The 270,159-nt window shown below is 42.4% G+C and overlaps 8 protein-coding genes and 1 long non-coding RNA gene across 13 annotated transcripts; 7 read left to right on the top strand and 2 right to left on the bottom strand.

Moving 5' to 3' along the window:
• Positions 1-35,517: 35,517 nt before the first annotated feature.
• On the top strand, positions 35,518-43,101 carry LOC306779258 (mothers against decapentaplegic homolog 4-like). Of its 3 annotated transcripts, none has more exons than XM_079271106.1 (10): positions 35,518-35,682; positions 36,722-37,110; positions 37,558-37,753; positions 38,077-38,331; positions 38,527-38,634; positions 38,749-38,799; positions 39,116-39,299; positions 39,422-39,590; positions 39,756-39,894; positions 40,555-43,101. In XM_079271106.1, exons 2-10 carry the CDS (start codon positions 36,871-36,873, stop codon positions 40,764-40,766), a joined length of 1,554 nt encoding a protein of 517 aa, XP_079127232.1. In that variant the 5' UTR covers positions 35,518-35,682; positions 36,722-36,870; the 3' UTR covers positions 40,767-43,101. The 3 variants fall into 3 exon arrangements, with proteins under 3 accessions (XP_079127232.1, XP_079127233.1, XP_079127231.1); XM_079271107.1 differs by having other exon boundaries at positions 35,518-35,738; positions 37,558-37,732; XM_079271105.1 differs by having other exon boundaries at positions 35,518-35,738.
• Positions 43,102-47,111: 4,010 nt separating this feature from the next.
• Positions 47,112-51,859, bottom strand: LOC306778260 (RNA-binding protein MEX3B-like). Its single transcript, XM_079269708.1, has 5 exons — positions 51,157-51,859; positions 49,798-50,036; positions 49,553-49,598; positions 47,777-48,519; positions 47,112-47,563 (listed from the first exon to the last, which is right to left on the bottom strand). Exons 1-5 carry the CDS (start codon positions 51,734-51,736, stop codon positions 47,153-47,155), a joined length of 2,019 nt encoding a protein of 672 aa, XP_079125834.1. The 5' UTR covers positions 51,737-51,859; the 3' UTR covers positions 47,112-47,152.
• A 4,141-nt stretch (positions 51,860-56,000) lies between these two features.
• Positions 56,001-62,337, top strand: tmed7 (transmembrane p24 trafficking protein 7). Of its 3 annotated transcripts, none has more exons than XM_079269764.1 (4): positions 56,001-56,108; positions 58,387-58,590; positions 59,613-59,858; positions 60,750-62,337. In XM_079269764.1, the coding sequence occupies exons 2-4, from the start codon at positions 58,432-58,434 to the stop codon at positions 60,984-60,986; spliced, it is 642 nt and encodes a 213-aa protein (XP_079125890.1). In that variant the 5' UTR covers positions 56,001-56,108; positions 58,387-58,431; the 3' UTR covers positions 60,987-62,337. The 3 variants fall into 3 exon arrangements, with proteins under 3 accessions (XP_079125890.1, XP_079125889.1, XP_079125891.1); XM_079269763.1 differs by lacking the exon at positions 56,001-56,108 and adding an exon at positions 58,071-58,097; XM_079269765.1 differs by lacking the exon at positions 56,001-56,108 and adding an exon at positions 58,081-58,097 and having other exon boundaries at positions 58,431-58,590.
• Positions 62,338-63,326: 989 nt separating this feature from the next.
• On the top strand, positions 63,327-70,780 carry fem1c (fem-1 homolog c). Its single transcript, XM_079270948.1, has 6 exons — positions 63,327-64,629; positions 66,465-66,634; positions 66,743-66,931; positions 67,289-67,800; positions 68,251-68,427; positions 68,738-70,780. Exons 1-6 carry the CDS (start codon positions 64,086-64,088, stop codon positions 69,000-69,002), a joined length of 1,857 nt encoding a protein of 618 aa, XP_079127074.1. The 5' UTR covers positions 63,327-64,085; the 3' UTR covers positions 69,003-70,780.
• A 13,087-nt stretch (positions 70,781-83,867) lies between these two features.
• ccdc112 (coiled-coil domain containing 112) lies at positions 83,868-94,987 on the top strand (the record flags this gene model as incomplete). The annotated part of the gene is made up of 14 exons (XM_079270782.1): positions 83,868-83,909; positions 83,996-84,126; positions 84,632-84,753; positions 85,018-85,107; positions 85,313-85,388; positions 91,373-91,499; positions 91,757-91,873; positions 92,078-92,215; positions 92,720-92,841; positions 93,093-93,219; positions 93,479-93,646; positions 94,345-94,443; positions 94,541-94,659; positions 94,746-94,987. 14 exons carry the CDS (start codon positions 83,868-83,870, stop codon positions 94,774-94,776), a joined length of 1,509 nt encoding a protein of 502 aa, XP_079126908.1. The 3' UTR covers positions 94,777-94,987.
• Positions 94,988-95,228: 241 nt separating this feature from the next.
• On the top strand, positions 95,229-108,902 carry pggt1b (protein geranylgeranyltransferase type I, beta subunit). The gene is made up of 9 exons (XM_079269653.1): positions 95,229-95,361; positions 95,816-95,934; positions 98,874-98,938; positions 99,817-99,968; positions 100,409-100,541; positions 101,852-101,897; positions 103,511-103,695; positions 104,274-104,382; positions 106,478-108,902. The coding sequence occupies exons 1-9, from the start codon at positions 95,234-95,236 to the stop codon at positions 106,642-106,644; spliced, it is 1,104 nt and encodes a 367-aa protein (XP_079125779.1). The 5' UTR covers positions 95,229-95,233; the 3' UTR covers positions 106,645-108,902.
• A 2,910-nt stretch (positions 108,903-111,812) lies between these two features.
• On the top strand, positions 111,813-153,997 carry trim36 (tripartite motif containing 36). The gene is made up of 13 exons (XM_079270952.1): positions 111,813-111,917; positions 128,195-128,429; positions 135,907-136,253; positions 136,969-137,115; positions 138,228-138,323; positions 139,078-139,215; positions 139,417-139,532; positions 140,653-140,774; positions 146,538-146,655; positions 146,771-146,967; positions 149,318-149,501; positions 149,913-150,026; positions 150,822-153,997. Exons 1-13 carry the CDS (start codon positions 111,855-111,857, stop codon positions 151,180-151,182), a joined length of 2,238 nt encoding a protein of 745 aa, XP_079127078.1. The 5' UTR covers positions 111,813-111,854; the 3' UTR covers positions 151,183-153,997.
• On the bottom strand, positions 117,610-119,447 carry LOC306779145. The gene is made up of 4 exons (XR_013772094.1): positions 119,333-119,447; positions 119,062-119,246; positions 118,483-118,651; positions 117,610-118,392 (listed from the first exon to the last, which is right to left on the bottom strand). It is a non-coding gene; the product is annotated as an uncharacterized lncRNA (long non-coding RNA).
• Positions 153,998-159,197: 5,200 nt separating the features above from the next.
• ccser1 (coiled-coil serine-rich protein 1) lies at positions 159,198-257,840 on the top strand (the record flags this gene model as incomplete). The annotated part of the gene is made up of 10 exons (XM_079269922.1): positions 159,198-160,193; positions 160,648-161,068; positions 163,270-163,454; positions 169,891-169,981; positions 172,232-172,337; positions 189,760-189,934; positions 194,499-194,576; positions 206,127-206,204; positions 210,660-210,740; positions 253,187-257,840. The coding sequence occupies 10 exons, from the start codon at positions 159,198-159,200 to the stop codon at positions 253,997-253,999; spliced, it is 3,024 nt and encodes a 1,007-aa protein (XP_079126048.1). The 3' UTR covers positions 254,000-257,840.
• Between the last annotated feature and the right edge of the window lie 12,319 nt (positions 257,841-270,159).

Raw genomic sequence — 270,159 nt, 5'->3', positions numbered from 1 at the left:
GGGCAGTGTGGTGTGTGAAGGCAAGTCCCAGCTGTCAATCAAAGTAACGTGGGCTCAGTCGGAGCGGGGTTTAAGATGTCCGCGTGCACATGCATGCTGATACACAAAGGAATCAGCCCTCACACATACACACAGAAACACAAATACTTTCTTTCTGTAGCTGCTGTGAACCTTCCTAACTAGTGTCATGGCAAATCAACTCAGATCTCCTTCCTCCTCTTCTATGTCTGTGCAATATAAAGTGTGCAAATTAATTTAGTAGGGCTCATTTTTTGTTCCACTTCTCTTAAAAGAAAACAAATTTAATTATGCTGCTCATCTGTTGCTGGCTACGTGTTCAAGCAGTTCATTTTCATCAACATTTAGTCTATGGCGATAGCTTAGGGCTGCAGAGACAAACCAAGAACCCCAACTTTAATATAATATTGTGAGATCCTGGTACCAGTTATTAGTCACACACAAAAAAAATAATGTCTGAGTGTGAATACAATTTCCACGCACAGAAAGGAAATTTCCCAGGGGAAATCCTTATTTATAGTGATAAAATTCACAGAATGGTACGTTATCATCTAAGCATACACTCTCGACAGGACAGTGAAAAAAAGGTTTCCCAAAGTTAACTACAAGCATCACATAAAACAGGTTAAAAAATGATAATTTGACTTCTGCTTCTGACCCATCCTTAGCATTTTTAGGAGCAGTGACCTGCTGTAATGCGCCCGGGGAGCAACTTGGGGTTCAGCGCCTTGCTCAAGGACACTTCGACACAGGGATCAAACCGCTAACCTTGAGTTAAAGATGACCCGCTCTACCACTGACCCACAGCCGCCCATGGTCAGAGGTGCACATAGAGAAAAGGAGAGGAGTTGTAAGGTGCACAGAAGTGAAAAAATAATTTTGATATGCTACATTTGTGCACATATACTGACACTATAAGGCAAAAGGAACATATAGGCATGGACTAGCCGCTACTTTGGATTGCAAGACGTTTTAAGCTGGGAGCTCTTCCTCAGGCAGCGTCAAGATGCATATTATTACATATCTCTAGAAATAAGAAATAAGTAACATTATAATTACATCTTAGCCAAAAGGATGACAATACACAACAATATTGGTGATTACCGCATACACAATCTTTTCCTAAACCTCACCAAGTATTTGTTGCTTAAACCCAAGGAGATTATTGGCAGAAAGGGCTTTCTCGCAGAAAACCTTTACCTGAAGGCAAACTTCTACCATGTGTATGCTATCAGTAAAGATGGACATTTTAAACACATGAACATCCAACAGTAAGGCAAGGCAAGGCAAGTTTATTTGTATAGCACATTTCAACAACAAGGTAATTCAAAGTGCTTCACATAAAACCATTAAAAGCATCAAAACATGAGGCAAAATAAAAGGAGATTTAAAAACAATTAAAGAAACAGTGTAAGAAATAAAATTCAGTAGTAAAATGCAGAAATGCAGGAAATTGATTAATATATTAATTGAATGTGGTTCAATTAAAGGCAGCAGCAAACAGAAAGGTCTTCAATCTTGCTTTAAATGAGCTGAGGGTCTCAGCAGACCTGCAGCTTTCTGGGACTTTGTTCCAGATATGTGGAGCAGAAAAACTGAACGCTGCTTCTCCATGTTTAGTTCTGACTCTGGGAACAGAAAGTAGACCGGTCCCAGACGACCTGAGGGGTCGGGATGGTTCATAAGGTAGCAGCAGATCAGAGATGTATTTTGGCCCTAAACCATTCAGTGCTTTGTAAACCAACAGCAGGATTTTAAAGTCAATTCTTTGTTGGACAGGAAGCCAGTGCAAAGACCTCAGAACTGGAGTGATGTGATCCACCCTCCTGGTCTTAGTGAGGACTCGAGCTGCAGCGTTCTGAATCAGCTGCAGCTTTCTGACGGATTTTTTACAGAGACCTGTAAACACCGTTACAGTAGTCCAGGCTGCTGAAGATAAATGCGTGGACAAGTTTTTCCAAATCCTGTTGAGACATAAGTCCTCTCATCCTTGATATATTCTTCAGGTGATAGTAGGCTGATTTTGTAATTGTCTTGATATGGCTGTTCAGGTTGAGGTCTGAATCCATAACTACACCTAGATTTCTGGCTTGGTTTGTGGGTTTTAACATCAGTGACTGAAGCTGAGCGGTGATTTTCAATTGTTCGTCCTTGGTACCAAAAACAATTACTTCTGTTTTATCTTTGTTTAATTGAAGAAAATTCTGGCACATCCAGTTGTTGGTTTGTTCAATGCAGTTACCCAGCCCTTGTATGGGATTATAGTCCCCTGGTGACATAGTTATGTAGATTTGTCTGTCGTCTGCATAATTATGATAACACACTTTGTTGTTTTGCATAATCTGAGCTTGTGGAAGCATGTAGATGTTGAACAGAAGAGGCCCCAGTATTGAACCTTGGGGAACACCACATGTCATTTTAGTCAGCTCTGATGTGTAATCAGCTACAGACACAAAGTATTTGGTTTGTAGCATAATTACAGATTTGTGCATGTGCGAGTCACAGCTACAGCCAGAATAATGACAAATGAGTGACTTGCACTGCTGGTCCTGGACTTGTAGTCATGTTTTAATTGTGTGTAACCAGCAGTATTTACGTCTGAAAAACCTGAGCAGCTGTTTACTTTGTGAAATAGGCTACTGAGGCTACAGCCACACTAATACCTTTTTTGTTTAAAAATGTGGTTTTACAACAGTAACAAAACAAAACAATCTCCGTCCACATGGGCGTTTCAGCGTCATTTGCGAAATGATTTCAATCCACACTAACACGCCTGAAAACGAACATCACGTGACTATTCACGTACACTGGGCATGTGGGTGACGGTGTAAACAGGAAGTAGATTGGTTGTGAGTATGATAGTAGTCTTAAATAATAAAAGGTAGTGCTTGATACTTAAGATCCTCCTCTAAAATCTTCCTCTATGAACTCAAACAGATAGATTTCGTGGAAAGTTTTCGAAGTTTTATTTTTCAGACTTAGTTACAATGCTACAGGTCTTGCTCTCCCTCTCTCTCACACTTAAAATTTAGTTTAAAATGAACAATTTCAAATCAAACTTTTCTCGATTATGGGTCAATACATTTGGTTAACACACGTCTCTCACTTGTTTCTTCGGTTTCGTTGTTGTCTGCTCTCACACTCGTAGCTCTGCCGGTGGCTGAAGTCTCTGTCGCACGGGAGAGCATTTATGCTTTTGTTATTTTAAAGTGTCTGTGTGCAGTTCACAATAGTTGTGCACAACAAAATGAGCATTAATAAGGAAAGACAAGTCCTCCGTTTTGTGTCCATCACCCTCCTCGAAGCCGCAAACCGTGACTTCAGACGTTCGTTCCTTAGGGCTGATAACGCCTTTAGAAACCCTGCTCGCTAATCGCTCCAATAACAGCTGCTTCATCCGCACTAGTATAATTATAAAATGCAGACTTTAACTCCACAACAGCTGCTAGTATAGACAACAAGGTCAGCAACACCTGCAATCAGTTGTATGTTGAATTAACCTGCAGTCGACCGATAATCAAGGCTGTTATTGTTTGTTTTCTTCCGGGTAAGGGTCACGTGCGAGGTGCGTGACGAATCAGGGAAGGACACGTCGTGACTGCTAAGAACCAATCAAGTACCGAACGTCGGTGTCTACTACATTGTTTTAAAAATGCGGTTCCGCCTGTCCACACTAGGAGGTAACCCTGGAGTTTTCAAACGTACCCATCTTTCGGCAGCATTTCTAAACTCCTTCAGTTTTGTTGCTCTAAAACGCCGGAGTAGTGTGGACGCTCGGTGTAAACGAAGCAAAAGATGCGCGTTTTAAAATGTAAACCTAGTAGTGTGGATGTAGCCTAAGTGACTGACTAACGACAGATGTGATAAAGTGACCACATCTGAATGGTGAGGTGTTTGAACTGGGTCGTAAAGCAGGCTTAGGGTTTTCTGTGCTCCTCTTATCCCTTCTAAGCACCGCTCACTTCACATTCAAAGCCCCTCAGTCCCACGCTGACCTGTGATTGGCTTAGAGCGCTCAACCCCTGACCCCCTGACCTCTGACCTCTGCAACGGCTGATCCAGTCCATATGAGAGACTCCTGACTGTGACCGGCCGTGACCTTTTCCCAGCTCTCACAGACACATTCAGCTATTCACTATTCAGTTTGTGGCACTGTTAATCAAATATCTCTGTGGCGTGCACGAACAACTACACCCATGTGTGCAGGTGTGTGTGTGTTTGATCTCATTTGGTCTTTCTCTGTGTCTGTTGACACTTGTCTTGACATTCCCCCTCTGTTACCCTTCATCCTAATCTGAACCAATCAGATGATCTTGCAATATTAAACAATCAAAATGTTCGCGATATTTGCTGCATTCACAGCCTAAACTAGGCAAAAACAGAAATCCTGTTCTGTTATTTAGAGTGTTATGGTCCACAGAATATGAAAATAATAATAATTAGTTATCTAAGCAGTATGTCATTGTATGTTCACCTCTTTTTGTCATTTCAATGATGCTCAGAATACAGTTTCTAAATATACATCTTTTTTCAAACAAAGACAACATTTGCAACAGAAATAATGTTGTAATCTAGACTGACACAGACCGTCGCCTCTCCTTATATTTACTACACATCATCGCCATCCATCTGGTAACACACAGTACGTTCTCAACTCACCACAAAACTTCCCCGAAAAACCCAGATCTTTTGATACCAAATCACCAGACAGCCAACAGTCACAGTGATGGCTGTCTGGTCACAGGGTGCAGTAAATCAGCTGAGGACCAACCACACATCACTTAAAAGCACAGTGTAAGATCACACATCCTTGCACCAAAGAACAGCAAAATATGTAACTACATTTTATGACCAAAGCAAAAGAACAGGGTTTCCTGCCGTTTTTCTGCATTCCAATGATTTGTTTAAACATGTCCAGTATATGGACTGATTCATATACAGCTTCCCAGGTTAAAAGCTGTATTATCATTTCAATGTAATTACAAAAATCACAAAGACGCTCTGCTCATAAAGAGTTTAAAGGCTTACTTTTGAAGCTTATAGATGTAACACATTGCAAACTTTATTATCTCTTATACACCAACAACATGCTGTACAAAGGACCTGCATTACAATGCTCAGAACGCCGTAAAAGACTTCACTTCAAGGGCCGGTGTGTAGGATTTGGTGGCATCTAATGATGAGGATGCAGTTGGCAACCAACTGGAACTTCTCTCATGTGCCAAGCATGTAAATCTAGAGCCAGTGTTTGGTTTGTCCCTTGTGGGCTACTGTATGGCGGTGCAACATAATGGACTCCGTGAAGAGGACCGATGTAGATGTAAACGTCTCCTACTTGGCTCAACTAAAACCCAACCAGTCTTATTGCCAGGAGATTATACAATAAAGAAATTGTTGTTATTGTTATTATTACTATATTCCAGTTGTGCCAATAGATCCCTGAAATGCTCCACCTTGACCCTTTCAGGTCAGGTTGGCAGCACATTTTGTTAATTCAGACTATAGCCTGTGCAGCGAGTACGATACGATTAAGATTAACAGGATTAACACTTCAAGGTAACTATTAATGGCTTACAAAATATAGGCTCATTTAAGGAAAGGTCTTGGTATATAACATGTGTGTTTCCACACTGTTTGGCAACACACATGTCTCAGATCTGATCAGAGAGATACAACCTGTGACGTCCACACGTTCTCAGTGATCCTTTCTGTTCTGCTTTAGTGATCAGACAGCAACAATCACCAGGCAAATAGGTAATTGCGCATGAGCTCACTGGCCTCCTGATTTCCTTAACAAATAGCCCGTCCCCTCATTCACTTCACAGGTCTCCCCCTCTCCCAGAGTCATTTGTTTAGAGTGGAGAAGCACACAATTAGCCTCTGCTTTGGATGGGGTACAAGAACCTGCCATATACGTCTCATTTGGTTTGCAAATGTCCCATTTCTTTCTGATTTCAGTGGTTAAAACAAATGACTGAGCTTTGTTTGTAAAAGAGGAGGGAAAGAGAGCGCTGGAGATAGGGAGAGAGGAGTGACACGAGGGAGAAGTGGCTATTTTAGCTGTGACCCGGTCATCTTGCCTGTAGAGAGAAGAGGCTCTCGCAGATAATGACTGAACAAGCAGCTTTGTGTGGGACGACAAATGGAGTGATCCCACTCTCTTGTCCCACTTACCACAAGAAGAGCGTTGGTGTAATGTGTGTGTGTGTGTGTGTGTATTTGTGTGTATGAGCTTATATGCAAACATGTGTTTTGTTGGGCTGTGTGCTATTTGAATGTGTGTATATGCACATTTGGTTAGTTTGGTTAGTGTGAGAGTGTGGGTGGTTTTACGTGTGTGTGTGTGTGTGTGTGTGTGTGTCAGGAGATGGTGTTAAAGAGTGTATTCATAGTCATGAGGTGGTGTGTGTGCCAACAGCAGATGATTTGCGTGAGGGTTCTGGCCAAGCCGTGTCCCATGGAGCCCCTTTGTTCTGTTTTGACTCTTGTGTTTTTAATTGACAACCAAGGACATCATTTGAATACCATCAACCCGGCAGTCTGCCACTTTCTCTGTATTTTGGTTTAGGGATTTGGGGGTGCTAGTTGTTTCCTCTTTGGGAGAATTTGAGTCCCTTTGTGCCAAATGCAGTTTTCTTGTGCCCCATTTTGGACTGAGGTTCTGCGTGAGAAGAGGAGCAAGGGATATCATTTATTTTTAGGTATGGGGCCGCTGCCCTTGGGCAGACGTAGTCTGAATATGTTACATGTTCATGAAGGAGTGCACTTCACACTTCAATATTTAGTGGGATCACCCAAAGATCAAAACCATGTAGCAGGGCAAAAGCACTAATCTACAGTGTCACCACCAACTGTTGCCAATGAGGACCAATGTAAATAAAACAGACCAAGTGTGTTTACTTTGTCCCTTGCAACTAAAGAATGTGCGTTGCTTATTGATACTTCATTTTGATGTTTGAGCTTCACCGTGCAGAATGGGGTTAATGCAGACTCACCTTAACTCCAAGTCTAAGACTTGAACGTAAAAGCATATATTTTGTCATCACAAATAGTTTGGAAGCCAATTTCACGAAGCAACTTACACAACTGTGATGTGAGAACTCGAAACCTCCACATATACTGAGAATGAGACGTTTAGTGTCAGGAAGTTAAACTTTCCCAATGAACAATATTTAAAAGAAAAATTGTACTTTTTTTGAGGCGTAAAGAAACTTATCAGACAACACAAATAGTTATCCAAAGCAGCATTTAATCCTTCTTGGGGGAGCTAATGATCTTTCGAAGTTATTTGAATATGACAGTTAAGCTTATGTTATCAGAAATTTTGTCGCAGATGTGTTTGCCGCTAATGTTCACTGAGCTCATGTGCATCACAGCCAGCATTTGTTCAACTTCCTCTCTAGTATTGTCACAAATATGTAGCCATTTTGATTTTTTTTTATGTACAATAATCTGTTCACCTCGTGAAAGTGTTCATGAAGTGCTTTCAGTGGCTGTGAACTCACTGCAACCGTGTCGGATTTTACTGCACTGTGTACTACTGCTATGGACCTTTTCCCACTAAATCTCCTCCCGTACCTTCAGTAAATCACTGCTGTCATATGTCCACAGAGTCTCCACATGCTCAGTGTTGGTCCACTGATGACATCATCCTCACAGTCTCTGGTTTCAAGCCTTTGGAGAGTGATGTTGTGATCACTGAGCAAAACAGCATCACAGATGATGGAGATAACACATGTGAACATGGTTTACGGCTAGATTTTCCCCATCAAGGTCATCAGTTTATTCATGCCAGCACTATATACATATATTATATGTATATATATATTCACATGTAACTTGGAATGCAAATTGTATTAAAGCAGATAGGAACTGATTATGTTAAATATTGGATATTTTATTGACATCTTTTAGGTTTCACAAAATATGAACAAATGACCACTGTTAGTGATTACGTCATTATTTTACTGCGCTTTACTTCATTCACAGAAAACGCTTTTTCCTCATCATAAGCAGTGCTTGATCTTTGCACTATAGGTTCTAATTTGACCCCGGGCTAATTTAGCCCCAGTTTACTCTCTTGATCCCTGAAGTGATACCTTTGCTAAAGGCTCCAGATAAAGTCTGGAGGAGTCAGCATTTAGATTCCGGATCATATCTATAATTCACTGTATTTCTATGTAAAACAGACTCTAATGCTGGTCTGTTACAAATATAGAATGTGATTCATTGATGAACATATAATCTGCAATGGTAGTATTTCATGTACAGTGACTAGAGCACAGTGAAGTGTGCACAAACAAGTTCTTACCTTCCATGGAGTAAAAGGAATGTGCTTTAGATTATAATTACATAATATTATATGTTATATATGGCTAATCTAAATCTGTATATCAGCTTTTTTACTTTATTGTGACTGTAGGGGTGTTCATCTCATCTGTGGGGGGGAAATAGCCATGAAAGCATTTATTCTATATAGTTCGAGGGTGTCCCGGATCCAAGCTATGTAAAACAGGTTTTTGGCATTTGTTGAAGCCGCAGTATGGTGCTCATTCCCAGTTTGCAGAGTTCTTGTATAATTTATGACTGTGCATTAAACAGCCTAGCACCAGGCAGCCCATCATGTAAACAGATCAGGGCTTTTACAGGCAGCTTGCCGGCTGTTTAAACAGACGAAAGGAAACGGGGAGAAGGGGGGAAATTAAAACCTAAATGGAAAACACGTGCAACTGTGGGGTGGGGGGGGGGGGGGTGCAACTAGACGATGTGGAAGTGACACAGTGTGAGGCGAAAACGCACACATAAAAACATACATAACCGCACACAAACAGACAAGCACGCATGCACACACACACAGACACATGCACCTAAGTACCACCAAACCTCCAGTTTTATCAAGTCCAGCTGTGAGTGGAGTTGTATCAAAGGCAACATGTGGAGTGGAGCTGTGGTGCTGCAGAGAAGATCAGGTCCAGATGGGTTTCAGTCTGTCAGACAGACCTGCTTGCCTCGGATCCGCTCACCCTGCTTTGTTAAGTTCGCCACTGATCTTTTCTCTTCTGCTCTGTTCCTTTGTTTTTATCTTATAGCTTTCCTGTTTTGGTGAAGTCAAACAGGAACAGCAGAGGTGACGTGCAACAAAAGCGATAAGCAGGTTGCAAACCACAACGCGTTTTTGTGAACCTTGGCTCAGAGCCACCAGGACGTCCGTCTGCGTCTCTGATCGTAAAGACAACAAGCAAAACTAGATGTTGTCAGGAGAGGGTGTGGGTCGTGTGGATGTTTTTAAAGAGGCTTGGCGGTTAATCTGTGTCCTAACGTGTGTAGTGGCAGTCAGAGCCATGATCTACAGCAGATGGTTGAGCAAAAGGCTGGCTAATCAAGACACACACACACACACACACATAAGCACAAGTTCAAAGAGTTGTGTGGGCAGAGCATGGCTTATGGCATAGATCACAGTGGATAAAACATAACAGATCACTTCATGCTGAACGCTCAAAAAAAGTATTCTAATGAAGACATCATGTAACTCTGTAGCCATCATACAGCGATTAGCACAAGCCACATCACATTCATAGTGCTTGATTCCAAGGAAAGAATGGGTTACCATCAGCATGAAACACTGTTTGAATGCATGTCAGTGAAATGGACAAATATGCTCTCCATTTGTAATGGTGACATAGTTGTGCTGAAGTAAGGAATCGAAGGTGAACCGAATGTTCACCTAGATTTTAAGTCCTTTTTTTGATGAACACACTACAGAAAATGTTACAGGTATAGAAAATGAAAAGAATACATATCAATCAGTAATACTTTGTTACACTCTTCTCCTAACATGCTCCATTGCTGCTGAATTTCCAAATCTCGTGAGTGTGAGCAACTGTACTGCAGAACTGCAGCCAGAGCTTCCTCCCGTGTAGCTCAGTCTGAACGTTGTTGAGGCTTTAAATCTGGAACTGGAACAGCTCATTACTAACATTTGTGCATTCATTGTCGTGTTAAGTGCTTCACATTAAATCCTCCAGCAGTTGCCCTCTGTTGTGTACGATTTTGAGAGCGTGTGAGATTAAAAGCAGAGGATCTCCATTTGCCTTGAAATGTTCTGCTTTGTAGGGTCTTACACATTTCTGTTATTCCATATCTCATACTTTTTAAGGCATCTAGGACTGTTCAAAGTCTAAAGCAGAGTCAAACTTTACACCACTGGGGTATTTTGATCTGCGTGTTTGATCTGTCTATTCTTTTTGAAGCACTCTCCTCCAGTTTTCCTCCTCACTTTAACACGGATAAAACAGAAAGCAGAATGGTAGCTGCCAAGTCGCTCAGCCACGAAAACATGAAGTCTTTTATGTCAAGCACGCAATGAAAGATGAAGTTGATCTACTTCTGCAGCCGCTGCATTTGAGACAATATTGCCTGTTTAAAGCATTCTCTTTGTTGTTGTGTGCTGAGCTTGTGCTGCGTGGCCCTGTGCATGCACACGATGCACACTTCATTATCTTTGTATAGCTGTTGAGTGCGTCCTTCACATTTATGAGTTTGGTTTGTGCAAGGCTGCATGCTTGAAGGTGTGTGTCAGGAAGGAGGTGTCAGGAGTGTATTTAGGGTCATCAGGTATGTGTGTGTGTGTGTGTGTTTTCCTACCGAGTGCTCTTAGACAATATATGTGTTGACGTGAACTATTCATCGCTGGTCATTTGTGTGAAAAAGGAACAAAGATGCCTCTCTAGATACACCAACACCCAGTTTGTTTAACAGCCATGCAAACAGGCTTGGGGGAAATACCCACCACGAGTGACAATCAAAGACTTGTTATGGTCATGGGAATACAAATAGAAGTGTGTGTGTGTATGTGTGTGTGTGTGTGTAGACACACACACTTCTTGATGCAAATAAAAGACATAGAGAGTGTGTGTGTGTGTGTGTGTGTGTGTGTGTGCTGTCCTCAGCTGCTCTGCTAATCCAAGAGACAGGCTTAGACACTGAGACTCTTGCAACCCTTTAAGTAAGCACTAATACTGTTAAACCACATCTGAGCTCTTACACACATTGAGAGAGAAGATAAAGATAGAAGAAGCTTCAGTGTGTGCACACTCCCTCACTCACACACACACACTCACATACACACATACACACACATGCGCATCGTATACTCTATGAACCTCGAATCAACCTCTTACGTATTTAGCAAACCATGTCTCCCAGTTGTGGCGGTGTTGGTTTTGAACATGTGCACTTTAAGGACTTCAGCGTCAAAGGCCATCATCAGGTGGTGCAGTAAGAACAAAGAACCTCATCTTCAGTGCCTCATCACACAGCCATCCACCCTTCTTATGAGTCATTGAGCAATCAGCACATAATGAAAAAATAATATTCAGAAGGCTCGTCAATTCCCTTTATTATTATCATTCAATGTAAATGAACAGATATTATGCTAATGCAAATACCTCCACACTAGCTTGAGCACAGGGAGCGGGTAATGAATTAATTTCAGTGGTTTACCAAGTGAATATCATCTTGAACAAAATTCACTCCAATACTGAATCCAACAGGGTGATTTTTTTGCTCCACCTTGAAGTCGTTCTCAGCACAAAAGGGCAGTGTCTCTGGTGGTTGTGTTGTTAAAGTGATTACTTGTGAGGTGACTGTGTGCACATATGTGTCTGCATGTAAGTGCAAGTTCATTTGAGTCTTTGTGTGTTCAGGTAAAGGAGTGACAGGTATAGAAAAATAGGCTAACTATGGGGGGGGGGGCAAAGATGGGGTGAAATAGGGCCGTTGTTGAGATGAAGGAGGGATGGAGGGAGTGAGTAAGGAGAAGAGTAACTGAGGAAGAGAGATGGAGGCTGTGGGTGAGAAAGACTATAAGAAGATTTACAGTGGGGGAGTTATACACACTCGCACACACACACTTAAAAACACACACAGTAACACGATTATAAGGTTTTTGACTTAGACATAACCAGAATACCAACTATATGCCAACTTCATATTATTTTACACATACTGTTGTTCTCCCGTGCATCAGGTGCCACATGTGGCACCAGCATGGCGGTTCTTGTTTTGAAGACCGAATGAACATTTACATGATGGAAAACTATGTCTGAATGACAAAAAGTCATTATTTTAACAGATGGATGAAGCCAACGATGCTGCATAGTCCGTATCTGAAAGGGAATTTGAATGTTTTACTGCATCTATGTATATGTGTCATTTTATATTTTCTCTATTGACTTTAAGGCATGTTTGCAAATAACACGTGACCCTTCTTTTGGTATTAAACAGACAAATGTGTACATTTATAAATGTCTTTGTCCAGTAATTCTAAAAATTGCAATTTGTATTTAAACACGTATATGTGTTCAAATTTAGTGCATAAAATGTGTGGCAATGCCTAATTGAACGCAGAGAGAGGGTGAGACTATAGCCAAGTTGAAACACAAGACAAAAAGAGAGAAGAGACAACTTTGGTCTGTCTTCAGTAATAGCTGAGACACTGAAAACACTTTGGTGACACCTGCAGCACATGGAAAGATACATGATAATTCACTTGAGCTTCCCATTCAGCACCACAACACAAGACTACGAAGTAAGTGACATAACACCAGAGAGAATACAGAAAATGAGGAAAAACTCACAGCGGAATGTTTCAGTCTGAAAGCACATTATGCCACTGGTATCCACAAAGCATATGTCTAAGATGAGGTCACGTATAGCAGGAACACAATGGCCTAACTAAAGCTAACAAGCAAGTCATTGTGGCTTCTTTTTTCTTTAGCCTTCTAAGAACCTTGTACCACTTTCCAGCCTCAGATCAATGCTAAATCTAATAGAACATATTAGCGTTAAGGCAGTGTGTAATGGCTAGCGCTGTATCGAGTGGGATCTCAGGTGTAAATACAAACTGGTGCTAATGCCACTATTGGCATTAGACCCGTCAGGGCCGGCGCTAAAAGCCATTATAAAACCGAGGCAGCTTTAAAGAGGTTCGTGCATGTGGGCCAATTAAGAGGCTTTGAGAAGGTGGCAAATGCAGGAGTGAAACTGACAGAACGGTAAACATGATATGTAGGTTAAAGGTGACACACTCAGGAACACGCACCGGTATGAAAGAAAACACACATTCAAAGACAGTGATTGAGAACTGAATTGTCTTTTCGCTCACACACCACTTCCCTGAACTTATTCCATTTCCTGGCCTCCTTCTCGCTGAAACAGGATATTAAGCCATCGAGCTGTAAGACTTAAAAGAGGACGACAAATCTTTTCTGAATTAGCAGCATGTCTTTAATGTGGAGCGACGAGAGATGGACGGGGAAGAAGAGACGAGAGGGCAAGAAAAGAGAATTCAGCAGCTTTGTGGTTTTGAATGGAAAAGCCACATTTTTCAACCAGAGCTGTTAACTGACAGCACATTTGTATTTACAGTAACAGCCACAGGGAGACTTTGGAAAGGAAAAAGAGGGTTTCTTACATGTCGACACATCCCATACACATCCTGGGAGAGTTTGATGAGTTAACCCTTGTATTGTGTTCGGGTCTGTGGGACCCGTTTTCATTTTTCATCAAAACAAAAATAATATGATTCATTATTTTTTCAAACTCAGACTTATTGGCCTTGGCTCATTTTCTGCGAAGAACATATATCAGACAAAATTTTCATCGACCGCACACCGTAACCCCCCCCCCCTACACATTTATATTACATACAGGGTGCACTGGACCCGGGCTAATAAAAGTGTGGAAATTGTAGGTCCTGTGTACCTTCAGTCTGTCCTCCTCATGTCTGGGCCTGCTGTAAGTGTGTGTGTGTGTGTGTGTGTGTGTGTGTGTGTGTGTGTGTGTGTGTGTGTGTGTGTGTGTGTGTGTGTGTGTGTGTGTGTGTGTGTGTGTGTGTGTGTGTGTGTGCACGCGCGCGCACACACACACACAGTGGACATAACATCACATGCGACAATTTTTTTACATCGTACAAGCTGGGACAGGAGCTCCTAAGAGGAAGCTGACCATGGTGGGAACGATGAGAAAAAACAGGTCTGAGCTCCCTCCTCAATTGCTGCCTATAGAACAGGCCTATCAACTCGTCCAAGTGTGTCTACACGGCTGACACGTCCCTGGTATCCTATGTGCCAAAGAAAACCAAGAATGTGGTACTCATGAGTACACTGCACAGGGATGGAAGAATCTGTGGCCTGGAGCATCAGAAACCAGAGATAATCATGGACTACAATGCCACAAAAGGAGGGGTGGACAACATGGACAAGCTGGTGTCTGCCTACAGCTGCAAGAGGAGGACCCTACGCTGGCCACTGGTGATTTTCTTTGACATACTGGACATCTCGGCGTACAACGCCTTTGTCATCTGGATGGCATTGAACCCAGAGTGGAACAGAGGGAAGCTTCCTCTTTCTCGAGGAACTTGGAAAGACACTGGTGAAACCACAAATCCTGAGAAGACAGCATGTTCCGAGAACCTGAGCCTCTGCAGCCACCGTGAGGAGGATTCAGGAGGACAATGCTGGTGCCCCATCCACCCAACCTACAGAACCGCCATCTGCAGAGCCTGAGGTAAGTGTGTGATGCTGTTGCAGTATATGTTTGACACTCATACCTTGCGAGACAGAGGTTTTAGTAAAATTCATGATCTTTTCATCATTCTAGGTTGCGGCCGGCAGCAACAAAAAGAAACGCTGCGAAGTGTGTGGACCCAAGACGGACAGAAAGACGCAATATACATGCATCAAGTGCAAGAAGTACATATGCAACACACACATAGTAAAACTCTGCCACTCATGTGTCGAATAGGCTGGTGTTGTATAGGCTGGTATGAAAAGGCAATGTGTTCAACAATGTAATGTGTTCAATGTGTTCAATGTAAACTGTGTGTTGTGCTATGTAAAATTACCTGATTACTAATGAAATTCAAATAAATAAAAGTCAATAGTTATGAACAACCTTGCTTCATTTGTAAATTTGTTGAATTTTGTCCACTCATATCTTGATTATAATTGATTTTCTTGATTTTAACAAAAAAAAACAAAAAAACGAGTAGCACTTTAATTCGTAAATGTGTTATAACAAAGTTAAAGGGCAAATATTAACCATATTTGCTGTTTATATTGCTTCTAATTGGGATGAAGAAAACATCTGTTGAGTATTTTAACATAAAACTCACAACACCTGCTGAGTAACAAAAAAATGAACACCATACAAGGGTTAATCCATCAAATGAAGGTGGTCACAGAGCCTGAAAAACAAGAACGTCGAGTGTCATTACCATTAAGGCCTGTGCTGTGAAATTCTGGACAGATGAATGACTTTGGTGACCCCACTAAAATATTTCCACACCTTATACGTTGATTGGCATCTAACTTTGTACTGACAGTCATGGTTCCCAGAGGATGTGTCCGAATCTCTTTGGTGATCCCTGACTTTTCCTCAACATAAACAAGAATTTTCAACGATGACCTGATGGACTGCCATAACATGCATGCCCCCCCTCCTCAGGATGAACTCTAATAACTCTGGTAATCCTGGTAATACATTTATTGCAGGTCAAAAGGAGTCAAGTTGAATGGATGATCAACATGACATTTAGGTCAAAGGTGGCACACACAGGAACCCACACAATAAACCACTCATTCAAAAACAAGATCAGACCAGTGATTGAGAACTGATTTGTCTTTTCGCTCACACTTCCCTGAACTCACTCCTTTCCTGACCTTCCTCCCGCTCAAGCAGGATATTGATCCATCGAGCTGTGAGACTTGAAAGCAGACAACCAAAGCTTTTCTGAATTAGCAGCGTATCTGTGGTTTTGAGTTAAATGTTTCACTATTGGATGGATTGCCATGACATTTGGTACCCACATTTGTGTCCCCCTCAGGATGATTTTTAAGAAATCGATGGTATGGAGGTCAATATTTCACTTTGTCCAATACTTTGGTTTAGAGCTAATACCGGCACCTTAGTGTTAATTGGCATATTTTAGCATGCAAACACATAAGACAATGAACCTGATGAAGATCAGCATGTTAGAATTATCATTGTGAGCATGTTCGCATGCCAACGTTGGCATTTAGTTCGTTTCACAACCCGTGTGCATAGAAACCAGGCGAGTGGAGACGCATCCTCGTGAGGGAGCATTTCTGCTCTCCGTGCACACAGCTATGAAAAAAACATCTGCCAAAAGAAAGTAATCGAATGTTTTATGTGAACTCCAAACTCCAGGAGGCGTGAAGTCATCAAGGGCCGATTTGTCAAATGTTGAGCTCTTTCACACTACATAATTCAATTGACAGGCTGAAATGGTCAAATCGGGCTAACATTCTTTGTAAAGACTCATTAAGTGTGACCAGGCTTCAAGGGATACAAAGAAGAGACTGACAGAAATTCAGTCATAGTCCCTGAAGCCTGGGAGGTACTTAAAACAACAAGATGAGCAAGTAAACCAGATAACTTTGAATTCCTAAAATATCATTTTTTATCATTAGACCTATCACATATCTTCAAACAATATTTCGATAACTTATGAAATAACAATCAGCTGCCAATATGCAATCAAACTACACAAGCAAATAAACAACCTCTGTTTATATACTCGACTTGATGAGGAAAGAGACTCGTAGAAAGTGGAAACAGATGATTATTAATGCCGAACGGTGATTACTCAGACTGTGTTATCAACATGACATGACAATGACACAAAGTGTCTCAGTATGTCTGCTGATAGAGATCAGTAACTGATGGTATTTTCTGCAGCCAGTAAAAGTGTGAACACCCGTTTCCAAGGCCGTGGCGGTAGAAAAGCATCAGATGCTACCACCAACAAACAGCACCATTGTTCACAGCAGCTGAAGGCAAAGTACTGCTGTTGAGTGGTGTGTCGAAACACTTTGACTTGGCTGCTAGACTCAGATTCAGCTCATAAGTAAAAGTTGAAAGCAGATTTTATTTCTGAGGATCGACCCAGGGGAACAGCTAAAGACGTTTTTCTGAGGAAAGGCAAGAAACTCTGAAGCTACATGCTTCTTATGCCTCTTTCGTAACCCGGCACCATTATCCGTCACGTATCACGTTAAAGGAAATTCAAAGCTCCCGCTCAACATGACCCGGTCACACGCACATAAACACCATAGACCAGAGACGTCACCTACTGGTTTGTGGACTCTTGCTGCTGTTATACTTTCCTCTCTTATATGTAGCACAAGTTATCCTGTGTTCAACCCAACAGAATGACGCACAAATGTAGATGACATACATTTTGGATATTTATATTAGTTTTAGTATATTATAGGCCATATGGTCCTTCTATAGATGAACTGCCTCTCATATTATGCCGATTTTAAGGTAAAGTCTTCAAGGTAGACCCACCTTTAGGATGGTTACAGTTAGTGCTAACAGTTATACATGGGCATTTGTTGGTCAGAGTTACTGGTTTGGGGATTATTACAAGCAGAATGAGTGGCATAACAGAGATAAAGCCGAAATTATACTTTCCGCATCTGCGAGTATGCAAGGGTCAGTGTGCTGTAAATTCAATCATCACTGGGTATATGGACAGACAAGTCCAAGGGCGCTACAGGGGCACTAACTGCGCACCAACTAGGCATCTATTGGGCACCATACCGGACATGTGTGGAACAAGTCCTCCAAGCGGACTCCATAAACAGAACTACTATGTGTCCATGGTGTCCACAGCTGTTCTTGTACGTGTCCGCTTGGGAGCGTATCAGGGGCTAAATAGATTGCATTTGTGCTAACATGCATGCAGGCAGCGTATGTGCATATTATATCGTATTTGTGCCCTGCTGCTGACTAATCATCCAGCTGTACTGTGTGCTCTTTTGTGTGTGTGTGTGTGTGTGTGTGTGTGTGTGTGTGTGTGTGTGTGGGTGGGTGGGTGTGTGTGAGAGAGCGAGAGAGTGAGAGAGAGAGACCATTGCACTTGCGGTAGTTAAAAGGAGATTTTCCATGCGAACAAAGCAGTACAGTGGCTGAGAGAACGGCAGCAAACACTGCTGACGCATTTATTCGGGCTGTGTGTGTGTGTACGTGTGTGAGTTATGTAGTGTGTGCGTGTGTGTGTGTGTGTGTGTGTGTGTGTGTGTGTGTGTGTGTGTGTGTGTGTGTGTGTGTGTGTTTAAGCCCTCCTGGGGGAATTAGGGCCTAATGAAAGGCAGACAGACTAAAGTCCCAGGCAGACTGTGAGGTGGCGTGACACCATGGGAATGACTTTTGTAGCCCTTAAAATGCAGATTTTTTCAAACTTTATCCTGAGCTGACATGAACACATGCACTGCACATGAAAGAAATAAGAAGCAGCTCTTGTTTTGAAAGACCCCCGGTAAAATTGTGAGGGGTGAAGCTCACAATTCTCAGCCCACAATCTGATCGCTGAAAGCACTTTGGAGGGGTTGGATGCTCGAGTGGTTAGCAATGATGCATGTGACACCAGCGTTGCTGAGTATAAACCCCACATCAATGAAATAGCTTTTCCACAACCAAAAGTGTTCCAAGACGAAGGTTGTTGCTCAGAAAACTGAATGTCCAAGCGTGACAGAAATCACTATCCTAACACTGACAGATCGTGAGCTAACAATTATAATATTCGAGATGTTTCTGTGGAGCATTGAGAACTTTTACATAGCTGCTGGCAAAACTTTTACGAAGTGAAATCTATTTGTATAGGTCAACAAGGCACCACCTGTACTTTCAATGAAAATTGCTGTCAAAACACACAGCCTCACCTTTTTATCCTATGAAAGCAAACATGGCAATTCTATTTTAGCAGATGTTAGCACTCATGTAACCCTCATGTACAAAATGTGTCTGAAAGGAAGAGTTTGACTGATTTGACTTTCACATGAGGGACCCTGGCCTGGATCAGAGTACACTTGACCCCAAAGTCCAGTTTGTTTGATGAGTTTGAACACTGCATCCCGTACTTAGGCACAGTTCATCTATCTGTGCCTAAGTACGGGAAAAGGTTTCAGACAGAGGCTTATTTACTGGAGTCCAGCCAGCCGCCTTTTGGATTTGCTGCACATCTATTCATGCAAGTACAGTAGCGATGCCTTTCGCAGCCAAAAAGTACGAAGAAAGTTGAGTGTACATAACTGTTACGCCAAAGTCACATCAAAGGACATTTGGAGAATTTCTTTACATTTGAACTTTCATAAAAACTTTGTGACTCTACATATCTTGAGAGGATTACAATAATGCCTGGAATCGTATGCTAGCTGTGTAGCGATGCCAGGCTTCGGCGTGGACCGTGGGTTCAGGCAGAGTGACGTCTTCACCATACATGCAGATTATAATGTCACGTTTTTCACTGATGACATTTAAGATTTGTCTTGAAAACTTGCACCTGTTGTGTAAAAATTAGCTAAAGTGTGATTGTGTAGCTGTAGATATACCTGCTGCACATGTCCTTGGTTCTCTTGGAGCTTTGTGTGCACATCTTCAGAAATCAACGCTGTGTGTCTGCAAGATGCAACTACGCCCATGGTGGTGCATGGTGTTAGGATGTAAAGTAAGGTTAGGAGCAACCTCTGTACAGATGACTGTGGCAGAAAAGTAGTGAAGAAGATGAATGAATGAATGAAATTTATTTGTAGAGCGCTTTTCACAGACATAACATCACAGAGTGCTTAACAGAGCAGAAAGTTAAAAGCATAAAAAACACAATGTGACCCTAGGGTCAATAAATTACATACACAGAGAAAAATAAAAAATACTATTTTATTTTTTTTAAATAATGCAAAATAAAATAAAAATTTTAAACATATTTTAAGAGCAAGAAAGCAAATGGAGCTTGTTGCCACTGCTTCCTTTTCTTCCTTTTCTTAACATAAACAATACAGCAACAATCTTAAATGTCCAATGTGTAGGATTTAGGAAATGGAATATGATATTTATAACTTTGTTTCCATTAGTGTATAATCACGTGACTCTAACAATCATGTTTCTGTTCGATTAGAATGAGCTCTTCATATCTATATTGGGAGCAGATACTCTTCACGGAATCCGCCATGTTGCACCGCCATATTTCTACAGTAGCCCAGAACGGACCAACCAAACACTGGCTCCTCACCACTAGATGCCACTAAATCCTACACATTGGACCTTTGAGTGTTGCCATGTTTGGTTTATGTTTATGTTGTGCAAAATAGGCAGTTCTCAGGGAAGTATTTCTGTGTCAACGGAGGAGACAGAAAACAGAACGAAAAACATATTTTATGATATGGGGATGACACAGTTTTGTTGAAAACATTAGACAGAATATGATCATTTTTAATTAATAACACAATCGTTTTGTTAATCCTCCTCCATGTCTTTTTCTTATTGCAGAAACCCAAATGTGTTTTATTAAACACTGAAGCAAAGAAGCTGCAAAGAAGCAAAAATCAGGGAGATGATTCTCACTGAGGAATATTCGTTTGAGTAAAAGGAACTAAATAATGTCTCCTTGTTATCCTCATCAGATATCTTCATGCAGGTGTGCGTCTGTCTGTGTGTATACGTGTGTGTGTGTGTGTGTGTGTGTGTGTGTGTGTGTGTGTGTGTGTGTATATATATGCTTCCCGATTGTGGGTGGGCCCATTAGCCCACAACCTCTCATAGCTTATGGGTCAGTGGTTTAGGAAAAAATGTTCCGAACCACAACCACATACACACACACACATACAGAGACACACACTCATACTGACTAACCACAACACACATAACCACGCCATCGTGCCAAACTATATACACAGACACACACACTGAAAAAACACCCTGATCGAGTGACACACATCAAAACAAACATTGCTCACATAAACCAAACACCCTGTGTGCACATGTGTGTGTGTGTGAGTGTGTGTGTGTCGTATGAGTCTTACTTTATTGAAGTTGTATGATGAAACATGAAGACTGACCCTAATTCAAACCGTATGACGGCACCAGTGTTTGATCTCCGCAAGCTGTCTGAGTCACAGCGAGGCTCACGGTGTGTGTGGTCACACGTTCACTTTACACATGTGATGGGTTAATGGTCTCACACACACACACACACACACACACACACACATACACACGAAGACAGAGCAATGCAAGTGAAGAAGCAGACATGAGAAAAGTAATCGTGACTAACTCAAGGTATCATTCTGTTGTTTTTGGATATTTTAGCCCAATGAAGAAGTGTAGTATAGTTTGCATTATCATGGCAGGACAATGCACTAAAAGCACAGATCGATCTGTTTGATGCATTGAAGTGTAAAAAAAGTATTTATGAGGCTTAATGTTGCAAAATAAAATCCAGAAGACAATCCATAACCACATTAACAATAACCAAGCATGGAATTTTTCAAAAAACTAAATAGTTATTTGTCTACTTTGCTATATGTTAAAGTCTTATCATATACACCGATACATTCACACCACCAACACTGACAGAAGGAACATCAATTGGTATAGTAATAGTTTATTATGTTACCATCTGTTTAGTTCTAATAGTTTAGTTCAGTAAGTCGTTTTTGCAATAAAACTAATGATTCCAAAAATGTCTCTTCATCATTCAGTCAGTCTGCCCCAGGGCAGCTGTGGCTACAGACGTAGCCTACCACCACCGGTATGACTGGGCGAACGGTGTGCATGGAACCTTGTAAAGCGTCTCTGAGTACTTAGAAAAGCGCTATATAAAATAAAGAATTATTATTATTATTAGCAACCACTAACCCTTCAAATACTCCTGCTTCGTTAAGTGACATAAGATTATGTTTCCGTCACAACAAGTGGGGTTTTTTTCAAGTAAACAAGTGAGTCTGAACAGGATTATTTTGGTGTTATTATTATTATTTGTTATTATGGTGTTATGCAGCGGGCCGCAAACTCAGACAAGAGACATGTGACTGTCTTTGTGTGTCCTAAAGGAAACACGTGTGAGAATGTGTACCGTGTGCTCAACCTCATCTTTTCTTCTGTTTGTTTTGAGTGTTGCCACAATTAGGAATGCACCCATTGCTAATACTGACTGTCCTCACACTCAGTGTAACATTTTGGGAAATAACATTTCCTTTAGTCTTGTCATCATAGTTAAGGTTGCCAGGTTTGGTACCATCGAGTCGGTACAGAGAACAAAATCCACCCTCATTCGACTCACTCCTCCTTCCTCACTCCTTTTTCTTTTCCTCTTCTTTACAATCTACCTGACATGCCTCTTCTTGCAGCTTTTCTTGTCTTCTTTCCCTCCTGAGATATCGCTCACTCTGTCTCTCTTTCTCTTTCTACTCCTTCTCATGTTTTCTGTCCATTTCTCAACAGCGGTTCTCTTGTGCTGATAAGTCATTTCTCGGGGGAAATCTCACAGAAGAGCAGCACAAAGCTGTAAACCCCTGTGACTCTGTCTCTGTTTCCTACCACGTCCTTACAGGATTCAAAGAGAGCACACACACATACACACACACACACACACACGATCATGCTAACTCACTATAACACAAAGACACACACACAACACACATACACTCATTGTATCAGAGGCTTACATCACAGCAGCTTGTTTGTGTGTGTGTGTGTGTGTGTGTGTGTGTGTGTGTGTGTGTGTGTGTGTGTGTGTGTGTGTGTGTGATAGAGCGAAACTGAGGGAACACATCTTTCTGTTTGTATTATTCCTCGTTGACTCTGAACAACACTGTAATGAACCTTGTCATGTTCCACTGTAAAGAAATGAGCTTACTCACAAACAATCACACACACATTTATTCAGGCTTACACAGAGTAAAAACCACAACAGATATTAAACCATATACTCACAGACAATAACAGATATGGGAAGTTGGATACCAAACAAACACACGTATACAAATCTTTGTTCAGCCACAAAGCTCTCAGAGACTGTTACTTTCCTGACTGAGATCCAATAGGCTTTGAACCACACGCATGTAATCCATAACCTGCTCACAGAGTTGAATGTACACGCTCAGTGAGGATGCTCTCTCAAGGAAAGTATAAGACATGTACCGGTACTTGCATCAGTGGTGTATAAAGTACCCAAAAGCCATACTTGAGTAAAAGTAAAGATACCTTACTGGAAAATGACTCCAGTAAAAGCAAAAGTCACCTATTAGAATACTACTTGAGTAAAAGTCTTAATCACGTTAATGCAAACAAGTGCTCTCAAAGCCGCGGCGTTTTGATTCCCAGTGATGTCCAGGATGCTACATGCTATAAGCTAGCGGGCGACAACATGAGTAGCATTCCACACAGGACGGGTGGGATGAGGAGAGGTGGATGGGTCAAACAAACACTGGTGTTTCCTCCAGGAGGCCGCAGTTTGTGCCGTGTGTGAAACGAGAAGCCAATGTTGATTTATTTGTGACGTGACTTCCGTACTTAAGCAACGCCACTTCCGTAGATATTTTAACGCAAACCACGATCTTTTCCTAAACCTAACTAAGTCGTTTCATCGCCTAAACCTTAGTTGTTTCCTGTGAAGATGGAAGTTTATTTTGAAAAGACAGTATGCATGTAACAAGCGAAAACAGACTCATGTTGCTGGACTTTTGCAGGAAAAACGCACGAAAAATGAGGAGTAACTTTTCGTAAGATATCAATAAAACGGGGATGAATTTATATCATTGTATAAAGAGAGTGACATGAGAAGATCAATCTCATGTCTGTAAGTTAAATCAGCTATAATCACTCTTTTAAAGTGATTAGTGACTCGTCTAAAACATTTTAAAAAAGGAATAACTTCAATAGAATCATTCTATACACTGTAGCTTCTTTACATTCTAATATAATGTAAAGAAGTTACATTATATTACAATGTAACTTCTTTACATTCTAATACAATGTAAAGAAGTTACATTATATTAGAATGTAACTTCTTTACATTCTATTAGAATGTAAAGAAGTTACATTGTATTAGAATGTAAAGAAGTTACATTCTAATGCAATGTAGCTTCTTTACATTCTAATAGAATTGTCTTTTGAAGATGAACAGGACATTTTTCAGTTTCAAGTAATGACTGTGTTGTTACTTTCGGTGTTGCTTTAGTATTGATCATGTTTTGATATTTGAGTCATGTTGTGGATGATCAGATGGAGTTATGATGGTAGCAGTCGCCCAATTGCAGATTCAGCTTGAGCAAAACCTTTGCCTGTTGTACAAATCAGGCCCATAGGAGTTTACAAGGCAGGTGTCCTTTCTCAAAACACTGACCTGATGCATCAAGTGGATATTTTTTGCTGAACACAATATTATGCATTTGCCCTCTACATGCTCTAGTCGGAATGAGCATACTTATAAACGCACTGTTACAACTCCTTCATAGTGTCATATTGCTTTTCTGAGAATTATGATGATAAGTTCATAGTAGATGCAAAAGTATACTTATGTACAATATATTATGTTGAACATTGTTGCTCCAGAATGGATCACAGCCAACCCAATTATGTTCAACACAGCTCCATGTCCTTGGTCATGGTGCCACAGCACTTAAAAGAATAAACTTCATAATTCTCAAAATTCTGACCCTTTGTTTTTTTATTAACAGCATTTACTTGTACTTTTACTTTCAATACTTAAGTACATTTAATATCAGAAAATTACTTTTGATACTTAAGTACAATAAATATATCAAATACTTTAACCAATGATTTAACTTGCTGCTAGGACCACTGATTCACCAAACCTGCTTGCTTGCAGTCTGTGTTCCACCACAGTCCCCAACGCTGCTCTCATGATTAATTTTGTTTCTAAAGATAGATTTGATTTTGTAGCGAGTAACGAAGGTTTCAGGGGAAATGTATCGGAGTAAAAGTATCACTTTTCTTTGCAAAATGTAGTGAAGTAAAAGTAAAAGTAAACAGAAATATAAATGGTAAAGTAAAGTACAGATATCCAAAAAAACGACTTAAGTACAGTAACGAAGTATTTCTACTTCGTTACTATACACCACTGACTTGCATAGTGCTTTGTTCGCAGCATGTGTTATTTTTCAACACCAAGACACTTTATTATTCCAAAGACCACTAAGAGACACTTAGTGTAAGAAGGTTTCACCTGCAAATTAACCATATTTACTCGGCTTAATGTTTGGGGCTTAAAATCTTTAACATGCAAACATCTCTAAACTACTTTGAACACAGATGGAAGTATCTCATTTGTAACGATGTCTCTTTGCAAGCTGTGCAAGTGTGTGTGTGTTTGTGTGTGTGTGCGTGTGTGTGTGTGTGTGTGTGTGTGCGCGCGTGTGTGTGTGTGTGTGTGTGTGCGTGTGTGTGTGTGTGTGTGCCTAGCCCTGGGCTGATGAGGGGAGGCATGTGGTGGCCATTTAGAAGGATTAGAACTGTCAGAGACATCAAGCAGGACTAATTATTCTGCACACCACACTGCGGGGACGTGTAAGTGTGTGCAGTGTGTGTGTGTGTGTGTGACTGCAGGCAGAACAAAATATGGAGGGAGAGTAAAGCTATAAAAAAGATAGAGAGATGGGAGACAGATGGAAGTGAATCGAGCCAGACAAAAGAGAGCAAGAGAGGGAGAAGCTACACTGTAAACCCGAATTTATTTCAAATTAAACTTTTCAGCAGTCATTACTTATACTTGCGTGTTTTGTAAAACAACTGTGTCATTACTAAATCTATTTAGTAGTTTAGTAGTAGTAGTCACCTATCCTGGCTTTGACGGAGCTGCGGGACTTCTGCAACAACTTTGAACCAAGTGGAATGGTGAGTGTGTACTCTCACCATATTGACTGTAACGTTAGATATCATTCTGGGAGCATTTATTTCAACAAGTAAGCTAAACGCTAACGTTAGCTGAGTGTTAGCATGCTAACGATTTTCTGTGGGTCGTTTATAACTTTAACACGTGTGCTGTGTTTTAAGCTAGCTGACGATAACGTTACGTTAGCTTTTCAAAATGGTGCTTGGCTAGGTTGCACAGGAGTTATTTATTGCATTTATAGCAGTAACTTAGCTAGCTTCTCAAGGCACGAGGTCATTAGTTGGTTATTAGCAGAGGCTGGGTAACGTTTTGCAGTGGAGTTAATGTTACTGGAACTGGGTTGTTGAACTGAAAGTTGAGCCAATAGTTTTCTTCTTGTTTTCACAGGTTCTTGTGAAGATGCAATGGAAGTGTACATATTGTGAGTTCATAAGTCGACTCAGGTCACCCCCGGATCGCGCACCGTCAAACAGCCGTCTCACTGCGGACACCGTCCGCACATCAAACGCGCCTTTTTCCCCCGTTCAAATACTGCAGGCAGGTAACAGGCAGCCTACCATTAGGACCCAGGCAACAGGGGGCATACCATACAATGGGGTGGGAGGTTCACCTTTCCTCCTGAACTCAGACAAACCTGAGAGAGCAACTGATCTATCCCGAGCCTTTGTTTGGTAAGTTCTCTTTCCTTTTTTAAATATGTTTAAAAGCATGATTTTAAGAGTGAAATTGTAGAAAAAACATTCTGTAAAGTGTTAACATTACTTTTTTGATCCATTTTAGATTTCCTCCCTGGCAACCATCGGAGGACATGACACAAAACGGGTTACATGGAACATCCTTGCCCGCATGTTCAACGGTGATGTTGGGAAGAGAATGAACTGGAAAGGGATACATGGGAAAAAGTCCTTCGGCCAGATGGAGTCGAAGACTTTGCTCCTGCGTAAGTAACTAATATTTAATTTAAACAATTTGAAGTCACCCAGAGGTCTTAGGTCGTGTTCAAACTTACAAATTCTCTTTGCAACTTCAACTTCATTCTCTGCTCAGGTAGACATTACTCGACTATATCTTCACATAATAGTTATATGATATATTAGCTCTGAATATAGCAGAGCAAACCTTTACATGCCAGACAGCCACTAGCTTTTAGACTGCATGTCTGCTATATGTTCCACTGAGGGCTCATGGGATTTTGTATGATCTGCTTGTGATTACAGATGCCGTCGAAAGAATCATGTCTCACGTGCCGCCACAGATGAGTGTGAAACAGCAATGAGGTGGTTCAACCTGGCAGCAGACAGGGGAAGCTCCAGGAGGCGTGCCACAGTCAGCATCCCTGCTGAACAAGCCTAAACATGTATGTGTTATACATGTGATACATGCGATGTTTTAAAATCCTGTTTTTGATACTACCGGTATTCATTGCAGAGTTTGCTGTCTGTTTAGGTCTTATATGCAGAGACACCTTAACTGTGGGGTCTGCTAGCCCCTCCAAACCAAGCCTCACATGGTTTTAATCCCCCTTTGTCACCAAAGACTCTCAGGAAATGTTTAACCACTAAGATACTTATTTTGAATTATGTTATAAGTTTATGTTGAATAAGGAGTAGGAATGTTCCACCACTTGTGTTTTACAGTGTATGCTCAGGACTGCATGTTGGTGTTCAGTTGTTTCGATATGTTTAACCCAGTTCCTCTGTCCTGATCCAGTAATGTTGAAATGTCTACATGTGAATAGTCATTCACATGGCACAGTTACTGTGTAATGCTGCATTTCTTCTCTCGACAAGTTGGAATTTCTTGTTACAATGCAATGTTTTGAAAAAATAAAACACATTGGAACATTCAAATGTATTGTTTAATTTCTTTCCTTCTGTACAATTTTCTTGAAACAATACATTAAATCTCAAAATCAAATAGTATAATTAATTTAATTAAAAGTAAAGACATTACTTAAATAAACTAATGGTCTTAAGTATCAATAAATAATGTTATATTAGTGATTTGTTTATATATGCTTATGTATGTTGAACTTAATAGTTATTTCATTAAACTTACACTAAAGAAAATAAATAATTCAAGTGAACTTATGATTTTTAGTAAAGATTACTAATGTGGACTTAAATTTGTTGACTGCATTCATTAAGGTTCTATGTTAACACAACTAGATCTGTTTAGTTCCTCCATTTGTAAAAACTTAAGTGGTTTGAGGCAACGGGTTTCCACGCGGTTTTCTAGTAAAGTCAACTAGTTCGGGCTAACAGTGTACTGTTAATACCCAGAGAGAATACTGTGTCTGTATGAAAGATGGATTGATTGGAACAGAGAGAAGGTCAGATTTGGAGGTGTATTAGTGGGGAAATGTGTGGAAGGTATAGAGCCAGGCTGGGGAAGAAGAGACAACAGTGAAGGAGGATAAATGAGAGAATGATGATGTATGGAAGGAAAGAGTCAGAAGAAGATGAACGGATGCGAGAGACGGAGAGAAGAGGGGTGACCTACCTCATGGATGACTGCATTTGTATCCAAACATCCCAACATGCACTGCTCTGCCACTCGGGGCGAAATCAGCCTGCAGCACCCAATCAGCCGTGGCCTTTTACCACCTCGCCGTGGGGCAGAGTGTGCTCAAGCTGAGTAAGTGAGTGTATTTGGGTTTGTGTGTGTTTGTACATGAGTCCGCACACACATCTGTTTTCTGTGTGTGTGTGTGTGTGTGTGTAGATACAGGCCTCCTCACTACACTGCCTCTCTGATTTATCTTCAAACAGACAGCTCAGCCATCTTCTCTCCAACACCTCCGTCTCTCCTCCTTTTTACATCCCTCCTTCCCCCCACTCTCTGGCTCTCTGATGCTCACCACCGATCCATCCATCCTACAAAAATCTCCCCTCTCTCAATCTAACTCTTCCTCCCTTCCCTAAATCCATCCTTCCATCCATTTTACCCCTCCATCCATCTCTCCATGCTTCCACATATCCATCCCTCAATCTGCATTTACTTCCCCGCGGGGAAGACAATTTCCTGAATCCCACTGAAGTGGAAAGTTTTCCGATTTAATACATCCCCCACCCATGATGTGCTCAGGCATCATAGGAAGGGGTTGAAAGGAGGAGAGGAAAGAAGAAGGAGCAGAAGGTGTGCGGAAAGCCTTTGGCTGAGTATATGGATGGAAACATCATACCTGAGGTCGCCGTACGCTAATCAAACACGTTAGTTGGTGTTAATCCTATAAAGCCTTTTCTCTGATAATGTAAAAGGTGAGACATACTGTTTAACAAGACTATACTGATTCTGCTGCTCTTAGGGGTTGCACTTCAACACAGCAGTGCTTTGAGCTAAATGCTAGCACTTCTTAGTTTAGTGTGTTAGAATGCTAATATTTGCCAATTAGCACTGAATACAAACCATTCATTTTGAGATTACGAGGACAGATGGGAAGAGCAGACGAAACGTAAAGCGAAAAGGAGGTAACGGATGGAGAGAAGGAGATAGAGGAGGGAAAAGAAGGGTGGGAAGACTTGAGAATTTAGAGGAAGAGAAAAAGGCAGAGGAGAAGGAGCGGTGAGGAGGTGATAAGCAACTTGTGTGCTACGTTGAAGAGCTGCAGTCACTTTATCCTGTTTTTTTCTTCCTTAGTAGAGTCTGACAGAGGGACAGTCACATCACATCCCTTCGGCTCTCCCTCTTGCTTGTCCATTTATATTTACGTTTGTGACTGTTGATGGATGTACAGTGTAAGGCCCACACACACACACAGAGCAGCCATGTGTCTTGCCTCTGAGGAATGGTTGTCAAGGTGATATATAATGGTCTGATCAACCTCAGCTTCATCGCTGTGGAGACCCTGAAGAAAACCAGCTTCAACCAAACACAGCATCTCCCTCTGTGCTGTTATGCTGTTAAAATCGGTGTCCTGTGTGTTTCTAAATATCTGCATGCTGCTCCACAATAATTAAACTTCACTACAACCATAAACTGCTTTTAACGTGTATTTACTTGGTCATTTTCTGTCAGCCATGTGAAAAATGAGACGAACTTCACATTCAAAGCGTCATTTTCCTACTTTTTCACGTGATTCTCAGATGGTGCTGATGAAAGAGATGGTTACTGCCTGACAAACATCTGCAAAATGACATCCACGGCATCTAATGCCGACTAAATGACAGTCATGAGGACAACAGATGCATTTCGCTTCATGATCAGTTCAAGCTAAATCATTTTTTGCAGCAACCTCCTCTGACTCTGATTCTTTCAGCATGCTGGGAGCTTAAATGAGTGAAATGTAATTTACAAGGCTATTACCATGAGAGTAGAGCCATTCATTGCCGTTTTACACAGATTTAAAACGAACTCAAGGTTAAAACATTCGCTGAATACGATATGGAACTTAGTTTAAAGCAATGTAACCAATATATTGATATTGACTGAGAGCAAAACGCACTATATATTTTTTCTGTCCATTTTCAATAGAAGCTTTGCCTGAAAGAGTCGACTGGACATCCCAGTCTGTATTAATATGACCGATAAATGTAGATTACAGCACATGTTTACATATATGGTGATTCATTTAGCTCATATAGTGTATGTTTATCATCTATATAATGTGTTTTGTCATCCACAGCATGGATACACTCATGTACCTTGCGTTTGCTCGCTTTCCTTTTGTCCTCCCTTGCCTCTCACTCATTCAGTACGTTACATTTTGCAAGCGTTTATTCACGTCTGTAACAACTGAAGATTTGAATTTGATGAACATTAACTCCAAAAATGTTCTCATCAAGTTAAGCATAAAACTCATCACAAAATGATCACAACTGAAGATTTCTTATCTCCATCAGCCCTGCTCAGAGGACACCAGGTGCAGAGCAGAGTTCATATGCTGGTGCTTACTGCGCTCTGCTGGTCAGTAAAGGGTATTATACTGCAAGTGGAAGGCAGGCAACTGGGTAAGTGCCCCACCCAAAATGTGACAATGATAAATTCTCATTCCTCTTATTGTGACCCCCCCCCCCCCCTCATGTGGTCCCCCCAATATTCTTAACTCTGCCTCTTTCTTATTTATCTCTTTGTGCTGCTCTGTCACAAGTGAAATGGTAATGCAGAGCTGTTGACAAATTAAAAGGAAAACAAGACAGAGCATTGAAAGAAAATGATTGCCTTCTCAACATCCTCAATGGTGGTTATTTTTTTAAAGAGTGGTAGCAGAAGAGAGCTAAACGAGGGAGAGACAAGAAAGGAAAAGAAAGAGAAAGAGAGATGATCGACAATTAAAGTCAAATTATGGGAGCATGCCAAGAACATTAGCTGCCAAAGCTGATCATTTATCATCATTGTGCGCCTTGTCAGCGGGTAATATGCACATTTGTAATTGGGACAAATTGGTAACCAGTGGGGCGTTTAAAGTGTGTGTGTGTTTTATATTCTCATTAATTTATAGAGGAGAGCACATTGAGGACAAACAGCGTCTACCTTTGAGTCCGAGTAATCACAGCAGCTGATTTCACTTCACAAATTAGCACCAGTTAACCACAGAGGAGAAAATAAACTGAACAAAGGAGCAGCTGTGGGGTTACAGGTAAGATAAAAATGTAATTTTATACTATGTAAATTATACTTATATTAAACTGAATCTGGAAACCTTTCCCTCTGCTGCTAGTCACATGTTTACAGTTGTTTATATGCTATTGGAAAATAAATTGTGTCCTACAGTAACTGTATATTTGTATTGTAATCTGTTACATGTCTGATGCTTTGGTACCATTCTTTATTCATGTTACACAGTTAAACCGTCATAGTGTGAATTAATGTTTCAATGACAAGTGTTATCGACCGTGACTCAGGCAAAATATGCGATCGAGATGTCGGCATTAATGCTTTCTATTTGCCCTGATACCTTTATTACCTACAAATAGACACCAAGATCATTCAAATCGGGGAAATAAAAAGTTTTATTCAGAAAACAAATTTTCGGGAGGCCCAATTGGTGGCCATCTTGAGAAATAGCCTCCATCTTGGATTTTTGAATGGCCAATCAGGTAGGCTTGACCAGATACCTCTGGAGAACAACTCCACCAAATTTCATGCTTGTATCATAATTTGCATGATTAATCTACTATCTGCCCCACTACATAAAACATTAAATCATTAAATTGATTAAGATTGATACACACTTGACAATTGCATTGAAAACTCTCATACAGTATTTCATAACATACATCAAATTGGTTCAGATACATATTTGATAATTGCAATGGAAAACTCACGTACAGTATTTCACACCAGACACCAAGTTGGTTCAAAGATGGAAGTAAATTCTGAAGAGGTTGAACATCCAATTAATTATTACCTCTGTTCCCTGGAGGGACAAGTAAGATGTGAACTGTTGGACAGCAAGGCGAGGATCACCCAAACAAAAATTAAGGACAGAATCCTCCTAGAAATGAATGAAGACCGTCTTCAACATTTTCTAGACATTGTCCACGAAAAGACAGAGACAGAGATGCATATCATGGCTTCCTATCGAGCACATGAGCAGGAAGCGGCAAAGCAGAATCTGGAAAAAGCCCAGGCTTCTTATCAAGCCCAGATGGACGAACAGAGAGCGGAGACGAACAGGATCGCAGCAGCTCTGAAAGAAACACAAGACCTGCTGCAGACTGAGCGTCACGTTCAGCCTAAAACTACCACCGAGGAGGAGATGAAGGTATTTAAGACCCGCTGTCAGATGACAATTAATCAACAGTTAGATGAGAACAGTAAGCTCAAGGCAGCTTTTATCAAGACTGAGAATGAGCTGAAGAATAGACATCTACTGTGGCAAAAGGAGAAGTCTTCCTTCGTAAGGATCACAACTGATTTTAGAAGAATTGAGAGGGAGGCTAAGCAGACGCTGCAGAGATTCCAGGAAGCCCATGAAGCCCAGATGGACCAACAGAGAGCGGAGACAAACAGGATCGCAGCAGCTCTGAAAGAAACACAGGACCTGCTGGACACTGAGCATCAAGTTCAGCCTAAAACTACCACCGAGGAGGAGATGAAGGTATTTAAGACCCGCTGTCAGATGACAATTAATCAACAGTTAGATGAGAACAGTAAGCTCAAGGCAGCTTTAATCAAGGCTGAGAATGAGCTGAAGAATAGAAATCTACTGTGGCAAAAGGAGAAGTCTTCCTTCGTAAACCAGAATAAAAAAGCCTCTGAACTTTATCAGACACAGGTGAAGATCACAGCTGATTTAGGAAGAATGGAGAGGGAGGCTAAGCAGACGCTGCAGAGATTCCAGGAAGCCCAGAAAGCCCAGATGAATGAACAGAGAGCAGAGACCAACAAGATCTTGGCAGTTCTGAAAAAGACTGCAGATCAGTTAGAAGCTGAACATCTCAATTGTCTGGAACTGGCATCCTGCAATGCACACCTGTAAAAATCCTGCAGGGACCTCGATCATGCCCAGCTGAAGAACCTAGCTACTCTTCAAACATTGGAGGAGGAAACTACGCAGATGTCCAAAAGAAACCGGGCGTCCCAAGCCAAGCTGGAGGAGCAGAGAGCGGAGACAAACAGGATCAAAGCAGCCCGGAAAAAGACAGAAGATATGTTCGAAAATGAGCGTCTTCTTTGGCAGCAGGAGAAGTACCTCCTTCAGGCCACCGAAGAAGATCTTCAGAGCCAGATCACCAACATGCAGAAGAAGAAGAAAAAATGGTTCAAACTCTTCCAATGCCGGGGTTGAAAAACATGCAGCATACACGTTAATGCAGCAATATGTGTCCTAAAACATCAGATATAATAGTAAAACACAGACGGGGTACATTTAACTTCTACTGTGATAGTAGAAGTAGATGTTCTAATAATCTAAAAACTTCTACTGTGATAGAAGTTGTATTATTATTAGGACATCTGATAACTTCTACTGTGATAGTAGTATTATTATTAGGACATCTATTATTAGGACATCTGATAACTTCTACTGTGATAGTAGAAGTGAACAGATGTTCTAATAATCTAAAACCTTCTACTGTGATAGTAGTATTATTATTAGGACATCTGTTATTAGGACATCTGATAACTTCTACTGTGATAGTAGAAGTTAACAGATGTTCTAATAATCGACTAAAAAAACAAACAAATCTGAACACACACATACACACATACACGTTGCTCCAGACAGGAGTTTGGCTCCAGATCCTTGAAACAATCCACGGCGAGTAAAAGTCTTGCATTCAAAACCTTAGTCAAGTATGTTATAATCAGCAAGGTGTACTTAAAGTACCAAAAGTAGAAGTACCTGTGCAGTAAATAACCCCAAGACTTATTTGATGTATAAATTCAGGGACAATCACTGATGAGTTCTCATCTGCACCCAACAGCCTGAAAATATACAGTAAGTTGGCTCAACTGATTTGACATGTTGGCCCAAATATAGTGTCTATCGTCTCTTGGTCATCTAAAGAGAATAATTCAATTACAAACACCTGAACATTACTTTCTGCAACATTTTGCTGGTTTAGTAGGAGTCTAAAGTGGCTTGAGAACTTAAGGCAAGAAGGTTAATTTAATGCCACAGCACCTTTCAAACACAGCTGCAATTCAAGGTTTTATGGCAAGGAAATGCATTAGAAAGGTTAATATATCCAGCATCCAGCAGCAGAAGTGAGCAGACGGCTGTAAAGACCCGCTGACGACATCATCAACTGTCTGAAGAGACCTGAAGCCCCGCCCACGCTGCTGCACAGAGCGCCAACGCTTGTATAGTATAAAATAAGATAAAATAAGATAATCCTTTATTCGTCCCTCAGTGGGGAAATTACAGGATTACAGCAGCATTGCTCACAAGTAAAAATAAAAGATACAAATCAAGTAATATAATAAACTGAACAGTAAACAGTAAAACAGTAATAAAATAAGACAGTAAAGAAGAATATTAAATATACCAGTATATACAGAATATACAGACGGAATAAAAATATAAGATAATACTTAAACGTATTGGATATTGCACGGATTAGATATTGCACCAGGTGAATGAATTAAAGTGATCAGAAGTGTTCGTGTTCAAAGTGTTAGTGGTCTACCGAGAGAGCAGTTTGTTGTGCAGCCTGACAGCAGCGGGGAGAAAGGACTTGCGGTACCTCTCCCTCAGACACCGGGGGTGAATCCGCCGGTGACTGATTCAGTATTCAGTATTAATTATCGTGAATATTATTTATTTATTCAGATTCATAAATACCGAAACATATTTCTGATATTAATCCAAAACTGACTCAAATAGCTGAATCATCTATCGGTGACGACATGCAGATCTGGTATTGGATACCAATATTTAAATAAATAACAATTCAGTACATTTTTATCTATGTATTTATTCGTCTAATTTTGTTTCTCAAAGTTAGGAAAGCAATGTTTAAGTCAAGCCTGATTTTTCCTTAGACATAAAATAATGATCATAGGAACTTCCACACAGTGAGGCATACAGTTAATTAATAACACTGGTATCAGATCGGTACTCGGTATATCGGCCGATACACAAAACCCAGGTTTCAAAAAGTCAGATCCTTGTGCCTCTATTTATTTATTTGTATAGTTCATGTGTTTATTTATTACTGTGTTTATTTATACATTCATGTATTTACATACGTACATTTAAAAACGTAGGTGTCATATACTGTATATATTAGTAGCAGTGGCTATAGAAAAAAAAACGTATCACGCATGCGCAACGCGCCATCGAAGGAAATAGTGTAAGAAGTGCGTGAAGTCGATCGGGACTGGACACGGAATCTGAGATTTAACTTGATCCTCGCTCTAGTTTTGAGGATGTAAAACTACAGCTTGCGGACAATGAATTTTACTCGCCATGCTTTTATAAACAGCTGGTGAATTCATGAAGATAATCCAGTAGACATACTGGATCTGCATGCCCCACTGCTGGCCCCATCGGCACGGTAACTTTGGACAGAGGCAGGGCTCTCCTGCTAGCTGCCACACAAGCTAACTCCAGGTAGCGCAACATGCTAACGCTACCTATTTACATTACTTTCATTCGTTTTCAGTTATAAACTGTATAGTGTTTACTCGCCAACCAGTGTGTTTTTACAGTTGCATACGTATCGTACTGTCGAACTAAGGGGTCAGCAAATGCGTGGGCTGCCGCATAATAAACACACGCTTGCTAACCTCGTAGTAGCATGCTACGTTAGCCAGTTTGCTATCATCGGCGTTAGATGTTTTTATTAGCAGGTAACGTTAGCTAGCCAATCCGATGTCAAGTTATTTGAGTGGAAATGGTGTTTCCGGTTAGGCTCTTCAGAGTAAAACCATACTTTAACAGTAATATATACATTAGCAGCCCACAACACCCATTGGAGCCGTTAAATGCATATTACAATCAATATTACTGGCAGAAATATGTGCTTTAAATGCATTGTGAGCAATAATAGTTAATTTAATCGTCCTAATACACTTAATAAGGGTCTTACTTTATGCATTTAAAATATTTCACCTTTATTTTGAAAACAAGAAGTGTTTATTTCCGGCTACCTTCTGTTGTTATGCAGTAACACCCTCTGACCAACGACAGCCTGAGTGGCGCCGCTAGCTCGCTACAAGAGGCACGCGAATACATCAACTTCACCTTTATTTTTATCCTAGAATAAACAGTTCCGGGTTTTTCTGCCCCCAAACGTAAATCCAATGACTGCTGATACTTTGTCATTAAGTCGTTGATAAGCTACCATTATCTCTATACTGCCAAAGACTTCACTTTAATGTTAAGGTTCAAGTCTCCTGCATATCCACATCCAAACAGAAATATTGTGTAATATGTGTACTATTTGAGGTGAATAAAAAAAACTACAGAGACCTTTGTATAACGCTATACAACTGATCAGCACCACGAGCTGGAGCCTCCTAAATGTATCTACAGTTGAATCAACACTTCTCTAAAACAGTTTGATCTAAACTCGCACATTGTCTTCTTTTCAGATCTTGTCACCATTCCTCCTGATGCTGAGAGGCTTGTGGTGACGCATCTGCCTCATCTACAGCTGAATTACTGTGAAGATTGTCTCTCCTCTGGCCTCCTGACAAAGTGAGACTGTCAACATCATATATAATCAGACACAGAAGTCAAGATGTCCATCACTAACACACCTACCAGCAATGATGCCTGCCTGAGCATCGTGCACAGCCTGATGTGTCACAGGCAGGGGGGCGAAAGTGAGACGTTTGCCAAGCGGGCCATCGAGAGCCTGGTGAAAAAGTTGAAGGAGAAAAAAGACGAGCTCGACTCCCTCATCACAGCTATCACCACCAATGGGGCCCATCCCAGCAAGTGTGTGACCATTCAGAGGACCCTGGATGGGCGACTTCAGGTAGGACGATACAGTTATCTGGATTATTCATTTAATAGGATTATCATGTATTTTCTACACATTGGTGTTGACAAGCTCAGGTAAATAATACACCGGTAAACATAAACAACATCCAACATGTGAGATGAGAAACCTGCCAAAATAAAACGTTGCAAGCTGTGGTTTTAAAATGCAATTGTCAGGAAAACGATTTAAGATCTGGGAAATGATAAAGCTAACAGAATATGAGAAGATTCAGAAAATCTCTCTGCATTTAGTGCCTTAGACCAAAGTTGTGCTGGAGCCAATATTTTTACCATTTGTGTAGACGGAACTCGCTTTTTTACCAGACCGGTCAAAGACGAGCTGTATTCCAATAACACTTCGTTTGACCTCAGCTGTGAATTTACAAATTCATTAACTCTTTTCTTGTTTTCTTTCTCTCTCTCTTGTTGTTTGTTCCCCCAGGTGGCCGGACGTAAAGGGTTCCCTCATGTAATCTATGCCCGGCTGTGGCGGTGGCCTGACCTGCATAAGAATGAACTGAAGCATGTCAAATACTGCCAGTTTGCCTTCGACCTCAAGTGTGACAATGTGTGTGTCAACCCCTATCACTATGAGAGGGTGGTGTCTCCTGGCATAGGTGAGCATGGAGAGATATTCAGTGAGTTCACTTTTTGGGTGTTTTCACATCTGTTTAAATGTATATAGGGCTCAATAGAACACGCATGAATAAACAGAGCTGTAAGAAATTCAACCTCAAAGATTCAGTTCTCTTTTATAGTGCACTGAAGACATTTGTCAGCAACACAGTTAGCTTGTGGGCTAAAACATGCAGAGTTACTGGTGTGGTCCTGTAATTTGCTTAAAATAATTAAACTAATGTGACGTTCATTGAAGTCTTAGTGGCATGTGTCTGTTTAGTTATTCCCTTTGTTGTAGATTGGCATTGTCAGTCACCTGTTCTACCTCTTCCTCGATCCACAGACTTATCCGGACTGACACTGACCAGCTCTGGTCCCAGCTCTGCACTGATGGTGAAGGACGAGTATGATTTTGATGGGCCGCAGAGTCTGCCCTCAATCGAGGGAGGGCACTCCATCCAGACCATCCAGCACCCTCCATCCGCCGGCTGCCCGGCCCCCTCTGAACCATTTGCGACCCCGAACCTGCTCCCACCGGCTGAGGCCTCCACCTCTGCCTCAACATCGTCCTTCCCCGCCATTGCTGCTGGATCAGGCAGTAAGATACAGTTGTAAAATATCCCCGTGTGTGCTTGTTTGTCCTCATGTCTTTGTATGTTTGTACATGCAATATGTGTGTGTGTGTGTGTGTTTGACAGTTAAAGACTTTCTTGTCTCATTTTAAATTTTTGGCAGTAGATTTGTGAGTTTGTACTTTTTATTGTAACTATCTGCGGGTCTCTTATTCTCCTAGGTGCCAGCTCAAACTGGTCTAGGAACAGCAGCTTCACATCCAACATACCCCACCACACCAACGGCCATCTACAGCACCACCCTCCTATGCCACATCCGACACACTACTGTAAGTACACACTGTCACTACAGCTGTAACTCACTCCACAGACTTTATTGCATACTGGGATGTTCAGAAAAAGTGCAAAGTGGGTGATCTCTGCCATGACTGTGTTTCTCTCAGGGCCCGTGCATAATGAGCTGGCCTTTCAGCCTCCGATATCCAGTCATCCAGGTGAGAACACACAATCCACACGTACATAACCCCTGGACAGAATGTTTAGGACTGATATATTAGAAAACAGTTTGAACAGTGTATCTTTATTTCCACATTTTAGTCCCAAACTTAGATCAACTTAGGCAAGTTTATGTTACAGCATGAAGTGAAAATATTTGTTAAATAATGGTTTCAGTCATTTATTTAAATTTTGCTTATTTGTCATCATTTCATATCTATGACTATGAAAACAAAAGTCACAATAGTTTCATGTTAACTTTGACCATTTTCCATTCATGACACAAACCCATTGACATCCCTCCTCCTGCTTCAGCTCCTGACTACTGGTGCTCCATTGCCTATTTTGAGATGGACGTTCAGGTCGGGGAGACGTTTAAGGTGCCCTCCTCTTGCCCCACCGTGACTGTGGATGGCTACGTCGACCCCTCAGGAGGAGACCGCTTCTGCTTGGGCCAGCTCAGCAACGTACATCGCACTGAGGCGATTGAGAGAGCAAGGTAGGGGACGACCTTATCACCCTCAGCATTTAGAGCAACACATTTAAAACCTGGCTGCTAATGTACTTTCTAAAAATAACTCATTCTTTCCCTGTTGTCTTTATTCCCCGGCTCTCTCCCAGGCTTCACATCGGTAAAGGGGTTCAGCTGGAGTGTAAGGGCGAGGGCGATGTGTGGGTGCGATGCCTCAGTGACCACGCGGTGTTTGTTCAGAGTTACTACCTGGACCGAGAGGCAGGCCGAGCCCCCGGAGACGCCGTTCACAAAATCTACCCCAGCGCTTACATCAAGGTATGGAATGTAAAACGAGGACATGTCTCAAGGTTGACGTTTCAACTGCTGCGTGTCTGAAAAAAATATCTCTGCTTTAGTCCTCCATTGGAAAACATCATTCAGTATTTACGTTCCTGATTTCTGCTGAATGTACAGCATTGATGGTCTCTTCTCTGCTGCCAGGTGTTTGACCTTCGGCAGTGCCACAGACAGATGCAACAGCAGGCTGCTACAGCTCAGGCAGCAGCTGCAGCACAAGCAGCCGCTGTGGCCGGGAATATACCTGGCCCTGGATCAGTTGGCGGAATAGCTCCAGCTATTAGTAAGATACTGTTGACTGCACATGCACAGATGCACATTCACGCACACAGAGACAGTGGGAAGTAAAGGCGGGGTGGTCTGATGTACTTGCATATGTAAAGAATGGAGGAATGCTCAGACAGATGTTTAACCTGATGTTCATTTATATAAAAACTCCAATCAATATGCTCTGGTAAAACTAATGTAATGTTACAGAAGTACACGGTTCTATTGGTTCCTATTGGATGATGAATATTTGCTCATGTTTGCTTCATCGCTCCAAAAGATGACTCTGGAAGTTCTGCAGTTGTTACTTTCACATCAACAATTTTTTATTAGAGACAAGTGGTTAATAGGACTATTTTCATTATCAAATTAATCTGCCAGTCATTTTCTTGATTGAAAGCTTAATGATTTGTTTTCGTTTTATTTCTTAAAATAGTGCCCTATTTCACATCTCCAGATTGCTTCTGTCCAAAGATTTACAGTTTACTGTCATTAAAGTCTGAGAAAACCAGCAAGTATAGATACCGTTTAGAAGCTACAACCTGTGAAACTTTGCAATGACAAAGACATTGTCAGTTGCCAATAACTTTCCATAGATCTGTTAATTGTTTCAGCTCAATTTAATAGTACTAAATCACACTTAAATGGATGTTTTATTCTTGGGTTTCTCTCTCAGGTCTGTCAGCAGCAGCTGGTATCGGGGTAGACGACCTCCGCAGGCTGTGTATTCTCAGGATGAGTTTCGTGAAGGGCTGGGGGCCCGACTACCCCCGCCAGAGCATCAAGGAGACCCCTTGCTGGATCGAGATCCACCTGCACAGAGCTCTACAGCTACTGGACGAGGTTCTGCACACCATGCCTATAGCAGACCCGCAACCTCTGGACTGAGCATCGCACTGCAGCCATACAGTGGCAATGGAAAGTCTTCCTCGGTGAACTGTTGCGGGTGGAGAAGCCGGTGAAACAGCTGTGACACTGAAGCTGTCTCACGTGAAACAAAAGAAGACAAACCTTCAGGTGTGTTTCAGGCACCTTTGTGCACTGTGGCGCCTACTTTTGCTTTTTCTTTTTTTTTAAGCAAGAGTGACACTAAAATGAGCCAAAGCCATACATCAAAGATATCTTCATCTTTATTTTTGATAGATGGCTTTGATTTTTAATGACTGGAATATGATCAACTGTATGACTAGAAAAAGACTTCACAGATAACGATGGTTACAAAGCACCACAACATGCACGTCGATGACCTGCAGATCCCATGAAACTGGAATGTACAGCGACTACTGACGGACATTAGAGTCAGTGCTGTACCGCTGTGGAATGAGACGGCTCTCGCATCCAGTGATGAAGCACCAGCGTGCTGCTGGTGCTCCATGCGATCGGCGCTCGACGTCACGTCGGTAGCTGCCTCTCAGATGCTGGACAGGGTTGAGAGGACCGCCCGGCTTGGATCAGGTCGTACTAGACGCCCACGGGAATATCACAGTGAGCGGAAGGACGAGCACCGCGCCTAAAGCCGCCTCTAACCCGCCGAACTGAAACACGGTCAAGTCAATGGACTCTTCTAGGTCAGGTGTTGTCAAAGTATGGGTTTGGACCTTATAACTGGTTTGGCAAGACAAAGTACTTTTTACTCGGTGATATACTGTAAGTCTCGTGTGATCATGAGAGTTCAGGTCAGCTGCTGGACCCAATCATGTTCATTTGGAGGTTTCTTTAACTTTAAATGTGATTTATTTGTATTTGTTTTGATTTTTATCTCCAAGCATACCTGACTCTTCACACTTGTTGAGAATCATTGTACTGAAATATCGTATGACTTGCAGTCCACGTATATGCTACTTGATCCAGGTCTCTTGTGTGTAGTTTACTGACAAAGATACGTGAATTGAAGACGGTGTCCCAGCAATATTGAAATATTTTCTTGGTTTTGTTTTTATCAATTGATTTGTATTATATTTGTCGCACTTTATTTTTAATTTTTCCTTGTTTTTAATGCAATAACCCTAATTTAGAGGTGGCTGTCCTGCAATACGGAAAGGGAGAGAACGGACTGATTTAGATTTATTTTGTAGGAGTGTGAGCAGAGGCAACTTTGTGAGGCATTTGTACTGAAAACATTTGTAACACTAAGACATCTTAGTTCTCTCTATAGGCATTGACACACACTGGTAGGGTTTCTTTTGTTTTCTTTCCTTTTAAATCCATGTAAATAATGTTGTTTTTGAAATGCATGTCAATATGCGCATGAATTTGAATGGTAATTAGACACCATTACATCCCCCCCCCCCCCAATTTTTAAATACAGTACTTCACAAACTGGATTATGTGAGAAGAGCTGTGTGTGTGTGTGTGGTGTATGAGAACATTCAAGGGAAACCGCGGGACGCTACACAGTCATTACTGATGGAAATGATTGAATTCTGTTGTATAAACTCAGTGTTTTTTTGCAGACAGGCTCCTAAAGAAGGCAACTTGTCTCCTGAGAGCTCATTTTCATACAATAACACCATCAGTTATGTGTGCAGCCTCTCTTTGACAGTAAAATGAGTTCAAGCGTATCATATTGACACAGAAATAGTTATTTCAATGCATGTGATGCATTATGTTACTGCTTCTAAGGCATTGTTACAGATTAAGCACATTTCATCTACACATGTTGACTCTTCTGTTCATACATTATCTATCTGATCATCTGCATATGACAAGACGTGTTTATGTCCCTAAACAGGTGTGTTTTTTTATTTTTTATAATTCTGTCTTGCAGATGAAAAATACAAATTGGTTTCTTCGAGGTTTAGTTGAAATTTGCGGGGTTTTTTTGTCACGAGACGATCCACTTTGCTCTCCAACTGATGGAGCAAAACTAAGCAGCAGAGGGTTGCTTTCGCTCCTCTCTGTCCCAGCTGTCATTATTTCACTATAATTAGTTTAAAAGGGTTGTCCTACATCAGGTATTAAGAGTCAGTTAATAGTGAATGGTAGGAAACTTATCTTATGATAATGTAACTGAATGAACTGCTGAATTCTGTCCAGAGAAATAATCTATCATGTTCTGTTGTGCTTCATGGTGGTCAGATGTTTTTATAATACTTGCAGTTATTATAGGAGCCTATGAAGACACGGCTCACATGAGTTGCTGTGGACTACTGTGACAGATTGCAGATATGCATTTTACCTGTATTTCTTATGCGAGTCTTTAATTAAACATGGCCTGATATTCTCTAAGTGGTGACCTCTATCTTTTCTCAACAAGCTAACATGTTTACGATGGAATTAGTACAATTTAATGTTTTGTATTTAATAACACTTCAGCCCAGGTATGAAGGTGGATGAAGCTATACTGGGAATTACGTGGGTCAACAGACCTTTCTTTCAGAGGACAATTTGACGTCTCAGCAGAAAAAGCTAGTCTTTAACTTAACATGAATGATGGCTGCATTACACTACGGGAAGGTCCTGGGATTTTCTGCTATGACGTGTCAAAATGTCTGCTCTGAAAAAGGTCTACATACGAATCCTCATCCTTAACGCATACAGCAGGAGAGTTTACGCACGCCCACACTGGCCTGAGGTCGAATCAGCACAAATAGAAATCACCTGTGTGGCTAGGCGTGTGTAGCGCCTGCATATCAGTCTTTGTCCAAATGGGTTTTGCTGTACGAGATTCAAACAGGTGAAGACAGTTTGACAATTTAGTCAAGTTAAACCATAACACATCGGAATAGCACAGGTAAAATATTGATGGTGGCTGAATTCCATTCAGCTTATGGAGTTTGTGCCTCCGTGGTTTGTAACCAGTAAACTTGTACATTTGCATATTTGGTGAAATGGCCTCCGGGAGATGAGTGCAAGCTCAAAAACATTAAAACAGCGTTTTACAGAATGAATGAAACACCAGTCAAGACACATTTTAAAATGAAACAGTCTTTATTAAGTAACTTTAATATCAGAAAAATAAAACTCTTAAATTCTCTTTACAGCAAATATATAATATCAGTGCTTTGGCCGCAATAACTTAAAAGGCCGTTATAAAATATTCTGCTTTTAAACTCCTGACTCAATTTGAAGAATTCATATGCCATAAGACTCCCCCTACATATACATAACAAAATTGTAGTAAAATTAGCAAATACTTTGAACTGTTGGTACATCTTAACAATATATGTATTTATATATAAGATACATTTGACAGTATACCGTTCTGAATTTGGTGGTGTACAGACAGGACAGGCAGCTTGAATCCGTGGCCTTTTTACAGTGTGACGTTTTACATTGGCGGTACATTATGAAGACATGCTTGTGATGCACAGTCCATTTTCCACAGCTATTAATACTATTATCATCATCACCATCATGATCAATACTGTAAACTAATTACTAGACTACAAGCAGATAGCATCCACACGCTCCTCCTGCAACATCTCTGGGTTTCCAACTCTTCATTCACTCACAGAAAAAGTAAAAATCTTATTGTAAACATTTTAATAGAGATATATTTATGTATATATATGAAATGTAACAAAATAAAAATAAGATCTGTATATTTATCAGTCATTAAAAGTAATATCATAAAATACAAACAAACATGTCAATGGATTCATGTCGATAAACTGTATTGCATTCCCCGAGAGAGAGAGCGAGAGAGCGAGTTGTATCTTTGTAGCGCTGAGAGAAGTCAAATAAAAAAAGGACGGCTAAAAACCAGAGGGGGCAGAAGAAAATGGGGTTTTTTTTGCACTTTTGGGATTCATTCGGTTCCATTTTCCTCGAGAAAGCTCAAATCATCCACAAAAGACGATATTTAAGATACAGAGCCAAGCTTCAGAGTAACTCAAAAATACTGTTCACAGCTGGAATGCTAGACGGACTGTGGTCCAATGTCCACAAAGTAAAGCAACATTATTGACCTTATGTAGTGTCGGCACAGAGTCCAGGATGAAATCATTCCAGCTGCTGCCCCTCCCCAAATGTCCGTCGACTCATCCACTCCTGTAAAACAAGGTCTTGAGACAGTGATGTTTAAAGCTGAGCTTTTGAGATGATTTCCACCATTTGCACCGTTTCTTCACTTTTCAGGCGGAGGAACGGACAGATGCACACATTGAAGGCGGGGGGGGGGGGGGGGGGGGGGGGGACAAAAGCCTGACTGTTATTGGAATCCAACTTGTCAATAGTGTGATAAGACATGGGGATGGATGGATGGATGTGCTTAGTGGGGCACAGGACAATAGCATGAGAAGCAAAGTGTGTGCCATTGAAAACATCTCATCATAATGAGGTTTAGCACAGACTGAAATGTAGTCAAAAAAACAGAAGGGATGTTTCGGCCGACACGTTAAGCCAAAGATAGTTTGAGCTCGGTAATTACAACCGGAGGAGCTTCATTTATCTAGTGCTTCCTCGGGTAGTCGACATACCGAGACCATTTTTGCATAGGCCTGGGGAGACGTGGGGGGGGGGGGGGGGGGGGGGGGGGGGCAACGCCTCAGTCCTGCATCCATTGGAATTATTTCGCTGACTGCGAGGATATAAAATGGCGGTGACGAGACAGCCACAGGGTGGAGCAGTTCAGCGGAGAGGATGCTAAAGAGGCGGCTGAAACGTCTGTCGGGGATTTGTTCCAGATTACAGACGTCTCCAGAATATAGTTTGGTAGAATGTCAGCTCTTTTGGCTCCTAGTTGAATTGTTACTACTTATTAGCCATACTCACTAAAGATGTGACTGTAATACAGGAGGGGGGGGGGGGGAGCTGTGCATATCTTTCTGGCAGGAAACAAACCTGGTTTCCCAAAACAAGAAAATAAAAATAAAAAAAGACAACGAAAAAAATAAAAAACACGATACGGTAAAAATTATGGAAACAGAAATAAAATGGGATTGTTTGGTGTTTCAAAAGATAAAGCAATAGGTGACAAATAATGTAGAAAGGCTCAACAGAAATAGGAAGCAAAAGAAAACATCCCTGTGATATAACCTTCGCTCAACCGAGATGCATTTAAGAAATCGAACCTCGACGAATACATTAAGACCTCAGTCTGTCAGCTTGTGTTCTTTTGAGCAAAGATCTGGATTTTGTAGATAGTGTTGTCAGTTAATTACAGGCTTTCCAAAAAAAGGCCACAAGTTTGTTTTAAGACATAGCAACACTGTGCGCCTGCTGAAGCAGTTGTTTTTCTTCACTCGGAACGGAATTAGGCACAGGTTTACCGTAAACAATGATTCTAAAAAGGTAGAAATGGAAAGCAACACGTGGCAATACTGAAGTGGTGCAACATCCTGTGACGGTACTCTCCAAAAAGCAGCTACCTACCACCTGTTGGTTCTAGTCTGGGAAAGAAACAAGAAGGTTGCCATTGGGAGTGTGACATCTGTGCCGTGGCAGGTTTGACCCACTTGGTTTAAAAACCCTGTTAATATCAGCAAAATATCAAAACAAAAAAATCAGATTTATGATCCGGAGCATGTAAACATCGTATCCCATTTAAAGTAGCACAGATACACTAAATAGCCCGATATTTATGCAAATGCTGTGGGACAGAGTAGCACCTGCCAGAATAATGCAGCAGATGTACATTATATCCAGTTTACTGTGGTAGGCATTTTAAATCTTTGTTAACCAGAATACAATTACCGTAGTATTCATCTGAGGAACTCGCTATTTGTAAACATGCTCATCGGCTCTTTTTCCTTAAAGTTCGCTATAAGCACAATAATTGAGGCATATGGGCGGGGCCATATTGCAGCACTTAAAATCAACCGTAGCAGCATCTTTTTCTTCTATTGAACAAACCTTTTGAGATGTAGACCTAAAATAACTTTGACCCGAAAGCGAACACTATGTATCTAATAGAATTTAAAGTACATTTAAAATGTTTGATAAAATATAGGTAGTCAGAAACCGATGATTAGATGCTGAAGGGAGAAGATGTAAATCAAAAAACATGAATCCCAGCCCACCCAATGCTACACGGAGGGTTTTCCGACCCTCCCATTGATCGATCGATCAATAACGGAAGAAGACTTCACAATAGCAGGCACATGAGCGGGCTGACCCCCCCCCGAACCCATGCCCTAAATACAGATCATTCCTAATTCACCCATCATTCCTCACCTTTGTCGACCAAACGCCAGCTTGGACAAAACAAGGGTGAGGACACACCTAGACACTGATTCAGGGTCAGTTTTGTAATTTCCCCACAGATGTTATGAATTGGAAGTGTGGGGAGGCTGAACCCCAATCAGCCATCAATGCAAGTAAATGGATTCAAATCACATGTTGCGGAGCTGAATGGCCTGTGTGACCGGGGACAGGCACACGGGGCAAACGGCATCTGGACCCCGGCAAATATGGGTGGCACAATCTAGACAGAAGAGGTTATGGCCGCAGGGAACCAAGGCAGCGATCACCTGGTTATCCATACAGTGGATGCATATCTCCTGCCCTCTCGCCGCCGATCCGAGCCCCGGCCGATAGAGGAGAGAGGATTCGGGAGGGGACGAAGAGGAGGCGGTGCTTTCACTGGAAGAGGAGAAGGCCGAGCTGTAAGAGGGGAACCTGTGGGCATCGAGGGCTCCAGCTGAGCCGAAAGGCCCTCGGTGTACCCGCTGGGCCTGAGGGTGCTCCAGGGCTTCTGTCCCAGAGAAGGTCGGAGAGAGCCGGGGCGTCCCAGGCTGGCTGGTCTGGAGACAATTAAAAACAGTCATTAGAGAACATGAACATAGCATTTTGAAATGTATGAATCAACATAAGGGATTATTATCAATTTCTGGGCAGTCAGTGTCACTGCACTGATTTTGTCTTTGTCTATTGTCCACAATAAAAGGCAAAAGCCTAAACTAACCTGGTCATAACAGGAGGCCATAAATTGTATGCACCTGTTGAGTTTCACCTACCTGAGATTGACACGCATCAAAGGTCTGGGGGGGCTGGTGGTCCACATAGGGGCTCCAGATCTGTGGCTGTGCAGCAGGGTGCGAGGCTTGGGCAGTGGAGATGGTTAACGGGTCAAATCCTGAGGACGAGCCTCCACCTGCCAGGTTGACCAGCTCATCGGGCCCCACGGGGAGAAGGCTCTCGCCAAACCAGAAAGTTGTACCGGCGCCATTACTGTTGTTGTTGTTGTTGGAATTTGCATTAAACTGACAGGTTGGGCTTAAATCGGCAACCCGGTTAGCATTACCGCTGCCGTAGACGGAATCAGCCGAGCTGGAGCCGCTGCCCAGGGAGCTGGAGCTGTCGTTGCGGTAGGTGGAAGACATCCTGACACCACTGTTAATATTGCTATTTATTCGCTGAGTACCGTTGATGCCCATTGGCAGCAAGCCGCCGCCGCCACCACCACCACCGGGGGATGATGCCCCTGCATGAAGCCACGCGGCGTCCCCCAACCCAGCCTGTGCTGCAGCATTTTCAAAGCTGACGTCTGTCCCGTTGAACTGAAAGTCATTGTTGTCGACACCAGGAGCCTCGATGCCGCCGCAGGTTCCTGTGCGGAGGGCGATGTGCGCCTCTATCTCATCCCTCGCCCGGTCCACGTTCTCCGGCATCCCGGTGACCTCGAACACCGGCTCTTTGTCCCGACTCGGCGTCACAATGTAGGTGTGGGTCTGTTGCTGGATACGTTTGATGGTTGCCCCTGAAAGATATGACCAGACCAAGACCCTCATACTTAAACACTTGTAAGCTGAACACCGAGTCTAAATAACGCCTCTGGCCACATGGCTACTGGAGTGTCAGGAGTTCACCATTACATTTAGTTTGACCATTCCTCAGAAACATACATCTGAGCATAACTACGGCCCATTGAAGAAGAGAAAAGAAGAGTAAAGATTCAAGATGAATAGTTAAGTATTAATAGTGCTGAATGTAGCTGGAGAACAGATCTCTTTGTACTTCTGAGCTGCAGCTTGACCTGCGTGTGTCAAAGCAGAGTACCGGTAATACTAAAGACTGCACAGACACATTCATAGCATTCTATATTTTCAGTAAAGACACTTTACTGACACAAGTGTATCGTCATTGTGACTTGTTACCTCACGGCACATGGTTGAGAACCATTGCACTTCAACTTAAAAATCAACCCCAGGACTTGCTGACACTGAGGTGGTAATGTCAACGGGGCAAGCGGGTTAAAGGCTCGGTGAGAACAAACCGTAACCGTCTGAAGTAAAGCAGAGCATGGTCAAACTCAAGACGCAACTTAAGACTCTTGATTAGACAATTCACACTTTTCTTTAAATGCTCAGAAAGACAGAAAGAGGATATTTATAGGCTACTACAGAAATGTGGCTCATTTATGAATCTGAACACAAGCAGAGCATTACTTTCAAAAATCAAATATGAACAAATCCATCTGTTCCCACGTCACCCAAAGCCTCAATTTCATAGTTTGAAAATCAGGAAAAAATTGAAATATAGTGCCTTATTGTAAACACTCAAGCTGTTCCTTACATTTTTAAAATCAAAGCACAAATCTTAATAGAACTATTGAAGCACACCTGTCCATACCGGTGTTTGCTAGCATTTTACAAGCGTGTCGTTTTCCCATTGATGCTAAAAATCGCTGTCAAAACTAATGAAGAGTCTCTTTAACATGAAGTCCAGCAACTGGAACACACAACCGGAATACACAACCTATCTGAACACGAGCATGAATTATAAATACCCACCTTTGGGACCCACGACCAGCCCTACAACACGATATGGTACCCGCACCTGTAGGGTTGAAATAACACATGGTTACTACACACACTTTAAACGACAGACACAAAAACAGAAAACACAAAGAGCCTCCTTTAAGGAACCAGTGTACTAGAAGTTAACATACACAAGACGTGGTTATTATAATGACTGCATTAAATGTGATTCACTGCATGAGAATGTCCGTCTACTCATGATCGTGTTAGTAGCTGACCTGAATGGTCGTCTGTCCGGGTAGAGAGGGGGTCCCTGGACTGGTGGCAGCAGCCAGCGGGCCCGTCTTGTTTCGAGAGGCTCTGATGAGGGAGAAGTGCTCGGCTGCAGACAGGATCTCCCTCTTCGCCATGGCCACGTCTTCCTTGCGCCCCGTCACAACAAAGACGGGCTGCTCCCCCCTCACTGGTGTCTTGATGTAGGTGTTGGTCTTGGCTCGAAGTGCCTTAATCTTACAGCCTGTCAGAGGAAAAAGACAAGGAAAGACATGTCACTTTTAAAATGTATCACACTGCATTACACACGCGTGGTAATAAACTTTGATGTTAAACTGATAAACGATTATGGCATACGCAATCTCAGCTTCCAGTAACCCGTGGCCTTTAAAAGTTGCACGTCTTATACATTAGATATTCCTTTCAGCTGTGGTTGAGAGTCCAGCATCGTTACCAGAGCCATTTCCTGTTGTTGCCAACACTGCAGTCTGTGTGCACCCCCCCCCCCCCCCTGGTCTCAAAGACGACATAATAACATTCTCCCAACCCTGGCACTGAATTATGTAAAGTGTGTGGAACAGACCAAAGATAAAGGCGCCGGGTATCTGAGAAAGGACCTGTGTTTGGGTGAACTGTTGAGGTGAGCTATAACTATAACCTGCAGCTGATGTGGCAATGCAATGGTGACCAACACACACACACACACTGCTCCTCATGTTCTCCTCCGAGACAAAGCAGAGCCTGGTTATGCACGGCACGGCTTGGGACAAGTCCACGTTCCGCGAAGCACAGACTCCGCCATCAATAATACAGACGAGCTGTCAAAGCGAGAAGACGCAGATGGATCTGCTGGTTCGTCAAACGTGTGATGCGAACTTTTGTTGAGGGTGTTGGGCGAGTTGACCCACTTAAAAAGCGCGCTAAGCTAGTTTAGTCTCCGGCTAACCGCGGTCTGAAGAACCGAGGTGAGTTTTAACGTTGACTGGAGGTCATTTCGTCAGTGGTTGAACTAGTCAAATGTTCCACGTGAAACAATGCCACTTGTAAAGATGTTAGCTAGTTGTGTAATGTAAAATAGCGCTTTGGTGCCAACAATAAGTTCACGTTACTAGCTAACAGTTGGCTAACACGTATTGAATAGGTAACAGTGTCGTATATTCAAATATTTAGTCGGAATCGTTTAATCCGTTTGTTATATTTCATGGCCTGTTTTAGTTATTGTGTGTATCGTATTTAACTTTACCGCTGACTGAACTATCTTCCCACAGAGTTTCTTCCAAACTCCTCTTAGCAACTTAACCGGGAGTTAGCTAATGGGTCGAACTGAAACCCTAATAATATAATTATAAACGACAACGACTCACCCTGTCTGCCCACGATCTCTGCGACGTGCTCGGAGCTCGGCACCGCCACACACTCCGTCGTGTTGACGCTCTTTCTCCGAGCCAACAGCGACGCCTCGGCCTCGTAGCCCGGCTCCCCGTACACACCGGGCGGTAGCACCGCCATGCTACCAGCCGGTGGTAGTCCGGTATCGTCCCGCTCGTCTCCGTTGTACAACAAGACCGTCTCGATGTGCGGCGGCGGCTCCATCCCGGAGATACACGGCCCTGGTTGGAGGTGTTGGTGGCGGTGGGCCTGCGCTAGAAACGAGGAGTCGGTTATAACTTCAGGCTCTTCGTCCTCGGCCATGTTGTTTACTTCATCTCCAGAGGGCGGCCGATGCAGGGGCTTCAAGTCGAGGACAGTACCGAGGAGGTTGAAGTGAGAAACCGGGGGGAGCTGGTGGATGTGGTGATGATAAGGGAGGCTCTCGTCTACTTGTTCGGAGGTCTGGCTCTGGTGGTGCTCCTCGAGGCCCATGCCGGCGAAAGCGTGCACTAGCGGCGGCGGGACCTCGGACTCTCCCTCGTCGGCCTCCAGTAAAGACGTGCTGCTCGGCATGATGACAAACTGTTGGCGTTAAACAGGAATCGATAAGAAAAATGAATCAAATTCGTTTTGGGTTTACAAAAAAATAAAAAGCGACCAGCGCCTGTTGAGATGGAATGTGTGGCTTTTGTTTTGTCTTCCAGCTCTCCATGCAGCCCTCCCTGCACTGTAATCTCGTGTTGCTGGTTCACGCGAGACTTTGTTTTTGGCGTCAGACGTGTATTCACAACTGTCAGGAAGACGCACTCAGCGCGCAGTGGTGTGGTATGAGTCATTATAATATATTAATACATATATTGGTGCCCATCTGCCGGTGGGTTACACACCCCGACGCATTGGGTAAATAATTCAGTGAGGCTTCAGAGACAACCATTGTGGCTCTCTACACAGAGCTGTACTTGGAGGGATCAAGAGAAAACAACAGAAATAAGTAAAGTTGTATTACAAGCTCAGTGAATTAGCTAGTGCAGAAGCAGCCAATAGACCAATGTATGAACAGCTAGGAGCTACCATGAATGTACGCTCGGGCCAAAGGTGCTGTTTCTTTAATTTCAAGAAGATGCTGATTTGATGAAAGTAGGACCACAACATTCCTCCAGTGGCGGGCTGTCAGGGCCTGCAAGGCCTTCTCTGCTGGCCTAAACAGAATGACAAAGCTATTTATATTTTAAAATGATCATTTATTTTATAATTTAATAATTTTTCTTAAATGCATTACATGTATTGTAATTTATAAAAATATTTTTCCCATTATCTTATTTTCTCATTGCACAGCTACTGTCTTCCTCAGTTGCTCTCAGTTGCTCTCAGATCTCACCTCTGTGTGTCTATGTAAGAACAGAGCCAGATGCCTGCAGACTCGGCTCTGCCGCCAGTGCAGATTAAAGTACATGGGGACGATATTGTTGATTGTCATAGTGTTCAGCCAATCAGATCTTTAGTTTGACATGTTGGGCGTATTCTTTGACGTGGCAGCGGCCGCTAGCGGCCTATAATGACGTCAGCATTACGTGCAGCTCGGTGTTCATCTGTAGCTTTACCGCTAGGTGCAGTGTGCTGTGATTGGTCAGTGGGCGAGCATGTGACTAAAGTGAAACTTGTGCTTGCTAGCAGAACTGAGGTTGTTAGCAGTCAGAGTTCAGTTGGAAAGATATGGAAGAAATGATGGCATTTTTAGGTTTTTTTACTTAGCTTTGTTTTGTTAACATCAAATGGCGGAAGGACGAGAAGCTGATTTAGTGGCGGAGTTACTGGGAACGCCTTTCTCAAGAAGGACATTAAGCTGCCTGAGCAAAGCCGCTACACGACACCAAAGTACGGCGGGACACTTGCAAGCTACGGTGCTCTTAAAAACGCTTGGAAGGACCCGAGTGGATCTCCAGATCAATGAACAAGTTCGCAGGGAAACTGAGCTCCACAATGAAAAAGTTAAGAAGAATATGGAAATACTGAAAAGGACCTCTTGCTGGAACTGAAATGCAGGGATGTACTGCACAGCCGAGTTATTGACCTCTTTGTAAACAAAGAGGAGGATGGACTTTGTATTTAAATAGAACATCATTTGGTCAGTGAAACTGCTTTTGTTTTATTTATATCTGCAGTGTGTTAAGTCTGGCACATGTGTTAAGTCTGGCACATGCTTTTTCGGGAGGTTAAATTGTTGGATTGAAATTCAAATCATAAAATACACATACTGTTGCCCTGTACCTTGGGCCGTCCATTTTGTACTGAACTGTGTTCTTCCCTAACTGCACTGGTTTGAAAAAAGAGAAACCCAGAGGATGAAATGAAGACAGGAGGATTTTTGCTGAAGAGCATTAGTTTATTTTCCACAGGTTACTTCAGAAACAGGTAATTATGTACACAACATCTGGAATGTTGGATAAATGCATATCAATCATCTCACTGTGGCCGTTTCCAGAGAAACCTTAAAAATACTAGCTATACATTAAGAACAGTTCCTCTGCATTGGAATTTATTGCTGGTTTTACAATCGTAAGTCACTAATGCGATGATTCTTTTCTCAATGTTTTTTGAAGAGTATTTACAATTTGATTAGTAAGGTCTAAAAACAGAAGACTGCTAAATAAATAAGAACAACACAGGAGCATAAGAAACCGACCCACATGAGTGGCCAAGATTCCAAACAGTTTTCATGCCAGACTACAACGCTTTTGAATCAAGAAATCAAACATTATATCCCTTACAAATTAGTAAATTCTTTACCAATAAAAGACACAATTAATTCAATACATTCAGGGGTTTTCTGCTACAGGCTTACTTGGTCTGGTATGACCAGTAGTTTATGGGCGGCGAATGTTTCAATGTAACCTTTAAATAGATATGTTCACTGTTTTAGCATTCATCATTATCACATATTTCAAGTATTCAGCTATCACTGATTGTATTAATATGATATAAATGTGACTGTGGTACTAAGCTGTTGCAAATAGCAACAGTCATTAGTGACCTTATGGTATTTTCAGAACTCATAATATAACACCACATCAGTTAAACTGAGAGTTTTCTAAATACATTTGGTTCAGGGAGAGACGCTGTTTCAAATCAGTGTTCAATTTGCATGATATCTACTGGATAGAAATCTCAGTCCAGCTCTCAGTTGGATTGTTATGATCACACACAGACGTTTGACAGTAAAGCGAGAGGAAGACTCTCCCACCCTTCCTGCTCCCAGACTTATCCCACCGACTGATAATGAGCAACAGACTAAACGTGTAAAATGAGGTCACGGCTGAGAACAATACTGTCTTACTTTCAACACAGTCTGCAGTCTGAGTTAATGTCACAGTTTCACCCCGCACAGTGTTGTCTTGCTTAATTGGGGAGATGGGATGATTGTGTTTGGAAGAAGAAAAGAGGGCGTCTTACTTGTAGTACTGCAAGTGAGACTGTGGTGCCATCTGTTGGCAAAAATATATCAGTGAATAAAAAGTGAATCAAGTTACAATACTGCCATCATGTGGAGGTTGTCCAGATGACATACATGCATCATTAGTGTCCCTTGTTTTTAGAAATATGTCGCAAAATGCACCACAAAGTGATCTTCTCACCATGTGCATATAAAGTTGCATATTAATAACAATTCAAAAATAAAACTGTGATTTTATTTCTTCACAAAGCAATAAAATCACAGACGAGGGCTGCTCGGTATCATCCAGTGACAAATAAAAAGCCCCACATGGTACTCAATTAAATGCGATAAATTTGGGTTCCATGAATTGTGCAATCTTTGCATGATGTCGTTGGAAGCATGCAGTGATTCAAGTTTAGTTTAGTTCATGTCTACTCATGTCTACTGCCTTTATATTCATATCTAAATCAACAACAACACAAATGAAACTGCTGACATGTTTCATTCTTGGTTGAACCTTGTATGTATGCTCTGGGTCAAGATGATGTGAAGTTTATCATCACAGATCATCACACACATCACGGATTTATGGACTTGGGAGATCTACTTATGTTCTACTTCACACATCAGAACACATGTAATCCTTCAGGTTTAGGGACATTTGTACATACAGCAGCATGATTTAACAGCAAGTATACATTAAAGTCATTATAGTGGATAATATACATGTGTATATGTGTATACATCTATTATATTGGAATCAATGCAGCCTTGATACACATACTGTTGCCCTGTACCTTGGGCCGTCCATTTTGTACTGAACTGTGTTCTTCATTAAGTCATGAATAAGTCATATTAAAACAAATTCAGTTTATAACAAGGAACACAATTGAAATGTACTTTGTATCTGAAATGCACATTTGCACTTCCTTAATGACTTTGACCCTTATCCATTAAAATGGCACCTTTGTGATATAGCTTTGTGGCAAAAAAATTGACGTCATTTTGGTTGCCATTTGCAGGGGTAGGATTTTCCAGAGCTAACACACTAGTATGAGGTTATGGTCCTTTTGACAGCTTGGCTCGCATGTGGCTTTAACACGTATGAGGCATTTCTTTGAAAGCTACACTACCCAGCCCTCTGGACACGAAGGACAAAGGCCAGACTTTGTTGAAAGCTCTAGCGTGTGCCTGTCTTGTGTGAAGCCAAGCTCACGTGAGGAGGACTTCAAATCACAGATGAGCATATTATACAGTATATCTAAGAAGACTACGAAGCAACAGAGCATCAATTCTTGTCACCGACCAGCACCGAACTGCACACATGTAAATTCACTCCGGACCTATAGGTGGCAGTAATGCAGCTACATACTCACCACCACCGAAGAAGCTGAAGAATCGCACGTGCAACCCACTGTCAACATGGGGAAAAGAAGGCAGACTAAGCAGCTTCTCACTAAAAACCAAAAAACACTTGAAGGAATTCGGGGAGGAGCATCCATTCCATGATGTGTAAGCAGTTTTAAATGTATAATTAAGATACTTTTAATCCGGTCCGGATAATTGAATCAGTTTGGGCTGTTTTATTTTACAAACAAGAATGATGGTCTGGAGAAATGGGGATTGTGTGGCGATTGCTTAGCCCTGTTTGAATCAGTAGGGAACAGCTAACGTTAAACGCTGCGGGGAGAATGTAGCGTGAGTTTGTGCGTGTTGTTTTGCTTCCGGGGTCAGACGCTGACCCCGGAAACTAAATAAACAGACAGACCGGTGTCCACCGAAAACGTTATATTTACCACAATTTAAGCTTCTGCATTTTCCAAATGCGCCAGTATTATTGTTCGGGTTGTAAGCCTTGTGCCGAATGGTTTAAAACGAATCCGTGATGTTACACCCCTAGAAACAAATAGCCGTAGCTGTTGCGCCATCATGACGTTATTAGGTGGTAAGACAGCAGTGAAGGCCCAGGTATAAAATGCACGGCCCGCCACTGCATTCCTCCAACTAGCTTTTAAGGACAAACCAACCTGGCAAATAACAGTGAGCTTACAGGGAGTTTGTTTAGCGGTTGTACAGTCTGTCAAATAACTGGTTGTCCAGCTGAGTAACGAGCTGGAGAAGTCTGATAGCACAGATGCCTTCCACAGGAAGGAGCTGAAGAGGACTTTGGAGTCTGTGGGTCATCAAACATTCAAAGACTGGTGGCAACAACCATCCTCTATGCAGTGGTCTGCTGGACTAGTGGCATCTCAGATTCAAACAGAAATACGCGCTATGGGGTGTATGGTTGACTCAATCGAGAAAATGAGACAGAAAATGATTTTCCTGGACAAAACATTCCACCCCTCTGAAACCCTCAGAGGTCCTCTGTTGCAGGTCTAGTCTCTATTTCTGGGGGGGGGGGGGGGGGGGGACTGTTCTCACATAGATTTGTATTAGAATATATAAGACACAACCCGTTGTCTCATGACCACACACATCTCATCAATCTGATGAAAACGGTAGCATAGAATCTGATACAATCAGTTCTTACAAGCACATGCCTTTGCATGTCATGAGCCCTATAAAACAGTGGTCCTTATGTAGTGGGGAACGCTCCTCAGAGAAGAGTGTGTTGTGAACGCAGCCCCCCAATTAGTGCCAGCATTTATAAGGCACCTGTGGCCCTGACCTCACTCCTTCTTGGCCCCTGTTCTGGTGGTGAGTGTCACGCATATTCCTCCTCTTGTTGCCGTCTGACTAATTTGTATTATTTTGCAGCATGGTGTGCCCTTTTAACCTCTGTTTATCATTTGTAGGTTCACCTGCTGCTGTTTTGCTGCCTCCATTTTGTTGATTGTTTCCCCTCTTTTTCTTGTTTTGCTTTTGCTTTGCATGTTCTGCATGTCTTAGTCATTTTAGTGATTTCGCTTGAATTCTTTAAAATAAATATGTTTATTTTACGAAACGCGTCTCTGTCCAAATACCGGTAGTAAATCTGTGTGCCCTTAATGTAATATATTAGGGTTGGTTAAGTTTATATTTCCCGGGGTGTAAGTCCCCAGGTGGCGTTGTTGGTCCCTTTTTAATTTCCCCTCCCCCTTAAAGCCTCGCTACATTCACATGATGATGATGATGATTATTATTCTGGACTTTTGCTACAATCAGTCAGGTTTTGTATTTGTGGATTTTTGTTGTTGTCAAATATTGTATTCAATCTACCAGCATTTTAAGTAAATTGACGGTACCGTGTCCACTGCTGTAAAAAACGTAATTTTCAGATGCAGTGATTTATCTAAAATGTATCTATTCAATAGCAGCCTCATTGGTGTATATTGACAAAATGAGGATACGTATCGCTAGTATGAGGACGTGGCCCACGTGACATCATAAGCCCTCCTCCTCTTATCTGTTGACCAATGAGGGAGAGCAGGAGGCGGGCTCTTACAGATGTCAGCCAATGCCGTGTCACGTTTGTAATAAGTTACTGAGCGTTCGGCGCATCCGGTTGAGTACTTTGAGGTGAGTAGCTAAAGCTGACTTGGACAAAATAATGAATTAAGAAATGTTATGATTTGCTTTTACTTTAGTGGCCACAATACACGAATATACTAACGTTAGGCATAATATGTTACAAATCCCTCGTGACGTTGTGTCTCTAAATATAAAGGCTCACCAGCAGGCCAGTTAGCGTTAAGCTAACAGCTTGTCGCTGATATCAATGTCCGGGTTTGCTTTGTCACCATTTTTGTCTTTTTGCCTCCAACGCTGTTTAACTAACTTTGGTGTCTGCTACCGTTAATGTCGGCAGGTCCGCTCGGGTTTTCACTGTGAAGCTTGCCTCTCGGTCTGCAGGATGTACGGATCCTTCCGGCTGCTGTTGCAGGTGCTATCGGCCCAGCTGCTCTGCGTGTGGGTGCTGGGCTCCGAGCTAACGTTTGAGCTACCAGACAACGCCAAGCAGTGTTTCTACGAAGACATCATCATCGGCACCAAGTGCACGCTGGAGTTTCAGGTGCGTGGGTCGTCTTTCGGACAAAACCCTCAGCCCGCCACCGTAATAATCGTCCTAATGGGAAGTTGTCATGTTTAAGCTGTAGATCTGAGTCCAGACTGGTTATCTTGACCGATGAATTCATGGTAGACTTTCTAAAATACAAACTACAAACGTTTAAAACACGAGGGACCTTTTCCTGTCTTCTCATTGTATTTATTGATGCATAAGCGTTGCTCTAACAGCTGGATTTTGTCTACATAAACAAAATGTCTATCTTTATGGGTACCATCCTATACAAAACATAACTCTGAATGTTGAACTAGTGTGCAGATTTGGTCATTTTATTACAATATAAACTATATGATTTATATATTTTCATATAAATCTGTGAGTTTCCTGTTACTAGCTAAAGTTATAATTATTTGCCTAATTCATTTAAAAAGTAAATTATTAAATCCTGTCTTACTGATAGACATATTGTCTACATCTTAAATATCTTTGAGAGAACTGTATTTGGCCGTTAGCTTCCATTAGAGTAGGCCACTGTGTTGCCTCTTTCCGAGGGATGAGTGCTTATTCATTTATAATGTTTATAATAAAGGTTTATAATAAATGGTAAAGACACTTGCATTTATAGAGCGCCTTTCTAGTCTTCCGACCACTCAAAGCGCTGGACACTACATGTCAACATTCACCCGTTCTCACGCACGCGGACGGCCGGAAGGACTAGCCTTAGGGAGCAATGTGGGGATCAGTCTCTTGTCTAAGGACACTTCGACATGTGGAATGGAGGAGCCGGGGATCATGAATTGTATTATCGCTTCACGCCAGTCTTTTATGCCTAAATATGACTTGTGACATTAGAGAATTGAAAAAATATTTTAAGAAATTATTGAATTGTGTTTTAGTAAAATACCACATTGACTGATGTTACAATCGCGACAGAGTTTTGTCCATATCCTCCGTACTACTTGTCACAATGCATGGTGGCTTTAAAAAAGAAAATTAAATATTGTGTCCTCTTGTCTTTGTTTTCCCAGGTGGTGACCGGTGGCCATTATGATGTGGACTGTCGTTTGGAGGACCCAGAAGGCACTACACTCTACAAAGAGATGAAGAAGCAATATGACAGCTTTACCTTCACAGCGGCCAAGAATGGCACCTTCAAGTTCTGCTTCAGTAACGAATTCTCCACCTTTACACACAAGACGGTGTACTTTGACTTCCAGGTTGGCGACGACCCGCCACTCTTCCCAAATGAGAACAGAGTCACTGCTCTCACTCAGGTAAGCTATGTCTGCGAGGATGCACATGCTTTTGCATGCGTTTGTGTGTGAGGGACTGCATGTTACTTTAGGTTTCGATACATTTTAAGAGTATATGTTGAACAATTACATACATGCTTTTTTATTTGTGTCTTAAACCTGATTCTTTTTTTCTTCAATTGAAATCAAATTGTTTTCAGGATATTCAACCTTCGTTTCATTATAATACACTTAATAAATTACTTCTTTGTCAACAGTGCTTGTATTAAGGCAATAAAGTAGTCTATAAATATGAGATGAGTTTACAGTTCATTACAATTCCTCCTTGGCATTGACAAAGTTGGTTGGCGTTTAGCTGGTATCAGTTGTTGTCTTCACAGTACATTTTGTTTGGCCTTTCAGAGAATACTGCAATAAACGGCGTGTTTAACACCTTTGTGGTTCCTGGAAATAGTTTTGTGACCTTCGGGAATTCCCAGCAAAGCTCCGCCCAATACCTGAAAAGAGGTTTAAACTGCTGTAATGACTGACACACGTCAGTCATAACAGATTAAACGGTAAAGAGAAAATATTATTCTTGCATAGTGTGTACTACAAGATGAACGTGTAGTCAGAAAAAGTGGTCGTGAACGAACCAAACTTAACCCTCGATCATGATTCTGCAGTCACCACTACACCCAGTTGTGGTTTGATATTTTTGTGGTGAGATGAAACCTATGTTTGAGGAATGCAGTGGACAATGAACTACTTCAGCTAGTAAACTTTGTCTTTTATAGTTATAAACTAGTCAAACACTTGGTTCCAAATCTAAAGTGGCTGGTTATAGGGTCAAAAAGTGTGATTAACATAAATTTGTCAAAGACAGTCAAAATATCTTATGTCTTTGCTTCCTTTTTTTGTCACCATTTCCAGATGGAGTCAGCTTGCGTGTCGATCCACGAGGCCCTGAAGTCGGTCATCGACTACCAGACCCACTTCCGCCTTCGTGAGGCACAGGGACGCAGTCGGGCGGAGGACCTCAACACCCGTGTTGCATTCTGGTCCATCGGCGAGGCCATGATACTTCTGGTGGTCAGCATCAGTCAGGTGGTCTTGCTGAGAAGCTTCTTCTCTGACAGGAAGACCACTACAACACGCGTCGGATCGTAACAGTCTCTGAGCCCCGGGATCTGATTCACCACTTTCTTTATCCGTACCTGGACCTGTGCACAGAGTAGGTTAGAATATCAGTGCTGATCTGAAATTGGATCATATCAAACTGCCGGGTTGTACAATCTTGACACGTTATCGGTACTCAGCACTGATTTTCTTACCAACTTCATGCACATTAGTCTTGAGCTGAAAGGTTATGTACGTTTAAAATGTTTTTGCGGGGTAAAAGAGAACTTAAAAGGCTTTCGTTTGTTACTTGTAACTATCTGTATTGGAGGCCGATTACGGTCAGAGTTAAAGCAGATAATAACAATAATTTCAGAATGTGTTCTGATTGTATTTGTTCTTTTCTACCCCCGTCCTGATCTATTCAATTTACAGCCCAAACTGTGCACTGAAATGACAGTGTAATTTGTGACTAGATGTACTCAGACTGAAAGGTTTATAGTTTTGTTTATTTCTTTACGGGCAGAGCATCAGGTCTCTAAAACCACACTGGCTGAGCAGTGTTTTACCCCACTAAGGTTTAATTTGGTTATGAAAAATACGCTGTTTTTATTTTCTCTATTAAACCTTGCTGTATTAAGTGAGTAGATATTGTGTTGTGTTTTTATGATCTTTGTCATTTTAGATGAGTTATTTGGCAAACTATCTCATAAAATGTTATTAATATCTATGCGACTCAGTGTGGAAGACAAAAAAAGAAAACTGATATTATTCTTTTGTTTGAAAATGACACATTTTGTGTGTTTAGCCAGCAATTTTAAGTGCACCATGTCTTTCACTGGCTCCCATGTTATAGCTAGTCCCGCTGGTGCTGTTTGAAGTGTAACAACCTATTTATCTTGTGGGCTGATGTTGCTCTTTTGGTTTTAAACAGCACTGTTGTAAAATTCATGTTTTGCAAAAAATTGCTTGATTATAAGTTAATTCCAGTACCGTGAGTTGTAAATGTGATTTGAATTTTTTTTTTTTTTTTTTTTTTTTTTTTTAATCCTTGACTGCCAATTTTCCAAAGGAACAGGAAGGAATATTCAGACTGCTTGAATCTACTGGAGCTCTATATTATATGACTGCTTCTAAACAGTTGCGAGTGCAGTTACAGGCTTACTTTAAGCTGGTAGTATCGCTCCAGACAGGAATCTCGTAAAAGTCTGGGCCAGTCTTTCTATCACTGTTTTAATTTGTAAACAAAATCTAACGGAAGATTTTACTCTTAGACACAGGCATGAAGGCCGAAACATGAAATAACTTTTGACGTTCACCTGTAGAGTTTTTACAGTACACAACCTGAATGAGCAGAACACAGTTGTAATGTGAGATAAATATTATATTCAAGACAAAGACAGACTTGGTCTCGTTGAACTGTCATTACTGATTCTAGAGTCATTGGAAAATAACGACAATTTATTGTATTCATGTATCAGTTCTGGTTTGGCTTTGTATGCTTTTCCTTCATAATGTTTGACAGTCTTGGTAGGAGGTGCAGGGTTGGCTTTTCAGTTTTAGCTAGTCCCGCTGGTCATTTTGGACTAGAGCCGCAATGGTTTATCGATTAGTTTTCGACTATTAAATTGATCAACTATTTTGATAGTGGATCGATTGGTTTGATTAATTGTTCCAGAAAAAAAAAAATGTTAAACTGCAGTTTGTGCATATGTCTTGTTTCTTTACTCTATGACAGTAAATTGAAAATCTTTGAGTTGTGGAAAAAACAAGGCATGTCATCTTTGGTAAACACTTGATAATTTTTCACGAGTTTGTGACATTTTATAGACCAAACAACTGAATAGTCCAGAAACGAATCAACCAATTAAACGATGTAATCATTTGCAGCACTATTTTTAAAACAAATTCAGCTCTGATGCATTCTGGGAACTGTTTAATTGAGACATTTTTTGTTGAAAGGTCGAAGTTTTTCTTATTGATTTATCATTAATCAACACTTGCTTTTCAGGGATGAAGTATTTGGATATATCTTCTGGTCATGCTTATTTTATCCTGCAGGGAGAGATATAATCAAGGCCATCGTGGTCATATTTGCACCCAGACAATATTTTCTAATATTTCTTAATCCGGAAGATACATAGGACGTATTTTAAGAAATATTTTGACGCTGGTTCCTCTACATGGTAATTATTTCCTATTTATAAAATTCAAGGTTCCCTGAAAAGCAGCAATCTCCTTTTGTTGTTTCTTATCGATCTCGTCACAGTCTGCTAGCGCTGTGATTGGCTGTTCACACCGTCAATCATTTGCGTTACTCGAGAAAAAAAGACTGCGCTGGATTTGCGATTTGACAGAAACTGAGTCGTGATCATCCGGTCGAGCCGTGGGTGGATTTTCTTCCCTGTTTACCTTCGCTCAGACTGTTGTCGTGCCAGTTTTCTGAGTGGCTACGTGGACGACTGGTATTGAGGGGGTCGCGTCTGGTAACGTCGCGTGTTTTTGGACGTGTGTGAAAGACAAACGTCTCTGACACTCTGGGGACATCCTCCGAGTGTTTAGACGAACAAGAAGCTAAGCTAACAGGAGCGCGACGTGACGGGTGGGGGTGGATGTCAGTATCTCGGCCCTCGGGAAGCGAATATAAATACCCTGTCGAGAGTGTGTTGTGGGACAATGACAGGCGCAGAAAGCAGATATAATGGAGGCGAGGAGAAGACGTGTCGGTGGATGACTGTCTGTTGGACGATCAATAAAGAGGTGTAACGTCAGTTCAGCTCAGAGAAGCTAGTCCGGTCAGCTAAAGAGATCAAGGAAGTTGACTAGCCACCTTGCTAACAAATGTATTACTGGACCAAGGGTCGTCTCAAAAATCTTGAGTTAATTTGCTTCATTTAAAGAGTCTCATAGCAGGCTGGTGATGGCTATTTTTAAAGCTGAAGTTTAGAAAGTCAAACATCGCCGTGGGTTTTAACCAAAGCGCTCGCTAACGTGAGTGTGTTTCCCGTTAGCTCGTGAGTGGAGTTTCTTGTAAACAAAGGGTCCCGAGCTCCACCTGTCCATCTACGCTACACCTCGAGATACCGTTCACCTTTTTGTTTCACGGGCATTATTGCCTTTTTATTAAAACTGTGAAACTAACACCCAGACATGGATTTAAAGACGGCAGTATTTAACGCAGCCAGGGACGGTAAGCTGCGGCTGCTTCAGAAGCTGTTGGAGAACAAAGATGGACACGAGGTGACCAAGTTGATGGGCGAGAAGACGAACGGAGCCACGCCGCTCCTCATGGCCTCCCGGTACGGCCACCTGGACCTGGTGGAGTACCTGCTGGAGTGCTGCAGCGCCCCTGTGGAGGTCGGTGGGTCGGTGAGCTTTGACGGGGAGACCATCGAGGGGGCGCCCCCTCTGTGGGCAGCCTCGGCGGCTGGTCACCTGAAGGTGGTCCAGTCCCTGCTGGGCCACGGAGCTTCTGTGAACAGCACAACCCTCACCAACTCGACCCCCCTGAGGGCGGCCTGCTTTGACGGTCACCTGGACATTGTGAAGTACCTGGTGGAGCACAAAGCGGACCTGGAGGTGGCCAACAGACACGGCCACACGTGTCTCATGATCTCCTGCTACAAAGGACACAAGGAGATAGCGCAGTACCTGCTGGAGAGAGGCGCAGATGTCAACAGGAAAAGTGTAAAAGGTCAGTGGATGGCGCACTCACGGCTATCGGCATCAAACGACACACTACAATCCAGAGTTTCATATGGTTTGTGTTCCTTATTTCACAGTAGTGTTGCTAGAAAAATGAGCGCAACAGAAGTATTTAACAGTCTAGTAGCAAGTGATTTTGGATCAAATCAGGGGGAAAAGATTATGTTGCCAACAGGTGAAATACCCTCAATATGAGTTCTAAATGCACACGGAGCATTACGGAGTAAACAACATGAGATGGCAATTAAAGTATCTGCATACTTCATGTGAAATGACTCAACACAATAACATGAACTTCTGGTTTCACAATGGAAAGCTGTGGTGATGACGAGTATGTCAGCTTGGACTGATTCAGTGGGTGTGTCATAAGCTCTCCTTGAATGTTATTCTATGAATACATTAAAACCAGTGTCCATTTGTGTTTTTTATATTTTAATTTTATATGATGACTGCCCACAGGATTGCTTGAAGAGAAAAGCATTAAAGTGATAACCTACATAAATGTGTTTATCAAACAGTGGACCACTAGATGTGGAGGAAGACTGGAATTCAAAATTGACCAGTTTTCATGGTTGGAGAAATTATCAATTTACCCTGAAGATGTACCATCAACTATAGTCCACTTCTCCTCTGCCCACCTGTATGCTCCGTGTGTTTCAAATGATGATACCCTCAAAAATGTATACGTACCACTTATGTGGCATATGTGTGGATTTCCATGCAAGTATCTTTTTAAACCTGCAAGCAGTATTATTTCTTTGCATGTTTGAGTGTCAAAACGGCACTGTTGTAGCTCATCCTTTTACTTGCCTAATGAAGCCCAAACACCAAAGTCAAGAAAGTTCACCTGACTGGTTGAAGAAAAAGCAGCAGGTGCTCTGTTGTGCACAAAACAAAGCGTTTGCTAACAAGCAAGCTTTTCAGTATCATGTGTGGAGATTAAGGTGGAAAGCTCTCTTACTAATCTGTTCTTCAGATCTTCCATAATAGCTGAACCAACATGGAGTAGATGTGTAAGATACGAAGTGGCAAGTTTCCAAAAACAATGGAAACTACAATCCCAGCTGATTTGAACTGCCTCAAAGGCCGTGGTCTGCTGCTCTCTTCCTCCCCAGACCAACCAACACGTCGTTTATTCCTTCAGTACAACACCTGTTAGTGAGGTTCCCTCCTCACTCCAGCTTAAGGGAGCCTAAATTCAGCTTGGAGGTGCATAATGAGTATTCAGACTAATCGCTGGCTTTGTGAAGGATTTCCTTAGTCTCGGGATTAACTTGTTTTTGTTAGTGGAAGTGAATTTATCATCCAGAAGAGCAGAGCTCAACATGCATCCTTCACCATGTAAAACTATTGATGTGGAAGATATTCCCCCCCCCCCAGAAAAGGTGTCAGCTCTGGTCACACCTGGTTTTGAGGAAGGTCCAAGAGGCATTGTGGCAAATGTATGGCAACACGGTGATAAATTGGTATAGCATTCCTTTGAAGTAAACAATCTATTTGAAGGCATTTAACCATCCAAACTAGAGGAAAACAGAGTATAAATAATGGTTAATCCCTGGCTAACCCTGGCTGGTCTGCTTGAATATGGATTACCGGTAACCTTAGTGTACCTTGGTTTAGAGCGGCTAGACGCAAGCGAAAGCAGCATTACACAAGTGTTACATTGCCATGATAGGCTGGTAAGGATGGACATAATAAAGTGTTTATTAGGTGGGTTTACTTGAAGAACCAAATGTTGAACCAAAACGACTGCACTCCTGGCTTTGCTGTAACTTTCTAGGTCTCGATGTGGAAATAATAAGACTGTTTGCTTGATGTATGCAGGCAACACGGCGCTACATGACTGTGCCGAGTCGGGCAGCCTTGAGATCATGCGGATGTTACTGCAGTTTGGCGCGTCCATGGAGCAGGACGGCTACGGCATGACGCCCCTGCTGTCTGCCAGCGTCACAGGCCACACCAACATCGTAGACGACCTCACGATGCACCAACAGGTCAGAGGCTCCGTCTCTTACAAATGGAGAGTTTGTCTGCATGGGTTCATGTGAGGCGAGGTTATGGTGTTCAATCTATTGAATAACATGCTGTTCGTTTCTCTGCAGACGAGCCCCACGGAGCGCATCGATGCCCTGGAGCTCCTGGGAGCCACGTTTGTTGACAAGAAGAGAGATCTGCTCGGAGCGTTGAAATACTGGAAGAGAGCCATGGACCTCAGGTACATGGACAGTAACACCGTCGTCCATAAAGCGGAAGCCAAGCAGCTGATCATGGCATACGACTACGCCAGGGAGGTGAGTATTCGCTTGAGCCTGTTTTTTTCCAACAAGCGCCAACCCCAGAGTGATTCCGCATTGCATTTGATGCTCTAATTATAGGTTGTTATTATTGCTGACGTGGTCATAATTTGGTGACGGCGGCACAGAGTTTAGCAGGATGACAGCTTTTAAAGTCACTGTGCACAAAAAAAGCTGCATTCTAGTCTTCTTTTTTTTTTTTTGTATTTGCAGACACAGGCTGCATTTTGTTCTGTGAAGAAATGGAACAAAGAAAACCTGACTTTTTATTTTTTCACAAAAATAACAGTTAACCCTAAACTGCCAAAATGTGTCCACCCTGCCATTGTCTTGACGTCGTAATCCTCCTCCTAGGTAACAAACGGAGAAGAGCTGGACGGGCTGATATCTGACCCAGATGAGATGCGCATGCAGGCGCTGCTCATCCGTGAAAGAATCCTCGGCCCCCAACACCCAGACACGTCGTATTACATCCGGTACCGAGGTGCCGTCTACGCCGACTCCGGGAACTTTGAGCGCTGTATCAATTTGTGGAAGTATGCGTTGGACATGCAGCAAAGCAACCTGGACCCGCTCAGCCCCATGACGGCCTCCAGCCTGCTGTCGTTCGCGGAGCTCTTCTCCTTCATGCTGCAGGACCGAGCCAAAGGGCTCCTGGGGACATCGGTGTCATTTGAGGACTTGATGGGGATCCTTTCCAAGAGCGTGTTGGAGATTGAGCGGGCGGTTACACAAAATGGACCCATGCCTCCCGACCCTGCCCAGCTCAGCAAGGCCCTGTCAATCATCCTGCACCTCATCTGTCTTTCAGAGAAGGTGCCCTGCACCGCAGAGCAGGACCACTTCAAAAAGGAAACCATCTATAAGTGAGTTTCTGCGAAGATTACTTTTATTGGCAGCAATTTGTCTTCTGTGAGGAAAGCTGCCCTGATAGTCTTGTAGTGCGAGGTCACCCACTGCATTTTTTTGTAGCGGTGCTTTTCTTTGACCGTGTTACTAAAAATGTCTCTTTCATGCTCTGCCTTGTATTTGCTTTGGTAGTGTCAACTTGCACAAGTCACAGCACTTTCATACTCCGCCCATTTTTAACCAAATAAGAGCTGAATGATGCATTCCACTTCTGCCACAGGCCGTTTGTAAATTTGTGTCAATGCATCAAGATGTCTAATTGGTGCCACTAATTCATTCAAACCTCATTGTCGGTTGGCACACTGCGTCCCTTGCTTCGTGCGGTTACCGTGACGGTTGTAGTTCATTAGTTCATCGTCACCTCTTTGCTGTCCCTTGCCTGAGAAGTCTTTTCCAAATCTTCACAGGTTCCTGAAGCTCCAGCCGTGTGGTAAGAACGGCTACAGTCCACTACACCTGGCAGTCGACCGCAACACCACCTGTGTGGGCCGCTACCCCGTCTGCAAGTTCCCCTCCCTCACCGTCGCCTCCATCCTTCTTGAGTGTGGGGCAGATATGAACAGCCGCGATGAAGATGACAACAGGTCTGTTTTTATCTTTTTATTTATTTTTCTTCCACTCTAGTTTCAGCTCCCATAATTGTTCTTTCTCTATACTGGTTATATTTCTGTTCATAAGAAACAACATGGTAGGAAAGAGGTCAGAACAATCATTTTATTTCTTTTGTCTGTAAACCGAGAAGCTAAATGAAAAATACCTCAAAAGCTTCTCAGCTGCTCCCTTGTGACCGCCACCAGTTAAACCAGTAACATGAACATGTGCGACCACACCGACGATGACATGTTTTGCAGTGTAATCACACAGCGGATTTGTTATCTCTCCCAACCCCACCAGCCCCCTTCACATAGCCGCGTCCAATGGTCACCCTGACATCATGAACCTGCTGATATCGTGCGGGACTCACTTCGACAGCACCAACGCCTTCCAACAGACGGCCTGCGACCTCCTGGACGAGAAGGAGCTGTCCAGAAACATCATCCAGCCCATAAACCACACCACGCTGCAGTGCCTGGCCGCCAGGGCCATCGTCAAGCACAGCCTCGTCTACCGGGGAAACATCCCCGAGAAACTAGAGGCCTTCGTCTTGCTCCACAGATAATGATTGTGGTGGAGTAGAGGGGAATAGATGAAGAGAGGAGGAAGGGGCGGGGCGTGAGCACATCGAGTGGACTGGACAGACTCAAGGAGCAATATGGTTCAAGGTGTTTTGAGCTGAAAGACACTATTTTTCTGGGTTAGGTTTGCGAACTCAAACTATTTGGATTGTAAGAACTTTGAAGATTTGTGTGAACAAAAATTCTCATTCAACGAGAAGAAACTGCAAAATGATGGGAGTGAACGGAGGAGTGAGTTACCGGTCTCTTCCTGTTTGCTCCTTCACGGAGCCACAGCGCTGACTGGCCTGACCTGTGAGGATGCAGTTCCGATGCAGCGTGGACAAATACAATTGTGTCTCTGGACGAACTGAGCAAGGGGTTTACGTATTTTTTGCTTTAGAAACAGTGATTTTTTTAGATTTTTTTTTTTGCATATTCCACTGTGCTATTTATTGAAGGAAACTTGAGAGATTTATCTCCATGCTGGCTCCGACCCAGCTTCAACTTTGCCTGCTTCTCTCTTCTCAAAGCAAGGGTTGAGGCGTTTCTACATATGCTGGGACTTCAGGTTGTGTTTTTTTGTTTGTCCCATCACTGTTGCCAACAGTCATGGACCCTTCCTCACTCATTAGGGTTTTCTTTTTGGGTTTTTTTTTTTGTACTTTTTACAAAATATTCAGTCATCGTCATGCAACTCTGGATATCTGCCAAGTGGTGTGGATTCCAGACTCCTTTGTGGTTCCCACTTCAGTGTATAACCAAGCTTTACGAGAGGGGGTTAATGTCTGCGAACACCATAAGTGCTTTATTCTTCCTATGCACAGGCTAGGCTGTTTGAAAGAGAGACTGTTGTATTCTGTGCTGGCACTTGTCTGTGCAATATCTCACGAGTTTTTGTGTTTACCTCATTGCTGGCGTTTCCTTCAATATCCCCTTACTTCACCCAGAGAAGTGTGGGGGGGGGGGGGGGGGGGGCGCGCAAAAAGCATTGTACCGATTGTTGTAAGAAGAGTGAATGAATTTGACTGATTGTGTATGTGTGAGTGCCATGCAGTGTGTTTCTTGTATGCAGAGTGTTTTTTTTTTTGTTTTGTTTTGAGCTTACACAAATTATTGAGGGCGAGAGTTTTGTCGAAGTGGCACTCATGGAGATTCCACAATGCACATGACTGCCACTAGAAGCCACAGCGGCCAAACTCTGTCTACAACCGCTGGAGCGTGTTGCAGGCTTGTACACAGAAGTGACCTCTTAACGTTCATACATGGCCGACATTTAAATGCTGTTCTTTTTAATAATCGTGATCAAAAAGGACAAAAGAAATCTAGATGGGTTACCAACATTGGCTCACTGTGCATGTGCAGCAGCATATCAACCAACCAATCACTGCAGAAAACCTTTCATGAGAACTCCTAGACTCCAAAACTAGACTACATCTAGGACCGTTCTACTCATGGCGTCCAACTGTATGAGGACCGGCGTGAGTGGGAGGACGCCTCGACGTACAGGACAGTAAAGCTTTGTGAATTATCTCGTTTGCACATTAGCTTTAGATGTGTGGGTTGGAGAAAAAAAAAAAGGGCTTTTCATAATTCATGGGATTTCATATCGCAGTCTATTTAACCTGACAGTTCAAAACCAGACATGGAAAAATGTATGAGGACTCCCAGGGCAACTTGATTTGAATCTGCACTTTATTACAGCGGAGTTTAAGATTTGATATGGCATTAATCAAGTTCATGTCTTAATAACCAGTTTGACAATAAACTCATGTTGCACTTGTGTCCTTGTCCAAATGTCTTCATGTCCTTATTCTGTCTATTTGTGGGCCTTTTGCGGCATTGCCACAGTGACTTGAGTCTACGGTCCTGCTCCTTTCACCCGCTCACCGAGCGGTGGACTCATTCCAGATACTTGAGTTGGTGTACAGTGGACCCCTGCTGGACTGGAATGTGTCCAGAGAAACCTTCGACATTGATGGAGGGGTTGCTCATGTTGTGCATCCAGTTGCTTCCAAAAAACTGTCCCAAATAAGAACATGCTGAGTTATGGCTTGTTTAAGTACTCGTAGCTTGAAGCAATAAAAGACTGACTGGGTGCTCTGCAGAGAACTTTAAAATGTTTAACAACCAACATTTGTTTTCCAACCCTTTGCCCACTCGGTCATAGGAACCAAGCAAATCTGTTTGCTTCTGGAAGAGTTTCCATCGCTGTTTTTGAGCACAGGCGTAACAACTGTCTTAATCTTGTGTCCATACTTTTATGATTGTTATTTGGTTTATGATGAACAGCTTTGCTTAAGGTCGGCCACTTGCACAGCTGTAGACTTTTGGTCTTTTCTTTTCATTTGATTTGTTCAATGCCAGCAGTGTCAGTTAGTTTTTTCTCTGTTGTAAAAAAACAAAACATGTGTTTGTTCTCCAGGCTTTAAGGTGATCCTAGTTGATGTTTCCATTTGAAATTGTGAAAGAGTGACGATAAGAGAGCCATCATAACAACTTGGAGATTTATTACATCATATAAAACACCAAATACAAAGATGACTTTGGCCCCACCCCTTCCACTTGTTTCCACATGTAACGCAGCAGCAGGCGGTCCCTGAATGTCACACCTTTGCTCCGATGAGTCACTGCCAAGATCTCCACCGAAGTGGAGAGTGGGAATTTCTTGATGAGTCACGATGTGTGTGTGTGTGTGTGTGTTGGGGCGGCGGAGGTAGAACAGAGCAGGTTTGGGTAGGTATTGTTTGACAGTATGCGTGGGCCACAGCAGAACAAAAGCCCATTTAGTGATCCGCAAACATGGATTTTGCTGACTCGGGGGACTTCTTTCAAACCAGCACTCGAACATACATCTCACAGCAGCTTGAAACCATCATACTGTTGATCTTACGTAAAAGAAATGGGACTACAGAGAGCTTCGCTGACCTGCCAAAACCAACTGGAATGAGACAACGGTGTAACCAGGATACCTTTTGATGTGCTTTACTGGCAGGGCCATTTATTTTTACCAAGTGTGGGGAGTACCATATTACTGGGAACTAAATCACCCTCATCTCTGTAACTCTTCTTTCTCTCAGTTCACCGTGATTTCCTCCAGCAGGAATGTTAACGTCTCTCATTGACGGTAACTGTGTGAAGCATACGGTGTATGTGTTTCTGGGTGTCTCGCTGCCTGGGACGAGTCGAGGCTTGTCACGGCACACAGTGTAAAACGTGAGCGTCCATGTGGGTGCAGAGAGATGAGTATAGCTGAAATGAGGAAAGTGTGTTTAAAAGACCGATTTTCTAGAAAATGCCTTCTTTCAGCTCAGCAGGAAGCTGGTGTAGTGAGTCAGAGGGTTGCCCATGATGTCCCAGTCATGAAATTGGCGAGAGTCTACCTTTCTGTACCGTCTTTTAGCAAGATACAGACTCCATACCAGCTCCGTGAGGAGAGTAATTACCTGTTCGTGTGTGGTAGGGTGGATATAATACAGAGGCAGGAAGTATGAACTCCATGTGGTGCAAACGCAAAGATAAACGCTTTAATAATGTTCTGTTTAGAGTCCTCTATAGAAGAACCACACTTAAAGGACAGCTTTAGATGTTTCAAGTCTGTCTTACAGACAAGACTGACGTACCCATATGTACATTAATCACACTGTCACACTATCACACTGATCTGAAGAGATCCCCTCTCAAAGTGATGGGAGACTAAATCTACAGTCCTGAATATAAATATGAGGCTTCAACAGTCTTGAGTAAGTCTGATCAAGTGGATGTTTTCCAAATTTACAATCTTTTTTTGTGCCAAATTCTCTCCTTTTAACTACCGGGTACTATCTTGTCGCAGCTGTTTGTTTGTTTATTAGGATTAGCTTTTGCACTGCACTGTGGACCCATCTGGTTACATGATGGCAACGCAGAAACACTGTTACGCATTGTTACATTTTTGTGTGAGTTTTGTCACCTTCATCTTCATGTGCACACTCAGTTTGTGTTAAAGGAAAGGCTTACCACGTTTTCTTTTAACCCCTTAATAACAATAATAAAGAGCAAATTCAAGTTAATCAAATGTATTTGTTAAATCTAGACGTGCACGACACCCAGTCCTCACTCGCCGTATACGCGTTTCACATTATGGCTTATTTTATCGTGGCCTTTTGGCAGCGCTCTCTGCTCGGCCTACTTCTGTCCCGTCTATATTTAGGGCTGAAGAATGCCCTGTTGGAAAGCTGTCCTACATTAAGCGTGCTCCTCCATCGCTGAGTACCTGCAGGTGAACTCGCCTCAGTCACCAGACACCTTTCCTCCATCTGTCTCCACGTGCCACCAGCACTGTAAGGAGGGGAAAGTTGAGAAAAGTCCAAATTTCAGGCCAACAAACTTTTGAGTTTGTTTTATTTATTTAACATCTGGCTTTGAGTTTATCCAACTTAGATTTCTTGCTTCAGTTTATACTGTTTGTAATTGCCCGTGGCATTACTTATGATCACACTAAGTTTGATATTTCATAAGAGATATCGTATATTTGTATTCATTTTCACATGACCCACAAAAGGGAGTAGCAGAAATGCGTTTGCAATGCATGCTGGGAGGTATTATGCTCACAGTGTTTCTAAATAGCATGATTTTAATGAGTTAAGTAATGATCAATTGGGCATTTTGTCCACTCATTCTTCAGTTACAAGCCTGAACATATTTACATGTTCTAAAAGTGATGAAAATCATATTTAATGACACTGAGTTGAAAATATAACAAGAGTTTATTTAATATTACTGATATGATATTTCACAGTGCAAATGAGTCCGCTGTAAAGTAAAAGCGGAGTGAACTCTGACGCTCTCACTTTTGTTGAAACAAGAAAGCTTGATTTCTTCCCACAAGTTAAACTTTCTATTTGTTTATGTTTCTAAATTCAAACAACTTGTAACTTTTATTTCAGCCAAAGAATGCAAGTTAATGTTTTTTTTTTCACCATGAATCCATTTCAGATCACTTTAGGTTTTACTCACATGACAGACCAGCAGAATAATGCTCGAGTTCTCTTTCTCTCTTTGTCCTTGGTCACCACGGCAGCAGGAGAGACTGTCGTCTGCTTTGACGTTGACATTTTAGCTCTTTTTTTTTATGGATGAATGATTGGATCACGACTCAAGGTCAGAGAGTATATCCTCCAGCACTGACACACAGCAACATTTAGGCCTTCAGTACCACACATTTGATTTGTGTTTATTTTAATTCCCTTTGGATGTTACATCTTTGGTTGGAGTAAACTGCTTTGATCCAGTTTAGCACACATACATCGAGTGTAAATCTCGTTCATCAGATTACTTTTCTATCTGTGATGAATCCTTCAGGATTACTGTGGGGATCAATTACTAGACATGGATTTAGTTATGTCTAAATCCAACTGCATGGGTGTGAAAGATCTGGTGAATGTCAACACAAATTAGAAAATACGTTTTTGGAAGCAACAGGGACTTTCATGCTCGCTTTCTGTTCATTTATATCGACAACTGTTAGTTGATTAATTGCTAAGTCAATCAATATGCAGGAACAATGGTGATGATCATATCACGATGATCATATCATCATTTCAGTTTAATCAGGTCTCTGGTTACCTAGCTTCTCCAATGCACGGATTTGCTGATTTTCTCAGTTTTATATGATTGTAAATTGAAAATATTTAGGTTTTGAACCGTTGAATCATCAAAACAAGGCATTCGATATTACCAGGGGCTCACATAACTTGTGACGGGCATTATTTTATTTTCCAAATTCGACCTTTTATTATTCTGGACTTTCCAAGCATCAGTAACTGCTATCTGTCAGATGTCAACAGCTGCCTCCTTACATCCTTAAAACCAGATGTTTCTGTGCTGTTTACTGTTCTGTATACATCCGATTGCATTCACAAACCCCATGGCCACTTCCCTTTGACTTGAGAGAGGACCCGGTCCCAAATGTCGAGGCACCCCAGTGCAGCTTTTTAGTGCCGAACCAATCTGAGCGCATTCACCTGCCCGCATGAACTCTACACTCCAGAGTTCAAACACATTTCCTTGGTGTGTGAGCCAATGCTGAACTCGCAGCTCGTGCTTTTGTTTTTGGACACCGCTGCATCTTTTATTCCTCTGAGCCCTGCGGCCCTGGGACAGTTAATCCATCAACGCTCTCCTTCTTAAACAGAGGTGAGACGGAGATGGATCGGCACCGATTCACCACTGAGTACCACTTTGTTTTCCTGTTTACGTACTTTGATGCCGCGCTGCATCGCTATGGATGAGAGGAGCACCTGCTGAGTGTAAAATAAGAAGCTGGTGACTGAGAAAGTGTTGTTGGGAAAACGTGACCGATTGCATAAGAGCCCCCCTGCAGCTAAAATAGATATAGCAAGGTATTAAGATGGGGATCACTGTGGTCTGAATCTGATACTGGTCTGGACTGGACACCGCGGCCTCTGCCTCGCTCTTTCTCTTTCTGTCTCGCTAACACACACATATCCTCCCTGATTGGACCGGGCTGTGTGTGTGTGTGTGTGTGTGTGTGTGTGTGTGTGTGTGTGTGTGTGTGTGTGTGTGTGTGTGTGTGTGTGTGTGTGTGTGTGTGTGTGTGTGTGTGTGTGTGTGTGTGTGTGTGAGTGTGTGTGTGTGTGTGAGAGAGATAGATTGTTGCTCTTCAAGCACTCTGTCACTGAGACGTTCCACTTTGAGTCAGCTGTTAAAACAAGGCTTGTATAAATAGAGGGAGAATTAGCTGGCATGGGAATGATTATAACAACAAATACACAAATTCAACACACAGATTGTCTTCTGACTTTGGGTGAGACAGTCACTCACGCTAATAAATGTACAATGTTGAAGAGACACCTGAGGAATAATTTGAAGAAAGGATACACCTGTACTCAAATATTATACACTATAGATAGATATTATATAGATATTTCCCCAATTTTCTTTCTTTTATCAATAACAAACTGTTAACAATGCATGTACATACATGTTGGCATTATTTTGTATTGTAAAAAAGGGAAATGTAAAAGTGATTTCATCAGCAATAAGCTGTTTGAGAAAACTGTTGACACCTCTGTTTCCTCATTTGATCTTCTGCAAGACGCTCCAGTCGGCTCAGGAGACAATAAATACAGATATGAATTTGGGTTTCATGCTCACGGTTACTGTACACGGGGCATTTGGGGTAACCTGGACAGCTGCTGTTGGATTCTGTTCAGACAAGAACACACACACACACAGGAGTAGGCGTCCTGAAACTCAAGTCAGTGACAGTTGGCAGCAGCAACGCTGACGAACCCAGCGGTCGTTTTACTCACAGATTAAGCAGGAATTTGTTCCTTCGCAATCCAGAAACCAGGCAAGGTTCATTTGATATCGAGACCCAACGTTCATGGAAACCACAAACTTAATGTATCACCCGTATCTCCGGTGTCTCTGGCTTTGTAACATTATTTTTACATTCAGACATATGCTAATATCTATCATGGCTCACATTGCAATGAGTTAGCGTCCTCAGTAAATTAACTCCAGCTTAGTACCTGTAGACACAGGTCAGGGCTGCAGAAATACAGTAATAAAGTACCTAATATGAAGTTGCAATACTTCAAATACAAGAGGCAAGTTGTATTACCATTCACTGTACATGCAAGATAAAAAGCAGGTAGCATGCAAAGATAAATATACACATTCTGTCACTAAACAAGTTCATATTTGGATTTATCTCCAAACAATAGGACGCAGGTTGAGGTAAAAAAAGAAATCCTTTCATGTGGACTATTTCTTTGTCTCCGTTAATTCCTTCTTTACATACGAGACCAAGATAAAAACGCTTTCAGCCCCATTAGCGTTCACCCTGCACAACAATTCCTCTTGATCAGTCTAAATGCTTGGCTGTGCCCACATTGGTTGCCAATGCCAAACCATCTGCCACACTGACTCATCAGGCCTGCCCACGCTCTATTCACAATCCACCATTTCCACAAGGTGCCTCCTTTTCCTGTCAAATCACCGCATGCACTGCACCTTCCCCAGCATCGCACTGTGGCTCTGCAATCAAACACAGATTCCGTTCTGTTCTATTCTATTCTGTTCCAGTCTTGTGTAGTATTGTCTAGTTTGCCTGTTTAACAAGTATGTCATGCCTCCAGTGCCCAGACACATAAGGACTTGCATGTGTGAAAGTGCACACACACACACTCTCTCTCTCTCTCTCTCTCTCTCTCTCTCTCTCTCTCTCTCTCTCTCTCTCTCTCTCTCTCTCTCTCTCTCTCTCTCTCTCTCTCTCTCTCTCTCTCTCTCTCGCTCTAATAATTCACACAAAGAGTGTTTGCTCTGGTCTTGAGCTGCGAGGGACAGATCCAGTGTCCAGATGATAAACTAGATGATCCAACCTGCTGGTGTCCGTTACTCACGATCACACTGATACACTCCCTTCATTCTCCCTCGTCTCTAAATTTAGCTCCCTCTCCGTTACCTCCATATCTTCATCTGCATGCAGACACAGATAGACTAATATTGTGCTTTAAGGGGAGACCCTCACTCCATTTATTGTATGCATCACAGATTGTTCACAGGTCTTGGGAGGTATTACTATGTGAAGAAAAAGCCTGATGTAGAGTTAGAATGAAGTAAGCTTCCGGACCTCTGCAGCCCGCTCCTCATCTCAGCTTGAGGCTATGTTAGTCACACCTAGCGTAACACACCTGATTCTCCCACTGAACTGTCGGCCAGTCACGTTGCATTATGGTTAATGTGGGCGCGAGAGGAAGGGGAATGTGTGGAATAAACACTGATGATACCTCTGGTTTTACTGCATTGTATCATGTCTCGCATGTTGTTTGTGTATCCGACAGTGTGACAGGAGTGCAATGCTGAATCAATGGGGTATTTGTTTTTTGTTAACAACAAAGGGACTTAAAACAGCTTGTGGGGCACAGAGAGTCACACACGGTCATGGGTGTGGCAAAGGGAGGGGAATAAATAAGAGCCGATCTGCCCGTAAACCAGATTAAAAGAAATTCCACTTTGCCCATCAAAGCACAGTCAGTCAGAGCACTTGACAATGCTCCATTTCATTTTTCCGATTGAAGCTTTTCTCTCTGTGTAGGTTCTCAGAAGTCCTCAAAGCAAGACAATCTTTTAGGCATGAAAAGGAAGAAACTTCCAAAGGCTTCTCAAAATCAGTAGAGTCGGGTCCAAACTTCTGCCAGAGTTCAATACTGAGGATGATTCAACTTTCAAAACCCAAGGTAGTCTCCTTCTTTCCTTTTCCTTTCCCTGTGTAGAATCATCTGTCAGAGGCTAACCTCTCTGTGGCAGAGGCTTTCGCTCTGCCTGGAGCTTTATCCCTCCTATTAACACATGGGTAGGGTGACACCAGCAGCACCATGGACTGCCTGCTCATTAAACCACACGCACACACACACACACGCACGCACACACACACACACACACACACACACACACACACACACACACACACACACACACACACACAAACACACAAACACACTGGCATTACACCCTGTGAACGCTGAGTGGCACGTCTGTAATCAACTCCCCTCTTAGCTCCCACAGGTCATCTCTGTAACTGTAATTCTCTCTCTCTTACAAACACACACACACACACACACACACACACACACACAGAAACACGAATAAGGGTGTAAAGTTAGCGGCGGTAAGTGACAGAGCTGCGTGGTACAACCCCCAGTAACTACCGTCAGGCTCCACGTGAGCCTTCATTCCCTTATTCGAATGCGTAATCAACTTGAAGAGAACAGGGGCCTTGCAGGCCACAGCTGCTGCTCCTTATTTAACAGATGCTGTGACGTTTTACAGTTGTGGGATTTACTAACGACAAGTCAATGAAGTCGATGCACTGAACTTGCAGCAGGGATATTTTGCTTTACTTTCACAAAACCACTTCATGGTGTGAATATGTTCAGAGTGAAGTATTGTTGACATACTGTAAGGAAAGGCGCTTGATTCACTACAGGTATACAATTCCTCAACTGTTCTTCTCAGAGCATTTCTTGTTGTGTCCCTGTATTTCCAGGCATTATGCTAAGCTAAGCTATCTCCTGGCTGTAGCCTCATATCTATAGTACAGGCACTCTGTTGAAAAAAAAAGAAAGTAAATAAGCATATTTTTTTTTCCTAAGATGTTGAATTATTCCTTTAGTTTCAGTGAGAACATATTCAACAAGTGACATCACGAGCCTTAAAACAGATTTGCTTTGATAAATGGGCCTATTGGTGCATCTAACCAGCTGTTTCCGAGGTAACTTTGAGCCGCAAAATGTTCCAGTGTTATATTTATGTTATGTGAGCAAGGCACCTCGCCACATTTAAAGCGGTAGATTAAGAACATGTCTGTCAGCAGGTCGCATGAGGACATCGGTGAAAGGCCTCCGCTGTACATCACCACGTGGAGTGTGTGGGTAAGGAAAGGACTGCAGTGACTGTGTGAGAGACACTCTGGACAAGGGCATCTCCTCAGTGGCTGACGATATCAGTAAAAACGACCAAAAGAGAGCTGCTGAGCTACCAGGTGGTGGCAGATCCATAAGGTCTTCTACAATAAACAGATCAAATCAATGTCATGAGTTTTTATGGCTGCAACTTACTTCAAATGCTGCAAAAACAGCATTTTAAGAAAAGAAGTTCATAAATGTGTCGTGAATGCTCATTAATACAACTAATTGTAAGCTATCCTGACCTGAAGTGCTGAACTAGTGGAAACTTTGACCTGCTCGTGGTGTTAGATGAAAGGTCAGAGAATCACTGAGGGAATTAGAATTCCAACTCTGGGCACCGTGAGGGTCTCTATGCCAAAGGTCTCAACCTTGTCATCGCCAACCTTTCTTTGCCCTACAACAACTTAAAACACTTAAAATGACACAAAGTTGCATTTGAGACCCCTTTGTCACACACTATATCAGAGTTATAGTGAGAGTCATTTTCTGAATTTTTACAAGTTCATTATTTTAAGAGGTCTCGACAGGTAAAGTTGTCATATCTATATTTATTTTCGTCTTCTTTCGATTCTGTTCATTGTCTTGTGTCCCCTCAGATTTCTCGATGCCGACCCTCAGGTACCTGTGCTCTCGTCCAAAGTCTCATCTCTGCCCTAAAGCATTCTTTGAAATGTAATGTAAGAATAGCTCATACGAAGCCTAGATGTAAAGGATACATGTCAGATATAGGAAGAAACGAACTGCCACACATACAGGGTGTATTCATACGTCAGCACGTAAGGCCCTTAAATATGCACACACGTTAAGAAACTATTAGTTTCAAGAGAGGCCCAAAGGTACATCTGGAGAAATGTTGATGTCACTAGAGAGAAACAGAAGAGAAGCACAGCAGGAAAAGCAATTAGACTGATCGCTTTCCCCCTGCCTTCCCAAGCTCCTCACCACACACCACGTATCCTGACATGTACACACACACACACACACACACACACACAAATGCATTTGCAGTATTCTGAGTCTAACATGCCCAACGTGTGCAAGACGTAGCACATCATGTTTCTTTTTAACACCATATGCATTTACAGCACTCGACACACAAATACGTGTGTGTGTGTGTGTGTCCCCATGCAGGTATGCAATTTTGTCTGTGCACGTTGTTTACGTGTGTAGTGTTTGTACACTAGTTAACCCTATTAAAACCGGCATGTTGACTGAAAACACTCCCATTCAGTAACAGGAAGGTTTACACACGTAAACACATTCACCTGTGGTGTCAGAAAAACAGGCGCTGCTATGGATCTCCCACTGCAACGAAACACACACACACACACACACACACACACACACTCACACATATATCTACCAATCAACAGAGAGGCAGATGTCATAAATAAGCCGAATTAAAAGAAGCGATAGGAGGGAAGTTCAGAGTTCCTCCGTCCATGAATGCAAAGCTGACGTCTCAGTTTACAGAGATCAGGTCTCATAACATTTCCAAACAGTCTATTAAGCTCCTCAGAAGAGGTCAAAGGTCATGTCTTTCTTTCTGTCTCACTTTTGTTGTCCTTCGTGAGGGGGAAGCACTTTGACTCTTGTGAAAGAAATTGTCAAAAAGAACCAAATTAATTATTAGTTTGACAATAAAAGTATATGAATCCAAAGCTCCCGTCATTAGTTCCTCCCAGCTCTTCATCACGAGATCTGCTTCTGCGAATTCAGTTTGCTCACTTCACATTTGTGTGCAGTGGTTGAACAACAATTTTGAGGTACTTGTACTTTACTTGAGCATTTCTATTTTTTGCCACTTCATAGTTCTACATTGCTTCACGTCTTTGAAAGCTTTAGTTGCATCATAGATTCTTATTATTAATACATAATCAACAACTAGATAATGATGTATTGTTATATATTAAGCGACCCAACAGTACAGAAGTAAAACAACATTAATGTCATGACATAAAAGCATAAAATAATCCAATAATATAATAGATATTATTCTAAAATTGGTCATTCAGTACAATGACGATGCTACTTTGGATACGTTAAGTACATTTGAATCTGCTTTTACTGAAGTAAAAGTTTGGATGCAGGTCTTTACTTTCTACACTGTGGTATTTTGATTTGAGTAAGAGAGCCGAGTACTTCTTCCACCACACTGTCTTACAACCACCTGTTAAATCAGGTCATCCACGACAACTGCAAAAAACACCAAGGAAGACAGTGAGTGTGCAGTTGAAAGGTCGGGTAAAAATCTAGTAGACTCAAGCTATAAATATTTATGTATCATATCGAGGCAATAAAACATATATATTCCCATGCAGGACAGTATGCAACAATAAAAAATGTCTCTTTCACCGAGCAAAATAGTTTCATACAAGGGTTCTTTGTATGAGATAGCCTGTTTTAGTCAAACTGAGTTTTAATTTGTTTCACTTTGACACTCTTTCTCACAAGATTTTATCAAGAAAAACAAGAAGGAAGTCAAAGTGTTTCCCTCAGTTTATTTCTGGAGCTGACCTACACTGTACCCCTCTTTGACAGTTACATTTGTGTTACCAAATCCCTGTTTGGAAACCCCCTGCATTGTACCAGCATGTTTTGTTTGATTTGTTACACCAACCATGTGAAGGTTCATATCTGACTGTCTCATTTATCAAATGAAGTGAGTCCCTTGGCCGAGGACGAAGACAGTAAATTGTAACGCTCTTCATTTAGGAGAGCGGTTGCTATTTATGTTGCGATGACAACTCTGCCTCTGCACCCATGGGAGAGACCATCCCCAAAATCTGCACTCAATAATGGGTTCAGCTTTCTATTTATACTCCCTCTCACTCTTTCTTTCTCTCTCCTCTTTATTCTCTGATTGTCACTCGGGGCCACCTCACGTAATAATTATAGCGGTCGGCCATCATAAGAAGGCTGTTACAGGAATAAACCGCGGCCTCGGTAGAAGACATTGGCTGTTATTTGAGAGAGTGTGACGTGCAGGTAACTCTAACCATCTCGCTGAAGCAGAGTTAGATGTTTCTGTACCTTAGGACGTGGACCACGAAAAGTATATTACATGTTCATTTCAAGACGAGTCTTACAGTGTTACAGTGCTTCTTCTTTTTAACCATAGTAATTGTCGTAGCCCATCATTCTAAACGAATCAAAAGAGGATTTTCAGCCACCATTGACGACACTGAGTTCGTGTCCTACGTATTTTTAGAGGCAATTCAGGAGATTAGTAACCTGGGAGGGAGTTTACACTCAACAGTTTTCACATATCAGTTATTTGTATCGGTTGCAGTATTTCTAGACCCATTCATCCATCTCTCATAGAAGAACAAGTCGTCATGGTTACAGTCTCCTGGTTACACGAGGTTTGTCTCCCATGGTGTAGCCTGATCATCGGAGCTTTTACAGCAGAAAATCGAATTGCTGTTTTGTAATTGCTTTTTTATGTATTATTGTTCATGTCTTTCTTGTTTTAGCTGTTCTGTTACAGTTATAGTTGTTTCACTCTTCGGGACTTGTAGCATTACTATTGTTTAGGAGTTACTGCAGGTGTTTAAACCAACATCCCCTGAACAAACACAAGCCCATGCTTACTCTCACACGCACACACATGCTCACACACACTCGACACAATTACTGTTATTTTATTTTATTGTTTGTAATGTATTGATAATATCATATTTCATATCTTGTAAAACAACTTGTCAATAATATTTTACGTCGTCATATCTTATGCATATTCATTTTATGTTCTCTATAATTTTTTTAAAATTAGAATGTTATATAACGTTAGGTGAAGGCTTCAAATAAGCCCAGTTGGCTTTTTGCCTCATCCTGCACCGTGCTATTCATTTATCTAATTATGTTAGTTTATTTTAATTTTATTGTTTGAACTGTGCACAATAAATAAACTAAACTGAACAGAGCCAGCTATTTTCAAGTCCAGTCCAGTCTCTCACGTCCAACGGCTTCATGATGAGCAGCGCCCTCTGCTGGTAGGAGCCAGTAACTACAGGAGCACGTTTTTAATAATCTTTGTTTTGTTTACAGATTCACTTAAACATGGCCGCCCTAGCAACCACACGATGCGCTGATCAACATTGCTCGGTAGCTATCACAGAGCTATACAATGCATTTGGTCTCAAATTGACATGTAGTCGACAACATTTAACTCATCTCAGATGTTTGACGTGTTCAAGGACAGCAGGAGATGTGGCGTAATGTTAACCAATGCTAGCTAACGTTAGCTAGCTACAGGAGATCTGTCTAACGTAGTCTGATGTGAGCTTGTCGTGTCTTTACTGTGTACTGTTTGTGTGGTATTTTGCCCCTGGTAGTAAAACGAGGATTGTGTGTGACTTTGTTGCACGCTCTTCATGGTGCGGTGCCCTGATGTACGAGCTTCCATTATCGGACGCTACGTTGATCCAGAATGTATTGAATTTACACCTGCAGTCGCTGCTATGCAGTGCACTGCGATCAGCTGTTGTGTCTTGCTTTCCCTGAATGAACGTGAGCAGGGAGAGGGAGACTCCATCAGTGTCCAGCAGCTGTGCTCATCTCCTCCTGTCGGCAGTGACAGCGTGGATCAGAGGCTCGTCACGCAGAGAGCTGCTCACTTTCTCAGGGAAGCCGAGAAAAACCGGAGGCAGTGAGTGAAGCTTCTCAGTGTTTGTTTAACTTCCACTGTACAGATCCATTGGTGGACAAATTGATGAGAGAGACCAACAACAAATGAAATCCAACATTACCACAGACTACAGCCTCAACATCAGATACATCTCTGGTCTCAACAAACAAAATGTGCCTCATGTATAAGCTTCAAAATGGCATTTACTGCAGGGATCATGTATTGGATCGTGTAACAGCGCATGGCGTGTGTTTCCCTGAAATACTTCTCACACATGTTTTGTATGGAAATTAAATAAATAACACTTTCATACAAACTCGACAATAGCAAGAACTGATTTGGTGTTGCTGAGTCACCACTGTAAATAAAAAAAGCATGTGTGCCGTATTTCTATAACCAATCGCTAAACCACTGTAACACGTCAAATCACGTGGGGACTTTGACATCAGGTACTCTGTGAAGAGTTTAAACCTTACTGTTGATGCGTCGTCACTGGCCAATGATGTAATGTGCTCTCACCTCTCAGGATTGAAAAGTTGGACAAAGAGCGGACGTTGAGTGTTCAGTGCAGAAAGAACGGCTGGACAGATGTGACTGGAGAACTGGAAGAGTATGAAAAAGTGCTGGAAGAAGAAAGAAATGCTGAGAGTGGGTCTTTCTTTGCATTACAGTATCCTAACATTCCCCCTCAGATTGTCGAATGTGTCATGGTGCATATACTTCTGAGACAGCCTTAACACCATGGTATAAAATACTCCATTGTGAAGATGTATATCCATGTCCTTTTCTCTGCCGACTTCCTGGAAGTCGAGTCAGAGCAGTAAACCAATGTCAACGGAGACATCCACCCTCGACACTTTACCACTTTGATAAAAACTGCTGTTCACGTTCTTTGCATTTCTTTTTCCTTAGAAATGAATCTTCAAAGGCAGCTGGTGAAGATTCATAATGGTGTGAGGAAGTTTCAGAGACAGCTAGTAGATGTGAAGCCAACTCATGAGTGTAAGTTTAATACCCAGCAGTGTTTGTTTTATAGTGCCTTACAAACAATCTTTAATATTTGTGCCATTCTGCTCCATCCGTATGAAAGATGCCATCGTAAAGTAGTGCACTGCTCAGTAAAAGCATGGGGATTGTAGTCTCATAATCATGTACAATGAAAAGCTGATTTGTATTGATGTTTCTGCTTTTCTACTTACGTTTGCAGTGATTGAAAGACTGAAGGAAATAATGTCAGAGGTGGAAATCTCAATTAACTCCCTAAAAGAGGAACAGCGGTCATGGTAACAGGATGCACTAAACAACTTCACACCTATTTTGACTCAAGAACCAGAAAAGTAGAAACCGCAATATAATGTAACTTCCTATATTTGGAAATACCACTTTTAACTTAATGTTCAGTTACATACTGTGGCAGCCGGAGGGGCAACCTCAGAGGAGAAGTGGTAGAGGGACGATATTGCCGGACATGGAGGCGGAGCCCCATGTCAGGGAGTGGAAAAGAGCGCCAAACCACCATCAGCCCAAACAAGCAACACCTGAGGAGGAGAGCCGAGGGAGCGACCACACCCTATCGGAGGAGGAGGAGGGGACTATAAAAGGGCCCCGGACACAGGAAACTAGGAGAGAGTAGGAGTGGAAAGAGACGGAGACACAGCAAACGCATTGGAGACAACTGGCTTACCCCTTGATCACCCTGGAACGTCTGACTACCCGCCCGGCTCCCGACCCCTGCCTGTACGACTACCCTGCTCCTGCCCGCGCCCTGGACCGTATGAGGAATACCCGTTGTGCACCGAACCGTGGAAGTGAACCCCGACCATCCCTCTGGAAAGCGGACAGTGTATTGTTGAGTGTCTATCCTACCTCTATCCACTCTCTATCTTCAGTAAAAACCTCACTTGCACCATTGATCTACCGACTGGTTGTGTTTATTGGTCCGTGTTGTCGTGAAACCCCCTTGCCACCCCGGGGGCTGTCACAATTTGGTGGAGAATGTGGGCACAGTCCGGTTCTGGCAACACTGACCGATAGACCGACCAACCCAGTAAGCATGGCCACCCCGGTGCCATTTCAAGAGCTGCTAGCGGGGCTAATCGCTAGCAACCAGGAAACCCAAAAACGCCACGAACAAGCCATGCAAGTACAAATGCAAATCCTCCAAGCACAGCAGCAACAACAATACCAACAGCAAGTACACATGGAGCAGTATATGGCGGTACAAACCGAACGCGCGGAGGCGATGCAAAGCGACATCAAGGGCATGTTACAGACACAACAGGAGCAACGTACCGTGGAGAAAGCCAACCCAGCGCGCTTCCTTCTCAAGCAGACGGCAGCTGACGATGTGGAAATATTTTTTCAGATATTCCAGACAACGGCACTCCGGGAAAAATGGCCAGAAGAGCACTGGGCTGAGTTGATAGCCCCCTTTTTGATCAACGAAACGCAAGTAACGTATCAGGACTTAGAGCGCGCTGGAAAAGTTGACTTCCGGGTGTTGAAAGCGGAAGCGTTACAGCGATGCGGGGTCACGCTGGTACTAAAGGCACAACGATTTCATGAATGGACATATGACACCTCCCTTTCTCCGCGAGCCCAGATGCATGAGATCAAGAGGATTACGACGGCCTGGCTGCACGCAGAGCCCACCGAGGTGTCGCCCACCGATCGTGTCGTCATGGACAAATTCCTCAGATCCCTCCCGTATGAGGCAAAAAAAAAAAAATTGGCCGGCCAGAGAAACCCCCGCAACCTCGAGGAACTGGTAGAGATCATGGAGGGTTACCACGCAGCACAAGCGTTAGTGCGTGGGGGAAGAAACCCGAAAGTGGAGGGGTCCACCCGCAAAGAAAAGATGAGAACGGAGGAAACTACCTATGTGTCTCCCTCCTTTCCCCCAGGCTTTCCCCGACGTCGGCCGGCGGGTGGACCGGAAGAGAGGAGGTGCTACCACTGCGGCGAGATCGGGCACATCGCATGGGAATGTCCTCACCGCCAGGACGCACCCATGACCACGGCCAGTGAGGGGAGTCGGCCATGCGGACTGATTACCGGATGCTGGGCCACTCACGAGGACCTCATGCCCCTCACCCCGGTCAAAGTAAACGGCCGCGACGCCTCCGCGATGGTGGATTCCGGGAGCGCGATTACCTTGGTGAGACCTACGTTTGCTCAGTACCCGCTCCTAACCGGCACCCGAGCGGTCACGTGCATCCATGGGGAGACCCGCGAATACCCCACCACCGCCCTCGAAATATACACGACGAGGGGTAGATACGTCGGCACTGCAGGAGTAGTGGAAGGACTCCCCGTAGAGGTGCTGGTCGGCCGAGACCTGCCCGTGTTCCAGGAGCTGTGGCGCAGCCTGGTGGTGAAACCAGGTACGACCCCTCACCGAAAGTCCAAGAAGAAAGCCATCTGTGGGCTGGGGGAGGAGATCTCCACCGATCCCCTATCGGAAGGAGTCGCCAGTGCCGTGGCCCGGGCGTTGGTGGAGGCCACCCAACCCAACCCCGAGGACGTATATGCCACAGCCGTCGAGAATGACGGACCCTCCAGCCCCAGTGAGCCCGAAGGAGAGGCGCCACCCATCCCCGAGGAGGCAGATACCCCCTCCCTCGAAGAAGAGGAGCTGGCCGGGCTGTTCCCCCAGGACCCGGAGGAGCCCATCTTACCCGGGCCCCTCACAGGGAGGTTTGGGACGGCCCAGTTGGAGGACCCCAACCTAGCCCACGCCCTTCGGCAGGTGGCCGCCGTAGACGGACGACCACTGGACGGGGTAAGAGACCTCCCTCCCACACATTTCTCCATTTATAACGGGCTCCTCTACCAGGTAGTAATAAAGGACGGGGCCCCCCTCAGGTTGTTACTGGTACCACGTCCTTTCATACCCTCTGTCCTCCAGTTAGCCCACTCCCATATCTTAGGTGCCCATCTAGGAGTGGAGAAAACCCTGGAAAGGGTGAGGGCCAGGTTCCACTGGCCCGGAATAAAAAAAGCCGTGGAGGATTACTGCCGGAGCTGCCCCGAATGTCAACAAGTGGCCCCACAACCCCATCACAGAAACCCGCTGGTGCCCCTGCCGATCATCACCGTCCCCTTCAGCAGGATCGGGATGGACCTAGTGGGGCCCCTACCCAAGACCAACCGGGGACACAGGTACATCCTGGTGATAGTGGATTACGCCACCCGGTATCCCGAAGCCATTCCCCTACGCTCTATGGCCACCAAGGGCATTGCAAGGGAGCTGGTGATGTTGTTTTCCAGGGTCGGAATACCGGAGGAGATTCTCACCGACCAAGGAACCCCGTTCATGTCTAGGATCATGAAGGATCTGTGTGGCATGCTGAAGGTGACCCAACTGAGGACGTCGGTGTATCACCCCCAAACGGACGGACTAGTAGAACGATTCAACCAGACACTGAAGAAAATGTTGAAAAAAACCATGGACCAGGACGGGAAGAATTGGGACCAACTGCTACCCTTCCTGATGTTCTCCATCAGAGAGGTGCCCCAGGCATCTACCGGATTCTCGCCCTTCGAGCTCCTGTACGGTCGACGACCCCGGGGGCTACTCGACCTGGCCAAAGAAGCCTGGGAACACCAACCCTCCCCCTACCGCACCATGGTGGACCACGTCGAGGAGATGAGGGTGAGGATGGCATCCCTCTGGCCCATCGTCCGAGAACACATGGCCGAGGCACAGGCGGCCCAAGCCCGCGTGTACAACCGAGGAACCCAACCCCGAGTGTTTAACCCAGGGGATCGGGTGTTGGTCCTGGTACCCACGGCGGAATGTAAGTTTCTAGCCCGATGGAGGGGGCCGTATGAAGTAATGGAGAAAGTGGGGCCGGTAAACTACCGAGTCCGGCAACCAGGTCGGAGGCACCCGACGAAGGTTTATCATGTGAACCTGCTCAAGAAATGGGTGCGTAGGGATGCCATGCTCTGTTTCTCTCTCTCTACCCTCCCAGGAAAAACGGAGCCAGTCGAGGTACCCGTGGGAGAAGAGTTGACCCCCCGGCAGAAGCAGGACGTCCGGGAAATGGTGGATCGGTTCCGGGACGTGTTCTCCCCGGACCCCGGATACACCACACTGGTGCAACACCGGATAATCACCGAGCCCGGGAAGAAGGTGAAGCTAAGGCCGTACCGCATCCCCGAAGCCCGCCGGGGGGCGATAGAGAGGGAGGTACAGAGTATGCTGGAGGCCGACATCATCGAACCCTCGACGAGCGAGTGGTGCAGCCCTATAGTGTTGGTTCCGAAACCCGATGGCTCGGTCAGGTTCTGCAATGACTTTAGGCAGCTCAACGCCATCTCAAAATTCGATGCCTACCCGATGCCCCGGGTGGACGAGATGATAGAGCGCATCGGGAGGGCCAGATACATCACCACCCTCGACTTGACTAAAGGCTACTGGCAAGTGGCAGTAGCCCCCGAAGACAGGGAAAAAACGGCCTTCACTACGCCCATGGGACTGTACCACTATAAGAGGCTGCCGTTCGGTCTCCACGGAGCCCCCCCCACGTACCAGAGACTGATGGACCAGGTACTACGTCCCCATCGAGAATACGCGGCAGCCTATCTGGACGACATCGTCGTGCACGGGGAGGAATGGGGGGCTCACCTCCAAAGACTGGAAGCCGTCCTGAAAGCTCTGCGAGGGGCGGGGCTGACAGCCAACCCCAAGAAATGTCGCCTCGGCCTCCGGGAAGCTGACTACCTGGGGTACACCATCGGCCGCGGCTGCGTCAAGCCCCAGGTAGGGAAAGTCGAGGCGATCCGGGAATGGCCCCGCCCCCGCACAAAGAAACAGGTACGAGCATTCATTGGGCTAGCTAGCTACTATCGACGGTTTGTTCCCCAGTTCTCTGCTCTTGCAGCACCCCTGACGGACCTAACAAAAAACCGGCTGCCAGATCGGATCGTATGGACGGCAGAGACCGAGGACGCCTTCGAGAAGCTGAAGGAAGTACTCTGTTCTGAACCAGTGCTGGTGACCCCGGACTTTACGCAACCATTGGTGGTACAGACAGATGCCTCCGAGACCGGGGTGGGTGCCGTCCTGTCCCAGCTGAGGGATGGAGAGGAGCACCCGATCACATACGTAAGCAGAAAATTATTACCGAGAGAAACGAGATACGCCACGGTCGAGAAGGAGTGTTTGGCCATCAAATGGGCTCTGGGGGAGTTGAAATATTATCTGCTGGGACGACACTTTACCCTGGTCACGGACCACGCCCCCCTGGTATGGATGTCCCGTTCAAAAGACAATAACGCCCGGGTCACACGCTGGTTTTTATCCCTTCAACCATATGCTTTCTCTGTTGTCCACAGATCCGGGGCCGCTCATGGAAACGCGGACGCCCTGTCTAGACGGGACGCCCTAGGTTCCTGGAGCAGTCCTCCCCCCAGGTCGGATTTAAGGGGGGGGGTATGTGGCAGCCGGAGGGGCAACCTCAGAGGAGAAGTGGTAGAGGGACGATATTGCCGGACATGGAGGCGGAGCCCCATGTCAGGGAGTGGAAAAGAGCGCCAAACCACCATCAGCCCAAACAAGCAACACCTGAGGAGGAGAGCCGAGGGAGCGACCACACCCTATCGGAGGAGGAGGAGGGGACTATAAAAGGGCCCCGGACACAGGAAACTAGGAGAGAGTAGGAGTGGAAAGAGACGGAGACACAGCAAACGCATTGGAGACAACTGGCTTACCCCTTGATCACCCTGGAACGTCTGACTACCCGCCCGGCTCCCGACCCCTGCCTGTACGACTACCCTGCTCCTGCCCGCGCCCTGGACCGTATGAGGAATACCCGTTGTGCACCGAACCGTGGAAGTGAACCCCGACCATCCCTCTGGAAAGCGGACAGTGTATTGTTGAGTGTCTATCCTACCTCTATCCACTCTCTATCTTCAGTAAAAACCTCACTTGCACCATTGATCTACCGACTGGTTGTGTTTATTGGTCCGTGTTGTCGTGAAACCCCCTTGCCACCCCGGGGGCTGTCACAATACATATTAATATTAGAAACCACACACGATTTCATACAATGCAATCCAATACACATTTAATCCCCTGAATTAAATATATAAATATATCGATAAATAAAACACACCAGGTTTAAACTATTCAAAAAGTACAAGGTTATGTACACCCAATTAGGCAGGCAAATACAACAGGTGCTGATCAGTGTTTGCTGCACAGTGGGAGTGAATATGTGTACGCTGATGAAAACATGAATAATTGTTCGGCTCCTCTCAGCTTCGAGGACCTTCTGAAGGAGGAGAGGACATGCAGACAGCAGATTGCTGCTTATGAGAAGAAGATTGAAAACTTGAACGTTTCTGTCAAATCAGACCCCAAACCACACACAGCTCCCACCGTGAAGGTCGGCCTCTCATCTTCCTTTTCCTGTTTCCTCTGTTGCCATCATTCATGCAATGAAAAGAAGAGGGACAGCCAAGTTTGTGTTTGAGTGTTGAATCTAAAGGATGTGATGGAAATATCTTCAGCTCTTGAGAACATGTTTTGAATTCATTAAACGGTTTGTTACGAGTTGACAGATGTTTATTATATTCTAAGTCTCTCTCTTTTTTTTAAAATGCATCCATAATTCTGACTTATTCATGATTTTCTTCCTACTAGACCAAACCCCCAGACAGAGACCTCCCTGCAGAGGTCCGAGCACTGGAGTCTTTCCTGCTGAAGACAGGAGGCGCGTGTGGTGGCTGGGACCAATATGACCACCAAGCCTTCCTAAAAGTAAGACATTACTGTTTTTCTGTCTTGATAACTTGCAATAAGTTAATGAAAAGTCTCCTTTCCTCTGCCACCTTCCTAGTTCAGGATCATTGCAGACACTTAACACCACAACAGTGTTCAATGTTTTGCTGCAGCGGATGCTAAGCCAAAGGTTGATCACCTCAAGGTCCCCGTCTGTCCGGCTCTAATCTCTTTGATTTACAGGTTTGGACAAAGCACAGTGGGCAAGCAGCCTACAGGAAAGAGGCCAAGCTGTACTTGCCTGGTAAAACACTGGAGGAGATAGATCAACACGAGGACTGGCGTCAGGAGCTGATCTACCTGCAGGACAAAAAGAGAGAGGTACAACAGGGCTGGAAATGAATTCACTTTTCCCCCAGTGTCCAGTGACTGTCTCGGCCCAGACTTAACTACCAATGTCTCTTGGAGTGCTTTTTTTTTGTCATTCTACAAAATAAATGTAGTTTTGTGATAAAGTTCTGTTGGGTGTTCTCTACATAAATTTAAAAAAATAATAAATTTGAATCGCCGTTTAGCCACAATCAGTTTTCAACATTATTTTATCCATTTGTTGAGTTACTGTCTCTTGTTTATTTCTGTTCATCAGTCATTCATTTTTTGGGATAACATTTTCACATCTTTAAAATTCAGTTGTTTCCTCCACCAGGTTGTGTGTACAGTAAAGTACAACCTTTGCTGTAATTGATTGGTTTGATAGTATGGCTACAGTGCTTGTACACTTGTATTCCATTAACTTAAATTAGAAGTGACTTTATTCTGTATGAAGCTGGAGCTCAGAGAAAGAGTCTTTTAAATATGTTGTACTTGTCTTCGTACCATACCCAGGCTATTCAGCGGTGGAAAGCCAGCAAGCATCGGGAACGCCAGACCCGAATACAGATTCAGGAGGAGAAGGAGGAGGCAGGAAGGAGGGAGAAGGAGGCCAAGAGCCAGGCCCACCAACACAGGTGAGTCAGAAGTGGAGCAGAATAGAATAAAAAAACAAAAACTTAAAGATGAGGTGGAGCAGACTTTGATTTCCTGGCTGAAGCTGTGAAATGCACCCCCAAAGTCAAACGATCCCACCAGACCTGATGAGCACCCAAAGTGTTTCAATGGCCACTTTTAACAAAAGTGAATTTGGGGACTTTATTTGCACTTTTTTTTGTCACTTTGGTGTCACATCTGTTTCATTGTGTTTCATCCTCTTCTGTTCAAGGACTGAGGAGGAGAGGAGGGAGGCAGTGCGACGACTGGAGGAATGGAAGGAAGAGAAGAGAAGGAATAAGGAACAGGAGGAGGAGCAGAGGCTGGCTGAGGAGATACAAAAAGGGAGGCGGGCAATGGTGCTTTGTGTGTGTGTGTGTGCGTGTGTGTGTGTGTGTGTGTGTGTGTGTGTGTGTGTGTGTGTGTGTGTGTGTGTGTGTGTGAAAAGTAATTTTACTGTGGTTGTGGTTCATCAAAGATAGTGATTATGTATTTTATATGTACTTATCTGTGCGTCTCTGAATTAATTTAGCATTGAAAAACGATACACATACATACATTGATATGAATATGCTTGGTGCCCTTTTTAGCTTTCTCAGAAAATGTTCTGTTTTTCAGGAAGAGCGGCGCTGGCAGCTGGAAGTGAAGCTGACAGTTGAGGAGCAGCTACGACTGAGGAGAGAGGAGGAGGAAGAAAAGGAGAGGAGGGGGAAAGAGGAGGAGCAGAGGGAGATGGAAGAGAGAAGAAGGGAGGCAGCAAAGGTCATCAAACGCTTTAGTGAAAGGGTATGAAGTCTGAGAATTACAGAGACACCAAGAAGCACCAGTCGTTTGTCTGTTTTTACTTGGTGTCACCACTTCGAAGGGCCAGACTTTCTCACTGGAGCACAGGTCTTGTTTTGTGAGGTTGTAAAGTATTTAAGAGATGATAGATAGATAGACTTTATTTCAGACTCGGGGTCCACACAGGCAGATACATAAAAAAACAGACACAAACAATAAAAGTACAGAGGCCTAGCAATGCCTTACAAAGAGACAGCTGTACCAATGTTGCCACAGCTGGGACTGGTAGCGTGTGGTGCTAAACCTTATGTTGGTTAAAACAAGTATGATCCCATTTACAGAGTCATTCAGTCGACAGATGAATTTGTACATGAGATTTCTTAAAACTGTTTGGAAAGTGTTGACTCGTGCAGCCACAAACATTTCACTGGCACTACTCCATCTTTGTCTCTTTAAAAGTATTCTCATGGCGTCATTGTACGCTACTTGAAGTCTCTGTCAACTCTTTTTTTTGGAGTTTGACCACAAGTGTGCAGTGTAGAGTGGAGTACAATATGCTCTGAACAGAGACATCTTCACTCCATCTGTACACAGACCAAACCATGAAAATTTTTCCAGTTTTTCAAATGTGGGAATAAATACCAAGGCTAGTGTTAGAAGATAACTGCATGGTGTAAAATACCAAACGTGCCTTTCTGCAGGATCTTCACAAGGTGGAGGCAAAGCTTCAGGAGAAACAGCTGAGGGTAAAAGAAGAAGAGGAGAGACAGAGGAGGATCACTGCTGAGTTGAAGGAGAAGGTAAGCGTTATGCAGTGAACAAGTCACAAACAATTTAAAAGCTTAAATAAACAGAGTTGTGGATTTAGGTAAGGGTTAATGTTTGTTCACCATTCAGGTGGATGGTCACATCAGCAGAGACCCCTCCAGGCTCACCCGTCCCACGAAGGGATGGGAGGAGAGAATGAAACACATTGGATCTTCAGGAGGAGGGCCTGTGCTGCAGATGTTTCACAGGTCTGATTGCCCCAACTTTTGTATGATGTTTTGGGTAATAATAGGTGATTGTTAAATCACTCAAATGTTCTGTCATTTTGTTGCAGAGCTGTTCCAACTTGGAGACAAGACCTGTGATGAGCAACAATGACAGTCAACCAAGCAGTCCTAAAATGCATTGAGAATTCTGTTTTCTGTTTTTATAGAAATGTGATCAAATGAAAATGTATGCAATGAGACCACAAAACCAGATTGTGCATTTGTTTGAATCTACTATGTGCTGCTATGAATTATATTAACTTACATTTGACAAAACTGGTATTTTAAATAAAATCTTTTCTTAAATGTCTATCTTTTCACAATGTCTTATCTCTGGCGTTCTATTTTTCCTCTATTGAAATGGTTCACTGGTAACAATGTTATTATTTTGCAAAAATAATCTCCAAACAGTCAATCTTTATAATGTGTACTTGTTGTGTCTTCAATAGAGATACAACTTCTGAACTGCCCTTTCTGTACATTGCTTTGTAGTATAAGCTTTTATTCTGAAAAACAAACGTACCGGAAAAGATTCCTCATAGGTGCGGATGCAAAGATGGCGGAAGAGGAAAGCCAGTTTGAAGAATTTGAGCAAATAGACTTTTTAAGAGATAGACATGTACGATTCTTCCAGAGAACACTTCAGGTGTTACCTGAGAGATACGCCTCGCTGGAGACAACCAGGTACATTTACTGGAGTGAAAAACGTCGCTTTAGTTCATGTGTTTTGCTGAAGAACTTGACTAGCATTCAAGCTAGCTGTGGTTCAACGTTTTGAATGTAGGCTAGTGCCAGTTAGCTTAGCGGGCTCGCTGGCATCAGCAATGGCAGTGAAGTTATGACAGATGGGCTGTAACGTCAATAAAGCAGCAAACTAACTGCACGATACCCTGTGAAGCGAATTAGAAAACGTTAGGTTATTCTCGTAAGAATAAAGCTCATTTGAAAGTGAACGTCAAGCAAAATGTAACGTTAATGTGTAAGATGAGCAGGTTCTCATCTCTAAACTTAAAATAGCTCCAGTAAAAGTTGACCGAATTAAACCAACAGCTGACGTTGATTGTTGGCCTACTAGGCTATTTATTTGTAGATGGTATGCTAGGCTTTTGAATTAGATTGCTATCTGCTTTCTTTCCAGGTTAACGATCATATTTTTTGCCCTGTCTGGTCTCGATGTGCTGGACGCTCTGGATGTGATCGATAGGAATACCATGATCGAGTGGATCTACTCGCTACAGGTTCTGCCCACAGAGGACCGTAAGTCTCGCATCTTCTCACGTGTTCACACCGGACTGTAAATAAGATGAGTTTAAAAAAAAAGGTTTGTGGTAAAAGTATTCACTGCCAATACGAACAAGATAACAATGGTTCACACGGAGCAGTAAATCAAAAGGTTGTCCAAGCCACTGTCTTTAACTAAATCATTAATAAGTTATCACCTCCGCCACACAGGACTTCAGAAAGGACTTCATGAGAGCCGTATTGGACAAATTAATGATTTGGGATTTTTCTGACACTATTGACAATACATTCCCGTATTGATTCAGCTTTTGAGAAAGACATAAAATAGAGGCAATCTAGGAGAAACTTCTTTGAGGAATGGATACCAGTGGTACAGAGCTGGCTTAGTAAAGGCACAGGAACAATACTCTTCATCGGTGAGCGGACGCTGTTGGTGGGTTGTGGTGTCACAAACTTCTGATTCTGTCAAATATTTCATATTGTTGGGAGTTTGCCTTCACAGGTCTTCCTCCCCTCACCTGTTCCAACCATACCTCTGTTCATCAGGGAAAGTTGGTCTTTAAATATTGAATCATTTTTTTATTTTCTGTCTCTAACAAGCATCTCTGTGCCATCTGTTTCGATGCCCAGTTAGTTCATTATTCAACAGAAAGCATGTCTGGATAGCCGTGTTTTGATTGGTCTAAATTTTTGCTGCCACCATATGTTTGGTGTCTGGCTGTTTTTCTGTCATTAGCTGAAAATACAGCTCGGGGGGCACTTGAGATTTCCTAATGTGTCATTTCTGTCCCTGAAGCTGTTGTAGGAACCATTTTCCAGAATGTGGTTAGCAGTTTTAGCAAAAAGCGTTTGTTTACAATATTTAGTCCGCTGTTAAACAAAGGGCAAACTGCAACTGCAACATTGTATCATATTAATCCCTGAATCAGAACAAAGCAAACGAACTGAAGGTATGAAAACGCCCTGAAACACTGCAACAAAGTTTCAATAACTTTCAGTTACACAAGGCGCAGCGTCGGAAATACACGAGGGCAAAGGGCAAAACTGTGAAATTTAATTTTGCCCCCGATATCACTAGGAGAGGGGCAAAAAATGCCCCGAACTTTCTAAACGAATAAAAAAAAATGGAGCGCTTCTTCATCAGACCTGTGACTGCGAGACTGCGGTCAACTCAGCAGACACTTAAATGTTAGTGCACCTATATCCTGAAATTCACGGTAAACTCATTCAAACGGAGCAGATCGGGAGCGAGCGAAGGACTTTGAAAGTTACCGGAAAGATTAACGTGAGACAACAGCCTGTTTCTTCAGACGAACATCCGGTTTTCAGAATAAGATGCCAGAATACATATTGCATAATGGAAATTAGATTAAATTAATTATATTCACATTAAGTATAAAACATGCTACCTGCATCTCGTGAGTTAAAGGTAAAATACACCTAAATTGTGCGTGAAGTGTCTTTATTCTTTGATTTGAGGGTTGCTGGAAATGAATAATACCTGACTGACGGTCAATTAAGATATTTTACAAAGTAAAAACTCTGAACTGAATTTGTATCTTCAAATGGCACATTTTAAAAATATTTTATGGTGATATAAAAATGTTTTTCTCAAATATTCCACACAATGACGAATGCATAAGTTCAGGACAAAAATGGGTAATATCACAATATTTGAGGTGCTACAAAAATATTTTTTCTCAATAATTCCATACAATGACTGATATGTAATCAAGGCATCGTTGATTTAATAATTAATAGTTGTTTAGAAAATTTAATAACAACAATAAATAACCAGAAAGAAATAAGAATAAAATTGAATATGATTGTCTGATTTATGTTTGTTTTTTGTTAAAAATCTAAGAAAACACTTTGAATCTGTAGACTACTCCCTAATAGTCTTATTATTGCCATTTGACAACAATTGCTCATATACTGTAAGCCTAAATAAGTATATTTGTTATTTTGAACAAAGGTTAAATGTTATTTCACAAGTTTCAAAAAGTGCTCCCAATTGCAAAAATTGCCCCCAAAAAAATATGTAAATTTCCTACCCTGACAAGGCATCACTTTTAAAGAGCAATAAGGATGGTGAGCACACACGCACAGACTCTGAGGCAGATTGCATCACATTTAATTTACAATTAACCACACATAGAATGAGACTGCAGTTGTTTTTGGCTGTTTTGTAACTCCTCCAATTTCGATATAAAAAATGTAAGGGGCTTTTGACTTGCACTGGCATGCTTGGTGTTCAGGTGGCGATGTAAATAAGAGTGTTTCAGACAGCTGATAGCCAGAACCTCACTGCACACCACGCACTGTGGCTTTGGGCAATCTGCATTGCCAATCCAAGTGAAGCCCAGACACAGATCCTTTTCATCATGTTTCCTCTTTTTTACCTTGACTCCGCGATGGGCCTATGTGCTCCCGATTTGTCTATGCAATCCCTTCCTCCATCTCATCTTCCTCTGACTCCCGTTCGATTTCTTCTCCCGGTCTCTCCCCAACGCACCGCTCCGTTCCTCTCGCCTCCGATTTCTCTCTCTCGCCACACTTTGGGAATCCCTGTTCTAGAATAAGTGATCATGGCACTTTCATGGAGTGCAACATGATCCATGTTAACCCTTTCAGTCAGAAATAGTCCTTATGATGTGTGACACATTTAAAAATATTGTTCTCAGAGTACTTGGGTTGACATGTTGATGCATTTTGTTTACTTTGTTGATGACATTTTGTTAATTAGGTTCTGCTGTATTCAATGTTCCTCCCATGGCCTGTAGATGGCAGTAGTACACTTTATTTTTAGCCAGCGGAGCATCTTTGCAGCACCTTCTGGAGGGTCAATATGGACAGATAGAGACCTGCTTTGTGAGACAGTAAAACAGAGTAAGGCTTTTGTGTACATCATCATTTCTTACAGCTCCACCTTCTCTTCTCCTGTTCTCTTCCAGAAGCTAACCTTAGTCGTTGTGGTTTTCGCGGATCATCGCATATTGGAATTCCTTATAGCACTAAGGTACTGCCTTGCCCCACACTGTTTTTACACCTCATCCCAAGTTTCACCAGACATTGTATCTTGTATGTAAAATGTAATGTAATCGTCTAAAGATCACACCTTTTGTCTATTTTTTCATTTGCATCAAACCGTCTCAAAATATTTAGGCCATTTCAGTCATTGACTATGTTTATGTACACGCTAATATTCCACTCTTATTCCACATATGACGGTGTTCTGAATTTGATACAGTTTTATGTAATCAACCTCATTCCAAATGAAGCATTTTCCGATTATGAAGTGCCGATAGTCAGGTTTTAGGAGCACCAACACCAACCCTTTTAAAGAAGGTGGTTAAAGGAATGGAAGAGGAAGGCTGAGTTCACACGGTCAAACAAGTCAACCACTGCTGTAAAACTTTGTAAGAATGTCATTTTGAGGGCTGCATGTAAACGGGGATATTAATGGAATGTTTATTGTCATTATTCATGTCAACAACTTAAGTAGGAACATGTCTTTTTCTGAATAAGAGCAAAAAACTAAAAATCTTGGGTATTGTAGTCGTTATTGTACCAATCTGTTGTTTTACATCGGGGGCTGTGGGCCATTTCCAGTTGTGTTTGCATCATCTCAGCAGCTGTATTATTGCCAGTCATTGTGTTGGATGTGTTTGTCACATTTGGCCTCACTTATCTATCCCCATGGAGACGTAGTAATGGATGTAATGGCATTGCCAGCCTGAGTCATTTCCCCAAAAAGGTCCATTTGAGCTGTCTGTAGATAGCAAAACAGTCTTTTCATTGTTTTTGAACAGCTTCTTTTTCTCCTCCTATAATCTCTAGATTTGTTTTCTTTCTCCATTGTATGAATAATATATAATTTTGATATTTTCTCTTAAGGGTCCAGGCGTGCTCCATCCATATGACAGTGGCCATGTAGCCATGACCTACACTGGGCTGTGCTCGCTGCTAATACTCGGAGACGACCTGAGCCGGGTGAACAAACAGGCCTGTCTGGCTGGTCTCAGAGCTCTGCAGCTGGAGGACGGCAGGTCGGTGTTGACACACACACACACACACACACACACACTCTCTCTCACTTACCAACGCACACATTTGCATATTTTCCACCGTGATCTCCGCTGGCACTTTCACTCTGACTCAAATATGCCCGAGGTCATGTGAACACCAGCAGTCTTAATGCGGACTGACATCAACTCACGTTTGGTCCTACAACAGTAGTTGCTTTGTTCACGCACACACACACACGCACACACATCGTGTATAACTTGTCTGGCAGATAACACTATCTTCCCACATAAGTATATCTCAGTTAACCCTTAAGCAATTTCAGCTGACAGGTTTTTTTATAACAAGACATAACAAGCATTATAATAAATGCTGCAAATTCGGAACATAGACATTCAGCTCATTTTCAACTGTTTGTGTAACTCTCCTGTCTTTGTGTCTCTCTGTGTCTTCTTGCTTCCAGTTTCTACGCAGTGCCAGAGGGAAGTGAAAATGACATACGGTTTATCTACTGTGCCACCAGTATCTGTTACATCCTGGATGACTGGTCAGGCATGGACAGCCAAAAGGCCATCGAGTACATCAGAGGAAGTTTGGTGAGTAGATGTTAAAAACATGGAACGAGGCATTAGACTGTGGGGAGAATAAGGAAGTCTTTGGTGCAACCTCTGTTCTGCAGTGTCTCTACACTCTACTGGGGATAATCATGGTTTAAAAGCTGGACCAGAGGGTTTCTTTCACCTCGCAGGGAGCAACATGTTTCAATTTTACGATGTGTCTCCTGAGTGATATCTTTGTCAGATTGACTGATGTGTAACTCAACCCTTTCTTTAGCCTCGGTGTTAGTATCAGACGTGGGTTCGACACATCAATGCGGTCTGTGTGAGGTCTTGTGTTGATGCCCGTCATCTCAGTCTCTTGTACGACTCAACAGAACAGAGATGTTCCCATTCACCTCCAAACTCCAGCTTGTTTTCAGTTCAAGACATTTAACACAAGAGTGTGTCTTTATTGTGGGCAGGGTGTGTATGACTTTTATATCTTTCTCACACAGACGAGAGGGAGGGAGGGAGGGAGTGTTCTCTGTTAATTAGTTACACAGATAGCTGTGATTCATGTCTGAAGAGGTATATTTATCCACTGGCTGGTGGGTAAATTCCCAAATGTCTGTGGCAATGCAAGTTAGTTGTTGGTGACTAAGTATACAGAAGCCAGCAGATGATGATCGCTGGTTTTGTGTTGAAAATCCCTTAAACAGCAGCTAAGTTTACCAGCCACACGGATGATATTTGGATGGCGCCAGGTGTCCGTTTACCAACCTTATTGTTATGGTTCATCTGATCGGACCAGACGGACATGGACTCAACCTTGTTAGTTTCCCAAGTGACCATCTGTTGATGAACTTGTGTATGTTAGTGGGAACCACTGCTTATGATCGGCAGTTGTTTCTCAGAAACATTGCTTTGAAATAATGTTGTTTTAAAGTGTTCAACGTTTGCAGGTTGATGAGACCTTATTCCTTAACAATAACCAGGTCCTCACGTGGAGTCCCAAAGCTAGTTCATGGAGCGTGCTCATTTCTAGCCGCTTTGTTGCATGAAAAAAAGTCGTTTTAGACTGAAATACAAGTAAAACCCATCTAAGGCCGTTACCACTCCTTACGCAGCCTTTTAAACACTTTGAGTCAAATGAAAGAATACGTGTGAGTATTTCTCATGTTGAGAATGACGCATCACATTTGAGCCGCTCAGCAGTCTACAAAGCCCGTTCAAGCAGCCGGGAATGCCTCACTATTTAATGCTTTTAAAAGATCGCTTGACTGTGAACGAACACATGGAATAAAGCCTTTTCGTGACTGATGAAATATTGCTTTTAATTGAATGTCTCTTCATTTTCCTCTTCACAGTCATACGACAGTGGGTTTGGCCAGGGAGCTGGGCGGGAGTCGCATGGTGAGTACGATCATCGTGTAATGACCTATACTTAATCACGCATGTCAAAAAAATGTCAGTTTGAAAGCTGAACGCACATCCGTGGGTGATCTCGTGAGTCAGAAAGGAGGGTAGGCGTGTATTTGGCAGCCCCCCGATTTAAAACAGAAATCATCAGGGTTCATGTCGGATCAAACGGTTTGTGGGTGCGTTGGCGGTGTAGTAGCAGAGGGCATGGAAGTGGCTGATGGGAGTAACTGGTTTAAAGGATTAGCCATTAAAATCCATCTCTGTAGAATACATTGTCCTCATTAATCTCCCCCCACCCCCCCACCCCCACACACTCAAATTAAACCTTATTATTCTGACACAAAGGCCTTCATCCTACACACACACACACACACACACACTTAAGAGCACTGCTTGGAGCATATCCATCGTCACCTTCATAGACATATTTCATGAATTCAATCTACATTTAAATCAAACCGTTTGAAGGCGCTGATCCTCGTGCATCTGGGTAATTTCCCTCCTTGTGATGAATTCAACTTGTGTGATTACAGTCTTCATTGAGACTCGGCTGAGCCAGCTCTCTGTCTGAGGGCTGATTACACATCAGTAGAGATAGACAGTAGATGCCCATTACCCATCCATCCTTGAAGTGTGCGTTTGTTCAGCGCCAAGACCTCCCGCACTGTTTCCACAGACTGTTCTGTAGATGATTATGTTTTAGGCTACTGTGTAGCTCAATATGTGACACGTGGTATTACAGGAACTATGTGCCAGGGTAACAAATTAACTTCCTCCACGTGTTCAGTGTGTTTGGCTTTTATCTCACTGCTTCCTCTCTGTTTCCAGCGTTTTCTTCATCTTTAGGCTATGCTCTCTTGTTTTCTGAAGGAAAATATTCAAGTTCCGATTATCCCAAAACCTGCTGTTAGAATGAATAGTTCTGGATTCCCCACAGTTTGATTCAGATTCATGCCCTCCCAACCATCTTCCTGCGCCTCCAGCAGGTAGTGAGCGAGACGCGTTTTGATTAGAGGCGAGTGTTACACGTCGGCAGATTTACACCCCTGACTCGAAACGCTTCGACCCGCCGTCCCCGTGTTTCTCTCCATCGCACATGAGCACACAAACAAACGCAGATGAGCAGCCTGGGATGGTGGTGACTAGTTAAAGGCTGGACAATCATGAAAGCAGCTGACAGTTGGGTTATAGAAAGGGATGGATAGCCATCGTCATCAATCGATGAACACACTCATGCTTGTATGACTCGAGCTGTAATGAGACTCTGCATTCATTTATCAGTTGTAAGTTTTCCATTATTGTGCAGAAAAAGTATAAAATAGCAGCCATTTTCCTCACTAGCACGCATTTCTTTATATTCATACGAAACACAAGTTAGCTCCACATTTTGAAAACTGCCACTTCTAAGGAAAGGTGTTCAGTGAGAGTCGCTGCATGCTATGAAATATCTGGCAGCCCACACACAGACACGCCCTCTGTTTTTACTGCAGTGCAGCTGTACTCAACTCGTTGTCTGTCATCAAAACATGTCTAATTAATGGGGTTCATTTGTGTACTGAATCGTCCTAATCCACTGTCTGTGTGTCATGCACCTGCGTGTCCAGGTGGCTGGACGTACTGCGCCATAGCCTCTCTGTGTCTAATGGGTCGACTGGAAGAGGTGCTGAGTCAGCGGGAGCTGGACCGGATCCGGCGCTGGTGTATCATGAGGCAGCAGAGCGGCTTCCACGGTCGCCCCAACAAACCTGTAGACACATGCTACTCCTTTTGGGTGGGAGCTACGCTAGAGGTACGGACCGGTGTATCAGACGCACCTACACACTCCTGCAGGCATTAACATGTTCAGTGTATTTAAGTATTTCACCTCAGACCTCTTTCACCATTTTCTCATGAGAGAGAAGAGACATGAGGCCTTTTTTAAAAAGCACAGTATATACTCACACTGTCGAAACAACTGGGTTAATCACACACGCACACACACACACACACAAACACACACACGCGCAAACATGTTGCAGGAAAGCTGTGAATTTCTGGGTCAAAACTGCCAGAGGGAACAAATGCGCAAACAATATATTTGGCAAAAGTGCTGTATGATCAACATTAAGGCCTGATGTTTTCTTCACTAGTGTCTGTAGATGGAGATTGCAGTAATCCACCTTCTTGAAATCAAATGCAATGACACGAGCATGATCTCACTCTGCAAACACAACACGCTCTGCATCTTTAGAATTGAAAATGTATTTTTAACTACCAGAAACAGCCAGTCTATGATTTTTATAGGATTTATTTGACTAGTTATTATTTTTGTAAAACTTCTCTCTTCTTCATCTCTCACGGTTGTCCCCTCCCTCCCTGCTCTCCCAGCTCTTAGACGTGTTCCAGTATACAAACTTTGACAAGAACAGGAGCTTCATCCTGTCCACACAGGACCGGTTGGTGGGAGGATTCGCCAAGTGGCCTGACAGCCATCCAGGTAAATGCTCTGACTTGCACAGGTTGCTATTACAGTGACATCCAGCCGTCAACAGACAGAATAAACCTGGAGGAGTAGACTGGAGGGATTGAATGTGGTGGAAACACAAATAGAGACTATAAAGGGGTTGCTGTCCAACATGGTGTTGCTGTTTTATTTCTCAGTAGCTTCAAAGATCTCTCGTCAGGGACAATATGATAATGGAACTTTCTTTTCTTGTTGTCTCTGTGGGCTGAACAGTTTGTACCCGGCCCTCCACAGGTGCAGAGAGGTCCGGGTGGAGTTGTGGTCGGCAGTTTTACTTGCGATCAATGGAAAAGCTCTTGTAACCCTAAACGTCAATGGTGCACATGTTGTGTGTCTGTGTGTTCTTACTCGCCCTTGTAATGTGTAATTGATGAGGCGATTGTTCATAAATAGCTCGAGGACGTAAGAGATCGAGAGATCACATTACAGGGAACAGGCAGGAAAGATCGGCTGGAAGAAACAATGAGGCGAGACACGGGCTGTATTGACAAAGCCTCGTAAATGTGCAGGATCTGGTCTGGGAAGACTGGAATGTAACAATAACGGAGAACAAAGGAGGGTTCTGTGTGTTTTAAGCAGGACCGGACCAAATATAGCAAACATTTCAGACTGCTTGCTTCAGTGTCGCTCCTCAAGAAGACATCAGGTCGTCGTCATCATCAGTCTGATGTTTCATGTTAGGAACAGTTGGTATTATGTAGCGACACAGTGGTTATTAATAACAATTAATAATAATTTCACCCCAAATTGATTGAATTGATGAAAATAGAAAATGCTTCTATGTGGAAAATCCATTATGTGATCAACAGTATTAGATGATGCAGCGTGCACAGCTTGCTCCTGTTCTGTTGAAGCGACCCCTGCCCTCTGAAAAGAACAGCATCGTTTGACAAAACTCATGGAGGAAAGAGTTATCTTGATCAAAAGGCAGCTGTTTACGGGGAAAATATGTTCTAAAGACCCACTTTACCTCAGCTGCTCATCACCAAACCGCAGACAGACTCAGTTAGTGGCAAGTTGATGAACATAGAGGAGCAATTAAAGAAAGCCGACTCCAAACGAGTGAACGTTTTAATTGTTGGATGTGAAAATAAGCTAACAAGTTCACCATATCGACTTAAAAGGTGATGATCTGTCAACATTGTGTTCGCAGGTTGTTTCCCGCTGCCCCCAAGTGGCTAAAAAAAAGGGACAAAGGGGCACTATCCCATTACTGTTATCAGACAGCCTCCTCCTCTGTACTGGTTGACTCTGTTAATCCAACTATGAAGTTCTGTTTTTAAAGCTTGATATTCTCGTGGCCATTACTCTCAAGTACAGCTGGGAAATAATTCAGTTATAGCGTTCTGTCACCGACTCTGTGTAATGATATCGTGGTCTTACTTTAATGTTCCGCAAACTTCAGTTGTGTAATTTACTTACTTTGTACAAGCTGTACATTATCTCATGTCATTTTTTTATACAGTTGCCCTTTATCACAATTTGTGTATATGTGTGTGTGTATGTATGTATGTGTGTGTGTATATATGTATGTATGTATATGTATATATAAACCTTGGACTAATGCCGACGTTCCTCTTCCATGCAACCTTGAGTTTGAGTCCTGGTTGAAGCTGCTGATGTTGCTTTGATTGATTCTGATGTCTGTGTCCAATCATCTGTCTCTTAATTATAATTCAATTACTGGTCCATTAACTGGACCGTACAGCCTTTACTCTGGTCCCAGAGGAGGTAAAGGGCCACGGGGCCGACCTGTATGCATTATTTACGTCTTCTTAAAAGGAGCCGTACAGCAAAGACGATGCTTCTGCACAATGTAATTTTTCACGTGAAATGAGGTTATTGTTTATTGATTCGGCATCGGTCACGAGGAGTGAGGTGACAAACGCTGTCGTCCTCTTGGCTCCGATCACGTCTCAGGCCCTGTCACATGCAGGTGCTTCTGCTGTGATGCACGTTACCGTCTCTGACCTAGTTTTCTTTCTCTCACTCTTCCATCCCTCACTATGCTCCCCATTTCTTCCCCTTTCTCCCCCCCCCCCCCCCTTCTCCGTTTCCTTTCCACCAGACCCTCTCCACGCCTACTTAGGGCTGTGTGGGTTGTCTCTGATCGGGGAGCCCGGTTTGAGGAAGGTCCACCCAGCTCTTAACATCACCCAGAGAGCCTTTCGGCACGTGCAGCAGCTGCAGCAGACATGGAGGGACAGCGCCGGCAGCTGTAGCAGACAGCACTGACAGCAGGAAGGTCCACCGCTCTGTTTCTGAACAGGTTCAGTAATCAGGAACATCTAACCCTCGTCGGTCAAAGGCAATTGGACTTGGACTTTTGCTGTGTGTCTTGAAGACGTTTGGCCGCCCATCTAAAGAGACCTCTTAATTACAGCAATCAGGACGCTTGTTAAGTCCCCAGTTACACAGTAGTAACTTAGGGGAGCTCATTTTAAGTCCATCTACGGTGACTTTTGTGTTAAGCAATATACACCACACTTTTCTTTTTTCTTTTCTTTTTTTTGCTGCCTTTTATGATTAGACGAGTAAATAACATTGTGGTGATGAAATTATGTGCCAGAAAGTCAAATTTGAGTCACTGGAGATGCCTCAGATGCCTCAGTTTCGCGTACTTTTTTTTTCAAATGCAGTTTGGGAGCCTTCCTGCACCTCCTCATAGTAAACTAACCCAATCTGCTGTAAACCTTCCACGGAGTGAATGCTAGTCACTGAGACCCGAGGAGGGCTGTGTCTTTAAATGGTTCTGCAGTAACTGGTGGCTTCGGTAGCTGAACGGTTTTGAGTGGGCTGGTGCAATTGTTTTGTGAATCGAGTAGATACGAGTTTGCCATCGCTGTATAGTGTCCATGTGTATTGCAAAGATGTCATGAATGAGTTCCTCATTTTTGTTTACAAACCAGTATGAGCCCAATGGAGGCTTTCTTTTAGATTTACCAACCAACCCTACATCCTCAGACGAAGAAACACCCCAAGGCCCTGTTCTCCTGATACAGTATTTTTTATTTTTTTAGCCTCTGTGCCCCTCGAACATCTCCATCCTCACGTTGCTCTTGAACCTCTTCAAAGCCTCGAGCTCTCCGGTCCCAAAGGTGATAGCAGCCTGGCAGGGAAAGCTCACTTCAGGTCCCTGTAGTTCCACCACTACAGGCTCTGTTTAGTGCTCCCAGGAGATGTAAATGATCATAGATCTGCTTGGGCAGCCAACAACCGCCCCAACAGGCAAATCGATGATGAAAGAAAGAAATAAAAAAAAACTGGTAGAAAAAAGCAATTTTCAAGAGGCTTATAGAAAAACCGATTGGGCCTAAAGAAAGGGCATAATCCCGTCTTTCCTACAAGGTAGTAGCTTTCAATTTCAGCATCCCCCGACTCCTGAACCCTGAACTGATCCGGGCTACCCTCCTTCACCAGCCTCATGCTCCCTGTAAGGCACTAGCCAGCCTGAAATCAATGGGAGAAAGATGAGACGGTGGCATCGTGACTTGGGGGGAGATGTATTCTTTTGAACAGCGCTGGGAATTGACATCTTATGTTCAGAACAGAAAGGACGCAGGGCAAAAACAAAGAACAATGCACAGGAGCAGAATGTGCCTCAGAGAGTCCGGTTACAGAAGCAACTGTTCACCAACACCACGCATTCCTTCGAGTCCTAAATTGCCACCTGCATCTCGCGATGGACCCTTCCAGCCTTCTTGCTCTTGAGCTCAGCTACATGTTGGAAATGTATCGTTTTTTAAATCCTAAAAAGATCCTAAAACGGTGACAGATTCTGGGTTCAGCTGCTCCTCTTGTCTTCTCCATCACATGACTGCTCTGTTTCCCACAGAGCGACATTTCCTGCTCCACAGGTTCCTCCAGCCCCCCCCCTGCTGAAGCCACACCCGTTCATTATAAGATGTTCAGCACCAGTTCTGACTGGATACCTAAAATATACATCGCCTCTTTGGTTTTTCCTTCCGCCGTCTAAAATGAAGTTGTACTACTTGGCCTCGTCTCCTTCCTCAACAAGTTGCCTTTTTTTCCCCCAGACTTTGAAACGGAGCAGGCAGATGGAAGAAAGGAGATAGGATGAGAGGTGAATGAATAAATAAATAAATAAATAAATAATCTGACCCATCTATTATTAAAAGTGGACTGTCGGAGGCTGGAATCTCCTCTCTCAACCCAAACCCCCCCCCCCCCCCCCCAGTGTTGTACAGCCTTATTTTGGTGCACACTCTGTTGCTTGATGTTGCTGTATTGTTTGGTGTTTCTGTTTTGCCAAAGTCAATGAGCTTTGCTGCAGTTGCTCTTGCCATTTGTTTTGTTTTTTTTAGAAACATTTTGTTCGTTGCCATCAAATATTTTCACTTTTGGGAAAGGCGAGCTATGTCTTTCATTGCACCTCATGAATTGAGCCTCAGATACACAAATAATGTTACAAAACAAGCTCAATAAAAATAGCTTCTGAATTATTCACCTTATAATATTCTGGTGTCAATCTTTTTGTGTAATTTAGTTGATGTTGGGTCCTGAAACACAAAATGCACTGAAACGGAGCGGCCGTGTCTCAGCTTCCACTGCTCTACTTCCTCCTTCGGCTGCTGGGTTCAGTCACACGGCTCCACCACTATCTCCAACCCGACTCTGAAATGTGCCTCATGTAGCATTGTTTTGGGTCAGCGCTTTCTGAATGCTCTCCTCTTCCCTTTTTCAGATTTCGCTACATGCACAGCATGCTTAAATTGGGCTTAGCTCGGCTGTTCTTACCAAGACGGGCACTGAATTAACAAGTCTCTGCTGGAGGGGATGGAGGAAAGGTGTTTCTAAAACCCTGGGAAATGGAGCACGTACTCTGTAAACAGTTTTTTCCTCCTCCCATCTTTTGTAGAGTTCACTCATTCAGTCAGACATAAACTGAGTGGCGGAGGTCGTTTCTCCAGAATCTGACTTTGTCCCTTCGTGTCTGACCGATGGTGTCTTTCCAGAAGGAGGGAGGAATTCATTGAGACCCGTAAATGCTTACCCCGACCTTAAGAGAGGATGGATGACTGTTTGTTGCTCTATTTTTAACTTCAGACGACAACTGGTAAGCATTTTGCCTCAATGGCCTTTCATTCTTCTTCCTACGTGGATGAGTATAAGAGCAGCACAGTCTGATTTAAATTTTTTTTATTTTGCTAGGTCAGTGACAAAGACATAATTAAAAGCATTGGGGGAAGGGGAGTGCTGCTGGATACAGGATACACATGCAAACACACACACAGTCCACTTGGGAGATGCATAGCACAGTCACAGACTTCACTGTTGGCACTGATGAGGTAATCAGATACAAGCAAATGTGGCTAGTGGTGCTTGTATCTAATCTGAATGTAAAGGTTGATAAACATTTAAACGGTAGTTAATCACACATGGTTTGTTTTAAGTTTAGGAATCAATTAAAAAAACAAAGGAGGAATAAGGTTTGAAATGTCTTTTTCTTCCACAATGAATACAGCCCAACCCAGATCACAACTCTCAGGAGATGCTCCCGTGACAGCCAGCCACAGCTGTGGTTCTATGGTCCCCTGTTCAACAGACAACTTACACCTGGGTGGCACCACACTTCCCTACGAGACATGTAACCTGATATTGCCACCACAAGTGAGGCTGAAGAAAACCCAAGTTAAAATCTGGTTTCGTAAACATTGATGACTCCGATGTTCTGCCGTTCACTGCAGAGAAAACTGATGCTCTCATGATTGACTTGAGTGGAGCTGTATACAAACACACTGTTTACCGTTTTGCATCATGTGACAGGAATGACTCATTTTCAATGATCCACACGCCCCTGGGTGGACGTGCTTACACAACGGCGTGCTTGCTCTGTAGTTATTTAACTTGAATCAATTCTGCTTAGTGAAACGCACCAATCAATACATTTGATTAATCATTTCCGTGGAGGGCACTGTGGGTCAGTTATGTAGCTTTTTTTATGGGGCAGTCAAGTGTCATCTCCACACACACGTACTCATGAGCACTGCTCTGATCTTTGCCCCAAGAGGCCATAAAAGACATGCATACCACCACTGTAGTGCTGCACTTGACCTGTGAGCCAAATGATAGGTTAGTGAGGCCGCCTTTATACAGGGTTGAGTTGTTTTCAAGGACAGGCTTGTTCATGAAATCTGGTAACAACATTCTTGGTTCCCAGATGATGAATCCTAATCACTTTGGTAATCTCCTGCCCTTTCCCCTCGTGCCGCCATGAGGATCTCATGGTAAACATCAGCATGTTAAAAGTAGAGCCTCACAGAGCTGCTAGCATGTAGACACAACCTGGCAACCCAAGACTGGTTCTTATTGATGACTTATAACTGATGTATAAAGCATGAAAGCCATATGCAACCATTTATAACACCTTTACACATGCAGGATGAGATCCCTTAGGTGTAATAACGGTCATTATAAGATTTCCCATCTCACCATATGGATGACGGCTTTTTCCAAAATGAAACCAAATTGCTCCACTGCAGTAAACCGTGATTACATCAGTGCTTTTGGAAACAGTGGTCAGTTAGTCGATGAGTTATTAGTTTTCTCATGCACCGTTTGCTCCGTCAGGGCAGTCTGCCCGTTTGCCCCCCCCCCCCCCCCCTGCACATGCTCAATGGGGTGGAATATGTCTGCATGAAGCCATGCGGCCATCTGGTGACGCGGAACAAGTGGCATTGCCTGAAAAAAAAAACTTAATCCGGCCTCGCACAACAGTCGCCTCACATTCCGGATCGTGCGTGAAATATAGGTCTCTATTGGAGTCTTTCATGATATAATCAATCCGCCCAAATACTGATATGAGACTCACGAGCTGCAGTCACATATTTGGGTCGCAATGAGCAGAAATCAGCCCATACAAAACAATATATGCACACTTGAGCGCGCTGCCAGCCATGCGTAAATGCCCAATTTAACAGAATGCGGCACTGACAGATTTGAGACCCCCCGCCCCTTTAATCTTCAATCTGAGATAATCATGATTATTTACAAGTGATAAAAACGGATTGATGTATGACAGAGCGCGAGGATCACAAAGAGCTCTGTGAGCGGGGACATCGGCGCTGAGGGATGATGTAGAGAGAGAAGGAGGGAGACGGTACAGTGGAGCCTACGAGGAGAGGGGGGCGGGGTTTTCCCTCCAAGATGAGGATAACTAAAATAAAATTGGCTTCTTGCAGCCGGCGCATGTACAGGCTGCTGTAGACTGCACGGACAGACAGCGAGGGAGGGCGGAGAGAGGATGGTGGTGATGAGGTTGCGGTCTGAGGATCTTCTATCTTGGTGTTGTCTCACCTTCCCTGTGAAGCTTTTGATCGTGTTTGTTTAAGCCGCAGCTGCTCTGTGTGTGTGTGTGCGTGTGTGCGCGTGTGTGGTTTTTCTACATTTTCTGTGCGCTGTAACAGCCACCATCATCTGTAGCCATGTCGGACTCTGAGGACATGACGGAGTTCGCCAGCATCGTGGAGCGGATCGAGCGGGGCGAGGTGAGTGTCCTCCGGATGATTTACGGTCCTTCTGACACCACCAGTATGTCTGTCATCATGCTTCCGACAGCAACGGCGCCGCGCCGGCCTGCGGAGCTGTCAGAGGATGGAGAGGGATGTAAAAAAAACCCAGACTACTGCCTATTCTATTCTATTATGTTCTATTCTATTCGTTTTTTATCTTATCAGTATAACACTATATTAATGGATAACACACTATATATTTGACACAACTCAGTGCATTGTAACATTATTAATGCTATTTGTTATTGATGGAATAGCCTACCCACACCTATTCTATTCTATGTCTGTGTAACACCATTTCACGTGTGTGCCTCTTCACTAATCACACTAATACATATTTAGTTCAATTACATTATAGTAACCATTGCTATGTTCATATAATATTAAATAATGTAATACCTCAATAGTTATATTCTACGATATGTTCCTATTGTAATGAGTAGTAATAGTCTATTATATGTTCTATTAGTCTGTGAATGTAGTCTTATCTATCTGTCTGACTGACTATCTGTATCTATATCTATCTATCCTCTTACTGCATTCTATATTGTATCCCTGTGAAATATGTCAGCTGTGTGCAAACCTATATTAATGGCAACACTGTGCAGTTCAGAAGTCTTAATATAATTATATATTTTAGCCTGCCCTGTTTAACTGTTTTTAAATACATTATTAAGCTGCGATAAACCCCCATGACTCTATTCTCACATTGAAAGAAGAGCTGACCCTTTTCTGTAAAAGAATTTCATAGGTTATAGATAGACCTACATCGCTATTCTATTATATTATATATGTCATGGCCTGGTAGCTTGAAGGCGGCTTCTATTCTTAGATGGGGGAAACGTGAACATAAAGAGCTTAATTGGAGGCTTCAGTCGCTGAGTGTGTTGGTAGCTAGCTGCTGCAGGCAGATCACGGGCTCCTGTCAATATGTGGGACACTTGGCAGCAGCTGTGTGGTGAGACGGGGCACTGGGTTACTGAGGTGTGTATCTGCACATGGAGGGGGGGTCTTTACCCATTTCAGACTGACACAATGTGTTGAAATGCATCGCTCCTGCGCACACAATCTGTGACATTCATCCATGCATGAGCTGTGTTTCATGTGTTAAATGAAGAAACAAAGAGCAGACTGCATGCAGTTGAATGGCCAGATATACAGTTATACTGAATTCAGTTTAAAATTGAATCAGGCTTGTCTTGCACAATGGACAACAAGGTTTACTATTATCTCTGTGGTGCCAAATAATCAGAGCTAATAAGCAAAAATGTAGATGATGAGCAAATATAAACACAATATACTGAAAACAGGTTGTGAAAGAAACGTTACTGGGTCTCTTTTAGGCCACAGTAACAAAATATACAACAGCACAACAAGAGACTGTCCACAGACATTATATTCCCTTAAAGGTCCTTTTTCGTTACACCTGCTACATTTCTAATAGCCGTGTGAAACATTTCAGTGGATTTGAGCCAGAGATACATAGTCTGTGGAAATCCAGTTTTCAAATAAAATGTACATAAAGTTTTCACAATTGAATCTTTTGGCCTGAGAATGAAAATAAATAACATACTTTGAAAATGATGCAGAATTCCAAAGAGCCATTAGGAGGTTATAGTATACCCTTGTGTTTTGACTCCCATGGGTCCTATAGGTCCCTACATGCTGCACACAGAACATGCAGGTTAAACACTGCTGTAGCAGATTAAGAATTGTAGACATGGATGGAACCTCTGTTATATCCTCCAGTGGTGCACTGTAAAAAAAATCCTGTGTAATATACGGTAAATTACCGGCAGCTGTGGTTGCCAGAACTTCACCGTAAAAAATAAAGTGAGAATGTATAATACATCACGGTACATCTTTTTGCAACCGTAAATTTCACAGTTGAGAACAGTTTGTTGTTTACGGTAAATTACTATAAAAAACAAGAGATTTCATAAACCTGTGTACGGTAATATGCAATTAAACGGTAAATTACCGGCAGCTGTGGTTGCCAGAACTTCACCGTAAAAAATAAAGTGAGAATGTATAATACATCACGGTACATCTTTTTGCAACCGTAAATTTCACAGTTGAGAACAGTTTGTTGTTTACGGTACATTACTATAAAAAACAAGAGATTTCATAAACCTGTTTACGGTAATATGCAATTAAACGGTAAATTACCGGCAGCTGTGGTTGCCAGAACTTCACCGTAAAAAATAAAGTTAGAACGTATAATACATCACGGTACATCTTTTTGCAACCGTAAATTTCACAGTTGAGAACAGTTTGTTGTTTACGGTAAATTACTATAAAAAACAAGAGATTTCATAAACCTGTGTACGGTAATATGCAATTAAACGGTAAATTACCGGCAGCTGTGGTTGCCAGAACTTCACCGTAAAAAATAAAGTTAGAACGTATAATACATCACGGTACATCTTTTTGCAACCGTAAATTTCACAGTTGAGAACAGTTTTTTGTTTACGGTAAATTACTATAAAAAACAAGAGATTTCATAAACCTGTTTACGGTAATATGCAATTAAACGGTAAATTACCGGCAGCTGTGGTTGCCAGAACTTCACCGTAAAAAATAAAGTTAGAACGTATAATACATCACGGTACATCTTTTTGCAACCGTAAATTTCACAGTTGAGAACAGTTTTTTGTTTACGGTAAATTACTATACAAAACAAGAGATTTCATCAACCTGTTTACGGTAATTAAACGGTAAATTACCGGCAGCTGTGGTTGCCAGAACTTCACCGTAAAAAATAAAGTTAGAACGTATAATACATCACGGTACATATTTTGGCAACCGTAAATTTTTGTGGTAAATAACTTTATAAACAGCAACTATACTGTGAAGCTAATTACAGTTTTTCTCAGTAAAAAAACACAGTACAACTGTATGATACATTACGGCATTTTATTGAAAAATGCAACTTAACGGTAAATTACCGGCAGCTGTGGTTGCCAGAACTTTACCGTAAAAAATATAGTGACAATGTGTAAGAATCACGGTACAAAAATACGGTAGAACGTAATACAATTGGTTGGCATAGATTTCAGTGAACTTCTGATTTTTGTAAATTACAAAGGAAATATCAAGTAAAGCATATTGTAAATCAAGGTACAGACCATCATTGATATACCTTAAGAAACTAACATTCTCTGTGAAAAACAGGTTGAACTGATACAATATATTGTACAATATACTCACAAAGCAGTGTTGAGATCTTGAAGAAACAGCATGTGTCCATATATATTAAGGATAACCATGAATAAACATGAAAGGATTAGCCACTTGCCCTGAGTTGATCAATAGTAATGAGTCACTGAGTCCAGACTTGACTGAAGAAGGCACTCAACATGGTATAGCATCTCACATGGACATGAAGTTCAGGAAGCTGGAACTTGAAGCGTGTATTTTCACCAGTTCTGCTTGAGGACTCGTCTGTTGACCATCAGGTATTGACTGTGGACTGGAATGATCCTCTCTGCACCCAAAAACAGAAACAAAGGCAAAGTTAGATTGATGCAGTGCTTCAACATGATGCCTACACAGAGAAACATTTACTGTCTTAGACTGAGCTCCAATGGCCTAGAAGAAACCAGCACTTTATACTTAATACAAAATAATAACTATCAGGTAGAATGGTAAAAAAAACTACACATTTCAGCAATAAGGCATCATCAGCATGTGTTTAATTTATGTCAACAGGCAGCCTAAATACACAGATGCCTCCAGAAAATACACTGTGTGCACAATTATTAGGCAAGTTTTATTTTTGAGGATTCATTTTATTATTGAACAACTACAGTGCTCTTGGTCAATTCAAAATGTTAATAAACTTCAAACCTGAATATTTAAGAAAGTAAAACAGGTTTTGGCTTTCTTAGGAGAATATCTGTGTGCACAATTATTATGCAACTAAATGAAAAATGTTCCCATCTCACTTGTTTATTTTCATCTGTTAAAGTGAGAATAATAAACAAACTCAAAATTTACAAATAAACGTTATTGATATTTTAAAAAATGTATCTGTTACCAATATAGCCCCCCCCCCTTCTTTTCAATAACAGTAATAAGCCTTCCATTCATGGATTCTGTCACTTTCTTGATCTGTTGACGATCAACCACAGCCTCCCAGGTGGACTGTTTACCTTCACCGTAAATCACCGTAAATCTCCCGTTTAAGAAGGGCCCACAAGTGAAGTTTGAGTTGCCCCTATCACACTGCTTACCTCTAATTAGCCTTGACAAGACTGGTGTCTGAGTCATTGGGTCCAGACTTGACTGAAGACAGGTGGGACAGAGTCTCATACAGACAGGGTATGCTGTTCAGGAAACTGGAACTTTAGGCAGGTGTCATGATTTCTGCTTGAAGACTCACAAGTCAATCTGGTGTTCGCTGTGGGCTAGCATGATCCTCCAGCCAGAAAAAAAGACAACATAGAAAACATTAATACTAACAATAATAATAACAGTAACATCACCAATAATATAACTTTATATAGCACTTACACAGTTGCAAAATGGTTCTCACAGACTTCACACACAAAACAATCAAACTATAAAAACACAAAACATTAAAGAGGGTGAAACAGAACAAACTTACAAAAGGGTAAACAAAGAGTAGGGTTAAAGATTTCATGAAAAGGTCAAGTTACAAATATGATTCATGAATAAGAAATAGCCATAATACGTATGGTATGTCAATAAAGTCAAAATTAATTCACAGTATGTCAAAAAAAGGTTATTGGATTATGCAATGCCGTTTTATGCAGTGCTTAACATCAAGAATACATGCATACACTGTTTGAACATGAAATGGCTACACAGTGCTTACAAAAATAGAAGACCCTAAAGCCTTCTCTTGTTAAATGAACATACATTAAACTTTACAACAACTTACCACTGTTTATCCTTGACAAAACTCGTATGTATCCAATCACAAGGTTAGACTAGTAGGACAGCAAAGAGGGTGATGAGGTCCATCTGAAGTACAACCGCTGATTGTCGTAATCACACCTGAAAGAAAGAATAAAGAGAAAAAAAAGACAAGGGGTGGACATACATCCTCTTAAGTGAAAGATGAAATCATCTCAAGCATCAACCTTTACTCTTTTCAATGCAAAGGTTGCAAATTAAAATGAAATGGCTAAATTCACAATCAAAAATAAAACCAGTTCCTGACCTGGTTTAGCACGTACCACATATTGTTATCCAGCAACAAAGGTTTGATTCCCGTTGGGCCTTTTGCTGCAGATCATCCCCTCTCACTCCACTGTGGTTACTGTCTCTCTACTTCTGCTGTCCAATAAAACACAAATGACAGAAAATCATCTTTAAAAGTAAAAAAAATAAAACTGTTTGCTTTTAGAATCTCACCGTTTTCCTGGTTCTCATCCAAGTCCATAACCACTCGAGTTTGAATGCAATGTCTGAAAGGTGGCAGGAGCAAATTAATTAAATGTTACAAGATAAGAGTAAATTGTCTTAATTTCCTGCACAAACTGCACATGTACCAATAAAAATGTTCAGATATTTGTTAGAAATGTGTACAATTTACTTACCTTAAAGGAAATTCTTCTTAGCAATGCCACCTGCATTCAACCTACTCTGAAGTTTAACAAAAGCACTGAAACAAAGGCTCAAATTGTCTTTAGGGACAGCTTTATTATCTCAAATGCATGGATAGTAAAGAAGCTCTGTTCCTCCTTGGATTCTACCTACCCTGCTAGTGAATCTGAAATGTTTGTTCTGGGAAGAAATAACAAGCTAAAATTGAATAACTCACTACATGTAATGTAAAATCTTTTCTTAGGTCAAACGTCAGGTTTAAACTGAAAGAACAGCCTCTAACAAAACATACTGTTGCTTTGACCTCATTGTTGACGTTATCAGTATGCATTAGTAATTTCACCTCGATGTACAATAAGCCAGTTCACATAAATTGGACAGAACCTGAACAACTGCTTATTAGAACAATGAATACCAAAACAAAAGTATATATATATATATACTGTTCTGAATGAACACAACACATACAAACTGCTTATAAAACCAAAAGCTAACTGAAAACATTAAATAATACTTTAAATAATACTTTTCTGAATATCAACGGTAAACATTGGCACCTTGAAGAGGACCTGCTTCCTATGTAGATATACAGGGCTCAGTCTGAAGTAATGACAACCCAATTATTCTTAGTTTTGACACTAATGAAAATCTATATATGAATACTATATTCCATTACTGCCAATCAATTCTCCTCAATTCTACACACAGGTCCTTTAACAGTTCCGTTGGATAAGTCCGTCTCTAACATGTCTCTCTCCACTCATGATCAGAGACATCCGCAATGAGGGTGAGGACTCTTGGGTTCACTGACAGTTGCTTCTTGTTTTTCTTGGTTTCAACTTTTGTGCCCTTCTCTGGATTGATGAGGAAGAAACACCTTTGTGAACACAAGAATTCATAATCAACCACTAAATACAGTGATTTGCTCGAAATGAAGAAATTAAAAAAAATATATACATTACTTTACCTCTGAAGGAACTCAAGTGTGGAGCCCAGAACCACAGGATAGTGGATATTGAGGCAGTAATAGCTTCCAAACATCAAACAGATGGCAGAAATGAAGTTTGGGATTTGGTCATTCACAACCTTGCCGTCGACACTTAGCATGAACTGCCTCGATGCATAGCAGGAGGTTCCTACAAAATAGACGTAGAAAATAATTACAGCAAACCAGCCATTACCATCCAAAAAAAAGTGAAGTGGATCTGGACCAGCAAACACCAGCATTTTGAGCTGGCACAGGTGTTTGAAGAATAAACAACAATAACAGAATGAACAACAAATATGTATTCTTCAAAACCATTTTTAGCTCAAAATGCTGGTGTTTGCTGGTCCATTTCATTCATTTTGGAGTAGAACCCTAACCCAGTGAAGCCTCAGGAAAGAAGCTGATAGGTCAAACTTAATGAATCTATTACACCGTTATAGAGAAGAAAATACTACTGGGAAGAAACACACCTAGCACTTTATAGCATGACGGTGCATTCCATGCAATATTTCCTTACATTAGTTACGGTTTCGTCAGTAAAAATAAATATCAACTTACCACATACAATGATGCATGGTGTCACCGGCAAGCTTTCCACTTCTACTTCTTTTACCAGACATGTTTCTTCCACATAGTGGAAGAGGTTCTCCTCTTTTTCATCAAAATAGGAGAGAAGAAGGTGCACCATATCCTTCACATCTTCTGAGCAGCCCTCCAACTGTCCTCGTAGAGAGAGACTTATCCTGATTTTAAAAACGTACGGTAACGTCAGTTCAAAAAAGCTGTTACTCTCCTCTCCGACTGTAATGCATTATGTAGTTATGCTTACCTCCAGAAGAAGTGTTTTGTTCCTAGGAGTCAGGCAGTTGTTCTTCAATAGTGTTCAGGATAATCCCCACAGAAGAGCAGACGAGCAGCTCAGGTGCTGAGCACCTAGAAATGGCGCGTAGAAAGCGCGCGGACGTGGGTTCAAAAGTTCAACCTGCGACCAGTGCTTTTTTTTAATTAATGTGTTGGTTGATCACTGCCGCCTCTCTGACGAGCAGTGCAGGTGCTGAGCAGAGCAGAGCAGAGCTGAGCGCGTAGAAAGCGCGCTGAAGTGGGTTCAAAAGTTCAACCTCCAACAGGTGCTCAGACCACTTGCCCCCCCCCCCCCTCTCTCTCTCTCTCTCTCTCTCTCTCTCGAAAATGCACTATATTACATTTATTTGAAAGTGTGTTTAAAGATTTAATTTGCAAATTGTTAGATGTACAATGTTAGTATATTTTAAATGAGGCAATGTATTTGCAATGTACTATTATATATGGAATATATAACTTATAACTTTTTATTATTGTTTAATCTTATTGTTCAAAACAAGATCAATTACATCAGATATTGTTAATATTTGTGGTTACACTTATCACAATGTGTTTTCTGTGCATGCATTACACTAACAAACTTAGTTTTTCCTTGACTACTTTATTGACTTGAAAGCAAAATAAAACTTTTTATTTAAAGAAGACGCGTCATACTGCCTGTATAGAATCACAAGCACCTGCTACCTGGAAGGGGATCTGATCATTTAAACCACTATAAAGGCCAACACAGTGTACTCAGGCAAAATGTGACCTTTGACCTTCATGATGATAGAGCAAATTAATCCAATTTACAACGAAAGAGGAAACCATCTAGCCTCAATGACTACCGACCAGTTCGTTAATTTAACACTCTTCTATTTCATTGTATATACTGTGCATTTTTGTTGTTTTATCTTATGCTTTTGCTTATGCTTAGGCTTAATGTTCAATAACAATAAACCAAATATCTTTATTTTTTCAATTGTCAATATCTATTGCCTCATGATCATGAACACAAGCTCGCTCTTCCATGTATGTTGAGTTCTTAAATTACACAAATATAACATGTAAATACATGATGTATACAACTAATGCAAATTAACCATGAACATCAAATATCAGATGAAATAATCAGCATTAAATACATCTGTATCAATAACCTAGAGGCACCGGTAAATATGACTAAATCTATGGTTTAAATACACTTATACTGTCATCTACTGGTAAAACTGGTAAACACTTTGACTTTGCATCTACTTCACGTTCACTAAATCAACAGCAAAATACGGTGGAAAAATAAATATCAGTGCCTACAACTCTGAACACGAAAATGACTTTGATTAAACTATATCACGAACTGTAATCGGTGCATCAAATGCACCGATTAATCGAAAACTTAATTATTTCTGTGTACATAGATAAATGAATATTAAACAGCATATAGTCAACTACTGATGCTAACGCACTCCCATCGGCCCAGATTAATTAATTAATGTATAAAGTTCTTGAAATATTCTTCTTTCCCGGTTACCTGCTGTGCTCTGTGTCTCGTTTTAAATGAAAAAACAAAAAAGGGATTTGCAAAAACGAGAATACCATGGCATTTCCGTATTTCCGTATTTTTTGACTGAACGGTAAAACAGATGACTAAAACGTACACGGACCTTATTTGACTTTGGTTCTTGGTTTTTCCATTTTTGAATTCAGAACGAAAAACGGAAATACGACCGCCCATTTCCGTTTTCCCGTTCTTGGTTTGAAACGAAAAACCAGAATACCATGGTATTTCCGTATTTTGGTTTTTCCGAATTAACGGTAAAACAGATCACTAAAACGTACACGGTCCGGTCTAATCTATATCATGAATTAGGTTAACGTGACTTCAGACGGGGCCGCTCTGTAGGTCTGCCAACGCCGCTGGACATGCTGTTCGCTAATCTGTGGGTTCTGGGACCCATATTTGAGAGATTATGGCAATTCTTGCATATGTCAAAAAATCCACTCATATAAGGGAATAAGGCATCAATTAAGCCCTTTGGAGCTGTTTTTGGGGACCTTAACTTGCAGCTACGAAGTCCAGATTATAGGTAGGTAATGGTGATGAGGGTTTCCCAAGGAGAAAATGAGTCAAATCTCTACCCTGATTTAAAGTATAAAAAGTTAGAGAAACGACTGGTGAAAACTGGCTTTCGGCCATTTGGGAAAATAAGTGCCATCTGGTTCGAATCATCTCTGTTGGGTGCATTTGAAAAAACTTGGAAATGGCTTGTTGTCCTAATATTCACATATGATGGACAAAAGAGGACCCTCTTTAAGGCTCAATTGGATTCAAGTCATTAGCATGCTGCTAACAGAAGTTAGCTTTCCCAAGGGTCTGCAGAGATCTTGCTTTAGATCAGGGGTGTCAAACATACGGCCCGCGGGCCGGACCCGGCCCGCCACGTCATTTTATGTGGCCCGCGAATCCGCCAGCAAAAAAAAAAAAAAAAAAATTTTTTTTTTTTTTTTTTTTTTACAAAAATTTAAAGTTAGATGTGAAAATAAAAATATCCCCATGGTCGAAATTATGAGATAGAAAGTCGAAGTGATGAGATGGCATGTTGTCTGTGTGCCGACATTAAAACTATCACAACAGGTGGACAGGAGATGCAACAGCCCATAAAGAGGATTTCCAACAAGTTTCTCAACATGCGTACTTCTCTGTACTGAAACGTCATCAGTCTCAGCCCAAGTACTGTTCCAATTCAAAGTTCACATCGAGCCAAGCACGGCCCTAATGCCCGGATGTGGCTCGCTCTGCCCATTTTACCCGGGATGCATCGGAGGTGACTTGTCTGTACTTGGGACAGCCAAATATCCCAGAATGCATTTTGCACCAGCAACAGGAAACAATGGCGGAGGAGAAATCACACAACTGGAAGTACGTGTTGTGGAAGTCACAGATATCCCGGGAAACTAAACTAACTATGTTAGGAGTACCGTAGTTACATTTACACCGTCTTACATTTACAACCGGCCCTTTGAGGGCGACCGTGATGCTGATGTGGCCCCAGAGTGAAAATGAGTTTGACACCCCTGCTTTAGATCCTGCATCATGTTATCACAGGGGAATGATTTATGCAAAATTCAGGCAGTTTCAACCTTTCTCTCAGATTTAATGGGCCGTTTCTCACTTTCCAAAAACAGGCCGAAAGATAAGGCAATATGCCTCAATTTTGACCTTTGGGGCTGTGTTTGGGGACCATAGCTTGCATCTACGGCCGCAAAATTTGGGGGAATTCATATTCACTAGCCCCTCTTTAAGGAGGAAAAGGATTCAAATCTCTACTTTGATTTAAAGTGTAAAAATTGAGAGAAAAGGCCATTTCGGATCATAAGTACCATTGGGTTAGAATCCTTGATGTTAGGTGAAATAAACAATCAATTTCCAACTGATATTCGCATCATTTAATCTGTGGGCAAAGGTGGAATGACTGTGAAAATGTCAGGGTCCTAGCCATTGTTTTCTATGGGTATTGAGGCTGAATTGGGTCAAATATCCTTAGTTCACTATGGGAAAAGTGTTTGGAATTTCCCATTGATTTTCATACCACTTGATCTTTGGCCAAAGGTCGATCGACTGTAAAAATTCCAGGGTCCTAGCCCATTGTTTTCTATGGGTATTTAGGCTGAATTAGGTAAAAAATCCATAGTTCACTATGGGAAAAGTGTTTGGAATTTCCCATTCAAATGCAAGAATCACGGTATGGATTTTTGTTCATATTACGGTGTATTTCTGTTACCAGTACAATGTTTAGTACATTTAACAAACTGAATATTTTACGAACAATAAATGAAAAAAATACGGGGCTGGCTGTATTTCTTAAAAGTAATGAATGCAAATATCACGGTATGGATTTGTGTTCATATTACAGTGTAATTCCGTTACAAGTACAATGTTTAGTACATTTAACTGTGACAAACTGCATATTTTACGAATGATAGATGGAAAAACTACGGGGCTGGCAGTTGAATGTATTGTGAATTTTACCTCAACTGGCAGTGCAATGGTCCGTACATTTAACAATAACACAATGTATTCTTTAAAAGTACTGAATGCAAAAATCACGGTCAGGATTTTTGTTCACATTACGGTGTATTTCCGTTACCAGTACAATGTTTAGTACATTTAACAATGACAAACTGCATATTCTACGAATAATAGATGCAAAAACTACGGGCTGGCAGTTGAATGTATGATGCATTTTACCTCCATTAGCAGGGCAATGGTCCGTACATTTAACAGCAACAAAATGTATCTTTTAAAAGTAATAAGTGCAAAAATCACGGTATGGATTTTTGTTCATATTACGGTGTATTTCTGTTACCAGAACAATGTTTAGTACATTTAACTGTAACAAACTGCATATTCTACGAATAATAGATGCAAAAACTACGGGGCTGGCAGTTGAATGTATGATGCATTTTACCTCCATTGGCAGGGCAATGGTCCGTACATTTAATAGTAACCAAATGTATTTCTTAAAAGTAATGAATGCAAAAATCACGGTATGGATTTGTGTTCATATTACAGTGTAATTCCGTTACAAGTACAATGCTTAGTACACTTAACTGTGACAAACTGCATATATTACGAATGATAGATGCAAAAACTACGGGGCTGGCAGTTGAATGTATTGTGAATTTTACCTCCATTGGCAGTGCAATGGTCCGTACATTTAACAGTAACACAATGTATGTTTTAAAAGTAATGAATGCAAAAATCACGGTATGGATTTTTGTTCATATTACGGTGTATTTCTGTTACCAGTACAATGTTTAGTATATTTAACAATGACAAACTGAATATTTTATGAATAATAAATGGTAAAATACGGGGTTGGCTGTTGAATGTATGATGCGTTTTACCTCCATTGCCAGTGCAATGGTCCGTACATTTAACAGCAACAAAATGTATCTTTTAAAAGTAATAAGTGCAAAAATCACGGTATGGATTTTTGTTCATATTACGGTGTATTTCTGTTACCGGAACAATGTTTAGTACATTTAACTGTGACAAACTGCATATTCTACGAATAATAGATGCAAAAACTACGGGGCTGGCAGTTGAATATATGATGCGTTTTACCGCCATTTGCAGTGCAATGGTCCATATATTTAACAGTAACCAAATGTAGCTTTCAAAAGTAATAAATGCAAAAATCACGGTATGGATTTTTTTCATATTACGGTGCATTTTCGTTATCAGTACAATGTTTAGTACATTTAACAGTGACAAACTGAATATTTTACAAAAAATTAATGAAAACAATACGGGGCCGGCTGTTGAATGTATGATGCGTTTTACCTCCATTGGCAGTACAATGGTCCATACATGTAACAGTAACACAGTGTAATATTTAAAAGTAATGAATGCAAAAATCACGGTATGGATTTTTGTTCATATTACGGTGTATTTCCGTTACAGTACAATGTTTAGTACATTTAACAGTGAGATACCGACTATTTTACGAATAATAAATGCAAAAAATACGGGGCCGGCTGTTGAATGTATGATGCGTTTTACCTCCATTGGCAGTACAATGGTCCGTACATGTAACAGTAACACAGTGTAATATTTAAAAGTAATGAATGCAAAAATCACGGTATGGATTTTTGTTCATATTACGGTGTATTTCCGTTACAGTACAATGTTTAGTACATTTAACAGTGAGATACCGACTATTTTACGAATAATAAATGCAAAAAATACGGGGCCGGCTGTTGAATGTATGATGCGTTTTACCTCCATTGGCAGTGCAATGGTCCGTACATTTAACAGTAACACAGTGTATTTCTTAAAAGTAATGAATGCAAAAATCACGGTATGGATCTTTTTTCATATTACGGTGCATTTTCGTTATCAGTACAATGTTTAGTACATTTAACAGTGACAAAATGTATTTTATACGAATAATAAATGCAAAACATACGAGGCTGCCTGTTAAATGTATAATGTGTTATTTCTCCGTTGGCAGCACAGTGGTCCGTACATTTAACAGTAACCAAATGTATGTTTTAAAAGAAATGAGTGCAAAATGTACGGTATGGATTATTTTTCATATTACGGTGTATTTCCGTTATCAGTACAATGCGTAGTACATTTAACAGTGACAAAATGTATTCTATACAAGAAATACATGCACAAATTATTGTTTTAGCTGATATTTGTATTTACGGTGTTTCACTGTCCGATAAACTGAATATAACGGTCTCTTACTGTTGTGATTTAACAGTTTATCACCGTAAAATTCACTGACTTTTCTTACAGTGTGGAGCTGCTGTCTGTATGGTTTGCTGCCAACAAATGCTGTTTGAAAAGTGAATGACTCAACAGTCCTAAAGATGCTGCAGTGCCTTCAGTGACTGTGCACACTTTGGCTGGTATTAATTCAAACATTTCATCCACATCATTCTGTGCTGCTGCACAGCGTTGTCTATTTCTCCCGAAAACACATCGCAGCTCCCTCCCAAAAAAAACTTGTGACGTGGTCCATTTTGTTCTTCAACCAAAACCCTGTTGACCTGCTATGGGGCCCTTATGTACAATATAATGAACTGCAGACCTCATCAATATCCACTGCAGCAAGTGGTTAGCAGATCATAAAACACCTGAAACTATGAAAGGGAGCCTGACATTAGTTTACAATTGATTCCAAAGTTATAGCAGAAGTTATAGATGGGCCCCTTTCAGAAACCTTCTATGATGGCGGAAGACAGGAGCCTATTGTCAGACCGGAGACTCTGAAAACCAGTTAGCCTTTCATAAAAACACTAAGCATGATGTTGTGTGGCACTTGAGAGCTTTTGTTTTGATCAAGTGATATACGGACTGATGTATAGACTAAGCTAATGGAGTAAAAGTCAATCCCACCGCAAACCTCCAGTACCTCTGTGTAAAACACGCACTGTTTTCACTGCTACCAGTGCAATAATGATATTTCGTGCTGCTGACGTCTGCAGACACAAGACACTTTCCCCACCACCCAATTCCATTCCCTCATGTCAATTTGGGTCCTTGTCTTTTTACATTTGTGAGTATTTTTGTTTCAGTTCATGGTTCGTTTTGTATATATATATATAGCAGGTCTATTTAAGTTTATGCGGAGCAATACTGGTCAGTACATCACTTTGGTCCAGACTGACATATCTCAACAACTATTTGATGTATTGCCATGAAATTTTGCACGGACATTCATGTTCTCCAGAGGATGAATCTTGCTGACTTTGCTGATCCCCTGACTTTTCATCTTGTGCCACAATCAGGTCATGGTTTACACTTACGCAGTAAATACCTGAACATCTCGACAAAAGTTGGTCCAGATGTTGTTGTTGGCCTCAGAATGACATGCAATAACTTCCCTTCATGTTCCTACGAGCGCCATCATCAGGTCAAATGTGTATTTGACCAATACGTTAGTTCATAACCTGCAAAACCTAAGACGCCTCAGTTGTGTTTTCTGTTTAGTCTAAATTAAACATCTGCGTGTTAGCGTTGCCACAATCAGCATGTTTAAACTCAAGTCACACTGTAACATTACCTATTTTATCTAACTCATCCACTCTGATTGAAACGAGGAAGATACTCGGAGGAAGACTCGGGACAAGTCGGATTGATTCATTTATACAATTTACGAGCAGCACGTGAAGGCAGCATTAGTTCCGACGGAGATCCAGCCCCCTCGTCTCTCTCCACCCGCCCCCCCAGCGTCACTCTATTTAAATTCACTCAGACCGTCGCTGTCGGCATCTTCTGCTGGCGTCCGAGAAGTTTGTGTTTAGCCCGAACAACAACAAAAAACCAACCCTCCGGATAAGTTGTTTTACTCACGCAGGCGTGTTAGATTGTAGCTTCCTCACCATGTCTGCAGAGAAGCGGCGTGGCAGCACAGCTCCGGTAAGAACTCCGGTAAGTGCGAGAAGAGCGAGTTTATGATTGAAAAGAAGCGTTTTTCATTCGTCCCGTCGTTGTTTAACAGCTCGTAGCGTCTCTGCTGTGCATGCAAAGTGACCGGGCTTTGTAAAAAAGTTGACTTTTTTTTTTGGAGAGTCGTAAACTTCCACCAGCGTGTGTTCATTCATTACTGATTCGAGCCATTGTTTGTCGTTTTAAATGAAACAATTCGCTGTGAGCAGGATTGGGGACAGCCTCTGTTTTGTCTTTTTTTTTCCGATTAAACTTCCTCTATCCTTCTGTGTATTGTCCTTTAAGCACGTGCGGAGGCGTTGTTCCTAAATTAATGTTTGGTAGACTTTATTGAGTTGTTTCTATCAACACCACCTGCAATACATTAACTAATCAGTCGGTGAATGCGGGAGGACTCTCCCAGAAACCTTCTTTAATCGTGTTTCAGTGTGAGAACGTGAGCTGCTGGAATCGTGCGTTTTAGCGAGCTGGGCTTAATCCTCTTATGTAATGTATCAAACATGGTCAAGACACAGTGGCTTCGTTATTGTGACTGCAGCAGTGCTTTTTCAAAGTGAAGTTGAAGGTATGCTCTGGTGGGATAAATGGCTACATCTCACTACTACCCACCTTTTTGAAAGACGTTTTCCCACTTCACCAACACAGCAAAACTTAGTGTTCCCAGCAAAAAGTGCAGCCAATGGGTCTATTTGAGCTGAATCTAAAATGTCCTAATGTGTATTGTTCCAAGAATAAAAGGCCGCTGTATTTCAGACTGATCTGTGATGCCCTCCTTCTTCTCGGTCTCATTAGAGCATCTTTTTAAAGATGACTGCAGCTGTGATTGCGCCTAAACTCCTAGTGCCTTTTTATGGTGGTTTTCAGTGACCATGTCTCCATCATCAGGTCCCGATCAAAAACATCGAGAGGGAGCTGATCTGCCCGATCTGTAAGGAGCTCTTCACCCACCCGTTGATCCTGCCATGCCAGCACAGCATCTGCCACAAGTGCATCAGGGAGCTGCTGATGCTGAACCACGAGGACTCTTTTGATGCCGGCTCCGAGTGCTCCCTGCCGGGCAGCCCCAGGTCCAGGGTGCCCTCCCCGTCCATGGAGAGACTAGACAGGCTTGTGAGATCAGGTGGGTCTCGGGGTAAGGAGTCAAAGATATCGGTTTCTTTTCAGATTGAATGAATGCCTTCTTTACAGGAAGGATTTTATTACGGCGAGATTAGTGCAGGGAAGTGGATCTCGCATTACTCCGAGGTTAAAAGGATGTCTGGGCTTCATAGGCGCCGTGTTCGTGCTATGTTGTTGGGCAGCCTGATTATGTGAGCTAATGGAAGCTAATGAGCATTGAACAGGAAGTACAAGTATTGAATTGCATCGCAGGCCATTTGGGATCCCTTCCAAGGAAGACAATAAAAGTTTTGCATCAGTCATGCAAACGTCCTGCTACATTGTCTTCCTCTCAATTCCCTTAGCTTCAGGTTTTAGTCCTGCTGGTCCTCTCAGAGGCTGCATTCAACAGGTTTCAATGGCTGGAGCCACCCCCTAGTGAAAAGAACAAAAGGTTGAAACATGTTTCTCAAATAAGGAAATATGTGATTACAAATGGAAAAGGAAGGGCATATTTAGTTACCTGGCCATCAAATAGGGTAGGTCCACTGTAAAGAGCAAGACTTTACCAATGCAGGTACACAGACACTGCCCTCCTCCCTCTCTTGTCCTAGATAAACAAGAACAAACATAAAAATGATTTGATAATGTTACCACTCAGCCGTAACGCTGTCATCACCTCTTCCTCTAATCCTGTCTGCTTTGTTAAACAGACAGCAGGGGAACCTGACAAGCTGTTGGTTTGTCTGCCACGAGAACAGAAATGTTAACAAGCCCTGATTGTCTCCGTTGTCTGTGTTCTAATGGCCCAGGGGCATCAAACATCCCCTTGAGTCATGCAAGGGCTCATGCATTCATTTGAAAATCTTTTGGGAACGGAGGTTTCACTCCACCTTTTAATCGGATATACTTGTGTCTTGTGTACACAAGTGAACAAAGCACAGCTGTAAACTCCTATTAAGATATTTTAAACTCTTAAAACCGAGCTGGAGGGGGGGGGGGGGGTGCAGGTAGCTGAATTAACTTGTCACAACATTTTGTAAGTTCTCTGCCGAACACAAGCGCTGCTGCAGCCGAGCTTGAGCGGGTCAAAGCCTTGGAAACAGCGTGGTGGGACACGAGGCTGCCTCTCCTCTCCCTGAGAGCTCCGGGCTGCACGCCATTTCCATAACGATGTCGGCTCGTTTGTACTCTTGACCAAACTGGTGTGGTGTGTTCATACTGGAAGAGACAAAATTGTCCCATAATGCAATGCACAAAAGTAATGGAGATGCTACTTGGTGATGACAAGATGCTTGCAAAAGTTTAGAAGTTTAATTTACCGTGATATCCACCAGTGCACATGTATGATTCTATGTTGGCATACAAAATAATAAATACTGTACAATTTTTGTAATGAATTGAGGCACAACTCGTTCGGTATAAATAAGCACTGTATCAACGGCATTCAATGTTAAACTTGTGCTTTATGATTTTAAATGCATTTTTAGGTTTAATGCTGAAGTTAAACACTTATACATATTCAGAGTCCCAAATCCATACTGCACTCATTTTAAGCAGGTTGAGTATGAAGTGTGTTCATACTGAGAAAATAACATAATGTATACTTAAAAACAGTGAGTCTGCATACTAGAAGTCTGCAATGATGTTAGTTGAATATTTTTCTCAGCTGTGAGCAGCTGCTCCATTTTCTTCCATTTGTGGACGTGTGTGAAACGGCTCCAGAAACGCCACAGAAGGCAAAATACGTCTTTGTGAAGTTTAGTTGTCGGTAGTCTTCAAGCTGCAGTTTGATGATGCATGGTGCAAGTATTGTGTCCTTTCTTATTGGTAAAAATGATTTCGCTGAGCAAAGCAGTGTAATACACACTAGCATATAGTTCACACACTGTAGTATGGGTTTGGGACATGTAAAGGGATTGAAGTCAGACTGGTTGAAATCAAATAAGTAATCAATGGCCCATATGATATTACACTAACTGGACTGTTTGTGTAACCTGGTATCTATTTAACTAAGCTGCCTCAGAGCCACACTGGGGTATAGAGCTGATGAGATCCCCAGAGTACAGCGAGGTGAACTTGTTTTTTTTTGTTTTTTGGGAGCTATTCAGCCATTCATGGTTCAAAACCACAGAGAGCGGACTCTTAAACACAGCCTGCCTCATTCAGACTCGCCCCGTCAACCTGAATGAGCTCATTCTTCACTGGCAGGACTGCAATAACCAAATCCTGCTTTTTGGGTAAATAAATCTTCGCGCACAATTTGTCATTTCTGTACTCTCGTTCTTATTTAGAATTTACTCAATTGAGGGCCCTTTCTAAAATATGTGTATGTATGTACCAGCATCTCATGAAGAAACTAAGTCCATTTAGTCACCGGGAGGTTGTCCCCGTGTGTCATTCATTTACTCAGCCGATTCCAAATACTCTGTTAAGATTATTTAGGAAACCTCTGAGTTAGGGCTGGGCGATAAATCGATTTAATCGATTAATTCGAATGTGTGCTTTAAGGCGATGTGTTTTATTGAAAATCGAGAAAATCGCCCCCACCCCTCCCCCCGTTGGGTTCCCGTAGTTGAGTGCGCGCGCATTGTTTACAAACGAAAACAATGGCGGCCAGCAGTGAAGCTCTCGTTCTTAAGAGAGGGAAGAATGTGTCTTCCGTGGTCTGGAAATGGTTCGGGTTCGTGTCATCTGACACAGAACAAACAGCCTCAAACAGAGGCATGCCGCCGAGGAGGGAGCAGGACCGCGGGAGCACAAGCGACGCTGTCTTCCTGGCAAAAAATATTTAGAAAAAACATGCACTACTGTTTAATACTGTTGGTTATGTTGTGAATGCACTTGATTTTGTTTACATGCACTTATTTACTGTGCACAATATGTTATGTTGATGTTAGATCAGATGTTGGACTTTTGAAAATGTGAATGGTAAAGGGTCACATACATTTTATTTCATGCTGTGTTTGTATCAGTGTATTCAGTTAGAAAAGCTTACTGTCAAAAGTTACATTTGCACAGTTGTTTACAATGGAAGGCTACTATTTAATGCCATTTAATGTTATCTTTAATTTAATTTTATATTTAAATGATTCAGGCAAACAAAAGAGTGACCAAATACTTTTTGTATACTACAGGCACCTTTCTACAATGTTCAGGTTTTGTTTGCACTTTATTTTTATCAACCTACGAGGGAAAATCATCACAAAATAAAATAAAAAATTGTTTTCAACAGCTTCTGTCATCTGCAAAAATTTGTGGGGGAAAAAATCGATTTAAATCGTGAATCGGATTTTTTGTAAATAAATCGGAGATTTTATTTTTAGGCCATATCGCCCAGCCCTACTCTGAGTACTTTATGAGCACATTTACTCTCGCGCAGAACAACCAATGCTGCCATGGTGATGCAACCTGCCTGTAAGGAATGAATGAGGGATTAGGTGAAGGGAGAGAAAGAAAGGACTTAAGGCTATATTTATCAGTGCAGCTCGGACAAGCCCTGCTGTGCACGGACAGAGGGACTGTGCTCACTAAAACTTCATCTGCATTGTTTCTCAACTTCATCTTACTTTATGTTGCCAGGGCTCGGAACGGAGCACGATGCGTTCATGTTCAACAGCTAACTCTGGACCAGTGCTCTTAGGAATACTTGGCTGCGTTGGATATATGCTTATCTATATTGATTGGTACCAGTATGACGCTACATCCTGGACAAGGTTAGCTTAGCATACGAAGTGGAAGTGGTTTAACCGAACACTGTAAAAGGGTGTTTCATGTCCAAGATGTCGTGATTAAAGACTGAGGATGAAGCTGCATGCCCAGTGGGAGGGTTTAGTGAACGGTCAACACGTTCTAGCTGGTTTAATCTATGCAGAGACTGGAGAGTATAGTAGTAGTGCTGATGGGATGTTACCAGTTTTGGTAAGATAGCTGTCTTCAATCTTCATGCTAATTGAGCTATGCTAGCTGTGTCCTGGGTCTAGCGTCATATTCAGCAAGACAACAAATAAGCGTATTTCCTAAAATACCGAACTATTCCTTTTAAATAAATAGACAAAACAATTGTCTGACTAGTACAGTAATGTGATCCACAACAGTTATCTAGTCCTTAAAAGTTGTTTGACTGCATGGATTTGTGATCAAATCTAGCCTGTAAATAAGAGCACGGATCAAGAGTTAACTGTACTTTAACAGCTGTTCACATGTCTGTATATTTTAAACACCATGTTTTGTATTTCACTCTGACCTCTCTGACTTTTCTTTCAGTTTACTTTTAAGTTGTCTTTTGTTTCTCGAATGTCATTATGTTTAAAACAAACTGGTTTCTCACTTCACATTATGCATCGTTTCTTGCAGCCACAGTGCGACGGTCTCTTGGAAGTCGAGGTAGACGGGGCCTGCGTGTTTTGAGTAGCTGTAGTAGTGAGTATAGTGTTACTAGAAACCCTAGTTTGGTTCTACCTTTTCTCCACTAGTCTACTTCAGCCCTGTCAACACGACCACACAAACTCCATGCGACCACCGGTTGGGTATGAAACAGATTTTTCAGGAGTCTCTAGCTGCTGCATTTAATGTTGTCAAGTGTGGTGTTCGTTCTTTGTTGGACACTTAATGCCATGCAATAATGGTTCAAATCTAAAACCATGTACCTCTTCTAAAAATGTCCACTGAGCTTTAAAGGGGATCTGACTTTTTACAAATCTGGATAAACGAGGAATTTAAAGATGGTGGTAAAATACTATATATCTTTTTTTTTAATTTTTTTTTTTATAGCAATGCTGAGTCGGCATACAAAGAGGCAGACTAAAAGAAGAGTGGTGTGGTGTAAAGTAGGAGAGATGAGAATCGGAGGAGGTGAGTCTCTGACGGGAGCTTTGGCAGAAAGGAGCTGAGACTAAAATGAGTGAGAGGGTTGAGGATGTTTCCTAGGAGTTTAAGTGAGACGGGAACTTGTGTATGCATTTCTGTACACTAGCTAAGCTTAATATTCATTTCATGAAACATGTCTGCAAGTAAAGCTCCTTGATTTGAGACAGAGAACTGTTAGTCTCTGTTGTTTCTGAGTTATACACACGGAACACCTACAATATGTTTGGGTTTGCTAAGCTTCTCAACACTTACTGTCTGTGCCTTTAGGATACAGTCTATGCTTCACTTGACATTCATTAGTGCTTGAGAAACGTTTATAAGAATGCAGACCTGTTTCAGCCTACCTCCGAATCGTTTTGCGGATGATGAATTGAGTGTCAGATTGCAGGCCAAGTAAAACAAGACTGAATACTAGTTTTCTTTGTCTGATTAGGCCAGCTGATGCAACTATTTGACATGCTCAGTGGGTGTTTTTAAGAGTTTTTCTCTTAAGAAATAGCCTGTCTATACTAATCCCCTGCAAAGAATAGACGGTAATATGAGCTGCCTCAAAATATAATAAAAGAGCAACAAACTAACAATAACAAATTAATCTTTATACAGATTATGGTCTTAAAATCACTCTCGGGCAGCCACTGAATGAACATAATGGCAATACATATGTTTCAAAAGCATATTCAACAAGCCAAATTAAACTATTTATATTTGCATTAGAAATTAAAGGATTACTGAGCCTGGATATTACACAAGAACTGCAAGAACAAGTTTTAAAATGTGCAGACATGATCGCATTTACAGTATAATTTTATGAAACATAAAAATGTTGCGTCAGTCCAAGCAGCTGTGTGCAGCTGTGTGCGGGGGATAGAGACCCTTTGCGTCGGCTATGACTCGGCAGTTTCTACCTTCGGGTCTGCGTCCCTCTGCAGAGCCACAAATCAACACACACACTTTGCTGCAGGCATGTCGTTTGCTTCCTGTTCCCTCACACCTGCTGTCCGTTCCACAGAACCTGAGTCGGTGTGCAGTTTCCCAACACGACACACGCATGAATATAGCCATGCATACATTCGTGCACTCACTATCCCCGTTCTTTGGTTTAAGTATGAAGGTCTTCTGACAGACGTCTCCGCTCATCCAATGATTTCACCTAACAAGACCATGTCACCTTCATCGTCGGACTAAATCTTTCATCGTAACGCCACTCCAGAATGTAAAGTTCACCTTTTGTCGTATGCATTCAGGTCGGAAGGGTAATCAATCAAAGCTCAGTAGTTCAGTTTGTTGTTGGATTTGCAGGTTTTGCCTCTAGGTAGCAAACTGTCCCACAGTCCTCTGCTCACATCACTCGCTCACACGTCATGCACATGGCTACACATATCATAGTTTATATGTGTGCTGTTCTGCCACTGCTTTTCCCTCAGCTGCACCGTTTGTGTTATTTGGAAGTCTTCCTGTATGTGGCTTACCTGAGGAGTGTTTGATTTAATTTTCAGGTCCTCGGAAACGAAGTGGAAATACTGGCTTGCATACTGAGATAAATCCAGCACTCCTCGCTTCCCCTGTCCCCCAGAAACGTGAAACGATACTTTTTTTTTGTAATTTATTTTGCCGTGTAGTGACTTCAGTTTGCTGGCTTTGAGTTTTGCATTCCCCAATGCTTGCTTCTGTGATGTGACCTTGTTCCTTGTTTCCTCAATGTTGCTGCTTTGTTGCGATGCTGCTGCATCGGTAACGAGCACAATGTTGTGAGAAACTCTTGAAAGCAGTGTTTGCTTTCAGAGTTTTGTTGTGTGAAAATAAGTGTTGATGCATTGACCTGGACATGTGATATGAAAGTTCACCAACAGGATGTCTTTATTTACCATTTTGCTTAAGTTCCACTTCACAGTGTAATTCATTTACATTGCATGATTTATATAAAAAAAGATATATATATATATATATATATATATATATATATACTTTTTCTTGATCACTCATTCTAGGAGGATATAATTATTTCCATTGTCCAGCTCATTGTGTGCACTTACATACTCCTCATTCCTGCGCTAATGTTAAATGACTTGCAGTGTGAAATTGATGACTCATGCAGTGTATTCTTTAGACGCTCCAAGTATGCCGTCCTCCCATTAACTGTCCTGTGTCGTCACGCTGCCCCAGCACTCTTGGAAAGTCTCTCCCTGGACTCATTTCCCTGTAATGACAACTCGCCAAAGACTTCCCTGTGCTGATGTTTTGCGGCATACATCCATCTCCTTATGGCGTAGTGGTCATTGTGGAAATGCAGCTCGAAGGAGACACACTGAGGCCGCTTGTGAAGGCTTATATGTTATCAAAGACATTTTTTCCCTTTAAGAACATACTTGGCAAGTCATGCAGATGATGTAATGCTGCTTTTGTGAATCTCAGCCCAGAGTGTGTTGAACACAAATGGGTGTTCACATGTTTCAAAGCCCCCATTTGATTCTCTTGGAAACTATGCCTTCAGTGTAATTTGAAGTCAAAGGACGTTGTTGTTCACATGTCAAAATAGGGCCTCAGACAAGAGTTGAAGCTGGCTGACCCAAAGCCACCAATCCACATTACGCATGATATTTTCTCACTTGTCAGTCTTCGCTCTCCTCCAGGCTCCATCTCGTCCCCGGGGTGGCGGCGAGGTTCTGTGACTCCGCGGGTCACCGCCATCCCGTGCCCGGGATGCAAGCACGACATCGACCTCGGCGAGCGCGGCATCAGCATGTTGTTCCGCAACTTCACCCTGGAGAACATCGTCGAGCGCTACCGCCAGGCCGCCCGCGCAGCCATCGCCATAATGTGTAACGTCTGTAAGCCTCCACAGCTGCAGGAGGCTACAAAGAGCTGCATGGACTGCAAGGCTAGCTTCTGCAACGAGTGCTTCAAGCTGCACCACCCCTGGAGCACACCCAAAGCTCAGCATGAGTATGTTGGTCCCACCACGAATTTTAGGCCCAAGGCAAGTACTGTCCGTCACTGCCCTGTGAAGGCTTTGTTTTTTTTCCTGTTTATCGGGTATTTCCCAAGAGGAATAAACATGATTTTAACTCAGTTGGACTATGGACATCTCTCAGGAGCCAAGTTTTCACATGAGTCCAAAGTAGACTTATTTAATGATTGAGAAGAATTCAGCTGAAAATCTGTCGCCTTGTGGTTTTCCTGATCATCCATTGATAGTTTTCCCTCTTGATCAGGACTTCAATTATATAATAGTTTCTGTAGAAGTGGGAACATTTGTGTGACTATTTGAAATCAGAATATTTTATTCATTATGGGTTAGGTTTTTCTCCACATCTTCCCCTGTGACTGCCGAATTGATTGGAAATCGTAAACGATCTGAATCATTGATCTTAGACTATTTGAAGCCATGTTGGAAGCTTGAGTTACTGGCTTTGTCAATCCATTGCATTGCTTTGTCCCATCCCTCCGTTAATCAAATGGCTAAATGATGACTTGTAATGGGGATCTTTGCAGTAAAGTGCTGATTTTAAATTCCATTTTAAGACACTTCAGGAAATAGCTCACAGAGAGCTGTCTAGATGCTTCTAACGTTTAGGCCATGTTCCTGTTTCACTTCAGCTAGTTTTTGATCACTGTAGAAGTAAAATGCAGACAGTGTACGTACATATTTTGTCTGGAATTTTAACTCCTTGTCGTTGTGTTAAATATCTCAGGTGCTCATGTGCCCAGAGCACGAGATGGAGAAGGTGAACATGTACTGCGAGGTCTGCAGAAGACCCGTCTGTCACCTCTGCAAGCTGGGAGGATCCCACGCCAACCACAAAGTCACCTCCATGAGCAGTGCCTATAAGATCCTCAAGGTACCACATTCACACACTTCAGCTCTGTGAGAGAAGAGTCTGCTGCTTGTGAGCGTTAATTCAATCCACTGGAATTAGTTTTGTTGCGCTCCGTGATACACAATGAGTCATTTGGAGTGTAACACAATACTGTCTTATGATGGAAAGGATAACACTGTGTTCGATCACAGTGCCACTGTTGAAGGCTTTCAATGGAGTGGTGGCCAAGCAAAGCAGCCTGACGACTTGGAATTTTGTTTTTACATAGAAATTGCCAACAACCACTATTTTGTGATGATATTCAGTACAGATGGATTTTTGTTGTGCTGTGCCGCCCACTGACTGATCCCTGACTCTCTCGTCTCCCGCTGTAATATTAATGTCTGACCCGTACCTGTGCTTGCACCAGATCTTGGATGTCAGTCTCTCTCCTTTTGGAAGCTGAAACCCAGGCTGGCTAACTGGGTTAAAACAAATTGGTCTCACGTGAGGCCGTCAGATTTGTACCGCACAGTAGAAGTAATTTCAATCAGTTTGGTTTATCTTGTGTGGCGATACAACTGCCAGCAGCAGAGCGGTTCAACAGGTCGAGGCAGAATCTGTGTGAAATTCAATCTGCTCGTCTGTGTTGACACAAACACAATGCTGCTTAATATTTAATGACGCTTTCATGAGTTTGCTTCCCATGATTTTGTGTGCATCGTCTCTACAAATTGTTGGAAGATGTGTCGGATTTCCTGGAATCCTTCGTCAGCCAGGAATTAGTTCTGAATTACATTTTGCGTTTTTAACAGCGACTCAGTCAGTCGTAGCATTGTGATCGTGAATGTTTGACACACAGCACCCAGTGAAACAGGCTCTCACATACATGGTCTTACGGGACACTGCACATGACCAGAACAGCTGCAGCTGTGAATATGATATAAGATGAGAGGAACATGTTGTGACCCTGTCAGAGCCTGGGAATGTGAGCACAAAGTATAAATTGATAAATCCCACCCTATCCATTAAAATGGCACATTAACGATATCTTGTTATTTGACAGCTTAGTGCCTTGTCGCTGTGTCTGTGCTTCAGATTTTCAAGACCTTATGAAACTTGCTTTATATGCTGTTGATCTCGTGTTTCACCAGGAGAAGCTGGCCAAGAGTATCCATTACCTCATCAGCAAAGAGGACCAGGTCCGGACTCAGATTACTGATCTTGAGCTGCTCGTCAGTCAGACCGAGGTGAGATCGCTGACTCATGCTGCTAGAAGTCCTCTTACCCCCCCCCCCCCCACAAAATCACATCTTGTACCTCCTTCACATCTACCGTAGTTCAGTTGGTAGCTCTAGAAAGCAGAATGAACATATGTATACAAATATTTGTAGAGCTTTTACAGAACCTGTCTGCTAACTTGAGGCACAATTTCAGTTTCTGTGTACGAATAAGGAAGGTACGCAACAAACAGTATGCAAACTACACAAACAAGGAAGGGGAGGATTTGCCTACTCGTTTCCCTCTGACGTGTCCTTCCCTTTTTTCTTTGATGCTGGTCCTAAATGGGTAGCGTTCAATGCGCCTACACTTTGGGTGTTTTGTAAGTGTGTTTGGGATGCTCTCTTGGTTTAAGCACCTTTTTTGGTCCATTAATCCTTCTGTCTATATACTTAAGTTGTGAACTGTTAAGCTTCTCTTTCCTTGAATATTGCCTAAGAATGGGCGGTGACAGTATTCCTAAACTCTTAACTGTAGTTATAACCACCTTCAGTCAAAGCAGTTTTAATTCATTAAAACAACCATGTCGGTCGATCAACGTTTAACACAGTAATGCCTTTAAAGGCCACTATTGCCTCCTTACTTTAGTAATGGTTGGAAAACAATCGCATAGCTACAGGCTGATTCAATACTCTGCTCCCTCTGAAGAAATGCTTATCGGACATGTGAGAATAGCATTTTATTTGCCTTGTACAAATTGATAACACAATTATCATCTTGAAGGAAAATGGCCAGCTAGCAGAGCGTCAGGCCAATGAGCACTTTGAGCGCCTGTTTGAGACTCTGCAGGAGAGGAAGTCAGAGATGCTGAAGTCGATCGAACAGTCAAGAACCCGACGCCTGGACCAACTCAAGGTTCAGGTACGAAATACCAGGACGGAGTTCCATTTCTACAGTGGATCCTCTTAATTCATACACGCTTCCTTTACTCATCATATTCTGAACTGTAGAAAAATAAACCACGCTTTAGTAGCTTCTTCTTTTATGTCTGTGAACAGTCTTATTTTATGAGGTTTGTTTCTCTGAGGATGCCACTGATTTTAAACAATTTCTAACTTCCAGGTGGAGGAGTACCAGGGCATGCTGGAGAACAGTGGTCTAGTGGGCTACGCTCAGGAGGTGCTGAAGGAGACGGATCAGTCGTGCTTTGTACAGACTGCAAAGCAGCTGCACACCAGGTAGATCTGGGTGATGCTGAATTCAATTTGCATTTGATGTTTATATTTAGTAATGCGGACTCGAGGCCAAGCTGTTAAAATCACATCCTGTGCTGTAGGGATAGAGGTCATACGCAATCACACGGACTAGAATCTCCCTAATCCCAAAAGAGTTCTGATATCCAATAGTGCTTAATCAACAATGCCTACACTGAGTAGGCCTCTCTGGTACTGTGTTAATGATGCATGAATATCAACCTGCTTAAGGTCATGTGATCGAGGTTATTCGTTATTGTTGGCAGACTTGTAACATACCAGAATATACATATTGTACTACTTCCGTAAAATTGGAATAAAGTAGAAAGAAGTCAACAACTAATGTTCATTTTAAGATGGACGGCGCACCAAAGCATCACTCTAGTGTCTTGTTTTCCTCCAATCCAACAACGGGAAGCTGAGCCAGGCCTGATGGCTATTCACAGCTTCCACTTTGAACTGCAGTGAAATGTCAAATTAATAATTAAGCCGCTTAGTAATGATTATCGGATTTCGCTAAACTTGATTGTTTAACAAACTCCACAATCTTGAGTGCGATAAGACTTATTTCTGTGTTGTACACGTCCTCGCCTATCGGTAGCGATACCTTCCAGTTTCCCAGTGGATTGACTGGTGGGATTTGGTCTGTTTGTGTTGAGAGCATCTATCAGATTATGTGTCCGACGATTGGAGTGTGTCGGGAACACGCACAGCCACGTGCACAGAGGTTACAAAACTCGAGGGCAGTGAAGGAAAGACTTATGCCGCAGTGTCCAGTCCGCGCTGTGTCTTCTGCGCTATGTTGACTAATTGATCTCCGTTAGCAGCTTTGGATAATTGGGAAACTTTTTCACTCAAGAGCATGATACTGGGGCCTGTACTGTTTCTCCTGTCAACAAGGACCTTATCTTTATTCCCCTTTTCAGTTATGAAAGCTAATATAATATAGACACAACTACCTAAATGACGCCAGAGTACAAGCTTGATTTAAAGATGTGGTGGAGCACACCTGATGTATTACAATAGTAATTCCATGCTAGTCAAGATGAGCCTCCGTCAATGAATATTTTTTTTAATTGCATACGGCGCCGTTGTGTGTTTTCAGGATCCAGAGGGCCACAGAGTCTCTCAGGACCTTCCACCCTGCATCTGACCCCTGCTTTGATGAGTTTGTGCTGGACACATCCAGAGAGGAAATGCTGCTCAAAGAGATGTGCTTTGGTGGAGGTACAACCAGTTTATTTCAGAGAGCAAGATACAATATTTACTGTGACACTCTGACTGTTAATTTAAAACGAGCAAATTCAATTTTAGAACTCGTTTTCTTCACAAAGACTTTAAACCTGACTAAAGTCCTGTCCCAGTTTGAATCGGGAAGTGTTTACATGTTTTCAGGCCCCCCCCCCCACCGTCTTGTTCTCATTCAGTACACTGCTCCACTGTATTGTTTGCACACATGTCTCACAGACGTTTTGCGAAAGGACAAAACTGCGATGAGAGCTCGTCCGTAAGTGGCTGGAAAAAGTGATCATTCGTTCATGTCACGAAAACATGGGAACAATCGCTGCTTCTATTCAGCCCTAAAAATGAAGCCATTCTTCTTCATGTGTCCTCTAGACACCATGGGGAAAACTGGCTTTGTAACGCAGAGTTTTGCCACTTTAAAAAGTTAGTGTAACAAAATCAGCTTGGGGTTTTTTGAAAAGCAGGCATATGGTCAGAATGAGCTGATTGTCATCACCTGTCCGTCACATGCACAGCCCTGTGAGCTGTGCTAAGAGGTCAGAGGTCATCGGTAGGATGACTGGTGCAACCCTGGATGCACTCGTAGTGGGTTTTACTGCTCCGTGAAGCTTGTTTGTAGTCTGATTTACAAAGGTGTGTTCTGTAAAAGACTAATCAGGTTTAAGTTTCCCAGGAAAGGAAGGATGCATACTACTGTCTTTTTTTTTTTTTAAAGAAAGTCTATTAGAGGGATTATTACACACTATTTTAGGTATAAGGTGTTATGAGACGAAGAAAGAAAGATACACGTAATGGACACTTGACTGAACAGCTTGGTGGGTAAAACAAAATGTTATGCGTAACGGCAAACCTTTATTTAACAAAGGTCTGCAGATAATTGAGCAGGTTGCAAAAAAGTCTAAATAAGGAAGTTAATCACAGTAGTCACTGAAAGATCAGTGTCGGTGCCTGACGAGGTGAGTCTTTGCCATCAAGCCTAAAGCAGCTGGACTGATGTGCGTCACAACTTTGATAATCGTCAGATTAAGCAGTTTGTGATCATGGCTAGAATCCTATTCACATACTAAACTAAAACTGGAGAATTATACACATTGCACTACCATGTATTATTATGCATCCTCAAACTGAACATTATCGCATTAACATAATGTATGGTGTTTATGTTGGATCCACCTGAGTCACAGTCCTTCCTTAATTGCATAATGACAGGATTGGAGATTGAGACGTAGTGGTTTCTGGCTGCGTGGCCGAGGCTTGTCGCCTGTCTCGCCTGACAACATGATGCATGTCAGTGACTGCGGGGGGGGAGCAGTATTGAATATCATTGCTGCAGGTTGTGACGGGTCTTGCTTAGCCAGAGACGGTTGACTGGTGTTTGGGGGCATCCTGAAGAAAGAGCCCAGTGTTCATGATAAGATGGTCCGTCTCAATACAAAGTAAACTGTTTAGATTTGAGTGGCGGCTGTGCGTCCAGACAATAGCTGGGGTCCCTTTAGCGTTGAGCCATTAGCCATCAAGTGGATACAGCCGAACACCTGACAGTTGTCTCTGACTGTTGGTGAGTTTGTGGCTGGTGCAGCCCCGTTTGCTTGTTTAAAACCAGTAATGTGAGATTTATGTCTGAGACGGTTGGCTGATCGTCGAACCAATTACAGTGAAGTTGATAGTTTGAAAACGAAATGCCTTAAAACATTGGCTGCTATGTGTTTTGTTGCAAACCCACACTTGAAGAGAAATTACGTGAAAAGTCTAGTTTTACAGAAGTAATTCTGCATTAATCTTTGAAGTTGCCCAGAAGGATGTTAAGTCGTTGCAGCAGCAGCTATTCATGACCATAAAAAAGTAGGATATAATAAAAAAAGAGGGGAAATTGGTGACGTTGCACAAAATGCAACAAATTGCGTCACCAGATGACAAGACGTAAGATTGGGCAACCTGGAAAAATATAAAATATTTATTGCTGTTCTATATATTTTTGTCTCGATGGCAGTTTGAAACATCTACATTACTTCTTCTCTGCAGTATTTAAGTGCACACCGAACACCCTTACTATGTAACGGTTCAGACTGGATACAAATCTACTTGTGCCAATCCCCAAATTATGTTGCAGACGCTTTTTCTATTCTGCCGTTTTTCTTTTTGGTCTAACGATCCCCAACACCTTTATTCAGTCCTCTAGGCTTGTTTTAACATGACTGAATGTTCAGCTGTTTGCCTCTTTAGACTTTCCTAGACTGCCAACACTGGATAAAACAGGGTTTTCATATAAGCGTGTACCCTAAACTAATCACTGCTGCATGCAGCAGTTTGGTGGCACGAACACTTACATTGATGTTTGTCTTTGATCCAAGTATCCTGTGAGAGTTACTGATGCTCTTAGTCGGAGCTCAGAGAGCGGAAAGAATCTGTCGGGGCATTAATACGCTGCAGTAATTTAATTGAAGTCTTGGCAGATGATGCAGCGGTGAGAACCCACTATTGTATCGCTGGATCGTGCCCCAAAGCTCTAATGCATCCTTTTATACAGGAAACTAAAACGCATCTATGTTTATGGAAAAAGCTGAGGCTGATTTAAAAATGTCTGAACTGACTTGCAAAGACCTTGCTATTGTGTTTTGTAAACTGAGTATATTGCGTCCTCGTAGCAGTCAAAGAAAAACACAACTTAATAGACTATTGGCAAGTTTTGAATATCATTGGCAGCCATCTTGTTGTGTAACGCTGTATGTGGGATTTTGCTCCCTTGCTAGCGTGTCCCATGTGTTCTAGTCGTATCTTCCCCTCTTGGATAACGGCGCGTTTGTGCTCATGTTATACCAGCTGCAGATTTTGACCCCATGCTCCCTGACCCCAGGCCGTGAAAGACTGTGTTGTAGAGCGTAAATGCCAGTTTGTGGTCTCTTTCAAATTGGCGTTTCCTCAGAATGTCAGGCTGAAAGCATTGCTTCTCTCAACTATTTCCACTTTGAGTCAAAGTTCTAGTTTAATAAATATCCTCTTAAAGATGTGACGAGTTGAGAGTCCAGTCCTCTCACATTTGCAGAGGGACGGTGGCATTAAAATGGTCACGGGAGAAAGTAATTCCCTGCTGTGTAATTTGGGCTGGCAGCAGCCGATACTGTATGTGATCATCAATGGTGTTTTTTTTTTTTCTGTCTCTGAGTGACTGAACTTTGCCTGCTGTGTTGGATGGCTGATGGCCCGGTTTGAGTTGTTTTGCCTGTTGCTGGTTAGTTTTGAATAAAGAATCCCCATTATGTGACCAGATAATAAAGAACAGGAGAAATCAAGACGATTTTTCATCCCTTCTCCTAGGGCTGGGCGATATGGCCTAAAAAAAAAATCTCCGATTTTTTTACAAAAAATCCGATTCACGATTTAAATCGATTTTTTTCCCCCAAAATTTTTTGCAGATGACAGAAGCTGTTGAAAACAATTTTTTCTTTTATTTTGTGATGATTTTCCCAAGTAGGTTGATAAAAATAAAGTGCAAACAAAACCTGAACATTGTAGAAAGGTGCCTGTAGTATACAAAAAGTATTTGGTCACTCTTTTGTTTGCCTGAATCATTTAAATATAAAATTAAATTAAACATAACATTAAATGGCATTAAATAGTAGCCTTCCATTGTAAACAACTGTGCAAATGTAACTTTTTACAGTAAGCTTTTCTAACTGAATACACTGATACAAACACAGCATGAAATAAAATGTATATGACCCTTTAACATTCACATTTTCAAAAGTGCAACATCTGATCTAACATCAACATAACATATTTTGCACAGTAAATAAGTGCATGTAAACAAAATCAAGTGCATTCACAACATAACCAACAGTATTAAACAGTAGTGCATGTTTTTTCTAAATATTTTTTGCCAGGAAGACAAGCCTGTCTACTACCTCTGGCTTCAGGCATGCACGGTGGCATGTAACAATGCCCCCCCACACACTGAAAAGCCTCTCAGAGGGGGCACTTGTAGCTGGCACAGAGAGGTATTTCTTTGCTAAAGTACTTAGCCTTGGAAAGTTAAGTTGGTGACGCTTCCACCAGTCAAGTGGATCGGTGTCTGGGTCAACCTGCTGGACCACAGGTCAGTTGTTGCGGAGTAGAATGACATCCCCTCCAGCTCCGCAGAGATCCTTTGGCGTGTACTATTGTACAGCCGAGGCAAGGCAACGTCAGAAAAATGTTTACGGCTTGGTAGCACGTACCTGGGGTCCAAAGCTTTGAGACGGTGAATAAACCCCGGCTTTTCCACGGTGTATATGGGCACCATATCTTTTGCGATATACATCGCGACTGCATCCGTGATGGCTTTCCACCGGGCACTCTTCTTCTCATGCGGAGTACAGTTGGTGAATGTCTCCAAAATGCTGGGTTGTTTTTGTGAGGTGGCGGCGGCAGCAGTGAAGCTGCTGGCCGCCATTGTTTTAGTTTGTAAACAATGCGCGCGCACTCTACTACGGGAAAAAGGGGTGGGGGCGATTTTCTCGATTTTCAATAAAACACATCGCCTTAAAGCACACATTCGAATTAATCGATTAAATCGATTTATCGCCCAGCCCTACCTTCTCCCTCAAAAGTTATAATTCACCTCCAAAATCCAATACGTTTAGTCAAAGCCACTGAAACGGGTCATCTTTATTTTTTTATTCTGCATTATTTGATATATGTCTGTAATGCGTCTTCACATACAGAAATGTGACCAACATGGCAGTGTAGCTGTACGTGAAAGCCATTGGGCTATAAGAGGCTCATGAAAGAGTTGAGCCTGGCAGAATAGAGACTGAGGATTAGCCAACTGACTTGAAGCTCAGAAGTTAGTGGTGAACTGGTCAGCGAGGGGAATCTGTCTGTCTGTGGGGGGGGGGGGGGGGGGTGCTTCAGAAAGGAGAGATTGGAAATGTCAAAAGATGAAGTAGAGAGAGATTTATTACAAAGGAGATGAGGAGAGTTCTCACAGGGAGAATGAATGAGTTCTGAAAAATGACTTTCTTAGAGAGAAGACGGTGACTTACACGGTTACAATAATGTAATTCTGGTCCTGGAGGAAACATTGTGTTTGGGTATAGAGAACAGGAAATGAAAAGGGGTATTTGTTGACATAAATTAGAGGATGGATGTGAAGTGGGTTGTAAAGTTTAGTCTGAAGTTTGATGCGTCACAGGGAGTCTTTACAACCACCAAGAGGAGAGGAAAGACAAATGGGATGGAGGGAGCGGGAAAGATGAAAGTGGTCCGACGCGGCCGTGGTAAAGAGATGAAAGGAGTGAAATTGAAGGTGAAAGTGAGAGGTGCTGTTGGTGGTGGGGGTTTTACAAAGTGAGTTTCCTGGCAGTGAGGCTATTTGAAAACCTCTTAACGGGCTCCATTATGCAAGGCAGTCTTGTCCATTGTCCTGAGTGGATAGTCCTGATCCCGACAAATCCAACGCTTGCCACACTAACACTGCGGCATTTGCTTAAACCTAAGATATTGAGCTAAAGTGCTATACTAAGCATGATTAAGACATGGGAGCTTTTACTGGAATTTCCTTCTGTGTAAGTTAAGTAGTCTCATCTTGCGCATCAACAGAAACGACTGTCTCAGCATTAACCTTCTTTTGTTGGCTGCGTTCCAATATTTTAGATCGTACTTGTTTTACTTAAATACTTCATGAGGATGACCCATGTTCTGTTGGTAAAATGTAAACTCGACACGGCAGCAAGACTTACTTTGTGTTTCTTTCCTACTCCTCTCCAGTTCCCGACCCTCCTCTGATTGACTTGTCCAACAGCAGAGTCTATAACGAGGCCTCGATCTGCTGGAGGCTGTCCGATGACCACCTGCCCACAGATCACCACATGCTTGAATACCGCAGGTTGGTGCACGTGTACAAAGAAATGACAGCAAGAGTAGCGGATCGTGGAGACCTACATGCTTGTGGCCAAATCCAAACTACTTGATATTTACTGTAAACTGATTTTTTTCTCCAGACTCGGGGGCCCGAGCAAGTCCCCGTCCCAGGAGGACAGTGGGGTCTGGAGGTCTACAGACAGGGTGTACGGTGCTAGCACTGTGGTGGGTGACCTGGACCCTGACAGCCTGTACTCCTTCAGGGTCCGAAGCTGCAGGAACTCAATGTTCAGCCCCCACAGCCCCGAGGTCACCTTCCATACACCACCTGCGCCTGGTAAGCACGAGAGGCGGGGTGAAGGATTCCAGACATAATCTTTTCTGTCTGTCACGTTTCCCCCATGACGGGTGTATGTGTTCTCTGTCTTACCCGAGTCTTGAGTTGGACCTAAAGGGAACAGAAGAAAGGAGGCATTGAGGCAACGTGAACAGCTCTGTTAGGTTCTTGAAGACAAAGTGTTGATGATTAAAAAAAGATCGCGTAATAATGTTCTTTGCTTCAACCACACAGATTGAATTAATCAAGCCTAAGTGCATTTATACGTTCATTGACTAACAGTATTTACGTACAGCAGAACAGCCCGTTATTGGGCCTCTTTTGGCGGCAGCAGCTGAGCTGCTCGAGCCCTTTTTACATGAGTGACTGCTGCTTTATTGGTTTTAGATTTTGAATTCTCGTGCAGCATTCACGATGGCGGTAATGAATCACAATGGTGTGTTAGTTTATCACCATGGTAATAGCGTTTGTGTTTGCTATTGCTGAAACCGATATAGCTTCTTTGTGTGGGCGTGGAGGGTGTTGTACAGAGCAACAGCTTGGCAAAGAGACCTGTAGTTGTATCTGTTGCAAGCATGTTAAGCTTGGCTGACAGGTGCAAGGTGGCATTCATTAAACACAATCATCCTCAACCATCTGCCCAACTTGAATTCAAATAACTTCCTCCCAACAAGGGACTGATTTATATTCTGCTGGGCAATCATTTCATTGTCCTCCCTTTGGAAAGCTTGCACTGAGTATTCATACTCTGGGATTTGCCGAGGTGTTTTCTGTGTTGTCGCTTGGTTTTGACGCACTTCAGACTCCACATTTTCCCCTCCTATGGCAGGAGGCCGCATCAAAATGAATCTGTTGCACACATGACACGGCGCTTCCTGATCTGGCTGTGCTTTGGTGTGTGTGTGCTGCACAAGCCTTGTCATTTGTGATGAGATTGGAGCTTCCACATTCCTGTGCTCTCTGGTTCGTGTAAGACTGAGTGGATGGATTCACTGTGCGTCAGTAATGAGGTGAAATTTCAGGCCAGGGTGAGAGGCAGAGGACAAAACAAACAATGGATCACATACGCAACATTACTCATGACAAAGCATGAGTGGACACAGTTGCAGACCACAAATGTTTCTCTTTTTTTTTCTTTTCTTTTTTTCTTTTTTTTTTTCTCAGCCATATAATTAAAAAGATTTGAGGACTTTAAGCAAATATTTAAGTGCTTACATTTTGTTAACGTCTTGGTAATGGTTCACTTGGTGAGCAGGATAGCTTTCAGTCCTTCAAAGCCCAGCTTTGAGCGAGTATGTTGAACAGCTAACATGGGGTTTGTGGAAAAAGCACTTTGCTGCTGAACTCACAGATTTCAGGGTCTGGTTGAGAGAGACAGTCTGTCCATGTGCTGCCAAGTCGTCAACTCACTGTAAAGAAAAGAAATCCACTCTATAAATATCAAGGTCTACTTCTTAACTGGATGCCAAATTATAATATTACTGCTTTGGGGCTAATTTCATGCTTAATTACATTTGCCCCAATTTTAATTTAATTATTTATTAAATAATAAGTTACAGTATCAAGCAGTCACAGGTTATTTTGCAACATGGATGTTGCGATCACTGTTGCATATTAAAAATTAAACCCAAAGACGAGACTTTAATAATTGGACAATGAAGGGTTTTATACACCCTTGGCACTGCAAGATAACAGTCGGTATGAGTGCGTCCCAACTAATGTAGCATAAAGCTGCAGCATTGTCTGTCGGTTATACTACCATTATCCTCATGACCTAGAAGGACCCCAGACACATGCAAATGAGCTGGTTCCTCCCCAGTGTAGACTTCAGATTGCGTTGGATGGTTGAGTGAACGGGCATAATCATGTCAGCCGTCATATATATCTCATGGATTATTGTAATTGTGGCCTTTGGCCCATTAACTATTTATAGAATGCATTTAATTGAACCCAGATGATGAATATAAAGGGCAGCTGCACATAAGAAATGAGGACTGGATGTCATGGCTGTTCTAAATGGTGTGATGATGATGATGGCAAGTAGGTCTTTGCGTAGCGCTTTAACATGGTGCTATATCGCCCTCATGTGGCAGCTCTTGTCACCTACACGGCTCTAAACCTGTTTATTCCCCAACAGAGAAGAAACCAGTCCTTTGTACAAATGTTATACCCTCACAAGATTATTTTAATTTTTTTTTCATGACGACAAACAATTTTTTTTTCTTCCTCATTTCACCCTTCTGGTTTCTTCTCTCTCGTCAACCTCTTCCTGTGTTTTGTCCACCTTTTCTGTCTTGTCTTCCATTCGTCTGTCCTCTGGCTCATTCACTCTCTACCTCTTCACATACAGCTTTTGGTTTCCTGTTCAGCGACAAGTGTGGCTTCAGTACGGATCGCCTCATTCTCAACAAGCGACGGGACACTGTGGAGAGCGTAGCAAGCATGGCCTTCCTCCTCGCAGCGGAGCGTGTGCAGACGGGCAGCTACATTGGGCTGGACTACATAATTGGGGACACGGGCATCTCTCAGGGAAGGTATGCCAAAAACTGACAACACAGACTTTGTACAAAGAAGTTGTGTCCAGCAGTATGGTTAATTTGCAACGTTGCTGTTATGAGGAGTAATTTTGTCGAATGGACAGAGCTGCACAAACGTCAGCCAATTGGGGCAAAAACTACAAAACCCAGGAAGTGTAGCACACACCGTGGAAGCCCTCTGTCATCTTGCTCATTAGACTGACAATATGTCATGCTGTCTGGATATGAAATATTTAAGAGACACAAAGCAGAGATACAACTTTATATTTTGAGCACAAGGTGGGATTATTAAACAGTCATCTGTTAACCGTCTTTATCAACCTCCACCAGAGGACGAATATGAACAGTATTCAACAGGTCGTCACATTGTCCAGTCCTGCAGTAATAACTGATTGTTTTGTTTTGCAGACACTATTGGGCCTTCAAGGTGGAGCCGTACTGCTACATGGTTAAAGTTGGGGTGGCCTCTGACTCAAAGCTGCTTGAATGGTTTCACAATCCCAGAGACACCAGCAGCCCGAGGTAAGAGCACGCACATGATGTCTGTCATATACAATCTGTCAATGTGGTGAAACTGAAACCAAGTTTTACAAATTCTATTTATCTTTACCTCTACATACCTGCAGCACAGAGATAAGTGTGTGTGAGTCATACCTAATCCAGTGATGTAAGAGAACCAGTATAAACTCGTAAAGCGCTTAGTCTCAGACAAAGCTGGCTTTCTCGCTGGATCAGCTCATGTGACAGCATGTATAGAACCACATTTATTAATGCAAAAACATATGTAAATTACATAATTCATGCAAGGTGATAAACACCGGGCAGCATACGACTAGTCGTATGAGGTAGTGTTTATTTTATTTACACTTTTTTTTATTTTTTAAAGGAATAGATAAGTATAAATAACATGACTCTCCAAATGCATTAATTGACAAATGAATCTGGAACAATTTCCATAATCAATTATTTTCCAAAAATCCATTTTTAAATGTGATTATCAGTATCTGTCAGTTTTTTTTTTTCTTTTTTTTTCTTCCTTGAGCGTAAATTGAATGTATGTTTTGGCGCAAACGTTTGAAGCTATCTGTTTGGGAAATTTGTGATTTGACATTTTACGAAATTAAGACCCGGCAGATAAATTTATGATTAAAGTAATACCGGTAGTTTAACTTTAATTTTGGCAGATCATTACTCTGCTCTCTATTTTACACAGGATAATGATTCTGGCTTTGACGTAGGTCACAAAACATTTTATACAAACTAACAACCTCATCTCTGTGTCCATCTATCCCCTCTTCTTCCTCTTCCATTCACAAGGTATGACCATGATAGTGGGCATGACAGCGGCAGTGAAGACGCATGCTATGAGCTCTCCCAGCCCTTCACCCTCCTCACCATTGGGATGGGCAAACTCTTCATCCCCAAGACTTCCTCATCCTCCACAGCAAACGCCACGTCTGGAGACCCCGGCAACCGCGTGCTCCCCATGCCACAGCGCTTGGGTGTTTGCCTCGATTACGATGCGTGCCGGGTGTTCTTTTACGACGCCGACACCATGAGGTGCCTTTATGAGAGGCAGGTGGATTGTTCGGGAACAATGTATCCAGCTTTCGGGCTCATGGGCAGCGGCAAGGTTCAACTGGAAGAGTTCACCACCGCTAAGAGGCTGACCTTCTGAGGCGGGATGGAGCATGTGGATGCATTGGGAGCGGCATGGTCTGGGAAGAGCAGATTTTAATGACAGGGTGATGGAGTACAATCCAAATAGTTTTTGATGAAGGCAGATGTGAGCAGGGCCTTCAGTCCTAAATGTGAAACTGGGATCTCTGCCACAGACTGACCTATTTACAGTTGGCATGTATAATGTATGAGCCATACACAAGTGTCCACATACAAAGGTCTTCAGAGGTTGGTATGTGACAGATCTTCTCTACATACCAAAGTCTCTGTATTTGACCTAGTTTTAATTGATCAGCTGTTAATCTAGTGGAATTAGCTGCAATTAGTCTGCAGCTACTTTGAATCTTTGTTTTTAACATTAAACGCCTTTGAGCTTAGTTACACTTCCTCTTTTGCCAGGTTTATGTTGATAGATTAATTTGCGAGTAATTATTTGGTGATTTTTATTTTGTTGGGATCTTTAACTATTTGTGTAAAAGTAGCAGCATAGGTTTAGATGTAATCATGGTGGACCTAAGAGCCTTGTAGCGACTATACAGCTAGCGCCTTTGTGCCTTTTTTCCTTTTCTTTTTTTTAAGGAAATGGGTCCCTTAGTTTGCTCTAGCAAGCAGATGTTGGTGTCATTGCACAAGCATTATGGAAATACTTATCATAAATGCTTTATGTGGGTTTTTATCATGGGTAGTTTCATCACAGACAGGGTGTCAAAGTTATAAATGTTAATGGAATTCTCTATACTTCCCTTTTTCCTCTTGACTTGATCACAGAAAACACTACCGTTCCTCCTCGTCACAGTTGTGTTCAGCTGTTTTTGCACAATATTATGAATGAAGCCTCACGTATGATTTTAACAATCATATTTTGATCACTACCTAGTTAGCTTCTTCACTTTTAAGCGTTGCAGACATAATCGGCACATTAATGTCTCACAGTGACTGTCGCACTCTCGAAAGCGGTTCACCTTTTACTAAATCAATGTAAATCCTGGAGTAGTTATTTGGATTTTAAAGCCTCTCACTGTTTGCGCAGCACTGAATGTGACTTGTGCACTATAAAATCAGCCAGGTACCACAACACTGTACTCGTAGTCAACGTCGGCTACACAGCTGCAAAGTCTCTACCGGTAATGGCCAAAGCGCGTAGGAAGTCGAGGTGCTGACTCATCACTCTGTGGCCTAGCAGCCTTTAACTGTTTTAAAACACAAACGCAGTTCTTCAGGTTCTTACAATAAGTGCTATCACAAAACACACGGTTCAGTACCTTTTTTACTATCAAAGCCACCGGTGACTTGCAGTGCAGACGCATAATGTGTAGCATATTACTGTCACTGGTGAGATGGGCTGTCGGACAGATCACTGAGCAGTTGATTGGCTTTGCTTTAAATCAGCGCAGATATTCAAGGCTAAGAGGGCACATTAGATGGACCGTTTGCTGGGCAACCACACTTGGTTTTTGTACAAATGTATACTGCATCGCTGCCTGCACGTGGGTTTGTTTGTACATTCATGTATATTTTGATTTCTGGAGGATTAGGGTAATTGCTGTGTTTCCTCAGGTTTCTGACCCTGATTGGGGCCTAATGCTACCTACCTCTGTCCATCAGGCCTGGGAAACCTTAACTGCTGTACCGTTCCTCACAGAAACTAGTTTGTTTGATTTTCAGCTTTGTCCGTAACAGTTAAATATCTCCGCCTTCTTGCTGTCAGATTAAAAGTGATTTTTCTAAATGTTTGAATTAACTTTCATGTACATGTTAACCCAGAGTATATTGTTTTCAGTGAAATAAAGTAAATCTTAAATGTTTTTATTAGTTGGTGTTTGCTTGTGGACTTGAACGATGTGTATCACTATTGGTAGAAGTTATTGTAATCAGATGTTCAACTGCCTTGTCAAGGGAGTGCTTTTCAAATGGTACTAACCGTTACTACTTCTGCTTTTTTTTTTTTTTTGTTGTAGTGTTTGTTTGATAAATCTGTTTAAATGTTTTGGCTGTCTAATGTGGAGCACATTATGGGTTTTGGGGTTAAAACATTTCATAAAGTCATGGTTTTACAGCTGGACAAACATTCTCCAGTTTAAAGTGTTTATAGGATTTCTGTGATTGTGTGCATTTGGTCTCACAGGTGTTTCTGTGAATTACACTCACGGACCTGAACCTTGATTCCTGTATTTAAAATAGACAGTTTCAACATCTTTAAAACATGGCTATGCATTTATGGATTTGCAAGTTCACGGTTTTATTTTAATCACAGAATGTATTCCTGTTAATGACGGAACAAACGGGTGAATGTTGGTTTGTTCCACTCTTGAGTCACAGCACAGTTTTATAGTTATAGAAATCTGATAATCGCGACATCTCATCTAAAATTATAGTGCATCCTGGCCTGTTTTTCATTAAATGTACAACCAAATATTTAGCAGGCTAGCTCTCAATCTATTTCCAAGCTTGCACTTTAGAAAATCTGTAGCATGTCGGCAGTCGTTTGGCTCTGCAGGTGTGTATAATACGTGTGTGTGGGCAATATTAATGTTATTAAACGGGCTGTAGAAACGTTTAGACAGACCTAAGCCTATCAAGACAATTTGCACTCTAATTAGTTTACGTTGGTTTTAAATGGGCTTTTCCTCGATACAAACTTTAAACACTACTTGACTTGTAAACTCCAATTGTTCTGAACTCTAAATTAGTGACATTTGTCCCTTTGTGTTTTCTCCAGAGCATTTGGATGTGGCGTGTACCTGGTGGGTTTCTGTATGTAAAGATGTGGCAATGTTCTTTGCAATGATTCCTGGAAAATCCTAGTTTATAATTTGCTGTGTGGATTTCATTAAATAAAACTAGTGTTTTTAAATCTTGTTTCGTCTCTTTAATCACATTTGTGCTGTTTCACAGTTTCGCTTTGATTGATCTAACTGCTGTAGCGTGTGAAAACATTAAGGCAGTGCCTGGCAGAAGTCTCAACCCAAAAACATAACTTGCCATTTAACGTCCCTTCTATTCTTGCTTTTCCATGCTTCATTTTGTACCTGCATTTTTGTGTTCTATTTACTAATCTAGTCTTATCTCTGCAATGATCAACTTCCATGCATCGGATGAAGTATGCCGTATCTTAGTTGATACAAATGTAGCATTTAAAGTGAAGGCTGAATCCATGCACTAAGGTTGCAGCTGAATCCATATTTATATATTTTATTTAATGAGCTATGTATGAGAGGAATCTATTGTGGATGTGTTTATTGATGGTATTCGCCACAGAAACTGTCCATCCATCTGTGCTGTGGGAGGAGGACGACGTCACGCCGTGCACGCTGGCGCCCTGTCGTTGCAACGCGGAAGCGACGGAAGGAGGAAAAGAGACTCCACGTCACTGAGGTGTAATATCGGCGTCAGTGCTACCTCAGTGCGATTCCAGTCCCATTGTACACTTCAAGATATCCTCGCCTGCGTTATAATAACTCGTATGACCGCAACGGGAAGATATACTCCGCTGTTTGTGCACAGCGCGGCGTCGGTAGAGGAGTCCGCTGAAGGTAACGTACCTAAACGCACGGCTGAGTCTGTTTTGTCCGCTGCCTGCTAGCCAGTCCCGGGCTGAACCACCGGACGGTGCCTGCTACGGTATTTCCTCTGAGCACCGGTGACCTTTACAGCCTGAAGGAAGCGATGCACAGCGTTGTGTTGATGTATTGTCTGCAGGGGCCATTCGCGCCACAGCTTCCGCGCGACGGCAGCCTGTCAGTGAATTGACCCAGCTAGCTAGTGTGGATTTAAGGTCGACGGGCTTCTGTACGCGTTGTTGACGTTTCGCTTTGACAGCTGCTGGAGTCCAGCTGGTGACATGCATTTACCTTCCTGCATCTGATCTCATGCAAACTGTATAATATGATAACTGGCTGTAGCCAAGACGTGGACAGAATACAAAAAAAAAGCAAGCGGGCCCGTTGGACAGTTGTAGAAACTGTACTGTAAGCACACAGTAACAACATGCTAAGGCCCATTCATTGACTTGTGATGCTTTATACAAACCCATAATCACTAATCATTGTACTGTAAATACAAGAAACATATTGCACATGGATAAGTCATCATTCTAGCGTGTGCCATGGCACTGTTTAATGCAATATCATCACATCATAGTCCCATATACAGGAGTTCAATACTTATGACTTGTCAACATTATAAGGAAGGGAGTGTGTTCACCATCTCTTACATATCCAAGACACATCTGTGTGTGTTTGTATCAAATATACTGATTATGTGTCAATTATTTTATCCTTTTAAATTTCCATCCCAGCATTATCTTCTTTAGCACTTCTGTATATTTTTGTCTTCCGTATTTGCAGTGTGTCTCTCTATGTTGTTGGTGAATGTTTTACTCAGTCACTTTGCATGGGTTCTTTTTTTATTTGCAACATGTTCTCTAAATTCTATTTACTTTACGAAGTCCTTTCCCTTAAGTTGCAGTGTGTTTCTCCGCCTTTCATTGTTAACACGTGCTGTATCAAGATGTCTTGGGATGTGTAGTCTGAATTAGCAGAGGTTCTGTACTCGGCAGTTGTCGTTTTTTTTCTCAGCATTTTGGGAAACAAACACGTGAGAAATTGTAGTTTCTTCAGTGAGCCCAAACCAGATGGTTGTGATATGTTCAGAGAAGCGATGTTTCTGTTGGGCCAAAGGTGAGAGAACACAATCGACGTTTAAAAAGGAGTCCTCTTGCTCCAGATAGCTTGTTGGTTTCACCACATGTCATGGCTTGCGAAGATAAGGTCAGCAGTTCTGTTATGCAATGCCTCACATAGGTCGCAGAAGTAATATGTTGATGTAACATAGATTAAGGGACAATAGATTCGTCATATTCTGATAATCTGTTTGTTGTATGATGACTTAAATGTATCTTATATTTGTGTTTCCTGGTACTTTAATGTTGTACCTGAGTTTAATGGACAGTAAATACAGTGTTGCCGAATATGTACTCTTCTATTACATGCATTACAAGATTGTGGTTTGCTTATAATGTGTTGTTGTTGTGAGAACCTGTTTTATAGGGAACACCCAGTTACACCCCATCCACACCTTTTACTCTGTCAAACCAACAGATAATCATGAATCATGAAATAGGAATTTGGACCCATACGTTAGCCTCCTGATTTATCGTATAACTGGTGTGAGCTCAGTGTGCTGAGACGATACCAACTACACAGCGCCGCAGGAATAGACGACGTCGAGCTCAGATGGATATTTGGCGCACGCTGTGATCATTAGGCGCATGGCGGGCGGGGGGGCTCCCCTGAACTCCTAGAGCCATTCATTTCAAAACTATGCATTACCAACATAGTTTGTGTATTGCTTGTTCAAATTACATCACAACACTCTGTGTTTGAAATGGAAAGATGGCGTTACAATCGAGTACAATGGTGCAAACACCATTACTCTGTTGTTAAAGAGGAGTCCTGCTTCGTACGAGCAATCACAAGCTGATCTGTGAAAATATATATTTTTTCCCTCCGTGTTCTTAAAACCCTGTCTCATAGGCACCTTGAGAACTGTGGCAGTGCGTTTGTTGTATCTTGATGGCTGCTAGGGGTCGCGTGGTGGTATAGTGGTCAGAGCTTTTCGCTCACAGCGAGAGGCACGTGGGTTCGATCCCGGGCTGCGTTGAGTTTGCGTGCTCTCCCCATGTCAACGTTGGGTTTTGTCCGGGTTCTCCAGCTTTTTGCGCTTTGTTATTCAACACTATCACCATCTGCAGTATAAAGCAAAGGGAAGAGGAACTGAGATGAGACTTTTTTTTTTGCTTCTCCATCACAGGCTCACTTCTTGTGCAGCGGCAGACCAGTGAGGAAGTAAAGCTCCCGCTTCAGTGCAGTACTTCCTCTCTAGCTCCTCTTTCTGTCAGCCTTTAACGTGGACAGGCTTCACAGTGAGTTAGCCCGCCCCTTTATCACATAGGGATTTTGTATGATGCTGGTTCACCAGGACTGACACCTGGCTGTAAGCCATCACTTGCCAGAGTTTTGTTATTGTTACCCGATTGGTTCGCGGTGTTCTCAATCTACTTTAATCTCCAGCTCATGACTTTGGAGGATGTTTACCTTGTCTTCATGAGCCAGGTCAGAGGGCCATGGCCTGGTCATAATGTCTGTGTGCTGGTATAAGCAGCTAAGCTAAAGCGCGACTGAACTGCTGGCTCATCCGAAAAACGGGAAGTCTCCAAGGTGTTTCTAAAGGACACGAGGCTTGTAACCTGCGGTGTGTTTTGACCTGCACACACAGCTGGAAGTGATCCAGCACGGACAGAACAAAGTATGAACTGCATTCTGTTGTGTGTGCGTGTGTGTCTATCGTTCACTGTGTCATTACTGTAAATGAGTTCTGGCTTCCTCTGTCTCTGGCAGTATTCATTGACACTCTTTATGCATTATGCTGGGACACACCTTTGTATGAGAATTTAAACCGCATCACTGTTTATTCGGAACTTGATCAAATTTACTTTCAAGGAGGCGACACACTCATAAGCCACTTCAATAAAGGGTGTTAATGTAATCTTGTTACACAGCGATCGAAAACAAAGTGCTCCAGCAAGCTCTCACAGAGGCAGCTTCTTCACCGCTACAAGGACTGCGTAGTCACTGTTTGGCTGGAAAATAATGAATACGTGAGTATTTACCGGAACGAATGTCTCCCTGTTAATCTGTGACGTTAACGCTGAGAAGCAGAGAGAGAATATGAGCTCTAATTTCATTATTTTTTAAGAGCTCGCTGATTGTATACAGACTTTTGTAAATGGAGATTGCATGAGGCACAGTGAGTGCTGTAGCCTGACAAGCTCAGGTTTTACTCTCGGAGGCAGTTGATGCAAGTTGATTGTTAATATTGTGAACGTCTCTGAGCCACAGGCCAGGAAATGAAGACTCGTCATAACTTTTCTATCGCGGCGCTTTTGTTTGAGACGATAATCTTCAAATCGGACTCCCACTTTGCTTTTTCTTCTTCTTTTACATGTTATGCTTTCAAACCGCTCAGCAACTGATTTAAGCAGTACATACACACAATGCTTGGGAGCACAGAGTAGTAGGAATGTATCAGAATCAGCACTTTTTTTTGTATTTGAGTTATGAGCACCTCCATAGGAATACTTGTAATAAGTACTGCCTTTTGATGTTCTTCCTCTCTCTGTGTCTGTCGCTCTGCCTCTGGGTCAGTCCTGTCTCTTCATGATTTAGCTGTCAGATAAATGTTAATTGTGATATGTGGCATGTCAAAGAGAAGTCAGCCCTCCAGCTCTCACACCTGCAGTCATCACATGCACGTACAGACTTTCTTTTGATCCTCAGACTGAACTAGAATACACCATCTTTGGGGCATGAGCTCTGTGTGCTGAATTCTGAGCTTTGCTACGGATGCATGTTGTTTTACCTCATCACAAATATAAATAAATAACTGTGTTGTCTGTTTGTTTCGTGGAATATGTCAGATGGCAGGGAGGTTAAGAGTTAAAGATACGGATATACCAGAACTCCACCATCGCGCGGCCTCTTTAATGTGCTCTGTGCTTTCAGAGTTGATAACCACGTTATATCTCAGTCAACAATTTGCCTTTTGAAGTGTCAGGCAGTTAAAGTGCCTTCATCACACACACTTCACAGGGAGAGTCTAGGAGCAGCAATGTAAACAGCACTGTTTTTGTTTACACATGAAATATCCAAAAGATCCTTCACATATGACACCATCAGCTGCAACAGAAGCATCTGCAGCAACAAGGTGTTCTGACTCATTCAGCGTGGGGGAATGTGATCTGTTCATGTGAGACTTCTCACGTTAAACAGTCTGTGCGCTGGCTGAGGCTCCTTTTATTTATATTTTGGAAAATCATTTTATAGGTCAGTGAATTTGAGCTTTCTTGCTTGCTGCCGCATGAGAGAACATATCTCACGTTCAAACTTGAGTTCCAAATGTTTCTTGTGTGTGTGTGTGTGTTCCCTCAGAGTACCCTGCCGCCTCAGCTCCTAAATGGGTGAGTCGGGGTCACGCCGTTCCACACTGGTGTCCCGCCTGCCGATCTTCCGCCGCAGCAGCAGCAAGAGGCAGGAGTCTCTCCCCTCCTCTCCGTCTTCGGGTGGACAGGGCAATGGCGTCCACACCTCTTCGCCCTCCAGCACCAACTCCAGTTCTGGCAGTACCGGGAAACGCCGGAGCCTTTTCCGAGCCCCGTCCCTCAGTTTCTCAGCGAAACGGAACAGCGAGCCGCGTGTCCAGCCCATCAACCTAAACCTCACCCCCCCGCTGACACAGAGCACCGATGCCAATGGGAATAACCAGCAGACGATAACGGCGGCGGCGTCGTCGTCGGCGGGATTCAGTGAAGGCGGCGGACGGCCCAAGTCGCGCCACTCATTTGGGTTCGGCAGCCACAAGCAGAAGAAGATCACGCGCTCTCAGACCGAGGATTTTGAGAAAGTGTCCTCTTCCTCCACAAATAATCGAAATGTATTTATAAACTGCATCAGCGGCTCGGGGGCCAACGAGGGTGACGACTCCGGGTTCCTCGATGACTACAGCGGCGGGGGGAGTAGCAACACTAAGCGGCCGTCACGGAAGAAACAGCTGCTGCCCAAATCTTTCTCAGCTCACCACCGCTTCTCCCGGAACTCCGATCACCACAGACCTCCAGAAGTGAACCTGGAACCCCCGAGCTCCACCAAAATCTCCCCGGCGGCGGGGGGGCTCACCCCAGGGTCGTGGTCAGGAGAGTTGCTTGGTGCCGGAGGTGAAAGCTCACTGCAGTCCCCTATGATATCAGAAGACCGAACCACAGCCATCACCCCGTCAGAGTTCATCCCCATCACGGAGGACTCTGCATCCGAGGCAGATGCCCTGCCAGCTCCCAGCCCCGGGTGTGGTTTAGCCCCAGGATCTGCCTCTGGGCCTGGGCCGGCTATTGACACAGCTCCACCTGAAGCCCCGCCTGCTGCAGAGGCCTTCAGCTTGGCTGTCTCTACCTCCCAGGTAAGTGTGCTTACATTTTAACGAAATGCTAAATGATCTGAACAATAACATCTTTCTGCTTGTAAACATACAAACAGGAATTTATTCGTAAATAGATTGCGACATCAATTCAATAGACAATTCAACCACAGGTGCCCACAGACTATTCATTGTATTTCATGTTTTCTGGTAGAGGAGGGGAACCAACCCCCCCCCCCCCCCATGGTTTCCAGAGAAAAGCCTTCAGTGCTGGTATTGCTCTTTGCTCAATGAAGAAATAATATTGTCTGGTTGTGATCATAGAAGATAAAGAAGAGGGAACTCCAGAAAACAAACCATTTATGTAGTCGAACAACTGCAGAGACAATAATAAGTATATACACACAAATGTTCTTGTATTTCAATGTAATATTGTCAAATGCCATTGACTCATGTTCCGTTTTTACACATTCTCAACAAAACGTCGTCTGTTCAGGTTTTCTTCACTCCAGCCCAGTCCAGCGCTGAGAAACCTTTACTCCCCGACACCAGCACAGCAAACAACACGGACTATGAGACTGCCGTTTCCCTCTCAGAGCCTGAGACAGCTGTCCCCTGCCTACCCCTGCGGGAACAATCGCTGGAAGAGAGGAAGGAAAGAGAGGAAGAGAGAAAGGAAGCCATGGATGAGGTGTCAGCAAAGGAGAGGGTTGAGCTGGTGGAGGAGAGGAAGGCCGGTGTCCACAAAGAGACCGCGAGTGAGAGCGAGGCGTGCGGTGCGGTGCGCAGCGAGGGTTGTCACTCTAATCCAGAGCAATCGGAAAGAAGGGCGAGAAACGTGCGCTCCATTCAAGAGAGAGGAAGTTTCTGTGGCTGCCACGAACCGAGGTCCTCTCATTTGAGGAAACCACATGCAGGTATGAAACGCACACAAACACTTAGATGAGTCACAGATTTACATGCTGAGCCACAGACAGGCAGAAAAACAGGGGCAAGAAAAATAATAACCATAAAAAAGGATTTGTTTTTTTAGCCAAGTGCCACTAATGTTTCTGCTTCCACTGACACGCATGCAGTATATTGCAATTCTTTCTTGCAGGACAATAGTTGAATATTATATGTGATATACTGGTGAATATTTATCTTCCAATTAGCAGGATCTACAGACTGGAATACAGCGATAACACAGCGATAACACTGAAAAAAAATAATAGACGCCATCACACCTCGTCTGCTAGAAAGTTCCCTTTCCGCTGAATGTGCGCCTGACCTCTTTAAGATGGCTTTCGGCCACTTCTGAAAGGACCCACAGCATACAAAACTTACACACAATTTCTCAGTTGTCATTCATTTCAAAACATCAGAGAGGGTCATTTTGACGCAATTTTAGGAGGAACAAGGACACGATGAAAGTTTTAAAGCTACACTTTCTTTCTTGCGACAAATGACTCATTGCTGGCTGCAGATTCTGGACATTGTTCTATCGTAGTGCTGCTGGACTGTGGGGAGGAATCACTGGAGTTGCTCTGGGAAAGGCCAGCCAGGATTTGAAACCATCAGCAGCTAGCATCCCCTGTGGACTGCCCCAGTGATCTATTCTGTTCTCACTGCACATGTTATCCCTTTGACACCATTTAAACTACCTGAACAGTCTAAAGATTCCTGAATTTCTGTTCCAGCCTACTTCCCACAATTACATTTTGATGTTGGATTCAGAACATCATAAAGTACAGATGCAGTCTGTAGTTTTTGGTACGACCTTACTTACAATGTTACGTCTGGAGCAAAGAACCTTCTGATAGCCAGTTATCCTTTGAGCAGCATACCAGAAGTCCGTAAAGAAAGATCTGCAAGAGAAGATACATGTTTTAAACCAATCATACATGTTTTCATATCATCACGTCTGGAGTACTGCAGCTCTATTTCTACCTGTTTAAACTCCCCCTCGGTCACACAGTTGCAATTCATCCAGAACTCAGCTGCCAGATTATTAAGTAAATCTTGGAGGTCCCATCATATCATTCCAGTCTTAGCATCACTGAGCTGGCTGCCCATTATGTTTAATACATTTTAAGATTTTGTTAACTGCCCACAAGGCCATCCGCCATCCGCTGTCTGGCTCCAGATTATACTCAATACGTTTTAATCCCTCACAGCCCAGCAGGCCACTAAAACCAGATGATTGATTTCAACTTCATTGTCATTAAATATTAAAATTGTGCTTGTTTTAGTATCGTCGTATTACCCTATATTTGGCACTTTTATCTGTTTTTTCCTGCTTTTTATTGGCTATCTGCTTTAAATTAGCTCATTAGTTGTTTTTAACGAGGTCACCTCTTCATATTTGCATCTTATTTATTATTTACAGGTTATTTCCTTTACTGAAATTTGCACCGCCATCTGTTTATGTTTGGGCTCAGTGCTGCTTGACTTAAGTGCTCTCATGACCCGCGTTGTTTATTTTGTAAATAACTTTTTGCTCAAGCTTTAAAAGTGCTATATGAATAAAAGTATTATTAGAAGTTTTAAAACAGGGTGAGCTTGTCTGTTGGACTCCACAAAAACAGAATTTGACTGTATATTCATTTTAGCAAACACCGTCACGGGCCTCTTGTTTTTTGTTGAAAAGGACTGAGCCTGGAGTAAAATCGTTGAATACACAAGGAGGCATGGTGACCATCAGGCTTTCTCAATGTTTTGTTTTGCTCAGTGCGAAGCCCAAAAAAGTGCAAATAATCATTATTTTTGTTCTGCAATCTTCTGTTTGTCTGACTGAAGAGTATTGCACTTGAACTCTCACATTCATTCTCTAGTTGTATTGTTATACAGCAAGCTTGGTGTATACAACTTTCTTTTAATTACAAAACGTGCAAAAATAGCATTTTACCAACTGCAATATGGCCGAAGAGCTTCAGAAAGGGAAGACTTGACTCAATGCCCTATAAGTAAGAGCTGTTTTGTCATTACATTTTCATGAAGAAACCTTTTTCCTGCCAGTTGGAAATGTAATAAAAATATGATGACGTCTCAGTTTGTGGAATCACTGTTCGATCAGTTTCACCTTGACTCTTTTGCCTGTTTGACTCGCCTCCTCTCGTTACTCATCCCTTTCCTTCAGCCTCTCTGTGTAGCAGCGTCAGCCCCTATCACGAGGTGATGCGGATGGAAAGACGTCTTCGCTCCTCGTCTGAGGGGGCTGGTGGGCCTCGTATCCATGGAAACCACAAAGATGCCCCGGGCATGGAGGGATGTGGTCTGCTCAAACGCAGAAACAACTCCTCGTCTTCCAAACTGGGAAGTCTGGTAGGTCTTGAGCCGTGTGTGTGTGTGTGATTTTATAAATGAGTTGAAAGCCCCGAGAATATACTCCTGTGAGAGCCTCTGAAGTTCATCATATAACTATAGTTTACATAACAGACGTCAGGTCATGCTCTGTTATCATTACATCACCCTTCAGTATCAACGGTGTGTGTTATGAAACATACAGTATAGTGTGTGTGTGTGTGTGTGTGTGTGTGTTTATGTAACAGCTAACATCCTGGTGAAGATGTTGAGGTAAAGCTTGCAGTTAGCGTGACTCAATAGCTCATTATGTACCACTTCCTCTTTTGTACATCCTTGCATAAGGCAAAGAGAGGCACTTGAACAACATTTAAAAAAATGATATAGAAGAAGATAAAAATCAATTCGTGTAGAAAATAAGATATAATAAAAATACACAAAACATGACCAGATATGTATATAAATACATGGCTGTGCAGTTACAGGGCAGTAATACATGTCCCCAGATTCAATGAAGGAAATACAAATATGTGAAAATATGAGAAAAGTTAAATGTCCAAGACATTATGAGAGAAGGAAAAAACACTATCTCTCTTTTCCAATTGTTTCTTAATTGTGAAATGATTAAACGATGCCTTTTTAGAGGTTTACGGACATGGCACTGAATAGTGTGTGCTGTGAGGTGAGCTGTGGAGCAGAAGCAATGCACTGACTGCATAGTGGTAGTTATAGAGTACATCTGTAGATGTGGAAATTGTGTAAAATCACACACAGATATTTCATATGTCCACAAACTTAAATCTAACTTCACCACCATCTTAGCAGTTTATTTGGGCCGCTGTGCAGACACACTTTAAACTCTGCATGTCCAGGAACTTGTGACCTCCGCACTGGATTACCAAAACCGCCAGTGCATCATTACAGGAAGAGCCCTGGGGATGAAAAGAGCGACTGTAATTAACCACAATTGTAACCAGCTGCTAACACACTCCCGGATAATATACCGTATGATAGGCGATCGTGTCTAATCTCATCCAGGGCCCATGCCTCTGGCACCAAAGGTGTTCCGGCACGCCCTGGGAAAAACCAGGCTCAGTGCACTGTGCCGTACTTTGCAGCTTTGAGCCACAAAAAGAATGTTTTTCACTCCCTTTGACTTCTCTTAAACTCCGTTTGAGACGTTCTTTAAATGCAGCGCTGCAGTGAGAAGTGTCACACGCGTAATGAGGAGCTACAGCGCTGTATTGACTAAACCATAACCAGCTGGCACCTCGAGTCTAAATGTGTCACTCAGTACAAGTACAGTATTCAACAGCTCAAGTTCAGCATAAGAATCTGTAAATAAGTTATACTGCGTGTCTGTTCACATGAATGTGAAAAACACACAATAAGGCATTGAAAGCCATTGAAGGCAAAAGCCCTGAACTCAAGTTCAGTGTGACTGTGTCGGGATAAAGTACTTCTTCAGTCATGTGTAGGATTTAAGCAGTGTGCCCTGTGTGTGTGTTTGTTTTTTTTAGCATTGGCTGTCAAACAGACATTGCACCCGTCTTTGTTGATGCATGCTGCAAATCCACATTTGTTTCTGGGGAAAGGCTGCAGCTACTGTCGTGTATTGGTTGGTTTTCTTCCAACACACACACAAGGAAGCTCTTTCGGAGGAAAGCTATAGTTGAAGTCAATCCTGTTTATTTTGCCAGGTGTCAACAAAGAGATTAAAAAAGGGGCCGGGATATACAAAGCACTTTGCTACGTACTTTACAGACTGCACCCTCTTCTCGGCTCACACTTCCCTAAACGTGGAGTAATCACTTCCTTTCCTTCCTCTGTCCTATGAAGGGCCCTTCGGGGGGCTGAAGTGGTGCAGAAAGCGCATTTCAAATTATGTACCACAACTTCTCCTCTTTCTTTTAGCTTGATACTATTTAGTTGGTGAGCTGAGGGCCCTTAGGGAGCTTATGAAAAAGTCTTGACCGACACACCTGAGACTCCTTTAAAAGGCAAGGCAAGTTTATTTAGACAGCGCATTCCAGCAACAGGGCAATTTAAACGATTTACATAAAACATCAAAAGCATTGAGCCGAAGTGCAAAAGAAACACATCGTAAAAGGACATTAAAATGCAATTAAAGCAGACATTCAATTCCAAGAGGATAGAAAATAAAAACAAGCTATAAGAGGGGTCGCAAATACATGAATAAAAGTTACAGTGCAGTAAAAAAACAACGAATAAAAGGCAGCGGCAAGCAGAAATGTCTTCAGCCTTGATTATAAGTAAATAAATAACTTGGACCAGTGAGGGTATGGATAAAAGGAATAGAATAGTTGGTAATATATACGACGTGGCTGAGGCCTGTGGATCAGTCCAGAGCCAGATACATATCAACAGTATGCTCTGTTGTTGCTGTTTCATTACAGCCCAGACAAAATCGAATAAAGCAAATAAAGATTAGGTTTGCAGAAACAAATAACTAGTTTGTTGAATTCACGGATATAACATCTGTGAAGTAAAAAAAAAAAGCCTGTGTTTGCTTGTTATTGTTATTTGGATATCCCTGTGGGACACTGCAAGATATTTATTTTTACCAGCATATATACGCTGTTAGTCGCTCGTACGTTTGTGAGTGGCAGCTGTGATAATATGTTGGCAGGCAGATGGTGATTCCGTCCAATTTCAGTCGACAAAAAAAAGAATAACTTTACAAGTTCTCGAGAAATCCTTCCTCCTCTCAGACAGAAGCTGAACTGCGAACACACACTTTTATTTGTAGTTTGATCGACATTTACGGTGAAATAGTTCAAACTGTAATGCACTTTCCTTTGACTGCTACTCGTGCTCATCAAGAGTTGCTTTGGCAGCTTGCTGGCTACACAGCGTTGTAGCGGAGGCTGCCTCTTGTTTTTCATATCCTGCAGTCTGATTGCTGCCTTGTAAAAGGCTAGACATCATAAATGACCCTTGTATTAATCATAGCACAGATAACGATTCACGTGTTCTCCCAGACAGAATGTGTGATAAGCATAACAAGTCTGTTGGGTTTTGAAATGAAAAATAATAAAGGATGTTTATATACTCGTGGTGTTGAATGCTCTCTTTGCCCAAAGACATCATGGCAGCCACATACCGGTATATTATACACACAACGAATCAAATTCATTTTAAAATCTTAGGTTCGGTTCAATGTTAGGCTTCTGGTCACACAGTAGAGCTGCAAAAAGGTATCTCAGACTAATGCATAACCATTTGTGGTGTAAAAAAACAGTCTAATTATCATATGAATAAATCATGAATGAATTTTATGGGAATTAAGTGAATTGCTTATCAACAATTACAATAATCATCATGCTGCCAAGAAATCAGTTAAAAAGCACTTATTGTAAGATATGGACTTCATATTAACACCACTTCTGTTATGGGAATACCAGCATGCTCCCGTACGTAAGCGCTCTCATTATAACTGGTTATGTTTCATAAATCATGGTGATTATATCAAGGTAAGTCCGTGGTCATGTCCTAAATGTGTTCATTTTTAAATCATTGAACAGCGTAGAGGCTAATAAAATGGTAAGTGTACCTGGAAAGAATGGAGCTGATAGTCAATTAGGGGCTCATTAGCTACCGGAGAGGAACAAGAGTCTGCAGGACTCCGTCCCCTCGAGGATTGGAAGTGACTACCTCTGCTGTAGAAATGAATGTTTCTTTTAATTCACTGAAACTTCTGATCCTCCGAAGCAATGTGGCTAAAGAGCTCAGAGACAATCCTTTTAATGGCTTTTTGGTTATGTTGGAGCACTCGGGTGTTCATTCAATTTAATTGTAAGATGGTAATGTGCAGTCATAACTTAATCCAATACTTTGTTCTCGTGTTCACTTTTTTTTTTTTACGACGTCTTACGACTTCCTTTTCATGACCAGACGACATATTGCAGAAGTAGGCGATGTAGATATCTCACTCTAATTTATGACTGAAGTCATATTTTCTGCCTCAACAGCCTCAGTCACAGCATCTTCTCATAAAGGTTTTAGACTGTGCAAATGTGATATAAATCTTGAATTTAAGTACGTCTCTAAAATGTACAGCCACAGGGGAATTATGGATTCTGTTGCTAACAAAGTGAACAGTATAAAGCACTGGGATTGTAAAATGTCATTGCCTGTTGAGTTTGTTTTGCTCTGGGATGAGTGCTTATTCTGCATTGATGGGAGGAGATAGTTAGAGTAAAATGCAGGTGATGGAAGGGAGGCAGTCGGGGGGTAAAAATCCGTTTTTCATTCAACAACAGATTTTCAATTTCACAGGACATTCAATCCTTTTGCTCCCTTTGGCGCGTTGTAAACACACCTCGCTGTGAAGCGTCTGCTCAACAGAATCAAAGTTGTTTGTTACTCCGTATATTTTCCATTGCTAGAAGCCATGCTACCTGGCTGCGAAGCAAAATCTCTCTTATCACGATCTGAATGAAATGATCACCTCGGAGTGTGAACAGAAACCAGTGGATTTTAATAACGGAAAGGAACCTCTTGCTTCCTCTCATCCCTGTTATGGATGTCGCTCTGCGAGGCAGTTAAGAGATGGAGCCATCTGTTAAGACCTGAATCTGATATTATCGCTACAAACTCGAGGAGAACGCTCACTCAAATCACATGAGCGAGGTAAAAAGGTGACATCTCTGGGTTGTAAAATCATATTAATACATTTCTATGGTAAGGGGCACATTCAAATGGGTAATTTAGCTTCAAATGAAGTCTGTGTGCAATAGTATCGCACGGTGTGGGTCTTCATTTCTTTTCCGATACCTTTTAGCGATTAGCTTTTATGTCTGAAATGACTACTTCTGTTCAATCGCATGGCACTGAAGAAGCATCCTGGTCTTTTTCCGACGTGAACTGCGCCAATCACCTGGGTGAAAACAGTACAAAGACCACAATGGCTTCATATAGGTATGGCCTTGAAGAACATTGATTTTGTTGTTTGGAAATTCGTTTTTCTAGAGTTCGGCATGTCACGAAGCATCGAGACTCTCGTTCTCAGACGGGAGGAGATCAATACGGAGTGTGGCTCTGAGGTTGTTTATATCCAAACAACAGTGATGAGAGCTGAACAGAGTTGCTTATTGGATTTTCAGATGCATCTGCATCTGCTGATACTCCATGAGACTGTCGCATAATTGTTTTTTTGGCTCCTGATATTTGCTTTCATTTTTGCACAAAAGTTCAGACGGGGTCTTTTAACTTTTAACCAATATTAAGTGCTCTGAAAGCCTTTAGTAAGCCTCCACGACTTAATTTCTGAAAAATATAATTCTCTCAAAGGTTGTTTCAGGTTATAAAATATATTCAAACCCGCTGAAAGAACTACTCATCGTGAATAATTAGTTGTTTTGGCCTTGTGAGGTTGTCCGACTGCTGAGATTTGCAGCATCAGGTCAATTCCATTTACTGCATGAGATCAAGAAAAATAAAATGTGGTGCTCATTTTATTATTACCAATATTTGTCTGGTTTTATATATATATATATATAACTACGATATATACTATATATGTAGTATATACTGTATATGAGACAGAGAGAGAGACGTAATCTGCAGTGGGTTTTCTTTTCATGACCATCAGATGGCAGCATTGACTTTTGAAATACAACTGAACCAAATGAAGCATCGGGCATCATTATAACCTCATATTGATACCAAGAACATGGGAGTGTTTACTGAAAGATGACATGTAAAGATTTTGTGACGGGCATTAAGTCGTCAAATGTGACTTACTACAGTCAAAACTTCTCAACAAATAACAGAACTATAATGTGAATCGGGATACTGTTAATAATTCAGGGCCACCCAGGCTGGAGGGAAGTTTGTAAAACGTGGGTTTTTACAGTGTTCTTGACTTAATATTGCTGGATCTCTGAGAACATTGCTACTGACTTCTGAATTTATTTAAACCTCTATTTGATTTTATTGGAGAAAAGGCACAGTCCACACACTCTCACACATACACACACACACACACACACACACACACACACACACACACACACACACATGCAATTGGACATGTCTAAGTAACGGGTGCTGCATGTCGTCCCCTCTCCTTCCCATTCCTTAATAAAAAATAGCATTGCTAATGTTGATCAAATGTAGTGTTTCCCTGGTTGGGGAATATTTTTTCTGAATTGAGCCACCTGGAATACTTTGATGAGAATACTTTCATGATTCTATCTAATGTTGTCATATCACAGCCCTATTTTAAATGTGTTTTTAATGAAACATATTCATCATATCGACTTGTGTAGACCAACAATTTCAAAGTATTTGATCTCTATTAGGAATACAGCAACTCACCATCATGATCATCGTAATATGGATATAATTATTACTGCTTATCATTTTGTCAGATGTTTGGATTGATTTCTAAATTGTTTATTTTGAGCTTTGGTGTTTTTCTCTTTCTCTGCAGGATGTTTTAAACAACCTGGGCTCATCAGAGCTGGATGAAGATGATCTCATGCTAGACCTGGACCTTTCTGACGATCAGCGACATCGACATGGTAAATTGAATTTTGTCCACTATAAGATCTGCGGCTTTACACGGAAGACTTTCATGGCAAGTGTGTGAAGCGTACCTGAGGAGTTACAGATGATACACCTGCCGCTCACTCTTTCCACACTAAACTGTATCAAGCAACCATCTGTTTGCATCTTCATGTATTGGTACTTACTTTAAAATGACTATAATACTCTAGTGTAAGGTTAAAGTCAAATGCATAATTCAACACGATCCACAGCTGGGTCACATACGGGGTCTGTAAATCATTGTGTAGCTGCTCCTCTGGTTCTTGGAAAGAAACCATTCAAATCAAGGGAGGAAATCTGTCACATAAAAACCTTTTATCTACCAATCCATCTATTCAAGTGAACGTTTGCTCAGATTTGCTCACCCCCCCCCCCCTCTCTCTTATTCACTTTTCCTTTCTTCACCCCCGCTTTGCTTTCTTCTCTCTCCCTTGCTCCCTTTTTCTCTCTCTTTGTCTTTTCCCCCAAGAAGCCACCTCTGCTCCATCACCTTTTAAAACATGAAACCAGCACTCTCCCTGCTTCCTCTAACATGTGCCACGACTTTGATGTAGCTGCCTCATTTACGGCGATTTATCTCCTTTTGTTGTTTTGGTATTTCAGTCACACTCCTCCTGACATTCCTCACGGTTGAAAAGTGACTGTCAGAGGAGGATTGTTCCTTGTGTTGCAGTAACCACAACGCAAGTGAATGTGTGAAGAGGGAAGTGATTGATTGCATTTGCAAGCACTATTCTTATTTAATCATTCCTTGCAGGAGCATGATGGTAATTTAGCACAATTACAAGCTCTTGCAAATACTGTTGGTATTGATTACATTTCAGATTTCTAAGGTTTTCTTCAGAATAGACACAACAAACTGCATCGACTTGAAGAGTTGGTGTTTAGCTGAGTATGAATATAATGACTCATGAGCTTGAAATGTGATTTCATTTCTGTGCTTCTCAGATACAGGGACCACATGTTTGACTGGAAATATGGAGACGGGGTACAGTTACTCTCTTGTAAATGCGCACGCTTTTGACTCTCATCGTGTGTGCGTGAGCACGTCTATAGCGTTGACTCTTATCCAACAGATCACACAGTCAAACTGTATATACATGTGAGGTTATATTCACTGCAGGTCCCAGGTGGACTTGCAGAATATTACAGTTGCAATCAAATAAAGTAAACCGCTCGGCAGCACTGTGGAGTAAAGATGAGAACAGAAGCTCCAGCCCTAATGAACTGAATTTCCTGTGCTTATGGGGGTTGGAGTGCTTTGGTACGGAGGGTGGGTTTGCACTCGCACAACCATACACACTGATTTAAGTCACCTCTTAAGGCACTGGCTGGTGCAGAGCACGAAGAGGCACCATCATTATTACACACACTAACACACACAAGTGTGCATGCTCAAGTCAGTAGACCTCGTGGTTTGCAGACTGTAGCATGAAATTAAAGGTTTGATGAATTGTTCTCATGAAGTCAAGGGACTAAGACTTTGTGCTGGCGATGGGAGAGGAAGGTTCTTCACACACCCAGATATAAAGGGACTGATTTATGTACTCACACACACCTGAACACACTTATTCAGGCAGTATACACAACCAGCAGACAGACCAGATACATGCACACACATACATATGAAGATATACACACACACGGACACATACGACCAGACACACACCCATCCCACACACTCTCATTGGTACTCCTTGTTTTTACTTCTCCCAGGTGGCATGTTGAAGCCTTTATTAAAAAGAAGCAGTTTCACAGCAATTTATGGCCAACAGTGTTCAGCTGCAGGGCTCTGTGTTTCTAATCCGACTGTGACTCATGCCCTGTGGAATCAGACGAGGACAGAAAGAGAGACGACGAGACCTTTTCAAAGACATGAAGAAATGCCAAATCTTTGCTTCATCACCCGTTTTTATTCCAGACTCTTTCACACCGCTCTGTCAAATGTGCCATTTAAAGTGGACTTATGATTCTTTAAAACAACTAATGGTGTTGTCAATGCACAAACCTCATCACTACTGAATTTTAATGAGCTACTTTGTGACATTGGTGGCGTTTTATAGCTCTAATTTAATTTTGGGAGGAGATGTAAGTCGACAGTTATTTATGATGGGTAATCTATGTTGTGGTCCGGGTTAGGTACTTTGGCACATTTTAGCTGTCAACAGAGATTAGAAAGTCAATGTCATATAATGACCGTACGTGTGTTTGGGGTGTGTGCACAGTGTCCAGAGAAGACTCAAGCCAGTCCCTGGCCTCCTGTCTCAACCTGCTCCCCTCCCCCATGGACCCATCAGGAGATCGCATCCCAGGGAGAGAAAACAATCAGAGGTAAATATTCATATGTGTATCAATATGCGGTGTTGTGTGGTCCTCCAATACAGCTTCAGGGAGAATTGGCACAAAATGCAAAAGGACTTTCAGTGTTATTGTCTTCTAATCTAACAAGGCAAATGAAGACAAATAGTTTGTATTTGTGTGTATGTGTGTGTGTGTATACATACAGTATACACAGGATACAATGGTCTGGTACTGGCCAGCATAAAACAGCAATCAATCACATACAATTGGAGCATATGGAAGGCTCAAGAACCTGCTTTCATGCCCACTTGTCCACAGAATTCAATTCAATTCAATTCAATTTATTTTATTTTTGTATAGCCCAAAATCACAAATTACAAATTTGCCTCAGAGGGCTTTACAATATGTACACATTTGACATCCTCTTGTCCCGGGACCCTCACATCAGAACAGGAAAAACTCCCCAAAAAACCCCTTTAGCGGGGAGGAAAGAGGAAGAAACCTGTGGGAGAGCAATAGAGGAGGGATCCCTCTCCCAGGATGGACAGAAGTACACACAAATACGCACAAATACTCCGGGGAAGAAGTAAAGTTAGTAATGAGCATTAATGGGACATCAATGCATACAGACGGAGGTGAAGAAGAGGAGGAGAGAGGTGCTCAGTGTAGGAAGTCCCCCTGTAGTTTTTGCCGATACCAGTTTGTCCATGGGCCGGTCCAAGGCAAGCCAGAGCCAGCCCTAACTATAAGCACTGTCAAAGAGGAAAGTCTTAAGCCTACTCTTAAATGTGGTGAGTGTGTCTGCCCCCCGGACTGAAACGGGAAGCTGGTTCCACAGAAGAGGAGCTTGATAACTGAAGGCTCTGGCTCCCGTCCTACTTTTTAAGACTCTAGGAACCACAAGTAACCCTGAATCACTGGATCGCAGCATTCTAGTAGGGCAGTATGGTACTATAAGCTCTTTAAGATATGATGGAGCCTGACCAATTCGGGCTTTGTAGGTAAGTAAAATGATTTTAAATTCTATTCTAGATTTTACAGGGAGCCAGTGCAGAGAAGCTAATACAGGAGTAATATGATCTCTCCTCTTAGTTCTTGTTTGTACACGAGCTGCAGCATTCTGGATCAGCTGGAGAGATTTAAGAGACTTATTAGAGCAGCCTGAAAATAAGGAATTGCAATAATCTAGTCTAGAGGTAACAAATGCATGAACTAATTTCTCTGCATCGCTTTGAGATAGGATGTGCCTGATTTTTGAAATAATACGTCGGTGAAAAAAGGCAGTCCTAGAAATAAGTTTTATCTGAGAGTTGAAAGACAAATCCTGATCAAAGGTAACTCCAAGATTCTTGACGGTGCTGCTGGATGTCAGCGCAATGCCATCTAGAGAAACTATATCATTAGATAACTGATTTCGGAGGTGTTCTGGGCCGAGTAGAATAACTTCAGTTTTGTCTGAGTTTAACATCAGGAAGTTGCAGGTCATCCAGGTTTTTATGTCCTTAAGACGCGCTTGCAGTTTAGCGAGCTGGTTGGTTTCGTCTGGTTTGATCGATATATATAATTGAGTATCATCTGCATAACAATGAAAGGTTATAGAGTGTTTTCTGATAATATTGCCTAAAGGAAGCATATATAAGGTGAACAAGATTGGTCCAAGCACAGAACCTTGTGGAACTCCATAACTGCCGTTGGTCTTCATCGAGGCTTCATCATTTACATAAACAAACTGAGATCGATCCGATAAATAGGATCCAAACCAGTTCAGTGCGGTTCCTTTGATGCCAATATAATGTTCCAGTCTCTGCAACAGGATGTAGTGGTCTATAGTGTCGAACGCAGCACTAAGGTCTAACAGGACAAGAACAGAGACGAGTCCTTTGTCTGATGCGATTAGAAGGTCATTAGTTATTTTTACCAGAGCTGTCTCTGTGCTATGATGCTTTCTAAATCCTGACTGAAAATCCTCAAATAAACTATTGTTACACAGAAAGTCACACAACTGATTTGCAACTGCTTTCTCAAGGATCTTAGAGAGGAAGGGAAGGTTCGAGATCGGTCTATAGTTGGCCAACACCTCTGGATCCAGAGTGGGCTTCTTAAGAAGAGGTTTAATCACAGCTACTTTAAAGGACTGTGGTACATGACCTGTTACTAAAGACAGGTTGATGATGTCAAATAAAGTTGTGCTAATTAATGGTAGCACTTCTTTAAGCAGCCTAGTCGGTATAGGGTCTAAGAGACAGGTGGAAGGTTTAGACGTAAACATTGTTGAAGTCAGTTTGTCAAGGTCAATGGGAGTAAAGCCATCTAAACATATATCAGGGTTTACAGCTGTTTCTAAGGTTACTCTATTTGTGGAAAGATCGGTCGAGGGCAGGAGATTATTAATGTTCTCTCTAATAATTATAATCTTATCATTAAAGAAGTTGATGAAGTCATTGCTACTGAGGTCTATAGGGATACTCGGCACAACAGAGCTGTGACTCTCTGTCAGCCTGGCTACAGTGCTGAAGAGGAACCTGGGCTTGTTCTTATTTTTCTCTATTAACGATGAGTAATAAGCTGCTCTGGCATTACGGAGGGCCTACTTATATGTCTTAAGACTGTCTCGCCAGAGTAACCGAGATTCTTCCAAGTTAGTGGAACGCCATGTTCTTTCAAGTTTTCGCGATGTTTGCTTTAATTTGCGGGTTTCAGGGTTATACCATGGAGCGAATCTCCTTTGTTTTACCAACTTCTTTTTTAAAGGAGCAATAGAGTCTAGTGTCCTTCTCAGTGAGCTTGTAGCACTGTCGACAAGATGATCAATCTGGGTCGGACTAAAGTTAGCACAGGAGTCCTCCGTCACATCGAAGCATGGTATCGAGTTAAATACAGACGGAATCGCTTCTTTAAATTGAGCTACGGCACCATCAGATAGACATCTAGTGTACTAACTTTTGCTTAACGGTGTACACTCCGTTAGTAAGAATTCAAAGGTGATTAGATAATGGTCCGATAGAAGAGGGTTCTGTGGATAGACTATTAAATCTTCCATGTTAATGCCATAAGTCAGAACCAGGTCGAGAGTGTGGTTAAAACAGTGAGTGGGTTTCTGTACATTCTGACAGAAACCAATCGAATCTAATAATGAAATAAATGCAGTACTGAGGCGATTGTTCTCGACATCCACATGAATATTAAAGTCACCTACAATAATTACTTTATCTGTTTTAAGGACTAGACTTGATAAAAACTGAAAAAATTCCGATAAAAATTCCGAATACGGACCTGGGGCCCGGTACACTATAACAAATATAACTGGCTGTATTGTTTTCCAGGTTGGGTGTGAAAGACTAAGAACCAATCTTTCAAATGAGTTATAGTCTAGTTTAGGTTTAGGGGTTAATAATAGGCTCGAGTCAAAGATGGCTGCTACTCCACCTCCTCGGCCGGCGCCTCGAGGAATGTGAGTATTGATATGACTTGGAGGAGTTGATTCATTTAGGCTGACATATTCATCATTACTCAGCCAGGTTTCAGTAAGACAAAATAAGTCAATATGATTATCTGATATTAGCTCATTTACTAGTAGAGCTTTAGATGACAAATATCTGATATTTAAGAGTCCACATTTAATTATCCTATTTTGTTGTACTGTTGCGGTAGTTTTAACTTGGATTAAGTTATTTTGTTTAACTCCTCGATCGTTTATTTTTGATTTAATTAATTCAAGTGGCCGTGGGGCAGACACAGTCTCTGTGGTTTTGCGTAAGTAACTGCTCTAATGGAAGCTCAGAGGAGTGTGTAAGACTGCAACTCTGCTTCCTGGTCTGATCTCTGGGTTGTCAGAAGCATTTATCCAGAAGCATTTATCCTCTGAACAGTATATCTTCAATACATTGTAGCCACAATATAGCTTATATATATATATATATAGCTAGGAATTGCTGATCTTGAATGTTGCCTGTAAATGCCTAACATGTTTTATGTCTTTCCCTCCATTGGAGATGAAATGGGACTCTATAGCACAGAAAGACAGAGGATAAATAAATAATCTTCAAATGAATATGCAAGCTGTCTTTCTGTTCTCCTCTTTCTCCCAGCAGCTGGTGGCTGTGTGTACCACTGGCATGGGCGGTTCCATATCTGATTTGATTTAGCCAGGAAGCAGGATAGGTCTTGCTGGGCACACAGAGAAATGCATGCACGCCCATGCATTTGCAGGTGCACACATACACACGTATACACAGACACGCCCACAGTGCAGCTTATTGGGTTTTGTGAAGCCAGTGTGTAATACAAGGGTTGTATCACCAGTGGTATTGTCTGATATGTCTGACGAGAAGGAAGATGCTTATACTCTCATTGCTCCTGTCTCTACTCCCTGGTTGTATTTATTTTATTTCTGCTTGTACCCATATGTGTCTGTCTATCCATGTTTTGCCCTAATTTGACTATGAGCTTCTTTGTTTGCAGAGAAAGTGCAGGTCAACTTATGTGAGTGGTTTTTGAAGTAGAGTTTGAAGGATTTACACGACACCATTGAGACACAGGACTCTTTTTTTTCTGAGCTCCTAACACTCTTTGAATATTGCACTGAAAAGAGATACATTTTCTCTGTCTAGACAGAGTCACGCAAGTCAGGAATCAACCTTTTCAACCCATCCAAGGTTTTTGTGGGAGTTCATTGGTTGTTTCATTGATACTGAAGTCACAAATGTCTTTGAAAGTGCTGGAGGAGCAGTCATGTCCAGACATACACGCACACACACACACACACACACACACACACACACACACACACACACACACACACACACACACACACACACACACACACACACACACACACACACCAGTCAGCCAGCCTGTCCCCTTTGATGTACGACAGTTGGATGATTTTGATGGCAACCATTTAATTCTGTCTGTGTGTTTGTGTGTTACTTTGTCAACAGTAATGCTTCAATAACGAAGCTCTGCCAGTAAACGCCATGTGGTAAATATTAGTTTCCATTTCTTTTGAGGGTGCATATAGTCAGTTTGGAGAGGGAGAGACAGACAGAGGGGGGAGATGGAAGGATAGTTCGGGAGGAAAAAAAACAACTGGAAACTTAATGATATGTTGTCCTGTATCTATAAGTGAATAAGAAAGAAATATGGAATCACTATATCCCCCATCACCTCGTGCATGCTGCACAGTGGCTGGTGAGCAGGGATCCGTCACCAGGGGCACAGTACACTCTACAATAGTCTTTTAACATGTAATCAATGACAGCTTGGGATAAAACTAAAAGGGTGAGAATATAGGAAGAGTAGAGTCTGATGTTAAGTGACTTTCTAGGGCTGTAACTAACGGGTTGATAATAATGCATCATTATTGATTAATCTGCTTATTATTTTCAAGATTAATGGTTTTGTCAATGAAATGTGTGAAAATAGAGAGAAATGCCTTTTATGATTTCCCAGAGTCCAGAGTCTTTTCTATCACTCGACTAATTGATTAATTGACTGAACGTTGCAGCTCTACATGTTTCTACTTTTTCAGTAGAAACATGTCGAACACAGTCGAAGACATTTTTTGCATAAATCATAAAGGTTGAATTCCTTTGATCAGAGAGTACTGCAGTGTTGCTTTCTAATGAACGTTTAACACAGCAGCTTCTTCCTGGTGTCCCCCCCCATACATGCATTTTATATGAAATTGCTTACAGCACTAAACGTATGCAGTCATAGGTTATACATTGACAGAATGTAGGTTTTTTTTTTTTGGTATCAGCTCATGTGCTTTGTTACACAAAGCCCTCGTCGGTGCACTTCCTCTCGATAGTGTTGCACCATCTTCACTGCATGACAATGATGAGTGAGCCTCAGTGCCTTTTAGTTGGTGGGAGAGGGGGGGGGGGAGACGTATTAGAAGGTGAATACCGAAGATTGTACGCGTGATATATCTTAATGGCTTGTGTTAAGACATAGACTCGTCCCTCGTCTCTCCTATAGAGACACAGAGGAAATACAATTTTGACAGTTGCAGTACAGCTTGCCTGTTTCTATGGTAACGCCAGTCTGCCTGTTGAGTGTTCCTCTTCCTCTTCCATTCTTCTCTTTTCTTTTCTTCTCTTTTCTTTTCTTTCTCTTTTTCACTGATGGTGATTACTACGCAGTAGACAGGTAATCAATGGAGAGGACATGCAAACACTCAGAGGTGTCCTTCTCTGTCAATGTGCAGTGGACACTGATGAAAGTCTCAACTCCCACATCTCCACTTCTGATTTGAGGATTAATCTGCAGTTGTAACATTCGCAGGCTCATGCATCGGCATAATGACACTAATTAGAAAACAAACAAAACATTTGTGGATGGACAGGTCCCAATTTGACCAGATGAAAACTTAAATGAAGATGACTACTTTAATTAAGTTAATATGTTGTCTCTCCTGTTAATAATCCCGGAAACGAGAATCTCTTTTAACAGAACGTTCAAAGTGTACTACCAAAACACAATGAACACCCTGACACATGGCTCAAGCAATTGAAACAGAATCAGCTGGGTCTTGTCATAGATGGCAAGAGAGAGGGAGACAGTACTCTCATACTTGTTATACTCGCGTCAGTTGGTAGTTAAACAGCGCTGAGCAGCAAAGAGAAGTGTGGAGAAGGTGTCTTGTGATTAAACACCCTCCTGATCCCACCTGACTTAATATAGTCAGCAAAAAAAATACCACGCACGTCCCCTCCCACATCAAGTCACACGCTTACAAACATCCCCTCACATGCACATTTATAAAAATAGACAAGCATCAAGAATCCAGCTGAGCCTTTGGAGAAGAGCTGGGGACAGATAAAATGCACTGCAGCATGATTTCCAGACACATAGACGAACGCAGCATACAGAGGGAGTACGAGGGAGCACAGAGTAGATTCTCCTCCCTCTCGGTTCAATTTGCTGCAATATAATGATGCAGAATGTATTAATACAACAAGTGGGCGACAAAACTCCGTCTTTTATCTTGTAATAATCTGTGGGTTTTGAACTGTTAGACATTATATATCCGGGGCTCAACACTAACTCGAAAACAGAAAATAGGGTTGCCATTTTTAGTCACCTTGTAATTTTTAGTCACCTTGTATTTTGAGTGATTAAGATACTATGCAGTTAAAGGTGCGCTTAATAATTCAAATGTGACATGTGTACATGTCATGTGCGCTGGACATGCTTTGCAGTATCATTTTCCATCCAGCTCAAAGATGCCGAGATGTTTCGCCTCCTAAGACTTCACAAACCCCCCCCCCCCCCCCCCCTTTTTCAGTTGAATCAATTAACTCATTTGTCTGTGTTGGTGAAGGTTTAGTTGCACTCTGCAGCCCACAGTCAAACTACTTTAATTGCTTCACCATTGTCTCTAAAACAGACGTCTCTGCCCATGCGAGTACAAGCACCAATGCACGGGCAGTGTTCTCACTGGTTCTGTGGCTGTAACAACATCACTAATATCACTAATATCACTAATTAAACATTGCCACTGCTGACAACCAACCATTGGAAGCCAATATCTCAAGTGGGGGCCAACTTGCAAACTGGGGCAACCCCTACTGTCGAGCCCTGATATCAAAGGAAGTGTGTTGGTTATTTTTCTATGTTCCTGATCTATTCTTTTTATTTGGAGATGGTGTGTACTAGTTAAGCATCATGCTCCTCCGAAGCCTTCGAGGAAATATGGCAATGTGCTCTCATGCTCATTTTTAATTTTCAGACCGGACATGTTAAAAATCCTGTAGTCATGCATTGCTGTTGTGTAGCTGCTAATTTGTATTACTCAATTGGGTTTATTAAGTGTTCAACACTGGGAGACTAATTAGTGTTGGCTTCCATTTTCCCCCTCCTGTTTTGAGTGGGGACTTGCTGTTCTGATTTGTATCGCAGAGACAAACCTCCGAATGAGAGGAATCACGTCTTTTGTTACCAGATTGTTAGACATGACATGAGGGGGCTTATTTTCCTGAGCTTCAATGCCATTTTGTCGCATATGGAGTTTTTTTTGACGAACAAAGCCAGGGGTGCACTTTTGTTTTTGGCTCTTATTTAATTGGCGGCCTCTTGTCTTTTTAACTTGTCTCTTCTTTTGTGGACCACGGCATGCTGTTTGTTGATCTTGAACATATTTTTGATACAGCATGCTTAGATTAGAGCATGGTGCTAAGAAAATGTTCAGTAAAATGCTAACATTTGCATTCTGCAGTGAAACATTACGATGTATCCAACCTTGTTTGTTGCTTTTTCAAACAATCAATTGCTATAACTACCCTTATTCTTCTGTAGAGGAGTCATCACGGAACTTTGCCTTTTTCAGTTTTTAAGTAAGTGTCAAGTTGAAATGATCATTTCAGCTTTTGTGTGCTTTCTTTACAAGAGTTCTATGATAAGATCGATATCAATCTCATATCTGTGCACCAAGTGGAGAGATATTTATCCTAGCTTAGGATAGCCGGGACAGACGGCATGCCTGGCTCAGAACAAAAAACAATCATCTGTGGTTCAGGGGGAGTAACGTGCTGTAACTATTTCTGGGCAAGCAACAGCTAGATTCAGTGACTGTGCACAGAATTATAAAGTCTTGTCGTCACAGTGATGTCGCATGATGTGGTACCAGTGTGCCTGTTCAGAGGACAAAACTAAAACCTATGAAACCTCACTGACCACATCTCACATCCCATGCTATAGCTGCAGATGTAACGGACGTGCCAGGTGGATTCCCTTTATTAAGAAACAGTTCTAGTTTGTAACTCAAAATGAAACAACAAAGTATCGTTTTTACATTTTGGTTTGTGTTTGGATTATAGGAGTTTATTCCTGGTACCTTGGCATTTCATTTGAAGCGAGGTTTGGCAATTTACTTTTAAAGCATTTTTGTCTTATTTGTTGCAATCGATGAATCGAATGCTCTGTCGCACGCCTGTAATAAGCCTGTAATAAGCCTGTAATAAGCCTGCCAATCGTTTCATTTGGCATGCATGAAACGCTCTCTCTCCCCCCCCCCCCCCCCCCCCCCCTCAGTCCCATTCCCCAGAAGTATAATGAGGCTGAGGTGACATGAATAGACACAGTCACAACACATTATAAGGTCATTGAAATTCTGGTCCTTTATTATAATAGCGTTAGAGTGAATAGCGTAAAATTATCATGTCCTGAAGTAATGAATAGAATAGATGAACAGTTCATGTGCCCTCGAAATAATAATTCCCTTTGGTTGGAGAATTTGCATTTTTGAACATGGATTTGTTGATTTGAGAATATATTTTAAAAATAAATCAGCCTCAGTCAACCAGCGGTTGCTTTTGTGATCTATTGTCACCTTCAGCATTCGTGCTTTTATAGTCAATTCTCATTATTGAGATCGCAAGCAGGCAGGATTACTTTTGAATAAGCGGGGACAAAGTTCATTAATGAGTAAAACAAATCCTATGATGCTCGCATAACACTATAAATTCAGCAAAGTACCGTGTTAGATTTCCTGGGGGAAGTCACTCTTTGTAGTGGACTTTGTGAACTCATAGCGTGGTTTTTGTGGTAAACGGTGTGAATGTTCTACGTCAGTGGAATGCTACTTCAAGGCTTCAATACAGGATAACATGTCGGGCAATGTGGCGTGGCCATGTTCTCTGAAAGAGGAAACTGTAATCTGGCACATGGGACCAATATGAAATATATCTCTCCAAGCAACAAGAAGTTCTGATAGTAATTAGTGCAAGTGTGTTCTGATAACTCCCCAAAGTCGCTCCTCTACAGCTAGCGTGGTGGTTCTCAGCCTTTTTGCTGAGGATGAACAGTATTACACTCAAAGATGCCAAGGACAGTGTCAGAAGGTTATCTAAATCAGAGAGGGAAGAATAGAGTGAGAGGCAGGAGTAGAGTAAAGGTTAACTAAAAATGAGGCAGGCAGCAGAGTTTTTTTTTTTGCAAAACAAGATTCAGAGTACAAGGTAAAGCAGAAAGGACAATTAGGTTAATCAGAAAAGTTACCCATGGCGTATTAAATTTGTTTTATCTTCCGCCCCCTTTCTGTGTTTGAAGACTTGAATTCACCATTAGATTCACTGCCTGGAGCTTAGCTTGTGCGCACTCTTTAGTCACAGATGCACTTTATGTACGGAGATGAGTTTAATGGCTGCATTAAACATCCGTAGCCTCAGGTGCTGAATGCAGATGAGCACGCTCCGTCTGTCAGTTGGGAAGGAGTGACAAACGAGGGCCATCATTCTCCAGTAGCTGCGGTAAACTGTTATACTTCGCATGTGCACGCACACGTGACACACACGTGTCATTACACGCACACGTACCGGATTGTCCCCATAAATGTCTTTCTTTTTGCCAGTGAAAATGTAATGAGGTAAAAGTTGGCATACGAGACTGACTGTCTTCCGTTATTATTCCTGAGACAATGCCGTTTTCATGTTGCTGATTGACAAGGGTGCAGCCCTTCACTGCTGCTAAAGATAATGCACTTCAATCAAGCAGAATTTATTTGACAAGCAGTCATTATTTGCCACTTCACATGCTAACTGAACATTATGTAAATCTAGACGTACAGCTAACTTTGCATATAGAATGTGTGTCTCTTCGTTGTTGCCTCTGTCTGTATATGTGTGTGTGTGTGTGTGTGTGTGTGTGTGTGTTGTTTATTGCTTGTGTGGATGCGCAGGCATGTGTCAGTGCTGGGAGCCAACAGCCCAGTAATAAAACACTGAGTGGTAAAATAATGAAAGTCATGAAAAGGCAGATAATTGGCTTTTTTCAGGTTGGTGTAATGGATCACTTCTCACACTGCCATTGAGAAATGGCTTCTGAGAGGAGAGGGATAAGTCAGAAGGATGGAGAGGAGGAATTCCACATTGAAAAGAGATGAAGAACAGGACAAGAGAGGAGATGGACAGGAGAAAACGGAAATGTCATAGGACACAAGATGATATAATGCATCGTGAGGACTGACGGAGTAAAAGTAAACTAAGAGTACAATGGTAAGGAAGGGGACATTTTTCACAATCCTTCCCTATTTACTATTGCTTTTTAATTACTCTGACTTACAGACTTAAGAGAGAAGCGTCTCTGTCACAACATTTAATTGCACTCTGATCCATGTATTCAGTTGTAATTACTGTAGCTCCACACTGACAGGCCATGCTGTACCAGTTCCATCCACCGATGTAATACTACATCGATATTAATTCAAATTCGGACTTTATCCATTTGTGTTGTCTTCTAATTGACTCCTATCACAAAGTCCCGTTCCCTGCACTCACATACATATAACCTGTTCAGAGGTGCAGTGTGTGTGTGTGTGTGTGTGTGCGCGCTCGAGAGAGCGAGTTGTACAAAAAGAGAAATAGAGTGAGCGTGTCGGGCTATCGGCTCATGACAGTGAAAAGACAGATGACCCCGAGTAGAGGAACGGCCTCCCTGCCTGTATAACGTCTATCATCACTGAACAGACTTGTCTTCGACTGTGCCGTGCACTTCCTGGTGTGTGTGTGTATGTGTGTTGTGTGTATGTTTGCTCTTCCACATGTGTACGGTAATGCCGCGTTGGCAGTGACATGGTTTATTCGGGAGTAGCTGCAGTGAGCACCAACAACCACCAGGTCGCACATATGAGCACTCAGGATGCAGCGTCTCTCTCTCTCTCTCTCTCTCTCTCGCTCTCGCTCTCTCGCTCTCTCGCTCTCTCGCTCTCTCTCTCGCTCTCTCGCTCTCTCTCTCGCTCTCTCGCTCTCTCCTCGCTCTCTCTCTCTCGCTCTCTCTCTCTCTCTCTCTCTCGCTCGCTCGCTCGCTCTCTCTCTCGCTCTCTCGCTCTCTCCTCGCTCTCTCTCTCTCTCTCTCGCTCTCTCCGCTCTCTCTCTCTCGCTCTCTCTCTCGCTCTCTCTCTCGCTCTCTCGCTCTCTCTCTCTCTCTCTCTCTCTCTCTCTCTCTCTCTCTCTCTCTCTCGCTCGCTCGCTCGCTCGCTCGCTCGCTCTCTCGGACTCCTCACAATGTACATGATGGGCAGAACCAGGTTGTCTACAAGAATATAACCAACACTATGTATTTTGAAGACATTTGAGAAGAAGAAGAAGAATCTGACGTATATCCTGGATATTGGCTCCTCAGTGATACCGACTGACAATCAGATGTAAAAAATAAATAAATGATAAAATATTAGATTGAACATCAGATTTTTAAAAGTAATTAATAGTCTCCAACATTGAAATTATTCACCATGACAGTAAGTGAAATACTGACACTTACCTAATATTACACATGACATCACTTGGTAATTTCCATTGACATAAGTACGAGATTTCTTTGTTTTTGTGTTGTCATAATACTGTAATTTCTAATTTCGATGCAATACCGTGAAAATATTAATATTCGATCCGCAGGCGGGTCTTCCAGCTCTAACATTTAATTTGCACTCGCCGTAGTGTGACTGACTCACACGTCAATCCGCTTGTTGTGCTAACACGAGGAGCTTGGAAGTCTTTGCAAATGCTGCCGTCATTGAAACAGTCGCTCGGTTTTGTTCCATCCTCACTGAAAACCTGGGTTTCATTAAGCTCAACAGATATCCATCTCAATTTATTCATCACAAGGCAATGTGTTTGGTTATCGGACTGCAATGGTTTTGGGTTGAGATAGTCTATTTATCTGACATTTTATCTGAGGTTGTTTGATGCAGATATGAAGCTTTGTATGCTGCTGATGATGTGTTTTCTATTGCGCATGTTACAGTTTTAAGGGTTTACACGTGTTTCTGGCAAAGTAATGATTTGGGCGTTTTTTTATTGAATTGGGCGTGTTTTAAGTTGTGATTGGGCGAGAAACTGTCAATCACATCTGACAGCGCTGCTTGTCAAAGTCAAGGAGTTTGCCCATCTATCTTCCTAATCTTCACATCCTGACTTTGCCTTGCACTACATGAACTACTCCTGCTTTCACACTAAATATTACCAGAACATTCAATAAACATCTATTGCAAATCACTTGAAGATGGATGAAGAGGTTTTATATTTAAGAGATCTCTTTTATAGAAGCAAAATAAAAACATCAATCACAAACAGACATGCCGCACGACAAAGGACCCAGAAATGATTGTGTAGGTGAGATTTAGTGGTGTTCCCATTTTGAAAGAGAACAAAGATCCCTACAGTAAAACACAATTACAGTCCAAGGCAAGGCAAGTTTATTTGTAAAGCACATTTCAACAACAAGGTAATTCAAAGTGCTTCACATAAAACCATTAAAAGCATCAAAACACAAGGCAAAAGAAAAGGAGATTTAAAAACAATTCAGAACATTAAGAACATTAAAAAACAGTGTAAGAAATAAAATGCAGTCGTAAAATGCAGAAATGCAGGAAATTGATTAATATATGAATTGAATGTGGTCCAACCAGGAATATTCCACTGCTTGTCTCCTGAAAGCCTAAATGTCTTGCATAAGGGCACTGCTATGCTTATTGTTTCGCGGGAGGTGAGTGTTGTTTGAACCTTCATTTTCCTGTCACTCTGTGGATTTGATTCGCGCCACAGAGGTAAAAGAACAATCCAAACCCGAAACCCTGGTGAGAGTTCGAAAAAGGGCAAGAGTGTCAGGCTCAGAGAAACACACAGACGTAGAAAAACAACTCTGAGAGAATCAAAAAAACAACTTTGTTGTGGCGCTGCACCGCGCCTCCTGACACAAGCTGTCATAGAGAAGAACGCTTGATTGATCATATGCCATTTATTTACACTCAATCTATCCAGCCTAGATAGCAGGTTTGAGCAACAGAGACATAAGTGGAGAAAGTTCACTCTCACTTGAGATGCCAGGCAGGAACAAAAGCTACAACGAATGCAGTTTGGGGCTTCCTGACAGACAGAGCTCACCTGTCCTCTAAAGACAGCAGGCTTCATCGACATTTGCCTGAGGTGCTAAGCAAAATCCCCAGAAGGGACACGTTAGGCTTTGATACTGGATCAGTTTAGTGTAGTGGTTGTCAGAGTGATGGGGGGGGGATAAGGGAAGGGCAGGTGAAGAAAGAGAAGTAAGAGAAAGGGGAGCTTGGACAGAGTGTTGATGAAAGACAGTCAGAAGGAGAGGTAGACAGAGAGAGTGTGGAGGGGGAGGGGGGGGGGCAGTGAAGAAGACAGTATTAGGGCAGATTTCACTGACGAGTCTTGGGAGTGGCACCACGTTCATCGATATTTTAATGCTATGATCTTGTTTTGCTCAATGAACATTTTTTTCCTGGAGAGTTTGCCGTCTGACTTAATGCTCCACGCCGCCGTTGACTTGGTGGTTTTTCTGGGGGAATGGGACTAAAGGCAGCTAATGTCCTCTCGCCTCCCCTCTAAATAGCTCTCAGTCTACAGTGAACACGGCCTCTTGATGATCCAGAGCTCCTCGTCTCTGTGCCTGCCTCTCTTTACTGACGGGACTGTCCTCCTTTCCTTGATATGCAGACGGTGAACTGAACCCGCCGGTTGTCTGTGTGGGTTTCAGACGGCAGATTGTTATTTCTCAGCTCACCTTTTGAAAATGGCATAAAGAAGGTGAAGAACGCAGCCTCCCTTTCATTCTGCACTTCTGTTGAGATATCACAACTTTGTAGCAAAATGTAGGACTGAAGTTTATTATTTGATTCATTTGTTTGTTCATTTTTGTGTGTTTCTTGATGGCATCTTCCCTGAAATGATGAAACTGTCCATAACCATGTTAGCACACATTCCTTTTCCATTGCATTCATAGCATTCTATGTAGTTTAGTTAATTCCACAAATAGGCCTGTTTGTACTGTAGTCTATTTCGTTGTTCATAGTTTTACTCTCTCAGAGCGCAACGGCCTTGAAGTGTAACATTCAACAGGCTTTTGGTACATCACTAGTGACATTTGGAAAATCTCTTTGGGCCAAATAAGGGTCATCTCCCCCTTGTTAGTGATGGAAAGCCTGACTGCAATTTGCTTTTTAACTGTTGTCAATGGATACAGGACGCAGACAGCGTTTAAAATTGAACTTTTCAGCATTTCCAGAACTTAATGTGGAGCTAAAGGGATAGTTTGGGTGTTATGAATGGGGTTGTGTGAGGTTCTTATCCATTAGTCAGTGTATTACCTTCTGTAGGTGGCGGTCGGCACGACCCCCCGGTTTGGAGAAGCAGACGTGATCACCAGCACATGTACTGCTGCGGATGTGGGCAGCAGAAAAACACATTGAAGACATCTGAAAGAAACTCACATCTAAAAAAATGTAAATCAGTTCAGGTGTACACTATGTATAGAATATTTTCCTGTGTACTGTGGCTTTGAAGAGAGCGTAGATAAGTTTTACACTCAGTTCAGTTCCCCTGTCGGAAAGGGGCAGAATAAAGTGAAGATAAAGTCGAGACAATATCCTCGATATAGCGTACACCGACACAAAACAATCCTTTTTCAGTCAAATACCATAGATTAGTTGCTCATTATTTCTTTTGAATTTCATTGTACTCGTACCACTGTCTTCATTAGATTCTCGACATTTGACTCCAAACCACACATCTGTTCATGTGAAGTAACTTGTTTCCTGACTTTAGTACTTTAGTACTTTAGTACTTGTACCCGTGAGCAAAGCCATACCAGACTCTGAAAGGTTCAGCATAATTCAACAGCTCAGACTTGTTTATACTATTGCTGCGTTAAAAGAGTGCTAAATGCATCCATGAACTATTAACCAAGGGTAGATGTTAAAAATGAAAATGCCTTTTCAGAATGTATCTTTTACTACCCCGTAATTATCAAATATTGTAGTAAATATCAAAGTGATACACCAACAGCTGCCTACAGACTTGCAATTCCAATCATGACTCAAAAACTATCAAAGTAAGCAGCTGCATTTTGTATATTTGAGTGGCAAAGATGTAACCGACCGAATTAAAACATCACTCACATAATTATTTTGAAACAGCAGAACAGAGAGCTTGATCTTTACTTTGAGTCTGTTTTCATGTCTGGTGCAATATAAAGTACTTAAATTGTAAGCAGTTAAAAAAAATATGCTTCTGGTTCAATTTCAACTCAAAAAGTGACAGAAAATGTAAAGTGGGCCCCGAGCGATGAATGACTATGAAGATAGAGCTTTTATAGATAAGGTCAGCGTTTCCAGTTGTGGCGCTTCAATTGAGTTTTAGTGTTGGCTGGAGGCCAAAGAAAGATGAGGAAATGCTGTGACATTGAGCAACTCTGACTCCTGGTGAAAGTTCCTCCCAATGTCTGTCCTCTGCCGGACTAAACAGGTGTTGAAGGTGAGAAGAACAGAGGCCATGCACCAGAGACCAAAGACATACTGCTCCAGAAGGCCTGTTTACTGCTTAATGGACTGTGTTCTCAAATGGGACAGTTCATTAAAACACAGCCGTGTTTGATCTCCCCCTGTTGCAGGTGTTCATGTGTGTCCGAGTTCAAACCCACACCACCACTAAAGTGTGTGGAGAGGAATAGAGAGCTCCATCGGTTTGGAGGCTTGTTACTAATCAGGCGTTACACGGTAACTCATGAACTTGTCCTTTTTTGGAGAGATTTTACCTTCTCTATCTGTCAAACGGCCAGCAGGTCTGCTGCCATTAACCTCAATAATTGGTTAATTAGAAAGGTGTTTGATACGCAGCTCTCCAACTGAGAGATGTCCGACACACACACACACACACACACACACACACACACACACACACACACACACACACACACACACTCACACTCAGCTACGTGCACAAACACATACACAGGGTTGTTTCTGCAGAAGCGTCATTGTGGACACACAATTATACTAAACACCACATTGAGGATCCTGCATAATGAATCAGAGCTCTTGACAATGAAGTATCTTTGTGAGTTGATGATGGCAGTGAGACGCGGGGCAGGATTGGGCGCAGATGGACTTTTGTGCTTTGGCTTCTTTGATCTCTGAATGCATTCGTGTGAATTCGTGTCTTCCTCATGCAGGCATTTGTATGTGCTTTTGTTCTGTTTGTGTGGGAGTTGTTATCACCAGACATTCCATGCAACTGTTGATTGGTGTGCATTGTCCCTGAAAAATAAATAAATATTTGAGATGCTCCTCATTAAAATGTGGAGTATCTTGCTGAGGTGTTTTCTTTGTAACACCTTCTATTATCCGGCCTATATGTAGAAATATCTCTCATTGCTCATTTCTATTGTCTTTTTACTGTTTGCAATATGATGCAGACAGAGTTTTATAATTGCTCTGTGGAAAGTTAGGAGCATGTGTTGGCCACTCATGATATCACATAGGATTCTGGTAACTATTGGGATACTCAGAAGCAGCAGAGATCCACGCCATCAGGAGCGACCGCAGGCATGTATGAGATTCCGCTGGTTGCCAGTGGAGAGCAGTGACGACGGGTCAATGATCCACTTCAAATAAATCTTTATTTCTCTCCCTTCACTTTACCTTTCCTCCAAGGGAGCCCAGCCGTCCGACCAGCCTGCTGCCTGCTGACTGGAGCTCGGGGCTGGCTTTTGCGAGGGAAGATGAGCCCTTACCTCCGGGGCTGGAGACCCTTCCGCTCCGACTGATGCAGCAGGACTGCACTGCTGTCAAAACCCTGCTTCTACGACTGAGACGGACACTGCAGGAGGTGGGATATGCACACGCACACACGCATACACGAGCCTACGGAATCTTCTTAACGTGGGTTTGTACTCAGATTAAGAGATCTGTCACAAAGCACAAAGAATAACACAACCTGAAGCCAAAAGTCGTTGTTATTCCTCTTGTATCACACTTACAGACCCTTCTTTGATCAAGTTATACATGCATTCAATAATTTTAAACCAATAACGGTAAGGGATTAGCAAATGATGTGCAGCAATTGGCTTTTCGAGCCAAAACAGTGCAGTGCTCCACTGAGAAATTCTTCACCCCCTGTTTTAATCGGCTATATTTCAGCTCCATGAAAGCATCTCGAAGTGGATGACTTTCTGCCTCTGTAATCACTTTGTTTTGCTAATTAATTAGATTCTACATTTGGTGGATGAAACTGGGAGCGTTTGCCATCATATTCTTTGTCTGCACACACACACACACACACATGCACACACACACACACACACACACACTCTCAAGCTCCACACATTAATCCTCCTGTTTCAGAGCTGCTCTTTAAATGCTTTAGCCTGCTTAAAACTAAAAGTTTTACCTCAGGCTGTGAGGCCAGCACAATGCGATAGCAGGGAAACCAGTACAATTACATCCAAACCATTGTAGACGTGATTAGCTGTAATGGTCACTTAGTGAAGCACTGACACGATGCGACAGCTGCACCAGGTTTAACTGTAAGAGTTAAGAGAGACCCATATTGATGGCCCTGTGCAGTCGTGTAATCTTTTTAACTGTGGCACTACTTTACACCAGGATGTAAATAGAACGCAATACTATTCTAGCTGCTGTATATTTGATCATTTATTGAGATTAAAACTGCCCTAAACTTGATTCACATGTTTTATTTTTGGGGTGATTGCAGTTTGCGCAGAGCTTGACTCGGGGCAGATTCTCAGTCATAACGATAAAACAATCAACGAACACAGTTTTACTTAGAGTTCAGATCAGAACAGAATGATGACAACACTCTTTCGGAAAACGTCTGAACCTAAACAATCGTACAAGTTTTTCAAAGTTGTGCGAGCACAGTTTCAGTTGCACTAGTTGTTTGGAAGTTTATGTTTGGCGGTGCTGAATATGTTGTGTTGTGTATGTTTTGTTGTGGAATGAAAGTGGTCACATTCGTACTAATATATTTTGAAAGCGTATGAAAGATTTACACACCAAAGGGGGGTGTTCGTAATACCCTTCCTGCCTTGGAAGTTGAGCTGACAGAACATCCATTAGCAACGTCTGGCTGCTGTTTCCTTGTAATCTACATGGGTGACTCACCCTTACCAAACACAGCAATATTATACAGACACACATAATACAAATACACAAAAAGACATATAAAAGGGTGACCAGACCTTCCCTAATACCCCACTATTAGCACGTCTGAACTAAGATCAAAGCTAGCTGTAAGGACCTCTCTGTGAATTACAGTCCACAGAGGCATATGTGTGACTTTCTCCCGTTCGCTTCACTGTTCATCTCTCTGTTTTTTCCTCCCAGGACAACTGTGTTAAAGAGACATGAAATGATAATATAATAATTAGTGGAGAGAGACATAAATTAGAGTGGCGATGGAGAGACTAAAAGGAGTGTAAGAGAGAGAGAGAGGGTACACAGCAGCAGAACATGAATATGAAAGAGGGGATACTTTGCCCTCTTTGCCTGCTCTGTTGTGTCTGAGTTGTTGTGTGTTAACTTGCAAATTTTGCTACCCGCCATCAACGGATGTAATCCATTTTGCAGCAAGGGGAGGGTTTACTCTGCATGTCTGTATGCTTTGCATTTTGTTTGCTTTGCCCCAATCTTCTGTTATTTATCTTCTCTCTAATGTCATCCGAAACACTGCTCGGCTTTATACAGTGTGTCACGCATAACACGGTGCAGCTCCGTTCCAGTCCTCCTCAAAACAACTGAAAGGGCACGGAGATGCTCACAGAGAGGCAAACATTACAATAATGAATCATGCAGAGTAATCCAACGCTCATGAAACCAGCGCTCAAGTCCAAACATCCAATATTTATCTCATTATCTCCTCGATGTTCTCTCTCTGTTCTGCTCTATACCAGTCACTACTGTATCATTATCTCCAACAATACAATAAGAAATTACAAATTGCGCTGACTAAAGTGGATATTTACGTGATCCTTTATTACGCCTTAAGCTACAATGAGCATTGTACTTTTAGATTCATTTTGTTGTAAAGTTTTGTTGCCACCTGAGACGGCAAGCAGGAGAATATTTTTGATGCTTCAATGCCGGTGTTCAGTTACGTTAGCCAGCGTTATGGACAAATAAGTGTAATGCTGCTCAACAGTTGTCTGCAAGAAGACCTGGACAAAATGAATAAGATGATAAAAAGAAACATAACTTGCCAGTTTCTCAGTTGCTGTCAAAAAGGTTATGAAACTAAGCGTTTTAGATGCAAACCAGCCTCAATGTCCCCGGTTAAAGTTGGACTGGGGAACCGCTTTGACATGACTGTGAGTGTCCTACACAAAGCGTTGACGAATGCATACCGTTACACAAGACACGCATGACCGACAGGCCAGATAATATATCAAACCCAATCATTTCCTGCGTTTGTTGTGCATCATATCAGTCAGATTAGCATATTTAAGCCAGCTGCCGAGACTCCATCCATCCTAGATTTATTTCTCTCTCAGCAGTTTATCCTTTTGGCTGCACCGGAGGAACAATTCTAAATTGCCACTGTCCACGTGTGCATTAATGTTGCCGAACACAATGATCCCCATTTGTCAATGTCAGCCATGGATTCTAGCAAATCTGTGACGGCCCTATGTTTTACAGCAAACACTCGCAGTCTTTGTGGGCCTGGTTTGGCGATATCCGCGCACGCACCGCCAGGCCCCGTTAGCTTGTGTCCCAGCAGCCTCTCTGTCCGTCCCAGTGACTCTTACCCCTGAGGCAGCTGCTTGCCCCGTGGCAGCAGCCTATTCTTGCTGCCTCCACCGAAATCGTTTCCGCAGCATGTCTTGGTCGTCTGTGTTGCAAGGATCGCTGTCAGAATGATAAAGCGTACTCGAAAGTGCTGTTGTTCATTATATTGTCATTTAAGGCAGTGCCATTTATCTCTGCAACTATTGTTACATCAGCTTTTTAAGAGATGCAGATTACACGAGAACTCCTGAGGCCCGGGGTTAAAAACACAAGGAAAGAAAATCAACTTTGCAATCCCCGAGCAGAGCAAGTATTTCCAATTTAAAGCATTCCAAAGAACTCACTACATTTTATGACAGTATGTTGTTAATGGGGCTGCCTTCCGATAAAAAGCTAAATGTCAATGAGAGAGAGTGGGCATGAATGCACCTTGAGTTATTTGAAGGTTTTCATTTCTTGATTTAACTGATGTGGGAATATGATTGAAGATGTGTATGAAACTACAAAACCCGTTTTCCTTTCTTGGTCCATTCATCATCTTCAGACATTTAGCTTCTGGGTAGTGCAAGTCATTAAATCCAGAGGTCCCAGGCAGTTTTCCCCATTTTGAAATCTGAAAGGCTTTTTACTGAACCACATCTAATTGTGGGGACAGTTGTGTGTTAAGGCCTGTGGGATAGGGGTGACCTTAAAGAGAATGTGTATGTGTTAGAAGGAAAAGAGAGAGAGAGAGAGTGTGTGTTTGGGTGTCATTGAGTGTGCGCCTGTCTCTCCACACACTCAGGGAAAGGCATTGATCACCGGTGACACATTGAGGGCCTCACGCCGTAGCGCACCTATAATTCTGATAGGGAGGTATGCTTCTTTAAAAGGTCAGCCAAAGCAATAAACCATGAAGTTCATGCTGTGCAAAGATTTAGGCTCTGATGTTTCTCAGAGTTACCTTCAAAACCAGAAACTAGGACAAAAATATGCACAAACTAAAACTAAGTGTGTTCGCATGTCTGCGTATGCACACTTTTGTCACATGAATGTATGCACTGAACGGTGTGTGTGTGTGTGTGTGTGTGTGTGTGTGTGTGTGTGTGTGTGTGTGTGTTTTGGAGCCCCCTCTAGCTGCCCTTGCTCTCTGCCCACTAGACACCTGTGTTAAGGAGGAGAGACAAAATGTGTCTGATCACAGCTGGTGTTAGAAAACACAGACATAATAAGACAAAATAACTGGTGAAAAGTTGCAACATGAAGTCGTATTTCTCCAGGCAAGTGTCCTGCATTTTTATGAACGAAAGGTGCTTCAACCCTAGATACACAGACTAGATGTAATGATGTCCTGCAGATATTCTGTAGAAAATGACACTAACTTTTAGGATATAATAATAAGCATCTATCTGGATAGAATGAGTCTATTGTATCTAATTGGTAGCCAGACTTCTCTGTGTAATGTTTTTGCCAATATTGTTTAACAATGCATTAAAATAGAAAGAATTAAAAGCGAAAATACTTGCAGATGCCTGGATTTGGTTACAAACAGACGATTATTAACCGAGACTTAACCTGTAAAAATCATTCTGTGCACACCACAAGCAGCACTTACAATGTAAATCACACACCTCATCTTGATGTTGTTTTCATATTTTTCTCTTTCGCAGAGCACAGAGACAAGTCCTGCCAGCAGCCTCCAGTCTCTCCCCATCAGCCCCTGCAGTGAAAGATCCCTTCCATTTAAGGTAACCTAAAGCAGACCATTTCATGTTGCTTTATGCAGATGAATAATACTGAATTTGTATGTTTGTGTTTAAGAGAAACGGAGAGATGTTTGCGGAGTGTTCAGTGAGTGGCTTTAGCAAACTTTTGACCAATAATTATTGACATCTCTTAACTAGTTTGAGTGTAAGCAACACCCACACTTAAGCTTGGTGTGTCCCAAGGAAGACAATACTAAAATCAACTGTTAAAGCTAGCAGGCATTGTATGGATTAAACTCAATTATTGCCCTAAATTGGCTGCCCTGACAATTTTTTAGAACTGGGCCAAACTTCCTCCAGATTGGTTATAGTTTGATATATTGCATTAATGATCAATGATCTGTGGTTTAGATGGATTTCTGGCAGGTCAGAAACTTTGGTCAGCTGTTGGATGGTATTGTACATATTGACTAAAACTCTAGTCTTGAGACTGCTCAATAAATAACTACCGTACTTTTTGGACTATAAGCCGCTACGTTTTACCCCACGCTTTGAGGCGTCGGCTTATAGTCCGGTGCGCTTTATATACGGATTTTTCTGTAGCTTTTCTCCGCCACAACAACCGCAACTTCCGGTTCCGGTCTAACACAACATTTACTAGCTCCCGACACAGAACAGTTGCTACCAGCAACCCCTCTGCTACCAGCTGTTACTGACAGGGTCGCTACAATATGGATGAAGTACCTTTGACCTACCTCTCACTAGGACTGTTAACAAAAAAGGTTGAACGGCAAGATGCTTTTAACAGTACATATCCGACTCGCTAGCTTCTAAGCTAATTTTAACATTATGGCCAATGGGGAAATGCTAACCGCGATTAGCATTACCGAATATATAATATATCTTTGTACATCTTTTCATGCAGACATACTTGCATTACAGACTAAGGTCTCTCACGGCTACCAAACGAAAAGCAATGAGGCAATAACGGTAACTGTTGTTGCTCATAGCTCTGAATAGCTGTTGTGCTAGCAGCAACTGGCCAAGCCAGTTAGCGGTAAATGCTATTCAGAGCTATGAGCAGAGAAGATCAGCTTTTTCTCAAGTCTGCCAGTGGATCCTAACAGCCCGGAACAGTGTGAAAGAATCCACCTTCACCAACGGGTTCTGAAAGGCTGGGATACTATGAGATTAAGGGGACAGCGCAATGAGGAGGACAACACAAGCTCAAGGGCGGATTTGCCCCGGTTCATGATGTGGTGTGTTCAAGGACCCAAATGCAGACTCGTTTTTTCCAGTTTTTTTCCAGTTTTTTTTCCCAGTTCTATAAAACTTGTTCTACAAAACTTGTTCAAGAGTTTTTTGTGTGCGTGTTTTTGAGTGAGAGAAATAAATGTTTTGTAGAACAAGTTTTGTAGAACTGTAAAAAAAAAAAAAACGAGTCTGCATTTGGGTCCTGAACACACCACATCATGAACCGGGGAAAATCCGCCCTTGAGCTTGTGTTGTCCTCCTCATTGCGCTGTCCCCTTAATCTCATAGTATCCCATCCTTTCAGAACCTGTTGGTGATGATGGATTCTTTCACACTGTTCCAGGCTGTTAGGATCCACTGGCAGACTTGAGAAAAAGCTGATCTTCTCTGCTCATAGCTCTGAATAGCATTTACGGCTAACTGGCTTGGCCAGTTGCTGCTAGCACAACAGCTATTCAGAGCTATGAGCAACAACAGTTATTGCCTCATTGCTTTTCGTTTGGTAGCCGTGAGAGACCTTAGTCTGTAATGCAAGTATGTCTGCATGAAAAGATGTACAAAGATATATTATATATTCGCTAATGCTAATCGCGGTTAGCATTTCCCCATTGGCCGTAATGTTAAAATTAGCTTAGAAGCTATCGACATGTTATGATGTTCATAGAAGACAACTTTAGTACTGTTGAAAGCATCTTGCTGTTCAACGGGGACACCTGCGGCTTATAGACCAGTGCGGCTTATCTATGTACACCTTCTTTTTTTCTTTTAAAAATCAGCTGGTGCGGCCTATATACCTGTGCACTCTATAGTCCGGAAAGTACGGTACTAACTAATAAATACTGAATTTTGCTGCAGAGGAGACACCATATTGTCTTCATATTTTTCTGAATAGAATAGAAACGACCACAGCCGTTCTCCCTTTTTTGTCAACATTCTTGGCAACTCGGTTGTCTTGTTTGTATAAACTTGAATGTGACTGGGTGGACATTAGTGACCTGGAGTCCTCTGCTTGGGTTCAGTGTGAGCAGCCACATTGTGGCAGGTCGATTGATCCGTACGGAGCGGTTATAAACGGAGCAGGTTCTGATTGTGCAGAGGTGTCTGCAGAGATTAAAGTGTCGAATAAAATTGGCCCGGCTTAAAATGTTACAGTAAAATACCGTTTATGCCATCAACGCATACACACAGAGTATTTTTGTGGAGCTCTGTTGTTGTGTTTTTATAGGTATAGCTACAAGTCAAACTACAGACTGGGCAAGATTTACTCACACAACAATTTAATACATGGAACCAGCATGGAACCAGCTAGTTCAACTAGAATAATACAGCAGTCTATCTGTGGTTAGAAAGAAAAAGATACAACTGTATCCTCCTTTTGTTTCATGTGTTTCCTTCAGGTTTTAAGAACAATTAACTCATAACGATCAAATAGGCAGAAAGAGGAGCAAGGGAGAAGGAGAGGGAAATATAAAGAAGAGAGTAGCAAAAAGAGAGTTGGGGATAAATTGAACGAGAGAGGCGTGAAGTACTTTGCTTGCCTTGACGGGCCCCAGACACCCTCTGTCAACCTAGTCCATCAGAGCTGTGCACCCATAAGATGTATTAATGCAGGGACTGGGAGCGTGGGTGCTCAAGTGTGTGTGTGTGTGTGTGTGTGTGTGCACACGCGCAAGGTTTAGGTTTACCCAGGGAGGACTTTGTCAAGCTTTTCTCTGGGATTTAGTTGGGTGGCAGCAGAGTTCTCGTTAAACCGTTAAAGGAGAGACGAGACTTTTCAACTTTGTGTTGCTTTCTTAAATCCCTCCCCCGTCCTTCACATACATGGAGAGGTACAGTAAAAGCCCCTTATAATGTAGTGGAGCAGCACACAACCACAAACTAAGGCCTCAGCACCTGACACAGTGCCAAGAATATTATGCATGGCTGTGCTAAGTGTGTTTGTGTGTGTGTGTGCACTTATATCTGTGTGCCAGTGTGCGTTTTTAGATAGGTCTACAGAGTATTTTTTGTTTGTAGTCTGTATGCATTTATTTGTGTGTGTGTGTGTGTGTGTGAGAGAGAGAGGGTGGATGTTTGTGTGAATGCATGCCCTCTTTATTGACCTACATGGAGTATCAGTGGCAGCTGGATGATAAGGAAAAATTAAAAATATAGGGTGGGACACAGCATAAAGACAAGCAGCTCTGGTTCAAACTCCCTCATGAAGGAATGGACGAATGGACAGACAGACAGAAGGTGGACAACTGGAATGGTTTATTCGGGAAAGGTTGGGAAGAAATAGGGCAAATGTCTGATTGAACAGTCCAAAGCACAAATATAAAGAATTAGTCAGAAATCAACAGCAAGCACTTTAGGTTTGTATCGCTCTGTCTGTGGATAAGGCTTAGAGCTGCTGTGTACAGATCCATCACAAATCTACAGTAGGTGTTGAAGGTTGACAGACTTTGTGTTAAACGTATTGCAGTCCTACAAACTGGTTTGAAAGGAGCATGAAGATGCATCGTTGATGTTCGGAACAACATCGAACATGGTGTCTGTCATAGAGATATTCTAAGAGCAAGGTTCACTCAGCTAGCTTCATCTGAAACTTTCAGCCGGAACTTGTACGGACATGATGTTTCAACGTTTTAAAAAGACATTGAAACTTGGTTGGGGTGAAGAACAATGTGAAGATTCTTCACTTCATTGTTAATTATTAAGAAGGTTTTTCACCAGATGATTTGTTTGCCAAACCTTTATTGACGAAAAAGCACCGGCTGGCATCCAAGAAAAACTTGCCAAAATTCTTGTCATAAACAGTGTTTTTTAGTTTTTTTTTGTTCTTCTGATTAACAATGGAGCATTCATCCTAAATATCTTGAGCATCTTCTTACCTGACTGGGGATTTATATAAGAAGCATTGAGAAAACAGCAAGAGCTGGAATAATTGAGGTTAGGGAGGGTATAAAAACTGGTAGAGTGTGTGTGTGTGTGTGTGTGTGTGTGTGTGTGTGTGTGTGTGTGTGTGTGTGTGTGTGTGTGTGTGTATATAGATGTATAGAAGAGAATATGTAAGAATGTGGCAGGCAAAGGCTAACCCTGTAACAGAGCTGGAGGCATACAAGAGAAACAACAAAACCTTGGAGAGGGCATATTGCATGAGGAGAATATAAGGAAATGGTTGCAATGCTGAGAATAGGACGTTGTTCTACTTGACTATGAGACTATAGATTGAGGAGCGAGGGGATGAGGGAGAACGGATTTGGGGGACACTGTGAGGTGCATACAAAGGGAATGCATTCAGTTCGAAGACATTAAGTTCGATAACTCGGTAAAATAGGAGAAAATGAACACGGGGAGTGCAAGAGATGGAGGTGAGAGAGGAGAAACGAGGGAAGAGTCTGAGTAGGAGGGTGGTAGAGAAAGAGGGACGGGGGGGGGCGGGGAGAGAGAAGAAAAAAGAGGGTTTGAGGGAGGGGCGAGAAGAGGAGAATTTGTCCTGGCACTCCAGAAAGCGACTCTGCGGGTGTAAAAATAATCGACGGTAGCCACCTGAGAGGCTGCAGTGTCACAGTGCGCCCCAGTTTAATTTAGACCCAACGCATATCACATGATTTTCAAAAGATTTTGTCCCAGTTACAGTGTTATACTGTATTTTAGAAGACTGAAGTAAAAATCTCACACCAGTGTTGTCACAGGCGTGTATTCAGAGCGCCAGTGTGTTTTAATCCTTAATGAATTGACATTTGTGTACATTCACCTTTGTGTCAGCAGACATGAGGAACTTCTTTTTTTAGTCAACCATTTATCATTGTGTCACACGCTGCATAATTAGAAATGAATAATGTATAATTATAATGACTTCAAATGTATAATTATAGATTCCCGACACACCAAGGCCAAAAGATACATGCGTGCTGGAAAACCTGTGAAGATGCAAGTTCCATGAGCACCCACACTGCACACAAAATAAACAGGCAGTCATAAACACACATCCTCACACATATACAAACTAAATACGATGCTGTATGACTTTCACACTAACAGTGAGGGTGGCGAGTTTCTCACACACGCTGCCACAAACTGCATTAACGTGTGAAAGAGAGGGAGAGGTGATCAGGAACAAATACAAAGAATCCTCGGGATTTACTGTCCTGAATTTCATATTTTCTGTTCAATTCATGATCCTCCATATTAATAGTGAAATTTCAAGTTGGTAATTAAGCAACACAAGCTGAACGACAAAATAGGTAATTTGCCAAAACGACACGTATGACTGCTGGAGAGTGACGGCAACAGATGCATGCTGTGGAACGGTCACAGATTTACATTTGTGGTTAACATTGTTAATAGAAACTGAAACAAAAATACCTGTTTAGGTTTGGTTGTGTTTGAAATAAGTACATTTGGCTACATAACTTGTGTTTTGTGACACAAGTTAAATAAGTTACGTATGTGTTAAGTTAACTTAGTTAAGTTAGCTTCCGTAAGTAAATTGAAAGAAATCAACTTTGATTTTCTCACAGGACACGAACAGCAGTCTCCTGGGTGAAAGTCCTGTGCTTGACCCATGCAGTCACCCTGACCTCCTTTCCTTACATGTATTTTGTTGCTTTTTATTCTGTGTCACCTGATGTCTGCCTCTGCTCCTGCCATAATTACTATGGCCAGCACAAGGACGGTGTGTCACTCCACCAACATGTTAAAAAGTCCGTTCAGTCCGGGGCCGGTCACCCAAAGACGAGATACACTGATCTACTGCTACTTTGCGACAAGTTGCTTAAAAAGGAAGACCAAACGATTTCAGGTTAACTGCCTTACCCGTGGCTATCTCAACACTAATGAAGCTGTGTTTCTAAAGTAACAATCCATGAAACCTGCTGATAAGAGGTAAAACAGACTTATGGAGAGGCAATGACTACAGAAAGAGATTTATGAGACTGCAAAAAAAACCGTCCTTACGACAGTTTTAATGGCTTATGTTGAGCGGAGCAGCTTAAAAGACTTTTCAACAGAGTGTTAATTCAATCAGAACAAATAGACAATTAATCCCAGTGAAAACATTCAAGAATTATATCTGAAGTGTGACTCTTTAGATCTAAGCCACAGCTAAAGCCTGTCTTTGTGCTTCTGGTTCTGTGCTAATCATTGATGCGTCTGTGGGTTCCTGTCTCACCAGCATGTACTACAGTAGAAAAAGAGTACTGCTTTTAATTAGGATATTTATTTATAACATTTATGCTATATTAATACGTCTCAGTATTCCAGCTATATTTTAGCAGGTGACATCTCTCTTCTTACGTAACTGGTTTGACAGGTTGCCTAACTGTGTCAGTGTGAGGTGTCAGCTGTTCTGCCTCTCGAGGTGTTTGGGACAGATAGAGAACCTATAGCGCCACATGACTGCTGCTGTTCACCAGACGCAACACGCCTCGGTTTGTGAAGGAGAGTTAAAGCATCGCAGTTTACTCTAAGTACCATCTTACCCGCATGTGACCCGTATGTGGATGAGTTGATCTCTGAACACTCGTTCCCTCCTAATTCTTCCATTTACGCGGTCCTAACAGTTCCAGTGCATCCATCGTGAAGCGTCGGTAGTTCGGCCCTCTCCTAGTCTACTGACAGCAGAGTAAAATAGATAAAGACAGCTGACAAAGGTCACCGTTTTTAATTGTACATTCTTGAAGGGATGAAACTGTATCCGTATGTGCAAATTACACATTTTTTGTATCACCTCTTCTGTTTTTTTTACACTTCAGCTGCTTCTCATGCCCTGTTCTGTCAGCGTGCATAGTATGCTACTAAAGTCATAATTATAGGCTGTCAGGCAGGCAGCATATGAGCGCAGACATCAAGTAGACAGAAATAAAGAAAGATAAACATAGACATGTATTTCATGCCAGAGGAAGGCTACTTAATGCAGGGTCAGTGTGCACAGGTCAGTGCATGGATTTATTTTTACATGGTGGCCCTTTGTGTACTCGGTTGTTGTGCTCCAGTTCCATACAAGATATTTTGTACACCATTTCATACTTCATGTTAGGAGTGCACTATTCTGTAAACCTACACTTCGTGTGAGATTGTCTTGGACTCTGTAGCACCAGTTGACTGGGTTTTCTTTTAGGTCTTTTGAGTTATGAAGTGGAAAGTTATGGATAGGTGTTTGGTAAATCGGTATAAAGACAACAAGGAGAATGCATTTGATCATGCCGTTATTTCTCACACCTCTTTACCCAATTTCAAGAAATAGGCAATTTGTGAAACAAACTGGATAAAGAGGAGTGTTATAATAATAAACAACACATTTTGTCAAATGTGTCTTTCTCAAAAAACAAAAGTTAACAAATTGAATACTTTCTGCCAACAACGGCAATGTAATTTGTCTCCAAACCCTCTTCAACTTGCTGCTGATTGCAAGCATAGAGTGGCCTCAACCCTTTTCACAAAATCGCATAAAGTGGATGCACTCCAGCGATTTTGATCAGATTTATCCCCACTGAGGCTATTCCAATCACATTAGAAATACATTCGCATGCCCCAGTTTTCTTCCACAGCCTTTCCCATTCAATTCTGCCTTGAACAATTGGTTGGAATGCCACCTGATGGGTGACTAAATGCACATTGTGTTGCTTCTTTTAGCAGAGCAAATTAAAGTTTCTCATTTTTGTTTCATGGTTGTTAATGTCTTTCTTTTTTTCAATTCATTTTGTAGGATAGGACATGGTAGGTTTGCTCAGCAATGGGTATTTGAGTGACAACAAAGTCAGGCCATTGCACCTTTCTTTTTAATCGTATGTCATCACATTGAGGTCATATGAGCATGTCCAGTCCATTGGCAGTTAAATCTGCGTGGCCTAGTTGAGGTACATTCTCTCTCGCTCTCTCTCGCTCTTTTTGATCCTTCTGTGTTCCTCTCACAGCTTGTACCCATCTCTGTCTCTCTCTTTCTGTTTATACTCTTAAGGTCTCGTCTGACCTGTGAACAAACCATGCAAGTCATTTAAGTCGACATGGATTTATTCATAAGCCTGTTCTGAACTTTTGAGGCACAACTACTGATATACATGCAGTGTCATACACACACACACACACACACACACACACCCACCCACCCACAGGGCACAGGTACATACACGCTGTGCAGTTGTAGCCAGACAGCTCATTTAGAACAGCTTTCAGTCCTATTCGGGTGAGATTCATTTAGGAGGCTGACTAATGTAGTAATTGTCACAGCATGTTCGTGGTTTTTCAGTCCCATCCAAATCTCATGTTGGTAAACTCTGTTCTGGCTGGAGCAAAAAAACATATCCTTGTTATCTATAAATACCGATATCTCTCCTGTAAAGGCAGGTGAACAGAGTCCATTCAGATTCAATACCGCTGGGTTTTGTTTTTGTTAATTGTTTTTCTATTTCCGAGAGGGAAAGGTTTTCTTTTTTTAGGTTTTATCACCATGGAAGCACTTAGCGAAGCTTTTAGCTTTGTCCTTCTTGACCGTTATCTTTTGTCTATGTAAAGCCCCCACACAGGCCTCAACATCAATTCGTAAAATGAGGGAGCCAGAAAACAAAACCCATTAAAACGTTTTCAGACACTTGTCCCCACGTACGCAAACACACGCACACACACACACACACACACACACACACACACACACACACACACACACACACACACACACACACACACACACACACACACACACACACACACACACACACACAAATCACAATCAGATACACTGGTGCTACTTCTGTTTCTTTAACTTTCTGAAACAGACAATCTGAGTCTTGGCAAAGCGTGCAGAGGTGCAAAAGTAAGATGGGTTTTATGGGGTAGTGCAGGTCTCCAAAGGGCAAGGCAAGTTTATCTGTTTTGTACCTTTCAGCAGCGAGGGAATACTAAGTGCGTTACATAAAACATGAAAGTATTAAAAAGCATTGCATTTTAAGGCCTTACAAGGTATTCAAAAGTTTTAAATTGATGTTAGTTCTTAAATGTTTTCTATTAGATTCTGGGCTGTTGGGAGACATTATACCACGATAACGGGGGTTTGTTGTGACAGTGGTTTGTGCCTGCGGGAGGCTGTTCAGTCTTTTTTTTGTTTGTGGAGTTTCAGTCACCAGCAACACAGGAGTCCTGTTAACCGAATATATATATATTAGATATGACATATAGTATGTATGTGTAGATACAGTATATATCATTGACTTTGTAACAATGAATGAAAAATCTAAAGGCCGTCCGTCATTTGACGGACTGGAGGCCTTGAGGCGCGTCTGTGACCACTACGGGTCACAGAGTGGTACCGGTGGCTGAGTCCGATCCACTTTGTTTCTTTCCCATATACAGAGCCAGTGCTGTGTATACCTTTTAAACATTCCTTTAACGGGTAATAATCCATTATGACAGAGAGAAAGTTCTAATGAGGCCACGCAACCTGCGGACCTGTAGCAAACACAAAGGTGCCGCGTTGCCGGAATTTGAATGAATGCGACCTTGGTCTTGTTTGTGTGTGTGGCTCAGCTCAGTCAAACTGACTCACCGATAGCAGCACACAGCAGAGGAGAGACACTGAAGCACTTCAAAGCACACAGTGGCGGTATTCAACGTGGGAATGAGAACAGGCTGCGCACCCTGCTTACTGGCCCAAACGCCCTTTGCTGACACCCAGAAACGTCCCTAAAAGTGAGGAAGAGGAGGAAAAGATATAGAGATAGAGCCCCCGCCACAGACTTCTCTAAGGGGTGCATAAGTGATGATTGAGAGGGAATATGTTTGTATAAATCTTTACATTGTTTTCTTTTTAAAGACAATTCCTCCATATATACCGTTTAAATGAATAAATTATTTCTAATTGGTTAATCTATCGTTCCATTTCTTCTGCTTTTCGGGGTCCATATCTTTTTAATTTAATTAATTGAATCCTTGCAACTTATTTTGACATGCTGCTGGCTAAGTTGCGATTGCTTGGTGGTATTAAAATGTGTTAGAAAAGTATTTTCTGTCAAGCTCCTTCTTTATTTTCTCACACAGTTATGTATCCGTTCATCCCATTGAGGGGGCATCATAACGACCACAAGTTACATTTGTCCATTTCTGATTATTGATGAGACTTGAGCATCAGGCGAGCAGGCTGTGTTTGCATCAGGTCATTTAGAGGATGTTGTTGCAGCTATATGGTTCCCTGTGGTCTCCCTCTGACTCTATGTCTGTCCTTTAGCTAGATGGCTCCCCACGGTCTCAGACCATCATGCTCAGCCTCAGGCCCTCTCTGTCCTCTCCGTCTCTCTATCACTGCCCCCCCCCCTTTCCTCCCGTCTCCGCCTCATTTTCCTCCTGTTATCTTGCCCCTCTTTTCATCTCCTGCTTTTATGTCCTTGAAGAGGTAATGATCGTCTGTCTGTCATCTGCTCCTTCTCTCTCTCGCTCCGTTATTGCTTTCCTCTTATTCCCTCTGATCTTCTCACTGCGTCACTCTCTGTCCACATCTTAGCAACCTGTCAGTTTCAGAATATTTTAATCATAACTGCTTGGTCTGGAGCCCGATTTTGGACCTCCCCGTGAGTCATTGTGTAGCCTGATATCTACTGGCAGCTCCCTCTTGGCTGTTTGACAGTCAAATAACTGAGCTTTACAAAACCCTGCTGTAGGAAATCAGGTTGGCAGACTTTAAATGTAGCCGTTTCCCCTTCAGTAACTTAAGTTAGATAAATGAGACTCAAGTAACAATCGCGGCACACATAAACATGATACATCATCAACATCAAACACATTTTAATGTGACATAATGCCATTTTTAGAATTATTTATAACCATCTCTTGCTGTGAAGCACTTTGTAACTGTTGTTTAAAAGCTGCCATAAGAATAAAGTTATTTTGATTATGACTCTCCTGTCTTCTGTCTCGGTTGCTGCTCTCCATCTCCCCCACAGTAATGTCCCCTGACAGCACAAGGTCATATTAAAGTGCTATATGTGCTCTGGGGTGCCGCCATAGGACACGCCAAGTTTATCACAGACACGTAGAGAGAAGAGGAGATCACAATGCCTGCTGCATGCATGCCAACTTTATTACACGTACACACACACACACACGTACGCACACTAGCGAGACCTGCAACAAAAACGCTCATAAATGCACATAAAAACACTTGAAAACACACGTAAACGTTTATGGAGTCAGTCAGAAATTCACACGTGCACACACACACACACACACACACACACAGACACACCTTTTGTATGTTGTCATCCTCTTAGGCTCTATGTATTGCTTTTGTGGGAATATGGTCCCTGAGATAAATCATTGCTGTCTGCAGTGTCCTAAGTAATGTGGTGTCTTGTCGCTTGTGTTTAGGACCCCGGCAGGGAGGAGGCCTTGCTGCAACAGCTGAGAGAGAAAGACGAACTGATTCTCAGACTCCACAAGGAACTGGTAAGGGTTGAGTTTAAATGCGACTGCAGTACGAAACATTATCAGCATTTTTCTTGAGGTCTCACCAACAATTCTACTTTTTGCCAAGGTATCGCGCTTTGATATTCAAAATGCCTAGTCGGCATAAAAAGTAATCAGTATGAGAGAAGTTGAAAGTTAAAATGATTGTGTGTTCATTTTGGAGTACAACTTAAAGACTGCAAGTCAAGCTTTTAATTTATAGCTAGTATAGTTTTGAAATTCATAGTTCTGTAATAACAAATGACGCTTTTACTCAACCAGATTTCAACAAAAGCTACAAAAATGACAGCTCCATTTTGACTTCCTCACATAACAACATAGCATTCGATAGCAGCTGCCAGCCAGAAGATTGTTCGGACGACGGTCGTTCAGCGATAGGTACACATGGTGTTCAGTAATGACAAATATTAACGAATCCAATAAATCTAAATGTTTCTTCATAATACGGTAGAGTCGTGTAGCTAATAGGAAAAGCAGCTCATAGTCTCAGACATTGACGTATTGAGGTTTGCTCATCTAATTGTATCTCTATCTCAGTTTCTTTCTCCCTGTTTTTCTAAACTTTGAAATGAATAATTTAAGCAGCTTGAATGTTTTTGAATTATTTGTTTTACGGGTATAAATTGAAGACTAATTGCCTTTGAAGCACCATTTTTCATTCCCTTTCAAACATTTCAAAGAAAGTTTTACTTTTTCAATTTTGCCAAACAGCTTTGTCAGTTTTCCTTCGTCTTGTGTTGTTCTGCTGTGTGAGACGACCTACAGCAGAGGGCGGCGTGACAGGCAAGACTGATCACAGAACGAGAGAGGAAATGAATGTGGGAAGGGTTTTTATAGTTGGCTTGAAGTCACAGCATCGATGTCACATGGCGTGGCACCATAAAGCCCGTCTTTTCCAATCTTTGTTCATGTAAACGGCTTCTTCCCACCAAATTAATGTAATAGCAGGATTATGATTTGGGACTTCAGTCCAGCCAAGAGAGAAGTATAATGTTTTCATAAATCTGCCCCTGTGGACAAGGATGGGAAGAGTGGATTCATTTCCAGCATTGGATATTTGATAATACCAAAGCATATGAAAATGGGGATTTTGGAAGCTCGATGTTGGATGATCTGCGAAAATTCTCCATACGGCAATGTTTTTCATCATTTGTCATTTGCTCATCCATAATTTGTCACCTGTTCCATCAAAGCAATGTAATGCAGACATTATGCCGGGCCTTAGCAGGATGATGTGCCAGCGTAATGGCGCTACAGTGAGAGATGCCAGTCCAACCCACTGACTTGAGTCTCATCTGGCATCTGTTTGTTTGATGACTTTCTGGCAGTCATATCTCATTTGTCTCCCTCAGCAGCACCTATCTTCCTCTCTCCTCTTTCTATATTAGCACTGTGTGCGCATAAAGTGGAGGTAAAGCTAGCGTAGGCAACTTATTTTTTTGTGATAATTGTCAAAATTCAAATTACATCCTAACAGAAAAACAGTAAATCAAATGCTCTGACAAAAAGAAAGACAGAAATAAGGTATCTGTGGCTGTCGCAGGCCTGTAATAAGCCCCTAAAATGATTTTGTTCTGCCTTTATGAAACGATTGGAAGGCCAACCATCCTTTCGACCTCCCTCCTCACATACCCTTGTGCACTCTGCCACTACACTCATTGCATCTTCCACAAGGCCGGGCAGACAAAAACTTCCCAATGCTAACGTGCTAGCTTGACAGCTGTGACAACGAACGATCGCCTTGTGTGTTTTTAATTCAATTTTACACGCGATTGAGACATGAGGTCGTCACAACAACAATGCGCTACTCAGGCCTCCAGGGAGGATACTTTCAAGATCTAGCTTACTCTTGCTAGTTTCTCCAAAGTTGACTTAAATGGCCACTCAGACGGCTACATGCGTACAGTTTCCCCAGAACACAGCTGTGTCTGGAGTTACCCGCTACTCACAATAGCCACTCCGGAAAGGAGCTGTATTCAGACTGTTGACACTGTTTAACAGTTCATGGAAGCATCATTTCTCTCCTTGACAGGCTAGACTAAAGCACCCTTTTAATTGCAGTCAATAATTTCTTGGAGGTAGTTTTCTTTTCTTTTTTAAATACATGCAGCAGCCTATAATGCATTTAACATTTATTTATAATTCCATTTCACATGGAAATGGACTACTTTAGCTGATTAGAAGTTATAGAAGAAATGTTATCTTTTTTTTGTATGACAGTATTTCACTGTGGCAGTCTGTAGCTCAGGCTGATTCATTTGTCTGGAGGCTGCTTCAGTAGATGTTATAGTATAGTTGAGATAAAGATTATAGTGACGTTGTCAAGAGATTATTAAGCAGAATACATTTCACCGAACTGCAAACTACATCAATGCCTCAATAACAAACCTACAGTTAAAGTAACTCCTCTATGACGGTGTCAAACAACTGAGCAACACAAACATTTGAAGTTGAGCCAATTTAGGGGAATAAGGCTGGCGATACTCTATGTTTCTTATTCTCATTAAGTCTGGTGGAAACCAACAGCTCATTAGTCCGCCTTTCAATACTTTCTGAGCTCCCCAGCCTATTTGCTGCATTCATTCACACTAAAGATGTGCATTTTTAAAAACAGGTCGCCATTTTTAACAAGGATGAGAAGTTTCCGAAAACAGCAAGGCACTGTATTTTTTAGCAAGCGTTGATAAAACAGAAGTGCATTTTGTAGGGACTGTTTACAGCAGCAGTATGTGGGATTTGATCAAAAATAAGTGTTCATGGTTATGAAGGAACAAACATATAGAATATCACATGCCTTGTTATTGAAGTCTGCAAGTCTGTCTACAGTTTGATCACCCTTTTACATTTACATGGTGTTAACTTCTTTTTCTCATTACCCCGACACCCCTTGTGTAGTGTAGAGGTGTTTCCTCTCTCTCTCTCTTACTCTCTGTGCGCTCATCCATCAGTCTTTAGGCCATGCACAAACACACACAGATGCTGATCTGCCTTGGATGTGTGTGTATATTCATTTGTTTGGCACTTCTCTCTGACAGCGATGTTCTGGCTCACGCGACCGGCTGGATTTGATTTCCAGACATGCTGTGTGCCTGTGTGTGTGTGTGTGAGTGTTTTTTACGAGCAAAAGTGTGCATAAATCTGTTTGTGTATCCATCCGATCCATCCAGTGTCCTTACTGCAGCCAAAGCCGAACCTTATTTTGAATTCACACCATATGTCCTTCCTTGGAACAAAGTTCATTCTGTCAATGTTTCAAATTCAGGGTCCATGTTGTGAACATTTGCGAGGGTCTATATGTGTCTCGGCGTGAGTCGGAAAGGGATACCTTGCCTGACACAGCCAAGTTAAAGTGCAGCATTTTGAAGGAACGGGCAGCTCACAGCCAACGCTCTTTTTGCTCTGCCTCCGTCTGTAAATCTGCCAGTGAAAACCTATTAATTATCTCCTAGAAGGACCTGCTAGCTGGCTGGCCATCACTAGCTGTCACTATTTATGACTTTTCTCCTCTCTCTGCCGCTGCATTTTGTTGAAGGGATGTGCTCCAACTGCAACATTTAGCTGCGGAAAGCTCCTTTTGCTTTTAATGTGGGCATGGGCATGACCTATGAAAACTGATTTTGAAGATATCTGTCAGCTAGCCTCTGCTGGATTTGAACAGGACGGCGAGTTGGGTTTAGAGCCACACCGTAAATGTACTTTTATTTCATTCTCCTTACCATTAACCCATCCTTACACCTTGTCTTAATTCTGGTAATTAATTTAAGTCAAGGTTAATGAATTTCTCAATATTTCATATCCAGTGCAACTTTCAACCCGTTCTGTTCCCCAGCCCATGAGCAGCGTAGGTGCGAGCGTGACAGAACGATTAGCTACGTCATCGTAAAATCCTCCGGGTGGAAATAGTGCTGGGCCCTTCTCATTCAAAATAATCACACAGAGGTAACACAGGAGTCGGCAGGTTCCTGGTCATGTTTAAAGGACTGTATGTTGAAGGACAGGGCAAACACTTTCCTCTCTACACAGCCGTCTATAAATCTGCCCGAGGAAACCGATTCATTATGTCCCAGAGGGACCTTTCTAGTAGGCTGGCGCAGTACTAGCAGTCACTTTTTATGAATTCTTCTCTACTGGTGCACTTTGAGGAAGGTCCCTGCTCCAATAATGCTGCAGAAAAGTTCTCCTGCAATTCAACCCAGTTTTATGACCCCTTGGATTTCCAAGAGAGTCAGCCGAAGGGGGAGAAAATGATTTGTCTCTGAGGTTCTTAAGAGGTGCAGATTTGTTTCTTTTCTCTTAATAGCTAGTTATGCACGGAAGTGTTGTGAGTGGAGGCATGAGTCTGCTGGGAGAGCGTTTGGTTTTTTCAGATGTATTCATATATAAAGATCTTTTTTTGGGACACGGCTGATGAGTGTATGTTTGTTTTGTACGCAGGAGAGTGCCAAAGCTGCCCAGAAGATGAAAGACTGCCAAATGACTGACCGTGCAACACAGACGGAGCACATAGGGCCAGAGGTGAGATACACACACACACACACACACACACACACACACACACACACACACACACACACACACACACACACACACACACACACTGTCTCTTTCGCTCTGACAGATGCAAACAATGCACTCTGCGTTTCAAGTTTGGGAAATGTGCTTTATGTAAGAGCGCCTGAATCTATAAGATTACAAATAAGTAAATGAAAATCAATTCCAACAGAAATCTTTACTGCAAGCCTCTTCCTTCTCTGTCCTCTTTCTTTGTTATCCTATCTGTGACAATGTATTTCATGCTGAGCCTCAGCCGCCACCCTTTCTTCCCTCTTTCCTTTCCCAGTTCTTTTAGAGCGTTTTCACACTGAGCTTAAGCAACAATCCATCTTACTCATTCCAAAGATGTTGTACTGCAGTGACATTCATATTATAGTCCACTCCCTGCTCCTCCCCTCCTTCCTCCAATTCCCACCGTGCTGAGAGAGGGTGCTGTGCTGCTTCCTACCTAGGCCCTTGACATGGCCTCTTTGGCGTCACTAGGGGCTGACAGTATGGGAGCGCAGCAGACCTAATGGATGACTGTCTAAAAATGGCTGCCTGTAATGGAAACAAGAACAGACTTTGGGGTCTGTTTCTTTGTTTTAAAACACTTTTTTTCATCTCCTCTCAAAGTTTCTTTATACCTTTAATCCTGCCGCATATAAAGTTGGCAAGAAACATTGTTAACGGGGGAAAGCTGTTTCATTGTGTGAGCGAGTGGGTGCGCGATACTCACACTAACATACAGACTTACGCACAAACACACAGATAATGTTTGACTTTACTCATACAGTGTCAAAATAAATGCACATAACAGAAATGAACCTCTCCGTCTGCTGCAGAACACCAACTCTTACACGACTGTGCTTTAGCTACCGGCTTCACTGAGCACTTACTTTATATTCTTGTGTTTGGATTACAGATATTTAGACAAAAGAATGTCATTAGCTTTGTAACCTCTGAGATTCTCCCACTGATAACTGCACACATGATCAGAAGATGTGTTACAATCATGGCAAATCACACTGGCACCTTTTATTCCATTTAAAGAACTGCTCTTCCCACGATGAAGTACTCGCAGTTTCACAGTAGAGTAAGTGAATCCTGAGCAGTGGGCTTGTTCATGTGTGTTTGTGAGTGTGTGTTTGATGCCGCAGCGTGCGGCAGGCCTATTTAGGTTAGCTACCCCAGTGCATCGAGGACAATCGTCGAGCAACAGAAAGTGTGTCTACAAGTGGGGCAGCTATTTCTACTGCGTCCGCCACTTGACGAGGTCGACCAGCACACTCATCCTCTACCTCACTCGCCTTCTTTTCCAGAACATTCTCCTGCTTTTCTCAGTTGTCCTCCTTTTCTCTCCTACTTGTGTTTGTTCGCTGATCCCCGAAAGTGCAGAAGTTAGCTTTTTAGAAGTTCCTCTCCTCACCAAGGTTTTTAGGGCCTCCAGGAATCCATCAGGGATGCTCCTGCCCTGGTCACGCTGTCCTAGGACAGCTCCACTCTACTTTAACCGGGATACCTTGTGTGTTGCTGTGTTCTAGGAGGGTCCGGAGAAGTAAAAGTTATTTCGATGGTAGGAGTGCATGCCTCACTCCTCACTGACAAGTCAAATTGTGCTTCCAAGTGAGAGTTTGCCTGAATTTGAGTACAGAGAAATGTCAGCTGAGATGCTTATCTTGTCAGCTCTCACAACTGCAGTTAGTAATTCACTATGTTCTCAAAGCTATCATGAATAATGGACCATTTTGCATTTTACATTATATTGCCAATACTGGTTTCCACATAGTACACATTGACCCTGTGTAAGAGACATACTAAAACAGTCTTTAGATATGTGGACAACATCTACATATACAAAGCCACATCATATTCTGGGACCTTGTGAAGAGCGCTGCTAACTGAAGAAGATCCACATTATCCACCTGATGCTGGCAAGATGCAGTGAAGTAAGAGGGCCCAACACAAAACCAGCATCCATTCTCATTGTAAAGATTAAAGATTCCTCCTCTTTCTGTCAGTGTGCCAGTGTAAAGATGGCAGCTAAGGTCTAAGGGAAACTGAGAAAGAGTAAGACAGAGAGGGAAAAAGAGGGGGGGGGGGTGAGAGAGAAAAGGCCAGAATCTCTTTAATATCCCGCAGAGACTCTTTCGAGCTGGAGGTCTTGTGACTGTTTGGAAGTTTGTTTTAGAGGGGATTGCATCGATTGAGATTGCTTTCTTTCAGCAAGTTAATTTCATGGGCATTCTTAAAAGGAACATTTTATGGGGGGAATCAAAAGCTCTTGATGTTTAGCTCACACTCACTCCGTCTTTTTCACTCTCTTCTCTGTCATTTTCTATTCTCCCTAGATTTGTGCCTCCTTTTTTTAACTGCAGCAAGCAGCTCCTTAACTCGCTCTGTCCGTTATACGGTCGGTCCGCCAAAAAGAACGTTACAATTTGCGGTCAAGTGTTTGTGAGGTTGTATGTGTGTGAATGCACGTAACGCATGCATACAGCCGTGCGCATACAAGATGACAGCTTTCGTGAATTTGAGCTTGTTACTCTCTTTTTGTCCTGACTTCACACCCACCCGTCACTTCATCCCCTCTCTCTTCTGAAAAGAATGAGAGGAGCTGAGGGATAGTTGAGGATCGTTTATCGTCTGTTCATGGGCTATTACATTTGAATGGAGAAACATTTAAGTAGATCATGCATATTCTTTCCTCTTTATAGTCTATAGACTATAACTTAGAGGTGTGGAGATGGAAGAGAAGAAAAGCGATATGATTAACATTTGACATATTTCAACATTCAACAAATAATATAATTGTGACATAAAGTATGACCAACTTAATTTTTTTACGAGTTATGCCTATTCTACTCCTTGTAGCAGATATTTCACTTTCCATGATTTCAAAGACTGCTGACAGATAACTTATTAGATATGTAAGAAAGCCAAACATAACTGACAGCCAATGCCAAGACCAGGCAACAGAAACAGTGAACAGATAATCAGATATGTCCCAGTGGGACCGGATAAAAAGCTGTTTACTCTGCTGATACAGAATCCCTCTACAGGACAAAAGACAGATTATCAAGAAAAGAAACACTTTGCGGCTTCCTTACAATTTACAATGGACTGTGTGCTTAACATCGGTTAAAACAAAACAAAACAGCTGTTCATTTGTCATCTGAGAGTATACTTTGGATGTTTGGACATCATGTTATCCAGTACTTACCTGCAAAGTCTATTTGTGGCCGATATATCCACAACTTTCATCAAAAATGTGTCAGTAAATATCCCTTTGATGGTACTGTGACACATGACAACACTATTCCAGCTCATCAGCATCAGGGGGCGCTCATGCTCGTGCACAAGGGAAAAGACCATGCGTCTATGGAGAAAAAGTCAGTGGGAGCGAGAGGGGCGCTGGATCTGAAGACGGTTATTTCTTTGGGTGTTTGACTTCAAATATTAACAATCTTGCTCCCGAAAGTCCACCTTTAACTGCTTCCGTCTCGCGCTAACTCGTGCCACCTTTCAGCTGTATGAACATGAACGCTTGTACAAACTAAAGCAGGCCAGCCATCGATTATTTTTCTTGGCCTTTGTTCTCGGGATGTTTTTGTCCGGGGATATTGATCCAGAGGGTGAGAAGGCTTTGGTCTAGCTTTCCTTTGCTGATGTCCAAATAGTGTTGCTGTGTACAGTGGTGACACGGATCATGTTTCGCAGACCCCCCCCTGCTGAGAGAGCTCTCCTAATGAGCACCGTTGGTCTTTATGTATCGTCCTGGGGGCTGGGGAACCCTGAACCAGTATGTATGATGACAGAGATCACAGGAACCTGCGTCACCACATCTGTGACAATTTAAGCAGGAGGATGGAGTTTCCAGTGCTGATTTTGACTATGTAGGTCTCCAACTCCTATTCCTGTAAACTAGATCATTTTGTACGGTGGTAGTCCGCCCTGAGTAATGCTGCTGCTAAGGATAGAAATAAGAAAGAATGATAGAGAGAAAGAGGAGGAGATGGAGGCTGAGCACTAGAGAGGCAGTTTTCTGCCCTACTTAGTTTTTATACATTCTTTTTATGTCTGTCAGTCTTCTTGTCCTTCCATCTTTCTTCTATAAATGTATGATTTCCCTAATCCTTCTTTTCTTCCTCTCGCCATAAAAATGCCTTTAATTTTCCTTTATTTCTCTCTGCACACTTTCTTTGCTCTGATCTCTCTCTATCTTCATATTGCACCGCCTTTTCTTTCTTTGTCTCTGGCCCTTACTAACCCACCCCCCACCCTTTCCATCATCTTATTCTTCTGGCTTTTAGACTGCATGTCATTCATCTCAAACCTTTGCTGTCTTTCTTTTCCTATCATTCTTCTATTTCCTTCCATCGTCCGTCTCTTTCGCGTGTTTCTCATCCATTAGTTCCTTGATATCCTCTCGCTCTGCCTTCCTACATTCTCATCTTCATGGTCGGCCTCTAACCTGTATATCTCTCTGTTCGCGTTCCTTCCCCCTCTCCTCTCATTCCTCTCCTTTATTACCGTTCATCTTTCGCCCTGCCTTGCCCCTCCCTGTCATTGCTCATCCTCTATTACAGTTTTCTCTCCAACTCTTGTTAACCCTCTCCTCTCCTGTTATTAACTGTTGTGTTTACGCTGTTTATTTGCAGATCAGCTTCAGTTCTTGTGCTGATATTTATGTTTACTGTCGGGGTAAAAGTTGAATCCAGCTGGTCTCTGTGGGTGTGTGGTTCCCAGCGGCGAGTTGTGACAGCAAACGTGTAGGTGGTGGTCATTAAAGTGCGATGGCTGTGAACTGTTAAGGAGGTTCAAGATCAAATGTGGCAGGGTGTTGGCTCGGAGATGAGCTGGTTTCCATCACTGCAGTGTTGCTGACCTGCATTCCTGGAGTCGTTTGTAGACACTGCTGGTCCTGTGGACAAGGATGGACGGATACACGGAGAGATACAGTAGAGTATTTTATTGCGGTTTTATGATGCTTTTTACTGTTCAAGAACTCTTTCCATCTGCCTGTTAGGACTAGAGCCGTGTGAGCATGTGTGCGACTTAATGTTACGATGTAAGTGGTCGAGAATCAGTGTGGTAAGGGAACGCTGGAGAGCATTACATTGTTTCTATGGATCAACAGTTATCTGAGGTTGCAAGGTGTACTGGATAGCTGCACAGCTCTTTAATAGTTCTGCATGTTATGTGTTGGTGTATGCAGTATTTGCCTGCAGGTACTTTGCAGGTGAGCTTTATAGGTGCTGGTCAGCAGATTCTGTTAGCTTGGGACAGAGCAAAGCCAGCTGTTTTCACATGTTTCCAAACTTGGTGCTAAGCTAATCGAAATGGCTACTGGCTGTAGCTACACAGTTAGTGTACAGATATTAAAGTGGCATCAATCTGCATGTTTTCTAAAATGATGCAATATTCCTTTAACTTTTAAAAATAGTCTTCATCAACACTTGTGTTGCTATGATTCGACCACAACCACTTTATTCTTCTGTGTTATTGTACATTTTTAGCGTGGGAGTATTTTTGTTTCAGTCATAAAACTGACATTTAAAATCAGCTTACAGGTCTAACACATTGCCCTGTTAGCAGTCCAAAGTAACTCAAGATTATTCAACTGTATTACCATAACAAAGCATCCACTCATTAGGGCAGTATGATTAACACGAATGTGCTTAGATATCCACTTAAAGCTAAGCTCCTGAGCAGACCTTCATATTGAGGCTAAAGACAAATACTGCTGGACCATTAATATGCAGTCAGCAACATGTGGACGCCACATTGGACTCAAAATAAATAACTATAACAGTAGCAGGATAACAAATTATTATTTAAATGCAAGTTTATTGACCAAATGTGTTTTCTCTGGTTTAATAGAAGATGATGCAAGGTTTACTAATCATAATTCTTCATGGGAATACTGTGCTGTGGGCATTGTGTCCTTGTCTCACGGCTTCTAAGCACAATGTTGTGGAATCGGTATAGCATTTGTAGTTTTTGGCAAGCAAATTGCAGTGTGGGTACAAGAAGAGCAACCCTGTGTGGGAACATGGAGAACAAACCACCACTATTTTTGAACCCCTACTTTGCTGCGCTGTCACCCACCAGCTCTATTTTTTTTTCTGTTCATCAAAACTGTTGCCAGTGATGCAAAAGCACCTTTACGATTATTCATAAATATTACAGAAAGGAGGCAAGTGACTCCTTGTCCAGTGTGTAGCCAGTGCACATACCCAGGTATTTGAATAGACACTATGTGCTGTAGCTGTGAGTGAGTGAGTGAATGCAATAATGAATATGAATGAATGAACTAAGCATGTGGAGGAGTCACATGGAAGGGAAATGACAACCTGCCACTGATAAATACACATTATGGGGCAGGCAGTGTTGGAGCTTGCTTTATGATTGCTGTGAAAAATATACCCAAATATAGTATTGCTTTCTCCTCTGATCTAACAACAATCCCTCTCTGTCTCCGTCTCCTCTTCTTCTTAAATTACTGGTTGCTCTTTGTGTCAACATGTCTTCTGTTTCCAGGGCATCAAGGCGCACAGGAGCGCCACTCTGTCGTCAAGGAGACCACTGAGTGAGTGTCTGTGTTCTGATATCACCTGACTGGACGTGGCCTTGTCTTGTGGTGGTCTACCTTAATGTACCGTACTAGATTGGAGATCAGGGGGTCTCGCTACTGAAGCTTGATTAATCTTCCAGGCTCTACAGGCTGATTGAACTCTGATCTGCCTATTGTTTTACATCACAAATCAGCTAGTGCTGCGCCTGTTCCACTTGTTTTCCACAATCAAGTCATCTCCGTGTAGCACTAATGTGTTTCTACACACTTAATACACTTGAGTTCAACATGAATTTATGTATTAATCAATGCTGGTATGGAGACCCTCTGAGTTAAGAATGCCACCTGCACTGCCTTGTCATGTAATGTAGACAAGAATGCTGCCTATTGTGCCTACCTTGTGTAATCCTACCCAAAGTGATGGTGACCCTGAAGGATCTTGGTACCGAGATCATTTATTTTCTGTTTTAAGTCAATGCAACAGAAATGTAAAATCAATGTAATATTTTCTGTGGTGTAAGTCAGAGGGGGGGGGGGCATTAGCTTATTGTAATGTACAGTGAACATAAGGTAGAGCCCACGATATCAGGTTTGGATTTCCAATGCTGTTGTGTGAAACACTGCGCAGAAAATATGATGTTGAAGGGGAGTTCAGGAATTACCGAAAGTGAAAATGGCTCCGGGGAGGAAAGCTAAACAAAGCGTACTTTTTCCCTCATGCCTATCCCCTGCTTCCTGCCTATACCTACCCGCACTGTGCTGGATTGTACTGAAGTTGAGCATGCTTTAGGTTAAGACCACCGATGTGTGAATGCAGTGTCCCAGTCCTTCCTCTTCCTGTTCATGTGTGAACCTTTACCCTGTCTGCTAATGCACTTGATCTGTAGCCCCACGTGTCACAGCACTATAGAACCTTTTAATCGACCCGTTTGACCTGTGACCTTATCCAGACAGGCTTTCACCAACCTCCACTCCACCACACATTACACATTCGAAACACACCCACACACATTCATAGACACAGGCATGCACACAAAAATCAGACTCCACATGCACACACTCAATAAGGACACATCCATTGTTAACTATAAAGTACAAAGGGCCTGTTTCTGGGGATTTGATGTGTGTGTGTGTGTGTGTGTGTGTGTGTGTGCGTGCGTGCGCATGCACTCACATGTGCTCAGTGATATATAACTGCTGTGTTTGAAGGTCAATGCAAAAAGTGACAATAAGAGCCATTAGAGCTGCATTTGTGCAAGGGCACCTACAGACTTCCATCCGTGTGTATGTTTGTCTAACTGTCTGTGCGTTTGTGTGTAGTTGAGTTATTTTTACACAAACCAGATTTGCTGCAAGAAGTCCCTCATCGTCTTTGTGTGCGTGTGTGTGTGTATGTGTGTGTGTGTGTGTGTGTGTGTGTATGCGTCTTGGCTATTCCTTCAGCTCATTAAACTCCTCAAGGGCTGACGGTAATGCTGTGCTGTTGAATTATTAGTCACTTCTGGACCTGTTGCAGGACAAACAGCATTAATGAGCCAAACCCCATTTATTCAGCAAGGTGAAACCAAGTGGCAACCACCATGTCTGAGTGCGGGTTGAGTGCTGCAGCCAGAATAGCCTCACGATGCAGTTCTTATGATGTCCACTAGAGGCCTGTGCCCAAGAAGACACAGACTGCTTGTACTGTAAGTTATTGGAAAAGACTCCCGACTTCTCTTTAGAAATACAAAATCAGTATTTTTCTCCCCAGCAATGGCTAGTTGCACTTCTTTTTATGTGAGTATTGGTGGTAATTTTGCTAATTAAGCTCCATCAAGGAGTCATTAGGGTTAAAGAGGCATATGTTTGGGGCCCAAATTGCCTCTCAAGCACTGAGAAAATGTGTGATGGTTGCTGCTCGTTCGCCAAAGCTGAGCCTCTCTCAGGCTCCACTAAATGTGGTGAACCTAAAGTCGAGGCATCGTAAGCCACACATACACCACATCTAGTCTACAGTCTTAAAACGCTGACTAAAGCAGTAAACTATTACATTTGGCTGAAGTGTTTTGGCGAATCCGCCAACACAATTTTATTTTTTTTATTTTTTTTTTTCCTTTTTTAAATTTAGAATTGATAATAAAAATATCCCCATAGTCGAAATTATGAGATAGAAAGTCGAAGTTATGAGATAGAAAGTCATAACTATGATAGAAAGTCATAATTCCGAGATAGAAAGTCATAACTATGATAGAAAGACATAATGATGAGATACTTAAACACAGAAGCAGCTCTTTGGCTGGTTACTGTACATCTGAAATGGAAATGTCTTGTGAGTACATTGAAGACTACTTTAAACGTGGCTTTAAAAACACATGAAATACATGTCGGATTGTGCAAAACACACCCTTGAAAGGATTTTAAGCTTTGAACAAAATTATTGTAATAACTTGTTTGATATTTGTCTTTGCTATTTTCTTTAATAGTTTGATCTTTGATAGAGTAATGTGGGTTTCTTAACCCTAAATTAAAAGGATTTAAGTTATAATTACAGAAATGTGCTTAAATATATGTTTACATTTATATAACTGCATGTACAATATTTTTACACTTGAATAAACAATAATCAAATGCAGAGACAGTTATTTACCAATATGTTAGGAGTAGTTACATTTACACAGTCTTACATTTACAACCGGCCCTTTGAGGCCGACCGTGATGCTGATGTGGCCCGGAGTGGAAATGAGTTTGAGACCCCTGCTCTAAGTGGACCAGAGCTCTCTGAACTTTTATGAATTCATTTGGATTGTGACCCGGTGACTTGTAAACATGCATTTTAGTTGCCAAGCAAAGTCAGGGCTTGTGTTTGAGTTTTCAGGGAGTGGTGGTGGTTTGCTTATATCGACGTAGTGAGAAGGGGTAGCAGGTGGAGAGAGCGAAATAGTGTTTGTGTGTCTGTGTGCGTGGGTATCTAAGCCTGCCCAGTGGCAGTCACGGCGAGATGAAAGATTCCTTTACCCAGGTGGAGGACGCATGCCAGAGGAAGTGTTGTGTGCGTGTGTGTGTGTGTGTGTGTGTGTGTGTGTGAGTTGTCCCTTCTGGGGCTGAATGAGGTCAAAAGCGATTCCCTATTTTGAGCGGTTCAGTGTGTGTGCATGCATGTGTGGCCATATCGCATCTTTGATCCTCTGTTTCGGGTACCCATTGTGGTTCCCTTGTTGCCTGCCTCAGACAGGAGACGATATGGTACAGGTGTGTGGGTGTGATGTTGTCAAGGTAAAACTGGATGCATCCAACTGGCCCCTGCCATCTGCGGGTGGTACTTTTGAGAGGAGGTGGCGGCAGCCAAATCATTCCCAACAGCCTCACTGCACTGCCATACAAGACCCTCAGAGGTGGGATCTGTGTGTGAGAGATTGTTTGTCTGTGTGTGCACACATGAGGCTAGCTTCAGTACTGGCTCGCTGCCAGAGCACTTATCTAACTCTGATCCACAGCGCTACTCGCTGTGACTCCTAATTATAGACAGAGGCATTCAAACATACACATATACACACAGTCTCATGCTCTCCCGTGTACCATTCACACTAATGAGGCTCTGTCTCCGAGGAAGTACCAACACTCCTCTCCTGTCCTTGATAGAAGCAACCAGGACCAGCTCCTCTGCCAGCCTCCCTCCAATTCCTCGACTCAGAGAGAGCAAGTTAGACTCATGCATACGCACAGACGGACACGATGAGACGGAGAGGGAGCTCAGTTAGATAGAAGCAAGAATGTAAAGACAAAAAAAACTAAAAACATGACGCTATGAGACGTGTGAGAGCTGAAGAAACGCTGCAAGAAGTGGAGCAAAAGAAAGAGGGGATGAAAGAGAGCTGGCGTGGGGAGCAGAGGAGATGAGAGAGATGGACTGCCAACAAGTCGACGGATAGAGATCATGACGGGAGAATGGACAACAGGGTACAGGAATGGCTTGTAAGAAGAGCAGAGAAGGAGAATATTTGTTCTGTTTATTTATTGAGATCCAGGATGCATGATCTACATTCCCACATGTTTTCTCTGCCTCCCTCTTTCTCTCTGTCTCTCTCCTTCTCCTTGTTTCCTCCTTTCTCTCTCTTTGTGTTTCCTTTCCTCTCTCTTTGCCCCCCCCCCCCCTCTTCCTCCTCCCTCTGTCACATCACAACACGGTGTAGATGGCACTTAGTCAGATGCTTAAATCCTTCAGCATTTGGCTCAGGTGGCATTAGCGTGTTATACATCACCGCGCAATATGTTCTATTCGATACAAATATTGCCTTGCAAAACACCCAACAGGGAAGCAGAAGCCCAAATCTGGATTTGTTTAGTTGGAGGCAACATTTCCTCTCATGTGTATCGATAGCCCAAGCCTTAACAAGCTATTTACAGCTTCCCAGCACACCTTGTTCTTACAGCGGTGCTTTTATCATGAGCATTGAGGGGGGGGAAAAGTCTATTTTCAAATGCACAAAAAGTAAGCAAAAAAAAAGACCCGCGACGCTTGACGAAAGCATTCCCAGTCAATCCATAATTAGTTGTCTGTATGTGCCTTCTTCCTGTGTCCTCTAAGTAACTTTACCAAGGTAACACCACTCCTGCTACCACCTCCTTCATCTATAGGTAGTGCTGACAGAACAGAAGAAAGCCAGCCGAACTGAACAGGACAGAAGGGATGTGGTGGCTACTCACCCCACCGAGCCCCAGGGGCAGCGCAGGGGAGAGAGGGGGCTGTCAGCAGAAGGTGTGCGTGCGGTGGTTTGTGTGTCATTGAAAGAAGAGAGAGCGAGTATGTGTGTGTGTGTGGGATTCTTTGATCTGTGCTCCCGTGCATGGCTCCTCTCCCCCACGGGCAGAGCAGAACGGCACAGGGAGGCGGGCACCTAACTGGGCACAGATGGCAGCAACAGACAGGGACGGTGGCGACATAAACACGTTCATAAATAATTATCCGAACAATGACACCGGCGTAGGCGGGAGGGGGGACAGAAGGAGAGTGGACGAGAGGACGTGAGGAAAAGATAAGGAGAGGATTTGGGAAGGCCAGGAGAAAGAGTGACAGAGAGGGTAAAGGGGCAAGACAGGATGGGAGGAAGGGAGAGGGAAGAGAGGGGAGGGAGGTCAGGAGAGAAAGGAAGTAAAGAAAACTCGGAGAAGCAGTCAAGTCAAGGACAAAGGAAACGAAGGACGTATAAAATATAAAGGCGACTGTGGACGAGAATATAGTGTTTGAGCTCCAATAAATAGCTGTTGATGTTACAGACACCGTATGAGAATGGTGAAACTTAAGAAAGACTAAGCAGGCGAATCTTTAGCTGCTATTTTACAGAGTTCAGGGTCCACAGATCCACAAGTCCTGTAGCGGTTTGAGATTTTAAGAAAATCAAGCTACTGATCAACCTCAAAGGCACGATCTCGTATAGCTTTATGTGTGGAGCTCTATAAGGGAGTCGAAAGGATTGGGCAGGGTTACGATGGCGAACAAAATCAAAAGAAAAGTGTGAAAAGGAAATGGAGGGTAAAAAGAGCAGAGGGAAGGGACTCAAGTGCAGACAAAAAGGAGACACGGTGAAGGATATAGATTTATTAAGACAGGAGACAGGAGACAGGGTAATGATGAGGGGGGGAGAAAGGAGGGAAGTCAGATACTGTACATAGAAAGGAGAAGTGGAAGACAAATGAAAGCAATACTCTGTTCAATGACAAAGTCGTGAAGTCTTAAAGAGGACGACACATCCAGTGTGTGTGTGTGTGTGTGTGTGTGTGTGTGTGTGTGTGTGTGTGTGTGTGTGTGTGTGTGTGTGTGTGTGTGTGTGTGTGTGTGTGTGTGTGTGTGTGTGTGTGTGTGTGTGTGTGTCTTGCCAAGTGTGCCTCCGAGTAACCAAAGATACCAAATATGCCATTTTGGGGAAACGTGTCTAAAATGATAAACAAGACATAAAAAGATGACGTCTTGCGCTGCAGCAGGCCTTCCTGCACAAGTATGTGTCTTGTTGCTGACCTATAACTGCTCTGATCAGTAATGAATGAAGAGCGGTTCTGTCTGCCTCTCGACTCCCTCGCCTCCTCAACATCTTTCCCCTCTGTCCTTCTTTTTTCTTTTCTTTTTTTTGTTTATCCGCCACCTGTTTCTCTTTTCCCTCTGTCGATTCTCCTTCATCATTTTCTCTCTCCCTCATGCTCCGCCCGGCTCCCCCGCTTTTAGTACCAGACAACATATCTGTGGTCACGTATTTATTCATTTGAGTAGCGAGTTAACATAATTAGGAGCCGAGTTTGACGCGTGTGTGTGTGTGTGTGTTCCTCCTGGCTCTCAGCACCCTTTAGATATGTTCCAAAAGGTCAAGGCCAGATTCACATTTTAACTCGGGCGACAAGAGGCATCCCTCTCTCACTTCCTCGCTCATTTTCACTCTGTCATATTTTTTGCTCATAATATCCCCCTAACTCGTAACTTAATTGGATGCAATTTGTTCTCTTTAGTATGCTGCCCTCTGTGTCACCTTCCTTGCATTCACCTTGAATGATTAATTCATAATGGCTCCCATCCTCATCGGGTATCGAATCAGACAGATTATTTTCTTTATCAATAACGTTTTTCAGCAAGAGCAAGGTGCAACGACAAAAAAGGAAATCATTAAGTACTTTTCAATTGTGCTAAACCGATAAAAAGAGAGAGTAATTGTATTTGCGATTGGTGTGTAAGGACGAAAGGAAGCACAGTTGGACTTCTCTGTAGAAGCGGTAGTTTTTGAACGACAACTAAGACGCAGGTTGTCCCCGATGACAGTTTCTCTCAAACTTCAAATGTCCCCAGATGTAACAACGGAAACCTGTGTTTTGAGGATCAAACAATCCTGGCAGCTGCAGTTGCAACTGATGCCAACACAACCCAGTTTCACAGCAATAACTCCACACAAAATATCAATTCACAGCGTTTGCTGCAGAGATCGTTAGCTGTTTACTCTTTTTTTTAATTCTCCATTAACTTTAGGCAGACATCATTTCATGCTTGCCATTTGAAGTGTTTCACCTGTTTTGAACATTCTAAATGTCAGTTTATCTTAGTCAGTGTTTCATTTTTCATATACATGAGTATATCTTATCACCTATGGATAGGGTATGAGGCTGTTTTCAAAAATCCTAAATTGATCTGGCATCGCCACTCGTTATCCTGCCGTCCTGGTCTTTGATCCTCCTCTCATCTGCCACCGCTCTCTGTCCCTTCTCCAGACCTCCCACTGTCTTGGCGTCCTCTCCAAGTGCTGCTGCCTTTCACAGCTCCTCTCGCCTCTCTCACACTCTCTCCTCCTCTCTGTCTTTACTCTTCATCCCCACTTCTCTGTTCAGTTCACCATTACCTGACATCGTTTGCTTGTCCTTTCTCCCTTTGCAAATGACTACTGATGCATTTTTTTTCATGTTGCGTGAATAGACATTATGCGTGCATGTTTTTCCGAGTGGATTTTTTTGATTATGGTAGGCTTGAGGGTAAGGATACACATTTGCTCTTATGTGAGGCAGACTTCACTGCCGTTTACACGTGTACAACACAGGCCATTTTCTTTGGCTGCTCTGTTTCCTTTTGTATATGTGCCACATGGACATGCAGCACACGCACGAGCACAAACAGGCAACCGCACAGATCGCTAAGAGCTCTCTCTTACAAGTACACTTACTGTCTTAAACCCTGTTTTGAGAGTCACTGCGCTTTTCCAAGCAACGTGATGAATCTTGCTTCTACTGTCTGTATGTCTGGATGTGTGTGTAACGTGTAACATGTGGGTTCTATGTTTTTGAACTGTGTTTTGTGTGCCTCATTAGATACTTTAGAGCACCCTATATTGAAACTCAAATGAATATTAATGCAGAAAAACATTTTGTTATGCCTTCTCATTTCCAGCTCCCACTTATTTTACTCTTCAATGCACTGTTTGTCTATTCTCCTGACAGGTCACCCACTGAGTTGTAGACTTGTGCTGTTGAATGTTGTGCGTATGTTTGCGACCACATGTGGCGATGTTGTCTCCTTGTTCCTTGGTGTGCATCCCCATCCGTGTTCATCCGTGTCCTTGTGGTCTCATGTGTGTACTCCATGCTCATGTTCCACCTTACTCATCTCACTGCGCCGTCTCTCTTGTGTCTTCTCTTATGTTTTTCCATCCATACGTCTCCCTCCATTTGTCCGGAAGCAGTAACCAGCATGGTATGACGAAGGAAGGAAACAGGTAAAGGTGTCTGTGTTGGGTCAAACATCAAACCTGGGCCTGAAAATTGCTTTCTCCCAACTGTTATTTGTTTTTTTTTTATTGCATGCCAGCTATATATTAAATATTTGATATCAGATCTGTTATGAAAGGCATGAAAGACAGAAACAAGGTATGAAAATCCATATGTATATCTTGCTCTTTTTTTTTTTTTTAGCTGTCCATTATTTGTTGTAATTGATAGTCTGGCAGGCCATATACTTTGTAATGGTCTATTCGCCCTCTAGGCAGGGATAAGCTCACAACTGGCCCAGGTTTGTATGTGCCATCTGTACATGTATCCATCATTTATCTCACCAGTCATTGCTTAGCCTGTTTCTCTCTCCAATCAAGACAGCTGAACATTTGAGTTACCTTCGTTATGGTAAATGTGACCTCATGGGTGTATTCCAAAGCGATCTAATTCTATGTAGGTCTCAGTGCTCTCAAGTGGCCCTCTCGCACCTGCCAAGTCTCTCCTCTCCACTCCTCTACTCTCAACGATGGAAATCAAATGCCATCTATATCGTCTAACATGTGTGAGAATGCAGAAAAAGAAAGAAGTCTGTGATGGAGACAGCCACTTTAGACGATTGAGACACTTGTTTTTTAAAATTCATTCACTTGAGCAATGATTTAAGTGGGTAGATTCCAACTGAAGATGGAATGCATTTCAGATGCTGATGTTTTTGTCTGACTCTTGTCTTTAACAGGCTTCATCCTAATAAATGTCAAAAATGGTCTTTTTATGGCTCAAAAGAGTTACAGATAGATTTATTGACTCAGACACGAGCTTCATCGGCTGTCTCTCATAATGAGATATGAAAATTATATTTTGATAATCCAATTACGTCAAGTTTAAAGCACTTAAAATAACCAGAATAATCCACATTCATCATTTCTTATTCATTCCTAATCAGCATTTATTATTTGTTGTCCGTCACACATGATTCTCTTTTGATTCATGAATCAGTGTGACTCAGCAGTGATTTGCATGGCCTAACTACCTGTCGACAGGTAATTCCTGCTGAGTCGAGCCACAGGTTGGTGGTTTTGAGTGATGGCAGGTGATTTGCATTGCTGTGATTGCCCTGTTGGCAGTATATTGGGTGTCATATCTCATCTCAAGTCAAATGTGTCACTGTATCTAAATCTAAAAATGTGTTGTTGAACTGCACTTTTCACATCACGCCGCAATCATATGCATATGCGCCGTACCTGAACACATCGATGAATCAAAAGCATTATGCTTTGTTCCTCGAGGAGTTGATGTGCTGCAGTGGTATTGTGCCACGTTATCTTTGTTTCCCCGCCCACTTAGACTCGGCTATTGTACCATATATTTAATGACGCTTCGGCTGAAGACGCTGCGTTTGGAAAGAGGATCACACTCTTAACAGAGGCACAATGCAAACGGTCATTGTGTCCCTTTTGTAGAAAGCAACAATGTCAGCTCACTAAATGGCGGCCTGAGTATAGTATTTGTTGTCATCTAGTAGAGTTTTTGGAGCCGTTTCTTACAATTGTTTTCCATCAGCTGAACCAGACAGTGTTTGTCAATGCGCTCAGGCGGATTACAGTGTCCTATCTGTACATTAGCCTATATTGGAGGAAATTGTCCGAGTGACTCTGATATCGTTTTTGTAAATTGGCCAGTCAAGACACAGCCCAATGCCGGGCGAATGATCTGATGAAGAAAGCACGGGGGATTGTTAGTGTAATCGGTTTGGAGCGGCGTGAATCGACCTCTGATGGAAATGTTTTGCCACTGAGCGCAAAGCCGCGTCACTCAGTTCTGTCTCCAGTGCATTTTGGCACGATGGACGTCAACATTTTATCGGCCCTCTGCGAATGATGTGACACGTTTTCGCACCGCTGATGATTAGATAAAAGATTTGTTGCCGACTCAATGTGACAAATGTAGAGAAAACAACAGAACAGTGTGAAGCACCAAAACGCAGAGACAATGGTCGTCAGCTTTCAGGCAACAACAAAGCCAGTAAGTCGCTCTTTGAAATTCGAGCGGGGGCTTTTGATTTTCTCCTTTTAGAATTAGAGTGGATCAGAGGGAGATAAAAACTGAGGGCACACAATATTAAGTTGCGAGTGTGGTGGGCCTTGAAGCCCTCAGTTTCCCCCCCAACTCCCCATCATCGCCCACCCCTCTCCTCAGTTCACAGGCTGATCGATTTGCTCCGGTCATATGAAGACACATCTGTGAGTGTTTCTTAAAAATGTATCGATTGATCCATCTCTAATTGTAGACAGCGCATGCAGTTTAATCTCATGGGCAGTTATTGAGAGAGAAGATGTGTATTCATTATCAAACGTGTGCGTTTGCCAGAGAGAAGATGTGTATTGGTGTCCATATTGGGGAAGAGTTTGTGTTGGTGCACGAGAGCAGCTGGTGTGTGTGTGCGGGGTCTCAAGGGGAAAAGACATGAGATTATCTCGAGAGCACAACAGGAAGCTCCTCTCCTTGGAAATAACCGAGCACTTCCTTTAGCTGCAGTACACTTCCCCGCATGGGCATGAGGGATTCACGCTGCGCTTCAGCCTCAGGTGTGCGCTCCATTTGGTTGTTCATTCCAGGCCTGGACATTCTCGTTGAGCTCAATATTCCAACTTTAGACTAATAATTCCCCAGTTTATGTTTTGTTTCGCTTACAGGGGTTTAGAAAAAGCTTTGCTAACATTCACTAGCAGCCAGGCGCTCAATACTAAATAAGAATAAAGAATAATGAAGATGTAACCGGCATGTTGGTCTGTTTGCTGACAGGGAGAGAAATGGGAGTGGGTTAGTGATGTAGTACAATGTGTTCTGGTTTGTAGCTTAACACACGCGTACATGTGAAATATAATATTTCTGTGCTCATCCTCTCCCCCTCTTCATTTGTGCTGGCTTGCTCATTCCTTCGTCACTGTGGTGGAGCAGGTCTTTATTCATGAAGGGACATCTGTTTCACGAGAGCAGAAAGATGCCTCGGAGAGAGAGAGGGATGGAGGGGGTCTAAAGAGAAGGAGGGAGGGCCAGACATAGGGAGATGGTGGGTGGTCGCAGAAATGCAAAAAGATGCCAGACACTTAGACAGGAATCTTGTCATGAAGATTGATAGAGCGTAGACATGGGCCCTGCTCTCTCCTGCCCTTACGTTTACATGCAGGGATCACATAAACACATCACATATATCATCATAAAGAAGCTAATATGGACATGAATTCCCTCGCAAACACACACTTCTCTCGAGCCAGTCGGAAGTAGTAAAGCATTCCAGTAATCATAATTATGGCATGAAGGATTAGTGAAGCAACTGCCAGCTGGTAGCCACTTTCAAAGCACTTGGAATAGAATAGACCGTCATGGAAGAGCAGTGTGACTTGCAGGACTGAGTAAAGTCTGATGTTGAATGTAGTGAATGACAGTGTTAATTAGAGGCTCTGTTTTGAGCGCACACCCACAGAGAACAGTGCAAACCTCTGGGTCACGTGCAAAAGGACAATGAAGGCGTATACATATCTACCTGTTCTTGTTATTTTTGTTCATGTAGATGCAATGCCCGGTGCACAACGACCTGTTTGATGTTCTCAACCAATGTAACCGCAAAGGTTCACCGTGTGTGTAGGATTGCTTCATTATGCAACACACATGTGGCCTGCTACTGTCACACGGCCATTAGACTGAAAGGCTTTAATCAAGGTATTTATTCTCATTCAGCATGATTATGTAATAGCGTCACAGAACAGAACAGGTACACCCAATTACCAACGCCATCTTATTTTCACAAACTCCTCTCCTGTCTTTTCACTGTAAAATACCAAACACATAGGCCAACATGTCACGATACTTTAACACACTTGTTTTGTTTTTTTTCCTGAGCAATGATTTTAGGTTCATTTTATTGATGTTACGTTGCCTCGAGTGAAGATAGCCACATCCATGTGCTGATATACATTAGCAGGTGTCCAAAGCTGATATGTGAACAAGTACGGAACAGTTTAATCACCGAAATTAACCGCCCATTGAATTATGTGGAGGCGGCCAATTTTGTGCTTGTAAAAATGCAATCAGCTGTTCACACCTATCGGTGCTCAAGAGCTGATTGCCTCCGCTATAGCTTGCAGTGGGTGTGTTACGTTTACTGAAAGGCCTTATGAAATAAAATGCAATGCAATTGAAGTTGACATTCACAACTTACATTCACTATGGTCCTTAGAATGGAAAGAATATAACAGATCAGGTTAGAGAGCATATCGAATGTGAAACAACAGCAGCAACTTACAGCAAAGCAGAAAAGGTGCTGTTAGATGGCACTTTATTTTAACCACACCTGTGTGATTTAAGGCCAAGGTGACAGGTACGGTAGAAAGTAGGACAAATGAAGGTGGTTAGTGGACAAAAATAAACTGAAAGACAAAGAAATAAATCGTCCCGGAGTTGAGAAAGATTCAATATGAGTGCAGTGCGGTGCTGAGGTCAGCGATGGGCACAGAGGTATCACTCACATGCGCACACTCAATGGCCAAGTTCAGATGGAGTAACAGTTGGATCACAAGGTCCCTGCAGAGGAGCAGGTTATAACTGACAACTATAATTAGGCTAATTAGAGCAACAAAACCGTCATCACAGTGGGTAATGACCTGGGCAGGCCAGCAAGGGTGATGGATAGATGGATGAGAGAAGAGTGCGAGCGAAGCAGGTAGGGAAAGGGTACTAATTAGGGTAAGGCTAAGGGGAATGATGGATGGATGGATCGGTGTGAGAGTTGGAGAAAGAAAAAGACAGTCAAGCTGTCATTCATGAGCGGGGTCACAGGGAGGGGAGGGATGGAGGTGTGGATGTGAGACACAGAAAGGTTATCTGTCAGACACCTTTCGATCTGACGGTCTCCAAGAGTCTGTTGTGCTGTTACACTTCCAGGTGGATTGGTTGGCTCTGGTTCAAGCTTATGCACACACACACACACACACACACACACACACACATTTGCACTAATTTGTGTGTATATATTCTCGTTCTAGCTTCTCCAATACAAAGAGTTCCTGCTTTTTTTTGTTTAGTTAATAATATTTGTATATTTAATATATTTGAAGACGTCAACTTTCACTCAGAATTCAGAACTCTTCCGATTTTGTTCTGAACATGCAATCAATCTGTTAATATGGTAAGTATAGTAAGTCAATTATCAATTATCAATTAATCCAAATAATTGAATGTGTACCTCCTATATTGTATAAATGACACATTTTTACACATTGAGTTTGCAATTCTTTTGAAGCTTACAGTGTGCTAGACCCATCTCCTGGCTCGTTTTTTTTTAAGGACAACTACATTTCAGCATTCAAGACACAAGTCTGCTATCAAACAGACTCATGAAAGAAACCACCAAACATGCTAAATATATGTTATCTTAATTGGCCACCTTCTCACCCACACATTCGCCCACACAAATGTCTTTGAGGCAAAGGCCATGAAAGACTGTGACACACACACACTGAGGAAGACAAGTTGGAGAATCGAAAGAATTGTGAAATAGAGTGCAAGACCAAGCGATGGAGTGACAATTGATAGATTATTCAATCGCAGTTTTTTCCTGTTACTTCATCTCTCCACGGTTGTTCAACTACAGGCCTGTCCAAGCATCTGGAAGCCTCTGTTAGCTTGCCAACAGTCCTGTTGATCTGCCCGAATCTCAGTTTGCTCATTGTCATTCTGGTGCGTGTGACCCTGACTAACCTCAGTAATCTGGGTGTCCTTGTTCTTTTGAGCAACGACTTTGATGTTTCAGACTTCTAAAGAAACAAGAGACAGAAGATTTAGGATCTGCTGACGTCAACTTTCCCTCAAAGGAGTGCTCCTTTTGGGAACAGTTTATTTGTCACCTTCCGTAGTGCAGAGAAGATCTCCAGCCTCTGACCGTACCCGACACTCAATCTTATTTGGGCAAATTGTGGTAAATTCACAACCTCTTCTGTGGAGTTGATGAGACAACTCTGTGTCAATGGCTGAGCTTCATATAACGGGCATATTTTGAAGCAGAATTTTGTATAATGCAGCCTTAAGCCCTCCCATTCGAATTGCTAAAATGATCACCAGTAGAAGAAAATAACCGCCCTGGAGTACTTATGATGTTTCAGTACATCTCTGGCATGGGGGAGCCTAAATTAATAACAACTAACCACTTTGCCCCAAAACGAGGCATAGATGTAGGTCGAATTACAGCAATCTTGGAAATCAAAGAAAAGTCATAATGTGTAAAGTGGACAACTGGTTATGTTTCCTTGCCCGAACACTTTCCAATGCATTTCATGTTTTAGTCATTTATTTTATTAAAAAGACAAAAAAGATTACACCTGTCAGGCACATTTACTTACTCCCACACAAAAAAAGATGAGCGCAAATAGCGTTTGTTGTAAATAAATAAAAAGCGTAGGTAATTCAGGGCACACACTTTGTCAAGATAAAAGGAAATTAGGACACATATTTTGAAGGAGCTGGAGAATTGGGACAGAGACAGAAAATCTCAGAGTTGCCATGGGCACCGACAGAAAGGCTGGAGTCCCGTTAGCGTCAGCAAACGCTGCTTGTAATATTCTCCAGGGCATATAACCTGAAGGCCCTCAGAAATACTTCCCCCAGCCAGCCAGGCAAGGTTTACAACAATGCAGATAATGGTAAAAGCTACTTAATATACTTGATACACAGGACTTCACCGTTTCCTGAATAATTCTGTGTTAATTGAATGTAGTTATATCACTTAAAATGTTGGCTCTGGTACTTACTCTGTGCACACGTAGATTCCTTCCCATTGTACTAAGATGTGCTTTCCATGTGAATATGAGAGTCTAAATCACCCAACGATGGCCGTATGAGTGTTTTATTTTTTTTGTTGTATGTTGGATGTGTGTGTGAGAGAGAGAGAGAGAGAGAGAGAGAGAGAGCTCCCACCGAGCAGCACCTTGGAGAGTTCCGTCCTGACTAAAAAGGGATCAGCAAGAATGGATGTTGCCTGTATCCATTGGTCTGTGTGACGTGGAGATTTAAGTTAACAGTTTGAAGCAGCATATATTGAGTAAATAGAGTTTGAGTGAGCACAACTACGACATTTTGCATGTTTACTGCTTCCGACGGACTGCTAACAACAGTTCTTGCAGTTTTTATCAGCATATATAAAGGTCCTTCAATTAATTCAGCGAATTAGATGTTCTCTCAGGATTGTGCTTAATTGACTTCGCACCCACTCTCCCGCTATCTTTGTTACACTTAGGGTGTGAAAATCACACCTTTATTATTCTTGTCAGTACAAAGAGTTTGTTGCGCACACGGTGTTCCCAGTATTGCGCAATCCTCAACTTGAAGGTCTAATCAGCCAGAATAAGCAACGAGTTATCTTGTGTTTTATTTGTTCTTATTTTCGATGAATTTGTATAGATTTGTTTTCACCACAATAAATAATCTTTTCTTTTTAAATCAGTGTCAAAAATAAGCCGAATTACATCTTCTGTGATTTAGTTTTGTAAACATAAACGTACAGAAAAGTCCAAAGGGGATGAATACTTTTTATAGGCACTACATGCTTGTGAGACTCTGCAGGCTGAGATGAAAGTCCATTTGCCTTTGAAGAGCTCCACACTGCTCTACATACACCTTGAAACCCCAATCCTTTTTTTGTCATTTAAAAAACTGAAAGTTGCTTTTATTTTATTTATGGTTTTCTTCCTTTTTAAGAGAGACGTGATGGCGCGTTACATTGTTGTTGCAACACGTTGCGTCCGTCTCCCATTTTCCTTCGACGATGCTATTTTTTTGATACATGATACTCGTATAGTTTGAGTGCTTTGAGTTTTCTCATTATTCCTGTTTCTGTTGTAGTCAGGTCCATTAAGACAAGTAACAGATTTGAAATTGCCCTAAAGAGTTGTAAGAAATCGAAAAAAAAAGAAAAAAACAATTCATATTATTACCCTCTTTATTCCACTCTACCACACCGACATCCCCAGGAGTTACATTCAATAGTTTTGTAGAAATTAGAAGTGGGAAACGAAAATTATATTTTCCCACTTCACTCCTGTGGCAAGCAGCTAAATAAATCCAGCAAACACAATGAGGCTTTAGAGCAACATTAAATTGCATGTCGATGGAAAACACGAAATGAGAAAACATTCTACCCCAGCAGCGTCTCGCACACGTTACAGTAAACATATCACTGTAAAGCTGCACACATGTTCACACCCATACACTCAAATACACTTGGGGCCATACACGCAAAATAAACCATGTTTTTAAAAAAAAGCAATAGCTTGAGCTTCATCTTTGAGTATCGAAGAAAAAGCCATGGAAGTTACAGTATATTTGCATAGGAAGAGAAGTATGATGGAGCATGTAAAGGAGAGAGGAGAACATCTAGGCTCCATGCATTCAAATGCATAAGAATGTGCTTGTCATGTCTGTGTGTATAGAAAGGGGCAGAGAGAGATGATCAAAACAGGTGTGCTTGAGTTGGTGGAAAGAACTGGTGGGATGCCAGCAGAGAGAACACATAACGCAAGACATATATTTAATCCACATGAAGAAGACATCCCTCAGACACAGAAGAAGGCACATCATTGCTTAAAGCGGCTACAGACAGTTTTCCTCCAGGCTTTGTATTGAAGAAGAAAATAGATGTTTATTAGGGCCCGAGCCGCCGACAACGTCGGCCTGGCGAAGGCCCTATTGAAATTGTAGGAATCAGTTATTATCAGATCTATATTTTTATGGGGATGGAGTTTGTAGGGGTACTTGGAATTTATGAAAACTCACCATTTTTGCACCCCTCTCTCATCTGGTGGAGAAACTCTGCTGCCCAAATTTGCATATGTGTGTGTAAAAAAATGGCTCTCTAGAGCCCCCTACAAGTCAGACCGGCCACGCCCCTTGGCCAGTATGTCCGATTTACTTGAAATTTGACCCACATGTCCCAATCCGTTAGATCTAAAAAAAAAGCCTCTCAGACCCCTAAGCTCCGCCTACTTAGATTTTCCGCCATTTTGAATTTAGTGTAAAACCCATTTTTGCTATCTGCTCCTAGATACTGTGTCCGATTACTACCAAATTTGTTGTGGATCATTATTAGAGCTACATCATCAAAAGTTATTAAAAGCTTTTTGAAACCTCTTAGCGTTTACAAGATATGGACCAATAAACTTCTTAGGGGCGTGGCTTAATATCAATACACATACCTTCTCAACCCTTTGTCCTAAAATCCCAATATTTGCAGCATATGTGCACATCGCATGCTGTAACATACCCTGAGAATTGTTTTACATTCAACCACTAGGGGGCGCTACAGGAGACCCACGAAGTTGGCCTTTTTGCCACTTTTTGCAGATTTCAGCCTTCGTATTTTAACGAACTTCTCCTAGAGAATTTATGCGACCAACTTCTCGTTTGGTCAGGATGTTCTTAAGACCTTTGTGATTGAAAGTTATCAAAATCTCGCGCTTTCATAGAAGAACCTTGACGTGGCGTGGCGGCCATTTTGCCTCACTGTTTTTGAAAAAATAAATTTGTATAAGTTGTTATAACTCCAAGGTACATTGTCCAATCCGCACAAAACTTCTTATGCATGATGATACATCAAGCTTGAACATATTTCAATTGAAAAAAATTCAATACCTCATAGCGCCGCCTACTGGCTAAAGGAAATGTCATATTTTATACTTTTCTTTATACCGCCTAGCCTGGTGACCTGATGAGTTTCAAATTTGGTAAGGCTAGCCTTAAGACATTGATGATGCATGATCATGAATATTGTGCGCTTTCGTTGAACGCTGTTGCCGTGGCGATGCATCGTATTCATGAAACAGGAACCTGACGGTTGAGTGTGTTGGGATGCTCAAAAACTCATGAAACTTTGTACATGTATCCTATGGAGACTTAAATATAAGTCTCTTGGAACCATGTTCTAAACCCGACCGGAAGTCGGCCATTTTAATATTTGTGTAATTTTTCCATTGATTTTCGCCTATTTCTCGTCGCTATACTTTGACGAACTCCTCCTAGGGACTTCATCAGATCCACTTTAAATTTTGCTGGTACCATGTCAAGACCGTTGTGGTTAAAAGTTATCAAAAGCTTTATGTTTGACGGAATCGTTTAGCCGTAGCGGGCGATTACTTTATGTGATTCCTCATGAAAAAAGCTGATGTAACTCAGCTGCACTTGTTCCAAACGGTCCCAAACTTCTCATGCTTGATACCACTCACGGCCTGAGGATGTCTACAAGCTTATTTTCACTAGTACTCACAGCGCCACCTGCTGGCGAAAGGAAATCTGCATTTTCTGACAAACTGCATCCCATTTACGTGACTTTTACACTACGCGGTATGCAAACATACATTTTTAAAGAGTGAATGTTGCAGAGCATACACTTTGTTCAATTATTATTATTTTGTAAGTATTTTTTTTTTCAACACTTAAAAACCCATTTTCTTCAAATCATACACAGAATTGACCATTTGTTTTTTTAAATAACCGAGGACTATAGTCAAAAAGTCTTGTCAAAGATGCCGTGTATTCATTATGTAGACTTTATTCACTGTATACACTTTGAAAACCAGGCTAGTACCATTTGTTTCTTCTGCCGATTCTTTCTCTGAGCTACATATCCCCATATAGCACATGAAAACCAATTACATGACTCATTAACTCATCGTTGTCCCCTTTGAACATAGTTAATCATGCATGGGGTGCCAAGAGGGTAGATATTAGGAAGCGCCAACACACATACATGCAGATAACATGTCAAGGCGCTGGGGATTGTTTACTTAAAGGATATGCAGGCACTTAAACGCTGATATGAGATATTTGACTTGGAAGCTGGCAGCTGTGGTTGTATTATCACCATCATGCAACAAGAACCTTTAGTCGTTCCTCGTGCTGTGTGTTTGTAAGTGTGTCTTCTCTCCCTGGACATTGGATCATCCTGCTATTTGTGTTGCAATGTATATGTGTTTGACACCTCAGGCATTAATTTACTCGTGTAGGTCATACAGCAAATTTATGTCAAATGATATGTGGTTCTGCTTTGTGTGTGTGTGTGTGTGTGTGTGTGTGTGTGTGTGTGTGTGTGTGTGTGTGTGTGTGTGTGTGTGTGTGTGTGTGTGTGTGTGTGTGTCACTTGCACATGTTGGTGTGAAGCCAGATGACTAGAAGGGACAGTGGCTCATTTAACACATGCAGGGCTTTGGCATCACATACACACAACTTAAATATACAGTAGAGAGCACATTAAATCAAGCCCACATCAAGATGTCCCACACACACACACACACACACACACACACACACAAGAGGAAACACAGACACACTCTGAGCGCAGGGTGGTCTATCTGGGCCTGCGGTGATTCAGGACACTTTGGGTTCATTAGTCAAACCAAAGTAGGACAGATACCTTTAGAACTTGACTCTCTTCTCCTCTCGTCCTGCTCCTTCCCTCTCAGTCTCTCTTCCTGTCTTTTCTTTTCTTCTCTTGACCTCCTCCTTCTTTTCCTCTCCTTCTCCCCTCATCTGTGTGATCTTGTCCCTTTCTTTTTCAAAGTCTCCTTTTCATCTCCTGGAAACATAGGCCCATATGTAGCAGCTCAAGCCCTCACTTTGTTCTCTCCTCCTCTATCCCCCCTCTGATAACTCTCCATCTCTCCCACTTTCTCTCTCTCCGTCTGTGAGATACACCAGTGTGGACGCAGATACGAGCTGTGAGTTTGATCTGAGACAATTTGCTGCAACATTAATGAAAGCATAAACTCATATGAATATTGATGCGCTATTCTTTTGGAATCTGCACATTCCGGAAGGCCTAGAGGCAAAAATACTAGTAGCACACACACACACACACACACACACACACACACACACACACATAGACACACGCAAGTGCACACAACACAAAGATGGAATATTTCTCTGACAAATATTGCCAATTAATATTCAGTGACAACATGAAATCTGAAATTGCCTGGGTGTCTCATGTTTTCCCCCTCTGAGCAAGGCACTGCCTAAACACACCCAAACTCACTTTTGTGGTTCAAAGGTGTTTCTTTCTTTCTGTTGCTTTGTGTACAAGAGAAACAGTTTTTTATGTAGTATCTTACTCAGCTGGTCTAATAATATGTCCTGTGTGTGCACATGTGTGGGTGGTTAAAGATGAAGTGCAGTATGTTGGAAAGTCAGAAAACACTACATGGCTTTCTTCCATTTTCATTCTTGTTTAATGAGTTTGAGGAATAGTTTCATACTTTGGGAAGTGCACTGTCGTGTCTGTATGGTAAACATGAAGCTGCCACCAGCAGCGGCTTAGCACGAAGGCAGAAACAGCCAGCCTGGCTATCTCCAAAGGTAACAGTACCTGCCTTCCAGCACCTCTGTTACAATTTGTGTGCATGTATACACATGACCCTATGGGATTAAACAATTTCCATCAATGCAAACAAAAATAATCAGGCAGAGGGCCACTCACAACATCCGTCAGAGAGTGTTTTCTGTGTTGGTGTGCATCGTGTGAGGTTGTGAGAGTGGGAAATGGTTTTTCTTTGCTCTGGGCTATGTATGCCTTGACATCCCAGATTTTTTAAACTTTGTTTTTATACTACAGGGCAGTCTCATCAAAAATCAAATGTGGTTCTAGTTTGTTTTCTTGAAAGATAACAAGACTGAGACAGAAGTGTTTACACATAGTGTATATTTAATGACTTCTTAAGCTGAGGCGCGGTCTGTTACTTTCTGTTATTCTGGCCCCGTCGTCAGAACTTCAGGGGAAGTTAATGAACTTTCATGAACGCTGCTACACAAACCTTTATGAACCTTTGTGTCTCGGCTTTGATTGTGTCTTTCAGTCAGTGTCTTTGTGTATTCCTCCAGTTCCCACACTATTCTCTCCTCAGCGCTTTTCAGGGATACAATGAGAATAATTAATCAGAGAATTCATATTTTCTTTTCTCATTCTTTCTCTCACATCAATATTATTGCATGCACATAAACCAATTATCTTGCATGTCCTTTATCGTCCGCTCTCTCCGAGAGAGAGAGAGACAGTGCTGGAGTCTCAAGGCCCTCAGGTACTCAGAGATATGACACATGACACTTTCTGCACTCACTGATAACACACAATACAGTCACGTGTGTGCACATGGACAGATGCTCACAAGGCTTCATATGCAGCACATCCCCCATGCATACCAGGAGTGACAGTTGATAGATCCCCCCCCCCCCCCCCCCCCCCAGGGGCCATGAAGGACAGTGATCTTTTTCCTCTCTCAGTCCTTTCTTCTGTCCTCTTTTTTTGCACGTTTACGTGCCCCTCTCAGGGATTTGATTTAACTCTATTTTATTTGTTAATTATCCAGTATAATAACATCAATTGTCATTTATTGTACACGTGTCATAAATCGATTTTTCCACCAATAGCTGATTTTTTTAGTACCACACAGATTTGTTAAACAATATATTCGGACTTCTTGACTTCTGCTCGGATAAGGTTGCGCTCTCTTCCCGAACCAGGTGGGATTAACTCTATTAGATACAACCGATAACAAGTTTAAATGTTATTCTCTATTCTCACGTTTGGAGGAATAGAGCACAATTTGTGATTTCCAGCTATTGAGATATTATTCAGCTCTTGTTTAGCTCTGACTGGTATTTGCAGCAGCTGGACTGTGGCTTTCTTGCAGATCATTTTCCCAGTGAGCTTGGGTGGTCAGTGGCCACCCTAACCGCTACGCAATAAGCAGTGATTTAAATACTGCCTTTTAATGTATCCGCCGATAACAAGGCTGAAAATGGGACACAGTGCAGAAACAATGACAATACCGATGTAGAATGTAGGCTAATGATCTCTGTGGCTTTTTAGATTCAATTATTCAGAGCAAAAAATAGTTCATTAAAACATAATTAGAACAAAATAACTTTTGCAAACTCATTTTCCGTGTCCAACCTCATTTGGAAAATGTGTCTCATTTGGAAAAAATGATGTCTTTCTGGATTCTTTCCAGAAGCTGTGCAAGGGCAATTCTGCAGCAGCTCATCATGGTAGAGTTTGTGTTAATAGACACAGAATTCTACCAATCTTTGTTCATAAAGATGGTTACATTTAACGATGTACACTGACGATAGCGTGGCCACATTCCTTCTTCCTTTTAGTGAATACTTTTTTGGTTGCGTGCCAGTGTTTGTCTGCTCTGGATAGTCTGACACAGCATGCCACTCTATAGCATCTGTCTTAAACAGAAGAGCCACGGACAGCTCTATGGGCGTTTGTGTTAGGTTCACGGTAATAAAGCCCACGTGTGCTTTGTGTGGTATTAAGTGCCTCCTTCTTCTTGTACTTAATCAAAGAAGATAAAGTAGAATTAAAATACTTTTCACTGTGGTGTTCTTACTTTAGCTCCTGCAGCTGTAGTGCAGCCCATCAGTGAGGAGCCAACACTGTCTTCCCTTGCAGCAAAAGGAAGATGAGTCAGGACGGGGTTAATGAATGTCACAGAGCAGATTTATTGAATGTTCTTGTAAGAAACATCTTAATTCCTCACCAAACAAACTACCTAAAGAAGATTTGATGAAGGATTCTAAAGGATTCAGATGCATTAAAGCAATTCAGAACTGGATTCATCTTTACTTTTCCTATCGTGTTATCGATGCAGAGGTTTTTTTGTGAAAGGTTTCATGACATCTGTTTCTGCTGCCACATTTTAATGGAGGTGAATATAATTTCATTATTGTTACTCACAACACGGAGACCAGGATGTCCCCTGTAAGTGTTGATCTCCACAGACTTCACCTTGAACAGTTTTCATTGAAACTACTTTCTTCTAAAGCAATCATCTCTGCAGTATAACCGCTGTTGACATTGTCTCTTGTATTTATTGCCTGCGCAAATGGTCACTTGTCTGGAGCGGACTGACCAAACGGAAGCTTTGTTTGTTTTTGTGAATCAAGGTGCGGGCTCATGCTGTCTCACAAGAACCACAGTGTGAGCTCCCAGGACGTGCTCACTTAGCTGTGACAAACGGGTGTTTGGTAATTTCATGACCCGAGGTGCTGATGCAGCAAAGGCATAGATGTGAAATGGGTTGAATTGGGAAGAATTAATTATAGGTGTGTCAGGAGTTGGCAACAGTCGTAGCCAATCAAATCAGCCAATCTCATTGTCTTTAAAAGCACTGTGTTCCCTGTCACGGTACACTGACGGATGCATGATGGAGAGGTGAATCCAGGCCAATGTTTTGTTGAGAAGGTCACCAAAGGAAGAACCACTTTGCTCGTGACTAAGGTAACAGAAATGTTCAATTGTATCTCCTGGTGTTACGTTCAGGCTGCTGTTTGAAATCAAGCTCCAATTTAATATATTGTGCAACTTGGCCACACTTTTGTGGCTACTCAATGTAACTTACAGCCTTCCTGTATAGTGATTCAACCATTCAGCACCACGTATAGCTGCTTGCAAATGGACACCAAAAACAACCTGTTCACTTATATGCAACAAAGATGTAAATAAATGACCGATGCGACTGTATAGCTATAATCTTTGTATTGGTGAATATAGTATGTAAAGCAACATACCTTCACCGTTCAGCCCAAGGAGGAGAGAAGAAAGGGAAAGAATGGGTTCCTCTTCAAGTAAAGACATTTTCCCATTTTCAGCAATATCATCATGTGCTCTTGGTCACCAGGTGGATCAAATGTATCATGACTCTCTCGTCTTCTCCCTGTCTTGTTGAGTGGAGTGTGGGTGCAGCAGGGCAGTCAGTCGTTTTCAGTGTGATGACACAGGTGGCAGCTGCGACATTAATATCAGGCATCCCAGATATCGAATGGAAAATCTACTTACTTCATTCTCTTCTCTTCTACTTTCCTCTTCATCCTTCAATCTTTGTCTTTCTCCCACACCCTCCGCCTCTCAGATCTCCTGTATTGTTTCAGCCCTCCTGGTGCTGTCACACACAACGAGATGAGAAAATGTGAAAGCAGCTTATCAGCTGCGCCAACTGACAGGAGGGTAGTTGTGTGCGCGTGTGTTAATGAGACTGTATGGATTGGTGCTCAGGTTTCGGTGCATACTTCTGTCTGTGTGTGTGTGTGTGCGTGCGTGCGTGCGTGCGAGCGTGCGTCTTGCCAAGTGTGCCTCTGAGTAATCAAAGATACCAAATATGCCATTTTGGGGAAACGTGTCTAAAATGATAAACAAGACATAAAAAGATGACGTCTTGCGCTGCAGCAGGCCTTCCTGCACAAGTATGTGTCTTGTTGCTGACCTATAACTGCTCTTGTATGTGTACTTGCTGCAGTGTGAGCAAATAATTGCATGGGTGTGTATGAGTATTTGTAATCAGCCGGTGCATGCGTGTGTGCGGTTGCGTCTGGGGGAGGCTTTGATACAGACAGACAGAGAAAAATACTTTTGGCTCCCATCAGCTTCATGCTCCATCAGTGTTACAAACCCCACTGCTCTCACACACACACACCCACACACACCCACACACACACACACACACACACACACACACACACACACACACACACACACACACATACACGGTATATGTAGATGTACGCGTCTGTGTGCAGATGTTTACCACTGCTGCTATGTTTCCTGAGCTCTCCCGCATGATGTATCACTCTTGACTCCTTACCAAACTGTCGTAACCTCGATCTTCATTGTTTTCCTGACTGTCGGGCTGTCAATCTATCCATTCAAACTCTAGCTGTCAAGCCCCTTTACTATATTGTCGTCTTTTTGTTCGGCCACAAAATATCATTGTTGATCACTTGAAAAACGGCAGGTATATTATAGCTCCGAGTAAACATTTGCAAATGCCACACACTGAGAGGACTCTACCAACTCACAGACTATCATACTCTCATAGTTTGATAGTATATGTAATTCAGCTGCATTGTGGATATTACAGTCTTCCAATCCAATTCATATTTAATGGGTATAGTTGTGGATGCTAAGCGTATTGTGTTGCATGATGGATGTGCGTGCCTGGGTGCTGCAGAGCAGAAGGCACAACCACAGATTTGTAGGTTTCGGTGGAAGTGGTGGGAAAGGAGGCAGACAGCACTGACTAGATTGTAGACATGGAAAGCAGAAGTACAGCGCTGCAGTTCATCCATCAGAGGTATTTGAGTATTGAGCATTTGAGTAGCAGAATCCTAGACGTTTTGGGAGTGTAACTCGGATGGGTGCTGTGTACAGGGGAAATGACAGAAGTGAAGATTCAGCCAGAGTTTTGGACGAGTTGGACGTTTCTTTGTGAGTTTTGCGAGAAGTCATACTTGCAGTATTCCAGCCAGAAGACATGTTGAGAGTATAAACTTGCAGTCCTTGAGATGTTTCTTATGTGGAACTGGAAAGAATGTGCACGGTGAGTCTAAATATGATAACATGTTTAGTTTTTTGTCTGTCATGGCTCGACAGCGAGCCAAAACAAGATTTATGAGCACAGTTTTGAAACAGATGGAGAGACGTGGAATAACCAGACTTTAACAGTTAAGAGTGCAATAAAGTGTTTGGGTGTGCAGAAGTCAGTGATTAATGGGCATGCATGCAGGCAATCTTAGGGCTCGAGTGGAAGCCTTGGGCATGGAGCCTGGAGGGTGAGGCTGGTGGAAGGAGCAGCCAGCCAACAATGGTAGCCTGATTACGGCAGAATAATCCCAGGTATACCTGCCAGGTCTCAGCTAGACCATGAATGTAAAGCCAAGGGAATGTAAACTGACAAGAGTCCAGATCTGGGTGTGGCCAGGGTTCCGTATTATGAGGACAACCCTCGTAAACAATACTGTCAACTAGGGATATGGAGACGACAAGGAGGAAATCAAATATCACAATGTTTTTGACCAAATACCTCAATGTTAATATTGAGGTAACTAATACACATTGGTAACATTTTCGAAATGTGGTGCTCGCTGTGATTGTGTGAGAGACGGACAGTGAGAGGCGAAGAGATTGTATAAGCTAGACTATTGCATGCAATGTGGCAATGTGGATGCCAAAATGACCAAAATGCAGCCCCCTTGTTAACCTGTCATACATGCCATCCCCTACTATCAGAGAGAGTGTTGTCGAATAAGTTAGTCTCGTCTACCTCACTCATTGATTATTTATCTGACTGAGGTCGGTAGCCTCCCCTTCTGTTAAAAATGAAGAAATTGCCTACTGGTTGTATGCACACGGTGAGCAGTAGTGACAGCTTACAGGAACATATTAGGCGGAGAGTAATGCTGAGCATAGATCACAGGTTCTGCAATAATTAGACAGCACCAGTGGGGACCATGTCGACACCTGGGGGAGCAGCCAGGTGCAGCAATCAATCCAGTTACAGTTGAAGGGCACAAGGAGGGGAAGTTAGCCAAGTGTGCTTGTGTGGAGCTAAAAATCATGAGGAGTTTCTGTTTGCTGTATAACAGGTAAAACATGCCTCTAATCATCAATTAAACCACTAAACTCAATGATGCAGGAGTGTGGATAGTCTCCCTGCACACATGGGGTGAGAGGTAGGTTTCACATGGTATCACAGGACTAACACACATGGACAGACAAACACATTCACACCTACAGGCCGTGTAGAGTTTCCAGTTGACCTGACCTGCATGTCTTTGGATAGGAAAGCAGATTAGACAGATTTGGCATGACATCAATAGAGAAGTGACAATCCTGCAAACCAGCGTCTCCTTCATTGTAAAAGACAGTAGAGACAGTTATAGTAGCTAGTTGGACCATTGTATGACGAGTACAATTTAAGGTAAGAAGGAAATGGGGAGAAAGGCAAAAATGGTATAACTAGACATGTATAAAAGATCCAAGCATGGATATGGGGATGCTATTCCTGGGGATTCAACAGCAAAGACGAATACTGGATTGTAATAGGTGTTTTTTATGTTCAGGGTGACATGGATACATAGATGTTAGAAGCTTAATGGGTAATAGAGTCGTGGATAATTACGTTTTTATTACTTAAATTAGGCATTAAATCAGGCAGACAATCCCGTTGAGCCGAAATGAGCAGCAGCATGTGACAGTCATTTAATTCTCAGCAATCCTTATAAATAGAAGTCGCGCTGTTGGTACACAAAACCTTCATTAGTTAAAGAAGAAGCATGTGTAAGAAGTTGGCGTACACATGCTGAACTTTCTAGAAGGGTCAATGTTTACAGAGCAGACAGGATCAAATATTAGTTGCGACTGCTATTTTTACAGGATTTCATTGTCGGGAAATGAGGCGTAGTCTTTCTTTGGATACCAATGGGACCCTTGAAGTGTATGTTGTTGACATACATTCCAACCCTGGATAGTTCATGTCCTTCTGCATCGTGCAGCTTTCCATCAAAAGGACTCTAACAGTTTCTCTTTCTTTCCCTTTATTGATGCTACCTCTCTCGCTTCTCTTCACCCCCGACTAGCTTTCTAATTATCTCTCTCTTTGATCTCCTTTAAGGTTGGGTCTGTGCTGTCACCTTTTACTCTCACTTTGTCCCCTGTTGTTCCTCTCACCCACCCGACTATCTATGCCTTTGCTGTCCTCTCCTCTCTTATTTTCTAGTTTTACCTCACTATTACCTGTGTGTCACCCCCTCCCTTTTATTTCTTTGACCCACTCTTTTCTCCTTGTTATGTTATTTGTCTTTCCACACCGCCTCTCCTTTACTCTCTGTCTCCCATCTCTCCCTCCCTCCATCCTCTCTGATTTCCTTCCCTCATCTTTCCTGGTTCACTCACTCTCACACCTTCCTTTTTCCACCCCGCTTTTCCTGCTTGTGGTTCTGGTCAATGTTTCACCAAGCATATTGGCACATGCTGGTGGTCGATGAATTTCGCTGTGATTACACACACGCACACACGGGCACATGCGTATGTGCGTGCACACTCAGACCTGTTGGGGATGGTGGTTGATGAGCAATGCCAGACTCTCAGCATCTATGCCCATCAGAGCTGCTCAAGAAACCTCATTAGGCTTCCTGGCCACAGCATGGCACACGGTACGACACTTACCAGCCAATTGGAAGCCCGGGGGCCACACACTTCTCAACATCGGCAATCACAAGTAGTGACTAAGAATCACTGATCAGACCCAAGTTCAGCCACTCCAGTCTTAGGCAGCGATCCCATTGGACACCTCAAAACCAAGGTGAACTGCGATGCTCCCGACCCCCTGCAGCTGTGATCCGGGTCGCACTGACGAGTTTTATCAGTGACGGGAGTCTCGCTGTTGCGAGGCAACGTGTAATCAGCTGTGGGCCTGCAAGATACACACAGTGACTATCGACGGCATCTACATGCAGGCAATCGAAAACAGTTACAACAAACAAATGTAAAATGTAGCTGGAGCTCCAAACGCCCCATTAGCCGCGTACCATTAAGCTGTCTGTGATGGTTTCAAGTACCTCCAGTTTGTCAGCAAGAGCTACTTGGCTTTTCTCCTTTGTTTTGTTGTTGACTGTTAAGTTTTCCATCAATTGTTGTACATCATTGGCTAAATGTGAGCTCATGACCCCAGGTAGTTCAATTCTTCTTGTCCATTCAAGCGTGACTTCGGAGTTTAGTTGTTTTAAAGGGGACAATGATGACTGGGTGCTCCAAAAGTCAATAAAAGTCACCAGAGGACACGGTGGACTCATTTGCATTCTGATTATACAGTATTCGACACACCGGTCCTGCTCTCCCCAGGTGCTTTAGCAGAGAACGGGGCGGCACTGTGTGTATGAAGTGCTTTGAATCTAAATTATTTGGACCAGACAGGTACAGAAAATAGTTTGTGCGCACCAACATCAACACATCCGGTTCTTATGATAGCAAAGCTGTGGGGAGGTCTTAAATATCACAGAGGCATCAAGTTAGCAGCAATGTTTAATCTGCCCCTAAAGATCTTACAGTGACCTCCACCAGATTCACACCTCTTTAAACACGTGGGAGTGCATGTGATGGTTTATGTGCTGCGTATATGGTTATAATATTTGCAGCATTCCCCCCAGGCGACTGCTGTAAATATGTTTGTTTTCTTTCCGAATTTCTTTGTAGTGAAATAGGCAAGAGATGACTCAGTCCCAGACATTGTTATACATTCAGCCTTCAGCCACATTGCTGTGCAGCGGAGATGCCCTGTCTGAGGTATTGTAAGTCTAAATATTTATCGAGTTACAGACGCGCACAACCCTGTTTGATACTCGTGGGTTGCAGCAGGTTACTGTGTTTGACTGCAGTTGTTCAATATAACATCAGCCTAATGTTCGATCATTTTGCAGCCGTGCAGTGTCAGGAAGATTGGGAGCTTTGTGAGCCCATTAGTTGTGCATTACATTAGTGTCCTGCCTCTCAGTGTGTGCCTCCAGCAGGAACGTCCAGGATGTGACATCCAGCCAGCTGGTTGGCAGTTTGCTGCAGTGTGGGCTGGATTGACAACTGGAGTGACGTAAGCTCAACTTTGGTCCGCGCCGTCTTTTTTTCATTAGCACAGCTGAAAAATAGGGAAAAAAAACGTCCCTTCCTCCCCCTCTTTCTCTCTATATGGTCTCCAGACCACAGCAGCGTACCATCAATCCAACAGCTGCCAGTGTCCATTCAGCCCTTCCTGCTGCTGCCGTTCTTAAGCACCGAGTTACATAACGAAGAAAGAGGGAAGAAAGGACCAATGGGGGGGCAGAGTGTTGCACAAGGTGAGAGATGAGAGTAGAAGGGAGGTCAAAGTGCGAGTGAGACAGGGAAAGGACAGAAGACGGAGACAGACGGGGAAGGGGAGCCGACGATGTTCAAATACCCACACAGTTAAAAGCGGTTTCCTATTCATATTTACTGAAAAGAAGAAAAAAAGAAGCTAGATTTAGAGGACTTGGCACACATCGGCAAATACCTGTCAAATGTACACAAACACGTATGTAAATGTAACTAAGAGACAATGTTACTTACAAAGTAGTTGACCATTACTACAATAAGCAAACAATATGCAATGCTCTTTTGTCTCAGCCTTGTTTTTTCTGTCCTTTCCTGCACTTCCTGCCCAGTCCAGTAATTCACAGCTTTAATTCTGACCCCTAGCTTTATTTACTTGTTTTGTCCTGTCCTCTCCTGTTCTTACTTTGGGGAAATGACTATCCTGATCGGTAGCAGATTTACTGCTCCTGTATTTCCTGAATTTGAATGTGCTCCCCTGTACCATATCGTATATCAGTTGAATTTCACTTCATAAGTGAGACGGCAGTCAGAAAATTGGGAGAGCCGTACAGGGAAATAGTGGGGAGAGGCAGGGAGTAGAAGAGACATGAAGATGGAAGACTGCAACAAAGTCAAGATGGAGAGAGGGAGGATGCTGCTCCCGGCTGTGCAAAATACTCACTTCCTATGGGGGTTGTGTATTGATGAAAACCTCCCATTTCAAAGTAAAAGTTTGCTTTGTCCTTGAGACACCAGACTCAGGCTGCAGTTTCACCCTTTGTTTGATTGTTGCAGGTGTTTCCTGCAAAGTGCCTTCAGCTGATGTGGGAGACTGCTGTGCAAAACGTGTCTCTGAATATTCAATGATACTTCCTGGGCAGGAGCTAAGGAAATGATAGTTTCTCCAAATGAGCTTGATGTACAGGCTGCTGCCTCTTCACTGAAAAAGATTTGTTTTAGTCTGGCTCCTGGGTTTTTGCACCTTGCAAACTACACCTTTCTGTCACGCTGGGCATACACATATGAATGACTGTCTGGTAAGATAAAGGTAGAGTGGGTGGTTTGGGCTCACCATCTGTGTGGCTGTACTGCACTGTTATATCCGCTCTGAACACCCCGCCGTTTCACGCTCTAAAGAACCGCAGCATTACTTTGTTCACAGAGTATGTGGGTGTCAAAGAAGATAAAGAATTCACATTTATAAACTTTTACCTCCCTAATTTGACTGTGAAGAAACGTTTGGGCCTGTCTTACACCTTGCTGCAGTTTGTTCCATTCGCTATAATTAGTTAGGTTTAGTTTGTTTGAGGGGAGGAAGAATCAGGAAATAAATCCTCCACCAGCTCTCGTCTGCCAGTATAGAAACGACATTGACAGGCAACAGCAATCGTTGTACAGGGATGTTTTAGGCTTTTAAGGAGCTCTTTTATGCAAACTCGGCCATAACCACATGGCTGTGTTCTTCACTGCCCAATAAAAACTAAGTTTGCAGGAGAGGCCCCCTTAAATCTCCCCGATTTACCCAGGTCATTATGTGTGTGTGTGTGTGTGTGTGTGTGTGTGTGTGTGTGTGTGTGTGTGTGTTTAGGACTGTGTGTGTGTGTGTGTGAGACTCGAGAGCGTTTGCACACACACACACACACAGGCCGTTCTGTGACTGGAGAAGAGGCAGCCTGCTTGCCGCAGAGCGTGTACTTGAGAAAGGACACCTGAGTTTGTAAATCAGACCTGCTCTCTTTCTTTCTGCGCCTTGCTGTCTGTTCGAATGCGTTTTATTTTATCTTTGTTTTTAATCAGAATAAGTTTCAAAGTTAGGAACAATTATGTCTTCCAATTACAGAAGCAATTCCTAAACTCCTGGCTGTGTCCTATCCCACCTCAGACATGCAAACCTTGACTTGAGAAATCCTAACTTTAACTGTAAATTAGATTCTTCAGTCGGCACTCGTCCTGTCATGTCTGTATCTATATTTAGAATGTACCAGCGGGCTACTCGAGGTGGACGAGCAATTATATCAACAGCTTTCACTTGTCATCATGGACAAAAAGAAGGTGGGCGTTCAATTTAAGCCGGAGGCACTAATCGTGTCACCTGTTTATTCATTTATTATTTTCATCGTCTTGGCAGTCCACTCCGGTGCAGTGAAGAAGTGCCAAAAACTGCAGCTCATCCAAAAGCGAGTCAATCCCCATAAACCTCCAAAAATGGTTTCGGTCTTTATAGCTAATATCCCTGTTCATGACAACCGGGACGGGGGCTGAGTTCTATTAAAATTTACCGTTTAAATTATATTACGGCTTTAAGTCAGGCATAGTTATGGGCGTGGCTGCTTTGAGTGACACGTGGGTGCAGTCGCAGTTCGCTTGCTGCTAGCTTTCTGCTGTGCTGCGTCACCCGGGCCCGCCTCAGCTCCACCGACGATCCACCTCTTTGCCCATTTTTGGATTCGGCGCCAGTTAGGCGAGACATGTGTTGCAGTTATTTTGAATTTAGGACTTGGTGTATGCCATCCTAATTTATGGTTCCTAATTCGGACTTTCCCTTCATTAGGATGGTTCCGTGATAGCTAAACTCCGATCATAAGTGCAGTTATCAAACTGTCATAGGATTTTAGACCGAGGAAGTGTTCGTAATGGGGCCCGTGGTCTCTGGATGAGACAATGTTCAGGGAAGCGTCTTGGTGCTGCTCTTCATCAAAGGTGGAAAACCCAAACCAACAGAAAACACTTCTGATCCGGCATAAATCTCACCATTGTGCCACTTATTGTGCACACGAATGTTCACTTCACCACACTTCCCATGAAGTTCAGTTTATAGCCACTTCCCCATGCTTTTAAGTTGAAAGCATCCTGCAGAAAGGAAACAGTCCCTAACAAAGGCAAAGGCGTCTATGAGCGAGGGGGACGCAGCGATGGTAAAAAGCAACCTATTCTATTATGACCTAATTCTTGAAATCTCAGATTGTTATATTATATTGCGGTATCGTTGAGAGACTAGAATCCCGGCTCTTTGGTTAACTTGTGTTTACAACGGGCCTCCCACAGGACTCCTGCAGCATCTGTCAAAGTGGAGGCTCAACAGTGCTTCTTGTTTCCGTTTTTTATGGAAGATTACAACCGTTGCTTTTGAGATTACACACTGCCCCATGTTTGCCGGAGGCATTGTTGCGTCTCTGAGTCGAGTCGTGTACAAGCGGTTATTCAAAAATAAAAGTCCTCTGCTACTTTTATTGGGTAGAGGGGGGGCGGGGTTCCCCCGTGTGTGCCCCCCCCCTGCCCCGGAACCTACGCCTATGCTTGATTCATTTGATGAATTGTTTAAGTTTTTTCGTTCCTCCATCCAAACTTGGATCAGCAGTGACCCTTTGATACAGAGCATATGCTTCTACAACCAACTCTCTGGACTGTGCCTGGTAATTATTTCTTTCAAAGTTGTCTGCCAATTTGAATCTTACTGTTCTCGCATTACCTTCTGTTTTCTCCAATGTCTGAGGGTGGAAAAACACCACAGAAGAGCTTTAGCCCGAATTAAGCCGTCCCACATAAACCTACACCACCACGGTGGATATTCAACACCGTGGCAATACCCTTATGTTTTTTCACAGCGCCCCTATGTTGGAAATTTGGCTGGAATGGAAATTCTCACTCCTCTTAATTAGATCAAGCAATCTGCAAGAAGTCTTGTAGTGTTTATGCACCCATTAGTGCCCATTAGAAAGCAGAGCCGCACTCCCCGAGCTCTTTAAGCTGCATAGACAACGACATACTGTTTGATGTTTTGGCGGAGCGCTGTGGTGGTTCTTTTTTATTTGTGGACATGAAAGGACTTAGAGACCGAGGCTTTTAAAGTGCAGATTGTTTGGCTGTAATTCAGGTTTTTTGAAAGCCATACCAACAGTGAAATGAGCATGGCAGGAACTTGTTCTGTGTACTGTATGTGGGGGAACACAAGCATCAGAGACACGCAGCATGGGCCGATTTTAATCAACAAATGTAGCAGTCTTTTGTTGTCATCATATGAACTGGCCTACACATAGTGTATGCCATTAGAGATAAAAGAAAAGAAAATAATATAAGAAATATACCAACTACAAGACGTTTCCTCTACTGCATCTTTAAAGTAAGACAATACAGATATTTGTTTCTATTTCCTAATCATGATTATTGATATCAAGTACAGAAAGGTTCAAATCAAGGTTTACCCTGTTTACTTGTTGTCTTATTCTGCTGCTCTTGGGACGTTGTTTACTTATCATATTTACCCCCAACCTGTGCTCAATACTGCCTCAGACTAAATTAGAGCCCAGCACAGTCACAGCTAAATCGTCATAGAATCCTTTCATACTTTGAAATGCAAAAAACAAAAGCTAGAAATAGCACCTCGCAGTAAGATATTAAAAGTCTGGCGGTGTTCAGGGGCTGGAAACTTTCACAAGCCATTGCACCAACATAATCCTCAAACCACATGATATAATTAGTGTGACACTCTGCGTGAGACATACTACATTTTTCAACATAATCCGTCTGTCCAATTACTCATTGAAGGTGTGTATTTCTTGTACTTAAATTAAAGCCTTAATTTGTCCTTTTAAATCCAGCGCATAGAAAGCACTGAGCCACGTCATCAGTACGACACAATTCATGATGCTCAGTGTGTACTACAAAACACATAAAGGTGTTGTAAAGTGCAACACATACTAGCAGTGTTGCATCATAGTTGGACGTGTCCACGTACACAAGTTGAGAATGAAGGATCAGCAATAAATCAAATAACTCCTCATTTCAGTGTTTTGTTTTATCTGTAAGGGCTTGTGACACAATCACACATCCCAGCTAACAGTTCTGTGTCCAATGAGCATCATTTGCAATACACAAAGTGTACACTTCTTCTACCTTTCACACCAAATTTCTGTTGACAGACTTGACACAGTAATCACATTTAAAAACTAACATAATAACCATTTACATGCACAGAAACGTGATCACATTCAAACCCATGAAAGCACTTGGGCGTCTAAATATATGTACACAGACATGCATATTGACACCCATGTTGCATGCAGTATGTGCAGACATACAATTACACCGATACATGCTCATACATAAGCGTAGTACATACAAAACACACACACACACACACAGCCATCGTGTCGGCAAACTTCAACTCCGCTTACTCTCCCATGAGCTTCAGTGCCGGATGAGATTGTGCTACTTTATTGAACATTGCACACTTGGTCCCGTTGTGATATTGGGTTTGGGTGCGTGTGTGTGTGTGTGTGTGTGTGTGTGTGTGTGTGGGTGAGAGAGAGAGAGAGAGAGCGAGAGAGAAGGGCGACAGTGTTGAGATATGTTGCATAAGGGGGTGCAGTGGAGTGTGAAAGAGAACAGGTGGCTCCTGTTTCTGCCATCCAGCTTTATGTGGCATCTTCCCCATCATGTGTGTGTGCTTGCATACGTGTGTGTGTGTGTGTGCGTGTCTGTGCTTGTGTGTTTGAGGGAGCGAGTGAGATCCCACTGCTTTGTGCGTGGGGCTTTATGCGTACCTTGAGGGCACATCTCAATACATGCGTATGTGACGTTGTCCTGTTTCTGTGTGTGTTTGTTTCTGCATGTGTGTGTCTGTTCTTTAGTGAGCAGGGTTCCGGTTGGTTTAGAAACAATTAGAACAAGCTGCAGGAGCCCAGAGAGATCGTTCCCCAAATGTCAACCAAATTAACAATCTACAGTGAACACTCAACAGGGCTCTCTCTCATGCCGTCTGTCTCTCCGTTTGTCTCTTTCTCTCTCTCCCACACACACACACACACACTCTCTCTCTCTCTCTCTCTTCCTCTAGTTCAGTCCACATCACACAGACAGAAAGCAGAGTAAATGGTCCAGTCTCTCTAACATGTGTTTTCCCCTGTTTCTGTCTCTCTTCTTCTCTCTCAGACCAGTCATCCAGGCCGGTGGTCAGGACTAGGCAGCAGCAGCAGCCTGGCTTCAAGGGAGCGAAGGGCAGTGCGGGGAGTGGGGGCAGCACTCGGAGGGGACCTCTGTAACCAGTACCTCCCCCACTACTATCCTCCTCTGCATGGCCGCCCGCCCGTCTCTGAACGACACACTGCCAGGGAGGAGCGCCACTGCCAGGGCATCTTGGCACACTCCACAGCCCGTAACCCTGCTCCCACTCTAGCTCCAGTCTCCTCCAACTTGTCCTGTGCCACTTCTGCAGCGTCAGCCCAAGCCTCACTTACTACTCCAGCCCCGCTTCAAGTTTCACACCTGGGCCATGGTCCAAATCAATGCCCCGGCTCCGGTTCAGCGGCTGCTAAACACCACGCAATTCCGTCTCTGTCCTCCAGGCAGCCGGAGGGGGTGTCCTCCTCTTCTGAGTCCTTGACTCCGGGAGGAGGAGGGGGAGTGAGTCTGTCAGGTGGGGCAAGGAGAGGAGGAGGGGAGCACCACCCCCCTAGCCATATCCCCCGTGCAGTCGGGGCCAGCGCCTCGTCGAGCCTCCACAGTCTTGGAAGCAGAGGGAGCCCCTCCCCAAGCATCTCATCGCCCATCCCAGCCTCCCCTCCACCGCCTACTCCTTCCCCAGCGTCCTCCTCCTCCTCCTCCTCTTCCTCCACGTTTACGGGTCGCTTAGGGCAACCACCTCGAGGCCCTCTGTCTCTGCATAGCTACAGTCGTAAAAATGTCTTCCTCCAACATTCCCTACAGACTTCCGAACTGCAAGCGCTGACGCAGAGAGACAGTTGAGGGCACACAAACATTTACGCCATCCATATTGACTTGAGCGACAAAATGTGTGACTTTCTAGAAATAACTGCTGCTCTTTCGGTACAAGTTGCTTGTGTTCCGCTGTCCTGACCTTTTGCTGACATTTCCTTCTTCGTTTTGCTCATTTTAACACACTCATATGCCAGGTTACACACACACACACACACACACACACACACACACACACACACACACATATCTGGCTTTGAGTTTGCACCCGTCTATCAGAACTCCCACGGTGTGTCATGCTGACAATTTAGATGTGCTTACGCCCACAGACCCACAAAGTGCACAGAGGACTCACAGCCTCATGTCCATGCACACATTCACAGATCTAGTCACACACACTTAGACGCACACATTCACAGATCTAGTCACACACACTTAGACGCACACATTCACAGATCTAGTCACACACACTTAGACGCACACATTCACAGATCTAGTCACACACACTGAGATGTCTTCTGTGATATAGCTGCCTCACAATCTGCACAAATAAGAGTTTGCTAACGCAGAGGTGAGGTTTGTATTTGCGTTGTTTTTTTTTGTTATCCATTTATTTGATCATCTTTAAACGTTCAAACATGTGCTGCTTGACGAACGATGGAAATGACCATCATTTGACTCACATTGCCAAATCCTACATCAGATCAACTCCTCGTTCCTTGATGTCCACCGACAGAAGTCCAGAGGAAAAGACAAATGTTGAGATGGACGTCCATGAACCTTTCACTGCATGCTTTTTAGGAATTCAGGAGAATACAGGTGAGCATTTTTGTACTGCAACAGAATAGAGATCCGGGTGACTTTAAAAGTCTTTTAATAACTTTTCAGTATCAACCCTCATCTCAGTGTTTCATAAAGCGGATTCTGAAGCCAAAACCTCTAAGACACGAGCTTTGTTGAGTGTTTTTGAGTCTACATGGAGAAGACATTACAAGAACTTTTAGCTTAGAAATACAATAATCAATGTGTACCTGCGATGTTAGATTAGTACAGTACAGACATGAAGAGTTTCATTCTAAAATAAGATGTCTACCAGTTCAATAATTCAACATTTATGATGACAAAATGACACTAAAGCTTTACTGAATGAACCCTTAGCTAACTTTATCAAAACACGTCAGAAAACAGAACAAGTTTTAGGATTTGGCACAACCTGCATTCTGTATTTTTTTTTTTCAAAATGAGCATTGAAGTATCAGGTGTTGGAATGCACCTCTTCACATCTTCTTTAGGGCTGGGTATTGATCGGGTGGACCTACTGTGTGCTTTGCTAAATGACAAAATCAAAATCCAATTTTTGGATTCAAAAGGAAAATCAATCATTGAGTCCGATCTTGTCCAAGTGACACAATACTGCACGGAATTAGAAAACATGTTTTACCGAACTTTTCCATTTGAGTTTTTCGATGATACCCAGTCCTTTTACGATCGCCTTCTTTTATCTTCCTGATCTCAGATGTGTTGGGCATCTTTTAAAAAAGGCATCCAACGTGATGGCACTTGGTACTGTGAGAGATTTACATATATCATCACTGCCATGACCTGGATTTGATCAGTTTGAAAACACATCTTTTAAAAATCTGTGAGCAACTTGACTGCATGACAGCCTCTTCAATCTGCCACTGTTGAATATATTTGCTCTGTTGGACCATCAAACAGGATTTCAGGTAAACACATATTACAATGTCGGCCGGGAGGTGGTAGCCTGCGCTGCTGCTAAGCACAGGCCAGGAGTTCACCTCTCCCGGCATCGACAGAGAATGTTAGATTTGGGGGAAGTTGTTGACCTTGTCTGCCTCTAGACGGCACCCGGCTGTTGGGAGGTTGTACAGATTGTGTTTGTTGTAATGTACACCTCATGATGCAAGGACCTGGTAGAGGTGAGGAAAGGCCTGAAGGAATACAGCTCAGCTCCCACTGGCGGAAACTACAGGTTTACCTCTGTTCTGCTTCACTTGCACATTATTGCCTCTCTTTCTCTCCCCATTCTTTTTCACTTGCTGTCCTTATTTCTTGCTTGACTATGTTTTCTTCCATCCATCCACTCCTTACTCCCCCTTAATCTCTCCCTATACATTCCCCCCCTCTATCCCCCAGCATCCCTCTCCACTGGATGCAAACTAAGTAGCTCCTTTTGTCAGTTATCTTCCTTCCCCCACTATCATGTCCCGGGACCCTGCTTAGCGTACTTACCCAGAGCTTGTATTTGTCACACAGTGTATCTATAACAGACTCTACTGCAGTGGCTCTCAGTCCTGAGCATTGGCGGCCTGATTTTCATTCCAGCTGTCTAATCAGGGAATCATTTTACACCTGGTGAATGCAATTAAGCTACCTGGTAGTGCAGACGGCCAGCAGTAATCTGGCTCCGGGGGACTGAGAAGCACAGCTGCAATGTGAGCCAAGCATTCCCCCGAAACAATGCGGCGTCACCGGCTGACCTGTTAAGAAGTGCTATCTGCGTCCCTCGTCAACGCATGCATCATAATGGCACTAAGTGAAATGTCATAAGGGAGGATTTGGCTGTGTTTGCACTGCCCTCTCGGATATCTATCCATCCCCCCCCCCCCCCCCGCTGGGCTTGTTGTTTGTGTTCAAACTGAGAAACCACAAAGGTGGGTTGCTGATTATGAGACATATCAAGAAAGGAAAAAGCCACATCTGAGATGGCAGTTCAAATGTGGAAACTGAGCTCTTAGAGAAGCATCTTCCCCCCGTGTAATCGGAAGAATGAACTAATGTTGAATTTCGCTGCTGGGAAACGAGGGTCTGCAATCATGAAGTCACACACCTCAATTCTTCATTCTACTTCGCAACATGCCGTGCATTTCAGAGACTTTCATTTGTTGTGAAGTTATTTATTGTTTTTGCCTTATTTATTGCCATATAATCTGTTTCCTAAAAGCTTCTTGGCACTAACGAAGAATTACAGTGGTCATGAAATGACCACTATAATAATCATGATGTTTTTATTCTAACTTTAATGAATCACAGAGATTACACTGTCCTAGCGTTTTAATATGCTTCCTGTAATTATGTTTTTTCTTTCTTTACAAATGAATGTGATATTGAAATTAAGCTGTATATAGATTACTTAACTGTTGATCACAAACGTTTCGTGCTCATGTAAATGACATTTAAAGAATATGGGTTCCCTTACGTTGTTTGTCAGCCGTAACGGATTAAAACACAACAATAAAGTTTGTTTCATTGACGAATGATCAATGCAGTCAGAGGTCTGAGCTATTACCAAAGTTGTTCAGGCTATTGTAACGCATCTGAAACAAAATCTGACAAACGTAATGAACTCCATGTTAGAGTTAGACCCGATGCTCGTTTTGACTCACTCATAGGTGAAATCCAGCCTTTGCACTGAGACTATTTCTGCTTGAGAGATTACTTTGAAAGACATGACTTTGCAAACTTTTGCCTAACAGTTTCAGAACAGTGGACGGTTGATCTATTAAAGCCGGGTTTTTTCTGTTTAGGATGAAGTCTGTGTCTAGGTATATAAAGCTGTTGGGTAGACTCACACTGTGAGCCCCGGACCAGTGTGCCCATATATTCATTCGGGATAATCCGCCCATACGTGGAGGAAAATAGAAAGTCCTTCTTCAGAGAGTCCGTTCTCAACTTTCCATGGTCCTTCTAAACAGGTTTGAAATAGTTTGATGGGCTTATCTATGGTCAAAAGAACCTTGCAGTGTGTGTTTATCCAACCTATTCCTCTTCACTTTCACCAACAACATTTTTATTTTTGTCACGCTCACAGTTGTTGTTCACATGAAATTTCAGAGGATTTTTGTCCACTGTTGTCTCCTTATTGTTAATATTTAATACAAATAAAATGTATGAAAACATTCGCTCCAGATTATTATTTGATTATTGTTTTTTTCAATCACCAATGTCAGACTTTTCATTATACAATGTCTGTAATATGACTGGGACGCATTTAAAGCAATAACAATGAATGATGGATTCTGTCGCCACAAAAAGAAAAGAGCAGTAACAATAAAGCAGTGGATCTATGGGAGCGAGCCTGGTTCCGTCTGCCAGGCTCGGAAGGTAGATTTCACTGTACAAATCTCTGAAGAAAAGAATGAAGAAAATCAAAGATTGAAAGCAGAATTTACAACAAAGCAATGACAAAATAATCTTCAGGGCCATCACTCTAAAAGACGAACTGAGGAAAACCTTTGCAGCTGTAACATTTGAGCGGACTTTAACCCCTGAGGACCTGTGCACGCTTCTACTTTCTGGACTCACTCAATTAGCGTTGGTGAGGTTATGACTGGCTGACTATAGCGCACACATACACAAACAAACTCACTGGATTAGAAGACAGCAGCTTTGGAAATAACTTGCTGTGTGATGTATATGAAGGACGGCCAGTGAACACACATCTGATTATCAGAGCTTTGAAGTCCAAAGAGATCAAGATACACACAGTACGTGTGTTTATGCTGCTGACCAAGGATCGGCAGTCGGCTGTAGAATTAGCATTTTGTCCAAAAGCTCTAGTGCTAAAATGAATGAATTATATATTACTATTAGTATTAATGATAACTGTTTACGTAATTAACAAGTATGACACAGGTGCCATTTTTAACTTGTCAAATCTTAGGATTTTCTGCTTTTTGCTATTTAATATCATTGATAATTCAATATTTTGGGGGTTATGGATTGATGGTAAAACAACACCGTAACACGCCTAAGAAGACGAGGAAGTAGGACTCGTGCACGTCCGTCTAGTTCCTGCAGTTGTGACTCTAGTAGGAGTATCTGTCTGCAGCCTTCAACGTTGAGTGTTTAATCCCACCCATTGTAATTTGATTCAATGTCAAATTGGTACGTGTTTAATGGCTGTGACGTCACACAGACACGTCTGTCAGCACGGAACATGTATAAATCAGATGTTTAGTCACAACATACAGACCGATTCAGACACAGATCATTCATCAATAACGTCATTGGTGTCTCCATTTCATTTGATCCCAGTGAGGCACCATCCACAAGGCCAGAGGCGTGGACCATAAACACCCACAGTGGGTTAATTACACCTGTGACGTGCGTCTCATGATACGTCATGATGTCTGCTGAGATTGGTTGAAACATGTGCAGATTTGTGGTGGTTGCTTGTTCTTTGCTCTTAAATTGTGCTGTATTATGAACGATGAGCTTTAATAGGTCACTTACTCATGACCTATGAGTCGACTAATTTACGAAGAGGAGGTAACCCTATAAAACAATACAAATGTCCTTGTGTGTGTGTGTGACAGGACTTTGAATTTTAAAATATTGATATGTTTCAAATTTCCTTTCAGACGACCTGCCTTCCCCCCCCCCCCCCCCCCCCCATGCCACACCACTGCTGTGGCTTGAAGAATATCAGGTGATTTAACTGAAGTCTCAAGTCCTCCATTAGCCTCATTTAGCATACACTCGTACCTTGTTAGCTTACATTTCAATCCACATTTTATTGTGAGTACAACATAAGAACATGGTGGTGTGAGCGAGCTCCAAATGTCTGGAAACTCAACTGTTTTTTGGAGCCGTATTATACATCTCAGGTACTGAAGGCGGATAGTAGTAGCAGAAGCCTGGCCGTATGTAAAGTTAACCACCCAACTCTTGTACCTTTCTTGTTACAACTTGACTACTAGACAGATCAATAACAGTTTTTGAAGCGCTGCCAGACCAATCCGTCAGTCTGTCGCTTCGAGCAGTTTGCTTAGTGTGCTGTGAAAGCCATGCTTCCCTCATGTCTGCAAGCCTGCAGTGAAGGAGCTGGGGGGTGTTTTTAATGTGTGTGTGTGTGTGTGTGTGTGTGTGTATGTGTGTGTGTGTGTGTGTGTGTGTGTGTGTGTGTGTGTGTGTCTCAAACTGCTCTCAATTACTTGCCATCTGAGTCTACTTCACTATTCTGGCTTAACTTTGGCTTTTAACCATCTTTGTCACTGTGACACACCTGATCATTGATGCCGTGTGTGTGTGTGTGTGTGTGTGTGTGTGTGTGTGTGTGTGTGTGTGTGTGTGTGTGTGTGTGTGTGTCACAGTCATCTCCCTCTGTCACTGCCATTTGTCAAAATCATTGTGGATGTGTTGGATCCATTTAGCTTCGTCCCCCATCTGTCTCTCACCTGCTCTGCTGCTTTTTCTCCCTCTATATCTGTGTCTCTGTCATAGCGTGCCCCCCCCCCCCCCCCCCCAGCAAAGTTGGCAGCAAAGTTGGACCCTGCTGCCAGTCACTTTAGAAACGCAGCCACAACCTTCTCTCTTGCCTCTAGTTGCTGAATTTGCATGCACATAAACACTCCCTGCCAGCCTGAGCCTCCTTATAATCGGGCTCATTTATTGTCTGTCTGGTTTGCTGCTCTAAAATAAGAGCATGGCGAAAAGTCATTTAGACTATTTAAACCTTTCTAAAAACCTTCCCTTCATAGGAACCTATACAGAGAAGCATTTCATTGGTTGAATGTGTAACATGACAGTCAGTGAGACAATGTGGAGCAGACCTAGCATGTTGTGACACTGATGAGCAACAGCAGTGAGGTTGAGAATGCAGGTGAGCTACAGAGGAGGTGGCAAACTGCAGAGGATTTAGACTGCTGATACCTCTTTTAGATCAAAGCAAGGATTTCCCAAAAATCAGTGTTTGCCCTCGGTGTGAATAGCTTAGCATGCTGTATCCAACCTGCCTTTTCAGGGTTTGTCCTGCATAGAGAATCATGAGGCGACCGCCTCCGTCAAATGACGTCCCGCTTCCAGCCTTAATGGAAATCAGTTTTTTTTCAAACAAGCATTGCACTTGGTAGATTTCCTTCGTTTGCATCAGCAATACCGGCATCACGCCAATGTGGTGGTGCTGTATCGTAGTCGGCATGAGAAAAACCGGGAAAAGCACTGTCAGAACTATCATTTGCCTGGGGGAAAAAGTCTGTCACTGACTCACTGTCTGAGTGAAATGTATCAGATATTGTGCTTTCAGAATGAATGAGGGCCACAGTGTTCCCGCTGGTAATGTCTGTGAACCACAGAAATAAAATATATAGATATCAAAGAAAACAAAACATTCCACGTAATTGCGTCCTGCCCTGCCTGACACCCTCTGCTGCTATTATTATTATTATAAGTCACATTTCCATCACTATTACTGCTTGCATTGTCATTCTATTCAATCCACTGTTGCTGTTATTATTAGAAACCATTTTTCGATTCTTATTCCTGCTATCAGTGCTAATACCGCTATTACTACTCTCATTTTATGTATCATTTCTGTCATATGGATTTACTATATGTTGTGATTTTATTGTGTCGTTCATTCCGTACACATGACATCTATTGTACTTCCTGTTCCTTTTTTCTCTGTTGAAGGGTTTTTTTTGGGACATTTTCTTCAATTGTTGCAACGGCTCAAAAACAGAGGATGTCGTGTTGTACAGATTAGAAAGCCCTCTGAGTCAAATTTGTGACATATGATATTTGGCTGTACAAATAAAGTTAATAAAATTGAATTGAATTATATGGAACATTGAAAGCCAATGAGGTCATTATTAGCCTCCTATTCCCTGCCATTCGATGTTTTAATACAGTTTTGTATCATTAGCTGGTGATGAATACCGCTCTATGCGCCTCCACACGTTTGTCTGACCGCCATCTTGTACTGCAACTATACAACGCCAGTGTGTCTGTTCACACCAGTGAAATGTGAGGAAATAAAGTCATTTTCTTATATTGAATACATTATTTTTCCATTTAAATCGAAAACAAAAGTTCAGATATCTGGAGGACAGGATATTAGTTGTTTACCATACATGTGAGAACATGACAAACAGGCCTACTGATAAGAGCAAATAGTTTACACGAGGAAGAAATCATCTCAATTTACAAATTTGAAAAAGGACGGGCTATCTTTTTAAATCGACCGTTTGTGTCAATATTATTTTGCCAGTAGATTCAAATTGTTTTACAAGATATTTAGTATATTAGTATTTGTGGTCACATTCTCAGTCTCAAACATAGCCTAACCATGTCATGTGATCGTCAGTACACTTTAGGTACAAATAGTACTGGAACATGACTGCAGATGAACATTTAATATGCAGGGATTCACATTATAGACGCTATCGCTGACTATCCCTTTTGACAATTTAGCACATTAACCAAACAGGGTCCAGGAAGGTCCAGATTTTGTGTTTTCAGTGTTCAGACATTGCAGTTTGCGTTGGAGTTTTCTGTGGACGTTACCGCTTTGCCTCGCTGCCATTTTTGTCCATCGGGCTTTTGGTTTGAGAACGCTGTCTCCTTCCCATCAGTCACTGACGGGAAGGAGACAGCCCATTTGCAAGCTCTTTGCCAGGTTTTCTTTCCTCTGTTGCAAGATGTGAATAAGAAGCGAGTGATCATTTTGCCCTGATCATGCCTGTTGTAGAATGAGTGATGACTGCAGTCATCATGAGTAATGAATAATGTTGGCTGTTTTACACATCAAGACCATCAATCTTGCAAGACAGATAGAAGTGTGCTTCACTGAGCAGATCTCACTGATGGGCAAGAAAGAAGAACGAACGCTATTGAAACATAAAGTAATTATTGGAACTGTGTCCTGTGTTGGGAAGTCATTCTTCAGATTACTCTAATGACACTTTGATGTATTTCAAAATTAAAGCCCTTCAAAATGTCATTAATGAGCTAACTTCAAATCACATTCATGAGACAATTTGTCTAATTTCAGGTGGTTATTACCCCGTCATCCTCTTCCCAAGGCCCACTAACCCTAACCCAAGTCTCTAGGACCTTCCTATCACCCGAAACCTAACCCTAACACGTATCCTGTGCTTGGCCACGCCCCCAGCCCAAGGCAATGGGAGTCTATGACAGCTATACCAAAGGAACAAGCTACAGCCACCAAACTTTAAACAAAGGTGCTATGGAGTGCTAGGAATACACACACACAATTCCAGGAGTCTAGCACACACTTTTAGAAAGTTTGTGCTGGACTCCTCATTCATGAGCTCACTTCAAATCACATTCATGAGACAATTTGTCAAATTTCAGATTAGATTTTAGATGAAATGGTGCATAGTTACAAAATCATTTCACAACAGGTTAATAGCAGACCACCTCAAGGTGTCAGGTGTCACTCGGGACTGATACCCATCAAACCGCAATGACCGCTTTAGTGGAGTTATTAGTTCACTGACAAGGTCACGATCCCTCATTGGCTTCCCACCATTGAACACTGCCAGCTTTTGTTCATTCACACAACCAAGCTGGAGGTACAGCTGCTGGAAACTGAACATGGTGTGTGAACGAGATCTTTTTTAGATTTTCGGTAAGATATTAATGAGCACTTACAGACTTTTGGTGTTACAACTACACAAAAAATACTCATGTAAGGTTTGTAGGTACACAGACATTCACAAAAGGACAGTGCTGGAGGCTTCATGCCTTCTATAGCAGACTCACCAGCAGTGTAGCGTGTGCGTGTGCGTGTGTGTGTGCGTGTGTGTTTTACCAGAGATTTTCCTGATATGGGTCAACGTCGTTACACAGAGTGGCCGTTTGGCTCTCCACTGCTCTGCTGTCTTCCCACATACAGAGGAACAGATGACCAATTTTGGATGACTTTAAAAAAAAAAAGGTTGGTTTTTTTTGTATTTTGAAATCGGCAGTTGGCATCGTTTTTATGTGAACGTACTCTGCGGTGCTCATGTTGCCCACACAGTCTTTCTGCTCTTTGGTACTGGACTACCATGTGTACAACACAAGACACATTTAGCCGGCCTTTCACAGGAAGCAGATGGCAGGGTATTATGTTGACAATACTGTGATACCACTGATGACTCTTCCAGGCGGCCCACTCTGCATCTCTGCTCTTTTCCTCCTCTCACCGAGACTCGAAATATTAATCAAAATGTGCCATTTTGGCTTGGAAGAAAGAAGAAATATGCACACTGAAACGTGTAATTTCGCCACCATTCTCTTTTCATTTCTTCCTCTCGCCCTCTTTTCCCTTCAGCCCCCTTGACTTATCTCTTGCTCCTGTAGTCGGTATAATGTGAACCCAACAGACCTCACTTTTACTGCAGTTATTGTGCTATTTCCACCTGCAGGGGCTTTCTGTAAACAACGGGTTTAGACTGAAGATGAAATTGGTTCGTTGATTTAAGAAGATAACCCCAGTGCAACTCAAAACAACAGCACTCTTCCTTTCTTTATTCTCCCCCACCCACAAAGTTTTGAAGAATTTTCAAAACTTCAGAGTAAAAGTCCACCTTTCAGTACATTTTCATATCAGACATACAGTAATCATTCACGACAGCAACCCTTCTGTCCTCTGTCTGTTATCTTTTGAAATAACAAGGCTCTTGATTATTTGAATCAAGAGGTGAGAGCCTGCATACATAAATATAACATACAAATATGTGGATGTTATGGATTAGGGCATCAAGCAACTGTAAGCCTATAAATGGTCCGACCCACTCTATTGGAAATTTCCAATTGAATTAATCAAATTGTAAATAATTCATTTTATTCGACTCAATAACCATTACATGTGAGAGATTTTTATTTCCCAAATGCAATACAGGGGAATTGTACAGCAGACCGCATGTGCTTTCAGGATTTTCAATATTTTTTATATGAGCATTAATTATTATTGCTCAGTAAGAGTCTGTTGAGATTGTTACACCATATGTGGAAGGCAGCGTCCACTCGTCACATAACAAAGAAAACATTCTTTAGGACACTGTAGATACCTATGATATGCAGTATACTACCAAAATGACAGGTACTGATGTCTCTCCATGTTTTTTTCAAGGTTTATTCGATAATTGTACATGGTATTTTGTGAGTTTTGATTTGCTGCTGAGTCACAGTTGAGAACATCACTCTTCTTCACTTGTGTTACTTTTAGTTTAACAAGAAAAATAAACATGTGTGAGTGTTTGTTGCTGCCTGGCAATTACCATTGCAGGTTTTAATTCTATGTGCTTATGATTTCTGTGTAAAAGTTGGTTGATTGTAAAGATAAGAAATAAAGAAGATATACATTTTGTTGATATTACAGCTGTAAAGTCTAAATTCCACCTCAGTTTGTTGGAGAAAGTGGGTTTTATCTAGAAGATTTGATAACATTAGCCAATGTACCTCTGTCTCTGGATTTGTAAAACAATACAAAACCCTCCAGAAATGACTTTTGCTGGGTAATCGTTTCTGACCAAAAGACTTTCTGATCTTTTGAATCCAATATCCATGACCTGCAATTAACCTGTCCCTCCAAAATCTGGAACTGGAAGGGGCCCCCGAATTATACCGACCACATAAAACAGAAACAAAGGTAATTGAAGCAGACTCAGTGAGTGAGTGAGTGAGTGAGTGAGTGAGTGAGTGAGTGAGTGAGTGAGTGAGTGAGTGAGTGTGTGTGTGTGTGTGTGAGGTGCATGCAGTCTGTGTATGGTAGTCCGTGTGCTGTTTGCCTGTGTGTGTGTGTGTGTGTGTGTGTGTGTACGGGCCTGCATGGCGCTCTCCGGCTGCAGCAGCTGTGTCAAGGGACCACAGCAGTGACAGCAGGCTCATTTGCTGCATGATCACCGACGGGGTTATTGCAACCGAGAGGAAAGGCCGCCTACGTGTACACACTTTCACTTGCACTACACACACTGTTTCTTGTTTGAGCCAATTATGCAGGCCAGTAACCTGCCATATGGCTTCTGCTAGTTCAGAATCTGTATTTGTGTGTGTGTGTGTGTGTGTGTGTGTGTGTGTGTGTGTGTGTGTGTGTGTGTGTGTGTGTGTGTGTGTGTGTGTGTTTGAATTGTGTCATAACACAAAGTCAGATGAGCTTGAAGCCACAGAGCAGATGACAAGGAAAGAGGAATCTTCATCAGTACCAAGAGTCCAGTTGTTCAAGATGAATCAACAAAATGTTTTAGTAAGAAGTAGAAATATTAAGAATGGATATCAGAGTTTTTATCATTTATTTCTTTGGTATACATTTACATCTTTGGTTCCTGCACTCTTTCACTTATTCTTCAGGTTTTTGTAGATTCCACTTAAAAAAATTAAGTAAAAAATGAACTCATTTATATTTTTGGCGATTGAATGTTTATTTCCCATTGTAACCTTTACACGGTAGGGCTGGGAGGTATATCGACTTTAATGGTGTATTGATATGTTTTCAAATGAGATATAGAAAGAGACAATACTGTTCGATATTGTTTTTCATGGCGTTACACAACTTGTGTCTTCCTTAATCCTGTGCCAGTGTCTGCAGCTCTCCTGCTCCCTTTCTTTGGCTGGACCTCAGCAAAGCGGAGCCAGCCCTAAAAACTCAAAAGTGTGCCTGAGAGACTGTAACACCATTGGTCAACGTTACATAATCGTCCGTTGCTCTTTCAAAATAAATAGCTGCGGCAGAGTTGCTGCTGGTAATGTCGCCTGCGCGATCAATCAGCTCATGCACTTCCTCAATACATACGCAGATTTGTTTTCTTCTTTTCAGTAAAAAACATATTTTCCTGTAAAGGTCTTTCAAATGTGGTTGAATCTTGTAGTTGTAGGTGTTGACACAGTTTGATGCATATGTTATAAGAGTAACGTATGGGTGTGTGTGTGGTTAAATGTGATGGAGAGAGATGTGGATGCACTCAGAGCAGACCGGTGTTGGCTTATTGGAGCAGAGTTGAAATTAGCAGTAAATGTACAGTGTAAGTTTCAGATTGTATGTAAATAAACACTGCAGCTCCTCAAGGGCAACATGTGAGGCTCTGGGCATGTTCGTAATTGTCAAAGGATGCAACCAAGGCTAGGTCTGTGCTCCAAAGTAAAATGAATCGCACAATAACACCTTAGATGAGTAATCTAGAACAGATTGTTGAAAATAGCATGATTATTATTGTTGAATTTATTGAATTGAAGCACGAATTATCATCAATTATTTTGTCTCAAACGTAGCTTTAACCATGTCTTATAAAATGATATGACTTACCACTACAGCCTGCTTTCAATCTGTAATGATATCAGTGCTACCACCACAGTAATCCATTATGGGTTAATGGATTGGAAAGTTCACATGGGCCTGCTGCAAAGTCACAGAGATGCACTGGTGCACTGTTGAGTTGAGAGATAACTCAGAAGTTGAATATGTTGCGAGACAGAGTTTAGATGCAGCTCTCATCTATGCAAAAAATTATAATAGGAGATTTCAAATGTTAAAGGTACATGTTTCTAAACAGCATGGACATAGTGTCTTTGTTCTCGATTGTGATGCTTCATCAAACACAATATCCAAATCAAATGTATTACACATCCATCCATATTTCAAGAAAATGTAAATGTAACTTGTTATTTTGGGCGAATACATATGACCATATTCTCTGGTAACTAAGGAAAATCCATACCATTTTTGAAGATGATCGACTACCCACCTTTTTAAAAAATCTTTCTTTTTTGAAAAGAGGAACCAGCCTCGGGCTTGAGAGGACCACTGAGAGATGAGAAAATCCCTCACACCTGCTCAAACCTATTGCGCGCACACACACACACGCACACACACACACACACACCCCTACACACACACACACACACATACATGCGCACACTCACACACTCGACATACACATGCACATCGATATGCACCAGACTTGCACCAAAGAGGAGTGGGACTGCAGGCTCATGTACTTCTGCTTTGATGTGTGTAGAACACAGTGGTGCGTGTGTGCATGCACGTGGGTATGTGGTCGCTTAGTCTCGTGTCCTTTTGATATAGTGGTAATCAGGTTGGACCTGCAAGTCCAGGATAATCTTTCCATTTTGGATTTTATGACTGCTACACAGAAAAAGCATGTGCGACTGAGGACCGATCATGTATGTCTTGCAGAAAAAGGTTAATGCTTTGCAGGCAATGAGTTGGGTGTTTTTGAACTTGGAAGGATGTCTTCAGTCTACGTGACAGAGAAATCAATATATCACTCTATTCTTAGAAATTGAAAGGTTTACCTTTAAGCCTAATTTGGCTTTTGAATGACAGAAAAAGCAGTGAAAGTATGAGAAACGCTGCTTGAATCTAAATGTAGTATGTTTATTAAAGCAAAGATGACAAGGTTGAACTGCTTTAAAGGATATTACAATTTTTGTTCATCATGTTGCCATTCTCAGTGAAAATTGCTTTCCTTGGCCTCACTGTCTTCTCCTTGTGCTGTAAAGTAGAACCTGTTGTTATCTGAATCGGCTTCTTTATTCCTCACAATGTGTCTTTCACCCAGTCTTATTGAGTTTACTAGAGGAGTCCATACAAACAAGCTACTGATTTGAAATCCGTGAGTTGTGATGCACAGTGCCATGCCAAAAATACTAAATGTATTCAATATATTAGTTCTCATTTCCTGTCCTTCAAACTCCTTCACTATGTGTGAAAAGACAACAAGTAAGACTCTTTACATGTTGAAAACCCATCCACGCTTCACTCAAAAGCTGCAAAAGACTCTAAACTAACATTGCAGATTGAATTTGATGGGCCTAAGCCAATTTTACAGCATATTAAATTAATGTCCAAGACGCATCTGTTTGCCGAAACAAGACTACAGTCAAACTAATTGTATCATGGTTGATTGTACATCAATATACTGTAGAATGGATTGATCACGATGATAGCACCGTGAATTTCTTCTTCTGGCAACTAGTTGCAAACTAAATTGGTGACTTCTCGGTAGCGAAATATTGATAAACTCCTGGAAAAATGTTGCTGGTGGTATTCATGTGATGTTAATTCATTCTCACATTGCTGATATTTTCAAATTCCCCAAATGATGACAAAGCAATTTCTTCCCCCCTGATAATGCTACATGTGGCAAACATCTGGTGTATGAGATGTCTGTATCCTCTCTGTGCTGCATCTTTATAAGCTGTGATGAACTTGTCTTTTTGGCGTCCAGACACTCTCTCTTCCTCTCTTCGCATTTCTCAAACTCATACTATCTAATGAAAAAAGAATAACAATCATTTGTTTATTCCTATAATTTCCTTTCAGGCTACATTTTCAACGTGATTAAAACCCTATAACATCAAACAAGAGTTTAACACGACAACTTTTATTGCGGACCCACTCTAACACCTGTGGGTCCCGGGGACTCACTCCATTGGAAACCTGTCAACATCACTGCAGTAGTATCAATCAGCAGTATCAGTATTGATATCTGGATCAAAAAGGATCCGAACAATACCCAAGCCTACTGGCTACAATCACGGCTGCCATGATCAACGGCCCTTGATTTCAGTTACCACCAACTCTCTGAAGACGATAATGATTTCACTCCAACTGCGTGTGGCTATTAACGCTGAACCTTGTGAATTGGACTGTTTTTGCAATGAGGCTCATTTGCATAAAAGAGAGACAATTTTGTGCAACAAGTATGCATATTATCTCATTAAAATCTTTGAATAGCAGGAGCCATGAGTCATAATTAGCTTGGTTGTGCAGTTAAGGGTGCATTTCGTCCTTTGCAGGTACATTGACAATTACACGGTTTCTTCTTGTATTATTTGTTGAGGTTTAGCGGTCGTAAAAGCTGTGCAATCCTTTGTTAATTCGCACCTGAGACTCCCGATTGCACAACGGAAATCAAGCATGTGAATGCGTGTAGATGAGGCACTTGCTCAGCTGCGAATTTATGACTTGACATACGCTGACATGGGTTCAGATGTCTGAGCCAAAACCTATCTCCAGTATGCCACAAAATAGCAGAGAAAAATGTGAATGCTCCTTGAACACCTCCACTTCCTGCAGACGAGGCGGGGGATGTAAACGGGTGGAATAGACATGACGAGTATCCAGGCCGGCAAATGATTCTCAACATGTTTTGATTAAGACTTCCAGAAATCTGTCGAAGAATTTTACAGTTAAACATCATAAAACATGGGCAGGAACATTTTAAACATACGTACCCAAGTTTGGAACTGTAGCTTTGATACAGCAACACATTACCAAAAAAATAAAGAATGAAATGTCACGATATCTATCAGAACTCGGACACAGGAGATTTGTTTGGGAGAGAATCTCGTCCAACCCTGCAGTATGCTGTCAGAGCGGGAGCTGCTAAAAATTGGAGCAAGATTAAACCACGTCGGAT

This window comes from Melanostigma gelatinosum (assembly GCF_949748355.1).
Source record: "Melanostigma gelatinosum genome assembly, chromosome: 6".
Lineage (NCBI taxonomy): Eukaryota > Metazoa > Chordata > Actinopteri > Perciformes > Zoarcidae > Melanostigma > Melanostigma gelatinosum.
The sequence above is the reverse complement of the archived record's forward strand: the minus strand, read 5'-3'. Positions and strand labels throughout refer to the sequence as shown.

Excerpts from the sequence above, each read along its gene's own strand:
- LOC306778260 (XM_079269708.1), bottom strand. The coding sequence starts at position 51,736 with ATGCCGAGCAGCACGTCTTTACTGGAGGCCGACGAGGGAGAGTCCGAG. Across the intron at positions 50,037-51,156 it reads AGAGATCGTGGGCAGACAGG|GCTGTAAGATTAAGGCACTT; the intron begins GTGAGTCGTTGT and ends TTCCTCTGACAG. Across the intron at positions 48,520-49,552 it reads GCTGGTCGTGGGTCCCAAAG|GGGCAACCATCAAACGTATC; the intron begins GTGGGTATTTAT and ends CATATCTTTCAG.
- LOC306779258 (XM_079271106.1), top strand. The coding sequence starts at position 36,871 with ATGTCCATCACTAACACACCTACCAGCAATGATGCCTGCCTGAGCATC. Across the intron at positions 38,800-39,115 it reads TCCGATATCCAGTCATCCAG|CTCCTGACTACTGGTGCTCC; the intron begins GTGAGAACACAC and ends CTCCTGCTTCAG. Across the intron at positions 39,895-40,554 it reads CGGAATAGCTCCAGCTATTA|GTCTGTCAGCAGCAGCTGGT; the intron begins GTAAGATACTGT and ends TTTCTCTCTCAG.
- tmed7 (XM_079269764.1), top strand. The coding sequence starts at position 58,432 with ATGTACGGATCCTTCCGGCTGCTGTTGCAGGTGCTATCGGCCCAGCTG. Across the intron at positions 58,591-59,612 it reads AGTGCACGCTGGAGTTTCAG|GTGGTGACCGGTGGCCATTA; the intron begins GTGCGTGGGTCG and ends TTGTTTTCCCAG. Across the intron at positions 59,859-60,749 it reads GAGTCACTGCTCTCACTCAG|ATGGAGTCAGCTTGCGTGTC; the intron begins GTAAGCTATGTC and ends CACCATTTCCAG.
- fem1c (XM_079270948.1), top strand. The coding sequence starts at position 64,086 with ATGGATTTAAAGACGGCAGTATTTAACGCAGCCAGGGACGGTAAGCTG. Across the intron at positions 67,801-68,250 it reads AAAAAGGAAACCATCTATAA|GTTCCTGAAGCTCCAGCCGT; the intron begins GTGAGTTTCTGC and ends AAATCTTCACAG. Across the intron at positions 68,428-68,737 it reads CGCGATGAAGATGACAACAG|CCCCCTTCACATAGCCGCGT; the intron begins GTCTGTTTTTAT and ends CAACCCCACCAG.
- trim36 (XM_079270952.1), top strand. The coding sequence starts at position 111,855 with ATGTCGGACTCTGAGGACATGACGGAGTTCGCCAGCATCGTGGAGCGG. Across the intron at positions 146,656-146,770 it reads CACATGCTTGAATACCGCAG|ACTCGGGGGCCCGAGCAAGT; the intron begins GTTGGTGCACGT and ends TTTTTTCTCCAG. Across the intron at positions 150,027-150,821 it reads AGAGACACCAGCAGCCCGAG|GTATGACCATGATAGTGGGC; the intron begins GTAAGAGCACGC and ends TCCATTCACAAG.
- pggt1b (XM_079269653.1), top strand. The coding sequence starts at position 95,234 with ATGGCGGAAGAGGAAAGCCAGTTTGAAGAATTTGAGCAAATAGACTTT. Across the intron at positions 100,542-101,851 it reads AGTACATCAGAGGAAGTTTG|TCATACGACAGTGGGTTTGG; the intron begins GTGAGTAGATGT and ends TCCTCTTCACAG. Across the intron at positions 101,898-103,510 it reads AGCTGGGCGGGAGTCGCATG|GTGGCTGGACGTACTGCGCC; the intron begins GTGAGTACGATC and ends CTGCGTGTCCAG.